The 288,358-nt window shown below is 38.5% G+C and overlaps 4 protein-coding genes across 7 annotated transcripts; 1 reads left to right on the plus strand and 3 right to left on the minus strand.

The window, feature by feature from the left end:
- Positions 1-42,909: 42,909 nt before the first annotated feature.
- Positions 42,910-122,704, minus strand: IPO11 (importin 11). Of its 2 annotated transcripts, none has more exons than XM_077171198.1 (32): positions 122,570-122,704; positions 122,020-122,087; positions 115,920-116,004; positions 115,491-115,634; positions 112,103-112,203; positions 107,267-107,339; positions 103,694-103,897; positions 101,920-102,052; positions 100,906-100,964; positions 100,063-100,111; positions 98,790-98,860; positions 97,259-97,451; positions 96,329-96,481; positions 96,022-96,065; positions 95,036-95,126; positions 93,758-93,805; positions 93,015-93,120; positions 89,045-89,171; positions 86,992-87,025; positions 86,770-86,810; positions 85,589-85,705; positions 84,016-84,129; positions 82,662-82,777; positions 80,592-80,668; positions 75,625-75,704; positions 74,960-75,040; positions 72,507-72,602; positions 70,916-71,029; positions 69,894-70,015; positions 50,668-50,763; positions 47,218-47,302; positions 42,910-43,222 (listed from the first exon to the last, which is right to left on the minus strand). In XM_077171198.1, the coding sequence occupies exons 4-32, from the start codon at positions 115,626-115,628 to the stop codon at positions 43,058-43,060; spliced, it is 2,928 nt and encodes a 975-aa protein (XP_077027313.1). In that variant the 5' UTR covers positions 115,629-115,634; positions 115,920-116,004; positions 122,020-122,087; positions 122,570-122,704; the 3' UTR covers positions 42,910-43,057. The 2 variants fall into 2 exon arrangements, with proteins under 2 accessions (XP_077027313.1, XP_077027314.1); XM_077171199.1 differs by lacking the exon at positions 122,570-122,704 and adding an exon at positions 122,367-122,504.
- Positions 50,774-66,365, minus strand: LRRC70 (leucine rich repeat containing 70). Its single transcript, XM_054652262.2, has 2 exons — positions 60,179-66,365; positions 50,774-59,678 (listed from the first exon to the last, which is right to left on the minus strand). The coding sequence occupies exon 2, from the start codon at positions 59,638-59,640 to the stop codon at positions 57,877-57,879; it is 1,764 nt and encodes a 587-aa protein (XP_054508237.2). The 5' UTR covers positions 59,641-59,678; positions 60,179-66,365; the 3' UTR covers positions 50,774-57,876.
- An 898-nt stretch (positions 122,705-123,602) lies between the features above and the next one.
- DIMT1 (DIM1 rRNA methyltransferase and ribosome maturation factor) lies at positions 123,603-130,731 on the plus strand. The gene is made up of 12 exons (XM_054652018.2): positions 123,603-123,795; positions 123,941-124,014; positions 124,362-124,448; positions 124,813-124,874; positions 124,986-125,079; positions 125,181-125,230; positions 126,029-126,152; positions 126,269-126,361; positions 127,065-127,129; positions 127,379-127,442; positions 127,926-128,032; positions 128,764-130,731. Exons 1-12 carry the CDS (start codon positions 123,741-123,743, stop codon positions 128,804-128,806), a joined length of 918 nt encoding a protein of 305 aa, XP_054507993.1. The 5' UTR covers positions 123,603-123,740; the 3' UTR covers positions 128,807-130,731.
- Positions 130,688-188,795, minus strand: KIF2A (kinesin family member 2A). 3 transcript variants are annotated; one of them, XM_054652015.2, is made up of 21 exons: positions 188,499-188,795; positions 164,892-164,986; positions 163,520-163,639; positions 163,034-163,088; positions 160,883-161,005; positions 160,230-160,330; positions 157,755-157,850; positions 156,961-157,015; positions 153,830-153,992; positions 150,411-150,501; positions 150,203-150,266; positions 149,680-149,771; positions 149,296-149,438; positions 148,375-148,579; positions 145,306-145,416; positions 141,035-141,102; positions 139,224-139,337; positions 137,946-138,096; positions 136,323-136,424; positions 134,191-134,326; positions 130,688-132,410 (listed from the first exon to the last, which is right to left on the minus strand). In XM_054652015.2, exons 1-21 carry the CDS (start codon positions 188,560-188,562, stop codon positions 132,325-132,327), a joined length of 2,235 nt encoding a protein of 744 aa, XP_054507990.1. In that variant the 5' UTR covers positions 188,563-188,795; the 3' UTR covers positions 130,688-132,324. The 3 variants fall into 3 exon arrangements, with proteins under 3 accessions (XP_054507990.1, XP_077028339.1, XP_054507992.1); XM_077172224.1 differs by lacking the exon at positions 188,499-188,795 and adding an exon at positions 187,997-188,016; XM_054652017.2 differs by lacking the exon at positions 139,224-139,337.
- Positions 188,796-288,358: the final 99,563 nt, after the last annotated feature.

Below are 288,358 nucleotides of genomic sequence, written 5' to 3' on the forward strand. Positions count from 1 at the left end.
TGAATTCTATCAAATTATTATTTTACCTTTATAAAACACATTTTTTCTTTCTCTTTTGAGTGAGGTGTATTCCACTCATCTGCAAAACCAGGAAATATGATGTGCTCTGCTTTGAACAAATTGTAGTTGAGGCAAAAAATCAGTAATGATTTAAATGTTTGCCCAGATGAAGTAATTCTGAATTTCACTCCATTTTTCACATTACTGAAAATTTTAGTGGCTGCATTAGTTTTGGAACTCAGCAAATTGCAGAATTAGTCACAAATTTTTTTTCTCCAGAGACATGTACCTGCACTGTCTTCAACTGTGCTGCTCCTCAGACTCAAGCTAATATGCAGATTTCCTTCCATTGGCTACATTTTTATGACATGCATCCTTCAGCATCACACATACCAAGTGCAACCAATGTATCTGACAAACGTGCAATCATTTCACAGAATCATACATTTAGCTGAAGGCAGGTACTTCCCAAGCTGCTTTTGAAGACAGAGGCCTTAAGGCCTTATCTCCTTTTTTTGGAAATGCATGAAAGATGGAAATAGTTATCAGCAAACTTATATTTTTTCAAATAATAAAATATTCTTATATCATAGGATCATGATTATATCATGTGATCTATATATTCTACCAATACCATATGATATTAAGGTCATGGGACAATTACTTCATAATTTAAATTGGCTGATTGTGCATGCTTAAAATAATTTCCACTGTCTGCAGTAAAATCTATTCTGATCTTTTCTATCTATAAATATTCTTGGTACACAAAAAAGCTCAAAAATACTACAAGGACTACAAGGACAGTGAAAAATTCTAGAATTATTTATGCAAATATGAAAAAAATCATAATTCTAGCTACAATTCTACTCAGTGTGCATTTCTAAAACCCTAAAACCTCAAGATATCATATTAAGTACAAAAAGAGAGTTGTGATTCCGTTTGAACTCCACCTTTCCCATTATAGTGTTGATATTTCTGGTTTGAAATTTCAAATCTAATTTTCAGAAATGCTGTTCCCAAGTACTAATGACATATTTCACCTGAGTAGTGAACTGCAAAATCCTTCCAAACACACACATAAATAAAACAAAACTACAATGAAATCCCAGAAGAGAGGATTTAACTCTTTTTCTAAATCATTAACTAAATTTTGATAGCTATCATGTTTTCTTGTGTTCTGTTCATTTTAAGATCCAGGTTTTTTTAACACATTACTTCATGTGCATTACCATGTACGTGTCGTACAACTAAACTGCCATGGAAAGATGCCATCTTATAAATTTTCTCAGGTTTTAGAAGCCTTACTTAAGGTACTTACAAAAAGAGTACAAGACAATATTAATTGCATTGTCACACCACTGTAACCCCTAGTCTGAGATTCAGCTACTCTGACCACTATGGCACAGCTGTTCATCCTTGGCTTAGTTTTATCTAAAAAACAATTATTGCGCTGTGACAGAATGCAATAAAACTAATGCCAGGCAATATATGAAACATTAAAAAAACAAAAAAGATAGAATGTAAGGCAGTCTTTCATGGACTAAATAGCAAAATGCAACATAAATGGTATAAAAAAATAATATGAAAGAAAAAACAAAGCTAATGTGGCAATTAGGCACGGCTGAGGATCACCGTGTTTCAGGGTCAATGAAGACTGGCACATCCTCACCTGACTGACAATTGTCTAAAACAGCAAAGACCCTCTAGCTGACTGTGGGTAGAAGCATTTGCTGTCTTGGATCCCAGCTGGAACCAGTGCGATCCACTTATTATTTTAAATACTGGCATAAGGTCTCTGGCAGCAATGCTGGTTGTGGTTGGTTTTTCTTCCCAGATGATGATTCTCATATCCTTTTCTTTAGTTCAGCTATAACTATAATGCCCTGGGAAAGATGAGGCTTGGTGAGCAGCTGCTGAAGCTGCTGGTTGTGGAAGACCTGGTCAATGTATTGTCCCTTCATTTGCTGATGGCAGGTACCCTACACATCAGCATTGTGCAAAACCCTGAAAACTGCTGGATTTCCCCAAACATTGGGAGCAGTAGTATTAGTGTCCAAATATTTGGGGCTTACTTTGTTTTCACAATTTCTGTGGTTTTGTCCTCTCCCTTTTAGATGGAGTCTGTGCATTTCCATCTCCACCAGGGGGTGCTTTGACCCTCCACACACCTGAGGCTGAACATAAGGATCGTGAAGTTGTAACATCTGGAACTGAGCGCAGCTGCCTGACTTCCCCATGTTCAAACCTCCTGCAGGTCCAGCATGCTTGAGGTCTTGTTGCTCCCCAGGGACATTCTGATGACATTACAAGCTTTTAACCCTCATTTCCACTGATACTAATTGATTAAATCCAAGCACATCAAAAAGTCATTTTTACTCTGTGAAACACTACGGCATCTGCACTCTGACAGGACAAAAATGATAAAGCCATGCATAAATGTCATTACATTTGAAATAAGCAAAAATACCTTCATTTTAGCTGATGGATATTACAAAGAACCTACCAAAGGTTGCAGTGAAATCTGTCAACAACAAAATCTTTCATTACCAGTTTTCTGAATATATCATTCCAGATTAAATAGGAACTTTTCCAAATATCTATATACTGTCAATATGGGAAATCAAACCACACACACATAAGTACAATCTTTTCTAGATTTCTATTTTATGACAAATGAGCAAGAAAATATTCTCACTGAGAAGATATGGATTATCATTGAAGTTAATTTAAAACTCCATGCATCTTCAGATGATATTGCAAGGAAAGTTTTCCACCAGTCATAACATTCCAGCTCCTGTATTCACCCCTTCACTCAAATAGCATGCTAAGTTCTCCAATGCAAGGAAAAGGGCAAGTGCAATCCAAATGTATTTGAGATTTTTCACCCCTGTTAATTTTAAACAGAAGATACTCTATAGTTACCTACCTTCTGTAAGATAAAGCCCACTTTAAAATTTTTAATATGTTATGTTCCACATAACTGTGGTCTACCTAGTCCCATTTTGAGGTCAGAAGACTTGTCCATACAACCCAAATGTGCATCCATTCACCACAGAGTAGAGGATGGTCCCAGGATCCACACAACACAGACAATACATAATCCCAAAAATGCCATTTCCCAGCATTTCCCTCCTTGCTGTGCACTGCCAGACCCACTGATATGGGAGTCCTGAAGCATCATGCTGTCTCTGCAGAGGGAGACATTGGCTGCTTTGTCCACCTGTTCTGCTGCTGCTGCTGGGATGGACAGCAGTGATTCTTTCCAGAAAGACTCACATGTATACTATGATACATATATGAAAGTTGTATATTATCATGAACAACAGAAGCCGTTCGTGATTATATACAAATAAGAAGTTCAAGATATTTCAATTTTAAGGTTTCTCAACTGGGAAAAAAATATATAATGTACAGAATTTAAAGAAATTTCCAGAAGATACGACACACTGTAGCACTAGTATTCCTATAATTGTGCTAAAACATGACATGAAAGGATGAACTAGCATATCTGAGAGCTCAGCTTTTTCATCATGACCCCTTCTGAAACACTCTTGTACAACCTTTGGATGGGGATGATGAGAGCAGATTGTCTTGGCATTTGTTTCTTCTGTCTTGTTTGTGGAAAGCCAGGTCCAATCTAGTTCTCTGCTGTTGAATATGCAGAATTTCCTTTTGTCTATATTTCAGTCTTTTCTTCATTTGCTTGAACTAAAGCCTAAAATGTTAAATCAGGCAGAACTCTCACAGGTGTCAGTAGGAGCTTTGTCACTCAGTGTAAATACTTCAGCACAGACTTGAGAATTCGTTGCACACACTTTCATTAAAACGAAGTTCTAAGGACAGCTTAAGTCTTGAAAACCATCCTACTGTAATAAACAAAAGAGAGTATCCACAGTGCAGGAAAAAAAAATGTGGAGGATGGTATGGTGTTCTAAAAAACACTTCACCTAAAATTTTATTATAATATTGATGGCATTAATTTTCTCTTTTCCCTTTACCTGCATACTGATCTGGAAAATCATCACTAAATCCAGTAGTATCTACAGCAGACTGTTAAAATATTTGCATCTGAACTATGAAATTCCTACAGTGATAAACACAGCTCTATGTAGGCATTGTCACAAATGAAGAAATTCAAGAGGCAGCTTTCCATCCAGACACAACTGCATGTGCCTATGGTCTCACTTGAAAAACCTGCACATTTTATTTCCTATCTTTCCCTCCTTCATAACACCACACCATTACTACAAAATTATGTAACTATTTCATTCTGTGGTTCAACAAAGATTAAGAATAAACTTTCCATTTATTTGCATTTTTTTTTAATATACGTCACTATTTCATAGCAAGTGGTTCCCATATTATTTGAATAACATCAGTCCTGGAAAGATTGTGTGCTGCTCACATGAGGTCACTTTTAACAGTGGGTTAATCAGCTTTCAATTTGCCACATGCCACTTCTCCTCTTTTAGTTTCTGTATTTGTTTAATTGTGAAAAGTTTTATATATGTAAATATTAAAAATATATTAGTAATATTTTTCTTTGCCATTTTTCCCCCAATAAAAAGACAAATTCCAAGGCTTATAAAACAAGAACAAAAGCCCTTAGCTAAACATTTAGAAATACTTATAATATTGTAACTCAGTTCAGGAATTGTCTATAGCTATTTCTTGCTTTGGTAATCAAGGATTCTAATTACAAATTTAATATCAAAAGAGTAACTAAAAGAGAGGTTTGGGTGGTTGTGGTGCATTTTTACCATCAGGAAGGCTGTCATAGTTTTTTTGGGCTTCAGGTTTTATTAGCAAAAGAAGTCCCTAGTGCTCTGATTTCATTGATTAGTCATTTTTACAAGATAATATTTTTATTTGAAAATGATTGATCACTTCATTATCTTACTTTCACTGGTGTTTATAAATGAAACACAGAAGTTCACTTAAATTAATGACTGTTGCTTTCATTAGGACTCCTATTTCAACTCATTTCCTCACAATCAGCACAAAGCAAATACTGGCCATGTTTTGGAGTGAACAAAATTAATGAGACATTAAGATCTGATCAAGAAAGATTCCATACATACATCTCTTTTCCTAATCTGGAAAGCCAAGCATGTAAAATGTTTTCTGTTAATAGAATTGCCCCTTTCCCAGGAGATCACAGCTGCCAGCTTGGGAAGGCAAAGAGCACCAGAGTGCCCAGGGATCACAGTGAGAGAGAAACTGGATTTCAGCTGAAGGCAATGCAAAGAGGAGGAGCAGGAGGAGCCCAGGATTCCTGACCATCAGAACAGTGTCCTTCAGGCTCTCTCCATCATTTCCCATTGCTCTGGGATCTCTACTAAGAAGTAAAGACACAGCAGCAATGAGATTCAAGTGTGCCCAGAGCCTTCCCTTCACTGTGATTACATTTTCCCAGCCACCTCATTTTACCTGCTTCAGGTCTGCACAGAGGGATACAGCACAAGCATCAAAGCTTTTTTCCCAGCAGGATACTTTTCTGGCAACTGTACAAATAAGCCCAAACACTTCAAATCAATAAAAATTTTGTTATATATATACAGGAAGAGATTTGTGAAGAAAACAAGACAATATACTGAGACGTGCTCTAAGGTGGCACCATTTAAATAATCTACCGCTAACTGATTTTTTTTAAGATGTCTTATAATTTCCCCCATTAAAAGGAGAAAACACATGAAATAGTGATATTAATTCCTAGCAGCACCCTAAAGCTTGCTCTCAAATCTTTATTCTCATTTTAAAATCCTAAGTTGTTTTCTCTGGCATACATCAGCTGAGCACTAGCTGGATCAAGTCTACATATCTCAATTTTGCAGGAATTTATGTAGTAGAATAACTTACAGTATGTGATAATTAATAATAATATTCTTTTTAAATTCCACTTGGAAGACAAGGAGACCAGAATAGTGATGACCTACAGTGTTCTGATAGCTTTTACCCTTTTTCCATCTAAAAAAGAGGTAGAACAGACATCACAAGATAGTTTGACTATCAAAAAAAACCTTGAAAACCCCTGAAAAACTACCAGTCCACAACAATCCACAACTTCAGCTATCCCTTATCCCCAGCTTTTTTGCAAAAAAAACCAGGCTTTGTGATGTACCCTTAAGAGTTACTATTTTAATGCCCTGAAAATAAACGGGCCATAGGACTGGATGGTGAAGTAGAGATTGCACCTCCTTCTTCTGTGCTGTGCTGTATTTACAAATACATACCATATACTCACTGCTCATGCTGTACCAGATAAAATGAATAATGATCATGTACCAAGACAACAGTTTAGAGGACATCAGAACCTCCAGTATGACTTGTCACAAGATCAGGAGTGTTTTTTAAAGTGGATTTGTTACTATTCGCACACTGTGCCCTTTCAAGGTATTTGCCGTCATTTCAGGTGCTCTTTTTGGTTAGCCAGGACTGTTGCTGACAACTGGGAGATTTAGCATCAACTGTTTCAGGATTGTAATGCCTGAGTATGGAGGATTTAATGCAGTCTTTGCATCAATATAAGTCTGGCAACACCCACACTAATAACTAATGCTCCTAATAATTCTCCATTAGCATTTCCATGAATTTAAAGGTCAGCCGTGAGAACTTTAAGTGAAATTCAACACAAAATTTAGAAGAAACACTTTGTACAAAGTGTAACCCTGAGAAATTGATTTTACCTAATTTCAGAAGTTACAGTCTATAGGCATGTATACCTTTAGTAGGTATGGACAACTACCTGCCCCATAGGCTGTTTCTGATTGATCAGAACAGAAACCATAGTGCAAATAGAAGCATGTGAGGTGTACATGAAACATTTGCACATGCTGATGCACAGTGATTCTTAATTCTTGAAAACATAGCCAAGTTTATTACATATTTGTACTGCTGAAAACATGTGAAAAATGTTCAGCTCTCCATGAAGGTATGTGGGCTTAACTCCTAGTGTGTTAAACGCCATGCACATGTACAATGGCACATAGTCTCCAAAACAAAGTTCATAATCTGACAGTCTGGTCCATGGTGAGCTGCAATGAAGTCCTAGAGGAATGAAGAAAAGATAAAAAGTTAGAAAAATAAGAGAACAGCTAAGCACTTCTGAATAGACAGTGCAGTGTCTCTACTAAGTGATGGCGTCACTGTGAAATGTAATTTGATTGCACCCAAACAGAGATTTTGCTGTCCTTTTCCTGTACACTCACTTTTTGACCACGTTCTTTTGGGGAAAACTTGCATTCTGAGACTCTTACAGAGCTTTCTGCATATTTCTCCACCAAAGACATATTTTCTATTCCTTGAAGAATTCATTGAGTATCATGATGGTAGGAGCAAATTTATACATGAACTTTGATAATAATTTTGGAATGTAATTGCTTTTCTCCTGAAGATGTTCACTGAAAGGTACAGTAGTAATTTATTTTAAAAGCAAAAACATGAGATCCATGGAAAAGTAGAGGGTTTTTTTTTACAATTCTATGTATTTTCATCACTTAAGATATTGTAATAAGGCTCCTTAACTTCTTCAGAAAAATTAAGAAAGCCCAATTATTTTCTGTAGTGCAAATAATCTTCTGGAGTGCTGACCACTTCAGCTCTCTTCTGATCTCAGCAGCCTTTTAGCTAGCAGTGCCTGGTCTTCACCATGGAAACAACTCCCTTGTTTGCTCAGCACAATGTTCATCCCCTCTCCTTATCCAGATTTCTCAGGTATCTAAGCGCAAAATGGAGTTGAAGAAATTCTATCCCTGAAAAATAGACTCAGAAAATCTCCTTTAGAAGATAAATCCTTTTAAATGAATAATAAGGTTTTTAAAAATCCCCAAAAATCGATGACTGAGTTATGCACACCCCAAGGTAGAGGCCCAGAGGTGAACTCCACTGAGCAGCATCTCATCCTAGCACATGGCTCAGTGTCTGAGGTTTAACATTACAGACTGTGTGTGCAGCTACTGCATGAAATGAAACATGTGCCCTCTCAGTCTACCTTTCACAAAGGCTGGACAGACCAGTGACTGCACTGCTCCATCCGCTCTACAAAAGAGACATGATACTTTGGTTTGTTACCATATTCTGTTCTGCAGAAAGTATCTGATTTAGCAATCAATTTCAAATTATAATAAGTTGATTAAATCAAGTAGAAATAAAATTGCAAAACTGGAAAGAAAATTACAAAGCCATTTCTTAAAATTTTCTCTCTTCTCAGCCTGGCTGTACCTGTTGCTGGCCCAACAGTCAGGTAAGATTTAATCTTCTTTACAAGTGAGCCCTGAAGGGATACAATTACACCAAATTTGTAGTAAATTACAGAAAAGAGAGCATTAATTTAATCCTGTGTCATGGTTTTTATTCTTTAATAACTACTTTCCAGGTTAATGGTTTTACAGACCTTGGAAAGCAAAGTTGCTCTTTTAGCAACCACAAAACTAGATTTTAAAAACTTTTCTTGCAGGAAGAAAACAGGTGGGGGAAGGAAGCTTAAACCTCTTCCATCAAGCATGGCTCCATCAGAGTCCTGGCAATCCATCAATTGCACAGAACTGCTGGGCTGCAAGTGCAGCCAGAAAGCAAGAAAAGTATTAATTTACCCTAAAAGCTGATAAAAAAAGAATTATTGGCAAGTTGATGAACATGAAAAACCAGCTTTAAGAATATTTCCACTTGTAAACAGGAAATATTTCCTTTCCCCTCAAATGGAGATTTGACAAAAAGTAATTTTTCCTCTATAAATCTGGTCACATGTCACATGTCAGTCATGGTATTCAGAAATGTGGAGAACTAAACTCTGAGTCACTCTGAGCCAATACAAAGCTCTGGAAAAGTACCCAGCTAGGATGTTATTATACCAGGGTGTGGAGTTTTTTGGGTTTTTGTTTGTTTGTTTGTTTGGTGGGTTTTTTGTTTGTGTTGGATTTTGAAGGTTTTTTGATTGGGGGTTGTTGCTTGTCTGTTGGGTTTTTTTAAATGGGGATAATACTATTCCAGTAGCTGATGTCCTTTAGAAAACAGTAAACCTCTATGCTCCTGGCCCTACCAGACCACTACCAAGACAAATTAAGGTTTAGTGACATAGGCATAAATACCTCCAGGCTTCAATTTTTTTACTTTACCCAGTGCAGAGGAACTCTCTTAAGGAAAAGAGAACTGACTAAATGTTCATTAAAAAAGTGAGGTTGCAGAGGATCAGGTCTTTGAGGACTTAATCACAGATTTCCAGGATGAAGAAATACTGAAGCTTTACTCCTTTTATTTTCCTTTAGTATATTGCAGTGGTGGCAGATCACTTACCTAACAGTGCTTTTTCCACCAAGAGGCCATGTTCCAATTCAGGTTTTAAAAAGTTCTTGTTCCTTTTTCATGCCCCATTATTACACTAATCTTCTTTAATGTATTCAGCTACCATATATTTAGGACCTTCATTAAGAGTACTAGTCCATGAAGAGATTTCTATTCAGTGCATAGATCATAAGAAAATGAAACATCAGAGGTAATTTTTCAAGCAAGCCAAGGTCTTTAATAATACAGCCAAACAACGCTCTATATACACTGGAATAATCTTTTCATTATCTTTGTATGAAGGACACTGACATCTTCTCATTTTTCTCAATGACATGAATACTGACACCAAAAAATTCTGAAAACTCTCCTTCATATATTCTTGCTTTGATGAAGCATGTCCTTTGAAGTTCTGTTCTGTGAGTGCTTTTGGCTTGTTCTCAATTTGGCATAATTTAACAACATATTATATTTATTTATGTAAACAATCCCACTCAAAGTCAATGAGCCAACTGAAATGTCCTTTGCACTTGGGATCAAACCCCTGATTTGGAAGAATGGAGGTCATTTTCCCTTTCTTGAGAGGTGCATTTGTGAATGTGAAGTCAGAATCAACCCCCAAAACATTTAAAATTATTACACATCATTTTCTGAAGATTCTGTACCACAAATAATAACTGTATATTAATAAATTAATTTTTATTTTCTTGTTTTTACTTCTGGAAAGAACTTGTTATGTATCTCTTCTTTTCACAACTAAACATTTAGATGTTCAGGTGATCTGAAAGGAATTTTCCATTTGTGCCCACATCTCCTGTCTTGCACTTGCATCTGGCCCCATTGATTTCAAAAAACCTCTCTAAATATTAGAAGACTTCCCAGAATGTCATTTCCATTAGCTTTTGAGGAAGGTTTTATAAAATAATGAAATGTCTCTCTTTTTATTTTCTTTTAATTGAATCTTTCTTACATCCTGACATTTTTAGCAGGGAGAACAGAATAGTTTAATTTGGCCTTTACCCTAGAAATTGTTCAAGTTTTGTTTCATTATTGTCATAATTTCAAGCATTCCTCAAGAATGCATCTTCCAGCCAGGGAGAATATCAGCCCAAACAGGTAACAGTCCAAAAGCTGTATTTTTAAGAATATTTGTTTTTTTCTATAAAAAATTTAAAAGAAGATGAAAATTATGTCACATCAATTCTCTTTTTCCTTGTAGGTCATTTTTGAAATAAAGAAGAATAGAGCATGATTCAAGTAAAGCAAGCAAATAAATGAAACTATAAATAAATTTCACTTTATAAGTTTGTTACAATATTGTCTTTAAAAGCAGTAAGAATTCTTCTCAGGTGATCCATTTCCATACCCATCTGCTTCCTCCTAACAGCTTTTGTAGTGCAACAGTAATGAAGCAAAAACCATTGATGCTCATAGATGAATTGGATATGGAGGATTCTTTTTATGCAAAAAGGTATTCAGTAACAAAGAAATACACTCACTGTTAGACAGTTTGGAGATTTACTGCTTGTATTATCTATATTGCATGTACATGTCTATATGTATTTACTGTAATTTTCAGTCACTGCATCTTTCAGATTTATTTTTAATATGCAGTGTTGTGTACTTTTTTTGGTATAGTATTGTATATTCTGTACATTTATTTATCAGACACTCTTACTGCAAAGGCTCATCTTGATTATTTTAATTACCATAGGATCAATTTGGCAACAACGGAATTATTTGGTATTTGACCACAGGTCCCAAGGGGCACCTTAGTTCCTTAGGATCCAAACTTGCTCCCTAGCTTAGAGATGCTTAGTTTGCAAAAAGAGATACACAACATAAGTAGTCATTCCCAACTGAAAATCACTTGAGGTTTCCTAGCCTCTGGTGTACTATTACATTGCCAATTTTGAACTAACTAACCACAAAACTTGAGATTTAAGCACTGATGAGAATACTATTTAAAATATTCTCTTATAGTGTGATACACAGATGAAGAGCAGGCCATATGAAGAGGCTGTACAGAAAAAAAGAAGGAAAACATTTTTCCAGGAACATGAAAAAAGCACCAGACACAGAAGATCTATTTTTTCATAAGAGTTGTATAACAGTTCATTTCTTGTTTGTGTGATCAAAGACAGAAACCCAGAGAGACCAGTGCAGAGCTTTTACCCTCTCATGGAAACTGAAGGAACGACTCAACCATAATGCTTTCTGGGAAAGAAGCCTCTCTGGCCTCAATTTATATGGATTCTACTGGGGAGTAGATTGCATCCTTGTAGGCGTTTCTTCTGAAAATCCCTGGAGGGGGGATTAAAGTTAACCACTCTATTCTCTTTCTATAAGATAGGGTAACAAGTTTCTTGGGAACTAATATTTTAAATCTCCTATGCAAATTAAAACCAAAGTATATAATTGTATGGGTTTTAAAAAATATTGTTACTGGGCACATCTACAGAGTTGACACAACTTGGTTTCTTTAACGCCTCCATCAAAAACACTCACATGAAAGATATTTGGAATTCCATACCTGCTGTACAAAAGCAAATGTTTTAAAACAGCTTGAAGGGGATTATTTGCTGTATGTATTTTTGTCATTCTTCAAAGCATGATAGAGCCCAGAACTGTGGTCATGATACATTTAATAGAAATCTATCAATAATAAATATGGACAGATTATTGAGTTCGTCACAGTATAATTCATACTTAGCTTTTTAAACAAATCCTTCATGCAAGTTAATTATTTTTATTCCCATTAAACAATAGTGTAAAGACTTTCGTATCCCAGCATGGGGAGCATATGACCAAAAAAAAAAGTGTTCTACTGGATGCATGTTGCGTACATCAATTTAGACCAGGCACATGTTGGGGATTGTGGCAGGAATATTTCACATTTTCTTCAAAAGGAAGTCAGAGGATCATGCAACTGAAAAGCTGCTGAAGAGGAGCTATGGAGAAGAAAATTATTTCAAACTTGTGATATGTTTCTTAGTGGTATTTCTTTTTTTTTTCAGTAGCCATTTCTTATACATAAAAGAATAATCAGAAAGATATGGGCACTGCCTAGCAAAGTACATGTCATCATGGCAGCACCACTCCCTATAAAATATTTCAAAGGTTGATGTGGACCTTTGCCTGAGGACACTTTATGCACAAAATACTATATGATCTACATTGGAAGGCTTGGTGCTCAAACTAAATATTAACATTTTCTTTGTTTCCCTTCGGGATAAATAGCTTTCATCTCTTAAACACACCAACTCTTTACACAATTTACATAAATGGGAGAAGAGCAGTCTGGATTATAGCCTCTGCAGTAGTTTTGCCACCTGGCTCAGTCCCAGGCAGGCTTAGATATCACTATTCAATGTAATTATGCACTCAGATAAAGTCAAATATTTTTAGCCTGATACAAAGTCTGGCAGCAAGAAAATTGAGAGTATCATTCCGCATAACATTGCTACTAGCACATCCATTTTGCAAGACTGAAATGGAATTTAGACAACATACAGGCACTGGCTTGTTCCTCTGGACATGGGTAAATGTCTTATGGTGCTGCTGGAAGAACCTCACCACAAACAGCCTCAGTGATGTTTTCAGGGACCAAGAACTCCAGTCAGATGCTGTGGCAAGTTGCAGTGTTAAAAAGCTCTCTCACACAACTCAAGCAATGAGACAAACCCCAGTCTTTTGCTAACATTTTTTGTAAAGAACTGCCAAGGTACACAATACTTGAGAATATAGCATTACTTTGTGCTTATATTGACAGACCTACTTACTCAAAGAAGTCATCTTGCAGTGTTCCTCTGAAAGCATATATCCAGCTGATATTTGCCAAATGGTCCAGTCACAGGACAGACACCACAATAAGCTTTGTTACCCATTATCAATCACTGATTCCTTATTAAAACATGCTGTTTGGTAATTTAAGTAAGACACATTCATTGTCAGAGCACTCAGTCGCCATTATTGGAGAGCCAAATATCTCAGAAGATTTCATCATTTTCTCAATGATAATCCATTGGTTTAGCCATCCAGCTAAACATCAGCAGCCTGTTTCTACAAATGAGGTTCCTTAACTAAAATGGATATGTAAGTTTCTGAACAAAACAATATTCCCACAGACAAAAAAAAAAAAGAAAAACACTTATTTATTTTTTACCCACTTTTTTTTTCTTTAAGTAACCAATGATTTGTTAAACTTTATGTTGTCATTGTTGTTATAAAGAAATTAATTCAAAAGTGGGATAAAACAGCTATTTTAAATTACTAAAAAAGATCCTTGAAAATGGCGTGGCATTACAAACAAGTATTGTACATTTCATAATCTGATGCTGTTGAAGTGAATATGATGGCACAAATCCTTTTATTTTTTTCCAATAAAAAAGGCCAGAACAGGAATCAAAATGATGACCTGACTGACCAGAAAGAATTGGAAGAACAAGAATCAAGATGGGGCCTACTTTGGTGTGAAATTTCATTTGCTAATTTAGACCATTTACAATTTGGTATTTAAGCAATGATGAAAGCAGTTCAGCTTTGTCTGAGTACCATCACATTAGCATTAATTTACTAATCCTGAAATCTGGCATTACTTAATGTTCTTTTCTAATTTCAAGTGTTTATTTTAGTTCTTCGGGACTGTAAGATTTCTTACTTTCTCTGTTTTTTTCTTTCAATTCAAAGAGGTCAAGTATCTAGAGAAATATCTCTGTGAAAAGGCATCTCTATTTCTGGCAAAACACAAAACCAGAAGCAATAAAGCTTTTTCTTTGTTCACAATCTCAACAGCCATCAATTTCTGATTACTATTTAAACATCTCTGTAGGTCTATACTTCTTCTGAACAGCCTCTGCTGAGACCAAACTTTTAGGAGCCTTTATAAATAGTGTAGCTGTGTAATTTTATTTCATTTCCAATAAAAATCCAACCGCCTTCAGCTGTCTCCCTGGACATATGGTATAGATATCAGTTATAAAAATAATATGCCCCACTACAATGTCTGGAATGGATAGTATGATGCTGGAATGAATGGCTAAGTGGGAATAAATTATTTAGTAGCCAGTATAAAAAAATCAAATGGCTGTGATTCATTCCTGTCATGGGAATGTGAAGAATATTTTTGAACAAAGAGCTCATTGGGGCAGCAGCAAATGGAAATTACATGTCACATCTGCATGCTTCTTTCTGATGGTAGCCTTTGAGCCCAGGGACTTTGTCTTTGCATAGCATTAAAGAAAAAAATATATATTTAGCCTTAAGAATAAGCAACCGTAATCCCTCTGTATTATCCAGTGTAGTAGACTAAAGTACTACATCAAACACCCAGTTAACAGCTTATTTCCCCTATAACTTTCCAGGTTCCAACAAGATTATAAATACCTTATATATATAATCCCTTGCTTGTCTTACATAAGTTTTACATAAGGAAAATATAATGTTCTATAATACACAAGTCTTTAGGACTGAGGAAACTGGAAATAAGAAAGTAAACTTTCATAACATAGCAACCAAAATAGAATTGGAGCAAGCAGCATGTTGATCATCCAGGGTGCCAGTTATGCTAAAGCAAAGGGCAGTCAGGAAAGGACCCTTGGAAAACAATGCTCTTGTATTTAAAATTATACATATGGGATTTTTTCTAATTAAATAGCAACTTTCCCACTGAAAACACACCTCCTTTGTGCTGTTCAGTTTTTAATAGCTGCACATTTAAAATCTCCAAAGTCAAAAATATCTCTGTTTAAATTAAGAAAGTAACCCATTGGTCTAAGATGATTTATCTTAGGTCATGGCTCTACTTCTTGTTTTGCTTTTTTGTTTATTTTTTGTAGTTTTGGGGGATTTTTTTTTATTGTTGTTGTTGGTTTGGGTTGTGGTCTTTATTTTTTTTGGGGCATTGGGTTGGTTGGTTGGTTGGTTTAGCTTGGTTATGTGATGGTGATTTTTCTGGTATTAATAGAGTGGTTGTTGGATTTTTCCTTGATATGGTTTTCTTTTGTTTCGGATTTTTAAAATAATCTAACTTACTCTATGAAATTTGTAGCAATAATTTGAATAAGAATTCTCTACTTGTCAGTTTTCCCTTGAATCTTTCCCTTGTAAAACACTTCATGTAGGTATTTCAGTGAGGCAGGTCAAATTTGGGGCTCCTTCTGCTGAAAGCTGCCTTTGTTGTGCCTCAGCCAGCTACACTTTGCAGCTGTCCTTTCAGCTGCCTGCCACTCACTCATTGGGTGCTGGAATAACTAGGTGCAAAGGGAGCCCAGAGCACTCACCTCCAGAAACAACCTTCACTAGAATCTAGGAAAAATTGCAAAGCTGTTCGGTGTACAAAAAGAAAATTTGAAAATGTTTCTTGAAAGGAATGGTCAGAGGATTGCTGAAAAACCATTAGTAACTTCTGACATCTCAAATGCAAACTTTCTTACAAAAGACAGCATATTCTCAAAATACAAGCCTCTGGGGATTACTCCTGTTTATACCACTGCTGTGCAGCAACTACAGGTTGTAAGGTCTAAAACTGAATACAGTAACACATGAAGAAGAATTATTTTATGTAAATTTATTATCATAACAACTTCCAGGAAGAAAGATCTTAAACATGGAACAAAACACCAAGATGGAGGTTTCCCTACACAAATATATTTTTCAAAACTAAAAGGTGAGTTTCTCGTATATTGTAAAGAGGTCCAGCTCTTAAAAACAAATACCAAGCTGGAACAGTTTAAAATTACAAACAGCTAATCCACAAATAGCCACGCTAAAAAAGACTTGCAAACATTTGCTCTTCCTCAGGAAAGATTGAGGAATCAGTTCAGCAATACATACCTGTGCTACAAGAAAAGTTTCCATTTTAAAGATGACTTCTGATGTACTAATACCTTAAAACACCTGACTTTAAAATAGCATGGGAATCTTCAGAGAAGCTGATGTTCCCTGACGTAGTCCCCTCCTATATAAGTTTAGAAATTTCACTTTTTGAGAATTTTATAGCACCGGTAGTTTTTAATTCTTAAAGGTTAATTAGAAAATACTAGCACTTTGGTAGCATTTTCCATTCTGATTTTTAATCTTCAACTAGTGCACATAAACACTAGAAAAATACCTTTCTCCTTTGAACTGCTTTGAAGAATGTTAAGAGAAAATTCTTCACCCAGAGAGTGATTGAGCACTGGAACAGGCTCCCCAGGGCAGTGGTGACAGCACCAGCCTGGCAGAGCTCAAGGAGCATTTGGACAACACTCCTGGGCACATGGTGTGATTTTTATGGCATCCTGAGCAGATCCAGGAGCTGGACTCAATGAATCAGGTGGGTCCCTTCCAATTCAGAATATTCTGTGAAGTGATCAAGACCATCAAAGTTGCTGCTTCCTGAATTACTTGTAGCACTAATTCTTCTTCAAACTAGGTGTTGTACTTGTAATTACTACACTGAACTTTCCAGAAATGGTTCTACAACATTTTGTTGATACATTCAGTGAACTTAGGTCTGTAACTGGGATTTGCTATGTCATAAATCTACGTGTACGTCCATGCTCTTTAAAACCTACTTTTAAAAGAAAAAATTGCAATAGTTGAAAGATACACCCAAAATAAAACCAAAATGAGCTCGAGAAATCCCTTTTGTTTCTAGAAATCCCTTTTCTTTCTTTCTTTCTAGAGCTCCAGCCTTTGAGCCACTATTCAGAAGGGCCAAGTTGGCCAACAGGTAGACAAAGCAAGCACACAGCCAGTGAATGATTTCTAAGGACAGGTTAAACACCACCCCTTCTTCTCAACTAATCATTGCCTAATTGTAGGTGAACATCACCTCTATCCACAACTGACACCCTATTCAGCATCAAACAAAATTTATAGTACAAATTGGCAGAGCTGGATCGGTTCACCAAGCCTGATTTCCTGACAAGGAAAAGCATTTAGCTGAAGATAGTCACAAATAGACACACAGTCTTGCAAACTGTGCCAAGTCAATGGGTCTTACTATTAATAAATCAAGTATAGAAGTGATGAAAATTAATTTACCTACTGATAATTTTTATCTCTTTTAAAGGTGAAATCTCAGCCAGTGCTAATAAACCTACTTAAACCAGAGCTTTTGTGTTTGATGGGAGGTTCCAAAAAGTGAAGACAAGGGCTGCATTTCAAAAACTCCCTGTGTAATGAAGGCCCAGTGTAATTCAAAAGAACATCAAATTAAATACATGAAGCAGTGGCATTTTTAACCAATGTCCATATGGCATTGTTTTGAAGTGTGGTCTCTATTAGAAGAACTTGCAATGAAAATACTTGTGCAGAGTAGATGAAGAAAAATGGATGTACAAAACTCTCCAGTGTTTATCCTAAGCACAGTCACTACAAGCACAACCCCTTTGACCCCCCTAGGCAGGTTACCCATGGCAAGGACAGACTTCAGCTGCTGTGCCTCACAAAATCGGCTTTGCAGATGGCCACTCATGGCTCTGGCAGCTGCTGGACAGAGCAGAGGAAGACCTGTGCTGGCTGTATGTAGGGAGATGTCAAGCTTAGTCTTGACCAGGCCTTCTCAGCACTGCCTTTATGATCTACAATTGGCAAGGGGTCAATAACAGAGAAACATAATACGTAGGTGTTGCACAGCGAAAAGGTGTATGAGCAAGTAGGTTTACAGGAGCAACAGTAGATCTGCAGTTCCCTCAATGGCTGTAGAAGAAAACTGGAAGATGAAATCTGACAGTTTGAAAATCAGAAGACTGCCTGGCCAGATTTCCTTTGGGTACTTCAGTATTTTACCACCAGAATCCCTGTCAAATTTCCACGGCAGCATGTGATACCATGGTGATAGTATTGTTTTCACTTCTCTTTTCTGCACAAGTAATTTTGTCCTGTTCTGAATTTAATGTTTTTAAAATAAATTTTAAAGGCCAGAGAAATGGTTATGCACCATTGTATTGACTGAGGAGTTGAAAAATTTATGATCTTCCCATCTATTTTAAGTGAGATAATTTTCTGCTCTAGATGTTGAAACACCAATATTTCTAAGCACTACTTCTACATCTTAAAGTTTTAAAAGGCTATAAATAGGAAGAAAGGCTTTGATAGGTTTGGTATCAGCTAAAGAAGAAAAGATGGCTGACTTTCTTTAACAATAGTCACAGCAGATGAACAAATATTTGCAAAAGATGAAAAAATAAGGGTTTCAAAATCTAAAAAGCTAATACTATTTTCCAGTTTATATACCTCCAGAGCTTGTTCTACGTATGTCTAAAGAATGGTGTCAAAAATGGGGTTAATGTCTTGCAGCTGAATGACTCCTGGTTGTGTCATATTAGATATTTGGTTTTTTCTCTCTTCCTCCTATAAGCTTGTTCAATTCACAGACATCATAGATAGGTATTCTTTGGATAGAAAATTTCAAAGGAAGATATTTATATTTTGGTAATACCAAGGATATAAGTGTATAATTATGCTATTATTCCTTTGAGATACATTTTAGGGGAAGGTCTAAAAAGCTTACTTTCCTTGGGGGTTTTTAAAAGATGTGTAGATGTGTCACTTAAGGCACATCGTTTGGAAGGCAATATGGTGATGCTGTGTTAGTGATTGGACTTGTTGATCTCAGAAATCTTTTTCAAATTATTCCATTCTATGATTCAAGAATAGCAGGAGCCAGAGCAGAGGTAACACCATCCTCTCTGGCTACAAGCTCTCCTTCTTTCCATCTCTCCCCACCTTTGTAGTCTCGTTCTGCAGCCACGGGAGCTGACGTGTGCTGGCTATCCGCTCCCGGAGCGGCCCGAGGAGACCACGGATTGCACCACTCCCAGGTTCTTCGCAAGATCCCCGGGTAGCGGTGCCATCTGCGGCATGGGTGGCACAGCCGAGAGCGGGACTACGAAGCACTGAGGTGAAGGAAGGAGAGAGCGGAAACTCATATGGGCACCAAGGCGCTTTATTGTCCCAGGCGGGACCAGTGATGGTGCCGGAGAAGGACCGCTGGGAAGGCACTGATAAAGGGGATGGGTGTGACAGGAGGAGACACGAGGGAACCAATAAATGAAGCGCGGGGAGGAGCTTTATATACAACTGAACCAATAAGTATTGCATGGGGGAGGGAAAAGGCTCAGGAGGCAAATCATATCTTGAGTAAGGGATGACTGACATAGAAATTTCTTGAAATAAAGGGGGGGGGGGGGGGGGGTAGTTACAATGATGGACAGGGAAATTGGGCAGCACCAGGAGGGAGAATATAAACTTATAAGGACATAAGGGGAAGGACTAGGGGATGGATCACCTTAACAGACAGGTCACTGGCAGGAAAACAAGGGACAAACAAATCAGGGACAAACCATCGGGATAGAGAGACATGGGGGGAACCGAGGGTCAAACCATAATCTTAATTTATAAAAAATAACCAACTTTACAACAAAACCTGTATAAAACGCACACTGCTACACACCTTCTCTGTCAAGACAGTGGCTTAGTTCCCAATGCCACCTTTTCCCGACCAATATCTCCTCCCTTTCTTCATCCCTCTTTTTTAACAGAGCAAAGTCTATGCTGGGTCCTGCCTTAAAGGAGGAAACTAAGTGTTGGATCAATCCTTGGACAAAACTCTCCAGGTAAAACTGGATCATACTGAAGTTTCCCATAAAATCCCAGAATTAGGACAGTAATATCCAGCAACAATTTTAGTAAATGGGGAGAGAACTTTTAAACAACTTTGTCTTTACCATAGCTGAAGAACTGCTGATGGTTGTCAAGACAGATTTCCTTGTATATACAATATGGACTACCTCTCGGGTACCTTTTTTTTTCCTTATGTTAGAAGCTTTTCCCATCTGAATAAAATTGATTGTATAGTTACAAATAAAAAAAAAAATCTACAAAAAAAATGACAAACAAATCCCCAAACAGATAAACAACAGAACAAAAAAAACCCCAAACAAAAAAAATCTCTAAACTATGTTTACCTAATATTCTACCATAACATCCACTCAGCTTAATTAATTACTTTAGTTCACTTGCATCAAGTCTTATTTGTATTTGTGTTTTGCAGTGTTAAACATTCAGTTAATCCTCCTGATGCAAATGAAATTATGCCAATGAGGGTTGCCCAGTGACACATATCTCAGTATTTATGCCCACAACACACAGAAGAATGGCCTGGGAAAATGTGTTCCTTTATCATAAGGCAAGGTCCCCAGTACAGGTGCTCAGTGATGTGCAGGGTGAACTCCAAATTTAAGAACCCTATTAAAAGCATAGACTTAGAAGTCAGCCTTTTACACTTCAAGTTCATTAATGGACAGAAAGGCATCATGTCAAGGAAGTAGAGTTGTGACACTTTTATAGAGGGTAATAGGAAACAAAACCTCATCACAAACTTGTGAGCAATTCTTTCTCTCCAAACCAAGCCCAAGTCACCCCTTGAAAACCATGCAGTCATTCTCTTCAGCCATGATGAATCACAGAATCACAGAATATTTGGGGGTTGAAAAGGATCTCTGGAGATGATGTTTTCCAAATCACTACCAAGGGAGAGTCACCTACAGCAGGTGACACAGGAACATGTCCAGATGGGTTTTGAATGTCTCAAGAGAGGGAGATTCCATGACCTCCCCGGGCAGCCTGTTCCAGTGCTCTGCCACTTTCAACATAGAGATGTTCTTCCCTGTGCTGAGGTGGAACTTCTTGTGTTTTATGACCATTTCTCCTCGTCCAGTATCTGGGCACCATTGAGAAGTCTGGCACCATCCTCTTGTCACTCACCTCTGAGATATTTACATGCATTGATGAGATCCCCTCTCAGTCTTCTCTTCTCTAGACTAAACAGGCCCAGCTGTCTCAGTCTCTCCTCGTCAAGAGAGATGCTCCAGACCCCTCATCATCTTTGTGCCCCTTTGCTGGACCCTCTCCAGGAGCTCCTTGTCTCTCTGGTACTGAGGAGCCCAGAGCTGGACACAGCACTCCAGATGTGGCCTCACCAGGGCCCAGTAGAGGGGGAGGATCAGCTCCCTTGACCTGCTGGCCACGCTCTTCCCAGTGCAGCCCAGGATCCCACTGGGCCTCCTGGCCACAGGGCCACACTGCTGGCTCATTGTCACCTTGTGATCCACCAGGACTCTCAGGTCCTTCTCTGCACAGCTGCTCTTCAGTGGGGCAGCCCCAGCCTGTGCTGGTCCTTGGGGTTATTCCTCCCCAGCTGCGGGACCCTGCACTTGCCCTTGTTGAACCTCGTTAGGGTTCTCTCTGTCCAACTCTCCAGCCCACCAAGGCCCAGCCCAAAGGCAGCAGAGCCTTCAGGTGTATCAGCCATCCCCAGTTTGGATCATCAGTATGAAATCAACCTTGGCTAAAAGTGAAAATATTCAGAGAAATCTGAGAAACCTGTATGCGCATACATGGACACAAACAACATTGTAAATATATGTATCTTACCAGTAAAAAATGGTCAAGTGATAAATTGTTTCCAGTTAGCACTTGCAAGAAGTTAGATATTGATGTGATTAAATCATGTTTAACTAAGTATAAAATTCATTTAACCTAGTTCTCACAACTGAAAACTGATCATCACAAAGCAAAATGCATACTCATGGCATATCTGAAAAATGGGTATGCAAATTTAAGATCTGATGCTCATAGCTGGATAAACCAAATATTACTGCAGACATTCCTTTCAATCATACTGGTTTTTCAAGCACCGCCCAGAGTTACTACTAATGGGTAATCTAACAACAGTGCTTGTAGTTGGCAATTTAATACACACTTACTCATCCTGCTGAGACAGATGAGTGAAGAACATGTTTATGAGCAGAGAAGGCTCAAGAAATGCCAGACCTCCGAACCAAATATCTCATTAAGAGTCTGGTAGCAAAGCAAAAGTCCACAATCACAGAGATTAGAGCCATAATGCCCTATTCACTCATTCCAGCTAATTCCCCTGAAAACTCAATGTCCTTGCTAGCACTTTCCACCATTACCTCTCACTACTTTTATTGTTCAGGTTTTCTCTTCACCTTTGAGGTCAGAAGCACACTGAGGAGAAATTACTTGGAACAGTGGAAACTATTTGTACTTTATCTGTAAAAAGCTATCTGCTTTCCCTTATAATCATAATCTCAGTTTATCAGAAAAATGCTAAGGAAAGCACAGGTGATTGACTCAGAACATTTTCATTTTTTAAAATGATTACTATTGTTTACATTTTGAGCTGAACAAAAGAAAAATCAAAGTTCTTTTAAGTGAACTCAACTTGTTCCATGCTGATGCTTTCTGACCTTTAAACTAGTAATTTGAAAAAAAAAAATAAGGTGTATCTCCAGACACTCCTTTCTGTAAGTTGTTCAGATCTGTGTTTTATCTATTTAATTTTATTCTCATTTATAAATAACTTACCCTGCATATAAATGATAGGAAAAAGAAGATGGTCAGTTACATCAGACAAAATGTACCTTCAAAATTAAGGAGCCTAGCAAGCTAAAATACCTAACAAATCTGTTATTCAGACAATGTGGATACATTAAAATTATAGAAAACTAAACTGAATGTACAGGCTATTATGGCAGGTATCACAATATTAATAATTCTCTGGTGAGAAATTTCTAGCTTTGATCTGAGCCAATCCTCATAGGAACAAAATTCAATTCTCAGACAAAACAGAAGACAAAATTCTAAGCCTAATTTTGCTTTTCAAAGAGTCTTCTGTAAAGTCAACATAATTCTTGAAATGCTTTAAGAATGCAGATGCTTCACTTCTGAGAGAGAGTTAGAACTGGTACCTGGGGGTATAATGAAGAAACACCACTCCATGAGCTGAAATAGAGGCTCAATGAGCTCACAAACAGCTGAATACATGTTACTCATTGCATCTGAAACAGATTAGATTTTCACATTAACAACCACAAGTATTTGTCTCTAACAAGAGTTGCTTGTTACCTCTCTCCAAAAGCAATGATACAAAGGAATGAAAGCTGGTATTCTCTAGGGGCCTCTTTTGTGGAACAGAAGTCAAGTTTTGTTGCACCTAAATTCTTCAAGCACAACATGAATTTCAGATGTGTCAATAGTCACATGTGTGGAAGACGAACCAATCTTTGCAACAGACTACTTTTCTGACTGTATTTGGAAGAAAAAGCAGGGACAGGGAGAGCAAAAAATTATTCCTGGATATAGGAACAGAGACAATTTCAGCCTTAAAAGAATTGTCTTTTAGAAGTGAACAGGAATACTAGCTGCAAGCAGCATTTTTTTATCTCTATGTACCCAGCATAGTGGCCTCCCTGCTAACTCATGGTGATAGCAAAACTGTGCATGGTAATAGTGAGGCAGAAAAGTCCTGTTCAAGGACAAGTACTGCCTCACAGATATGGTTTCAGTGCCAGAGGAAGCCTCTGTGCTGATCCCAGCCACGCATCCGAAAGCCAAAGTTGCCCTCACTCACTTCTGAGCCAGCTGCTCTGGGAGCTCCCCCTGGCACCAAAGCCATCAGTCTTCATTGCTCCATGGACAGCAACAAGGCACCTGGGAGAAGGGAAGTCAGTCTGGGATATCAGCTATCTCAGCAGGAGCAGGAAACCCTCCACAGCTTGGGAGTGTTCCTTAAGCCATGCTAAAGGACAGAGGAAAATTTAGAAGGGATATTAAAAACACAGGGACAACAAACCCACAGATGAGTTCTGTCCTACCCCAGCCCCTCCTGCTTCCTCCCTTGTACCAGCAGCACTGTAGGAGCAAAGTCGCTTGCAAAAAAAACCCACAAACAAACAAACAAAAACAAAAAACCCCAAAAAACAAACAAACAAAACAAAAACCCAACAAACAAACCAACAAACAAACAAAAAAAACAAAAACAAAAACAAAAAAAAAACAAAAAACAAAACAAAAAAAACCAAAAAAAAACAAAAAAAAAAACAAACCAGCAAAACACAGACCAATTAAATGAGCTTTCAGCTAAACCAGGGTAGCAGTATGGAGGCTCAGTTACAGTGTGTTTCCCAGACAACTGCATTATGGCCTTCACACTTTCTACCTCCATGCACAACCCCTTCTTCAACATAAAGAAGCCAAAGTGTTTATAAGGAGGTGTACCATCTGCAGTGCTGGTTTCTGAAACGTCTACATTTAGTTTGGCAGTCTCGCACCTACCCTTTCCTTGCCAGCTGCAAACTAAGTGGATTTGACAAAATACAACTAGATCTCAGCAGCACAAATGAATGCAGCGGAAAACACAGGACTCACTACTGGATTGTACAATTCTTGTTCCTAACATTCCTCCTATATCATGTTGTGTCTTCAAATAAACTAGATAGTAGAAAAGTATTCAGCCTCTGTAGTGATTTTTTTATATACCTTTGACTCTTAGAACATTGTTTTTAAAATCAAGACAATTTGAGAGAGAGAGAGAAATGTCTATATGTTTCTCTGTGTATAACTCAACCAACTAAAATGCTTCTTGCACTGGCTCTAGGGGGCATGAAAACAATTTCTTCAACTTTAACCTTCAAGGCATTGTTTGGTATGTGAAGGCATTTTAAAAAATAAAATTTTATCCAGGCAAAAGCATTACAGAGTGAAGTAACCATGAATGAAAGTTACTCCACATCATAAGAGGCTGTGAGACTAATTTTTATTTTAGAAAAAAATGAGGAGAAACCACACTTGTGCATACTTTGTGGCTTCCTTGGAAAGTTTTGGTGCTAAATCCTGAGTCCTGCTGACCTAAACTGGTCTGTCACAGAGATAAATGGTCATGACTCAGCTTCCATATTTCAAAACAGCACAAGGTTTTACTCAGTGACTTTTAAGTAGTTTAGGAAATGAACCCGGACACAGAACAAAAAGTTTGGATGATTACTTAAAATTTGACACAATCATACTGTCTGGAAAAACAGGACCCAAATCCCAATGCAGATTGCTATAACAAAAATTCTTTTTTTCCCTGTCTTTACTCAGATGCAACTTAAGAATTTCTACTTTCTCCTATTCCACATTACCTAGACCAGTAGGATTGATATAATTTTTATCTCCATTTTAATATCCTCTTTCTCCCTTCAGAAACCCTGTCCTCCAGATAGAATACAGAACTGTATCATAACTTCTTTTACCTGTATTTATCTTTTACTGTTTTATCAGCCCAGCTCAATTTTTGCTCAATGTGAACATAAAGTTCAACAACAACAAAGAAAATTCTGGTTTCTTTGGACATTGTATTACCTTTTGAAATTTAGTGATCCCTGAAATCCTTTAGTCAAAAGGAGGCTATTTTAAAACAGCACCATCAGCAGTAACTAAATTAATCTCAGAACATGATTTAAACTGTGCAGTCATTAATGCCATTTCCTGACACTGCAGATGATGAATAGGACTTTTCTGAGGTTTGATGACCAAAATAGGACCAAGACCCAATTTATTAAGGCTCTATGCCTCCTGTTCTTACCTGCATAACATAAAAACATTCAGAACAAAGCAAAGGCATGGAAAATGGTTTAGAAACTTTCAGAACTACCTGCAGTAAATAAATGTAATACTATAAAAATAGGAGTATTCATAATAGGTAATTGAAGAACAGCTATGAACCTCCCACTCAACATATGCACAAGCAGACACTGTAATTATTATAGAAAAGCTGCAAGTGGTAAGAAGACCAAAGTGTTAACAATTTTTTTAAAGGACTGACCCTTGTGAAAAATCATCCTATGAACAGGTACTAGAGCACCACAGGAGCTGATCTTCCAAATCTCAAAAAACTGTCTTTTTAATAATTTTTTTAAGATTCATGTTAGTATACTGGTTCAAATAAATAACTGCTGGCAAATTCTACCATCTCAAGTGCAATTTTCCATTGATATCTAATTATTTTGCTTTTAAAAAGCACATTTTATTTCTGCCTTGTCTTTGTTCATAAGCATATTCAAACTCCAGCATTCCCAAAAAAACACTGCATCTTTGTATCTCCATGAATACTTTGTATTCCCCTTTACTGTCATCATTACAGTCTTCTGTAATGCTTCTATAACACTCATATTTTCACCAAAAGCCTACAAAAAAAACCTCCCAGTTACTACACGTGAAGATCAGCTTTTGTTCACTGAAGAAGATTAAAACCCCTTTTGAAACCCCTGAAACCCTTCATGCCATTAGATCTGCCATCAGCATAGAGATTACTTTTCTCATCTTTACAGTACAATGCCTTGCAAAGAAGAGCATTCAAGGCAAAAGAAAGAGAAGAGAAAAAGACAATAATGTGAAGCAGCCAAAGTATAGTAAAGTTGCACCAGAAATCTCTCTATGCTAACAGGTACCGGTGGCAGGGCCGGGGGGGGCAGGGTTTAAGCCTCATGTTTGGCTCAGTAATCAAATACATTTCATCAGTGTGAGGTGAATGCCTTAAGGTTTTCACAGGTTTCAGGGATGCTGGCCCCAGGAAATTTCAGTTTCTGCATGAAAAACCTTAGGTCAGCTCAAAACACATTTGTGCTAATGAAGAGAAACTATCACCTCTGAATCAGATTTATTTGAATTATTTCAAACTGTCCCTTTCTGGGGACCTAAAATGATCAAAATCTGATATATGCACATCTACTCTACAGGCTCACAAGGCTCACCTCACTCTTCATGCCTCTAATAAGAATTTTGTGACTTCACAGGTAATTGCATACATGAAAAGTATTCACACATTTGAAAACGCTGGCCAGGTAAACCATAGCCAAAAATCAAGTAAACTAAGACAATTCTTGTTTTAATAATGTTACACTTATGATGGAAAAAACACTATGCAAAGTAGAACTCTTTTCTGACCTGCCATGTTTTGGCACTAAAGCTGTACAAATACACACATGTAGTCCCAGGATTCTGAGTCACGAGTCTCTAAAAATGAAAGTCAACTCACTGTCCTTTGCAACAACTTTTTCTTCTCCCCAGTTGTCATGAACTCCTAACTGCATTGAGTGACAGGGGAATAAAACACCTGACATCTTGGTCAAAAGTGCTTTGCCTAATAAACACCATCTCTTTGATCTGTGACAGCTGTAGACTTAACAGGTATCCAGCCTTCATCCAGGGTTTATCAAACAATCTATTTTGTTTATCTGCACAAAATAGATTCCTCCTGGGTAGTGCAGAGACCCCTGAATTCTGTGGGATGCTACCTTCTACTTTCAGGTTATTGTTTTTAAGCACATTTTTCAAAAGCACATGCAGGTAGTAAAAAGCTTAGTTCACATTGCCTAATGTTTTCGCTGATACAAATATTTTCCCCAGAGAAACATATCTCCTACTTCCACCCAAGACAGGCCCTTATATGTACCTCAAATATATCATCAGAATTACCAGAAGCTTTGTTCTCAACATTATTGTTGAGATAACATATGAGTTATTGTCTCATTAATGCTTAGAGGACTGACATTTGCAAGCAGCCTGAGCAAAGTGCTGGAATTTTCTTTTGAAAAGCTCAGAGATGCATTCTCATTGTGTGTGGAAACATCTTCTACCAACAGAGAAAACAGCTCAGTCTCTTTAACACAGTTTTCATGGTTTGTTTTTACACACTGTGTGCAAATAAGCTGTGCAACTCAGTGAGATGAGAAATCCTTTATGACAGGAATTAAAGACTGAAAAAGATATTTGTAAATATACAAAGGATTTTAAAAGTTACTATCAAGAACAACTGTATGTTCTTTGTATATTCTGTCCAAAATTCTGGAATAAACAATGACCCTGCAGTAACTCAGACTCTGGAGGATACCTGGAGCAAGGGCAATGTTAAACTTAGAAATTTAAGTTGCATTTCATAGAATCATAGAATGTTCTGGGTTGGAAAAGGCTTTAAAGATCATCAATTTCCAACCCCCTTTCCATGGGCTGGGACATCTCCCACTAGACCAGGTTGCTCAGAGCCCCATCCAGCCTGGCCTTGAACACTGCCAGGGATGGGGCATCCACAAGTTCTCTGGGCAGCCTGTGCTAGTGCCTCACCACCCTCACAGTAAAGAATTTCTTCCTAATATCTAATATAGGCCTACCCTTTTTTAGTTGAAAACCATTGTGCCTAGACCTGTCACTGCCTGCCCATATTAAAAGCCTCTTCCCACCTTTTTTTATAGGCCACCTTAGGTACAGAAAGACTGCTAGCCGTCTCCCCAGAGCCTTTGTTTTTTTTTCTCTGATGACATGACTCATGCCTCCTCAGGTAATGCAGTGGTGTTGCAAACATATATATGCTACAGCATGTATGTATAGCTATATCTCTGCAATCCTTCTCTCATTTCTCACAGCAGATACTTGTAATGCATATAACTCCAGTCCAAGAATATATGTGGAACTCACACAGTTCAGTCTTGGAAGAGAAACAAATTTAAAATTGAGTGTTGTGCTATTTGTTAGAAATTAAAAACCCAAATTATGATACTTCATGTGAAACACAGAGCTTGCTTTTTGTCCCAAAATATCAATTCCTAAGGTCATTACATCACTACAGAAAGAAAAGGAACAACAAAAAACCCAGCTGAAACACTTGAACAGTTGAAGTTATATCAGCTAATATATGTGACCTTCTGAAAAAAACCCTAAACCAAGTAAAAATATTATGCAATATAATTTGCCTAATACTTGCCTTTTTCAGATAGTAATTCCAGAAAAAGCAGTTGTTTTGATACTTACAGAGCCAAACCGAACCCCTACCTGTGAAATCTTTATGACACAATTATTCATCATGTACTTTTCCCATATATGAAAAATTACTAATTTATGACACAAAATACTAGATAGAAGAAAGTCAGTATAGGTATCTGATATTGATGATTTTCAGGGGCAGGTGGTGTTTTTGTTTAATTAGCAGAACTTCAGGTCTGCCAACAGCTTCTATATTACTGCAGAAGCACCACAGCAGTAGTACAGTGGAACACATGATATGATGGATTAGTGATACTTGAGGTTAATGGAATTGACCATGTTCAGCTGCAGAATAGGCCTGAATAACGTTGAATAACGAGGCCTGGTAAAGCCTGCTAAGTAAGCAAATCCATAAGATTTATCCCCTTTCCTCCTTCCTGACCACTAAAGCAATAACCTCTCAGATAAAATTGTTATTTTGTATTTGGAAAGATTCCACCCAAAAAAAGAGCATTTATAAGTTACATAGACAGAAAACCATATCGTGCTCTTAGTGTGTGCATTCATCTGTTATGATAATTATATTTAATACAGGACTACACCTTCTCCTCCTGTGTACTACCATTAAAAACTAATATTATCCCATTTATACTGCTTCTTTTCTTTTCTTCTTCAGGTCCCTTAGTGGAAAGCTTTGCTCAGGTGAGCCTCTCTTGCCAAAAGAGAGGTTGTTCTCTGCTTATGCACAGTGTCACTAGGCAAACATTTGCTTTCAGGAAATTGTACAGCATCTAGATAAATCCAGGACAAATGCATTTGTCACCCTTAATTCAAAAATTCTCTCTATAATTTACAGTTTACTCCAAATTACAGCAATTCAACCAAAAGAGGAATTTGCCTTAGTACTTCTGAGTTTTTTGGTAGACATAATTAGTGCCACATCATTTAATAGCTCGAGTTAACGCACTCCAGTTCATTTTTGCTTGCCAGTTTAATGTGATAATAAGCAAATATCTGATAAGAAGCAACTGAGTAATCTTACTGGTGTTGCTTACTCTGTAGAAGAGAAGGTTCAGGAAGGACCTTATTGCCCTCTACAACTGCCTGAAAAGAGTGTGTAGCCAGGCTCTTCTCCCAGGTAACAAGAGGCAAGACAAAAGGAGATATTCTCAAGTTGTACCAGGGGAAGTTTAGATTAGATATTTGGAAAAATATCTTCACAGAAAGGGTTGTCAAGCATTGCTCAGAGAAGTGGTGGTGTCACTGTCACTGGAAGTGTTCAAAAAACATGTGGTTGTGGCACATGGGGACATGGTTTGGTGGTGACACAAAGGTGATATGGTTGGACTTGACGATCTTAGAGGCATTTTTCCAACTTTAAGGATTCTCTGATTCTATAAAAACAAGAAGCATCATCAAATAACAGTCTAATAGTTTTAGTTAGACTATTTTTCTTGACCAGTAATGACCCTTACTATGAAGTATGACAGACAGAAGAACACAGCATACTATTCCCAGGAACAGTTATGAGGGCCAAGAAAAATCTGAAGCCAAATTTAAAGATGAGGAGAGCAGCATTTCTGTCTGCTGTGCCTTAACCACCACCACAGCAAGGATGAGCCACATGGTGCATTATATCAAGGCCCTGCAGCTGCCTAGCCACAGTCAGCAGAGGCACATGCCTTTCCTGAGAGCAGCAGCAATGATTAAAATACTCAGAAAAAAAATATCTCCACACAGCACCAGAGTGAGTCAGCATGAAGCAGTGTTCTAATTCTCTGCCCTGTCCATCCAATCCATACTGCTGGTGTTTCTCTGGAAAGGGTGTCCCACCCTAGGAGCTGAGTCATGGTTGCTTTTCACAAACCTCCCACTCAGCTCAACATCTTCAAGCAGCCACAGTACAGAACTGGTCTTCTAAATTTCAGTGTGCTTTCTGGGGAAAAAAAAATAAATCCCAAAGAGAATTGGGCAGACTACAGATGAAAAGAGTGCCCTAGCCTAGGGCACAGGCAACCCTGTGCCCTACAAGTGCAGGTCAATTGTGGACAAGTTAGACCCCTCAAAGTGCTTTTAATGGGCTTTAGTTTTGTTGAGACACCACTGAGACATTCAGGCTGCAGGTTAAGAAGGCAACAAGTGTAGACACCCCTAACTGCCATGCTGTTGACTGAACTTGTCTTGACAAAGGTTTATTAGCTCAAATACAGACTAATTTGAGAATAATTTATAAATTACAGGCCAATTTAGGCAGATAAGTGTGGCTGATGCATCAGTGCTATGAGGAGCCAGAACAAAAAGCACCTGTCTCAGCCTGTGCAAGCAGATCCAAACATGGTGTTTCTGGTCACTTTTCTTCACTTGAGAACGCTGCATGCAACAGCACAAGGGCAATTGTGGCAAAGCCAGCTCTGATTCAACAAATGAGTTTTGGCTCAGCTAAAGCTAATTCTTGCAGAGCCTCTTCATATGAGCCAGGCTGTGGGAAAGCAGGAAGCAGTGGAGACTGTGTCCAACATGGACACGGAGATAGCAGAACTCCAGAAATCCAGCCCTAGAAGGACAGCACGCTAAGGAAGTTCTGCAGGAGAAAGAACAGCCAGCTTTGACTTGGAGCCTTAACACCCTGCTAAAGCTCCACTTGGTATAAACAACATCTCTGCACCATTTCTCACTGTGTTCTCTAATAGTAACATCATGCAACCAGTAAACTACAATTATTCTGCTGTATGAGGCCCCTAAACAACTCAATGGGGAAAAAACCAAATCCTCCCGTCCCTTACACAAGAACACACAGTTTTTTCTATTCCTGACCTCTGCTTTGTAGTTTCACATCATGAAAGACTGGAGAGGAATGGATGCCCTGGGTTAGATATAATTTGCCTCTAATACAGTACTTAAAAATCTCTTATAATAAGAGTGTATGTTAGCTTATCAATATCACAGCCTTTTCACTTTAAATTGTGTCTTTAGTCCCTCTGCTGAAATGTATCATATTTATGGGCACTAAAGCTTATATTAGTTACTTTATCCAAATTAACTGCAAAATGAAGTTGAGTTAGAACTTCAATTTAACCTGAAGCTGCACACAAAGTCCCTTGTACTTGCCTGAACTTAAGATTGCTTAGAATTTTATTGCTGTAAGATTTTATTGACTTTGAAGTGCAAACATAACTGTGGGCAAAGGGAAATAATATAGATTTTAATATAATTTCTACTGAAAGAAGTGTTAAAGTAATAACTCTGAGCAAATTTAGTATTTGGTAGACTGACAACTCCAGAGATAAGATTACACAAAAAAGCTCCACTCTCTGAAGGGGAGGCAAATGTACTTCTGGGGTTTGTTTGTTTGTCTTCTCTTAATCATAACATCAAAGTCATATTTTTTACTGGTGATGCCTACAGTAAGGCTTTACATCCATATTTGGGGTGTGCAAAAATGATCAGGAACAAGTGTGTTGTTGCCACTTGGTGACTTATCACTGATCTGCTTCTGTTAAGGTCCAAAGCTTCAGTCCTACACACCTTCAGTAGGAGTTCATGCTGTTTTAAGCAAATGTGTTTGTGTTTCTTACTCAAAACAGGAGGACATCTTACACCAACAGCATACCAACTCTGCCATGATTTCTATTGCTACTTTAAAATATGGCTGCAAGTAACAAATAGCTTCCTGCTCCAAAACAGGAGAAGTTCTGGTAAACTTGAATGCCCCAGGTGCAAGTTTCAAGGGCCTATTTCACCAGGCAAGCTCTGAGAAATAAAATAATCCTGGTGACAGAAACACAGGTCAGTGCATGCACACTGAATAGAATGTTATTAGCCAGAGTGTGTTACCTGTGTTTTACCTGTTTTCCATCCTTTTGTGTTTATCATTTTCATAATTTAGTATCATTCACTTCTTATGTCTGTTCCCATATCAATTCTCACCACCTTCCACTTTCCTTTTCTTTTCCACTACATTTTTTCTCCTAAACAAACTTTTTATGTCCTCTTCCTCCCTAAGGCAGTCCATTTCTCTTCAGCTCCTACTGAGGAAATCTTGTACTCACCTGTTTTCTGTAAGCAGGAAGTTACAATTGTCCTACCCCAAAGCTATGAAGAGAAATCCCGCAGCCGACAATATGAGCTGGTTGTGGTCAAACTCTGCTGAGTCACTGGCAGGAATGTGCAATTCAGACAAAATTAATCTGCATCTGTGAGGACCATGCTATCATCCCAATCTCCAGACCAGGGAGAATTAGCTTAAAAATTCAGTAAATACAAAGGTACACCTGTAGTCTTAGAACCATAAAATTATAAAATGGCTTGGGTTGGAAGGGACATCAAAAATTACTTAATTCCAACCCCCTTCCATGGACATAGACACCTTCCAATAGACCTGGTTACTCAAAGCTCCATCCAGATAGGCCTTGACCACTTACATGGATGGGGTATCCACCACTCCTCTGAGCAACCTGTTTCACCACCCTCATAGCAAAGAATTTCTTCCTAATATCTAATCTGAACCTACCCTATTTTAGTTTAAGCATATTTTCCCTTGCCCTTTGACTACATGCCCATGTCTCTCTTCATCTCTCCTACAGGCTTCCTTTAGGTACTGGAAATGTCTGGTTAGGTCATCCTGAAGACCTCTCTTTTCCTGGCTGAACAAGCCCAATCCTTTCCTCATAGGAGAGGTTCTCTATTCCTCAAATCAACTTTGTGGCCTCCTCTGGATGTGTTCCAACAGGTCCATGCGTCCTTCCTGTGCTGCTGATGCAGCCCTGCAGGTGGAGTCTCAGCAGAGCAGGGCAGAGGGGCAGAATCCCCTCCCTGGCCCTGCTGCCCACCCTGCTCTGGATGCAGCCCAGGACACGTGTGGCTCTCTGGGCTGGGAGTGCCCATGGCTGGGTCAGGTCCAGCCTCTCAGACACCAGCACCCCCAAGCCCTTCTAGGTAGGGCTGCTGGGATCTGCCCATCCCCAGCCTGGATTGATACTGGGGTTTGCCCTGACCCAGGTGCAGCACCGGCACTTGGTCTTGAGGTTCTCAAGAGCCACTTCTCCAGCTTGTTCAGGTCCCTCTGGATGACATCCTATCCTTCAGGTGTGTCAACAGCACCACTCGGCTTGGAGTCATCTGCAAATCTGCTGAGGGTGCACTTGACTCCTCTATGCCATTAAAGAAGATATTAAATAACTCGTGTCCCAGTACAAACCTCTGATGGTCGCCATTTTTCACTGATGTCCATTGGGACTGAGCAGCTGATCACGACCCACTGGATCCAACTAATTCCTTATCCACCAAACACCACTCCTATTGAATTCTTCTCTCCAGCTTAGAAGGATGTTGTGAGGGACAGTGTCAAAAGCTTTACAGAAGTCCAGATAAATTACGTCCACGGCCCTCCCCTTTTCCACTGATATGGAAAAGTCACTCCATCACAGAAGGGCATTGGGTTGGTCAGGAAGGACTTCCCCTTGGTGAAGCTAAGCTGGATATCCTGAATCACCTCTCTGTCCTCCATGTGCCTTAGCACATCTTCCAGGATAATCTGTTCCATCATCTTCCCAGGCACAGAAGTGAGGCTGACAGGTTGGCAGGTCCCAGAGTCTTCCTTTCTCCCCCTTCGTAAGATTGGTACCGTGTTTTCCTTTTTCTAGTCACCTGGGACTTCACCTGACTGCCATCACTATCTTCCTCAAGTGCCAGTTGAAGCAAACTCAGAATATTTCTGAAAGCCTGAGAAAACCTTCTGAATTTCTACCTACTGGTTCAGTCTTCCAAGATTTAGGGCTAGCAGAATTCTCTAATGCCACTGAGTTTTATTTAGTTGCAGCCCACGACTAATTTGCATGTTCTATCTGTCTGTAAAGGTAATGCAGTATATTAACAATGGCATAAGAAATACACATTGAAGATAACTCTGTTTAAGGAAAAAAAAAGCTTTTGGATCTGGTAAATAGAATAGAAAAACGCCTAACATGGTGAGCAATTAGGAGCAGCATCCCAGAATCCTTCACAATAAAAAGAGGTTAAAAATAAAGTATGGAAATAGAACAGCCTCTGATATGGTCTGCTAGGTCTAAGTGTTTTGTACTACTCTAATGTTATTTCAAAATAGTGAAGAAGTGACTCATCACACTAAAACCAATAAGATTCTAAAGCTGGTTTCTGTCATTATTTTTCTATTTACAAACTGATTTTGCATAAAGTGCAAATAAAAATAATTCCACTCATTGCCTATGGGCAATAAGACATTAAAGACTTCATTATATCTTTGGTGCTTAACTCCCACTTATATGCTCATATATTAAAACAAGAGCGTTGAATTCCAGAGATCATGTTGTCGTGAAAAACAGCCAACATTCCCATCTCAAATTAAAGTAAATATCTTCCTTGCTGTTTTACAAATGAGCCAAGCCAGCATTGCTCATGGCTGGGCATATGTGATGTCTCCAAACTAATTCAGGGTACATCTGTCCCCAGTTGTGCAAGTTCATCTTAAAAAATGGGACAAAATGATTCTGTTCTTCAGTTTTCAATCTCAGGGCAGATTTCATGAGCAAGTTCAACCTTAGACATTACAAGATTGGATCACTCCTTCCACAACTAATTTGCCAGCTGTAGGTGTCAAGACAGAAAGTCTTTTCAAATTCTGCCTTTTCCCAAATTAGTCTTACCTTGACAAGAAATCAAAATAAAACATGACCTCATCTCTCCTGAAGAGGTCCTCACCTCCCTCTTGTTTTGCTCCTGACATATCCTCATTGTGAAGGTTCAGTTATTTCTCCTTCCTCATGACAGAGTATCTGTAAGACCCTTCCAGTCTGTGGAAATTCATATCCTCTTCTTATTATGGGTCCATCCAGTCTCCAGCCCAAACACTGGCCAGTACTCTGCTCTAGACCATGTACAATCCTGTTTCTTCTCCACATCCAGTAACATTGGGATCCACAGAGTTTCACCATTTTATCTTCCTTGAGAGAATTTGTCCCTCAAACACACTCCACAGAAAGACACTGTCAAATTTTGAGGGATTTTAGCAGTATGTATAGGTACCCAACAAGGGAGATGAAGAAAAGACAGCTGAATTCCTCTGAGGCATGCTCACTGACAGCACAAGAGGCAGTGGACAAAAACTGAAACATGAAATTTTGTTTGAGCACAAGATGTGAGTGTGGTGAAAAAGGCTGCCCAGCAGGCTGTGGAGCCCTCATCTGTGGATGTACTCAAGAACCAACTGGACATGGCTCTAGGCAATCTGCTGCAGCTGATTGTCCTTAGCAGGAGGGCAAACTATGTGACCTCAAGAGAATATTCCAACCTGGACAATTCTGTGAAATTTCATTCCCAGCTGTGTGAACTTGTTCAAATGCTCTCCCTTAATAATGGGACCCTCTAGATTTCCATTTGACAAGTCCCAAGCAAAACATGACACACAAGGGCTGACTGAGTCATCTGTCACAAGGCAGATCAGCATTTTCCAGCTCTAGAGCTTCATCCATCTTTGTGTTGCTATTTGTGTGCTACTTGTGTTGTACCGGGGAGGTGGGGGGAGGGTGGTGCAGAGAGGTGGCTTCTCTGAGAAACTGCCAGAAGCTTCCACCATGTCCAGCAGAGTCAATCCCAGATGGTTCTGAGGATAGACATGCTGCTGGCCAAGGCTGGGCCAGTTAGAAACGATGGCAACACCTCTATGATAACATATTTAAGAAAACAAAACAAAAGTAGTGGTTCAGTTTTAATTCCAGTCAGAGAAGAGGAGGAGGTGAGAATATGTGATGGAAACAACTTGAAGACACCAAGGCCAGTGGAGGAGGAGGGGCAGGAGGTGCTCCAGGTGCTGGAGCCAGGATTCCCCTGCAGGCTGTGGTGAGACCATGGTGAAGCAGCTGTGGCCCTGCAGCTGATGGAGATCCATGGGAGATGCAGAGATCCACCTGCAGCCCACGGAGGAGGTGCCCACACCAGAGCAGGTGGATGCCTGGAGGAGTCTGTGGTCCAGTGGGAGACTCTATGGAGAGAGGGGGCCCTGCTCCCAGGCTGGAGCAGCCTGTCCTTGGAGGACTGCACCCTGTGGAAGAGTGACCCTTGCCACAGCAGTTTTGGGAGGACTGTCTGCCCATAGGAGGGACTCGGGTTGCAGCAGTTTTGACAGGACTGCTGCTCATGAGATTAGAAGGTGCTGCTTGTGAGGTTGGAACCACGCTGGAGAAATTCACAGAGAACTGTGTCCTGTGGGAGGGACCCCACAGTGAAGCAGGGGAAGAACTCCTCTTCCTGAGCAGCGGAAGAAAACTTCAGGTGAGGAACTGACTAAACTCTCATGCCCTGTCTCTCTGCACTGCTGGTGGGAAGGAGGGAGGGTTTGGGGGAAGAAAAAGCGTTTTTAAGCGCTTATTTTATTTCTCATTATCCTCTCATTTTGATAGTAATAAACTCACTTTGTACCTCTAACTTGAGCCTGTTTTGCCCTTGGAGTGTTTTCTCCAGTCCTTATCTCAACTCATGAAGCCTTTGTTAAATTTTCCTCTCCCTGTGTCCAGCTGTGGCAGTCTGGCCAGTGACAAACGGCAACACTACTCCACCCTGCTCAGTTACATTATTGCCATTTCTATTTCACTGGCAGTTTTTTTTATCAGTGCTCCTAAACCATCCATAAAGTTTGATAAAACTCAGTCCTGATACAGAAACTTTGTGGAATCTCTCTTCAGCCAGGCTGAAAATGGCTTGTTCACTCTCTTCATTACTGCCTGTTACTTGGATGTTAGCATTTCACGTCTGACTGCACCACCACCCAGCCTCCCCAGCAGCCTCTGTGCTGCAGCCTTCCGAAAGACCAACTCCTCTCATTCAGCCGTGTGTTTGACACTGCCGTTGCAGAATCTCAAGAAAGAGGCTGAGATAAATTTGTTGATTTCTTCACAAGTACTTCAGGAGGTGGAGGATGAAAAGGAACTTCTGTGGAGCAGAACAATTCTGCTTGCAGGGCTCTCGGATCGATTCTCAGGAGAGAGACAATAATGCATCAAAATGCTTCAACAAATGAGTACAGCTAGCAGCAAAAACCTAGATAAGGACTCTTGGGATCTAGGGCCTACCCACACATGAGGCATTACCGTATCATTAAATAAAATGATTAAATAGCTTTAAAGCCAGATAGGAGAATATGGGACTCACCACTTCCTTCAGCCACAGCTGTTGGACAAACCAATATGCATCTTTTATTCCTCACCAGAGTGCTTGATAGCCAGCATACAAGGATTTCAATTATGTATTTAAGAACTGAAAAACACAAGTGCTTGTGAAACAGCAGGCCCTTGTTGCAGATGTAGTAAACCAAAAAGTTACACCTGGGTAGTGTAAAGTGTGGAAAAATACAGGGCAGAGCATTTCAACAGCTGAATTAGGTGAAAAGCTTTTGTGCATGTAGTTTATGTCTGTAAGCTTCCTTGCATACCTGCCCAATGTTTAAAGTTGGGTTGGTGAAACATCAGGGTGAAGGTACAGTTTTTAAGTCTCTATTCCCTTGAAAGCTCAGTTAGTTAGTCAGCAGTCATTCCCACAATCCAGATGTATGAGAATTATGAGTTTTTCTCAGTATCCTATAAAAAAATCTGTAAGATATCTTTGTCATTTTAGTTTTAAAAAATCAAATTGTAACAATTAATAAATAAATTATTTGCCATTAAAATAAAGACTACTTGGTTTAAAATACTTTTGAAATTACTCATGATGTATTTTTGAAACACTGCCATGCAACAAAATAACAAGGTGTACACTTTTGCTGCTCAGAATTTACCTATCAACTTCTAAGAGGCATGTTCTAGTTACATTTATGTTTTGCTGGTGGAATTTCCTGGTTTGCAGCAAATCCTTTTAATCCTTTTCACTTCATTTTAGACCAAAACTGATTGTCCATTCTGTGTAAATTTGAAAATTAACTCCTTCATTATCAGTATTTTCAAGCATGCCATATATACCAGTTGATGCAGTAGTACACACAGCCTAACAAACAGCCCAGCCTGGCCACTATGAGCAGAGGATGTACCATTTGTAAGCATTACTTATGAATACCCAATTATATTTTTAAGGGGGTTGTCTCCACTCAATTAGATTTCATTTCCCCAAGCATCAGCAAAATATGTTATGAACAAGCTATTGAACCTTATGAAATGTTTTTACAGAAGTAGTCAAATCTGACTACCTGGTGATCAGTCAGATTGTTAATTAGTCAGATGGAAATTAGCAGTAAGATGGAAATTGTGTTAGTAATCATTTATTTTTTGAAATGGCAGCATTGAAGCAAGACAAGTAAATGAGTCTGAAGAGCCTTCAAAATGTGTATCTTAGTTATTAAGGTGCTGCTTCTGCTAAATGAAGATGTGGCACGTTCAGTGTTCTAACACTATGAGCTGCAATTTAGGAGCAATACTAGAGTTTGGAATTGAGTAAAAATTCAGGGAAGTCAAGCATACTAAACAGTATTGAGTATTAACTCCAAACTGGTATCTGTGTTAATATAATGTAAAGAAGAAATTTCATCATTGCTAAATCATCAGAGAGAAAATCATATCTGTTACAATTTGTAGCTGTGAGCTGTGATTCTGCTTAGGACTTTGGCCTTCACTCCAGATTCCTTGGTAGAACATGTCTGAACACCTGACTTTCCCTCCTGCAAATCCTCTAAGGCTTAGAATCACCAAATCATAGAATGGTTTGGGTTGGAAGGGACCTTAAAACCATCTAGATCCAATCCCTCTACCATGGGTGGACACCTTCCACCAGGGTACTCAGAGTCCATCTGAAACAATCTCAGCTATTTAGGGAAAATACACTGGAAAAAGCTGATGAGTTATTTGTATATGCAAAGATTCTGAGGAGAAAGAAGTAGACAGGAATGACCTGCTGTTCTAGGGTGACGTTATGATGCTTGTATCCCCAGTGTCCATTCTGTTTATGAGGTAGGGAGCAGAAGGAGCACAGTTTTGTTATCTGCTGCACTCTCCCCTACAGTCTGCTGGAACACAGAACTCCACTGCTGTTTTCTGAGCACGGACAAGGCAGAACACAGTGCTGCTTTTGCTTTTTAGTTAGTTAGTTTGGCTAGCTGAGGCAGTCCAAGCTTTCCCTGGACTGTTTTTCTTTCCCTTTTCTTGGAACCATTTGAACCTGCTCCAGACCGGGACCCGGGGAGCACTGAGAGCTTGCACATTGTGGCCTCCGGGGCCTACTCTGGGCAGGGGCCCTTCCCAGTGCTGGAGGGATTGATAACAGAGCGACGACCCACAGGAGAGACTTTCTGAGTTTGTCATCTCTTCAGAGCAGCAAATGAGTTTTGTCATGCGGTATTGTGCTGGGGAATGTCTTTCCTGTTAAATAAACAGATTGCAAAGACCAGCACATGAGTTATTAACACTTCAGTTATGCCAGGGGCCTAAAAATGGTCATCATTGATACAGCAAAGCTAATGTTTTGAAGATTGAAGCAGCAAAATTAGTCCTCTCATTTAACTCTTATCAGAAGCAGAAAGTTTTTCTTCACCTTAATCATTGCCTTTTCTGAAAAGTAAACTGATAGTATTTTTAAGTATTCAGTGTGCCATAGGAAAAAAAAAAACGCCCCAATTGAAATTACTTTTGTCTTGAAAATCAAAGCCTAGAATACAAGAGAATCCAAGATCCTTCCTCAGGAGAATTACAGGAACTATACTTTACTGCTTTGGCATCAGGCTAATTGCTATATTTGGTTTCCGTTCTTTCCCTAGAGACTAAAGTTAAAAATTTCACCATCAAATTGAAAAAGGGCTATAGCTTGCTGCAGTCCTAACCCATATTTTTCCAGTGAAAATTTAATCCTATGTCTAAAGGTTTAATATATAATGATCGTATGTAATAGTTTTTCTGCTGTTTCAAGCTGAAATTTCTCCACTTTGAGTACTAGATTGTTTCTGGCTGCAGATGGGGACTTGTTTGGCATTTTGCTCATTGACAATGGTTGTCATATAAACAGTTATGATAATGATGATTGTTTTCAATTATAGTCCAAGCCTCAGAGAAAAATCTTCCTAGATCACAAGCCAAACACCTAGTAACAAATTTAACTTGTTCCCTAATGCATATGAAAATGAACACATGCACTATACAAAGACATTACTCAGGAAGTTAATCACAACTTCTTGTGCTGTTATTAGCTGAAAGCATGTCCATCATCCTTGACAGGGTCTCAGCCACCATCACGCATTAACATAAACTGCAGTTATCACTCCACCACATAAGGTAATGGGGGTGGAGGTGCTCTGAGAATTGATGCAGGCAGGCCTGCCTCAGCCAGGATGACAGATCTGACTTGTGAGATGCTGCACAGGGAGCGCCATTTGGCACTGCACAAGAGATCCTGCAGAATGGTGGAAGGCCAGGACTGCTTGCTGCCAGGATGTGTTTCTGTACAGCAGAAACATGCCAGGTGGGGTCAAAGCTAGCAAAGGTGACCAGATCTGCACAGATTTTATACTGAGCTAAAAGCTTGGGGTGTCTGCAGATTAACTGTGCAACAAATCCAAACGTAGTCAAAATCTGCCAGGTTCTGGTAATTGTGGTTCACAACTGAATGGGACCATCAGCACACTGAGTCTCCTCCCTTGCAAGTACCAAATGTAACCAGATAAACCTCTTAATTATGAGATGATGGTGGATGATTGAGGAAATGACATACACATAACATACAAACAAAGAGTAGCAATTCTTCTGGTAAACCTCCCTATGCCAAGCTAAAATGCAGGAAACAACAAGCTGAGTTCTCACACAACTTCTCCTGACAGATGCTGGCAGCAGGTCGCACGGGAGGTTTTGCATTTAGAACTGTAAGAGCCCAAACAGTCTCTGATACTAATGCCAAAGGAGGAGAGAAAGATGAGCCTTCCTCTACAAACAGAGAGAAGGTTTCAAGAGAGATCACTCCAAAAAGATCAGTAAAAAAGGCTTATATTTTCAAAAGCATCTGGTAATCTACTAAGATTGTCAAAAGCTTGTAGGTGTCTTTAAACAGCTAATCTCCTCTGAAAAAAAATCTGATTTAATAGCTGAATCATCCCTTAGTGAGACAAAGTTAACTTCAACTTTAAAAGTGGAAGATCAGTACTTTAAAGGAAAAATCTGAAAATGGAAATCAGAATTTTCCTCCCACTTCCACCTGCAAGGTACAAAAGACAAAGGGACATAGAAAGGAGGAGCTTTACCCTGCAGGTAACTAATAAATAATTGAAAGTGAGCCCCTTGTTTGTAAATAGTTGTTATAACTGTGACCATTTTGGCTTAAACATTTTAGCAACAATTCTGAAGTATCCTCATGACATGTCTGATGAAAAAACAGAAAGAATTGAGATACTGTACATGGTAATCTTAAGTAGTCCAGGTATGGCCACAACTTAACTAGAATTAATTGCTCATCTACTTCTGGTGAGTTTCTTTGTGTTATGACAGCTAAAACTGAAATAGAAGGAACTCAAGAAATTAATTTCTTGGTAACAGAAAAACAGAAAACTTGGTGATAAAAATGAAAACTCACATCTTCAGACAGAAATATATACTGATTTCTCTAACAATTCAAATACAATTAAAGTGTTACAATCAAAGGGGTTTTTTTCTCTGAGACAATCAATTCAAATGGGAATTATTTTTCTCTCATGATGGAATATTTCTGTTTATAGTCTTACAGCTTTCTAAATCCTTCTGTTTGTAAGGTTGAACATAGAGTCTAAAAAGAGCAATAGAAAGGGATAAAGTTACAGATCTACAGTGTTAAAGGAAGCAGCTCCTGATACTGAATTATAGCGCTGAATTAACAGATGCTTCCCTTTAATATACATTAGTAAGTTCCTTCAGACTGCTGACTTTATGACATACCTTTGTGAACCAATAGCATGGTAAAGGGTACCAAAAAATGGTACTACCTAGGGCAGCATATACCATGTTAGGAATCATAGAAATCTTAGCTTAATGATAGAAGCCTTAATTAACCTTTAGTCATTAAAAAAAATAAATCAAAAGAGCATAGTTTAGGAGCAACAGCAGAAACTTTTTTTATTATTTTGTCTCAAGTTATTTTCACCTTTCATTAGACTCATCCATACAAGACCAAAGGCTAGAGTTCTTTCATATTTTTGAAATATAAATTTTACATAGAAAATCTTTTTTCTGCTTATTTAGAAGCCCTGTAAAAATTCTTGTAGCTGGGCAACTATTTCTGTATCCACAGTTTCCATAAGGGCGTGAAAACCTTGTTCTCCCAGTAATTCCTGCTGTGCCTTTAACTTCTCATAGATGAACTGCTGCAGTGACACAGTGTGTACTGGGTCCTTCAGTGCAAGCTGTGGAAAACATGTAAAATAAAAATATATAACAATGCAAAAAAAAAACCTATATGACTTACACATTTTGATTATAACCTCAGCTCAAGAAAGAAATCTACTTTTTTTCCCTTCATACTTACTTGAGAAACAAGAGGAAGCACTAGTGCAAAACAAAGATCAAATTAGTTATTATCAAGGCAGATATCAGTTTTAAACTATTTGGAACAGTGTGAAATCATGAGTCTTACACTTTGCTCTAAGGTTTGATGCTTTTACACGATAAAGTAATTTCAAAGCTACTTTATTACTGCTGAACGGGGTTCCTGTAACTCCTAAAAATCAGATCAGATCTTACCAAGGACTTTATAGTGATGGCATGCAATATGGTCAGTTTTATTTTATTAGTAAGAAAACAAAACACCAAAAACGTCAAACTTGTTTAGATAATATAACAAACAAAATAACCTGTCCATATGTATAAAGAATAGCCACACTTCAGTACTGATACCCGTAGACCTCAAAAATCTAGCTGGATTATACAATTTTCTTTTGGGCAGGGAAAGACAGGATATTTGTTACTATTTTCCCATATTAGCTGCCTTTTAATAGCAAAAATAGGTAAAAGAAGAAGCTACATTGACAGAGGATGTATTGCTAATTTTAGTGTCAGCAGACACATGGGCAGGCTCAGGGTGTTGACAGTTATGCCACATTTGTCCCTCAGTCCACCAGGCTGGGAAGAAGGGGATGGAAGATGGGGACACCTGGTGCTTGCTGTATCATAAAGTAGGATGTTGAAATCAGTGGCAATTAATGCAGACCTGTGATCTGTTCATCTTAGTGTCAAACCCAAACAACACTACTGTTTATGCTGGAAGGTAAACTATATAAACTATTTTGCTGTTTCAAGGTAAGACCTTTGATGTGGTGCTTTTAGTTTGGTGAAGCTCCTCCTTTATCCAAGCACATTTGTCATTATTTTTACATTAAAATTACAGGTAATTTTATTACCTGTAATTACTATAAAACTCTTTAGAAAGGGGAAGTAAGTGCAGTAACACTTTGGTACTCTGTAGGAGGATTTTTTTCAGTAAATGTAATTTGAATCTGTAGAATATAATAGACTTTTCTAACAAAATTTCTAAATCACAACTAATCTAATCAATATTTGCCAAAGTTAGCAGCATTTTTTTCCTGCCTTGCCAGGCAAAGAATCTACCAGTTTCTGAATGATTTGCATTTGTTCACCTAAAACTGTAGCTTGCTGCTACCATCTGTAAGTCAAATGCGACTTAAGAGTCTTCACACTTAATTAAGGAGTTGATACACTAACTTGTTTTCATTCAGATAGTCACATCAAAAGTATTTCAAGTAAATAAAAGAATTTCCTGCAACAAGAAGTTGATTTTCTTTTGCTCTACTTTTTTGTAACTAGTATTCAGAACTAACAAAACAAATGAAATAGTTTGATATAATGAGTTTGTCAACAATATTAGACAGACAGCTGCAGTCTTCACTGACTAAGAAAACAAAATCATAAGTTTGGAAGAACAGTAAACACACTTGGCGAAGGACTATATGCTAAGTATGTTTGCTGAGTTCCTAGGTGTGTGGCCATGTGTTTTATTGAAATGTGACTGATTCTGATAAGACAAAACAAATCTATTTTCCAGTTAAAAAAACTGCTAGTAAATTCCAACAGCTTAGTCAAAACAGCTACCGACAGGAAACAAAAATTTGGCAAGTCATTGGTTATTGTAATGTGCTTTATGATGCTAGGTGAAAACACGGATTTGACTTTTTTAATCTTGTTACTTTAAAAATTGATCTTGACACTGGCTGGACTGAAGAAACTAATCATCCACCTCACTGGCTGTAAACATGGGCTTGAAGCAGACAAACAATTCAGAGATTTTGCTGATTCCCTTTAGGTTGTTCTTGGATTTTCTTATCACATTATATATTTATTATCTCTTTTACTTTACCAGTGGTACCAGCTACTATAATTTTCTAAGTTTCATGTGAGTGTGTGCACTGGTGCTCCTACAGAGAGGAAGAAATTTCCATCACACAGAGGTAGGAATGGGCCCAGGTAATGTTTTGTTTTTAATCCAGTTTCTAAAATCAAATGCTAGCTTAGCTTTCAAAGCCATAATTAACAATTCTGATTATTATCTGACACTTCTGCTACTAGTGACCTGCCCAAAGGACCTGTACAATTTTGAAGTAAATAGCCAAGTGCTGTGTCTCAATTTCTGCACCATCTGCAATGCTATATATCACACTACTTCAGCTGGGATTCAGAATGAAATTTATAGCAAACATTCATAACAATTGCAGTTCACTTGCTTTCACAGCTGCAAGAAATTACATTAAGAAGAGTAAGAATACAGTGTATACTAAAGTTAGCTGAAAAAATGACAGTGTAGAAGGCTTAAGTCAGAAATATATCAGGAAAAATTAACTAAATATAAGAATGAGAAGACTAAAATAGGCGGCTATTCTTACAAAGAAGGCTTGAAAGGAGAAAAACAAAGAATAATGCTTAGGAATCTAGAAAACAGCAACCATGGAAATAGTTAAATTTAGACTATGAGATTCAAAACGAAAATGAAGCTTTGACATTCATGTATGATAATTTATTCTCTGTAAACTTTATAAGAAAACAAAGACTGAAAATGTGTTTAAGCTTAACCTTAAAGAGAAGACGAGGAACAAAGCTCAAGCAATTCCTTAGGGAAAAAAGGAAAGTGATATGCAAAGGAAGACATATGTAAGGAAAGATAGATGCAAGGGAAGTAAATCAAGACCTTTGATGTGGTGCTTTTAGTTTGGTGAAGCTCCTCCTTTTTCCAAGCACATTTGTCATTATTCAAATGACCATTGATGTCATATTGCATGTCACCCCAGAACAGTTCCCTCACTGTAACTGTGTACATTGGCACCATATTGTATGTTGTGTAATTTAATGATACAGCATAATTCAATGTGCCCTGATTTTCATTTTGCCTGACATATCACACTGAAGGTAGTCCATGACAAATCTAACAAGTCTAAATTCCTCAACACATATCCAAACTATTGAAGTTAACCTGCAACAGAAAACTTAAGATCTGACACAATGTTATTAAAACTTTAGCCAGACAGCAATGCAGTCTGAGTATACTCAAAATTAATGAAAATTAACTTTTGCTTTTTAAATCTGATTAACAAACAAAACATGTCTTTCTCCTCCTGGTTGATCTATAGATATATCAATCCCTATTCCTAACAATAATGATATACACATATATATCTATATTGAGAGGTTATACAAAACCACAAAGAATAAATATCACTGTGCAACAAACAGCTAGAATTTAAGCCCACAAGCAAGAAGGAAGTTTAACAGAGTCTAGAGATGCTTTTAAGAGTAACAATTATAGAACTGTGTAGTACATTTTTAAGGACCACTGAAAATTAGATTTCTGCATTTTGTTTAAATATGAAATTGCAAGACACTAGGAATTTCTCTTAAGGCACTTCTAATAGCAGAAGAATATGGAAAGGTTTACATTTTTTTTTAAAAAAACATATATTGTATTGCTTTTATATGTAAAAGAAAAGTTACACAAGTATACACTGGCTTCTTTGTAAGAGTTCTTCACACTAGAAAAAAATTCTATGCAGGCACATTAATTCTTTTAAATATGAGAAATCTGGCCTGCCATGACATTTCAATAAAGTTTAGCTCTCTTCTTTTCTCAGTAAATTCCTTCTATACTGTGTTAGTATTGTAATACCCAGATTTTGTGGACAGATTATGTTTATTTTGATAACAGTTATGAAGATGCAAAAGGCAAGCAGAAGCCTAAGTGTTGTTGTTGCAAGGTTTGGCAGTAAATTTCCTTTTTTTTGATTCAAAACATGAATTTTCCAAGAACAACAGATCAACCAAACCTAAAAAGAATTTAGTGTGACAGAAGTGAAGCACAAAATCAGGTCTATGACTGAGTAACAGATCTAAAACTTACCATTTTTTTCCTTTTGTCTTGTTCTGTGGGAGGTTCCTCATCTTCTGTAGCTTTGGGCTCTTCAAAATGAGACATTAACATGCAGCTAAAAATGGGAACAAGAACAGTTTTAACATACATTATCATTAAAAATTATTTCAAAGCACTTTTGAAAACACAGAACAGATACAGGAGTTTCCTGAAAGTCAGGCTATCTGATCACAAGTAATTTTTTCCTGAGAACAGTGAATCTCAGGAAGCCTGGAATGCATGTTGTCTGTCACCTCCACCCAGGTAACAATCTCAGTTATCCTTCATGTTTTAGTTTAAGTTGTGGGTTTAAATGCATTTGTGCACATAGAGAAAACAGACTACATGGCTTTAAAAAAATACAGAAAACCTACTGATCCTTACAAAAAATTTCCACTCCTTTTCAAGAAAATGCCATACAAGCACTCTATACAAAGTCAAAGTGGCTAAACATATACAAAGATGGCAAAGATGTCTCATGGCATTCATGTTTTTCTGAGATCTTTGTCATTATTCAAAAGGACCTGAAAACTAGCAAGGACAGTGCTATTCTACAATAAAATCTGCAAGACACTGAACAAAGATTTTAAACTGATTTTTTACGTGCCTCAACTGGCAGGTACCCATATGTAAAAATAACAGCCATATTTTAACTTTTATTTTTGAAGTATAAAATCAGAAAATATGAAAAAAATCCAGTTTAAAAATCAGAGATTTTCCTGCTTGCTGAAATTATTTGAATGGACTTAATAAAGACATTGATGAAAGCTATCCTATAGAAAACATGCTTTTCATTAACTTTACATGCTCTATGCTGAAACAATAGACAAATATTCCACCATTTTATCAAATCTTTTCCTGGAATTTCTGCCTTAAAAACCAAAAAGTATTTAAAAAACACTCAGGTGATGACAACTTGCCACCGTGTATCAGGTATGATTTAAGACACAAAGGACACATAATTCACATATTACAAAGCATCAAGACAGATGCAGATTATTGTTCATTTTCAGTCCTGCATTACTGTGCATTTTAAATTACTGCATTCCACTAGCATGTGAAATGCTCCATCAACTAAGATTAAGAACCCATTTTAATGTTATTAACATGAAAAAAGGTTGTGATTTTATGTGTTTTTATATGACTTTTTATGAAAATGTTCAGACTTGTTCTGTTTACATATTTATTTCTATTTACATGTATTTAGACCTGTATGAAACACTTGCTAAACAGCATGGCAAGCAGGGTCAAATACTAACAAAAAAGCCATTTTTAATAAAGGGATTAGTTATTTCAAAATAATACATCAAATTGCATATCTCCTCTGCTCACAAATGGCTGCTTGCATCTCAGTGTATTAAAGGAAAAGGAGACAATTTAGTCTTGTATGTTGACATTGACAGTTTTAACTTTTTCAGATCTTCATAAATTTTAGGTACCACAGAATTCCAAACACAAGGAGAGGAGAGAATAAAAGAAGATATGGTGATAAAATTAGGAAAAATCTGAGTATTGGTGAAACAAGTCTAGAGCAAGGGAATGCTCCCCATTCCAGAAAATCTGAGGTTTGTAAATTTCTCTCATAATTATCCCAACAATGTGAAATATGAACTCTAGGAAACTCAGCTAAGTGCAATCTCTTTGTATTTATAAGACAGTGTAAACATTTCCATAACCTGATTAAAATCCAATATAAATCTAAAAACTCATAATGCTTTACTGCTTCTAACTACAGCAGTCTCTTTAAAATTCCACTTTAAGTGTATTCATTTAAAGTGGTTAGGTCACTTAAGCCCTTGCCATCGTTTAACCTTTACAATCTTCCCTGTACGTGTTTACCCCATTCTTCACCCTTCAGTGGCTAAAGTTCTATAGTGTTTCAGCTTTGATCTTCCCTTGTTAAACATGCACATAATTTTACTTCCTGCAGTACAATAATTAGCCATATGATAATCAGTGGACATCACATTATCTTTTTTCTGAACCAGATTGGGCTTAAGCCATTCTTCTTTAGTCTGGAGAGCCACAACAGTGCACATGATTTCAGATGACTGTTCTCACTTTACTTCTAAATGATGTCAAAATATATTATGCAAAAGTCAAAATCTTTCAAACAGCTCTTTCAGAAACTGCCAACATAAATATGTCCTTGGTTCAGTGTGACTATATTTTATGAAGTAAAAACAATGTCAAGACTTTGGAAAAGTAGTGACAAGTTCTACAAGCCTTCAGGCTTAAAATATGAAATGAACTAGGATAAAGTTGAGAACTATTTTCAACAAGTACCAGCAAAGCAACATGTTTAGAAATAGAAGGGCTCTGAAATGTTTTCTCTAATAGTAAACAAAACACAGTGCCAGACATTGTGCATATTCCCAGACTTTCTACTTACATCTTCTTTACTAAGAGTTTGGTGGAAGTACTTTGGCAAGAAATTCCTAGGCATAGTTCAGGCTCAGTGTAAGTGTGGACTGCTCTGAACACACAGTTGTGTGCATACCATCTGTTTTAAGTGGAGAAGAACTTAATAGATTACGCTCTGGCTGTTCTGTGCCATCTAGTTTCCGTGGCAGTAAATATCCCCTTAAGCAGTAAATTAATTAGTTCACATAGAGTCTGTTCAATCACCATGTAATGGTCTGAAAGAAAATGCTTGATTCTTTGAATCAGAGCATCAGTAAATTCTGTTATTACAGAACTCTCCATTCTAAAATTAAGTAATCATTACAGAGATAAAAATGACATTATGATATCTGCCCAAAAAATATCTTACTATTCATTAGGTTGGCTTTTTTTCCCCCCAGCTTTGATGGGCTCCAACCAGTAACCAGAGAACCATCAGAAGATGAATGAGTGTGGTGCTGGGTGGCAGAACACTCTGGACACCTTCAACATCCACATTCCTGCCACAAGCAAGCTCCAACTCCTAACTCAGGAAACTTTTGAGATATATTCTGTAGCAGTCACATGTGTTACATGGAACAACTGAAGAACTCTTCTTGTGGGATATGCTTTTAAGTTCTCCAGGCTGTGAAATATTGTGCACTAGGTAAACTCACATGAGGCTCGTGTCACATTCAAATAAACTCTAAACTACCTCTAAGCAAGGGTGGTCCCTATCAATACACAAGATTGTTACATTGAAATTTTAGATCCAAAAGTCAAGTAAGCAAAAAGCAAATCTAAGCATATGAGTGTTGTAAGACATCATTTACTAGACAACTTAATGAACAATATAAAATTATACTGTCATTTTAAGACCTCTTTCCCCATTGCAAATATTTTAAGACCAAAAGCTCTGTCTTCCTAAACACTCACTCTTGAGAAAATAGATCTCTAACAAGCATGTCTTAACTGCCGACAGAATTTTCAAATGAAAATACTTCATATAAAACAATATTGCTACTGTTAAACCCTGTTTAAATTAGATTTTCCGCTTACTCTTTGTATGTTCCTGTTTCAGAATCTTCAGTCATAACATCATTCAATCCTTCCACTGAAATGTTGATGATACCACAAAATTTATCTTGGATAACACTGTAACAGAACAAAATTTATTTTGGATAACATTGGAAAAGAACAGGAAAGTGACTTAGCTAAAGGAACTGCACAGGAAATTTGCTCAATTGTAGAATACATTTACTGAGAGGTATTTTCCTTGCTTACTGCTTAGCTGAGCATGCTATCAAGCAGCTAATCCAGAATGTTTTTTTTATTACAAAAAGGCTTCAAAATATACAAGAAACATTATTTTTAAATATAACAGAACTTAGTGTGCCACTGAAAACCTAAAAGTAATTGCAAATGAACAGAATAAATTACACATTAGCAATATCCTTGACATTAGGAATCAAGAAACTGACTGGAAAGGGCATGCTCCTGCCAGCAGGGAAGAGAGTAGTGGCTTCTATTCCCAAAACATTTACAACTTTTCTAACATCACTATTCAATACATAAACCTACACAACCTCTTGAGCAATGGCTGCTTGTAAAGAAGGTACACTCCCCTACTTACCTGTATTTCTTCACCCTCCTAGGTAGCCAGCTCCCCAGGGCGGGTGGAAAAACCCTGCAACCAGTTCTGCAAGAAAGTGACTTTCCTGACTGTACAGAGAAAAGGTGACAGGATTTATCTGTTTAAACACAGACAGCTTCTGCCATTTGACAAATAAAACTATTTAAGACTAATGCAAAAGGCTGGTAGACATCACTTGGGAGTTAAAAGACACGAGTACCTTTACTCCGCATGACCTGACGGCTTGACTAAATAGGCCCACAATGCCCAAAATGACACTGAACACATTTACATTTGCCCTTGCCTTGAGAAAGAATGTGCTGGTAGGGTAAGGGTGTAGGAACATGATCTCCCCTTGATAGACGTACTAGGGGACACCAGCTCCTAGTTAATGGAGAGCAGCCAGCTGCTGCTTCTGCTTCATTTCCTGCTACTGTGGATCTAATGCCAGAGACATGCTATTGTAGAACATGGGTTCTCAGACTCCTACTCCATGAACTGCAAAAGCATGACGACAAACTGCAAGTGAAAAGATGCTCATCTCAGGAATACCTCCAGCTACATGCAGCAAAGAAAGAGAAAGGACCGAACTGGTGATCATAAACTACAACCCTTTTCCTGGGACTGCCACTGACTGATGCACCTTATCGCTCCCTGTTTGGAATTTCAGGCTTAATTCTCCCAAAAAGATGCTGCTGATGCTGCTCCCTAAGAGGCAGAAGCAGATACATTCCATTTATTTACAGGCATCGAACATGAACATATATTGTACTTTGATTGTAGTTGATCATTGTTTTAACACAGACAAATCTATTTCCTAATATTCTTTCATTTGCTTTTCTTACTTGGGGTGAAAACTGAAGACATGGATGAACTGTAGCCCCTTACACAACAGCAATTGCTTTTGAAAAATTTCTTATTGGAAACACAACAAAATTTTATACATATGACAAAGAGTTAAATAACAAGACATACCTTGGAAAAAATGCTTACCACATTAGAATATTAAGCATTGAAAGTATTTTTTTATGTTTGTTTTGATAAAACTGTAATCTTATTCATGATCCTTTCTTTCAAAGGGATTAGTTTTTGTTCCCTTTTTAAAATTCAGCTACTCTTGTATGCCAGAATCTGAAGTGTATTTTGCATCATCAGTCTTGAAACTCTTGAATTCCACAAAATGAAAACTGACATGATTTCTAATGCCTGATTGCCAGTTATGTATTTTAAAAGACATTTAGTCCTTTGGCAAAAGGCTTCCCTATCACATTCAGAACAGCAAAATGTTACATGTTTTGAGACTGAATCTCTGTTAGGTTCTGCAGACAGCAAGCAAACAACCTACTGACCTCACAGCACAGCTGAGAAAGTCAACAGTGCCTCAGTCACCTCTGCACAATGAGCCCTCTGAGACAGAGCAGGTTTCTTCACAAAGTCAAAGGTCCTGCCTAGCACACCTCCAGTAAGACTCTTTGGCCTCATCCTTGTTTTTGAAACACATCTCTAAGAAAATGCCTAAAACAGTTAATATTTTCCAACATGAGTAAGGTTAGTATTTGCCAACAAGCTGCCCTCAGATTCATGTCAATAGTAGATAAGGAGCATTCAATGGAGAAAAATGTGAACACTTTGAGCCCTGGAGAAGTAAACTCTGCCCTGTTCATATACACTATTTTATTAATAATACAGGATGCTGTCCAATATCTGTATTATTTCTTCCTTCCAAGTTGCATGAATCCCAGAATGGATTGGGTTGAAAGTGAGGTCACCTAGTTCTGACTCTGCTGCCATAGGCAGGTCACCTTCCAATGGACTAGGCTGCTCAAAGCACCATCCAACCTGGCCTTAAACACTTTCAGGGAGGGAGCATCCACAGCTTCTCTGGACAACTCAGGGCTTCATCACCCTCACAGTAAGGAATTTCTCCCTAAAATCTCATCAAAACCTACTCTCACTTTTAAGCCATTCCCCCTTGTCCTATCACTACAGTTTCTGATAAACAGTCCCTCTCTGGCTTCCCTGTAGGCCCTTTCAGAGACTGGAAGGTTGAAGTCAGGTCTCCACACAACATTCTCTTCTCCAGGCTGAACCGCCACAACTTTCTCAGCCTGTCTTCACAGGAGAAATGTTCCACTCCTCTCATCAACCTTGCAGTCCCTGGACTTGCTCCTGGAGCATCAGGTCCTTCTTACATTAAGGGCCCAGAGCAGGATGCAGCACTCCAGCTGGGTTCTCATCAGCACAGAGCAGCAAAAATATTGCTCTTGATAGTTACTACAAAAGCTCATAAAGGAATCACTAATTTCTTGGAAAGAATATTCCTATTTTATGTCATAACTGAGAAATAGTATTTCACTTTGAAGAAGTGGAAGATTCATGAGAGTGGTTTTGGGTTTTTTTAAGGAAAAAAAAGAGCATAGAGCACCTTTCAAAAAGTATTTGCTTGCAGCTTTCACTAAATATAATTCCTTTTCTTTTCTCTGCTTTTTTCTCCCCTTTAAATGGGACATACAGTTTCTTTCTACCAAAGACCCATTGAAATATTTACCAAGTATGGAGCCATTAAACACTGTGACTATTTCTAGAACACAAGACACATGCTGGTGAAAAATAAAGATATCACAGACTCATGCTTTAAAAAAAGAAACCTCCACGTTCAGTAGCAATATAAAATGCATCAGGCCTTATTTTCATAGATAAGAAAGCATGCCATGTCACTCAAAGTAATACCTTTTCAAAGATACTAAAATTAGCCTACTTATTTAAAGAAATAATTAGAAAATTCATGAGTGGATACAAAGAAGACAAATACTGCATTTAGATGAATTTTCAGAACAGAACAGTTAATATGTTTCATACTAAAATCTTAAACCTGGAGGAAGGCACCATTTAAGCAGTTCCCCCATTGAATTGCATACAATCCAGATTAGCAATGAAACAAACAAAACCATCAGGCTATAAGTGGTGTTCTATCTACCCAGTCTTCCTAAATTATTGGCACAAAAAGTGTTTTGGTATGCAGCAAAAGTAAAAGGCCCACAATTGGGACCAAAAACACTTCATAATCCAGTTTCAAAGATATAAGCACTACTTTTTTTTTATTACAGAACAGATATTTTATGCTGCCTGTTAATAAAATTCACCTTACCAACAGAAAACAAAATTTGGCATTCAGGGCAGCTTCCATAAGAATAATCTCAAAACTTCTATTTCGAAGTTTGTACAAGTTTTTAAATAAAAGAATAAAAGTTCTGCAAATAACAGAACAGACCCCATCTATTCTGAAAATAAAAAAACACAGTTTGTTTGGTTTTCTTCATTCTGTTTTAATTTCTAATGCACACAGCTCTCTATACAACTTACTATCCTGAGGTTTTATGTGAAAATTCCTAATTTTTACTTCACTTACATAGACAACTACTGGAGACAAAAGTCCATCATCATGTTAAAACATGTCCTGACATATTTTTAGTGGTGCTTAAATAAAATGGATTCCATATCTCCTTTGCATATCCCTCAGAGAATGAGAAAAAAAATCTGTATGAGAAAAAATACTTTTTCAGAGATAAAAGAAGATAGAACATTTTCTGCTTTTCTACATTCACCAGGATGATGCAAACACCAAGAAGAGTTTGATTTCATATCTCTACATATTGAGCAAGCTTAATTAATTCTTTTTTATTATCTCATTAGCCAAGGAAAGAGGTGGAGTGGGACAAGCAGAGATTACTCTGCACATACTGAAAGTGACGTAAATGATTATCACACACACACACACACACCCCCTTAGGAGCTGCACAGTTCTAGGGAGCTCCTAAAGCAGTGAAGTAGCAGCTAAGACAGTATTGCCAGGTGAGTCCTATGACTGACCATAAACCTGATCTTCATGAAGCACCACTTTGCTTCACAAGGGTAGATTTCACTAAGGCTTCTAATTATTCCCTAGTGATTTTAATTGACATATGAACCACATGTGTACATTAAAGAGTTGGCTTCCTCAAGTGAACATTTAAATACAAAAGATACTGGCTGCTAAAGAAAGGCATTTCCCTCACAACTGCATAATAAATCTCTCAGTGCCTTGTTAGTCTAATCCCTGTGTCAGCAAGCTGGTAGTTCGAGGATGTCTCCACTCCAAAGGATGGCTTTCAATGGCTCCAACTCTCTGCTGTGCAAACAGCTGCGACACCAGTTTCCTTTCATGTTCCCCCACTACAGATGGTGAGAGGCATACCTGGCAAACAACTCCCACAGCAGCTTGTCAGTGAAAAAGATGCACCTACAGAGAGAAGCTCTCATGCCTTTCTGTAAAGAGCAGCTGTGGAAATCAAATAAGAGAGCTGCTCCCTGCCAGATTTGAGAATTGAGAATTAGGTTTATTCAGTTTTTAACCTTTGTGCATTATCAAAACTCCTCTGTAAAAAAGGCATAGCAGCATTTCTAGCAAGAGAAACTTAACTAGTTTCTACTGCATTTGAAGTCCACTATTACTGAAGGTATTCACATAAAATTAAAAATTTAAAAATATAGCACATAAAATTGCAGAACCTACTATGTGCAATCGATTGTGCAGTTGTTACCAAGTGAAAACAAAATTAATATTTATCACAACGAATTCTGTAGGAGAGACAGAAGGTAACAAAAAAGAGTTGAAGAGAAAGAGACTGCAGTGGATTAGCCTCTGGAGAAAGGTGCATAAATTACAGCCCGTGTTTTCCCTTCCTAAAAGCATTTAGCCATTATATTTAACATCTGATCTTAAATTAGAAAATGATTTTAAAAAATAGTTTCTACTCAAGCAATACTAAACAGTTTAGGCTTTTGTCCAAGAAGCTGAATTGTGTGTTCCCTAGAAGTATTTGATCTATGACAAATACAGTATTATTTCATTACACTAATAACAAACAATAATGAAGTCATACTTGCACTTTCACACCCACTCAGTGCAGTCAAGATTTATATATGTCCTGGTAGCAGAAAATAGATTTTTTTTTTTCCTGCTGGAAAAGAACTGCAGATGGACAAATAGAATGAGTGGGACCTGCACAGCCCAGAGTTACACCACCAAGAAAGAGAGGAGAGAGAACAAGAATGCTGAGGGCAGCTCTGGCTCAGCTGGAGAATGCAACAGGCTCCGGGCTGGAGCCTGGAACAGCAATATGCTTCCACACAATTTAAATCAACACCATGGAGGAAAGTCTATCAAAGCATTGTTCTCCACTTTTCCTTGAGGAAAATGGTCTAGCTGTAAACTGTGTAACTTATAAATGTGGTTGAAATCTCTAGGGCACAGCCTGTACAAGAAAAACAGCATCTAGAAAAATAAGTAGATTTTACAACATTGGACTATTTGGCACATAGTTTTATGACATTTAATTCCAGAAAAAAGTTTGAATTATTGAATTAACAGAAAAACAAAAATCGCAGAAATTCAGGTTGAAAATAAAGCTACAGCATACTAGACATGCCCTGACAACAACAAAACACCAACATTTGAAATAGAAATAAAAAGTTATATGCAAACTGTAAAAGAAAATATCCCTATTTTGAAGATGAAGCTTTAACTAAGAACACATATCTTGACCTGACACCTTCAAATAAAAACCAATATGTAAATGTTTTCAGCCATTAATTTAGCATTATGTACTTACAGTGTAGTGTATTTCTTCAATTTGTACCTCTTATCTAGCTAAAAAGTCCCTAATAAATATTACTACATAGATGACATAGATGATGATCTGTTATTGACAATAATTAACCAGCTCTATTACTTTAGACATAATAAATTTGGTCATTACACTTTGGTAAATTTCAACAGCATTTTGGTTTTCTTAACTCCAATTTGGGGCATTTCATAAAACCATACAGATACACACTAATAAAAAAATCACTTAAATATTTACATTATACAGACTGAACACACAACTTTGTATATTACAATATGCTATAGGTATAAATAGAATTTGTATAGTTTGAAATTTTTCTCTTACTCAAGAATTTGAACATGCTAACTGTAAATGTGGGGGTTTTCCCCCTGTGCTTTATTTAATAGAGGAAGAGTATAAACTCTATTACAATAAACATATGAAACACTCTTTTCTGATTCCCCAAGATTTCTTGGCATCGTGATCATACTAAGAACTGATGTTTTGCTTGCTGCACAATAGCTATGGAATTTCTATAGGAACTTACATCATTAAGTACGGCAAAATAAATTAAAGTGTACTTTATACTACATGTATACTTGAGCATAGGTGAAAAATTACTACAAACAGGGACCTAGGTTAATAAACTTATCCATGTTATATTGAAATGACAAATAATGAAATAATAAATTTCAAACATTCAGTAAGCAAATGTTGATGCAGAATCCAAATTGTGCTATTTTCCACAGTTCTATTAAGCAGTTGATTTTAATTGGTAGAGGTATTTTTACAGAATCGAGTTCTTGATTTCTTGACCTTTCATATCACAGTTAACACCAAATCAAATGAGATAAATTACAATGATGAATGTTCGAACAAGATGACCTGTGCCTGACTTTCTGATACTGTTCGCTTGAGCAGCCTTATTTGGTCCAGTTCTGAATGTTCCACTGATTTCTGAGTTAGAGACTGCACTGAGTCAGCTATGTTCTATCTGCCAGGCTGATAAAAGCCATAATATTCTATACTCTTTTCCCCTGAGTTTTCCAGCACCTTTAGTTTCTGCCTAAACTGAATAATTTTACAGGTTAAGAACAGGATAACAGCACAAGCCAGAATGAAAAAGGCTAGTAAAATATCAAAAGCTTGATTCAGCTTTTCAACCTGTTGTGTACAAATCAGGGCTGTTTTTAATGATACAGGAGCAGGATCTGTTGTAAACAACCATTCTTCTTCTACATTTCCATTAGTAGGTATAATTTTTGCTGGAATTTGCGCTGGCAATGTTGATAACACTGTAGCTGCCTGTGATGGCACTTCAACAGCATGTTCCTGATAAGGCAATGGGGTAGAAGATGTAGCTGCAGTTCCCTCCCAGAAACCAACATACTTAGTTTCTGTAGTGACAAACTGCTCCAATGTGTTGTGCCTGTTCCCTTTATGCCAGGCCATCAGCAGAGTGGTAGCGCTGTGACGCACCACGACAGATCCCAGACTTGCGGCAGAGCCTGGGCTGGCAGTGGGGCCAATGCAGTTTGAAAACCAAGCCCATTTCATATAATGCAAAGGTCTACCACGCATACTCTGAGGATGCTGACAGTGGATTTTTGCAGAAACAGAAGATGATGCTAGCCAATTAAGTAAGGCAAGCATTTTGCAGCTGCAGTTCCAAGGATTAGCATGTACCTGCAGATGAGTTAAAGATACTAAGGGCTTGAGCACTTCAGCTTGTAACTCTGTGATATTATTAAATGCTAAATTGAGTACTTTAAGTGACCGCCCCATTTTTTCAAAGGTACCATTGCCAATACTACCTATTCTATTTCTGTCTAGCTGTAGATACATTAAATTGGTCAATAAAGTAAAAGTGCTGGAATTTATAGTTTCTAAATCATTATAACTTAAGATTAGCTGGCTAAGGTTGTTTAATCCAAAAAATCCATTTACAGCAACACATTTTAGCTTGACATTTTTCAAAGACAGATATTTAAGCTTATTAAGTCCCTTAAATGCAAAAGGCTGAATTGATCCAATGGGATTGTGAGACAAAGAAAGTCTTTCAAGATTTTTGAGCCTTCCAATGGCATTTGATGGTACAAGTGGTAAGTTGTTACCTTCAAGAAACAAATATGTAAGATTTTCAAGATGATGAAATGCTGCATCTGATATCCGTGAAATCTTATTATTTGCTAGGTTTAGTGTTTGGAGACTTATCATTCCCCAGAAAGTTCCACTTCCAAGGACACTGAGACGATTTCTTTGAAGTGTTAAATATCTAACAGAAAGAAGATCACTAAATAATCCTCTGGGAAGAAAAGCTATTTGATTATTCTGAAGGTATAAACAATGAAGATTGGAAAGGCCTTCAAAGATTCCTGGATCCAGGCGTTTAATATGATTGCTATTTAGATGCAAGTAGCACAGTTTGGGGAGTTCCACAAAAGCTTTTGGGTGCACATACAAAATACTGGAATTATCCATGTAGAGTGCAGCAAGCTTCAGAAAGCCTCTTAGATCATTTGGAGTGACATGTGATATATTATTCCCACTGAGGTAAACAAGAATTGTTGTTTTAGGAAGGTTCCAAGGGATGCTCGAAAGCCCTGCATTACGACAGCTAACTTGTCTCCCTGTGCAGAGCTGACAAGCAGATGGACAGCCAAAAGCCTCCTTCTGGAGCAGCAACCAAAGAAAACAATTAAATATATACAGGAATGCTCCTGGGCAGGGTGAAGAACTTTGCAGAACACACATATCCCTGTCTTTGGCCTTCTTAGTCCTCTCTGACTTCACTAGTAGAGATAAAAAGAAGTATATAAATATTATTAATTCAAATATATTTATTATATATATTAATCATTAATAATTATTTGAATCTATGTGTACAGTCTTAAAAATATTAGCATTAATCTCAAAATTGGTATTTTACATAATATTCTTTCATGCCAAAGAAGGAGTTTAGAACTCCAACTTACTAACTGGACTTCACTGCAAAAGATTTTTCAAAGTAAATGCACAATTACATAAATATACTGCTAACGTAGCCAAAAAATATTCAAATGGCTGTAGCATAAAAGTATCTAAGCTGCCAAAATAACAGCTTCTATTAATTTAAAAATACTATATATTCTCTACTTCTTATAGTTAACCATCACTAAGAAATGTTTCAAAAGCATGCAAGTAGAAATGCCAACTGTAAACAAGTTACATTTTACTGGCAGATCACTTACAATTTCAATTTTACTTTTATAAAGCTGAGTTACACTTAAAAGAAATAAAAGCATTTCCTTACCCCAAATCTGAAGTTCATTATTTCCGTTATTTTGCTGTTTGCAATCCACTAGATTATGTTATAAACTGACCAACTACACTCATTTGGGAAACCTTGGTAAAGGCAGTATTGCTGTGTACTACAGCACTGACATTTTTGCCCCAGGGTTTGCAACAGTTTGCTCAGGAAACTAAGAAAGAAGTGCCTGAAGTCAGGTTGCCATGGATACAGGAAACCCTGGGACAGGAAGCCATTTTATCTGTGCTTCAGAAGTATTGTTAGAAAGGAAATCTCAATGATTTGTTTCTAGAAAACCAAGAACTATCTTAGTCTGTAACTGCTGGGTTTGGTTGTTTGGGGATTTTTTTTTTCTTTTTCTGTTTTGCCTTTTTTTTTTAAATCCACTGACTTAACTAGGAGAGCTTAAAAGAGTATTATCCTAAATCTAACTTTCAGAATAAGGCACAACTATTTGTAACAGCACTATTGCATTACCTGTAACTCCCTTATCTTTCAGCCAGAACCTGAAAAGTTTTATTAAGTTCATAGCAACACTTACACTGTTCCCTGTCTACAGAGCCAAACTGCTGCCACATGCACACACATTCCAGTGGCCTGGACAAGAGGGAAAAGAAGCACTCTGGATGGAAGAGCCCAGTGTCTCCTGCCCTCTGACAAGGCACAATCTGCCAGCAATCCCAGAGAAACCTATGAAATCCTAGGATATGAGACTCACATGATGTGGCACTAAGCTGCTATGTACTTGTATTTCTGACCTGATCCAAGCACTTAACTGTTAAGTCTCACTTTAGGCCACCCTTTTAAAACCAAATTTATCCACAGAGGACTATGAGAGATGGTTTCCGGTTCTGAGAGCCACACCTTTCATGCACAGCTTTCATTTCCTGCAGTGTCCCCGGTGCAGAAAAAGACTACATGGGCTAAAAATATCCCTCTGCTTAAGGACCGGAGATTACACCCTCAGTTTATCCATCACAGGCAAGAAATACTTGCAAAGCTCTGTCACATCATCAAAGGGGGAAAGGGGAGATTAAGCCTACAAATAGCAACATAACTAAAACTCCATGATTTTACTGCAACGAAACCTTCTGCTCAGCAGAAGAAAGATGACAAAGCCCATCAGTAGCCACAGCCAAAAAAGAGGCACAACAGCAGGAGAATCAAGTCCCTTCAGCTACAGTGATCTCACACAGGAAGCGTGAGTTCACATAAAGGGTGAAATGTAACTCAAATGTCTTTGTCTATATAATCCAATCTGAAATGCAGGACACACATGAGAAAGGGAAGTAGAATAGACAAGGATATGCTTTTGAAGAAGCTTACTTCCAAATATATAGTCTAAAATAAGAAATAAAATAAGTAAGTAAAATTGGTCCATGGGCCATTTTAGACAAAGCCTATATCAGTTACAACCCAGAATTAGAACTGCATTTGTTTCTTTTTTTCTTAAACCAATAGATCAATCGGAAAACTAATTCTTCTTTAGATTTGAATATTTATTTTCACACTTATATTTTTTCACAGTATTTAACATAATTGTTGACATTATGAGAAAAGTAAAATAAAATGTCATGTCATTTACTTAAAGGGAAAACATCATATAGTCCACAGGAATTATGGTGAAGCATCCTGGATGTGGGGGACAGAACAGTAAGCGTAAAGGAAAAAGATTATCAGTAGAGTCAGATGAGGGGAAAATCAGAGACAGGCAAAAAATGGAAAGTGACTTCAAACAGGAAATTAAGTTCTACCTAGACTTCACTGCCTATAGTCCCTTTATATTGAAACCTATATGCGTAAAAAAACCCAGACAAAAAAAATTATTCTTCCAAGGTGTGCTATATGAAACAACACTTTATAGCTACAAAAAGTAAGTAAAATTTAAAAAAAAGTTTTTAAAGGCAAATGTTCATAGAGCTCTCTTTTTGAAAATGTCAGAAGCAACACAGTTTGAAAAACTAAAGCAATTAATGTAGCTCTATTGTATATCAGATAGCATGAAAATTTAGAGGGACCAGTAGAGCAGTGACCAGATAAAAGAAAGCTGATGACCAGTAATTAATTGGCTAAATGTCTCTGAGGTCTTGCACTGAATGTACCTTATGAATATTCACAAAATTTTTGCTTGAACCCTAGCTCCACTGTGGTTCTGACCACACTAAGGACTCTTCTGACAGTTGAATGCCATGCCCAAAACAGGGAAAAAAAAATCTTAGTCCAGGTCATGGCTCCTTCCATTCTGCACTAGGAAATCTAGAGAAGTACTGCTTTACACTTTGTTAATATTGCACCCGAAGGCCTGCAGATCTGATTGCAATGTATTTTAGAGTTATTATTTCATTAATACTACATATTGTTAAAGTATCTGAAAGCAGTATCTGTTAAGAACAAGATGCAAAATTATGTGCCACATAACTGATACCATTTTGGGGAAAACCATAAAAAAGGTAAGGTGCGATACTTATGTAACTTGGATCAGCATTAGTCAAAGAGGCTCATACTTAGAAATAAAATCCATTACTTTTTGAAAACTGTACAGAAAAACCCAGAAAACACTAACAAGCTTCGGCTGCTCACATATTTAATTCACTGCAAATTTTATTCTGCAGAGAGAGCACTACTAGGTTTGTACCTGAATACAGCTTCACATGGTAACAGAGAAAATTATTTTTGAGCCCACAAGTGAATTCCATCTTAATATACTAATATTGATGAAATTACTAATGCTATTGCCATTTTAACATTAAAATCTAGTTCAACTATGACTCCTTGTAAATACAAGCATGAAGCCTGAGTAACAGCAATTTGTCAAACTGGGCATAAAATGACAGGTAAAAGTAACTGAAAGAACATACAAGCACTTCGCCCATGTTACATTAAAGCCAATATAATGAATATTAGGTGGCACAAAGTAGTCATCCAAATCCCACCTACATACAGTAGAAAACATGCAAGAAGTTCAAAACCAGGGTCTAAAGTCAATTTTTGAGAAGGGATTTCATTCTCATAATTACTACAAAATTCTGTTAAAGCCCACAAATGAGGACAAATAATTTTAGCTCTGAAATTATTCTTTTAAGCTTATTAGAGTGAAACTATTTATTGCTGTCCCATTATGTATTTAGCAACCATCTGCTCTTGCAGGGCTTCCTTCCTTATACTTTTATTCTCCACAAGTAGGCTATTGTACAACTTTATTTTTTCAAATCCCTACTTCCTTTTGCCCACATCATCTCTAGATATGACCCCAAATCAAGGCAATTCCGAAACTAAACTACTGCTTAAGTAGCACAGACATCAACATTTAATTAACACCCAGTAGGCAGGTGAACTGTTGACACCTTATTAACTTATCAGATCCCGAAACACTTTTCTGGTTTTTTCATTATCTAGTTTACTGAAACATTTCTGATTGTTTCAAAGACTGCAGATTCCTTCTAGGATATGATGTTTATGTTTCAGTAAGAATCCTGACTTGATGCTGCATTTACCGAAAATTTCTCTCTTCCATAGCATAAAAACAACAAAATTATTTTTCCCATTGAGGATATAAAAATAAGTTTCCATTCCATAAACCTAATTTGACCTTAGACTCCAGTAAAGTAATATGACAGAAAGCTTTCATGAAACAAAAAGCTCACTTTGAGAAATTAGTTTATTCTCTGTATTCAGAAATCTAAGTCTTCTATGGAGCAACCACTAAGTTTGTGAACAAAACAGTAATATAAAAAAGGTTGGCGATGAACGTAACACACAGATGTGATATACTGATAACAACACTACAGCTTTAGCCTTTACTTTTCACTGCAATATTCAGCAATTCTGTTTGAACTATAAAAGCATGTACTCAATATGCAAAATGCAATTTAAACCAAAAGGTCCAAAGAGCTCAAATTAATTTCCCAAATTTCAACTTCTAGAAATTTAATCAAAACTAAATTCAATTCCAAAACCACACTCTGCCTGCTAGTTTAGGAGACAGGTTGGGCATACACTTGGCATTAACAACTGATAGCTCCAAATATTCAACAGAGAAAACTTCAACAGTTTCTAACAACTACTACAGAGAATACTCACACACAAAATACAAAAGCTATTTCTGAAAAACACAAGCTTTCTTTGTACTTGGGCATTTTTTTAATATCAAAACCTGATGTTTTGTTTTAAACACTCACTTTCTCATTAAATTGTTTGAATATGAAACATTATTTTTCAAGACAGTACTTATTTGCAGAAGGTCTTGTAGTGACATGGGTTGTGGTGTTTATCACTTCTGGTATCTTATCATAATAGTCTGGGACTGTTAAAGAAAGTCACTGAAAAATCTCAGCTACTCTCTGGCAGTCTCAAATTTCACAGAGTAAAGCAAAGAGATAAGCAGATATACCAAAACAGCTCAAACACACACAGGTGCAAAAACAGCTGTAAATCTATGTTTTGGGTTTGGGATTTTTTTTTTTTTACTTTTGTTACAATCTTGTGATATTTACATATTTTTAGTAATATGCTATACTTCAGTCACTACTTATTCAGTATCTAATTTGAAAACATGTAAACCATACATTGCAAAGAGTTTGAAGGAAGCTAGTTAGTCTGCTATCTTTTGTTTTTATATAATTAAAATCTTAAATTTTAGGGTAAATCATAATTAGAAAAGTTTTAGGAAAGACTTCTGAAATATTTTATATAGGCCGTAAACAAAACCAAGATATCAGCAGCAACCAAACCCTTATGACTGTAGATTATTTTTTTGCAGCAGTTTAGGTGCAATTAATGACATAATTTCTTGCTATCACTTGGTACATTTTTCCTTGAAATCAAAGCTTAAGGGTCTTAGGGGAAAAGATAATATGCTCCTGACCAGTCCATACTAGCTATCAAGTGTAGGAGAAAAATTGATGGAGACTGTTAACAACGAAAGTTTAATGAGTGCATCCTTTTGCCAATGCCATAATGTGACATGCAATTAAAGAAGTTGGCAGTGCTCTGTGTAACCTTCTGAATTATGCAGACTCTGATAGTCAGACTAAGACCAAAGCCACATTTTTCACTCTTATCATTAAAATTGCACTGTTACCTGTCAGGCTAGCTAAATAAATCCAAGGCCAAACACTGATGACAACTGCAAAATCGTATTTTAAAGAGCTCCTTTAAATGCTAATAGTCTATTAGAGGCGTGGGTGAGCATTCCTTTAACTAGAGGGATTAAAAAAATGGAGGGGAAGATAAAATAGCTTCAGAGTATCATCCCTATAAAGAAAGGAGGATGTACAAGTAATTATGTAAGAAATTCTGACTTTATAAATGAGGACATAACTATCATGAGGAGAGCATGACATTTTATTAGGCACTTTCTTGTCATTTAACTAACGTTACATATAGACAACTTTTTGAGAGAAAAATTAAAATTTCTAAGTAATTTTAACAAATGACAGAGGCAAAACTCTATAATAATCTAATGAAGATTTATAATTGCATACTGTAAGTGCTTACACTCACAAAATGCCAATTACCTAGCTGGCAGAACTCATACTGGCTGACATATCAGACTTTATACACAATGAGAAAAAGTAGACATTCATTTACAAAATGACTAGAAACCTGGGGAACCTCTTAACCCCTTCCCCACAACATATAAACATACTTAACTCAAAGGGGTAAAATGAAAACTATTCATGTACCAGAAACCAAAATGAAGAAAGATAAATTAAAATACTTCATATTTTAAGCTCAGTAAAGTCTCCTCTACTTCAGAATGGTACCACTCTACACAGGTAGTTCCAAAAAAAATGAGCCTATCCTCAAGGACCACAATTTGTGGCCTGTTTTGGAAAGCACTGAGTAAAAGTAAACATGGCAATCTCCCATTCAAGAGTGACAGACATGGAAATAACAGTCACCTGCAGAAGGGGAGTGCTTAGCCTTCAACATGGCGTCAAATGCTACCCGTGGGTACAGTTAGGCACCACCCCAAAGAAGGCTGATCATTGACACTATAATCCTCCCAAAATCTGTTTCCATTTTCTTATTAGAGAAAAAATGTTCCTATCAGTCTTTAGCATCTTTCAGTGTTGTGTTCCACTAAAATACACACAACTGTAGAAAAAAAAAAAGATAACTACTTTGCTAAACAAATCATTAAAAGCTTTCAATATCTCCAAAGAAGGACATTCCAAAACACTGTAATACTGACATTATACTGCAGTAAGCAAACGAATTATTTCCATATAGATAGATATGGGTAGGAGAAGAGGCCATAGTACTATTTTAGCCACTTTGGCATCAGTAACTACAAGGATGACAAAGGATGCTGAAGAGCTCAAAATGCAGAACCCTAGATAGTGGTGGATAGATAGCCCACACATTTCCCACAACAAATAAGAGGCAGAATGCTGCTACTGACCATATTCACTAGTCACTACTTTAGGGACTAAGGGCACATCTAACAAAACTCAACTCAGCCTTGAAGAGTACTCTTGCAGCTCTAGGTTCATGAACAAGCCATTAAGGTTGAAGACAAGCACAAATGACTGAATATAACAGTAGGAAAATCACGACATTTGTGAAATTACTCATCCAGGTTGCTGTCACACTCTAGCTTAAATACAAATTTCCTCCAAAAAACTTCAAGTCCTTGCATATTTTTCAAAAAGCCATTCCCATTTGAGCTACTGTGTGTCTATCCACACTTTTCTCATGTACTTAACATGGAGACACTCACTCCGCAAGTGCATCTTTACTGCCTGAATGTTACTGGTCCCCATTGTTATATACAGCAGTTTAAAGACAGAAGTCTTCAACCTATTTTATGAAATAGTAAGATTCTTTAATAAATTAATGAAAATGCACATGGATGGATGAGTGATAAACAGGCAGTAAGAATACAAAACACAGAAAATATTGCCAATGCACGTACCTGTCAAACATGAAAAAACATGCTAACATTAACTGGATAGCAAAAACAGACAATTATATAGCATTTAATTTGGGCAAACCCCTAAGTAATACCAGGAAATTACTGTTCCATGAAAAGGTGCTGCAACACACTAATCAGGAAAGTAGCAGTTATTGTTCTTTTTTAATGTGAATTTCTAACCACTAACACAATGTGCAGCTGTGGGAAGATAAACAGGATGCTAGATTGAAGGACATGCATACATGATGAAAACACAGCACTACTGTTGATACCAAAAGCATGCCATTACATCTATCTCTGTATGGTACTGCCTAGATGAGAAAATTAGTGTTGCTAACAATTTGTCACTTCATAATCTGCTTAGTCAAACTAGTCAGCCCAAGAGCCACTGTGAACAATGCTCTGCATTGAATCCTGTCTTATCTGCTCTAAAATCCTTCACTCATGACACTGTCAAAGGTGTTGTACTTGAAACAGAAAATTATTTGTGTCAAACTATTTTAAATTAATAATGCTAGAACCTACCTTTTACTTTCCCCTAAAATGCAGAAAGTCCAGACTTCCACATATGTATAATTATAAACCTGATCACTAACTAGAGAAACAATTAAAATCCATGCAGTAATACTACAGAGTTTACACGGAGAATAAAAATGGTCACTGTTTAAAACTTTCCCCAACATTTTATCCATAAAACAACTCTGAGGGAACAATGAGAATACATGTTATCTTTATTTTCCCCCCACTGTTATTGTCTACTACCTCCCTCTCTTCTCTAAAATAAACCAGTGCTTCAGCTATAGGCTAGAGAAAACAACTGGCAAAAGGAAAAAAATTCTCAGAAAGTGTTAGACACAGCACAGATGCCTGTTTTCCTTTCAGCAGAACCTTGAAAATCTGAGCTTGCTACCAATTGCTACCAATCCTGACCACCACAGAGCAGCAAGATGAGGGAAGAATCTCACTCTCACCTTGTCCTTCTCAAGACAGCCCATCAGCCATCCACATAAGATAGAATTCTGTTCTGCCTCAGAATTCTGTTCTGCCTCTGCAGTTGAGAAATCCTGAACTTACCTTGGATATCTGAAGTAAAATCTAGTCAGGAAACTGGCTAGTGAGGCATCCCAACAGGAAAAATTACTATAGCTTTTCTTGAAAACACATTAATCCGAACATTTTGTTTAAACACTGTATTCCATTTAATATTCCATTTAAAATGTTTTTGTTTCAACTGTGCAAACAGAGTTGTGCAAGAAGCCTGCAGATACAGGATACTGCAAGTATCTGTAGTATAATCCCTGAGATACAGCAAAACCAGAGTGACTCACATTGTTCTAGTAAAAGAAACAATCAATTGACAGAATCCATTTCCCACACTCAGTCTGAAGCTAAGTTTGGCAGTCTATCAATTGTATAATTGTGAGAGTGAAATTTTCATAGCCTTGACATAAATACGTCTACTAAAGAGAAACTTTTTATTTGAGAAGCAGCTTTCTTAAATGATATGGGTAACTGAAAAATAAAGCTGTCATTTGCAGAAGGTTTTATTAAGTTAAGGACTGCCAGAAATAATTGGCTTTTGCAGCAGGAAATCTGGGGCAGCTGAACATAGTTCAAAATAACATGGTTATCTAAAGGAATTTAATTTTTTCCTTCCTCTAACAGAAACTTCACAGGAAGACAGATGTAGTTCAGCACGTTAAATTTTAGCTAACACCTCCTTAAAAGTATTTCAAATATACTTATAAACAACATAATACTGTTACATTTACTGGGAAAAAAACCTCTCAAAGCAGCTGCTTGGTTCACCTTCAGCTAGATGGTTATCCTGACTATCCATCTGACCAAAAAAAAAGGAAAATTTCTATGCATATAAAAAGCAATGAAGCCTCTAAACTACACATAGGTGTTCCCTGATTTTTTTTTTTTTTAGACAGTGACTGCATAGACTACAGCTTTGACAGATACTACATATTCTACAGATACTAACGTAGCTTTTAGCATTTGGGAGCAACATCTAAGTTCTCAACAGACAATACAACAGACAAGAATGTTCAGGAAACCCAACAGACTAAATGTAAACTCATGCAGCCTTCTCTTCCTGAATGTCAAACAGATAAAAATAATCTGAAGATAACTATGGACTGAACTCTCACCTAAACGTGTTATACATGACTTCTAGTATTGACAACTTAGAAGTTAGTGTATTCAGCATTTTCATTTAAAACTTTCATTTTCTATGTATGTCCAGCAATGACAATGGCTACTGAAAGGATAATAGTAAAATTTCCTTGCTATAAAACCTATAGTGTTTCACAGAAACAATACAGTCTTCCATAGCAACTCTTTCTTACACTTAATGTCATAAAGGAGAAAACCAGAATCAAAGTTCAGATCACCTTTAACAGCAAAGAAAACTGAACACTGTTCCCTGGAAGGGACACCAAAATAGTAACATGTCAACTAAAGCAACTACTTAATCACAGATGAGAGAAGCAGATAGTTCGAAGTTAATATGAGAACCAACAATAAAATCTGCAGTGCTGGTTCCTCACTTTAACTAAATGACATTTCTTATGAAATGGAAGAAAGGTTACTGTAATGCTTATGGAGCCAAATAAGAAGTTTATATAATGTAGCATGGAATTTCTATCTTTGCAAAATTTCTTTTGGGGGAGAAAAGCAAGCAAATAAAACTATTTGTATTGGAATATTTAGCTGCAGAATTGTGAAATACTTTAAAAACAGTTCCAAGGGTCTTTGAAGTATTCTTATTCAATATATTGTACATTTGCTTACCTATTCAATGATGGCAGAAGAGAAAGCAATGCCAAAGCAGAAAGTTTTCTTCTTTCTGGCTGAGTGATGTTATCCATCCGATCAACCCACATTTCAATCATGTTACCAAGAATTTGGTCCAACTGCATTGGGAAACACAATGCTCTTTTTCAGTTTTAAGTAAATCAGTGTGTTTAGAAAATAACTTATTTTAATTTTTCTAGCAAATGAATCCATTGTTTAGTCTTGGAAAGACACTACATAGTTGTATACCTGACAGAAGTAACAAGCAACATGTACTTTTTAAATTTTCTATGACAATGCTTCTAGGCCCTGAACCCTACATACCATTAGCTGTAACCGAGAAGCTTGAAATGTATTTCATTTATGGAGAGAGAAATAATTCTGGACAGCAAATTATTCTGTTTTTCCCTAATGGACTCATAGAAACAAAGCACATGGACTTATTTTGTTTTATCTACACAGTGACAAGTTAAAAAAAAAGACTTGTCGCTATCTGTTTGAAAACTGTATTATACCCCCAAAAAGCAAATTTCACTGGAAGACGTAACAGAACACCTGTAGCAAAAGGCCCTCAGTAACTTCACCAGTGAAACTGAAGCACACTGAATTTGATACTCTAGAAACACAGAGGAGAATCATTAGACCATCCTCCAGGCTGCAAGATCCATCAAGATGGCAGAGGGAAAGAAATTCTCACCCTACAATTGCATGTGAATTAAGGGGGTTTACATGGCTAATTGTGGGATGCAGCAGGAAGAGAATTTAGGGACTCTATAGAAATTTTAATGCGATGTTTTAAGTAATTATGGGAACATGTAAAAGTTGTTACATGGTGTTCAGGGAAAGGAGAGAAGGAGGGAGAAGAGCCCCTTTTCAAGATTAACTGGGCAGGAACAAGCATGGATAATAGAGGGAAAAGTTTATTCAGGTCAAAAGAAGGCAAGAATACTCTATGTAATACAGCTGAAATATCAAGACACAAAAAACCCAAAAGGACAAAAAAGGACAATAAACCTTACCTCCTGACCCAATTCACATGCCATCTGGCTCAAAAGTAATGAAAAAAACCTTGCATTTTGTAGTAGAACTCTACCCATGATCCCCAGATAAGTAGACATCACCACTGGGTACCTCTGAAATAAAAATAAACCAAAAAGATGCTTAGTGTAAGTAAAAGAAAAATATTTGACATACACAGCAGCAGTACCTGGAAAATACTTGCATGCATCCTTTATGTCTTTCACTAAATTTTAAATTATAAATTGCTATTTAAGAGCCTCTAGAACAGAAGACTGAGTGAGCAATCTTTACCAGAGTTTTCAGTTCTTACAATATGAAACCTACAGTAATTTCAAAGTCTATTTCATCCAAACAGCCAAGACAACTTGCAAGGTGATTTTACTTTAAATTTTAAAACCAGTATCCTAAGGAACTAACAGTTTATTGTACTGTTGAAATATTTCTTTTGAAGTTGATGCTGGTTCCAAGTTACTGCTTACAATTTCAGTAAAATTAAGAACTTAGTATCTCTGAAGTTTTTACTTTTTTCAGATGGAAGCCATAATACATTTGCCAAAAACTAATCTGCAGGTGTCTCAAAATTAACTGGATAGAGTAATAAGTTCACTAATTTATTATCTTTGGTTATTTTAAAAGAAGCTATGGATTTTTTCATATTAAATTCAGCACATAACAATATAACTGTATTTTGTAAAATAACCTACTTGAAAAACAAAATGCCAACATTTACCTGAAAATTCTAACCCAGAGTAATACATTCTGAATAGGGTATAATCAATTTATTAGTCATAAATCAGAAGAATTTTAAAAATCCACTATCTTTGTTCTTTGGACAGCAAAAAGTACTTTGCTATATAGTATTACTTGGCTTAAATTTGGAAATCTTATTCAACTCAGAAACTGGAGCTACTTATTGATATTTGAAGGTGCTCAACTGAGAAAAAAGTAAAGATTTTGATCAAAGAAGTAAAAAAACTTGAAGAATTCCACCCACTGATTCCTGCTAGAAACTGAAAGGTTCAACACAGTTAAAGCATATTTGATTTTACTCATTTGTTGAATACAAAGAGAGAACAGGGAGAAGTTATGACATGTAAGCCAGCAAAATCTTAAAGACTATTTCACACAAATCATTCTCACACCCTTCAGCTCTTCATATTAGATATGCCAGTTAGGAAAAGAAGGTCAAGTTGATCTTCTCCTGGTTCAGTTTGTTTTTTTCTCATCCAGGTACAATTAAAAAGGAATAGTATGTGTCTTAGAAAAAAAACAACATCACCGACTAAGGGTTACACTAGGCCTAATGTTATAACTCTTAAAAATGTTAATAGTGAAGGAACAGTGGAACAGCAGAATTAAATTTGTGCTGTTTTATTAAAACAAACACTACATGACAAAACAAATGCTGGACAGGTTGTTTTTTCTTGTGCTACTGTGTTACCTTTAAAGATTTTTAAACTAGATATGAAAAATCTATCAGATGCTCTTAAAACAAGAGAAAATACAACATCACTATGAAAAAACTGGAGATAATGGAAGGTACTTTCATTTTCCAAAGGAGAAGTAGAGAGTAGGTAAAGAAACTCTTACCTCCCCTTCTATAATCCCCCTGAATACTGATGGCAGAAGAGGTTGAAACATTTGAGGACCCAACACAGGGTTGACTTTTAGGACATTTTCTACAACCTTAACAACAAAAGCAAATTAGACCATTAGCAAAGTACATTCATAAATCTTAACCAAAGCTTTAAACCCATGTGAACTGGTGTACACATATAAAGTGCTCAGAGGATGCTTACCATTAAATACCAGCAAATCCTAGATTGCTGAAACTATATTCTAGTAAAATATTCTGCAAACCTGATTTGCATAAATGCACCGGGTTAAAGCTGACAGGCCAATGAAACCCACCTAGCCAAGCACTTCACAAGCCTCCCCATGTCCCAGGCAAAGTTGATGAGGTGGTTTGGAAAAAGGGACGTTGTTACGGTTCCAGGAAAAGAAAAGGCTGAGGCGGTTGGTAGGGTGAAGCACCAGCAGTTCAGAGCGTATTTCTATAGCTGTCATGTCATTTTTTGAGAACCCGCTGATTAGGACCTACCAGCTCCTTGCAGGTGTGCTCTCAGAGGTGCTATTCTGGGCACCTTGCTCTGGTTCCCAATGTTTAAACTCTTTACCCTTTGTTTTTCAGCTCCTTTTCCCCCCATGTGCTATTCCCTAAAGTAATCTGTTTTCCTGCCTTCTTCCATTTTTCTTTTGCCCAGATGTTTGTGCTCCACCCTTGTACCAAGAGAGATGGGAAGAGGCTGCGAGAATAATGGGCTGAGGGCTCCTCACTCCTACTTCCAGGTATAGAAAGTGATGCCACATGCATGAACACACTGATGTGTTTTTAAAGCACATAAAGGTATCATAAATGTACCACACCTAAACACTTAGTCTCCATTTACTTCCACCTCAGAGGAATTTCAACAAGGATCAATTCTTCTGTGCTCTTGACCAAATTCTCCTAAATATTTTTTTCTCCATTTTGAACCTTGTTCCCAATAGCTTCATTTAATACTCTATTTTTTGCACTGAGAAAAGTGTTAAGCAGTTGACCTTTCTCAATGCCTCTCAATTTTGTAGACCTTTAATATGCAGAGGTATAAAAGAGGCTTATTATATACAGAGGTAAACATAACTTCTCCCCTACTCATCTTTCTGGGTACTGGAAGTTTTGGCCATCTCCTTTGTTCCTTGCACAGTCTTTTTAAACCTTTTATTGTCTGTGTCAAGATAATTAGAAAATCAAGTCACATCAAGTCTCAGCAATCTTGCAACAAATTGTCTTATCAGTCCAAATTAGTATTTCTCAACCTTATTAATTTAATTACTGTTCTAATGTCCATTTACAATCCACCAAAGCTGTTTGTAAGAAACTATTTCAGAGAACACCCCCGGGTGTTTCTGTTCCCAATGCTTATCTAGATTTTGGGTTTTTTTTTTTTGTTTCACAAGTCAGCACAGTGAAGCCTGACAAAACTTTTGCTTTTTCTAAAAATATTTACAAGGATGACAGCTCAGTTATCCCTCTGGAATCAAGAGGGCATTACTAGGAAAGTGTTCCAAGTATACTAGACAAATCTTGCAGCAAGGCCACACTGGGACCCAAGTGAATAAATTATTCTGTACTAGCAGTATAATTCCATTTTAGAAATCTGATTAAAAGCTGCTGCATAAAACATTTGCTCAACTACAGACTTTAAATAATATCACTGAATAGACTGAAATTGACATTTTAAGTTTCAGACGCAGAGGCCTTATGCTCTTCACAGAAGTAACTACAAACAGGGGAGACTCTGAACTTCACCAGTTGTTTTCTGTCCTGGATTCTGGAACCAGCTGTGAATCCACCAAAAGGACAGCTGGGATCGAATTTATATCCCCCATCACATTTACAATTAATTTAATTCAAGTCCAAATTTTCATAAACAACACAGAGCCCCCTGTTAGTGTAACCACTGGAAATGTTACTAGTAGTGCACTACAGCTACTAGTCAGTTAATTTGCAATGTATATTCCAACTTTATTTCCCAAAATTCTTTAAAAGACACATTCAAATTATTGTTATTAATATTTCAAAAGCTTATGAGTTCCAGAACATCATTTTAAGGCTGTGTGAAAATATAAATTTCTGGTTCTTTGAAAAACCTTTAGCAACTTTATTTAAGCAGTTACAGCCATTACAACAGCAACTTATGCCAAAGGTAAACAAAGACTCTTTGAATTCTGTGTCTGGTACAAATGGAAGTATGCTACACAAAGGAATTTCATGGAGACCATATACATACAACATTCAATAAAGATAGGAGAAGTTTGCTCTATACTCACTAGGTTTGCTCTATTCTCACTTCAAGTAAGCAGTTAAACCACCACTGATGGTTTAACTCCAATGTCAAATTCTGCTAAATACATTGGTTTCTTCTACATGTTCTAAATTCTACTTGAAAACATTACATGTACAAGATGAGCCTCTGAATATTATTTTCATTATACTCCACCTTTAAAACTTGAACTTGACCTTCAATAGTTATGTCCTTCAAAAGCTCACAAAATGACTGACATAAGTCAGCAGCATACATCTGAAATAAAATTAAAAAGAAGGTATTATGCAATGCATTTTATATATTGGTATATATTTCAAAACTCAATTCCTTAGGGGTTTACATATGCCTAAAGACCCGGTTTCTCTTCAAAGATCGTATCTGCTAAAATGTTCATCATTCTAAACTAATTAAAATCTAATCTAAGCATTTTGTTGCATTTTTAACATTGCAGGACATTGAAACAATCTCAAAGAATTTTCTAATGAAGAAGGTGTGACAACAAGGCATAATATCTTGTTCAACTTCTGCTAGCATCTATATTCATAATTTTAATCTGGTAGGATAATAACAGTAACTATTATTACCCAACATAGGACCATTCAGATATCAAACTATTAAATCAATCCACAAAGCATTAATTCTAAATAATATTATTTCTCAAATCTGAATGTCCACTGTGCACCATAAAGAGCTAACATTAAAACAGTATGATTGTTTACACATATATGAAAAAGAGTACAAATGTGTGTGTGTATGGCATTCTCCAAGATGAGAGAAAGAACAGTTTGCCAGTAAAGAACTGAGGTGGTAGTATGGATCTTTATATAATGGTAACATACCTGCAAAAATTCAGATGAAGATAAGAAAATATAAGCATTGATGATCTTAAAGCAATTTTTGAGATTTTCTGAACTCAGCTCTGGAAGAAACAGAAATCACAATTCAGAACCTGATCATCAAACTGAAGTACAACCAAGATGATTTCCTTCTAAAAGTCTTTTCCTCTTGCAGCTCGTAGAGCCAGATGCCAACAAATAGAAAAAAGATCTTAGATCCAGTGCCAATCAGGCTCTCTCTCTCTCTCTACCAAAGACAATTACAGATGTGGGATGACAGCTCTCGTGCTCAAATGGAAGCACAAGAAATCCTACAACCTCAAAAGCCAATGCCAACTAAAAATGAAAAACAAACAAACAAAAGTCAGGTTTTGGATCCAATACTGGGTTAAGAAGATATTAAACAGAATAAATGAAACATGTACTTTAGAGACTTGCAATTACAGATAAATGGTCTCTCTCACATTGAGTCAGTAAATGCTGAGCAAAAAGAATGAAATAAAGATTGCAGTTCTGCTCTTCTGACCCAGATGCCATATCAAATGGCATTGAGCTGACTCACACTGAGCTGTAGGGCATAGCTTGAGTATTTCAGTAAAGAGAGCATACCCGCCTAAGAGATAGACACACACGGAGGAAGATATACAGCAGCAGCTTGAAGAGAGAAAAAATGATATATCCTCAGGCATTACCTGTAAGACTGTCAAAGGAAAAAAATCACTCTGGAACATGTATAAGCAGAACTCACAGCAAAATGAAAAGTTTCAAAGTTTCACATGGATGTTGATAATAGTGCAGAAAGTCCACATTGTGTAAAAACAAGGCAAAAGACCAAAAAACCTCAAAGGGATAAATTTCCTTTAAAGTAGTTTGGGAGAGAAACTATTATTGGATAAAAGAGTTGGACCTCAGTTCCATCAGCTTTCAAATATCTAATAAAACCATCATGGAGAAGCAACAGGAAAATATTTTTACATGAATTTTAAATAAAATTCCTTCACCAGATGGAACAAGCATCTGGCTAAGACTTCATGTGTCCCCCATGGCTTAGATGAAAGCAGTCACATGAAAGTGTGGCTTACATCTAGCAATATTTATATATAAAAAGTTCTACCAAAAACAGTTATCACCATAACTGTGGCTGCTTTTCCATTATAACTTCTGTATAGTTCTGGGGAGGTTCAGCAGACTTTCTTTTTTACCCCACCCATTAGGTAGAATAATAATGTTCTTCCATTGGATACGGCCATAAGACAGCTTTGCATTCCTGCGTATGTTCATATGTCAGTACTCAGACAGGTCATATCTTGTAAACATTTATTATGAGTACTTTTGTCTCTTGACTTGAAAAGAGATCACTTATCAATTAAACATGCTCATCAAAAGATTCCAAGATAACTATGAGTTTAGTTTAAGTAGCATATTACTAGAGTTACACATTGAGTCCTCCTTAGAGGTCTGCATTTGTGTTTTTCTCTTTACTGGATAGAATAATATTTAAAGTTTCAGACACTGAAGCAAGTAGATAAATTCTAAATAAATGGTCATATAAACATGAATTACTACTAAGTCTTCCATAACTTCCCATTCTGTGATAACCAATAAAAGGTAATAAAATGTGTGTAGCAAAAATTGTACTTCAGGTCAAAATAAAAACAGGTAGGACAGATGCAACAGAAATGACAGAACCTCAGTTACTCAAACACAGCTCAATGTTTAGCAAAATTTTCTGGAAAGATCTCATGTTCAACTAACTACATTTAGAAGCTACTTATACATCAATTCTCTTGCCAGGATTTCCTGAATCAAATATATTGTTCTGAATTTATTAATGTGCTCCTTTAAGTTTTGTTTGGATCAGAGGAGTTAGACCCGTTTCAGTAACCTGGTTTTTGCCAGTACCTTGATAAATACAGCACATGCACATTAAACTTGGTGCTTCTTGGAATAGGTATGTCTAGATTATGACCATATTCCCAACCTGAAATTGTATCAAATTCAACTGTCATTTTAAGCAGCCTCAGTGCAGAAACACTTCCATCCTCAGACAATTAATGTATTTCTCCATTCCACAATATTCAATACATTGCAAGAGATGTATTAAACAGACTGTGCAATCCCTCTACAGGGCAATTACATTTCAACACAGTTTAAACAGTAGCACCAGTGCTGAACTAAAAACCAAGTATGACTATTATGCTGTGAATAATTATTGTACATCAGTGGCAGCACCATAATCTTTTAAGGTCAGTCACTTATGCAAGTAAAGTCAAGCCTTCATATTAAATGCAACATTCTGCTTCTGAAGGCAAATCTAATTGACTTGTATAACTCCTCTGACATCCACTTCCAACAACAGTAGTATCCTGAAATGGGTACAAAAAGATATTTTCATAACAACAATTATATCTGGAAGTGAACAACTACATATTATTTTCAGATTAGTTAAAAAAGGAAAATCAAAAACATATTTATAAATATCTTTCCCCTTCAAGTTCAAAAATCTCACATATTAATTTTTCTTCTCCTGCCCTCCACTCTTCTACTTTGTCCATGTTCACCTCTGACATATTTTCTGAATGAATTACGCGCTTATATAGAAGCGAAACACACCAGCAAAATCCTTACATTATCTGTATATTACAGTAATTCCATTCAGTAAAAATAAATTCAGAAAACAAAGATCAGGAGGTTAATATTCCTTACATTGTATTTTCAAGAACCAATTTTCTGGAGCATCTTGTTGCCAGTTCTCCACCCTATCCCACAAGACATAAGCATGGTAGTTACCTGTTCAGAACTTCCCTTCATCTCATCTGTCCTTTGATTTTTACTTTGATGACTTCAGACTGAATTGAAAACCAGACCTGGAGAGATTATCTTTTTTTTGCCTTATCTCAGACACTTAACCACACAAGACTTTGCAATTTTGACTTCTCACCTTGTTCTGACAGCTACATCACCATGCTAAGAAGGACAGAAGAGTCTGACTTAAAGTGCTGGAAGTTTCAGCTGAATGCTGCTACTGGTGTACTAGAAAAATTCTGCTACAGGTTTAAGACTGAACAGTTATTTAATTAGCTAGCACTATTGATCATCAGTGATCAGTATGTTTTCTTTTGCAAGATGCTGCACCTTAAACTGTACTGTTGCACTTGATTTAAGTGAACAATCTCTTTTTCAAGTGTCCTGAATGAAGTAGCTCCCTAATGGGTAGCAGATGGCAGTATTGTACTGGTTTTCTAACTACCATGTTTTAAAATAAGGTTAGCACTAATCCAAAATTCCAGCTCTATTTAAGCACCACAATACCATAGCTGTGTCAAGTGGAGGCTGTCTTGTCAGATTCTCTGATGTAAACAGATTTTGTAGGCAAAGAGCATATCAGAATGGTTTCCAGTGGAAACCATTGCACCTGGAAAAATGTGCATCATTCGTAGCAATCAAAATTTTTGACGAACATGACACTCAAAACCAGTTTTTCAGAAATTTGCTCAGGAAGTGAAGTAGTACAGAAGCCTATAGGGTGATTACACATCAGCTGCTGTGTTTCACTCCCAACCCTGATAAAAAAAAGTTTGACATAAGCATGTTTGAAGGCTCATCCTAAGGACACCCTACCCAGCTTACTGTACACTACTTACTCTACACCAGCATCATGCAGCTTTCAATTTTCAGAATAAATAATTTCTCTTGAGAATGTATTTTTTTTCCAAAGGAGAGCATCACTATTCTCCAGGATCCATTCATAAAACAAGAAAAACATTATAAGTGTAGAATATTCCAGAGTACCTCTTTTTTAAGAGTATGCCAGGGTTTCCATTTCTACTCATCTCTACTCTCTGAAAAGTATCACACGAGGACTAGGGGGAAAATATCAGTAGCAAACAAGTAAGCCACAAATACTGAGTACTTCTGAATTTAAGTCAAGCGGATTAGCAGTGTGACAAACCATGAAAATCACAGCCATTCATGCAGTGCAGGCTTCCTGCAGCAGACACCACCGCTGAGTGACACAGAACAAGAAGGCAGAAGGAGAGGTTGTAGTTATGGATGATCACAACAGTCATCAGGACTCAGCAGCCACTGAATTTTAGCAGTAGCTGTGGAGTACTTAACCATAAAGCCACTACTACTAAACAGAGCAGTTTTGTCATTACAGATCTCGTATACAAGGGGAAATGACAGAAGACATCATCATCATCCACCTACCTGTCATGACATAACTTTCTACTACCAGTAGAAATAGAATAAAATATTAAGTCCTGAAAACAATTATCAATTAAAAAGCTAACTTCTGTAATTCTGTGAACACATTTCTTTAAAAAAATGAACCCATTTTCTGTAGTAGTGTTGAAACCTCAAAAGCTAAAGATCTAAACAAAAAAATACTAACATAAAATTAAACCACTGAATTTTTATACTCCTTTTAATTATGAAGCAAAAGTACTTAAAATAACAGTATTTCCTAAGCATTGAATCCTATTTCTCATTACTAAGTTTATATTTTGCCAACAAAGTGCTGTTTTTCATTTGAAGTGTTTATAGACATATCTAGGTAGTTTGAAAACATCCTACATTGTTATTAACTGGATAAGGGAAAAGCTAATAACTTTACTCTGGTTGCAAGCAGAATATGCAAGTATTCCAGATAATCAATATCAATAACACTTGGCACATTTGGTGCTCAATTTCAGAAACTTCTTAAAATAACCTGAAATTATAAACTTTCTCTGAAATCTGTCTTATCTCTCACGTAGAGCAGCTCCAATTTATTTAAAAAGAAGGGTATGTAGATCATAAGTATTAAAAAATATGAGATCATAAGTCAGACAATAAAAACCTATTCCTCAATTTTTGTTACAATTCTGCAAGCTCCCTTAGTACTTGCAACCACACAAGCACTGCTCAGTGCATGAATAACAAGTAGCAGGAAAAAAACCCTGACATTTTACTAGTGAAAGACTTACCAAGAAGGGCAGACATATTCTGAAATATTCTCAGGAGTTCTGGTGTAAGACATGGACTATTCTCCAATGTCACTAACCTAAGAACATATCAAGCAAAATATTTAAGATGATGTATGAGTAACATTAAGCAATCATTTTGACAGATGTAAATATTTTAACTTTGAGTAACCATCTATGTTAACAACAATGTGTAACAATTATCCTAGAGAATACTTCAAGCAGAGCAATAGTCCTCACAACACTCATCAGTATAGGTCTTGCCAAGGTAGGAAAACGAAGAACAACATCATACTGTGTTTTTATAAAGACAACATAAGCGCTGAAATACAACAGTGAGAATGTCTAAGTAGCCAGCCAGGGAACTTGGAGAAGGTGGGTAGAGAGGGATATTTACAGTGCAAGGACAAGACATGTGTTCTAAACCTCACAGGAGAAGCTGTGACAGAGCAGCTCACACGTTTATATTTTTTTTAAGACTGAAATGAGGCATTATCTTACATTGTTTATAACAATTTAAAATTCCTGAGATTTGAAAACAGTAGTTATAAATTAGGCTTGCATTTAAAGCCCCAGCAACAAATTCCATTTTCTCCTAGATCTTAGGCATGGGATTACCACATTTAAGTAACATGTCTGGTTATGTGAAATACCTTAGTTGTTTTGAGGGCTTCTTGGTTCAAGAAGCCCTCAAAGTCCTAACTGTCTCTGCCAGCTCCCCAGATTTCTCTGATGCTCTGAGACATCTTAGAATATCATTCTTCTGCACAGACATCAGAAGAGCAACCTCAAGATCAGTATCATTAAGAAGATACAAAGTTCTGAACTGATACAGGTAAAAGGCCCCACTTCTATATTTTGAGACACTCTTGCACTTTTACTTGCTGCCACCAGCATTATAAATCTCAGTTTTGCTGTGTATATAGAACAGAGCATTTGTAGGTTAAGTATTTGTAATTTAACGCTCATTTATAATTTAGATCAAAGGAATTGCTCACAATTTCAAGACAAACCCTATATATTCCTGTTCTTCAGAATTTGGTCCCCTCTTACAGCATCAGCTGCACCAGAAACAAATAAATCAGGCTCATGGCAAACTGAGCACAGTGTCACTTCAGTCACCAGACAGTCTCAGATACAGAAAGTAACTTCTACATTTTATCCTTGTAATTATGACATCTCTTCCTGCAGCCAGCTCTGATCCACTGGCTCACTGCTCTCCTTAAGTCAAGCACACCGAATTGTTAAATTAGCACACAGTGTGAGTCTAGAGTGTGAGTGAGTCTCACACACAGTGAGTCTAGACTTTTTGTCCTGCTACAGAATGGTATCTTCAGTATCAACTGGTTGAAAATGAATAAAAGACAAAACACAACTAAAAATAGCTGAGTATATAAATTTCCTAACCGCCTCTCCTCTGAGAAAAGGTGATATCATGTAGCAAACCCCATGGAGCTCAGTAAAGCTCCATGGAGAATTGAAGAGTAGGAACTGCTGAGTCATGATGAGACAGCAAAATAAGTTCCCATCTCTCTGACCCGTGCCCCAAAGCTTATCTCTGTAACCCTATAAGCCATCTTACCTAACCCTTACTATTGGTCAAGTTTGGATCCCCCTAAACCCTATAAAAGGGCATGTTTTAGCCCATGCGACAGAAAAAGAGCTGTCGCTGGAACCTTCACGGCCTCCCCCGCAATAAACCATTGCCGTGGAACACCAAGGTGCTCCTTCTCCTCTCTCGACCATCTGCTGCATCCTCAGCCAAAGGCTACCTACCTAGCAAGCTAAGAGCTGATATCCGAAGAGAGCTAATAGCACTATAGAGCTGGCAATCACCGAGCTTGCTAAGGGGGTAGCCTGAGGCGAGGGCAACGAGCTAGCTGAGCTTTCGGGCACACTGTCTCCCTGAGGACTGGGCTCCTGGCCCATCTTGCACTGCTCGACAATAAGGCCAGAATAGATGCTTTATTAATGTCCAGGTAAGGTAACAAAAACATATCAAATTTAATATTCAACACTTTTTACAACCTTTTTTTTCTTCTGGGAATACAAAAATAAAGAAAAGATTCTTACCACAGCTCTAAACCATCTTCCAGAAGATAGACATGTGGAGGCTGAGAAACATCTGTACTTAGTTGGATAACTGGAAGTAGAAAAGGGTAGAGATTTTTGCTGTCTGCTCCCAGTCCCTAAAAAAATAAGTAAGAAATGTAAAATATGTCAAAAGCCTTAAATCAAGCATTTCAAAAATAGCATGGAAAAGATCTACACTGCTGTTACATCCACATGTAAACATGCATTCAAGAAATCAAAGGTTGAACTTGCTTCCATTTCATATAACAATAAAATACCCCAATATTCCTAAGCTTTTTCTCAACATGTCTTGAGAACTTTTTTTTTTAAACAATCCATTTACCAATAGCCTGCAAGAAGAAAATATAAAGAACATACATTCCTTAAAACATTCACTGGTCATTCTATTTCTTGGAGAGGTCACAAGTTTAACAAATACCAGATGACTAAAAGCTGAACGTTTTATAGGTCAAGAAAAAAACTTTGGTTCTTATAATTTACAAAATCATGTGACATATTCTAATATTCAGGAGAAGGGTTTATTTTTATAGCTACCCAAAGATTCACAGGCCGATGACAGTGATTCAGTTTTTAAATGATCCATGAGACTTTTGAACAATAAAGAGTAAACTGGGAACAGCTGCCAATTACTGAACAGCGTTACAGTGTACTGTGATATTACTAATCAAGAGAGCTGCGGCTAGTGGAATGCTGAGCTTACATAATTCCTGTATTTTGATATTGGGAAGTTCAAAATATTTGGTACTTTTAAGTTGCAGCTTCTTTGTGTATTTATCTACTTACTTAAACAAACATGGCTTAAAATAACAAGATTTTTCTATAAATCTGTCTCATCTTTTTGTGACTACCTATACCAAGAGATACACCTTTTGTAAAAAAACCCTCATATTTTAGTCTCCACAGGGGACTAAAGAAGTATTTCCACAGTTTGTTTATGGTAAAAATCTATTTCCTCTTCCTTTAAAGTTACACCACTTTGGAAAGAACCTTTATTTCTCCTTTCATAATATTTGTTATTTCCCTTTCACTTTCTCTCCACTGTTAACCTCTGCAATACCATCCTTTGAAGTCATGCATTTCCACAAGTTCAAGACTGCATATTAAGTCTGTTCCTTTACAGACACTGCCATAGGAGCACTTCTCTTGGTCTCTGCTAGTCCTACTACATTTTCTTTGAGACACAGCAGGGGTTGGAGAAGGTAGTGTGGCATATAGTCTGTATTAAAGAAGTAGCCAATAGCACATATTCTGCAGGCAATATAACCATGTGCTGTTTTATCATCAAAAACCTGTAGGAAGTACTGACAATGTTTATGTGACTCAGATTCCTTACCTGGACGAGATGGATTAGGGTGGTTAGAATGGCACATCGTAGCATATTGTGCTCCTCACTCTGCTTCCATAGCAGTGGTAAATACTGAACCAAACATCCCACATATGGTCGTATCTGAAGTTCAGAACACAAATTGGTTTCTTAATATGTGAAGCCAGACTAATAACTTATCCCAAACATAGCTTCTGAAAAATATAGGAGCTGATTTTGTCTCAGAAAAAAACACAGAGTTTGCTTAAATCTTTTTATAACAGTGTATTCTTTACTCTGTGGCTAAATTAACTTCTGACTGCAGAGTAGTTTCAAACAAACATATTACATATGGTGATATTTGTGCACAGCAAGCAAGCTTATGTAGTAAATAGGACATAAAAAGTACATAAAGCCTGATACACAGAGGTATTTTCATATTAGTATAATGTTAACTTAGACAGGATTCCTAAATAGCATTCTTTAAAACCAGTAACAGTCCCAGTAAAAAAAAAAAACCAAAAAAAACCAAACAAAAAAAACCAAACCAAACCAAAACAAAACAAAACAAAAAAAAAAAAAAAACACAACAAAAAACAAAAACCACAAACAAACAACTGAATAACCTCTGGAGTCACTGAGCAGAAGTTTAACTGTGTAACTTTGAGACATTTGTCCTAGCTTGTATTATTTTGTATTATGGTCTTCAATACTAAAAAGGTTAATCTATTTGTCTTTTAAAGTATTTAATTAGGAATTAACCTAAACATATTCAAGGGGTTCTTTCTCAACTTGTTTTTTATGCTGATTCTCAAAACTGCAGGGAAATCTGCTGTCATGGTGACTTTTTCTTCAAGGGACAATTATGAAAGCTTCATCCAGCTCCCAGACAGGATTACTTATAGAAAGACAAGATAAACTCAAAGACATGCATTATCTCTGTTCTTAATACAGTAACACTGAAAAAAAAAAAAATCCCAAACCAAACCCACCACAACAAAACCTGAGACAAAAGGAGCCAACTATTCACTGCTTAATTCTGCAAAACCATCTTCTAATTCTTCATGTAAAAGCTGAAGCACATAATTTAACACTAAAGTACTGAGAATTCATAATGTGAATTTGAAACCTGCTATGCAGTTAAGGAGATTGCTTAGAGAAAACACTGACCCATATCAGTATCAACAGATCAATAAGAAATTAAAAATTTAACTGCACACTCCCTACGAGTGCAAAGCATTTTTCCCCAAAAATGCCTTTTTAAATATGTAAGCTAGTTTAAAATATTTGCTTAGATATGAGACAATTAGAATAAATCACAAATAAAAGAATAAAATTGCAAGAAATGCCACAAGACTTCAAACTCCTTCAGTACTCTTAAAGCTGATTCAACACAAAAAATACATTACTTGCATAACTTGGGGAAATTAACATTTTACACAAAAGATAAATGAGAATTGAGAAGAGCACCAAGTAATGCCAACAGTGCAGGCATCTCTGACAACAACAACCAGTCTATTAATTGATGACATTTTCCTTCACAACAAGTCCTCCTCCATATTCTTAGGACAAAGCTAAAACTGAAACATATATTAAAAAATACCTGCATATTGACTCTTTCAATCACACAGGACAGAACATGAAGAACATGCATTTTGGTGTCACATTGTGTTACTTCCTGAAGTAGCTGAAAGAGCAGTGTAAACATGGACTCCAGGTACTAAAAGAAAAATAAAGAAAAATAAAGAACCACCAATAAAGAAAGATTAGACCATTAAAAATATAACTGGTCACATGAACTGGTAATTTTCTCATATGCTTAAAACTCTAAGACGTAAACTTTGAAAACACTTACAAAGTGTGCAAAATATTACTCTTTCACTTTCAAAAAACCACACTACCCAATCCCTGACTAAGCAAGGTAAAAAAATTCAGATCTACCCCTACATACCAGTTCAAACATGAACAGTTTGAACGTATACCATTTTCACATTTTGATAAGTGTAAATGTGATTTCACGGGTAAAACAGGCTGTCTCTCTAGAAGGAGCATGTTATTAGAGTCAAACCAAAAGTAGTCTTCCAGCCTTTGGGCCAGTAAATAAAAGTTAAATATTGAACCAAAAAAGACATCTTAGAAAATTCCAGTGTTTACAGTCTAGAGGCACTCTGCATTTTGGTTTTGTTCTCAAGAGAGTTGAGATTAACATGGAAGTCAAAATAAAATGAGAAAACATATCTGCTAAATTTGAGTGACCAAAATAAAACTTTGGCATACTTCTCTCTTTCCACTTTTTACTAACTGAGAACAGTAATGACTATGGTAAAGAACACAAACACAGGAGAACTAGAAAGTGGTGCCTTTTAAAGGCACACTGTAACCACACACTTGTATTTAATATTTTTAAGAAGCAGCAGGTTGGAAAGTACTGTGTGAAACAAGCATGTAGAAGAGCCACAGAGTTGTGCAGATGTATTTCTTAGATACAATTTTAATATATTCTTATCATAAAGAAACTTACTATCTGGCAACACTTGGTATATAAAGCACTAAACTTACTGCTATAAAGTTGTAATAGCATAATACTAAAATGTATCTACACATTAGCAATTTTAACAGCAACAGTATGAGTATATATTTGGGTCTGTGAAGACTGAACATACAATACAAACATGCACACACATCAATTATTAAACAACACTGTTCAAAATGAAATTGGAAAATATATTTTCCTGCTTTTCTCTATGCATTTATCTACTCTTCAGAATATGTAAATGCTCTTACCGGTAAGAACTGGTCAGTTCTGAACTCAAAGTCATCTACAGGTAAACAAACATTAAGGAAAAATAATACAGACTGAAGACAGATACCAAGACTCAAATGAGCAAATATTTCATGGATACTCAAAAAATATAATGTGAAGAATTTGGTAGTAAGTTTAAAATTGATTGTTTTCCAGTAATTCAGAATTAAGAACTAATCAAACAGCTTTGCAGATAAGGATATTTAACTTCAGCGTCGTAGCTGTCTCAATACGGACCTGAAAGACAAAAGTCAAGAAGCATCATGCATACGTCCATTAAACATTTTGATTATCCAGAGTACCTGAGTACTCTGGATACAGAGTACATCTTGATTAAAACAGAGTACCTGACAATATCAAATCACTTTATGTTTTGGAAATTGAATCACTCTCTGTGTTCTATCATCCTCTAAGAAATGTAGTCAGTTCATTTTCATTCACTTTCATTTGAGTATCCTTTACATTTTATTTATCATAGCTCAAGTGGTAGAAATTGAAAAAACTACTCAGGCAAAACCTTCAAGGACAAGAAGTAATTAAACAAGAAGATATCTACTTAGACTGTGATAAAAATTCTTGCAATAGAGGAGATATTTTACTTGGAATTATCTCTGAAGCTTCCTGGCTTCACCAAGAAGCACAGAATCTAATAAACTAAAGTTAGACTGTTCTTCCTGTAGATGCTTAGAAATGCCTTAGAAAGCATTAAATAAAAACAGCTGACACAAACACACTTTGCTCTGCTAAAGCTGTCTTTAGGAATCACAGAAATTATTATTATGACTGGCAATTGCTACTTTATATGTATTTACCAAACTAGCAAAGTTTATTTATTGGTTGTTGGGTTTTTTTGTGGGCTGGTAGCCCAGTTTGTTTAAAAACAAAAACAAAATAAACGGTAGCAAAACCAGCATCTCAACTTCATCTCACCTGCTGGTAAACCAAAGTTGTAGCTTAAAACTACAGATTTGTACTTAACAGTTTAGCAACCAATGCCATTTATCATATCCTATTAGCAGGTATCTTTAAAGCCTAAATAACCATAGAATCACAGAATCATTATGGATGTAAGAAACCTTTAAGATCATCTAGACCAACCACCAAACCAGCATCACCATCACTAAACCATGTCCCCAGCTACCATATCCACACATTGTTGAGCATTTCCATTTCCACTGACTCCACCTGTTCCAATGCTTGACAACTCTTTCAGTGAAGAAATTTTTCCTTATGTCCAACCTGAACCTCACTTGGTACAGCTCAAGGCAAACTCTTCTTGCCCTGTCACCAGTTGCCAGGGAGAAGAGACCGACACACCTGGCCACAAGCTCCTTCTCAGGGAGTGATAAGGTCATCCCTGAGCCTCCTTGTCTCCAGGATAAACACCCCTAGCTCTCTCAAGCACTCTTTACAGCACTTGTGCTCCAAACCCTGCCCCAGCTCCATTGCCCTTCTCTGGACTCTCTCCAGCCCCTCAGTGCCTTTCCTGCAGTGAGGGCCCAGAGCTGGACCCAGCACTGGAGGTGAGGCCTCAGCAGTGCCCAGCACAGGGGGACAATCCCTGCCCTGGCCCTGCTGGCCACAGCATTGCTGATCCAGGCCAGGATGCCATTGGCCTTCTTGGCCACCTGGGCACAGCCTGCCTCATGTTCAGCTGCTTTCACCAGCACCCCCAGGTCCTTTCCAGCCACTCTGCCCCAGCCTGTGGAGCTGCATGGTGTTGTTGTGACCCAACGGCAGAACCCAGCACTGGGCCTTGTTGAACCTCACATCATTGGCCTCAGCCATGATCCAGCCTGCCCAGAGGGCTCTGCAGAGCCTTTGTGGCCTCCAGCAGATCAGCACTCCCACCCAGCTTGGTGTGATCTGCAAACTCACTTCATCAATGCTGTATACTAAAGAGACTAGTCAAAGAATAACTCAGTTCTACCTACATTAGTTTATAAATCACTGTAAGACATTTCATAATTTTATTCCTATAAAACCAGATTGTTGCTCTTGGAATTCATTTTCCCACCAAAGTCATCACTTATTGAACATTCAGGCCTCATTTAATGTATTTGACATTACTGTTCAGTATCTCCACAATGAAACATCACCACATCTTCCCAATGGTTTACCTCTTGAAAGACACAACAGACTTTAAAGGCATGACATCATGAAATTCTCTATCAAGTGTACACAAAGTGAGATATTTCTGTTTCATCTGTGATTACAACAAATGTGTAGTCCAAAAGATTAGCTATTTATGCTTACCACTAAGTCACGGTCTTGAAGCAAGTTACGAATTGCTTCATATAAAACAGGTCTCAAGTCTGATTTGAATTTTACAGAAATCCACTGTCCAATCAGCCATATTACTCGTCGGCGTATTGGTTTATACCTTTAAAAGTAGGAGGAAAAAATTGCACTTGTTAACTCATTGCACTAGTTGTTATAGAGTACTTTGATGAAAAAGAAATCCAAGAATCATGATGAAAATGTTATTGTCCAAAACAATTAAAAGACTTAGTTGTTCAATATCAACTTCAGTGCAAAAACTGAACTTTCCGTTAAAATTCTTCACAAAAAGGCTCAGGAAAAACCAGCTTACTCTGAAAAAGATATTTTTCATCCTAAATGACTGAATCTTGAATGTCTCCCTAGGGATGCAGTTCATTCTACATGCAGCACAACAATTAATAAAAATAAATGTTACATTTATTACTGCAGTCATGTTATCTACTGCTTTCACTATAGTTCCCAGCAATTCCCTTGATATTCTGTTTATGCTCAAAAATTTTAAGTCAGATACAATTTAAAAATGCAAACTTAAGGACTGCACTACAGCAACTGTCAGAGCAGTTCACTGCATCAGTCTAAAACTATTCTAAGAACAGACATTACCTAATCTTGCACTAGTGCCACAACAAGGGCACAAATCAAACAGCTTTAGAGTTGATGGGAAGAACAGACCAGAACAATGATTGAGAAAAGCATTTCACAGAGCTAATATTTTTCTCCACTGATCAAATAACTTATAATTATATGTTTAACTTACATATAGATGTATAAAGTTAAGAAAGACGAACCATATTTAGAGAATTTTCAATAATATATGGTTATCATAAATGTGTTTTTCACTTGAAGAATTACTCTCTTGTAAGCCATCAAGAAGACATTTAAACTGAAGTTATTGAGGTTTCTCTACCTTTAGTGTGTTTCATTAAACATTCCCATAACTATAAGACTATAAACAAAAAACATCTTCAGAGAACATGAAAGTTGTGGAAATGGCATATATAAAGTAATTCATTAGATTGGAACACATATCTAATGTGGAATAACGGTCCAGTGTTGCTTTTTGTTTACTGAGTGGCAGTGAAGCAAAAATAACACCTACTGAAGCATGACTTACACAAAACATTGCCTTATTAATGCACCCTTCGTTTTGTTCAAGAAGCTATGATGATAGAACTTTTTTTACTCTTAGAAGGCCCATATCTGACACAATCTTGTAAACATCAGAGTATTTAAAAAACTAAGTGATTTTATTGAGATTTTTATATATATCTATTTTTTTATATATAGACCACTATCACATAAAGAAAAGTTTTAAATTACATGATCAAGTACATAACAGTGTGCTGACAGCAAAGATTTTCAGGTCTGGTCATATGTACTATATGTTCAATACATATATCCTACCTCTGCATCTCTATATTATTTCTCTCTCTCTACATGGTAGACAAAATACAGCATGTTTTTGAGATTTCTTTGGGTTAGGTGCGTGTTTGGGTTTTGTCTGGGTTGAGTTTTGTTTGGGTTTTTTTGGAGGTTTTTTGTGGGTTTGTTTTTTAATACTGAAGTTTCTCATAGGTGCTCATTTTTTCTACATTCACTATTTCTGGGAAAAGCTTAGCTTTTTTTTTTAGCTTTTTTTCAGAAGATTAGCTTTTACAAAAAGAGCACACAGTGACTGAGTATAGGTCCACCACTAAGCCTGGTGGACCTAAAGCTCACATAGGAAAACTGATCATATTCCAAAATAAGGCCATCTCTCCTGCATTAGTCATAGGACAGTACCTTTAAGCAGTCTGGACTGCATCAGGTTGTCCAAGTCAAAAGTACTTTACTTTCTCTCTCAGGAGGAAATGTTGCTTTACAAGTGAGTAATTGCAACAAAAAAAATGTATTCAGTAACATACTTTCATGTTATGGAAAAGTTTCTCATTAATCAGAACAAAGAACTGCAAGTGCTAAGTCTGGCAGTGCACTATTTCTAAAAATCTTTTAGAACTTTTAATTCCATATTTCTTCTATTACTGTGGTCATGGTTGATGGGCTTACTATCAAGAGGTAATGAAACATTCAGAGAAAACAAAACATTGCAAACTCCACGCTCACTGACACATAGGTTTATGTTTCCAAACATCAACCAGTTCTGAACAAGCACACAAGTAACCATGGAGCATTCTGTGGGACAGCAGAGGATGCCTTCAAACCCACTCTATCTGAACTGCATATGTATTCCCCAAGCTGCTGTTGAAGCAGTACTCCATTGAAACCACAAATATTGCCTTCCCTTATTGCCATGGTGGTCTCCTATGATGAAGGCAGTAAAAGCAGTTAAAGTAAACAGGGTTTCAAAATTCCAGACAACTTCTACTGCAAGCTTTTGTCCCTACAGGAACTTACTTCATCCTGGGATATCACCAATGCCAACCAAATTGTTAAATCAGGTGTCTTCCTGACTGTAATACAATTGCATCAACAACACAAAACTTGTCAGTTTTACTTATGCTAAATGGGTGAATAGCATAAAAATGCCATAGCCAGCACGGGCTTCTAAGATCATGGCAGCCTTATTTGGGGACTGCTGCTGGAGGAGAACAACAGCAAATGAACAATCTTACACAAGATCTCCCATTTTTTCCTGCTCTTCTGACATTTAGCCTAATAATTACAGTACTTGGCAACTTGAAAATAGTAAGTAAATCTTAGTAAAAAAAAACCAGTCTAATGAGAAGAAGAATAAAAGCATTAGGAGACAGCAAGTAAACAACTGTGGCAATCATTCTTTGACACTAACATAAATTTATACGTCCAAAAATAAGTAATTAATTTTTTCAAAGTTTACTGTAGCAGAAAAAAGCAGTTTAAGTTCCACTCCATAGGAAACTGAACTCTCTTTGTAAATAGAGCGTCTAGAAACAAAAGAGCTGACTAGCAACCCATTATGGAAAATCATTTACAATTTATAGCAGCTCCTAAGGGTATAAGGAAACAAATTAGTTTATGTTTCACTTAAAAATTGCCACTGGTCAGATGATTTGCAAATGTAGAAGAAAAACATAGTAACAGTCTTCAAAGGACATTCGGGTCACTGCTGATGACTGTGTTGAGAAAAATAGGACATATTTATTTAGAGTCAACGGCTGATTTGAACTTGTCTGATAAGGATTAGCACGCACAATAGCGGTCACTGTCCTTCCCCTGGGGAGTGAGCTTCAGGGGAAGGGAGGAACAGTGTCTTCCAGATAGTTACAAAGAGCGACAGCTCAGTCTGTACTGAGATGCCAAAAACAATCTTTCAAAATACCCCATGATATCCACTGAACAATAGGAGGTACTCCTGTGAAGGCCATTTAAGTGAGGGTGACCTTGGTGAGAAGGAAACACCACATGGATTGTATAAAACTCTTCATGCAGGAGAAGGTGCAATCATCCACACTTTACAACACAACCCAAACCATTATTTCCCCTCTTTATTGCAGCAAAATTAACTGATCAGAATTACAGAGGGCTTGTATTTAAACTTAAAGAGAAGAACAAATCACTATCTTGGCTAAACTACCATGTTACAGGGAAGATTTCCACAGACTTCAGTTGAATTCTGCTGCCTAGAGGTCTCCGGAGGCCTAAATATCATTTTTTAAACAAGCAAAGGTGGTTATCCTGAGAAGGTTTAGTCAACTCTAATGTATGCAAGAAGACAGACAATGAACTTCTACAGAACCCTGAAATATTCACCACACAGTAATTTGAATAAGAACTGTCAAGAACACTGTCACTTCTGTGACTGCTATCAGTTATCTGTAAGCATTTCATACCTCTCCTCATCTAGTGGAGAGTATTTCAAGTTGAGTATTTTGCAGCTTGGCAATTTTTAGGCATTATATCTTATCAGACTTGTATCAATCATTTATATTTAAATGATGAAGGCATAACAAATCAAAGTGTTTACCTGTCATGAGAAACCTGTAGTTCTGCTAATAGTTGATTTTTAAACCATTGATCAAAATCCACACTATCAAATAGTTCATAAGCAGCCAGTCCAACAGCATTATACACTGGGGAAAAACGATAGTTATGCTTATTGTTTACTTCAATGTTAACTTTTTAATATTGAATAATCAGATTAATAGTCAAACCACATTTTCATAACCTGAACATAATAAAGAAAACAAAACTAAAGCATATTTTTCCAAAGAAAGTTTTATCAGATCATAATGAAAGGAAATCTGGTGCAAATTATTAGTAAAAGAAAAACACTACAGAAGAAAGGTTAGATTCTCAAAAAAAAAAAAAAAAAGTCAAAAGAACAATAAGGATCTTATTCTATCATCCAGGACAATTCCATAAGAAACAATTATTTTCATTTGCCATAAAATGTCCTCACTTGTAAAATGGACAGAGTATCTCTATTTTCTTCAGAAAGTATTGAAGGTCATTTACTGGGCACAGCAGAAAGAACAGGACAGTAAAGGAGATTGCTTGTTTCAGAAAAAAGCCAAAAAGCAGTGTATTTTACATAAACATTTTCAAAAGTGAAGACCAACATCAATGAAAGGAGAGTTAGGATTTAGGTCCCACTTTCCAAATGATTTTAAAAAAAATCTTGCAAATTCTTCATGCAATTTTTAAGAAGAAAAACACATACACAAAACTGGCTCTGTTACTTCAAAGATAAAGTAAAACTTAATTTACCAGCATCTTTAATCAGTATAGCATTGGTATTTTCCACGTTGGTAGATCCTACAAGCCAAAGTTAAAATAAATAAAAAAGTGTCACTAAAACAAGGAAAGTAAGCAACTTTGCACTTAAATGATTTAAGAAAGGAAGACATGCATTAGAACTGCTTTTGCTGCTTTTATTCAAATTACACGTTCAGTCATTTCAGTTTTGGTACTTTGTTTAGTGACTATATCAAAATCAAATTTCTGCTTTCACACCCTATTTTTGACTTACTTCTTTGGAGACAAACATTTTTAATAACAACATACACATAAGTCAGAAGCAAGTATTTTAAATTAAAAGACTCAAAACCTGCAAATTGCAGACAACTGTCAACCACATAGTACTACATCCAAAAGGGTCTTACACCTGATTTTTTATATATGTGGGCCTAAAAATAAATATTTTCTGAAGCCATGCCAAAACCTACACACAAAGTACTTTATGAACAGATTTTGTGAAGTCAGAAACCACTCTCAGAAAATGATTATTTATTTTATTTTAACAAAATGTAATGATCCTTTCTGATAAGCTCAAATACAAAATACTGTAACTCAACTAAGACAGCTGGGGCAAACAAACTGAGCTGAACTGACAGGGGAAAAAAAAGCCATTCCCACTTATTATCTTTCCAGGTCATTTTAAAACTTTGTTTGGGGGCAAAGAATCATAAGGTAAAACAAAGAAAATATTAATCACTCCTCAACCTATGAATAACTCAGTCTTCATACAAAAAAATCCCTAAATTTTTAAAGCAGATTCCTCAGATTTGGAAAGTTATCTAGACTCTACAAAATGACAGCATAACTTAAACTTTTTCTTTTAAAATTTTTTCTCCCTCCAAGATTTTGGCAGAGACACAGCATGAACTGCCTTGCAATATTTGAATGGGAAGTTCCCAACTATAAACAACCCAAAGAATTCATTAAGGTTGTGAGTAGATCACTCCTAAGAAAGCCTGAAACCTCATAAAATTAGAAATGCCACAACATTTGTCAAATATCTAGAATAGTTACAATTAAAACCAAAGTCCCTTTAGGACTTCCTCCTCCTAGATACACAATGCATTTTGTTATGGTAGGTTTAGAAATAACTTTGGAATATTAACATGTACTTTCAAAAATACAGAGAGAATGCACTATATAAAATTAGATGTTACAAGGTAAAATTGTTTAATAGTTGACAAGAGTATGTTATGAATGTAAACAATTCTACATTTTATACTTCCCTTATTTTTTTCAATAACTTACCTTGTAGACTGTGAACCATTTCCAAAAGAACTGGAGTAAGAGTCTGATTATATTCATGAAAAATATCAATAAAAAGGACTTCCATGCATGGCTGAAAAATTAAAAGATCTGGTTAGAATCTATTAAAATAAAGGCAAGTAAAATACATTTTATGCTAAAATTTTAAGTGCTGAATACCTCGCACTGAAAGTCACAATTTAGAATACAACAGCAGCAAAATTAATATTGTAAGAAATATCACTTTCTTTCTCCTATACTTTGTGCTTAACTCCAGCAAGAGTTTGATGGCTGTATCTGTATCAACCAGCTCTGTGGGAGAAGAACAGTCAATCTGTGGAGTGAAACAGCTGGTGCTGTGCCGCCAGTGACCATACTGCAGGTATGTCAACGGTTGTTGGTGTATTGGCTTAGTGGCTCTAGGCCAGGGACTTGGTCTGAACACCATTTTACAACCAGAACATACTATGTGCACCACGCTAGGCTTTTTAGTTTTAAAATAAAAGTAATCTGGCAAATAAGTTTTGAGATCTCTCTACAAAGCAAACCACAGCAGTTACAATTGGGAGACACACTACGACAGCATATTTCTGATTGGAACACAAAATTAACTAATAATTAATTAATGAATATAATTAGCTAATAAAGATGCACCTGGAACTTCCTTCACTCATCATGTCTACTAACAAAGTCATAAGTGATTACATTAATTATCAGTTTAAAAAAGAGACAACTTCTGCTGGCTTTAACCAGATGCTACATAATTCAAATGGTGAAGCAAACTCCTTTTCCCTCCCTCCTAAAATATGAAGTGCATAGATTCCCATGTATTTCATCAAGTTTGAATACTGAAAAAAGAACAAAGTTAAATTTTACTAAATCTGAAGAAGCAAAAGGATTTTTTCCAAATATTATCTGTCTTGGTTACAAAACTATCGAGAATTGCATTCAGGAATGTTTAATGGGTTTCTTTCAAACTGAACACTTACTCTGAGACTGTACTTCCAAGAATCTCCTCCAGTCTCTTCTACAGCTATTATTCCACAAAGACAAGAAAAAATGCATTATTTCAACTATGGTTCAAATAAAGTCTAGTGTTAAGTTAAGAGGGTATCATAGACTATCAAGAAATCTTTTATTACAAAAAGAATTTCTAGAAAGAATATTTGTCCAAGAAAACTGCAGGAAATAAAATGGCCAATATTGCAGTAGGCAATTTGTAGAGACAATGTGGATATGAAGCACTTAGGCAAATATCTAATTACACTACTACCAACTATACAGCATGTTTCTTACTGAAGCTTTCTGGATCCTCTTCCCACATAGTCAATTCTTCCTTTGTCAGCAGGAAATAGTGAGTGACTAATCTCCTACATATTTCCATTAGCGTTGGGTATGTGAAAAAAGCAGTCTTTATCTTATGTGCTTCAAGAGTTTCAGGGCTGCTGTCTGAAATAAAACATGAAGATTTCAGATTACAATTAAGTGGCTTAATGATAAAAGACTAGTCTAGTAAAATTAGAAAAATCAATCAAAAAATTCTTGTCCTCTGAGAAAAACAGAAAAACTGAAAAACCTTACTTTCATGGCAGACTTTAACTAACTTTCAGCTGGTAAGAGAAGTTTTTAAGCAAGTAATTGATTCCGACATATACCAGTATGTATATACAAACTTTTCTCAAATTCATAGAGAATGCTAATTGTTATCTAGTCACTTCCACTAATGTGAAAGTTGAGGTATTTTTTTTTTAATTCACACATACAGCAATGTATGAAGTTTCAAAATGAAACAGTCCTACAAAGCAAAACATATGAATTCCTTTATATACAATTGCATCTCCAATCCACTGTATTTCATTGTACTGGTATTAGTTAGTTACAGAAAATACACCATTTTATCAAACATATCTCATGGGAAAGACGCAACAAACAAGATGATGATAATAAACCAAACTCTATACCTCCGCCCTTTTTAAAATTTGTTCAATGGAAACTAGAACAATCAAAAAAGAAAAGATATTTGTGCTCCTTCTGCATTTAAAATTCCTTTGGAATGTCATTATCTAAGTACACTAATACTTTAAAAGTTAAAGTAACAATTCTCAATATAGAGGTAGAACCATATATATTTAAATAATTATTAAAACATTAATAAAGAAGTAACTGTTGAGAATAGCTAGCAAAATAATTCTCAAGACATAAAAAATTATTTCAGTAGTGAAGTACCTTCAATATTTTTGGATGGTTTGTATGCATAATTTTTTACGATCATCTTAATGAGATTCATGCATTGCACAATAAACTGCTCAAATACAACTCCTTCACCAGCTTCTGTGAAAACGTAGCTTACAGAGAACTCCAGTGATCTCTGAATCAAAGCAGTGAATGAGCAAGGATGTTGATCCAGGAAGTCCAAAAGCTTAAAAAAAGGAATTAGAAACAGAAAAATCAAACCACTTTTAGTTAAGTCTTATTAAATGCTTTAGTAACCTAGTTATCAAAAACAGGTGCCAATTTATATAAAACTATAGAAAACTGAACATGGACAGGATTTTAGGAAGAGATCAGTATCAACTGTTAATGAAGCATTATTTAATGGCAAAATTCTTGATTTTGGTTTGAAATGACTTTTAAGTATGAGGAAGAATAACAATTTTCAAATGGACCAGCTTACTAGTAGTAAATAAAATGTATCAGCCATACTTAAAACAGTGAGTATTTCAGCAGATAATTCATCCCTATTGGAATCAGTGTAAGCAAAAGCAGTATGAGGGCTATATAGCTCCTCCCCTAACATAACCAATGCAGTACAAGCACTTGCTTCCTCAACTTAGCTTTTCCAGTTAGTGATCTAAAATACACTGGTGGATTCCTTTAGTCTCCTTTAGTACTGCAAAAATGCCTAAACCTATATTCTTGCATGTGAATTTCCATAGGTGGTAGATTAATCAAATTTACTTTCTTTTCAGGTCTGTGAAAAAAGATTCCCATTTGCTATCTAAGTACCATGACAAGGACCAAAAATAATGAGTCAGAGCATTTTCAGCTCAATTTTGGTGAAGTTGATAGGTGCTTTTTACTTCTGATAACTAGGCTGAATATTTAAAATACACCCATGGCCTCCAGATAGAATCTGAAAACAATGGGAACTCTGTAGGTTTTGTAACTTTAAAAAAATAACAAAACCAAAAAAAAAAGGACCAAGTGTCTATGTTAACATTACCTTCAATACAATATGCATTTAACACTTGCACAGAATCAGCTGACAAGTCCAAGTGTATTAGCCAATACAAGCCTCAGAGGGCAAGAGTATGTTGGTCATTTTCTTTTGATTAGTATGGCCAGTAATTCCACAGAAATAACAAAGCCATAGAAACAGTGATCTAACTACCTATAAAAGGCATGATGAAAAGCCTATCTCTTCTTTATTCCTTAATACCAGTACCATTGTTTAACCAATGCTTCCCAAACTCTTCCTTAAACAAATCCTAGCTAAATAATTTATTTATGAAATGCACTTAATTTTGTTTGAGCTAAGAAAATGTACTCTTCACTGCTGCAGCTTACAAGAGCATGAGTAAATAGACACCCCTTTCTTCAAAAATACATCTCCTAACAAAGAAGTCTCAAGTTACAGTACCTTCCACTTCTTTGAATGGTCTGAAACAGACTCACTTTAAGGCATCTAAGTGTCTGGATGGGGACTGTTCCTCCAGAAATATAAGTGATACAATAACTGAAAGGAGATTTTACTTACCACTTTAGTGAACAGAATTATGGTCTTTTCTAGACGATCTCTGCATATGCTTTCTGCTCTTACACTTCTACCTGGTAAATCAGACATTTGACCACTATCATTTTTTAGACTTTCATTTTCATTCTGGATAGCTAGGTTTCAAATAATTAACACTGGAGAAGAACTTATTTTTACTGTAGTTAAGACATTAAGTTAAGCCTGAAAAAAGTTCTAGGGCAAAATAAATTCCAAATCAAATTCAAGGTAATGACTGGGAATAGAAAATATTAAACTGTTTCTCTCAACTGTACTGAAATTCACTGCAGTTGATCAGGCTATAAAAATTGTGACATCATTACAGAAAATTCAATTATAAAAGGCAGTTAAAATAATGCAAGCAAATGCTAGTACAGACAAAAAATAATTATGCATTGAAAATATAAAAATGTCCTTTTAATAAAACCGCATACTGTTGTGCTTTTCTAGAAACTCCACCTTGAAGAATAATTTATTATGGGCATTAGAAAACATTCTGAGTTCGGAAAAAAAACCAGACAACTTTTATTAAAAGAAAGAAAAACCAGAAAGGGTCATATTGAAAGCATACAGGCAGAAACACAATATAACAAAAGCAAACACTAATCCTATAAGGTAGTTGTACCTGCTTTTGCAAAACAATCTACTGATTAGAAATGTAGAAATGGGAAGGTTCAGCTCAGTTTTTGTCTTAGGACACAGAAACCCTTAAGTCTTCATATTCTAGGGGACTACAATAAACACCAAACCTCAGTATGGGATGGCCTTCAATCCCTTCTATTCAAACTCTGCACCTCTTCAAAAATGAAATAAGAGCCAGAAGGAGCCTGACTGTAGTATAGCCAAAGTGACAATTGGAGGCAGTTTCCATCTCTTCTAAAAATGAGGCTCAAAGCCCCAGTCAGACCTCTTACTGAAGTACAGGCTCCTGAAACCAGGAACTTCACCAAAATATCAAAATTACATATAACTTACTTCAAAAAAAATTTCCTCTTCAGTTTAGACATCTATTCTTGTAAAAAGTGTTGTTGAAATATTACACCAAATAGAATTTTGATGCGATTTTAGCCCACTGATACAAAAAGACACTTTTACTGAATTCTTCCTTAATAGTTTCAGCAGCATTTAAAAAAATAGTGTCAACTTCTACAAAAATACCTTGCACCTAAATGATTATTGATGATGAACTAGCCTGTATATTTTCATTCAGCTTCTAACATTTAACAATGAACACAAAGAAAAATGGTCAGATACTTACTACACTCCAGAAACTGCTTCAACCGTTCAAATACGGCATGTAGAAAACCCTGAAAAACAAACGTGTCTTTAAAGGTGAAGCTTATTCTGCACCATATTATGAGAACAAAATTATGTCAGACTAAAGTTAGTTCATTTGTGTTACCAGCTCAGACATGACCACATAACTTTGAACTGAACTCTTTTATTACTTTAAACAATTTCTTCAAGAAATTAACAATTAGCTAGCAATCAGACTGCACAGATGATCCAAACTGACCTTATCAGTACCACTTAAAGGCATTGCACATCTAGTAGAAGGAAGGATAGGTAACTAGAGACATGTCTTTAAAATATGCTTATCAAGTTGTACCCTGTTCTCAACTTCCTAGTGTAGGCCGTAGGTTGTAGGTACTCAACACCTCCACAGGCAGCACTGGAGGTTAAGGAAGGTGCTTGGGTCTCTTTATCTCACCCTACCCTCTCCATTGTCTGCAGACTACAGGCTTTTATCTCTCTCAAATGTGAAAGGACAAGCATGGCATCAAAGTCATCACTTAACGAAATGGTTTTAACTGGGGGGAGGAAAGCACATGTAAGACATCTTTCAGTAAGCAACAGGTGTGACCACCATGTGGTGTGTAACTTGGAAAGGATGTCTTTTCTTTTTTTAAACATGATGCCATTAGAATCCATCTAGGATTTGAGAGCCCTTGGCTGATGGGAGGACAACTTTGAGAGAATGTTGCTTGATCTTCCTTTGCATAATACAAATGCGTGCCTTTCAATGATTTCCAGACATAGCTCCAATAACACCTGAAATCATCACGAAAGTTTTCTAATCTAGAACTAGAAACACACTTACCATCACCTCTGCATTCCAATGAGGTTCTACAAAGCCATGGACTGTTAGTTTCCGAAGCACTAGGAAAAAAAATTACTTGTGTAGCTATTTATTAGCTCTTGCTTCAACAGATTTCAGAACACAATAAAAATTCCACTTGCTGTGCCTTTCTTTCAACTCAATGCTTTAAAAAATACACATAATTTTTGGTTGTGGATGCCTCACCCATATCTAACATTCACCTTGTTGAAATTACTTTAAAATATACCTTGTGTGAAATAAGGAAGAGAACTTTTAACAATTACTCCATCAGGAAGAATTGTGCCAAAACACTTAAGTATTAAACTCCTGAAAGATCTGCAGTAGTAGGAAAAGGACCAAGTGCAGTCAGGTAGGGCACATAAGCCACTGGTAAATTCTCTCAGGTTTATCGCTGCCTGTAACCCAGCAAAAGCTGCACGCTGCATCTTCGGAAACAATTCAGGACATGTATTATTTACATTGCAAGAATTGCATAGAATAAAATCCCAATTGTTAAAAGCAGCAAAGTAGTCAGGATATGCATTTATTCCACTCATAAGCCCTTGAGCACCAACCTAAGACAAACTAACTGCTAAGGCTAGCTTTTTAGTGGACACAGGGTGAACTTAATGGAATGAAACTTGTAGCTCAGCTTCCTCAATTAAGTGCTAAAGACATGCAAGCCTAAATTACAATACACGTAAGAAAACATCCTGTTATGCCACCCACCTTCCAACCTCCTAGACATTGACTTCTTAAAACATGCACAGTGGAGTGCACAGTTTCTCACATACTGAGAAACAAAACCACTCTCTCTCCCCCTTCTGCATGAGCAGTAGTCCTTCTGCCTTGTTAACAGTACAGGTAAAACAAACCAAAAATACAGTTATTCCTAATGGGAATGGCTTTGTTAGAGAATGGGAACTATTTACCAAAGAACTTCTATACATTCCCTGTGAAGAAAGTTATTTGATTCCTTACACTTAATGACTTAACATCATTCTATATTATTACCTTTCAATGACAACAAGGTCCTTTCTAGGGAATTTGCAGCTGCAGCTTCATCCCCTGTACAAATCTGTTGTAGGAATGTATCTGTATGGTGATTCCACAAGGAACACGCAAAGCTATAAATACTTGATGTAAGCTGCAAAAGGAATATGAAGAATGTATTTTGTTTCCTGAATTTTGCTATGCCATAATAAATCCCCAAATTTTAAAGGCTGGTTTAGACTATTAAAATATTTAATCCAGCTTCTTGTATGTATCGTGGACCACAATGTTTAATTTGCTTCTTTGTAATGAGTCATACTAACCTTAAGACATTTTCCAGAAAAATACCTTGTCTTGATTTAAAGATATTAAGATAGACTCATTGGCGTCCCTGACTACTTGGGTCTATGACTCTCACCTTAAAGAAAGCTATTTAGGGCTCTTTTCTTACCTGATTTTCAGTAAATACAGCTGCTGGTGCATAATATGGTATGACGCTTCAAAAAATTATCAGCTTTCCTCGTCACCTCTTCTCCCACAAAGACAAGGACAAGCTGTCCATCTTACAGTTAAATGAATGTCTGATCATCTTACTCTGGGACACACTTAGCAGTTACAGGTGCAATATAGTATTGAACAATGCCTACTCCAAAACTAAATTTACTTTGTCGATAGCTGCAAATACTCGTTTTTTTTAAAACACAGAATGACAATTAGATTCTAATCAGGTAGAACTGAACAAATCTCTAACTTAATTCAAATTACAGTTCACACACAGTGCTTAACTGATAAAGACTTCTGAATTACAAACAGAAGATGAAGATTTTTTCACTCAGTTATGGTAGCAATGGATGGCTTCATAATTACATAAACCTGCATTTAGTCTGTTACACCTTATATCGATGGAGTCAAATGCACATGACCTGTTTATTTAGTTGCTTTGAATGAGTAAAGGTTAGTAAAGGTCCTATTTACAAGTCAGTCTTGAATGCCTCAGACTTCTGATGTTTAAAATTTCATCTTATTGATGACATAGACAGAAATTTCTACATAGATAAGTAGGTAAACCTCCATAAACAGTCTTCATTTTCAGTACTCACTTTTTCATTTAAAATGAAGGAATAAATTAAAATTTCAAAAATTCCAGAGTAACATGTTTGGAAAAAATGTTTAAGCCACTAAATTCAGTTAGCTGGTACTACACTGTTGTCCAACTCCAAATGGGTTTGGAGATGCATGGCCTACAGCCAAAATTACATCTGTGTTCTAATCAGTGCATTTTTACAGTGGAGAATGTAAGCTGAATGACTCGATATTTGGCATTTGCATTCACATCTTGCCTTTTAATTAACCTGAAGAGATGGCCTGGAAAAATCTCAAACACATTCCTGCTGGTAGTAAAAACTAATATATGGTAGTATAGAAGTCTAAATCCCGGTATTTTTTAAAGAGTATACTGACTTAAAAATTCAGAACACACTTCCAAAAAATCTCAATAAATTCCTAGAAAAGGTCTATCAATGTTCTATAGATGAAGCTCAGCATCTTTACATAAATTAAGATAATGCTCAAGCTGTATGCAAAATTAATAAAGATCCCAAATATCTCACCCAGAAAATGACCTCCAGTTATTCCACAGTACACAGATACCCACAACGTAAGAGCACTTCTGTTCCAAGGACAGATATTTAAGTCCACAGACATGCCATTAATGCCCTACCAGCTAAACTCAGGAAGAAGCAAGCATGTACAATACACAGTTTCATGCTGTACAGTACTGCATCACATTACTTACATCATAGAAAAGCTTCCTATCTGCAGCAAGCCGTTTGGATGCCAGGGTCTTTGTAACATGGTAAAACGTAAGTAGTGCCCTGTGTTGCTGAAGATCATCCTGCACCTTCACAGATTCTACAAGAGTGGGTATAAGTTCTGGCCATTGTCTTGGGCAGTCCACTCTGGCAACTTTAGCAATCAGTACAGAGATCTGAGTTGCTATCTGCAAAAAATACCACAGACACCACTAAGTCAAAGGGCATTTAGGAAATGAATAATGACAAGATCCACAGTAAAATAAAACCTGAACAAAAAAAACCCTAGAATGATACATTTTTGTGCTTTTTCTCAAGATGTTTTCAAGTTTGCTGAATGCAAATAAATGTGGGAAAAAAGTTTATGTTTGTAGCAAGCATTACATAAAATACTAAACTTAATACGTTGCTTAAATTTTACATGAAGACCAGTAACTGTATTTATTCTAGAAATCACATAAAGAACCAAATATCTGGGAACCACTTCTTACTTAGCGATCTTTTCTCTAATTTTCTATGAACATACACTGCTGAGTACGTATTACCCACAGTTCGGCTCTACCCGACTTTTAGATAGAGCCATTCCTAGCCCCAGGAACACAGATGTGTAAGCCTAAGCCCCATCCCAGTAACTGGAACTGAGACTCTCTCTTGCTCCAGATCTTCAGAACCTCAGGCCAGGAGCACCTGCACTACTCATACCATCTGACTTTGGTTGCTAGGCCCAAGTTCCACTGGCATCAGTCTTGCCAGCAGCTGGAACCTAGTCCTTGGAGCACACATGCATGATGAACAGAGTGAGATTACACAGTAAGACCGGTAAGTGATGCAATCAGAACACAGGACAGGCAGTGATCATCAGGCACAGGGTTTGTTCAGACACAGGTACAGACCACCCACGTTTACACATGACTGGCCCTTTCTAAGCTCTCTTTCTGTCTATTCTACACTTGGCTGCTGTACAACTCCCTTCCCCTAAACATTCCTTAGCATATTTTGCATGGTCACCCAAAACCCTACCTCAAATATCCAAAAATTTCACATTCTTGTTTTTCCTGTTCTTCCCATTCTAATTGAAAAGGTCCTTGACTGGATTAGTGAAGTAGACACTCTCTCCTCTCAGCACACTAGAAAACCACACTTCCAGCCTGGGGAAGAAGTCACCTTCTTAGGCTACCAGAAGGGATCCAAATCCAAGGAATTACAGGCCTAAGAAGGATAGAGCAATGCCCTTCTTTACTGGTGCCTGAGCTGTTTCATCTGGAGTCTGACAACCCCACCAAGCTTTCCACCACATTTATTCCTACCATGCTACTTAGTGAGAAGAATTGCTTCAGGAAAATGATGTCAATGTTCACAATGAAGAGCTGGGAGTCCTACTTATTACTATATCAAATTATGTCAATTGACATAACAGGAGGAGCAAATAAATTCTTCTCCCTATGTGACACAAGAAGCAACCTCCCAGGAAAACCAAAAGTACTTTTAACTTGAGCACTGGCTTTTTAAATGGGGAGAAAGAAGAAAAAGAACTTGCTGAATTACATTTGAAGAAGCTCTCTGTTCCACTGTTCCCTCCATATGCTAAATATCTTCAGAGGGCATGGCAATTATGCTTTCACCAGATGCTATGTTCTCTTTTTCTCCTACACCTCCCCTGGAAGTCAAGTTGTATCATCACATCTCCATACTATGCCTGCTTCTCACTTTTTTGTGTTGTTTTTCTTTCTATACAAGAGTCAATTTCTTCTGCTTTCAGTGATGCAAAAAGCATAGGCAGATAGCAACTGTGTTATGAACTGTCTGTGACTGGAAAAGTGCAGTTATCAGGAACACAGGATATCAAAACTCAGACATATCAAGCAGGCTGGGAACTAAACTAAAGATTCCTTGGAAAGGACACCTCAGGATACCTACAAGAGAGATTGGGGAACAAAGGGAAAGAAAGGGATATGGATATGGACTCTGTAAACATATTTCCATATCACACGTAATTGTTTGGGCAATTATTTAGATTGCTGTGATAAAAACAAATAAAAATCTCCACATCTTAAAAAATGACATCCCAAAAATGTCATAAGATGTACAAACCAAAACATGAAGCCACTACTCTTTAAAATGTCAGTTAAAAACGTTCCAATCTCAAATGGAACTACAGTTGGAGAACTCCAGAACTGTTAATCGCATTTTAGTGAATTTAAAACAGCAGTGGCATTCTTAACTAAGAAAAATGCTATGCTACCATCTTAGCAGGCAAACAGATGAAATACTAATGAATGTATGAATGTAGGAAAAAAAAATTGATAAAAAGTTTTGGTTTGCAAAAAATATACTTAATATTAGAGTTTCATAGTTAATTTACCTAATAATATATGCAAAAAACCATACAAACTTCAAAATTAAATATTTGATAAATTATATTCCACCTAGTAGAAGCATAAATGACACACACTATGGTTCAGCTTGACATACTTCATAGTTGTTTTTAGTTAACATACAGAAACAAGTAATATTTGTCATATTGTTTACATTGAAACAGTATCTGCAGAACAAATTTTAAAACACTTTATATGCTTTTTTAAAAATTGCATTTGCAATGAAAATTCTTAGCTCTAGTCAAAACTGTCATTTCACAATGGGCTTCTACAAAGACTAAATTACCCTAATTTTGATAAAATGCTCTAAATCCTAGAAATTACATTATCCTGTCAAGAAATTCCAAGAAGTTAAAATTGAACTGTCTGCAGAACAGAAGTTTATTCCCAATGCCTTTTCTTTTCAATCTTAACCTTAAGCCTATCATTTCTATATTTCCTTGACAACGTTTTTTAAGATCCAGCTCAAAATATTAGCAAATACTTCCTTGCAGAATCTTATACCTACATGATGAAGAAGTTATCAAAAGTAAGATTGATTCATCTAGTATGGGCATATTCTGTGCCCCTAACATTAGTTCTGGACTCAATATAATAATAAATTCTTATTCTAATCAAAATCATGGCTTACAATTAGTCACTTTATGTAAGAAAAGACACTATCATACTGAAGCTTTATTAAGCTTATTTAAATTCACTAAAATGCTGTAACTAGACATGTGACAGCAATACTGCTCAGGTGGATTTATACAGCAGCAACCTCAACAGCTCACTCCTGCTCTGCCTCTGCCACATTTCCTTGCATGTCCACACTGGGAGTCAGGTAAGAGAACAGACACAGATGAAAAAAACAAAAAACACTCAGGGAATGGTTATTTTTCAGCTACATCCATTCCCTGAACCATTTCACCAAATGGTTGCACAAACAGCAAGGGACAACAAACTGCCACTGCAACACCAAAAGAAACAAACCACAGAGACAAAACGTTGTTTCCAGCCAAAGTGGTTCTATAATTCAATGAGTTATGACCTATGGTAAAAGATCTCACTTCAAGGTCTGTCTGCAAAGCACTATGTAAACTGCAACTTCATTATTATAATAAAATACTTTGTAAAGAAAGAAAACAAGATATCTATCAATACAAGCATTTCTTGGAAGAGTAATAAACAATCACCACTAACCTGATTCACTGGCTCATTAAAGTTGGTGATAAGTCCAGCACGCAATGTAGATTTTTCTTCTTCAGAAAGAGCACTGCCAGGATATATTTATTAAAATATTATTTATTTTCAATTAAAAAATTACTATCAATTAATTTGTAACTATCAAAAAAACTATCAAAACTAACAAAAGAACATCCTTTGTTCTTCCACTATCTCAAATATCCTTAGAAAGAGAGGGAACCGTGAAAAAAATACTTTTAAGGCATTTTAGTCTCACATTCTGAGATTTGATGTGACCTTTTCCAAGATAAATGGCAAAAGAGTTGACAGAGTGAAATACACAGATATACAATGAAAAAACACAAAACTTTACAAAATACAAATTGATTGCTCATAGATAGCTGTCATATAGTTATTACTGACAGAATAGAGGATTTGAACATGAATTTGCCCATGTATACTAATGGACAGTGGCCAAAAATATCCAGAAAAAGGCAATCACCATATCAGATGACAGCTTTTTTGGAAAAGCAGTTAAGTCTTTTCTATTATAAGTCCTTTTCTATAAGAAAGCAATATATTTACACTTAAAAGTAAAGATCCATTGAAAATTATAGCTTTGTGTGAAAAGTACATTGATATATTCTCCATAAAGTGCAGGGGAAAATAGTGAGCAGGGAAAAAATTCTAAGCCATAAAGGTTAATTTTCATTCAAGTGCAGCATTGCGGTATCTTAACACCTAATTTTAAGTGACCTTTATCAGTTTAAGACTACAAGTTACAGTATGATATCACTCCTGTATTACTTCAGATTTTATATCATTCATGCAATTTTCTTATAATTTCCAGGCAAGAAACACAACACACTGCTCCAAAAAAGGTTTTGTTGGTATTTATAGATTACACTACTGGGGAAAAAGAAAACCCAAACCAAACTAAAAAAACTCCAACAAATTTTCATCTACTGATAGCACCTGGAAAGCTGTTTCTCCTTCATAAAAAGCCTGGAAGTTATCACGCAAGGTTGTTCAGATTAAAGTTTCACTTAACATTGCAATGACTTAGAAGCATGCAAACATCACATCTCAGTGAAGGCTAGAGGCTGGAAATTAAGAAGATTAAACACACCAACACAACCACTTCCTCTTGTCTGACCTCAGGCACAGATATTAACTGACTAGTTTTATATACTGAGGTTTAAAATTATATCTAAAGCTCCCTAAAGCATAGGTTTTACTCTAATCTAGACAAATACTAAATATTAATCTCAAAATAATAAGAAAATAGAGGCAGGAATTGCCATAAGAACAAACATTTACAAAAATATTTTAGTTTTCACTTTGTCTTCACCTCTGCAAAAACACAAGTACTCACTATTTCCTAGATCAAAGACTTATCATTTGAAGTATAGTACAAAAGGGGGGCACTTCATCGTTTCACTGGTGACTCAGAACTGTACACTAAGTTTTATTTTCCAAGGTAATTCTAGCATTCAGGAGCCACAACTTTATTTTTTATATTTTAAATCAAGACATAGGCTTTAAGATTTTTTCCGCAAAAAATTAAATTATCCCTAAAAATATTTTGGTTAAAATTTACAGAGATTTCTGCAACAGTAAAAGCTTTTCTGCATGTAACTATTTTACTTATTAATCTAGAGCCATGAGAAGATGTTCCATGACAATAATTTTCTGAGGGTTTTTCTTTTATAATATGAAAATGCAGTGTGTAATTTCCTCACATGCAGGCATCCTCTAAGTGGTTTCTAAAACTTAAAAGCTCTTATTAATAATATTTAAAAATCTATAATCAATTAAATATAGATTGTATAATAACTCACTTTCAGAGACAATAGAAAGCATGTAAAACCTGGTTTTTAAAGAAAAAAATAGCCCATTTTACTATATTACTGAATTTATTTTGTTTCTGGGCTCACAAGACCCCTGGCTTTAAACTCTTTTTCATAATTATATTAAACTTATCATATGCACAGTCTAAGAGCAGCAAGAATTCAGTTCATTACTTACTGTAAATAAAAACGCTGTAATTAAGCTTTTGCCATTGCAGACAAAACAAAGGAAAGAAAAGAAACAGATTCATGAGGACCAGCGCTTTAAAGACACCAGCTTGTGACAAGCAAAACTGGACAACAGTAATGAAAAAAATCTAAGAAATCAATGTCGATGCAAGTGTCACCCAGCAGCACTGTGTGACAGAGTTCCTGAGGGTCTGCCAGACCGTGGGAGGAGGAACTCAGCGTTCACACAACACGAGAGTGACATCTGCCGGAGAAGAGGGACACCCTCAGCCCCTCAAGGAGACACAGACCCGCACCACTGCCCTCAGCCTCCCTTAATGCCTTGCAAGAAAGCCAATTCCACAATTCCGCCTGTAAAAGTTACAGGCAGGCGAGAAGTCAGGAAGAACGTGCCTCCTTCAGCCAGTTATTTCCCTTCAGCATTGAATTATATGTGCCCAAAAATTAAAACAACTTCATCTACACATGAACTTCTAAGTACTATCTACTATGCTGTAGTCTTTCACAATTTGCAAATTCAACATTACTTTGAACTTTTTCTGTGTCTGTGGTATGGAGAAATATACATCCAAATACTTTAAAAATTATTTTGGCGCTTTTTTTAAAAAAGACTGATATTTCACATTTGGATTTATGGCTTATGAGAGGTCATCACACAACTGAAAACATATATTTGAAAAGTATTGTTAAAGTATTGTACTGTGTTGCTAACACAGTACTCAAATAAGAGAACAAAGTCCACAAGAGACAGGATACAATTGTCTGTAAAATCAAAAACACGTTCAACTCTTGAAATCAAGACAAACCATTTCTGAGGAAAATAAAAACACATACAAAATCATCCTGTGAGACCGGCTTTTGAGGAGGCTGACAACAAATTTCAAAAGAAGAAGCCAAATTGGGCCTGAAAAGAGGCTATGACAATTCTAGGCACTTCGCCATAGCTGTATGAAAAGCTACCTGAAAAAGGAGGAGGGAAGAAGTTCACAGGCTCATCTTCTAAATCACTCTCACTGGAAAATGCAATTCTAAGCCTGATCTATACGTCAAAACATGCTTTGATGTACTACTATGGATGGAGAGCAGACAGCTGCTGAAGTGAGATGCAAGGCAAAAGGCAAGAATTTTGCAAAGACAACAAAAATGCAGCATCTACAATGAAGTCTTCAAAAAAATCATGGTATTCAAAGTATGATTGGTTCACAAAATTATCAACTGAAAATTTAGTTTAAATCAGGATTTTTCAAAATTACCTCAACTTATTCTAGGAGAAATGTGATCAGGTTGAGTGCTGACAAAATGTCACATCTAACATATTTAGAAAGAAAAACAGTTGGACACAGAAGAAAAATTTACTATGCATTACCCCATTGAATCCTTAACAGCAGCCAACAAATTTTAAAATTTATTTTATCATTTAATTGCACTAAATTAGTGGCAGAAAAGTTAGAAATGGGGAAAAATAGGGTTGCATGGGAAATTTAATATAGATTTAACTCATGGAATCTTTAACAGCCAAGAAAAATTTATTTTTTAAATTGCATTTAATTTAAAACTACAGGGAAACTAACTACATTAAAATATTTCTATTTAATTTTTACCTCAAACAGTAAAATTCCACTTTTTAGTTCTGCAAGAAATAAACTACACTTTTTTACCAGATATACTACTAGTGGCTAAAAATACTAACAAATTGAAACAACATTTAACTTCTTCCAACAGTTCCAGCGAAGTACCAGTGTTGTAAGCAGAATCCTGTTAACCAGAAATGTCAAAGATATATGCCATCTTTCATGAAAAAGATGCTATTTTCCTTTTACATAGAAAAGAATCCAATTGCTTGCAGATGTTTTGCAATTATATACTAATTCACACATACAAATACTCTAGTGCTCTATGCCATAATGAAGGAGTACTACACCACTTAAAATGTGCTGTGGATACGGAATTTTATAATTTTTCTTTACTTTGGTAGATCTTTGGAAAGGCTTACAATGCAAGGCAAAATACATTGAACTATCTCAAACAATGAACAATGAAAATCATATTTTGCATCATAACACGAACTTAGATTTGTGATCCAGAAAAACTGTACCTAGAATTCCACCTAATACCCTACATCTGACAGTGACAGTCCCACCTATTACAAGCATTTGAGACTGAACACTTGCAAGCCTTTGAGTTCTGGAATTGAAGCTCTTTGTGAAATCACACCTGTTTTTAAAGGAAAGATAAGCACTTCACACAAAAGACTGGGAAGTATATAATTCTACAGGTTACATATTAAAATGGCACTTTTTGTAAATTTTAAATAAATTACATGGTGCTCATGAAAAGTGCCTATATTTCTCATCTTCTTTGGAGAACTCTTTGTCATGCCTTATAGAACAATGAAAAAAGAAGACCAGAACTTTTTAGTATGGTAACTGCTGCCTCCTTCCTGTGTACACATTCAATACATATCAGCTTGAACAAAATTAAATGTCCTTCTCACTGTCCAAGAGATTACCTTTCACTTCTGTCACTCTCAGTAAACCCAGATGTTAACGTTGCAACACATACTGCATCACTTCAAAACCTATTACCTATGAAACAGCCTTCTAAGTCAGCTCTCAAAAGTAAATCAAGAACAGTCATAAGAAGCAATATAAAGACAAAATGTTTTATCAGCAAGTCCTGAAGTTTGAAGCATGCTGTCAGTTCCACCACAAATTCTATAGTAAATTGTACCAACTAAAGATCTCCTGTTTTTCCAGCCTGGCAATCATAACAAAGCCAACTTTAGGATGGTTAAGTGGAAGATCTCAAAACTTACTGTGGTGCGACCCGTCTCCAGTAGCGATCAATTCCATTTTTAAAGTACAGCACAGCTAACCATCTTACATTCACATCCAGGCTATGATTTGTAAAGATATTCTGTTAAAAAAAAAGAAAAAGTTAAAAATTTCTCAAGATACCACAAGAAAGACAGAAATTGTATCAATGCATGTCCTGGTATATGTAGAAATACACACACCACAGTGATATGGGTGTACATAAACAAAAAGCCTTAATCATCATTTGACAGGGAAGTGAAAACACTGGTCTAAGCATAAATTTTTAGAGATTAAAAAAATGTTTATCACTAGCCCAAATTTTGACTTATTTAAAAAAACAATATATAAGGCAAACGTATTACTAATCTTGTCTGGCAGAGAAGGAAATATAAGGGTATATAAATCAGACAATTTTTACAATCTTTAATGACATAGCTCTCAGAAGTTTGTGCCACTGCAGAACACAGGCTAATTCCTTATTCTAGTCAGAATCCAGTCTTCAGATTATTTATTCATTATGTTATTTATTCATTATGTTACTTATTCATATGGCAAGAACCATCCTATCTAGCAATACTGTTTTAAAATAGTGACCTGGTAGGTCTGCAATTCTCAAATTTGACTATGCTTAGGAAATCAAGAAATTAGTTTCTACCAATAAAAAGCTATGTGTCTGTAGATACATACATATATATACACGCTTTTATATATCTGTATGTACATACAGACAAACAGAGGAGTTATTTTGTATGGTAATGGTGTAAAATTAATCAACCAAGAGAAACTAAAATAAAGGTAGGCTATTGAATCTCAACACAGGTACTACTCTGAACAGCAGCTCTCCTCCTGTTTTCTACTGCATCAGATGGATCCTTCTCAAGGGGTGAGACATCATTACTCCCACCTTTAGAGAGCAAGCATGCGTGAAGCATGTTCTTACTATACAGTACACTGCAGAAAGAGTGCACCACTTGTATTCCTTGCTTTTAGAAGTCCAGTAAGAAGGGACCTGAAAAATGCAGGGATTCTGGTCAAAAGTATCTGCTACTTTTGGGCACCATGCCTGCAAACACAGGCATAAACAAACCTTTCAAATAACTCAGCACAGCAGAAACCTGGGACCTCATTTTCACTATGAATTGAAAACATAATTTTCTCTCAAAATCTACTTTTATTAATAGTAACATCTATCTAGAGGTAATGGCCAACCCAAAAAAACCCAACACACTCCAATCACTAGAAATTAAACAGATTTACATGCCAACAATGACATAAACTTCAAAACTAGCAATTGTAGAAAAATATCAGAAAGGTGGTAACCCACCAAAAATAGCACACAACACAAAAATGATCTCTATGTAATATGTTCTCCTTCCCCAAAGCTCATTTAGGAAGACAGACTGAATCTCTAAAAGACTTGACCTTTCCCAAATGCAATTTAAGCATATTAAAATACTAACAGCTAACTTCAAACACCATTTCCATATTACAAAAATAACATTTCAAAATAAATGAAACATGGAAAACCCAAAATACTCATACTGAATATTCCTCTCCTTGCTAAAATATTTAGCAAAAGCAAAGCTTCCACAGATAAACACTCTGAAACTAGACCAGACCTAGATAAAAAAAGACCAAAGAATCTACACAAAAACAAGTAGAACTTCTCATAACACTCTTTATCTTCATATGAACTTCCTAAAACATGAAGTACTTAATATAACACAGTAAAGCTGTCACAGACAGAACAGGAATGAAGCCAATATACAAACTGATATAACTTGCACAGAGGTTCTTTTCAAAACCATCCAATTCTGAATCAAAAGAGAAACACAGAAAGTAATGATAGCAACTCCACTAGGTACTAAAAATGGTAGGATCAAGGATGCATGTCTCATGATCTTCTTTATGATTTTCTCTACTCTGTCCCAGAAGCAAGTGTATCTCACAGTAAGTAATTATATTACTTGCCACAACCCACAGATATCAGCTGTCTTACCCTCTCTCGATTTACATTAACTTGTTTCCCTGAATCCTTTTCTGCTCCACCAAGAAGATGTCAACTATTTTCTCTCCCAGACAGCACACCTGTCATGATCAAGTTAAAGAAGCAGACTCCTCACTTGTTTAGTTTGGAGGACTATATCGATATTTCACTCTTAAAGAAAGGCTGATGTGGCCCCAACAAATCCACCTAACCACATAAAAAGAAATTATCAGCATTTGAATATTATGTACCAGCATATGCATCTTTAATAAGCATCTAAACATCTGAATTTTTAGTCCTTATATTTAAAATTAACTCATATCTGTTCCAGTTACCTGTGAGTAGTCAATTTGTTTACACCCCAAGGTGTAAGATCTCAAAGCAAACATCACTAAAGGAAAAAAACATCACTAGTGGCAATTTCTGCTGGTTTCTATCAAGATCATTTACCACCGCAGCTACACTATTGCAAACCCAGTACATAAAAGGAAATTTGACAGCTCAAAGTATCTTCTTCTACTCCTTTCTCTAAATCCTCAGGCTCACCTTCAACCTTCCAAACAAATTAGAGGGTTTATAGAGACCAGAACACATCACCCAACAAATCTGAGGCATTCGATCTATGCACTGAGGACAGATGTTTGTAGAAAAAACATTTTACCTCTGTTTTTAAGACTATTATAAACATATGCAGAGATATTGGAGAATAACAACAGTGTTAACTTTCACGTATCTTTGCTGAAACAGCTTCATTTCCTTTTTGACTGTGTTGTCATCATTTTGACCATATTAATGCATCCATTTCACTAATGGTCATAGTACTTCTAGAAGTATTCATCTTCCCCATTCCAGACCTTACTACCATAGCCAGGTCAGTTAATCTCCCTGGGAGTTTCCCTCCACTAACAAAAAGGAAAGTAATCCCAGAGAGGTATCACACAATTCAATGGAAAGCATGAGGGAACTTCTATGAAAATGCTCATAAAGCATCATCTTCCCAGAAAAGGAAAGGTCCTTATTGCCTTGATATATAAAAGGTCCCCTGCCTCTTGAGGCAGTAAAGGCAATTCCTTTGAGTAGGGCCCTCTTGGCCTTTTACCATCCACAATTCACAACAGGCAAGTAAAAGATTTAGCACTACTGCCCACTCATACTGCTAGAGACTGGATTTCCACCTTCTGAATACCTGGGAAAAGAGCTTACTTTGAGATACAGTGATGACAATGCCTAGCACTGTTGTATCCTACTTACCACATCCTTCAGCATAAGGATTCTACTGCCTGGACCATGACAACTCAGGGCTTCCCCTCAGCCAGAGGTTATGGCTCAACCGTGTTCTAGAGACCAGTACTCAAAATTATTAAGAGTTTACTTAGTAGCACTTTTTCACTGTATCTTACCAACAAGACTGAATAAAAACCTGGCTGTGTCTCCCATTGCTTCAGTTGCTCCTCAGCTGGCTTCAACACTGCAGTATCTTGGCTAGTAGCTTGCGTCAAGACTTGCAAAACAACAGTGCTAGCACTGTTGAGATCCATGAAAATCTGAAAACATTTAAAAAGGAGAAAAAACACCTAATGAGAAAAAGATAGCAAATATAGACGGGTATTTTCCATTCTTATTATCCAAACACCCCACGCTTATTTTTCATTAGACTACACAGTGTAAAGATAGCACGACACCCACTCACAGGCAGTTGAGGTACAGGGATAGAACTATTTGCTTTCAGAAATCTCTCAGCAGAAGGAGCAGGCATTAAATCAATCATTACATGCACATTTGCTAGATCAGAGGAACTGCAGGAAATATTTTGATTGTAAAACAGTTACCTCTCTTGTGAAGCACAGCAGCTAAGAGCAAAACTGCAACTAGAGATAATTACTCAGCTGTAAGCAGAGCAAACCATGGGGTTGTCTGAAAGAGGCAAAAATGCAGATAATTAACATTTTTGCATTTTACTTTTTCTTCAAGACAGAAAAAGGCACATTCATATAGTCACATTCTATAACTCAAATTCATCCAAACGATTCATATTAATTAAAAAAGAAAGCATTAAGTCTCACAATTAGTCTTACATGATACAGAATTTCCTCAATGTATTTGGTTTCCTTCTTATTTAGCATACAAATGCTAACCAGCTAAACTATAAATGCATATTGCCAAATTTCCAGTTTATATACGTGGTTTGCACTCTTGTACTCTATGAAGGCAAAACAAAACCCTGCTCTCCAGATGATAGAAATTACACTTATAATGACCACAGAAACAATGTTACAAGAAGAAAAAGACACATATATGAAAGAAACTATGAAGTCTGTTTTCTGCTTAAAAAAAATACAGTTTAAAGCCTAATTAACTTTTAATAACAGATACACAGTTGAATATTCATATACTTAGGTTTTCTAAATGATCAACAAAGAACAGTTTCTCTTCAAAGAAGAGAGAGAAGGAGGTTGAAGTGGGGCATCAGGAGGAATTTCCTCATGGAAAGGATTAATAAGCATCAGAATGGGCTGCCCAGAGAAGCTGTGGAGTTGTCATCCCTGGAGGTGGTCAGGAAAAGACTGGATGTGGCACTTAGTGCAGTGGTGTAGCTGACAAAGTAGTGATCCGTCAAAGGCTGGACTCAGTCTTGGAGGTCTTTTGTAATATCTTGATTGGAAATCACTTCTGTGATTTGCTTTTGTTTAATGGGAAAAAAAGGTTTATTTTTCCACCTTCAGGAAAAAGATCAAGATTAAAATTGTTACAGTAATAGTAACGAAGTGGAAGACATGAAATTTATTCTGACACAGGTTTAAAAATTTTAATTTTTTTTTTAGAAAAATCACCTTAACAACAAAACTAGCCACAATACTGGAGAGCTTTTATACCAGTAATAGCATTGCACAATTGAAAAAAAAAGTTCTTCATCTCCAAATCTCCAACCATCCTCTAAAAAAACTGACTAAAATTTGAAGGTCCTAAGGTTAAAAAAAGTCTACATTTAAACCCATGAAACACAAAATCACATCTCTCCTCACAGCAATAATTAAATTGTTGACTCCATCTCTGCTTTATACTTTCCATGTGAAGAACCTTCCAATCTTTCTGCTTTAACCAGTTGTGCACAAGGTAGCAGAAGGGGGGTTGCTACAGGGGTGTCTTCTGTGACCAGCTGCAAGAGGCTTCCCACACGTCTGACAGAAGCAGTGCCAGATGGCCCCAAGACACACCTGCCACTGGCCACAGCTGAACCCACCAGCAACAGCAGTAGCACCTCTAGAAAAACATGTCTAAGAAGAGGGAGGAAAAACCTGAAGGCTTTGGCTTCCACTGGAAATTTATATACTCCACTAGAACACTTCTCATTAGAAGACATACTTGAGTTAATAAAATGCAAGCACAAAAAACAAGTGACTTTTTTCCAGTTTCTTATTTCAAAACAATTAGCTGGCAGTTCTAAAGATAACAACAAAGGACAACAACAAAAATCAAAGAGAAATATTTGCTTCTTTTTTAATAATGTTTCTCATTCCTGAAAAGGTTTGTACTTCCATGTAAAAACTATGGAGCAGCTATGGTTTGAGCTACTGCTCAAAAAAAAAAAACCTCAAGAAAAATCAAACAGCTTAGTGGGTTAGAACAAAAACTTATTTAATCCAATGCTCTTGCTCTGTCAAAACCACAGCAGATACTCAGGTCAGAACATTTTACATAATGCTGGCTTGCCATCCAGAAAACTCTGGTTCAAGGATTTTCTATTTAACAGCCCTCAAGATTTAGTCTCCAATGAATTTGCACAGTTGCTTTTTGATCCCATATAAAGATCATTAGATGAGGCCATCACAAGCCAAATAGCAAAACTGAATTAGAAAATAATCTCCCCAGAGATAGGTCAACTACAAATAATGTTTATAAATACTGTAAAATATTTAGTGAAGTGGTATAATCTGTATGATTTGGATAGCAAAAAATTAACTGGAAAAACATCTAATAAACGTGTAGCAAATACAAATGGCAGACATGCAAAAAAGCTGTCTATTGCCACTGCTTTTTAAAAATTCCTCTGAACAGTTTCTGTTTTCTTCTAGTAAGTCACTATTTTACTTGTATTAATTTCTAATTTAAAAAAAAACAGAAAGAAAATAAAGAGAAATTTAAAAATTTCAACAAAATATTTTGAATCAATCCTTACTGTACAAAACTTGAATTTGCAGTTTAAGCTAGCTACAAATTAGTTAACCTAAAACAAAGAGCTACGGTGACCAAAATAAATAGTATAACCCTCTGCTTCTCCCTGAACCCCTTAAATACCCAAAGAGGGAAGGAGCAGGAAAAACGCAGGTTTTCCTTTGGATCATGTTTTCCAATAATTTTCACACCACATTGTTGACAGGTAAATGTGCTAGGCATAAAAAAGCAGACAGAGCAGCAAGCAGCTTTTATTTCACACTCTTGACAAAATGTGATGTAAACTTAGAACAAGCTTACAAACTGTGACTGAGCCATAACTGCCCAGCAAAAGACAGCGGTGGGATCCTGGGGGCACACACAATAAAAAAAAACCAAACAAGCCAAAAAGTCAAGCCATCTAAGCACACTGTTCCACAAACACTAGAGGACATTACAGGAGCAAGGAGGACTACATGACTTCAAACAATGCCTTCAGGTTCAAGTCCTAGCATGTAATTTCAACTCTGACGAAGTTGTTACCTTCCCTTCTCACTGACAGGATTTCTACAGGGAGCTTATTCTCTGCATGCTCCATGTAAAGACAATCTACTCAGGGAGGGCACCAGCTCCTATCTTAGTGGGATCTGCTCAAAATGCAGTTTTAATTACTGCCATGTAGAGATGCACTTGTGAAAGTTATTCCTGTAGACAGATACAGCTGCACCTTGGGAGTTTAAACCCAGATCTCTCCAATCTTAGATTGTTGTGATACTCTCATACTGCCCTCTTTTCTTTTCTTTTTTAATTGATGAGATAGAGACAATCCTCACTATTTAAATATCTGACTTCAGCTGTTGCATGGGAAAGGCAAAAGGGACACAGGTTACTCCAGAGACTGGTTAAATCACAGGGACAAGGACTTTCTCCATAGTTCATGGGACTTCTACAGCTTTACTCAGTACTGAACTATATCTACAAGACTGTCCTAGAGATGCAATTAAGAAGGTGAGTATTAAATAGCTATTGTCTTTTGGGTACTTTCAGAAACATGAGGCACCTATAGAAATTTTGGCAGTCTGTCAACCTTATAAGCAACACATTTTTAGAAGGAATGGTCTAAAGGTCTGCATCTGTGTCACAACAGCCAGAATTTCCAGGTTTGATTACTGAGTAAGGGTGTCATTTCCTTTTTTTGTTTACTAACATCAGTCTGTGTCTTCACAATAAACACTGAGCAGTATCAGGAATGTTCACTGCCTTTTCTGTGGTCCACACCTATTGCTATAACAACCAAATTGCACACAAACATATTTGAGGAAGGAAAAGAAATCCCTTTCACTAGAAAGTATTCAATGTCTTAAATGTTCTAGTTTTATACTAGAACATGTCAGTTTAATGTTTTTCCTTAACAGTCAATGTTTCTGATACTAACAAATAAGTATCTAGGGTATCTAGGTACTTTTCCCTTCACACTAAAAAGCATCCTAATTTTAAAATCACATGAGCTATGAAAAGAAATTGGCAACTACTAAACATCTGAAGGGGTACAAAACAAAGGATTTCATCACTAAACACCTCCCTACTTCACTTTTTCTGAGAGAATGCAGTGTAACAACTCACTCATATCCAGATAATTAATTCTGTGTATTTTTGTTCTCTTTTGTTAAGGATTCAATTAATTCTTTCCAGCTGTAAGAAGGTGCAAGAATAAATTAAGATTTTATGAAATCAGCAGAAGACAAAGTCATAAACACATTACACAAAATACAGTGTGCTCTCTCTGATCATAATGCAAATACATTCTGGGCTACTTCAAAAGCACCAGTGGCTCTGAGGATATGGTGATCCTGCTTTACCCAGTGTCTGAGATGGTTCGTAGGACTCCATTTCCAGCTTGATTCTCACAGTTCTCCCTCTCTTCAGTTCAAGAAGGAGCAAACTGGAGAGAGGTCAGAGCTACTAGGATAGTCTGTGGTCTAAAGCAAATTATCTGTGAGGAGGTAAGGTTTAATGTTGTTTAAGACAGTGGAACCTAAGGAAGACTTTGCAGACACCTAAAACTAATTCCCCGAAGAGTGCTTACAAAGAGGACTTGCTGCTTCCTACCAACAGATTATACAACTAACAAACAACTTTAAAGCTACACCCTGCAGCTCAGAAGTAGAAAATTGGGACTGTCATTTACAGCAAGGAAAGGAAAAAAAAAAGTTTCAAGGAAAACAGGAAAAAAAAAGTTTCCATGCTGAAAAGCCACAAGAACTCCTGAAACAAGTAACACAAACACTGGCATTCAGTCATAGAGATAAGATACATTACCAAGGATACTCTCACCTTCAGGAAAAGTTGTTAGTTACACTGATTTTTCTCCGGCCTTCCACAAACTCCTCCACAAATCTCTTTTCTAGCATTGCAGTTATCTGCATCAATCATGCCACATGCTCATAGTCCTACTGAGGAATGCACCCAAAAGAACTAAAACTATCCTGGTTATTGAAGGTACTACTTAAACTCACTAATAACTACAGCAATCACCAAAACCAACACAATGACTAATATTAAGCATTACTAAAATTTTTCAGAACCTACATATTAATTTTTCTTTATGTAATTGAACCAAGCTATCTAAAGTTTGCCCAATTTTTAAGCCACAGTAAAGAAGACAAAATGTCTGAGCAGCGAAGAGTTAGAGGTGTTTTTTTCCCATACTGGTAGTGACAGAAACACAGAAGTAGAATTTCCAAAATTTCATTTTTAGAAAAATTTAACATTGAAACTAAAACTTAGGTCTGAAAAAAGCATGCAGAAGACATGAATGATACAAGAACTAAGAACAGCGAGGACCACAGTAACAAAGGACAGCAACAAGCAAGGCTGACAACAATGTTAAGGAAAGTCAATCAGATTATATTAAAAACTCTGAGAAGAAGAATGAACTTTGATTTAAATAGTAGCCACCAAAGTGACCAAAAATTCCCAACAGAAAGACCAGGGAGCAAAAAAATGAGTGAGACAATTCCAAGGATTAACTCAAAAATTACTGTGTCATAGTGTTCAGGACTGATGACACAGGAAAAGACAAATGGATACAAAGACGATGTAAGAATATTTTTAACATTTAATAGTAACTTTCTAGGATGACCAATACTACAAGGTCAATCTCATTCCTTTAATTTCTTCCTAATTTATCTAATTTAATGGATTTTTAAAAAGACCTGACAGACCACTTAAACTAGTGCCACACAGCTGAGATGGAAACGCATGTTTCATTCAGTCCTCATGCTCTGAAACAGGTTTAAACCCTTTCATTTTAACTACAGTTAACTCCCACTTTTGATGATACAGTTCCAAAATGTTATATGTAAAGCATGGGTGACAAACACCTTTATCATTTATACACATGATAATAAGTGTCCCTGATGAGAACAGTACAGTGAAAGAATGAGAGAAGAAAAACAAGAGAGCAGTAACAAATTTGGTGTTGCCATGAAGTTTGAAGAAACCAAACTCCATAAGGGACATGCTTTTTGCAAAAACTCGGATATATCCTACATACATATAAATTTGAATTCAGCAGCATTTTGCTGATGTGCTGTGTGAGCTGATTTAAAAGCCAGACCAAATATGTTGCAGATATGACTTCACGTATGAGACATGGGAAACAAGGCACATGGAAGTGTAAGTGGGAAGCTGCAACACCATTGCATTTAGGGCCTTGTCCTTATATTTTACACATAGTTCTGTCTTCCACGGTAACAAATTGGAGAAATAACTCACCACTGCTGCACTGAGCCTGCCTCTGTTTAAGGGAAGACTGCTCGGCAGAAAAATTGCTGTTCTTCAGCCTGCAGGAAGAAAACAACCACCTGGAATAAAGGCAAGTACGCGCCCCTTCCCGCACAAAACAAGTTCTCTCGGGTTAGCGCCTCATCTTCCTCCCAAGCCTTCCATTAATTCCAGCCTAACTAAAAACTGTTTCAAGGAGAAAGCGGGAAACTGTTCCCTGGAATTAGGTAACAGTTATTTACTTCCTGCTCCGAGCAGGCCCTTTGCCGCGGCCACCAGTAATAGGTACGGGAGGCCTGGCTGCCCTAACCCCGGGGGCGGTGCCCCGGAGCCGGTACCGTGGCGGGCACTCCACGCCGAAGCCGCGCCGGCTCGGGCAGCGCGAACGGGGGCACAGCCGGCAGAGCAGCAGCCGAAGCGAGTACGAAGGAGCAGCGCCGCCGGGAGCGGCGCAGCCCCGGGCTCCGTGCCCCGAGCGCTGCCCCGCTGGCAGCCGCCGGCGCCGTTCCCCCCGTCCCGTCCCGTCCCCTCCCGGCCTCACTCGAATCGGGACCAGCGAGCGCCGCTCCGGCACCACCGCCTCCCCGGCGCGCGACCCTGACGTCACGTCCCCGCGACGCCAGAGCGCTCCCGCGCTGCTCCGCCGGCAAAAGAGGGGCGGGGGAGGGGCCTGGAGCGTCGGGGGCGGGGCCGGGAGTCGGGGGCGGGGCTCCCGGAGCGCGCTGCCCGCTGACGTCAGGCGGCGGCTACACGCGCGCAGGGCGGTTTGGCGCGCGCGGCATCCGACGGCGCTTCCCTGAAACGTTCCCGAGGGGAGGGGGGGACATCAGGGGTGCGTGGTGTTCATGTCAGAACATAACGCTAAAAATGTATGTATGAGAAAGTAAAGCAAAAAATACAGAAAGGATTAAAAAAACGAGTGTACTTTATTGGCGTGGCAGCGGCTGGGAATGACTGCACCGGCACTGTGACTCCGGGCCACGAGCGGCCGGGCGCTTTGTGCGGAGTCTGGGCGTTAACGCGCCGCATTATCTTATCGGCAGAAATTGATGAGGGTCGCCCTGCAAATCCATCCAGCCTTCCTTCCTTTCCTTCCTTTCCTTCCTTTCCTTCCTTCCTTTCCTGCCTTCTTCCCCTCTTTCCTCTTTTCCATTTTTTTCTTCCTCTTTTTTCCTCCTTCTCCCCCTCTTTCATTCATCTCGCCTTTTCTCTTTTTCTTTCCGCCCTGCCCCTTTATCCAAAACCCACTGCCGTCTGCTTACGGACTAGGTAGGGCTACTAAACACACACATTTTTAGGCCGTGTGTTATTTACTAATAAACCTTGGAAAGCTTCTGTGGACCCGCTGACATCCGTCGCCCCTGTAGCCCACGGTCACTTAGGCCTCACGGCTGCTCCCATCGCCCGAAGGGTGGGACGGATCCGCCGTTCCCAGGAGGATCGAGCGCGCGCGCGGTCCGCCATCCCGCCAGGGGGCGCTGCTCTGCCCGCCGGCCGCACGTGGGGCCGCTCGCCAGCTGCGGTGCCGCGCGGCACGTGGGGCGCGGGGCCGGAGCGAGCCGAGCGGGGCCGGAGCGAGCCGAGCGGGGCCGGAGCGAGCCGAGCGGGGCCGGAGCGAGCCGAGCGGGGCCGGAGCGAGCCGGGCGGGGCCGAGGTGAGACGAGCCGGACCGGACCGAGCGGGTCTGAAGGGAGCCGAGCGGAGCTGCCGCCATGCCCAAGGCGAAGGCCGGGAAGCGGCCGGAGCGCCGGGAGGGCCGCGCCGGCGGTGAGTGTGGAGCGTAGCGGAGCGGGCGGGCGGCCGGGCAGGATCCCGGGAGCCGAGGCCGGGCCGGCCCTGGCACCCGAGGCGGCGCTGGCGGGGTGCCGGCGGATCGCGGCTGCCCACGGTAACACAGCAGTCTCTTCCCCAGGCATCCTGTTCAACACCGGGGCCGGGCAGCACATCCTGAAGAACCCGCTCGTGGTGAACAGCATCATCGACAAGGTGGGGGCGGCGGCGGGCCCGGGAGCCGGGGCTGGCGGGACGGGCCGGGACAGCGCGCCGAGCCGGGTGCCGCCCGTCGGAGTGCGTGGTGGCCTTGGCCTTCGTCTGTCTCTTAACGTGGGTGCCCGCTGGTTACTCACGCGTGGCCAGCAATGCGGCATGAACCAGCGCCAGGACATTCCTGCTCTCCCCGTTTCCCACTCCTTCCTTTCTAAACGACTCTCGCGCTCCCTTGAATACCCAGTTCCAACTTTTTACTGTGTCAAAAGCGCTTACTTTCATTCTAAAGTCAAATGATTGCACGAGATTGGTGCTGTGGAAGCACTCAAAATGCCGTTTGTCCATAGGCTGCCCTGCGCCGCACAGATGTCATTCTGGAAGTGGGCCCAGGAACTGGAAACCTGACAGTAAAGATGCTGGAGAAAGTCAAAAAAGTAAGTGCAAATTCTCTCACTTCCCAAGCTCTGACTGTGCCGGGGCTTAGACTACAACAAACAGAAGAGTCTTCAGAGGTGTGATGAACATAAGTAGAATTACTCCATTGATATTTTTCTTAACGTATGAATAACCCCAGTGGGTTTTTAGCTGATCACATAAATTTTGTGTGGTTTTATCCATTGCTGTTATCCATTTATATGGTAAAGCTTGCTTGTATTTGGAGAGGGTAGAAGGTGCATAGCCTAATAGGGACTTTGAAAGGATTCTTTCAACCCACAGCAACAGATACAGGGTTGGGGTTTTATGATTAAATTCCAGTTAGGAGATGCATGGAGTTGCAAATATATACTTTTTTTTCAGGTTATTGCATGTGAAATTGACCCTAGACTTGTTGGTGAGCTTCAGAAGAGAGTCCAGGGCACGTGAGTATCAATTATGGAAACAGGGAGCACGTAAAGCAGCAGAGCTACTTTGGTACAAATTTTGGCAACAGTGCTTTTCTGAGGATAACCACAAGGTATCTTTTTCCCCAGGTGTCTAGCAAACAAACTTGAAATCAAGGTTGGAGATGTCTTGAAAACAGATTTACCATTCTTTGATGCATGTGTGGCTAACTTGCCTTACCAGGTATGGGACGAACAACATAGCATACAACAACATTAAAAAATTATTTTTAAATGCTGATTTCCCAGGAATTATACTAACATTATTAATTCTTTTTTTCTCAGATTTCTTCACCTTTTGTTTTCAAGTTATTGCTTCATAGACCTTTTTTCAGGTATGTGGAAGAATAGAGCTCTGTATTACTTGGGAGGAAGAAAAATAGTTTAAAAAATGTTTTAAAATCCATTATTTTTTTAGTTCCTAAGATACAAGTTTGATGGACCAGAGCTGCACTAAAGATTTTCTGTAATACATAGTCTGACAGTGCCTGGAAATTAAGTTAATGTTGATGTATTGAGCATGAGGAGAAAATTTAAACTTGGCAACAGTGCGTGCCCAGCAGATAAAAACAGGAGTTACATCTCCTTAGTATTATAACTATTCCAGGGATAAGCAGGGCATCATAGCATTTCAAATACCTTCCTATCTAAGTTAGGCTGGAAAGGGTAGAATCAATGCCAAGTCACTTTCTTGTTGTCTGATCTAAAAATGTAACTGCTCTGTGTGTCAGACATCAGTATGTCAGCAGCTTTTGATTTCTCTCAAAGGAACATTGGTAACATTATCGGTCAATTTTGGAAAGCTTGGATTTGAAGGACTCAGCAGAGAGTTACTCTAAATGATTTATTACAGTCAGGCAACTCTAACACTAGACTGTCTCTTTGATTCTGATTCATTTAGCAGTATAAATAATCAAATTATGTAATAGATTTAAGGAGACTTGGATGGCTTCACCAAGTTCTGTGATGGGTTTTGGGTTTTTTTAACACACAAATCAAGGCAGAGTTGTTTATTATGAACGTTTACTCTTCTAAGTGCTGAGGCAAACTGTGTGTTTTCCAAGTGTGTTAGTTGGCTTCTGACATAAAAATTGAATACATAGAATTGATTTTTTCATTTCTGTTATTCTCAGGTGTGCAATCCTTATGTTTCAAAGGGAGTTTGCACTTCGTTTGGTTGCCAAACCAGGAAGCAAATTGTACTGCAGACTCTCTATTAACACTCAGCTATTGGCTCGAGTGGACCATCTGATGAAGGTATGTCACTCTGCCTTTAGGTAACTCAGCTATCAAACACAAAAGAAGAGTGTTGCAAGGGATGTGAGGAGTTTGTTGCTTATTCACACAGCTGCTTGACTGCTCTTATCTAACAGGTTGGAAAGAACAACTTCAAGCCTCCTCCCAAAGTCGAATCCAGCGTTGTCAGAATAGAGCCGAAGAACCCACCACCACCTATCAACTTCCAGGTGAGCAATGTATATTCAGCATAACATGTTAGAGATAATTTCATACTTCTTCCCACTTACTACTCAATTCCATGTGCTGATTCTAGTACAAACTACCAGCTATTCATTGGAGTTTCCAAAATGCTTATTTCTCTGTTGATCAGGCTTGTGTTACAACATTAACAGAACATGCCACCATCATGGGGGCAGCTTTGTGTACAGTATCTCTCATAAGACCAAGGTCAGTTGGAGAACTGTTGGTAATAATGTCCCTTTCATCATGGTTTCCGTCTCCCAGAGATGTTTCTGGCTGATAAATTTGCAGGTTTTGATCAAAGGAATATATGAGATTTATCTTCAGACAAGTGTGTGTAATCTCAGAAGACAAATGTTACAGAAGAGTATTCTTAATTTATAAAACATTTCAAGACCATTTCAGCCTTGCCCAAGGTTAGCCAGATTTTCTTCAAGTATCTGCCTTCTCTGCTCGTAATAGCACCTAAGCATGAAAAAGTACAATTCAAAGGGTTTTGGGGGTGAAGTATTTTCTCCTCCATTTGTGTTGCTTTGTCCAAGATACAGCTGGTTTTCTGTTGTTTAGAAGGACATTTCCATGAAGGATATTCCTTTGTGTTCAGTATTGTTCTCAAATTGTCAGTAGTAACTGTTCTTGTTTGTAGTAGCTGTATGTTACTTTCTAAAATTCTGAAATTTTCAATTTCAGGAGTGGGATGGTCTGGTAAGGATAGCCTTTGTTAGGAAAAACAAGACACTCTCTGCAGCATTTAAGTAAGTAACTTCTCTCTGTTAACCATTTCTTTTGTGCAAATGCATAGCAGTCTTACATAGTCAGTGATAAACCATGGTGGATGAGTTATACTGATGTCACAAGCTTTTTCTTTTAGAGGAAAACGAGGCAGCTTTTTATGAAGAACATTTCTGCGTAATCATTACAGTTTTTTATAGTAGATATTAACAACTGATTGAGTGAACAAGAGTCACAGTTCAGTTTTCATGCTAAACATTTATTTCTTTCAGATCAAGTGCTGTAGAGCAGTTGCTGGATCATAATTACCGAGTTCATTGTTCCTTACATAATACAGTAAGTTCCTTCCTAATCTCTTCTACTTCTGTGTTCTGTGGCCTACATACTGACTTTTATAAGAGTAAAAAATTAACATTGAAAAGCTTAATGTATCAAAGTTTTTCCAAAAGAGTTTGAAGGTTGGAGGAACTTGCCTCTTTTCGTAGAAAAAAATCTAAAAGGGTAATTAAATCATAGTAAAAAAGCTTAAAATTAACTATATTGTCCATATCTGTATGTCTCAAGGTCTTTTACTAATTTAATAAAACATTTCTTGTCTGCTTTTCAATACTGTTGTGATTCATATATAATGAATGAACTGAGATACAGAAATTCAGATTCAACAGAATAATACAATAATCCATAATAGAAAAAGTATAACTTACATTTTTTCATTTGAAACAAGAACTGTTCTAAGAACAGGAAATAATTAATTATTTAAATGAACCTTTTCCTGTGTTTTGAGTAGAAAATCATTTCTATCCCATTTTTCATTGACAGGAAATTCCTGAAAATTTCAAAATTGCAGAGAAAATACAGACAGTCCTAAAAGATACAGGTTACTCTGAAAAACGAGCCCGTTCAATGGATATAGACGATTTCATTCGGTATTCTTTTTTTTTTCTCTTTATGCCTTCCTTTTAAGCTTCTTGAAATTCTACCTGCATCTGTAGCTGCATAGCACAGATTAGTATTGGGTTGCACAGGAATACTAGGGTTTCCCTCTTAGTACCTGACACTCCTTGCTTCCAGTCCTGAACATGAGCAAACACTTAAGGCCTACTTATATATTTCAAATGCTGTTTATAATATTGAGAGCAACTAGGTAAGGATTCCTGTTTCAGGTGTTTCTGTACTAGACCCTTCCGTGTCTCCTTTAAAAATGGCCATAGTGTAAACTGGTTATTAAAATTTTTCTAGAGCTTTACATGGCTTTTCTCTGCCTTGAGGATTAGGCCGTAGTCTATAGCATAATTTTAAATATGAATGATTAACTGCTATATTCCACTCTTACCTCGGGTGGCATCATGAATCCTGTTGTAATTCAAGACAAAAGTTCCTAGCTGTTTCTCATTTGGAGAGCTAAGACAGGTAATGCTCTCCGAAAAAACATAGTGAACCTGGTAGGATCCAACATAAGTAACTTCCTGGAGAATAAACCTGCATCTCTAAAATGGCAAATTTGCTAATAACTTCTAGTTTGAGATTTGTTAAAATTCTTTTTTTGCAGTTGATCATTGATGGTTGCTTTCATGCTATTTTCTGTGCACATCTTAAAAATGCCTCAAGCTGAAGTTTAAATTGCTAGAATTGTCATACACGTATTTCAATCTTTCAGATTGCTGCATGGCTTCAATTCAGAAGGCATCCATTTTTCATAGATACTGCTAGAAGAATGAAAGATGCTGTATTTTTTCACCAAAGTTTTACCCAAGCCAGAGTGAGTGCAATGGGACAAGCTCTTCGTAAAAGCAATGAACAGAATACAGTGGGTATGCTTGGACTCAAAATGTTAGATGTGATTTTATCGCAGACAGTAGGCAAGGAGCTGCTGCCCAGTCTTTTAAAAGCAGCAAATTCTTCCAGAGCTGAAGCGAGGTGCTGGACTGCCTCATGACTGTGTTTTCCAATATATATCCAAAACATGGATTGATGATAATTGAAATCTGTGTTCTCCAGTGATGGACTTTACCTCAGTATATTCATGTACAATACTCAACAGTACAACCCATAATGGGTCTAGACAACAAAAAAAAAGTTGTAGCAATTCCTTTTTTGGTATCAATCATTTGTGTGTTTGTTTTAAAGTGTATTGAAACACTTCCTTTTGATTTGAGATGCCTGTCTTTCTCATCCTTCTGGTAACTGCCAAGCCTGTTAAAAATCTGCTTCTCTTAGAGAACCCCAGTGAGTGTTTCTCAGAAAAGAAAAGAATTTACCTTGTGGGCTTGATATCATTTACATTATTGCCTTTACCCTCTCCTCCACTGTAGGACCTGGAAAAAAAACTACCAGTGGGCCAGGGCTTATAAATACAGACAGCAGGGTGAGTGTTTTGTTAACTAAATTCAAGTATCTATTTTTTAAGGTAACTCCTTCACTGTTAATGCAGGAAAAAATTCTAGCACAGATCATAACTTTCAGTGAGATTTAGAGCAATGCATGCAAATTAGCAAAACCTCCTCTAAGAAAAGCTTTTATTTATACACATCATTAAGGTTGGAAACGATGTCCTGAGTCCAGCTAGCAGCCCCATTAACATCCTAATGGTTTTTAAAAGTAATCAATTCAGAAGCATGTATAGAAACAGGCATCCTGAAGCATTGAGTTAAAAAACTGAATTGCACATTTATTTCACTATTTAATTATTCAGTAATTCTAGTGCTGCTTCACTTCATGCAGTGAAGTGAATCAAATGATGAGTTAGTTAGATAGCCACAAAGAATATGGTTGGACTGATACAGAAGGAACAAGTGCAGAAGATATGTGCACTTGTTGTGTGCACTTCCTTAGTGCTTTTGTTTTACTGCAGAGGAATAGAATATAAGCTTGTTTGAATCCTGTTCAAGTAATTTCAGTCTGCTATGGCAATGTGCTGCAGAAATTCAAGTACCACAACCAGCCCTATTAATTCTTCTTTATTCTAATTGCTTCAGTATCAGGTGTAGATCTGACTTATAGCAGGCTGTGGCACAAAGACTGGCAGTAGACAGTTGCAGCTAGCATGTGCTACTTGACAGGACACTTGTAATTTACAGGGCTTTGTAAAAAGGTGCTGAAAGCTGACTGTCCTTTCTGTCCTTGTGGGACCCACAGTAAGCCATAGCCTGGCTGCGGTTCTAGGCTTGCATGAACAGATATATGGAAGCTACTGTTACTCCTGTGGGATGCCTCAGTCTTCAGAAGTTTCTTAGAAAGTAAAAATTGTCTAGAGCAGCTTGAGAGAAGACCTCTGATACTGTATGATAGCCTGTACTATCACCTGCTAACAGAACCTATTGCCTTCTATTCCATTGGCATTTTTTCTTATAGCTGTGATGGGTGATGATCTTAAAAAAATGTTCAGAAAGAGGTGTGATGTTTTTTTAAGATCTGCTGCAAAATTAAAGTCAGGAGAATGGTCTGGGGAACTTCCTTCCATATAACAAACTTGTATAGAAGAGTTGGCTTTATTTTGAAATCAGAGGCCTTTTCAGAAATGTAACCGATCTACTTACAAATTGAAACCCTTCCCAAAGCATAACAGAAATTCTCAGATGTAATTCATTTAATAGCTTAATTTATTAAACACATTATGTAAAATCTACATTGTTTCAGTTTTCATGTTTACACACAAGAGGATTTTTTATTTTTAACCATGATGCGACAAGAGCTTCCCATAGCCTACCTTTCTATGGGAGATACAAACATTAAACACTACAAGAAGTTCTGGCTCATTTAACTCTCTTTTCATTGCCTTCCCTTTATTCCCCCCCTCCAGGCCTGGCACAAACAAACAGGCTTGTATTCCAAAAGTAGTTTTTAAACATCCCCAAGGGAAAGTCTGCTGATACAAACTCCTGGAAAGAGGGAGAACTCCTAGAGAGATCTACAGTTCTTACATGAAAGGTCAATCTTTTTTGCATACTGACTTGCAAAAATAACTTGAGTGCCACCACCTAAAAAGTGCTGATACACATGGCGCCATTTGTGAGAATTCAGGTATTTGTGGGATTTCTATTAGCGCTAGGTAGAGGTATTGTGCAAAATCGTCAAATGATGCAATTTCACCCCACTTTTCAGCTGCTGGCACTGTACAAAGGGAAAAATAGGTATTAGCTACTTCTTAAAGCAACAGAACTACTCAAGCTACCTGCAAACTACGGTTAATGTACATGTAACTTTGTCATGCATCAAAATCCAAGTTTTTAAAACAGTATGTGAAAGGCCAGTATGGACGTATTTATCCCCAAAGTTTGATAGTTAACTTATCCATACATAGCATTATCACACCATACCACATATCATATTATCTGCATTATCCTAAGATACAACTCTCCTCAGTACTTAAAACATTACCCTTTAATATACATCAACTAATTTATATTTTTGTGGGTTTTTGTTGATTTGTTCATTTTTTTGGTTTTTTTTTAATTGTTACAGATAAATTGTTGAAATTATATAACCATTCTTAATGGTATTCAAAGAAAACAAGATTCCAGATTTTCACACTAAAAATGGAATGTCCAGCTGTTTGTCTACTCTTAACAGCCTGCAGTTCCTCTTAAAATGATATGGCACATCCTGTGAAATGAAACTATCCACCAAAAAATAAGTCTTCTTGAAACACACACACTAAAGTAATTTGTATTGACAAATAAGGAATGTATTTTTTAAGGCTGTGCTTCAGAAAGAGGATATTTAGGGTTAAGTAGCCTTCATCAAGGCACAGAATGGGAAGAGTTAAGCACAGCTGTTTGTGGAAGAGAAGTTACGTTAAACCACTAGTGAGGTGTGCATGCACGCCACAATTTTAAACTGCACAGCTGGTCTTTGTCATAAAACTGAACATGGTCAGAAGGAAGTGCTGTGACTTTTTAATGGCCACAGTTTTACTTTATTAAAAATATGGCAAGTATTTCCAAACATTTCACTATTTGAATAAATGAAATATCTAAACAAAGTGCTTCACAGATCTGGACCCTGCAGGTTGTGCTGTCTGGTCTAGAAGCATTTTGTAGACATCAGGAGCATTTCACATAAAACTGAAAATGTCATTCAGGTGAATAAGAAACAGGAGATTTCCACAAACATTGCTAACATTTTTACGCTTTCAAGTAGTTGAGTTCTCTCGGTCACTAGGTTTTGTAACAAATGTGTGCTACAGCAGTACAGGTTCCTTTAGCAGCAGAGGCCCTTTTCAAAGGGCACGTGGTCTTTTCGGGTTGATCTGTTTACTGGCCTGTTCCTCCTCTTGTAGAGCTGCCCGGAAAGATTTCACTTTGTCTTTAAGGAAAAAAACAGAAGGATGAGAACTGATGTGCCTGTGCTCAACAGATCGTGAAACTAAGCCCTGATCCTCCACATCCCAGCTCTAACAAACAACAAAGAACATTCCTCCACGAAAATAGCTGACACTACAAACTACTAAGGGATTGAGCTAAGCTTGCATTCAAAACCATGCAAACAAGTGTCTTCTTGGATACTACCCCTGTCTCTAGGCAGGATAGGTTTGTAAATGGCAGGACTGTATTCCCAGCATGTGAACTGTTCATACTTCCATTCTCCTTCTATCTTAGAGAGTCTAGGGAGATATATACTACCTCTATCCTATTCTTTCCCAACACCTTCCAAACCCCTTTTAGGGACATACAAAATCATATTTAGAGTACAGTCTGCTATTTCTAGTACATTCCAAAACCCAGAACAGTAAATTCTAGTCCCCTCTGTTTTCTTATGAATGTGAAAAACATTTGTGAATAAGTTTTGGAACTTACTCACTGTAAATAGTTAAATGCACTGTTCGCTAGTTTCATTGTAATTCAGTAAAAGTGGGAGAAACTTAAGGAAGGAAGTGTAGCATCCTTGTTTTTCTATTCCTATCCCTTCTATTCCCCAGTAATATGCCCAAGAATGGAAAGAAGGAAACCAAAATGATGGCAGTAATATGTCATCATATTGCACAGTGACAGAAGTAAAGGCTGAACAATTGCAGAGTGACCATTACATGCCATGAGCACAACATAGATGATACCAAGACAGCATATAAATGTTTTCTCTTGTAAAACTACCGTTATATTAAGCTGGTTGTAAAGATGCAAGATCTCTTAGCATTTTACCTCCAGTAGGCTTTTCAAAAACATTGTCTGCTAAGTTTTTGAAGAACAGGTAGCCATCTAAACTGTATTTTTTTTACTGCTGGTGTCTCAAAAGCCATCATCCATAAAAAAACAAAAGGAAACTCTTAACTCCTAGCAAAAGTGTAACTAGCATTGTCAGGAGGCAAGCAGGCCGCATCTGATCTGCTTGTATTCCAAGCAGATACTCAGACTGAGTAAAAAGTGAGATTTTAACTTACAGTTTTTTAACATAGATCAAGAAAACTGTTCCATCAGCCCCCCAACCCACCCTTGAGCTTTTGCCAGTAGAGCAGTATGTCTCCTGGAGTCCAAACAGTTAACAAAAAATGAAAAGGAAAATTAATCTCCAGGATATAACCAACTGACAAGCTCATTTTAGAAGACAAGTGGAAGAGTTAATTTTGGGCACTAAGAATTAGATGCTGTTTGTTTTTCAACAAACACAGGCTGACAAAATTCAAACAAAGGCTGTTAAAAAAAACGAAACTAACAACTAAAATACTCAGAGCTTGACAGCACTGTTAAGCAGTTTTAAAAATGACAGCAGGCTCCCTGCTACACTACACAACATGGACGGGACAGTTCCTACTGCTTTTTCCTCATTGCATGGCCTTCTATTCTTTTTCATACAGTTGGTTTGGATTTTCTTACCTTCCTTTAGTGTTTTTGAAAAAAAGAAAAGTTGCAAGACTGAGTTGTACTTCCTGGAGGTAAAGCATAGACTCCTTCTTTACATTAGGATGAACTGGTCTTAGATGTGAACTTTTTCTTAGACTGCAGAATAAATGCTCCTTCCATTGAAGGCAGCATAAGCAGGGAAAAAAGACCCTAGAATATAACCACTTTTTATTTCCTCCTTGTTTTTACTGCCAAGTCTCCATGGCATATGCTAATAATGTACAGAGAAATGATTAAAAGCAACTTACCTCTAAGTTCAGTCAGAATATCAATTTTTTGCTCTAGAATTGCTTCAAGTTGGGTAGCGTAAGAATCCACATCATAGTCTACTTCTTCTGTCATCTCAAGAAGTAGTTTTTCAACTTCCAACCATCTAATGGATTCCTAGATAAAAGTTAAAAAATACAACAAAATACATCAGCAACATGTCAAGACAAAGAGCTGATTAAGACTTTTTCACACAATTAGCAGACACTGTACAGCCTAGTCACCTCAATAAACCAGATTTCAATCCAAAAAGGAACCCTTATTCCTAATGCAACAAAACTGCATTTTTTCTACGTTATTTTTTAATTTCAGTGTCACATCATCACAGGCAAACCCCAGCTACCCAGTTCTCTTCAAATTCAGAACATTAGATGGTTGTAAAGATGAGAAATTTAGGGAACCGAACTTTGTCATGTTTGTCTCCCCTTAGACAAGAGTCAAACTTTGAAGTCAGGCTCTAAGTTTGGGCTGCTTACCACTATATAGTCACAGAGTCATTATTGCATTCAAGGAGCCAAGATAATTCTGGCCTGTTTTGAGAGAAGCTGTATAAAAAGGATAACTATTTTAAACTCACTATTATATGATCTAAATCCACATGCAGGAATACAATAAAGGTTGGTTAAAGAAGGTTATCTTTGCACTCTGAGCATTACAAAATATAAGAGGGGGAAAAAAAAGCTTGCAGCAAAGAAGAGTGCAGCCAGGAGTTTAAATGTTACAGAACCATGCAAAATTGTGATCAGAAGAACTGAGCCCATTGGAAATGCTTTGGGGTTTAAAAAAAAAAGAAAGCAGCTGACAGTTCTAGGCATACTAGAAAGCTTGGTTTGACATATTAAGATGAAGTCCTTCCCTCTGTGCTCCATAGCCCAAGCAAAACTGAAAATGTAGTCCAAAACCCTTGTTTGTTTTTTGGCTTTCAGAAGAGATGGAGCTTACACCAGGGTAAGATTCATCTCACCTAACATAACCTTGTACATTGAAGAAAAAGACTCCTGAACACATAGAGCACTCTGAGTTGCATTGGTCTATTTTAGCCATTTTTGTTAGGAAAGGATGTAGTGTATCAGGAGAACATTGACAGAAGATGCCTAGTACAGCTGTGGATTTTGTATCAGCGCAGTCCAACTATACACACAGCATAAACAAGCCATGCTGTGAACGAAGGGACCTTAGGCTTGGACACGTTTCCTCCCAGAGACTGCCAGAAGGAGCAATAATCTCCAGCAGAAGGCCAGATGGACACACAGAGGCAATTACATCTTAAACTAATTCATCTTGTCCCTCCAGAAGCCGCATTAGGACATAGGCTCAGCATATGGCACATGACTTTCACACTTCCATATGTTTTACTTCAGGGCTAATGTTCCATAGTAACTAGACCTCTACATACGCTGTAAGATGTTTTATTTAGCATCTTGCTTTATTGTGAATGTTCCACTAAGCTAGATACCTAGGCTGAGGAGATAATTTGTATTCCCTACAGGTTTGATGGTCTGCTGTTCTCTAGGAACAGACGTGCCAAACAGCTTGCCTAAAGGCTTTAAGGTTATGAACAGAAGCAATCCACATTTCCTTCTGAAAACAAGTAACTTATTGCCATGATTTTTTGAGTGTAAAAGGTTCTATGGCACTGACCAGTACTACATGGGAAGTATTGCTTCCAAAGGCTCTGACTAACAGCGAGTGAAATCTTTATGTACCTGTAACATGGAATCAAATAGGCAGTTTGAAATACATGACTCTCTTCTGGATCTCAGAGGGAGATGTTACAAAAGAATACTCAGATTCAGACACAATACTTGGAGGGAGACAACCAAACAGAAATGGCACCAACAGAGACATAACTATTAATTACCAGTCCAGCAAAGGAAAATTTTACTAAATTTCTGGAATGACACAGAAATCATAGGGACAAAGACTGGGTGTTATGGAATCTGTTCCTGTTTGTTTGATACAATCAGCTTAACATAATAAATCAGTTTAGGAATCTTTGACAGACAGAATGACTACGGATCAGATGCTCCTCCATCTTCAAGAGTATGCACTTTCATTGGGAAAACCTGGATTCCTGAATTACGTTAAAACAAAGTGGAGGTCCATCTTTTACCTGGAACACAGTCCTGTGGTCTTCTACTACTTGCTCTTCCATTTCTACCATTTGTGACACAGCTTCATGGAAACTAAACAACTGTGGAGAAACTTCTTCTTCCTAAAAACAGCAGTTAACCTTGTTAGCCTGGAAAGAACTGTGACTACAGAAAAATGTTAAATGTGACCCATTTAATCACAGAACATGCTAAAAATATGCAGAAGGCAAAACCTTTCACACAGAGAATTTACTAGAATAGAATACTCCTAAGAAGTATTAAGAAAACCTCCAGGAATGAACAGAAGGGGCAATAAATTCAAAATATTTACAGAGTTAAATTTAATTAATATTCACCAAAAATTTCCAGTCACTAGTACTAACAAATACCAGTAATCAGAATATTCCACATAAAAATAACAAGTTAAATTAATGGGAATAGGAAGTCTCAAGGGAAGAATTATAATTTCTAACAGATTTTAATGCCCACAGAAAACTTTGGGTTTCTGTCAGGGCTTTTTGTTGTGCATGCTGCAACAGACAGGAAAAAACTTTCAAAAAAAAGAGAACAGCAATTACATTCAACACATTCCAGGAAATCAAAATTAAATTAAACCTTTGGGAAAAAAAGTTAAATAAATGTGAAGGAAGAAATCTAAATTGCACCTAGTGACTGCTAAATTAGAAGAAGGAACACATAGATTTACAAACTGAAGCCTTCTAAAGAAGGCTTCTTTAGAAATGAATAGCCAGCAATACAAAAGTACTGTAGGCTGTAATTAATGTTTATCAAGACAGTGTAGTTCCTTACACAATGCCTTTGAAATAGTTTTTAAAACATTAAGTAAGGCTTAAATTCATTCAACATGAGCTATGAACTAAGTTATATGATAGGATACATCCAATAGGAACCTCTAAGAATCACTACTATGTTCTTATGAAACAGAGTCCTGGAAAAAAAGTAATTTACTAAAGTGAGATATACCACAGATATCACAAAGAGATGACTGACAAAACTGAGAGTCTTGTGAGAAATGTTAGGATTGTAAGGATTTTTCCTATTTTTCATGGGCATTTTCACAAATAGAGTTTTAATTCCTTTTGAAATTTAAGGACCAGGACTAAAGCTGATAATCAGCAATGAGGGAGAATGTCCTTCAGAAGACATCTCTCAGCTCCCTACTCTTCCAGCCCAGGGAGACATACTGGGAACATCATGTGGCTGTCATCCCAGTTTACTGGGGTTTCACCCTAGGAAAACCAGGATGGGTAGCCGGATTTCCACATGCAGGGAAAGGCAAACTCAATTGAAATGAGGTTTGCATGCAGGGAAAATAATGCTCAAAACCAGAAAGGGTTAAATAAAACAGATGAGTTTTAGGATACTTTCAACTGCCTAAAAAATGTGATGCTATCGTGGAAAAAATACATGACAGACATTAAAAGCCCTAGGCAGCATGGATGATAAAGAAACCATTCAAGAAACATTTTCTTTTGTAAGGAAATGAGTGTAATACCATAAACAGAAAAGGTGAAGAGGTATGCTGTATGTATTTAAGATCTTACTAACAGGCTATTGATCTGGACTTGTTCTGCCCACTGTATGTCATCATCTCTTTCCATATAATTCTGTAAACCACTCACATTTTGTTCACAAAGCAGTTTGAGATCATCTCTCTGAGGAGAGCTTCCCACACCCCACTGTGTCTCCAAGTCATCCATCTGACTGGGAGTATGGTGTATAATGGAACGGATATCTCCTGCAGCACTAGGATCAACTGTCAGCTCCTTCACCCTATGGGCAGAAAAATGTTTCATTTGAAAATTAGTCACCTCCTGTGCGAAAGAGTCACAACCAAAAATAAAGCTCTAAAGGTTTATGCACAATCAATTCATTTAATAAGGAAGATGGTGATATCAGCTTCACAAATTTAATGTACTTTCAGTGACAAAAAGATGTTAGTCCAGTTCCTAAAAGGCATGGACCCTTGCATTTTTACTACTTGCATGTGGATTAAAGTAAATCTAGCAAGAAGTATTTTCTGATTGAAATCTTACTACTTGTTAACAGTTAGGAGGGCAAAAATTTCAAACTCCTCAACATTAACTCAGTGGGTGATATTTCAAAGAGAAGGACATTCAGCACCCTAGACCTGACAATATTTCTTTTTCTGCATATACAGCTGCACTTTAAAAAAGTTAGTCAATTAGCTCTGCACTAGCTGTTATAAGCAAATGAACCAAGAAATTCTGAAGAAAATAATAACTTGCAACCAAACATTTCAGAGAATAAATAGATCCTTTCACTAATTTCAAAGGTGAAAATATTTTAATAAAATGGTAGGCTCTCACAGCATGTAAGTAGTTTAAAGACTGACCATGATTCTGTCAAAAAAAAAGCCTATTTAAAAGCAAATTTATAAAAGATGCATGAAAGTCTGAGAGCAAGTTTTAGAACATATTCTCAATTTCTTTTACGGGAAAAATGTTCTTTCAACTACCATTTATTTACTACAATAGAAAATATTTTTCATTTATCTTCAGAGTGCTGAAAAGCTTTAATAACAGAAGTATATATATATTTAAGAGAATTTTCCCTTTCAGAGATATTCAAATTACCCTAAACACAGAATTGTTAGATTTGGTCCATTAAATGTACAAAGGTGACATCACCATTTCTATTTTTTTTAAATGTATGAAGGGAACTAGCAAGCCTGGATACAGAATGTGGATGTTTAAGGAGGGTAAACAAAATACTGGGAAGATGATTGCATATCATGCAGAACCATCACCTGCCAAACCAAAATTAAAACAAAGTATGTGTGACTCAAGGCAAGGGGACTAATGAAAGGTTGGTCTGTAAAATTACATAGCCAAAAAGAAAACTTAAAAATAAAGTTCCATGTATAGAATGAAGTCGACCTGGTGTTTGAAGGAGAAAAGTCGTCATACTCATAGGAAGGAGAGAGATCAGAGCGACTGCCACTACCCTGTGAGAAGGGAATGTCCGAAGGACTAATTCCAAATTCCTTTACTCTGCAGCAGCAAAATACAGTGGCAAATTAAAAGAAAATGTTCTCATAAACACAGTTAAAATGACAACTCTTTGTTTAGCATACTCCTTTAATTGTTTAACTACAAAATCATATTTATAACACAAGTGTTACAACATCTTTAAACTCTCTGCAAACAGTTCAGACCACTAGCAAAACTGAACCAGCAAAACCAGTGCTGTTAATTTGCAGGAGACTATAACAGCAGTGTTTTGAGAAGAGTAATTCCAGATTTCATTTTGTATGGTTAATATGATTTGGTCTACATTCAATATTCCACTAAATTACTCCTTTTAAAATATCAAGATACAAAAGCATAAATTCTATTTCACCTCCTGTTGTCACTGTCCACACACTAGTGTCCAGCACCTAAAACTAACTACAATGAAAATTATGTATTTTTAGAAAAAAAATAAAAATCTATACAAAACACATAAAGCGACATTACAGTTACAGCATAACAACATACAATTTTAACACTTAGAGGAGGAAACAGTTTCAGTACAACTATTTGGTACACTAGAAAGAGGTGCTTATTTTGTTTTGTAGTGACTTTTTACAGAGTCACTTCAGTAACGTAAGTTGTATAAGGGATTATAAGGGATAAAAGTTCCAACAAGTCTTGAATGTGCAAGGTCCTGCATCATGTTACTGTAAGCAGAGTAGATGCCTCATTCTCTTCAGGGAGGAAATGAGACAGACTGGTCCAAGCCAGGCAGGTTTACTACCAGCTCCATTAACCCAGACACAAGGACATTTGGAGACTGAGGGAAGCAGGCAGTAAGCCTCCCTAGCATGCCTTTGTGCCTTGACAAGCAGAAGCAGTTGTGGTTCTGCCTGACCTCACACTGGGCAAAACAGGCCCCCAGATGGGGGTGGCCACCTCTTCTGGCAAAGCCAGGGCTTCTGATGGCCCAGAGGCTGTCTGCCACCTTTGTCCTTTGCAGCAAAGCGTGGGGCATCTCTGAGTCACAGGTCTGGCTGCAGGGACACACAGGACCTGACTGCCCCATCTCCACAGACTTTAAACACAGAAGAACTGCAGCAGGTGAGGGCTCCTTTCAAACACTCACTGGAGAGAGTTGAACACTTTCTTACAGCAGTACAGGTCTCCAGTGATGCATCTGCCTCTGGAGACACTAATTTCTCTACAGCAATCATAAAGCCTGTTGGATTTTCCACCTTTTTAAGCCTTCACTTAGTGTTCTCAGATATTTGCTTGAATTTGGGAAGCATGAAATTTTATATGTGTATATAATACAGACTGGCAACTGCACACAATTCCAGAAAAGGGGTGGGGGAAAAAAATCACATCACAGAATGGTATTTAGCTAACACTCCAGGGAATCTTCATGAACACCAACTATCCCTAATGCAAAAGATGGTCCTTTCAAAGGGCAAAACTAATAGTAGTATGTCCTACATACCTTGCAATCCACATTATCCATCTCTGGCTAATGGCACAGATGCAGTTTTAGTCGATTCTTTTGTAATGGTTGTACAAAGTGACAATTTAAATTGAATATGAGCCTGGATCAGTAATTTGGTTTTAATTTTAGTAAGAAACACAACTACCACTGAATTATTCAAGTAGCTAAAATAATCATACATCATGGAACAACACTATTCCAAATTTCAGTCATCAGCAGCCAGTACAGCTTTAAGAAATGTTTTTCATACCTATTTGCGTATCTCAATGTATTTAGAGTGTTTTCACATGATGCCATTCCTGGAGAAATCGTAGCAATCTGGAGAAAACAAGCCACACATTAGTAAATCACTTTATACAGATGAAAGGGTAGATAAATTTAAATGTATATATTTTTTAATCTCCAGTTTCATTTCTGATCTTCTACAAAAAATGTCTGCTATGTACAGCTGTCCTTATATGACGACATCTCAGGGACACACTAGATGTCTAGTCAAAGCTTCAATTTAATTTTTTTAACCCTACAAGGAACATCAAGAATTCATAGAAATTCAATTTCCCCAACCATCTTGGTAACATACTCTGCAAATGTGAAATTGTAACTTAAAATATACACTCCTCAAAAAAGGAAATATGCAACTGGGTCTAAATATAGCCTACAAACAATTACCACATTATTTTTTTATGTATTCTTTGAGCCTCTCCTCTGTTCAAGGAGATTCTATGCTGATTTTGGCCACATCAGAAAATGAACTTGATAGTAGTAAAGATAAGCTTAACTATTTTCCTAAGTAGAGATATATTTTTTCTCAATTAGAAACAATCTGTAAACAGTACTTGAAGGTAAATCTTTAATGAGACCTATCTGGAATCTAAAGGTCTTTTTTTTTCCAGTTAAATTAACTACTCTGAAGATAGCACCATCTTTCCTGAAATCAGCAAAAATTAAAACTGTGATTAGGAAAAGTGGGATCATTATTTCTCCTAGTTTCTCTCAGTAGTCCAATTTTTCCACCCGTTCTCTTCCCTAAGCAGTCATAAAGGCTCTACCCAGAACAAACACCTCTATGATCCTACACACTAACATTTTTGTGCCATCATAGACTCAGGAGACTGAAACTGATGGTGATTAAATAATCCCCGCCTTCTCTTTCATTCTGCTGCTGACATTCCTGTATAAAAGCAGAGGTAGTCATCCCAAGAGGAATTTCTCCTTCTAGGGAGAAAGGAAAACCATGTGGTGGAAGTGATCATACAGATCTAAGTGTAAACCTCTAATACTGGTATACATCAATTATGAAGGAAAACAACAAGCTTATATTTGAGATCACACAACTGCACGTCTCTTGTTCTGTGTACTAATTAACAAAAATCTAAAATTTCCTAAAACCCTTCCAAACTCATATAATGTGAAAAATGCATACATCTCTTCCACCAGTTTAATGTTCAGAGCATGCACAGACAGTGATGTTTAGAGATTGATGCTATTTGGCTTCCCAAGTCATCGTTACATGTGATACAGCCTAGGGACAGCTGAACTATCCTGACAATTGGAAGTGCTGAATGAATTCCATGTTTTCCTTCACTTTGTCTTTGTGGCTTTGGCTTTACCTATTTACTACCACTGCTGTAACACTAGGAGACTACTCCAACACTTTAAACAGCATAAGGTATAGCTGCTCTAGGGAAGTGCCATTGTAGATGCCTTGGTCTGTGTGAATACCCTGTTCAGGACACATGAACTTGCGCACAAGTCTTGTGTATGACCTCTCCTCAGGCTCCAACAAAACCCAGTCCAGGCAGGACAGGAGGACTCAGACCTCTCTGTTGCTCACTTTCTTGTTCCTAATTTCAAATGAGGATGGAAGAAGCTACACTACTTATGGACAGGAGCATCTTTCAGATCTGCAATAATCATTCTTCCTATTTTGAACCAATAGCCTCACACTGCTTGTAAGCCATCACAATGCGATCAATGGCCCTGCTGGGACATGGAAGTCTGCAGATTCCTACTCCCACGCTGGAGGGCTGAGGGGTCTGACCACTTCAGCTGTGACTGCAGCACACGAAGGATGCAATATGCCCAGGAGCAGCAGTGGTTAAAAAATGAGACTATTTTATGTAGTCACACGGCAGCTTTCAAATGACACTCCATTATCCTACAATGCAACTCTTCAAAAACTTTAAATGGTTTCTCAAACCATTTCGACAAGAACAGTAAAACTGCAATGACTGAAAAAACGAAAAAAAAATACTTATGCTGATTGTAAGTCTCTGGATTTCTTCTGAAGGAAGCAAATCCTAGTTGTAACAGTCCACACTATGAAGTTTCAAGATTTTATGAGCTTTCAAAATATTTTTCTGACCAAATTTGAAAAAACATAGAGTTTCCAAACCACAGTTTAATATTATATACAGAGAGAATACTCCATCCCTAAAGATGTAACTTTTACAACTGCAACATATCCATTAATAATAAAAGGAAAAATCACATAAAAATGAAGTGTAGAAACTAGCCAATGAGTTTTACTCATATATCCTCCTTACAGATTCATATATCAGAAAGCAAAATGGAAAACATACAGCGGATATTTTATTATTTCAGGGATCCTTTAGTAAGTTAAAAATCACAAGATTTTACTCCATCATTTTATATATATATGCTTTCCATATTGAAAAGCACCACATAGTTTTATGTGGTGAAAAGCACCACAACATCTTATTCAAACAGCACATTTGAACAGTGCACAAAATCTCTCTTGTTGAGAAAGTCCTTAGTAATAACCCCCATTGCTGGCTGGGGTTAAACCATGACAGTATCTTAAGATGAAATTCTGCTGATTACATTCTTAATTAAAAAAATCATGTAGACAAACACTAAGACCAGTATGTCACAAGGGGTCCTACTGTTAAGAAAAATAGCAGAAGAATGAATTTGAAGGCAGCACCTTATCCTCAAAGAGGTTTTTTAAGCTTAAATGTGAAATGTAGTTATGTGAATGAGAAAATAAAAAAAAATAGTTCAAGCATATTTCCACTTTCAGAGGGGACTATTTTTATTATTTAAGAACCTCCATGAAATATTTACAAAGGTTAATTATTTGATGTGCAGAGAGTAACTTCCAACAGGCTAATTCTTCAAACCTCCTTCAGCAGTGTGGATACACCTGCTAGAATTGCACCATCTAGCTATCTAATCCTGCATGAATGGGATTCATGAAGTTACAGAGTCATACAATGATTTGAGCTGGAAGAGACCTCTAAAGGTCATATAGTTCAACCCCTATGTAGTGAGCAGGGACATCTTCAGCTTGGTCAGGTATGTCTCAGTGGGAAAGCAAACTATCCTGTTGTTTCATTAGAGAACTGAAGGAAAAAAGGTTAATAAAAAAGTTATTTTACCACTGTTTTTGTATTTGAACCATACCTAACAGCTAAAGGGAAGACTAAGCTGTCCTAAGACCATGGTTTACACATTGTGGCCTGCAGACTTCTCTGGCCTCTAGACTAATTAATTCAAAGGAGCCTGTGAAAAGTAACCAACACAAATAAGCCTGTAATCAGTATGTACTGCAGAGAATTCACATTCTCATAAAGAGAAATGTTACAGACACACAAATAAAACAACTGGGCATCAGGACTTTTATCTGTCCTTTCACTCATCTGTCAGAAGAATTCTGTTTTTCAGACTGGCACAAATGCACATTTACAGCTATTCAACAATTATTTACATAAGTATATATACTTTCATATTTATAGTAGTTAATAATTTATAATATTTACAATAATTTTTATTAATGTTCTATTTTACATATTTATATATAACAGCTATTCATCCCATCTATCCCAACAACTTCCCTTTCAACAGCATGAAGCATATTCTGATGAGCTTGATACCAACTTTTAGTTTAATCTTTGTTGCTTAAAAACTAAAACTCATCACTATTTCCCGTCTACACCCTCTTTTCCAGAATTCTGCAAAAAAAACAAGACTCTTTTATAATTAAGACACTGCTAAAACAAACAAACTTCTCAAGGGAAAACTGTTTCTAGCTGCCAGCCTAGCTAGAAAACTAGAACCAGCAGTAAGAAAGGTCAATGAAAAAGTGAGAAGGGAACAAGTTATCTAAAATCACAGAATCATAGAATCATATGGCCTGGAAAAGACTTCTAAAATAATTTAGTCCCACCATTAACCCAATGAAGCCTATGAGCATGTCCCTAACTACCACATCTATGCACCTTTTAAAGATCTCTGAGGATTGAGACTAGACCACTTTCCCTAAGCAGCTGGTTCCAATGCTTGACAGCTCCTTCAGTGAAGAAATTTCTCGTAATATTCAATTTAAACCATTGAGAAATGTCTCTTTTGAAACCTCCCTTCACATATAATGTCAGTTAGCAAATAAATGTAAGTCCAACACACTACCAGTAGCATGCAACCAATTTTAAACATAAAAGCCTAAATTCGCAGTGTCTTTTCTCTTTGTAATTGTTAGAACAGTTAACCAAATCAACTTACCATACAGGTACGTGAGTTTTCTCCAATGAATGAATCTCTTAGCACCTGAGTAAGTTTACTTGCTCTGAAGGGTGTATGAGGTTTATTTCGGCCTAAGGCTCTAATGCACTCCTGAAAGAACAAAGAGATTCTTTATCATGGGTTAAATAAAGGTAATAAAAATGCAATTCAGAATCAGAAAATACATGCCTTGTATCTGATGCACTGCCCCCAAAAAAACATTAAAATGTACTGCTAAAAGCTTGAATTCAATAAGCATTAGAGTTCCACTTGTGATTAAGCTCAGTCCAGAGGAAAGAATTTTTAAAGGATTAGAAGCCTAAAAACTGTCTCAATGTCATCCAAATTGTTTACACCTATTGTATCCAACAACAAAACTAAACAGGGTTGATGTGAAATGTTGAGGCTAACAATTATTCCTGATTTTCAGCTACAAAAGCCTGAATGAACTACAACCTCTGCCAGCAGCAGCAGTGTGGGCAGGGATATGGGTTAACTGCATCAGTTAAAAGCAGTGGCCTTAACTCTGATTTTACCACTGTCTTTCTTTCCAGCTTAGAAGAAAACAAACTTTCTGAAAGTTCCACAGGTCACAAACCAAGTAGGCATAGGTCTCTACTGGAAGCAAGCTCTCTACTTAGCATTGGAAGAAACCTGGAAACATTAGGTCACTCCCTGTTTTAAAACAGTCTTTATGTGAAGAAACAGGGATAAGATCTTCTCTTCCATGCCCAGAGGCAAGGGGCTACACTAATATTTGCAACTGATTGGGTCAGCAATACTGCATAGATGTAAATATTACGGAATTACTACAGAGGATACAGCAGCAACTAAGTACAACAGTGACACCAAGATACCATTACTCTAACCATCACTTCTGTCCACTCAGCACTCTAATACTGTCTAATAAGTTATTCCTATGCAAAGAACTTTTAATTTTAAATTTTTGTATTGTCGCAATCATAATATTTTGACTGTTAATTCCAGACTCTGCATTTTCCTTAAGAGACATCTCTTCAGATGCAAGGCTTCCTTGGTGCACTTTTAAAGTATCTACACACAGAACTTCTACAGCCAACCAAACTTGAAATGTATTTCAAATCAGCTGTTTTGCTTTTAGCTGCACTAATAGATGGAATAAACCTTTGTGTTACATGAATAATTCTACAGAAGTTCAACTAATCCTCCAGCTGCAGATATATCCTATATTGAATTACTGATATGGCAATCACCAAGTTTTGAATTTTCATTTACTGTAATGATTTCTAGTTTCCTTTCTCCTGAAAAATTAGAAGTGGATTATCTCCTAACTAGTAACAGATTGTAGAAGAACACCACCAGTGTCTAAATTTGTAACAGAGTTTTAAGATAGATTTAGTTTTCATTACATCTCTGAAAACCAGGTAACAAAATGACAACATTACTCCCATGTAGAGACATTACAGAAATAAATTCCGGCGCCAAAATCCTGAACAGGTTAAGACAGGACTGATATCCAGATGGAAAGAGCAAATCTTGGATTATCAACAAGGACCACTTTGTCAGAAAGTATTAGTTTAACTGGAACGTGAAAATAACTTCATGGCTTCTAAACACAAATGTTAAAGGTTGTGTAATGTTTTTGGGATAGATGAAAAATGGCAAAAATGTAATTGAGAAATGTTTACGGTTTTGTATCACCTTTTAGACTCCAGCAAGATATACATTCATTTTTATTTCCCCCTTCCCCAAATAATTTTGATGAAAATCACTAGTACAGCAGCAGCAGAACTTTTTGCTATAATTAAAAAGACAAGTCATATAAAAATTAACCAAATATGTTGTATGAGCACTATCCAGTACAAAATAAATAAACTGGGAAAAAAAAACCTCAAACCAAACCCCCCAAACAAAATAGCTTTATTCAGTTGCATTTGGAAATGAGTAGTAGCATCAACCCAGTGGTGCCAGCAATGCTTACTTTGACATTAAAGCAGAATAGGCCGTTAAAAGCAAAAGTTTTGGAACTGCTGCTTCCAGTTTTTCAACATGCCATAGAATTTTGTAATGATACATTATACATCACAATTTTATGGTGTGTTGTGAGATCTATTTAGTCAGATACCAGTCTCCTTCCAAGTTTGTACTGGGAATAAAAAGGTAACCACACAGATCTTGGGGTTCAAATTTTTTATATAAAACCAGTGTTGGTGTTGAGAGTAGTAAACCTAAGCAAAACTAACCAAAACCAGAGACAAATTCTAAGGCATTCAAAAGCTACCATTTCTCCAGTTTGAAATAAAAAAAATACTTCCCCTATTTGGACTGAGCCTCTTTTAATCACTATAAAACATCAAAAAAAGGCAGATGAATATTTAAGTAATATTTCTTTATATTCAGTATTTCTTCTGTTTATATGTATTGGATGTATGAAAACATGCAAAGTGACTGTATCAGACAATTTGCTATGAAGAAGGGTTGGCAAAAATGGATTTCACCTTTCAAGGTTTATTTTAATTATTTGCTACATGCTGCTGTTGTTTTGCTTTAGTCAATATATTAATAGCAGCAAATATGTTGTCAGTGTAGTATTATTTTTTATTTTAAAAAAGAAATAGTGAGATCAGTAAGAGTACTTCCTGTTAGTATTTCATATTCTGAGTACCAAAGTAAATCATTTGCCTTCCCATTTTAGGTATGTATCAGAAATGTCTACAAATTCAACCACTGGGGACTTTTAGTGAACTTGGTTTTTTGGGGTGTTTTCTTTGTTTAGGGGTTTGGTTTTGTTTTTCAGTTGGTTGCTTGGCTGGTTTTGCTGGGGTGTTTTGATTTTATTTTACAAAAACTACATTTAAGTTGATAGCACCATGTTTCTGCATTGTTTCTACTTGGGACTTAGTAAGTGTTTCCTCATGCATGTAGAGGAAAAATTAATAAATTGGCTTATACCTGTCATATCAATAGACTATGTAGACAAGCAAAGCCTGCTTGTCTAATTTTACTAAATTTACTTTACTAATTTTACTTGTCAGAGCTATTATATGTAGGCTTCCACCTACTCCAAGGCAATAGAAACATATCAGTTACCTTGAGTGCTAAAAGGCTCTTGTTAATTTCTGCACCTTCCAGTCGCGTCTGCCTATCTGCACTCGAAGTATCTGCTCCTCTTTCATTGCCAGCCAAATCAATCAGAGAAAATTTACCATGCAATTTCCCTTTCCTTCTGAGAATAATCTGAAACACTGCGTGGCTTCGAGATGAGTGTGCATTTGCAGATGTCTGGCCAGATGTCCTTTAAACAAGAGACAAGCACAGAAAGACGTTAACCAGTAAAGGATCATACATGTTAAACACTAACTTCACAATGATAGGTTTTCAGTGCACATTCCTTTATTTTCTTACAGGCTGACAGAATGTCTAGCACTCTTGTGGACACTAGACATAGAACACTAATATTTGGATAGACATAATACAATTATGCCTCTTCTTCCATCTCTTTGAATGGAAATGGAAGATTAGTAACATTTTGCCTCCCTTTTAAAATCAGATCTTCACATATTTCAGATTATCAGAGCTTACATAAAAAATGTTGATGGCATTTTCATCTGATCATGCAGCAGTCCATGCTCAAGGCTAATTTTAAAAACAATGAAGCTGAAGTCTTAAAAAAAAAAAAATTGTGCTTAACCTCTGCCAGTATGCATCAAGGCCTTTTACAGATGAAGAACCTGGCAGCATTCCAGTTTTTAAATTATGTGAATTTAAGTCAGTAAGCTGCTTACATAATGCATGCAATTCACATCCTCTTGAACAATCAGTTATTTCTCTCTAGGAGACAAAGAAACTCTAAACGTCTCTATTTAAAGCATAGGTAGATTCTTTACTTGCAGACAACATCATCAAAAAATCACTTGAATATGGAAAGGCATCACTAGAAATACACCCCAAAAAATCTTGTTCTGATTTTTTAATGTACTATGAAAAACTGGTGCAAGCTATAGAAGATACCTGCAGCTGTTGCCTACTTCAATAAGCTTAAGAACATCTTCAACACATTTGACTTCCCGCTCCTGTAATCCCACCACCTGGACTTGCTGTTTACCATCTTCTAACACTCTTAATTTTGTCTTCCTGTTCAACAAGTCAAAAACCTTAGGAAAGGAGGAAAACAGAACAGTTAAAAGAGGAGCTTTGAAAAAAATCCTGTTTCAAATTCCATTTCAGATAATGCAAAACATTCCATGGAAATACATGATTGGAAGAGAAATGTAAAAATCCCTTGAAATACAGCTTTTAATACAAAGAGGGGAAAATTCTTTTATGTGACAAGCTCAAAATTTTGTCAGAAGTTTGAGAAACTCCTTCTTTCTCAGAAAAAGATCAGGTAATTACCTTACCACTGTAGATCTCAAAAAACGTTGCATACACTTGAAGTTCTAACTTCTTATAGTTTGGCTTCTTTAGCATTAAAAAGACATCTCGAGCTGTGAATACATTTCCAGAATAAAAAGAAATCTCATCATGTGTTTTCATTTAGTGAAGATTCATTTATGTGTAACAGTCTATTTTACAGCACCTCATATTTTGCACAAATGACAAATAAGAGTCAGTCAACCAAGCCTAAAACAACACAATCTAAACTGCCACATTACACTGGAAGATGCAGAAGACCCCAAAATGATAAACTGAAATAATCTGTTAGTGCATCTTTGTTAAGTAGTCTATATTTACATTTGTGTAAAGAAATGTTTCTTTACATTGTGTAAAGAAAACTCATCTAGGGACAACTTTTGCTACCAAAGTTCCACTGCAATGCAAAGAAAGTAAACTGTTATATTTATTTGTATGACAAAGAGTAGAAAATTTATTGATCTCAACTGGTCTGCCCAAAGCCAACTGATCAATGAAGTCTCACCTGCTAGTGCATATATGCCTTTAGAACAATCTTGGTTCTTTCCTGAAAAGTCGCCACCCATAGTCTAAATTTAAAAAAAAAAAGCAAGGAAAAAAAAAACACCATAAAAGTCACATAATTGTAGTTTACATATTTCTTATTTATTAGAACTCATCTAAGTGTGTAATGTTAGAAAAGAGTATTGCTGATTTGTAGAAGAACTACTTACATGGGTTTTCCCACTGCCTGTTTGTCCATAGGCGAAACAAGTGGCCATTCCCCTTTCAAATATGGTCTCCACTAATGGTCGAGCTGTAAACCTTAAATGCAAAAAAAACCTGTACTTAAAAAACTGGAGTACTTTAAGATGCCACTACCCCAAGGAAAATTAAAATGCTAAGGCCAGTAGTGACAAAATTGATCCTATACTTCAACAGGTCAAAGGACATTTATACATTAATTTCTGAAGTAATACTAGCTCTAAAGTATTCAATTTTTCCAAACCATCACATGCTACAAGGTCTCTCTCATTTGAGGTCTCTCTCATTTGTTTCACAACAATATTATCCTTCTTTAAACCCTGAAACAATGTCCTTGTTTTAATGATCCAATTCCCCACAGTTTACTAAACAGTCTGGAGCTCCCTCAACATGACAGAATATGAAGATATTGAAGTGAAACAGTGTAGCAGATAAAGAGTTTTGTCAAACGTAAATGTCTGCTGTCGTTTTTTTTCCTCCTCAAATCAACTTCCAACATTAAATTTGGAAGAGAAGAGGCCAAAACATGACTGCACATCTCAATTTTTGAGAACATGCATACATTAAGAAAGAGGTAAAGCTAATGGACACTCAAGCTCTTAAGAATGAAAAAATCTACTTATCTGTGAGGTACTATTTGCTGTATCAAAAGTATTATCTGAAGTATCATATTTTTTTTAGATAATTAATTTTATTTTAAGAAACACAGAGCTATTGTTCCTACTTCAGCTGCTTATCATTATTTCATTGTAAACTCCAAAAGCAAAGGGTAAACTAATGGAGAGTTACATATGGAGATGATTCTCTCTGCAAAACTCTTTCTAAACTTTTTCCAGTTTAGAATAAGTTGTTTTCCAGTTGTTTACACATAAATAACCTGATAGTGACCAATAAAGGAAAAAAATTAATTACAGAAACACTGAGATGCTACAACCTTCCTTCATTCTGCTTTCAAACACAAGATCACTTACAAAAACAATATGGGCAAGACTGAGGCATTCAGCAGCAGCCCAGGACTATATAAAGAATCTACATCTAGCTGAATATGAATTTTCATCAAGAATACACCAAAGATTCCTGAACAGCCTTAGCCTTTCTTTCTTTGCTTTTTCTAAGTATATATCTTCTGTCTTCTCAAGAGGATATTCCCGTACTTTGATGTTTGTTCTTTCTATATATAAAAATTGAAAAATTCACAAAGTCTAGCCACCTTAGAAGCACACTCCATTACTTCTGTTTGATTGAATTTGAAACTCTTTATTTTGCTGATTTATTAAAAAGGGACTTAAATGTATCTATTTTAAAGTAAGAAAAAATAGAAATATATCTTAAAATGTTTTCATAAAGGATTACACAACTCCAAATGAGACTATGTTAAAAGAGTCCAAATTTACTTTTACTAGAACTTTTATTTGCAACCTTAGTCTTTCAGAAACCTGAACTGGTTCTCCTTTAAAACTCACATGGCATATCCATTCCAACTAGTGAGTGTTTTTTAATATTAACAAAGATTTGCAACTCTGTGTTGTGGTTCATGGATTAAAAATACTTAAAATACAGGTTAAGCAAAATAATAACAGTAGTAATAATGGTAATAATAATGGTAGTAATAGTAATAATAATAGAGTGTGTACTTTTCTACCTTGGACTGAACATTTTTTCAGCATAGATATACCATAAATTTAGCATATTGGAGAAAAATGGAGCATCTTGACACAATATTTTTTTCTCAGTATGACCCTGAGGCTCTGATGAGAGCACATGATGACACCTATCCCATTCTTATTTCTGTTATTATGGAAGACCTTAAAACAGATTGCCCTTCAAATAATGATCATTATTGTGCCATATGAGGGAGATGGAAAAAGACTAGAGATCTACTGTTTCAGTTTGAATACAATAATCTTAAAATATATTCCTATATTGCCATTAATGTATTAAATAACTAATAAAAACTCTGAAAAAACTCAGTACAAAATACAACAACATTGTATACCAAAATATACCACCCCTCACACTAAACACCATGTTCACACAGATAAATAAAGGAAAGAGGGAGATTAGAAGAATGGATTGTCAAGCAAGATAATTACTTCATGCATCATCAACCAGCTGGCTCTCCCACAGCTCTTCAGCGTCAAGGAAAGATGCTTCCAGCAGACAACCAGCAAAGACAGAAATCTCCAAGGATACAGCTTTGCTGTTTACAACTCTTTTGTTAGTATTAGTTTCATAAGATTTTCCTTTTGCCCCCTTCTCTAATTATAACAAGCATAAGACAGAAGTTTTTATTTTCACAACCTTTTAAGAATTCTTTTGCTATCCACTATCAATCTGGGCATGATCCTAACTTTGACTTCCTAGCTGTGGATTAAAAACAAGTAAGATATTTCTCTGTCAATACTTTTTAAGACTATGGGAAGCATTTCCCAAACATAAGAAAAATTATATCTTCACCAAATTCCTTTTTAATATCAACATTTCCTGCAAAAAGTTTCAAAGTTATTTAGATGTGTACTAAGATTCTGACCAATATTATGTCAGTATCTAACCTTGCCCACTACTGTATGTGCTTCATTTAGTGACTTGTTCAAGGGAAATAGCTACTTCTAAACATGCTTTTAAAAGTGCTGTGTGAATTATTCCATACCAACAGTGGAACTGAAACAGAAGAGCAAAGAACAAAATGGAGATCCAAATATCTTTGGCCTATAGAGAGGATATGTGTCTTTGCTGCTGTTTGTTTTTAAATTAGAAGGATTTGGCATTTACAGCATGATAACTTAGCTCTATGCATTTCCACATTACATCAGCCAGATTGCTTCCAGAAGATATGTTAGCTCAGGCATCTTGGCAATACTGCAATATACACTCTCTCACTTTATTTGTACTCTTTTCTCACCCTCTACTGATTTGTTTCCATCTCTTAATTATCCTATATTCAGACTGCAAGCTCTTTGGTGCTAGGGCTCTCCTTTTCTTCCAGGTTCCCTGATGACCAAAAGCCATGACTCAGGTTTCTCAGGTGCTGCACACACACTAATAATAAGACTGGAAGCAAATGGAGAACTGATTACGTGGCTCAAGTAATCAGCAGCTGAGGAGGCAGGCAATACTTGCTAGAGCCTGGAATGCAGCAGGGCTTGGAGGAGGACTGGGAATAGGACTGAGGTCAACAGAGGTGGAAATGACATTGCAGGTGAAAAATTAGGGATAAAGAGTTAAAACAAAAGTAAACAGGTAAAAGAATGGAGGTAGCAATATACCAACTGGTAACACAGAGAATAGAGAATAGGAATAAAGTCTAAGACCAATGTAAGTGTAACAGTTATTAGTATGGAAAAAACATGAGAAAAAAGATTCACCAAAAAAAAGCATATACACATACCTGTAAACCATTTCATTAGGAGCCGTGTCATCAAAGGCATAATCAAAACGAAAAGTTTGGTTTTCTAGGTACCTTGTTAAATCCACCTTTTGTTTTGGTTCATGTACCATCACAACATCTTTACTAGGAATTGTTATTACATCAAGGTCTTTCATTAAAGTTTCTATAAAATAAGTGAAATATAAATTTAACTAACAACACATCATTATTTTTTACATTTTCTCATTGTTTACACTCTCATAACATCTCAGATAACACAGCTCCTCCAAGTAACAACACTGCAATGGATTTGGGCTTCTGATGCCTAGATAGTAATCTGCTAAGCAAGAGATTTCATTTTGGAAGTCTAATCATCCTATCCTACCAATTGCTAGAAATTAAGAGAGGTACAAAGCTGTTTAGACTAAAGACTATGATCATTAATTATGGCACTATCATTGTAACTTATTATGCCTTCTATAATACCTTTCTTGGACTTGAGGTCTTATTCCTCAGTGATTATATAGTCTTCTACATCTTACTACCATATCCTTCAAGTTTTTATAAATATCTTCTCTAGTGAAGAAATTAGATGGTAGTACTATACTGCTTCAAACTTTAAAACACAAAGAAATTAACCTCCTTATGATAAATACATTTTATTTTAAAATTTTATCTTGGTATTTTCTTTAAATTTTGCTTTCATTCCTCAGAGACATTTTCATTTGTGCATTCCTCCTGGAACCCATATTACATTTCTTTAAAATATAATTCTTCTAAAGTAAAATCCTTTCAAAATATTATCTTGTAAACAGAATAAGCTGAAAATTATAATGATTCTTCCTATCACTGTGACTTCAACAGTGAGATCCTAGATTATAATTACTATACAGCACTGCAATTTACTGCTAATTGTTGTATGGTATATGAGTCAGCAAAACAGAGAACCCAGTGATCCACAGTATGCACAAAAATAAAGACCCTTTGTGTATACAGTCAGGATTCACTAATGTGTCCTACTTGCATTTCTTTGTAAAATTTCTTAAGGCATGCAGTTCAAGAATTTGACACGACTTTATACAACCAGATAGAAACCTTTTCATGAATTAACATCCTGATCAAACAGTACGATGGTTACCATTGCATTACATTACACACCAATGGAAATGCACATTCCAGTCAATGTATAATGAATTTTTCAACTGCACTGCAATAAAATGAAATGCAATTATTCTGCAGCAATCACAGATAATAAGTAAGGAACAGTGACAAAAAGAAATGTATGATGGACAATTCTTTGCAGTAAAAACCTTTTAGTTTAACTAGTCAGAAGAGGATTTTTCTTAAAAAATTGTTTGGAGTAAGACATATACTTCTTCCCATCTATTTGGTATGAGAAGCTGCATTCTCTGCTGATGAAAATTAAGAATAATGTCTCTGTAACCCATCATACATGTCACAACTATAAATACATGTCACTGAACTAAAATCTCAAAGTGTCACTCTGAACACCTACTTCCTGTGAAGTCAATCCAGACAACAATTGATGCTGAGAATACCTAATGGTTTTGGTGATAATTCTGCATTTTTGAGATGACAAAACAAATTAATTTTAGTTTTTCCAATCATAGGATTACAGGCTAGCATCTTTCATTCTTTTATGCTTTCCTATGATTTTATGAGAAATACTGTTTCTTGTGAACTGAGTGTTTTCAGGAGATTGTATCATGTGGGTACTAGATTATCATCCCCTTCAGAGATTATTTATCACAACTTTTTTACTACTGTTTATTCTTAAAAATGCATAACAGCTGTAAGCATCAATCTCATTTTTACTTAGACATTCATATTTCTACAAACACCTCTGATCTACTTTTTTAATAGCTCCCAACCACTAATATCACAAAATCAAATCCTACTTCTGAATCCCAACTCATGTCCCTTAAAACCTGTTTTCATTTACTGTGATTTCACTTTGTTCACCTCCACCACAGGTAGAAAGTCACATTTTTCCCAACAGTAAAATTAAAAATTAAAAGAAAAAATAGAAGCAGCAATGTGAAAGGGAAAAATAAGTCAAAACCGAACTATATACTGGTATCAACATATGTATGGGAAAGGGAACACCTTTCTCCCATTTTCCTCTGGGAATGCTTCAGATAATCCTAAATGTGTACTTCTGACAGTACAAAAACAATAAACAGCATCCCATGTTGCATCAGCATCAGAGTGGTGCTCGTTTTGAGTCCTTCATCTGAACAGAAGAGAAAGAGAAGGAAAAAAACATCTTGCACCACTGGATTCAGACAGGCTACAATCCAGTAGGCATTTGTGTTCTAAATTCCCACTGAAAGTAAAAAAGCTCCCTAGGAAGTCAAAATTTCAATTAAACTAGAATTGAAAGCTGAACAGTTTTTTGTTGTTTGGTTCTGGTTTTTTGTTTGTTTTTTTTTAATACAGACTCTAGTCTGATGAGCAGGCAGTAAGAAAAGTAGCTTAAACACTCATCATATAAAATAAAAAGTCATTAAGGAGTTCTTTTAGTACCTAACCATTTTTTTAGTGGCATTTGATGTGCTCTAGAGTAACTCTGCCAGCCCTGAGCAACAACTCCAGGGGAAACAAGTCTTCTGTTTGCCTGCAGTCCACTAGCCTTGTGAGGATGTCTTGGACAAGTTCAGACACCAACCATGTCATAAGATACCTCCTTGATGTCTGATTCAAGATCACTTGGAAGTACAAAAATATATATACAAAAACATGTATGAAAGTTTTCACTGTGTAACTCTCTGCTCAGGAGGTCACTTGAAGGATACTTCAAAAAAACAATGATCCTAATACAACGTAAGAATAGTGAAGAGATTACAGCAGAAATAATTTCCAGATCAACTAAATACATGCTAGATGATCTTGGGAAAAAATCACACTCTTCCTGTGCCTCACCTCCTACTACATGAAACTGTGGAAGGTAAACTTCTTATCTCCCCAGGTTATGACAAATCTATGAATTTTCTAGGTTTATCACACATATTGTCTAATATAAGAGCTTCATCTCTTCACCTAGTATTTCTAGAGTTGTTTAACACAAATAATGTTACTATCAGAAGCAGCTTTTCAGATAAACAAATGAACAAAATCTTCAACAATCATACCTTTCTTATTGAGTGGTCGTTTTCGTACACAAACACAAATCCTGTGCTCATCAATCTGCAAAGGGAAGTCTTTCAGTGAACTATTTCTCAATTCCAGTTACAAAATATTTAACTTTATTTGACTTAAACAAAGTGAAATTTCCAAGACAGTGAGTCATCTGAACATGTAAAAACCCCTTGTGCCTGCACAGTAGCCAAGAACCCAAAAGGAGAACCATATGTTAACAAAACTCCCCACAGACAGTGATCTAATCCAATAGGTACTATTGGACTAGGCAAGCAAGTCTAGCTTTAACAGGGTAAATATGCTATTGACAGAAATTATCACATTCTCTGATTTCCACAGAATTTGAGTTTTGATCATTTAAGGATTCCACTCCTCTGACTTGGCTGCAAACCAAAATCACATCACCTTCAAAGATCAAATAATAATCATTATGTTGAAGACAGCTCTTCAAATAAGTTTCATGGCTTTGTGTGCACATCCCTTAGCATCCCAGGAAAATTTACCATACAAAGGCCGAGTGACTACTTAGTACATATTGGCATTATTTAATAGTAAAAATATATTTAAATAATTTAATAACAGTTTAGTAAAGTACAACTTCCAAAACCTATTCATTTCAGTATCAAAAAATTACTAGAAAAATAAACCCATGTTATATTAAATACTAATATATATTAAAATACCTATTTTTTGCATTAACAGACAGAAATATGCATGAGAAAAAAAAAGAAAACACACAGCAAAAACAGAGAAGAGTAACACACTTCCATGCTGCTGGCATACTTACAGGATCTGCAGTTGTCAGTGGTCTATAATCCAAACTTCCCCTGAAATCTCTTATCATGCACATAATTTCATAGTTTGGGTTTGTAGCATCAACATCCTAGGAAAAAGTAAGCAACAGAATTCCTTCTATAATTTTTCTTTCCAGAAAAGGCATTAATTGATTAACTATGATCTTTTTTTTTCCTGCAAAACACCAGAAATGTCTCTTGCAAGTTTAATACAAGTTTAATGCCTTTTTCCACTCTGATGTAGCTAATTTACTGACCATAAAGGAAACAATTATATGCTTCCCATGTCATTTTGGTTGCCATATAATAGAAAATACTTATTAATTGAGGAATCATTAATAGTCTACTCAAGAAAGAGAAATTACTCCTGCCTTTGCTAGCACCTTCACACTGAAGAAACATATAGTCCACACTTCCTTATCTCAGGTATGGCACTCTGACAAATGCACAGATATTCCACTATACAGGAACAATACACACACCACAGAGGACAGTGCAGGAACCCCAGTTGCTCTAAACACAACCCTGCGGGATACAAGCCAGTTAAAGCAGCTTGGTCCTAACTATTGGTCCTGTGTTAATTACACACATATTTGGATGCATTACAAATTATTCCCACACCCCCAGCAAAGCAGAAGCAATCCCAAGGATACTCAATAGGCTACATCCAGGCTGTGATGGGTTTGGCTGAGATAATTTTCTCCATAGAAGAATGTGATATGCAGCTCTGTTTTGGATTTGTGCAGGAAACAAGGTTGATAATACATGGATGTTTTAGCTACTCCTGAGCAGCACTTACACAGCAAAGTCACTTTTTGGTCCTCACCCAACCCCGCAAGCAAGGCAGTCAACACAGCCAGGACAGCTGACCCCATGACACAGGAACAGAAGATAACCCATCCTTAAACTTGGAGCAATCAATACCAGAGTGAATGGACATGTCAGACGCCATGCATGGAGCACCAATACGCTGAGCCTGAGCCTACCCTGTTTTCCGCAGAATTGATGAAACAACTTCCCGTCACTTCTCCCTGCAAATACCTGTTTTACAACACTTCAGGACATGTTGCTGATGCCAAATATAGCCAGTTCTGGTGCTCAGACCCTTCTAAGTTTTGCATGGCTACCCCCACATGATATAAAATTTCTGAATCACAGCTGGCTGTGGACACAGTGTAGGCACTCTCAGAAAGCACCAGATTTAGGTTACTAAACTGAAAGGGAGCTGGCTCATTCTTTGCACTTGTGACACAGCCAATCCTCAACTCAGAAAAAACTGTGTCCTGGTGATCAGAAGTTTATTGTACCTTGATGCCATTCACTCTCACTACACTGAACTAAAAACTGCTGACAGTAAGTCTTCACAAAATGCTTCTTTATAACATTCAGAAAAGAGTATTGTTTATCATGGAGAAAGGATTTGCCTAATATTCTTCAAGCCCTGTTTAAATGTCTTACACACTAGCACTGCTTGGTGAATTATTGCTGTGTTTCACAACAACCTACTCAAACAAAAGTTTAAGACTCAGATGCAAGAGGAGTGTTCACAGAAGCAATAAAAAGAAAATTTTACAAGTAACACCACTTCAAACTATTTTGATATATAAAGCCAGAAATGGTAATTCCTCACACATAAGGACATTTTAATGTTTTGTGTAAATGGATGTAAATTATAAAACACAAATTTAACATAGGTGATTTTAGGTCAACTTTAGGAAGCATTAAACCATGAGAAGTAAATTGTGTGAATGATTTACTTGATGGTGATAATTCTCATGTCAGCAGCAGACTAGTACTATCTCTTTAGAGACTAACACATACACACACTTCTGCCAACAAGATTACACTCCTAGCTTTGCTAAAGCTTTTACACTATTGTGACAGAAAATCATTTAATATTAAGAGATTTTTCTCAAAGGATTAGCAGCTTCATTCATTTCACACAAGTTTTTAACAACTGGCTACCAAGCTGCTAGCATGATGAAATTACAAATGTATAGACTAGTTTAAAGAAAGAAACATTAGAAGTCACTGTTAAAACATGAGGCTCAAATAGACTTATAAAGCATCAAAGATTATAATGAACAATTTATCAAAATGTTGTATTACCTCCTGTAGAATAACAGACCTCTCTAAAAGTCAAAAGGTTGGTTATTGTCAAAAATACATTTTCCCTAAAAAATAGCTAAGATCAGTAGTTGTACTCTAAAGAACATGCAGCAAGACAGCAATTGAAAGCAATGATTTCTATAGGAAAAAAAAAAGAGGGGGAAAACCATCTAAAGTAGTAGTAGCAGATTATGAGAACAATCATATGAAACAACAAAATATTTGTCAAATCTTGACAAATTTGACACTTACTTTCAAGATTATCACAGTTCATAAAAATTATTAAAGACAGAAAAAAGCATAATTTTGCAGATTTCTCTTGCAGACGTATGATTTTCAGTTGAGCTAAAAATACTAACCTGAGCTCTCTTTTCTCTAAGTTCCTGCTGCTGTAACCTTCTTTTTTCACGCTTCTCTTGCAATTTTTCAACCTCTTTTACACAGTTAGATTTTCTACGTGCTTAAAGAAAAAGATGCAATTTAAAAATACTTTCCATATTTACACTGTAAACTTTAATTAAATTAATGTATCAATAATTAGAATGCATCAAATATTTACTATATTTTCAAGCAAATCTGTTTAGTGAAGAATCATTACGGCATTTAAATTTCTAAAATGCATGAAATTTATTAGAAAAATGCCATAGGAATGGGACAATAATCACACAAACAAAAATATATGACCTTGAAAAAATACTTGGACAGATACATGTGATCTCTTGGTTTGAATTAAAAGTAAGCCCAGACAAATTAAAAAAAAAATTGGAAAAAAAGAGCACTAAAAATACCACCATGGTTAAAAGAAAACAAAGGAAAAGCAAATTCTAAATACTAGTACAATTATGATGAAAATGAACATCTGTTTAGCCACAGCTTTCTGAGAAGCTCCTCAAGGAAGCTCACAGACAACTGAACATGTAGACCATTTGTCATTTATGCATAACAACATAATCCAAGAGAATGTACATGTAATGCCCAGAATGAACGAGTCCTTGATACACGGTTTACATACAAGGGGGTCCAAATTCCTTTTTTGCAGCTTGAACTGGAGATATATCTGAAACACTACCATTCTGTTGAGAGGAGGAAGACTGCTCGGGAAGCTGAGTAGGTCGTGCACGTGCAGAACCAACCACTGCAAAGGAAAGGCAAAAAGCTCATCTGGACATGGAGGAGTAACCTTTCTACCCATTTCTGAAATACTTTGTTAAGATGAGATAAAATGAGGCCCCTTTCTAAACACAACAATTTACTGTGGATGAGGAGGAGCCATAATCATGGGAAGTCTATTAATAAAAACATCTGGTATGCAGACTTTTTTACCCTAGTGCTGTACAACATGATTATTAAGTACCAATGCTGCATGTGCATATTTTTAAATCCTGCAGAATTAGTACAACTTACTATACACACAGAATGAATCATTTACTTGGAGATATGCAGTCCTGAAGCATAAAGTGCTTCAATTTTATTAATATTGTAATTATACCCAAAAAACTAGTAAGAAAAGAAGCCCTGGTGTTTCACATTCTCTAGATTGCACAAAATGCCCCAACCCCATTAAGCCTATGATCATTGGAGGAGCAAAGCAAAAGAAATTAAGGCCAATGAAGTGCAGCACAATCCCTAAGTGGAAGAAACAAGCCTTTTTGCCTCTATACCAGAAGGGATACAAATACAATCAATATGTCTAAACTTATGCATTGATTCTATATGTGCTAAGAATGCCAGCTTCTGAAAATGCTGTGATGTCTTTTTCCAGTGAATGCAGTGGGAGTGGTGAGCATGTAAGCATGTGTGATAGAGCTGAATAGTTTAAATTGTATTTCGAATAGTTGCTTCGACCAGCTCTGCTTCAGCTGGCACATTTCCTGCACACACTTAAAACAGAGTGTGTCAGAAGAGTACTGAAGTGAAGGTATCAGCTTTGATCAGTAGCCAGAGATGAGACTCCAAGCAAAGGCCAGCACACTGTACAACACGGAAACAACTACAGAAACAAGTTTTGAACAGGACAGACAAGATGAATGCCATCATTCCACATATCATAGGAGATCTAGCTTATAGTATAAATTGACTAGATAAAATAAGACAGTGTGCTGAGAAAAGGTAAATTATATGGCCAAAAAGAAAAATATTTAGGCCAACAGTGAATGGTAAGAGGCAGGGTACACATTAAAATACAAGTTACAGGGTTATTTCATACTAAACAGATAATTTACTACAAATGAAAAAATGTATGGATGTGAGGATACTCCATCAGTGAGACATCTCATATTTAAACCAGACTATATAGGAAAAAAGCCCCAAAATACTCTTGTATTTTCAATCTGCTTAATACCCCAGAGCCAAATGGCAGAAGGGCAAAAGTGGTCCATATCAGAAGAATCTGATTACTTGTAAGCCTACTTGTTTTCCAAGTTTAAACAGATGGACTGGAATCTAGTCTGAAGAAATGCTAGTAGATTATTGTTTGGAAGAAGAATCATCATCATCATCACCATCATCAGTACAAGTCAGTTAAGTTCAATGTAGGGGAGAAAATGAAAACAATAAGCAGTCACTATTCTTCCACAATTATAGATGCATTTTATCTGTATTCATCCAATACATTCTTTTCACCTATTCTCTTGTGGCAGTTCAGCAATTTTTTTCACCTTTTTTCACTATACTGTAGAGTGATAAAAAAATCTATAGGACTTAAGTATTCTTATATTCTTATGACTGTTCACACACAGACCATTACAAAACAACAGGCTGTTAAGAAAAATAGTTTAAAATTTGAACATTTTAAAAATTCAAAGCACGCTACTTAGTGTATACTGAAACATTCAAATAAGCGGAGGACACCTATATATAAAAAGTCCAGGCATGATTTACCATTGCATAATTAATTATCTTCAAATTTCTGCACCATCAGTTAATTCAGCTTAACTTTTATAATTATATATTGCTTAAACTTGCATATAAATATTATTTGTATAGGGTGAATTCCTAAGTATACACAGGAATAATTTTAGGAATTATATACTGTATCTTTTACATGTCAGAGGCCTACATACCAAATAAGAAATGCAAAACTATTAAGGAATACAAGATAAACAGGAGGTTAAAATGTTACCATATTTTTAACTTCATTGAAATGGAAAGAGATAACTTTTACCTCTATTATCTCTGGCAGGAGGGTCATTCTTATTAGGTAACACAGTTCGTCGACTCTATAAAGAAAGAAGTCTCTCTTATTTGATCACCATATTATTGAAAGCATAAACTGCAGCCCCACTTCTGCTTCTTTCCAGTGAATTAAAATAACACAGCACCAACAAAAGAGATTTGATTGCAAATCCCAGCAGGAAAAGTGAAGGGATGAAGGTTGATTGAACTGTCTGTAATGTTTCAGAAAACTCCAAAACCTTTTCTTTATCCCTCATTAAGACATTTAGTTATACAAATATTAGTTCCCAACTCCCTCTTCCTCAAACCTATTCTTAAAAAAATTTAGAAATCCCTATTCAACACAGGAAAAAGAAAAGAACACTGTTATGAAATAGCACCACAGACACAAAAATTAAGTTAAAAATTCTAGCATAACATCATGTATAGAGCTACTGTAAAGTTACCAAGAACATATTGCATAGATATTACCAACCTTCACAATTTTGTTTACTTTGGCTGATGAAGCAGGTGGTGGTAGTGTCTCTGGGCTAGGCTCAATATCATCATCAGGTGCAAGATCTGGGTTAAGTGAAAATATGCTCTCTAAATCAATCTGTGAAAAAGAGCATAAAACACATTAATGACACTTGACATAAATCCTCTCTTTATCTCCTGTTATGTTTGACAGTAAACAGTAATTATATTAAGTGGTTTTACTCCACAATTTGTTCATGCTAAGATCTGAATTATTTTCTGTTCACTAAAAATAGATGAATCTTTGGTCTTTGTATTATTTGAAAACACTTCATTCAGTAAAGGGATGAATTAAAATGACCAATAGATAGCATAATTTTGTAAGGTGATCAAACTTAAAAAAAAGAGAAATAGCTAGTATTACTATGGTAATTTGACAATTACTGCAAAATATGTAAGACATTCTGTAACATAAAAAGAAGGAGATCTCAGTTATCTTAAATTTCCCAGACAGTGCACAAGAAATAAATTGCAAAGGCCCCCAAAAAATCAAACCATAGCTGAAATCATATTAAATTTATCATGGGTTTGGTTTTTTTTTAAAGTATTACTGACTGTCATTCAAACTGCTGTAAAATGTAAGGGAAGAGGGGCAGGATCATAAAAATATGATTTTGTAAAAATGTTGATGGAGCTTTGGTCTCTATAGACTTCTATTTTTCTTTGCTGAAGCTTTCAAAGACTTCAGTGCTGTATAGATTCTGTGTGTCTTCAGCTGATGAAATCTCCAGGACTTTCTCATGGCTTTTTTTTTCCCCTGTGTTTTCACAAAACCAGTGAAGTGTAAAGTACAATTATTTCTGATATGCTTCTCCAAACTTAAACTGGCTAACATGGTCCAAAATTTAAAGGAAGATGCGGTTGGAAAGTGTTACACAAAAAGACATAGTTTCATAAAAAGGCAAGGCTGGAAAATTGCTGCCAAGAATAAGTGAATAAGCAAACAAACTGGCAGTTAAATTCCTCAAGAATATAAAGACAAGAAAATTTCTAGTTTAGCTCTCCTACTAGTTTCCTGTCTGAATTGTGTGTCATTCTCACTCTTAAAAAATTTATTTTTCTACTTGTAAAAACTGGATAACAAAGTCAGCCTTTGAACTCTCAAAATCAATAGATGACAACATCTGTCTAAAAGCTATGACACAGAGCTCAGGAATTCAAATTTACAGCAGAAAACAATGTGCTCAACACTTTCTGCACAAAACAGTCTGTAAGCAAAGAATCATGAAGTAAATTAAGATTTATGTCTCATTTTTGTTTCCAGCACAAATTCCAAGTAATATTCATATAGATTACACATTTGTTTTAAAGTTCTAAAAAAATGAGCTTACCTCTTTCCCTTTAGTATCCCCATTTTCAATCCATTCAACAGTTACACTTTCATTATCTTCATTTAGAGATGTTACCATAGCTTGGTGAATTCGGCCTAGAAAGCAAACACAAAGTGATCATTTATTGATGGAAATGATCTGGTGGAAAAAATTTCCAGAATATATTTTCATTCCTGCACTTAGTCATATAGAGAGAGGTAGGAAGAAGATGATTGAAAAAAACAAGGTGATAAATAGAAGGTGGTTGTAGGCCACACAGTGTGAAGTGGCTCAGACCTGATCCACTAGTAGAGGCTGTAATGGGACAGTCAACATCCAAGTGAAAAGCACAATCAACAGAAAATCCAGTGGTAAGTGAACAGAACCTCTCAGGAAAGCCACACCACTTAGACTCTCTGTCCTCAAGAACAGAAAACTCCAATACCAGAAGATTCCGACAGGTGCTAAAGGTCCCTTAGGTGCGCTTCACAAAGGCTCATTTGTCCCCCCTTCTAGACTGATACAACATCAGACATCTCAGCACTGAAATTAATCCCCTCGAAATTGTGCTCTGATTCTCATTTTTTATAGGCAACAATTAGGTGGTAGTCCAACTAAAATTAAACTGCCTGGAACAACATAAACCATTATTTTATAAAGAGCTACTTACACAGATTGCTAAGCTCAAGATGTGCAAGATCTAAAGGAACCAAGTCCCCACAAAGTAAGACAAAACCAGTAAACCTTCAGTAGGAATAAGGACTTTTCTTCTAAAATATATAGTACACTGCAATTTTTTCATGGCCTCTTTCCTATGCACAGTACAGTACAGCAACTGGAAGAGCAGGACAGTCATGCACAGACACAAAAGGATCAAGACCCAAGTGTCACATTGATTTCACATCCATGCTTTGCCCTCAAGTACCAAGAACTGAGGTTTCTAAAGAACACGAATCCAAAGCAACTGCTCCTCGCACACCCTCCTGTAATGATGTCCATACTATACAGAAGTAATCCTTTGCTCCACCTGCCATGAGCCACCCCCTAGGACTCTGTGCAGCTCCCAAAGCATGAGTGATCGTCCTGGAGCAGTTGTGCATATGCTGCTGCTGCTGCTGCTGCTAGGCACCTGCTCAGGGTAAAACGCAGTACAATCAGCACAGACGCTTCAGTCTGGGACTTCTCTGCCTTGCACTTTTTCTTCTTTTCTAAAGCTATTCGCCCCACAAACCCCCTTTAGTTTTCTGCTCCATTGATTGTTTCAGCTTTTTGTTTTAGACACTTCAGTCACAATTTGACAGTTTTCCAAAACAAAAAAATAAAGGGTTTTTACAGTCTTAAGCCTTCTAGGGCCTGCAGAGGGACAGAATGAAAGAAAAACCTTGAATGATATCCCAAATTATCTCAGCCAACAGTGAAAGTAACAAATGTATACCTTTAATACTTCTTCTATTACAAAGGCTGCCTAAATATTCACATCTAGTTAAGATTTAGTAAGAAGGGAGAAGTCAGGCAAGTATCACAGAAGGTAACAGCAAATCCCTGTACTGTCTCACAGTGTGTGGAGGAAGAGACTAATTGCAGCTCAGGTGAGGTGTAGCGCTCAGGAACTTGCAGAGCAATCAGCAGCCCTGGGCAGCATCACCTTCACCTCTGCAACACTCGCCTCACTGGCAGCACAGATTACACATGCATTTACAGCCTCCACTCTTCTCTTGGCCCAAAGCACAACAATCGCTCCCACACTAAAGCACGTTAAGTAGATTTTTTACATTCTAAATAAACGTCCCCCCCCCTTTTTGCTTCACTTAGTTTCTGTCCTCTGGCATTCTCTTGTTTTTATTTCCCTGACCCATGCTTTTTCTGAACAAACCCTTCCATTTGGGCTTCCTGAGCACCATTCTCACCATCCTGAATACACCTCTCCATTAATATTTCAGCATTTAATAACCATTTAATAAGGGAATAAATTTTGTGCAAAACCACTGTTGTAGAACTGTTTCAATGAGCTGTCTGGTCCTTCAGTAAAGTAGCAACAGAAGCTGCTATCTTCCTGTACTAATGCGACTCCAGCCTCTTCTGCAAAGAGTGTGCTGAGACCAGGCTGCAAGGACACAAAAACTCTGGGAAGTGGGAATTAAAGCTTACGTTGGTTTAATCTTCTGCTGCTTTTTTAAGGCCTGGCCCAGCTGTCAATTCAGAATCAAGAGAAAAACTGTTGTAATAAGTCAGCCGAGACTCCATTTTCTTCATGCAGGAAAAGCCCCATCTTTATTGTATAAGTCATATTTCAAAGGATTATCAGAAAACACTGTGTTAGCTCTTATAGGCTGACAATAAACTCACACTTAGTTCATTGGTCAGTACATGGCATTTTAAATATCTATCAATCTTCTGTATTTGTAATTAGTTTACATACTTTTTCTACTGATTCTCATGAGACAGATCCCTCATTATTACAGGTGCCCTTGTTTTTCACCAACAAATGGTTTGTGGTGTTAATGAACTCTCATTCCCAAGATTGCTTTGCCTGGGAACTTGCAAGCTATTGTTAGCTGAAGCAGCAGGGCCTAATCCATATTTTAAAAGACCTTTCTTTTATAACATCATTTACCTGTCTGCAACAAAATACAATGTATGAAAAATACCTTAGTAGAACATATTTGATACAATATTCCAATAATACTTAGTACATTACCAGATTTTTAAAATTTTGAAGAAAACCACTATTCACAGCTGAAACCTGTGACACTGTCACCAACTTTTCAGCCTGCAAATAATCACAGAGCCACCAAGTAAGTCCTACTATGTGTTTCTGTGTTCTGTTACTTTTGACAGAGAGCAAGTAATATTTTAAAAAGGTTTCATGTTTGCCATAACAAGTGAGAAGAGATCAAAGCAGGCTGATGAATGAACAGAAAATACCCCACACTCTAACAAACACAGTAAGCCAGCATGCCATAACAAAAGAATCACAATAAATCTTCCATCTCTGTGCCAGATTTCATCCCTTCTCTGGCCAAAAAAAGTCAGGGCTGAAAAATACCCATAAAAACCCACATATTAACAAAAATAAAAGTTATGTTCATCTTCCAAATATTCTGAGCTTAAACAGATAATGTTCACTACAGTGAACATTAAACTGGCAATGTACTCATACAATTTGTTCCTAAAAATTCTTTGTGTTACTAAAAGTTTACATGTTATTGAAGTGCCAGATAAAGCATTTACATTTTTACAATTGCCTCTTGCTCTCTGGAAACAGTATTCCATTATATTTTTCTAGTACACAGCTGAATACAGCAGCTGGGAAATTCAGGAATGCCAGCAACCAATTAGGCTGGCATAAACCTCGTCTAGCATATAAAGCAAGACCAAGCTACAAATGCTAAAATGTAGGAGCCAACTGGCAGAGTGTTTCAATGCAACAACCCTAATTTCTGGTGCACTTTTAAGAGCTGGTATCAAAATCTGACATATAAGCATGTCCATGTAAACATGAACCAGCATTATAAGCTGAAGAAGTAACAAGTAGTTCAAGAAGATGCACCTTAAAACCAAGAGAAGTAGAGCTGATACAACAACTCTTCACTAGGCATTTCCTTAATTTCTAGTGCCTCTCCTCACATGATTAGAATTCAGACCACAAGCAACTTTCTTTTTCTGAGAAGTTGTTCCATTTCTGTAGGGCTCCCTGTCACAGTAACAAGCCTGTCAGAGTTTGTGTTTGGACAATATTCTCAGGCACACGCTATGACTCTTGTTGTATGTCCCCTGTCAGGGCCAGGAGTTGGGACTAGATAATCCTGACAGGTCCCTTATAACTCAGCATATGCTATGATTCTATGAGTCTCAAAACTAATGGAGAAGTTATTTGAAAAAACAATTATTTGGGTAAGTATGTTCTGTCATACAGCATGTGACATCTGGCTAATCTCTAGCGACCAGAAAATACTGCTGCCAGTACAGCAGTAGAACAGAAAAACGTGTGATGCCAACACTTTACAATTACCTTAAATACACAGACATTACAATATTCTCACTCCAATCAAGTGAAAAACATCAATTCCCCATTCCCTTTCTTCCTAGCCATCTGATAAACATTTGACAAACAGAAGGAAGCAAGCATACTGATCTGATCTGCAGACTTACAATATAAATCTTCTCTATTGGGAAAGTTCTTATGGCAGTTAATGGTGAACAAGAAGGTTCATGAAGAGCAGTGAAAGCAAATAACCAGAGCTAAATCAAAGATTTTAATTAACCCTTAGCCTAGGTAGCAGTGCCAACTCACTGCAAATACTAAGTGCACTTAAGATTCTTACCTCTAAGGAAAGAAAACATTTTCTACCTACCAAGCTTCTCCAAACCACCACAATTTTGAAGCAGAGATCAATCAGAGTAATAAACCCATGGCCCTTTCATCTTCCTACTATTTTTCAGAGACATAAGTTATCAGTCTGAAATATCAGTTGCTGCCTAAATTACAGTTTGGACTACAGCAGTGGCTGACATGTGACAAACTCCTCTGTATTTTCCCAAGAAATAGAGCTGGACTACAGCTCTATTTCCCCACCCGCCCACATAACTGAAGTGTCTGCCCCGAAAAATGCTGTACTCACACATCTCATGCACAAGCTTTATGAAATCTTAGAAACAGCTTTGAGCTGCAATAATTAAAAATTACAGGCTCTGTATTGAGCTACAGAGAAGAGAGGTTCATTATTTCAACTATGATCCTCTCATTCCACCCCAAAAAACAGTAGAAGGACCGTGCCCTGCAGTGTTATGACCATCATATAGTTTAAGTCTTGGCAGCCCAAACACAGGAAACTATTTTTAGCAGGACCCAGCTGTAGCAATGTTAACAGACCCCATCTTGACTCGGGGCTTGCTCACCTTACATCGCTTGTACTTGCCACATCTTCAGAAGCACTAATGTGTTATATTAGCTCTGGCAGTGGGCTATCACCCAAACATGTAGCTTTTTTAAGGGCATCAACAGATTAGGTCAATGCAAAAATATACTACAATTTCACGCCTACTACAGTCTTCCTGAGGATGACCACTGCAACAGAAGCTACTCATGCCTTAAAAGATTATGATACACATTTGTGAAATTACTGTGATTTTCCTATTCATGTTCCTGAGTGACTAATGGGAATGTTACCTCATCTAGAGACACCTGGACATGACTGACCTTCACCCTCTGTCAACTGATAATCAAAAATTAAAATTGTAAAAAGCAAAATTTTCTTTATTTTCTTTTAAGTAATATAAACTCCAAGTTAAATATATATTTAAAAAAAAAAGTTTCAGAGAAGCATGAGGCTACAAATACAAAAGCAGCACATATCAGACAGAATTACTGTAGTCCAGAAAACTATCTTCTGTGCTACAAGTTCCAGTTCCTGGCAACGCTGGTGGAAGAGCTTTCCTGCTCTCACAGAACTCAAGGAGGAAAAAAAACCTCACCAAATAATGCCTGTAGCAAACTTTAAGGAAAGAATCCCAAGGAAAAAGAGAACTCCTGGCTTGGTGTCTCCATCAGTGTCAACTATGGGGACGTCCTTATTCACCCAAATCATTGTTTGTCATAGCCCTCCCTGCACTACACAGACAATCCTGCTGCTCATCCTCAAGGAAAAACCAGTACTTACTGCTGACTGATGCTACTTGTTCCACAGCACCAAATGTATTTGATTTTATTTTGTTTCAAAGTTTCATTTATCCACATATCAGTGGATATCGTATTTTATTTTCATTATATCTACTACTTTTACACCACTTTTGTTTTCTTAAATCATACAAATTTATTTCAGCTCTGCTGGCCTTCCCTATTGTCTTGTCTGTTACCTTAGTCACAGTGTTATCACAGCATTGAATGGACATTAAACATGCACAGCCCCTACAATATTTCTAAAGTTTTAGAGATATATATATATATGTATATATATATATAATTTTAGTATTTAAGAACTTAAATACTAAAATTAAGATATAATTTCATTAAATACATATATTAATATTTATTTTTGTGAATCATCCCTAGCTGCTACCAACTCATTTTGTTGTATTATCTAAATTATCACAGCAATACTCAAGTTCTTCATACATATGTTACAACCACACCTTATCATCTCTGTAAACATCTACAATGTAAGAGACAGGGATTTTGAGAACAGAAAGTTGTATTACCCAAACCAAGTTTCCCACTTCTGCCTATATGGTTCCAGCTTTGAATTAAAATCTAACTTAATCTTTGTCCCTACATAAAAACCTACCAAACTCAGAAATATCCCAAGCTAGGCATGTAGGCAATTTCTGTGCAAGTACCAATCAAACATAGTGCTTTACAAAAACAGAGTTCACAGATATTACTGCCAGTCCACAAAGAAATGAGGAGGGGAGAAATAAACAACACACAGACATGTGACTGAGCTGTGTATAACATTTAGCTTCAAAATACAAATAGCATATTTAATGTTCCTCATACAGCAAACAGGACATAAGTCACTTTTTGGTTTTCCATCCATCCAACACTAACAAGCCACTCCACTCCGAACCACTAAATCACAACTGAGTGTGTTCAGCCTAGCAAAGCTTGTTAGCTATCCATACTGAAGCACCTCCTCTAAAAAAGTTACCAAGAGCTGCATCCCCACATTGCTGTTATGGTTTTTGCTTCTCTAATAATTTTTTACCTCCAGTCTTGTCATGTTGTGATTTGGTGGGTCTTTCTGCTGACATTTCATTTTGCAGGCTGATCTCTAAGTTTCCCTTTACGTTGAAAACAAGTTTTCTGTGGTTTCTCCAGTTACAGGAACACTTTGTTTTTTATTTCCCTTCAAGGCAGGTCCAGTTTCTTTTGGGGGTAGGGTGTTAATATCCTTTTAAGCAGATTTCAAAGGGCATTATTTTACATTAAAAATCTCTGCTTAAAACATCTTGTCTTTATTTGCTTTAGAAGCTTTAACTGCCAGTGAAATCCATGGCAGTGAAATCATTGGCTTCACAACAGGTTTTCAATAGTATCTGACCATGGTAGCACTGGGAAGTTTATACTACATACTGCCTCTGGAGGTGCTAGTCAGAGAGAAACATGTTAATAAACAAGATACATGTTACTAAGGCAGCTGAATTCATAACAAAGTGTCCCATTATAATGCCAACAGATGCACTGATACCTTGATACTTACCATCAAGGTATCTCAGCTGTATCATGCCAGTAATCCTACCATTTTTAAGAGTAGGTGAGCTATCAGCTTACTAACTTACCCACCGAAAAAATTATTTGGAAGGAAATGCCTTCAAGTCATATCTAATACATGGTGTTATAAGTCCCACAGAAAATTTTCAATAAACTGAAAAAATTTCAATTTGAAATGTTTGAAAACTAGCACTTTGATGTCAATATATACAAACTTTTTTAAAGATTTCATGTGTTCACAGTCATTTAGTACTTTATGCTCTCTTTTATGGCTTATACAAACACACTTGTACAAGCGTTATCTCTACCTCTTTCTGACTTTTAAGAGTATCTGCTTTTCCAACACCATCAACCAAGAAATGAAATACTCCTGACGCTCCAGATCACTTTCTACAGGAACACTCATCCCCAAATAAGGGTAATTCTGAAAGGGCACTTACTTTTCCTCTTGGCACTTCACCCTGCCCACACTTTGTGATTAGTGAGAATATGAAGGTTTTGCACCTATCATTTACATTTTATGGTCTTTCAATCTGTAGCAATAGGATGTTCGGTTTGTGCCACTTTCACCCCAGTTGTTTTGCTCTACACCTCTGTCATAGATGAGTAATGCAATGGCTGACTCTCACAGTTAAAGGGCAAATATTAAGTATATGTTAAGAGAAGTTTTGTAGATGCACAGTTATGTCTCCCCCCCTTTCATTGTTATCACAGGATGGCCTGGGTAGTCGGGGCATTTGGGAGGGTTCGCTTGTTACTATGGCAAAACCTGGCCTCAAGATGTAAGAAAGTGATCTCCATCACTGGAAGTGAAGAAGGAGTCAACTGACAAGACTTTGGGAGGGGCTAAAGGGCAGAACATCCATTGTGCGGATGAGCACATGGTGATAGAATCCTACAATGCTCCCTGCACTGTATTATCTTCTCTATTCACTCATCTGTTGTATTTTTGATAAGGTCAAACACCTCTTTATGTTCTGAAACAACATACATCTCCAGATACACGATAATCACACTCTAGTGAAGTAATGAAGCTTCCCAAAAGCAGTGTTACTTTCTGTGTTATGACCAGGAATTAATAACTTTAATGTATGGGAAAAACTAGCCATCCAGTCCCAAAACTGATCCCAGGAGTTATGTTGTTAGTTAAAAATTACTAAGTAAACTATCATCACCTGTCTTAAGCACCTTACCTTTCTTGCGTTAAACTTCATCTGAATAATTTTTCATAGTCTACTAAACAGTTTATTAAATTCAGAGAAACTTATGGCTTACCTTCACAAAATGGTCAATACTGGCAGTGCTGCATAAAGCCTCTCCTATCCTGAAGCTCTGGCAGGGACAAACTCAGGTCACCACACACTCAGCTCCAGGATTCAACATCAAGCTAACCCGCTTCACCTCTATCACACTAGTTTGGGACACAGAGACTAGAAGCACTTCAGAATCTGTCCTCCACTGTTTGCTACTAATTTTAGTCAAGGTACTGTACATTCCTGTATGAATGATTCTATTTGATTTGTAATTTTTCCATTTACTTTAGTGCAAGATCAAGCAGAATGAGCTGTAATCTCCTCTGAAATTAATAGTAATGCAATCACCAGTTGCTCCATGGTCTAAAATCTTTTTATTCAGTTATGCTGGTTTTGTTGTTGGGCTACCACAACAGTCTTTCTCTTTGTGGAGAGGGGAATGAACTCAGACAAGCATCTAGCATTTCCTGTCAAGGTAGATTGTGTCATGGTCTTACTGAAGCATGGCATAACCCCTGACCAACATCTTCATACTCAAGCATCAGACAGAACTAGGATGTAAGAGAAAATGTCCTGAAAATCACTTCTGTGCCTTTCTTTCAGACCACACTGTGGAGAGAAAACCTAAGACAACTGGTATGGTGTTGGTTCATGTTCACAGCTGCCTGAACCAGTATCTTACATGGCATATTGCTTGGATATACAGCACTTCAGTGCTCAGCTCAGGTCCCTCAGCTGTGCCTGTAGCACACTAATGCACCAGGCACAGAGAGGTCTGCAGAGCAAAGCTGGTGGTGCTTGGGATCAGCCGTTCAAACTGTGTGTTTTGCACAGGACTGGTCTAGCACCCACAGTCTGAATACCCTTTGCCAGCGTGCATCACGCACTTCTCTTGCACATACCCTCCAGCTACATTTCATCCAAAAGGAATTTTGTGTCAACTAAAGCACAGCAAAAGGAAGTAAATAGATCAAAGATATGTGTCCAAAGCCCATTTACTATATGAACTGAATCCTTGTTACAGATGCACCTGCAGTCCCAAATGGTATCTATATGGATACACACAGAGTATCAAGACCTCATAATTTACCTTGACTTAAATAAAAATAAGAAAACTGCATTGCAACCTCTAACAATGATGCCTTCAAGAGCATGGCTAGGTGCATGTGCTGCATGTCCACGCACATGCACAACAATATGAAAGCATGATGCTTACTAAAATAAAAGACTGCCCAAGCAGTGACAGACAAAATGATGCAATTCAGGCCTCTCCTCAAGAATCAGACACAGGAGTTCCAGTTTTCTCTAGGAGACATGTCATTAGGTTCATTCCAGATGGGAGGCTGGAAGTGAACTAGTACATGTGCATTGAGAATTATCATGGTACCAGGACACTAGACTAAAATGAGGTGCAAGATAAACTCATAGCCAGAACAGTGCAAATTGTGAAATATTTTAATCCTCTGTACAAGGAGATTGCATGTAAACAAGGAATGAAGTAGGGCATCCCGAAAGAAAAGCATGTTTTCTTTTATTATATAGGCCTTTCACAACACTAGTTACAAACTTACAGAACATCTTGAGCTTGGTGTTTAGTAACACTACATTATACTGAATTTGCCATCTTATCCTTTGACAAGACAACTTTTTGTTAGATGGCTCTAAAAGAGTCACCCGAAATATACGAGAGTACAGAAAAAAGTGGCAGATGAGCTTCAACACTGTTGGGGTTTAGGGTTTCTTCCTTTTGTATTCTTTCTCTAAAGGAATTTTCTCTCATTTTTGTTGCTAACAATAATGATCAGTATTTAAGAGAGACAAAAGAAGTAACTACTTTCTCTCCGAGGAGCAGAGGTACAGCGAGAATTGCACTGCGGGAAAAGGGACTAGGCACAGGTCCTAGGTAGGTGCCTTGCTCTCTTGGCCTCAGAAGGGGACGGTCAAGCTGCTGCTTGGCACAGGAACTCGCTGCTGCTGCCGGAGCCTAGCCCTGCCCTGCTTCTTGTGCTGTGGGTGAGCCTTTGCACATGAGAGCAGCCACTGAACTGGGACATTATTGGCACCCTGCCTCACTGGAAAAAAAGGATCCTTCACCATCTGCTGGGGTGCTTCAGGGGAAATCCCAGGATCTCCAAGCCCCTCTCCCTGTCCTGTTCCAGAGTCAGGCTGCCTCTATCCAGTTCTCCTGCCACTGCTCCCAGTTTTTCACTACACTGTAGCCACACACCCCTTGCCTGCTGGGATGCCCTGTAGTTCCAGCTGCAACTGCAGAGTTTCTGCTGGGTGAGCCCAGGGTGAGCCCGCCCTGCGTTCCAGTCACCACTCCAAGGTTCCTGCTGCAGCTCCTTTCACTATCGGGATGGGCACTGGGATAGGCTGCCCCTGAGGGTTTGTAAAGGAAGCCCCTTCCCACCCCTTCCACCACCTGTGTCCACCATTACGGCGAGAAGGAGCCAGCTGGCGCTGCAGCACAGCGCCCCCTGCAGTCACGGGGGAGTCATCACACACCCAGCCCTGCCGGGAGCCAGCAGCACCCCTGCCGGCTGGGATCGGAACTGCACCAAAGGGGAAGTGCTTAAAAGGCGCAGACACTTTGTTGGGTTTCCTGTTCTTGTTCGTTGTTGCTGTTGTTGTTTCTTTGCCTTGTTATACATACAAACACTAGTAAAGAACTGTTATTCCTTTTCTCATCTCTTTGCCTGAAAGCTCCTTCCTTTCAAAGTTATAATAATTTGGAGGGAAGGGAGTCATATTTTCCATTCCAAGGGAGGCTCCTGCTTTCCTTAGCAGACACTTGTCTTTCAATCAAAGACAAATGTTAAAGGAAAGATAACACATCCAGAGAAATCTTAATTACAGCTTTATAATGCTGAATCTGGAACAAGAAGTTATAGCTCTAGAGTTCCTTTAGTTGACACAGCTCTCTCAAAACATCATTGCCTAAACATGCACCTGCAATGACAAAAAAAAGCTGTTGAAACTTAAAAGCAAGTATCCTTTTCAAAATATAAATAAGACTTTGGTATACCCACATCTCAAGTACAACGGCACACCACAAAAATATTGTGGAATTAGAGGAGGTTAAGGGAAGGACAACTAAGAAAACAAAGAGAAAGAGGATATTAAGCAGGTAAAGACTGCTCACTTCTAAGGAGAACACGGAGGGTGGACTTGGTTGCGCTTTACAATCATAAAGGACAAAATGCATGAAAAGTATTATCGACCAAATGCTTCAACACTAAAGCTGGGAGTGGTCTCTTAAGGCACAGGTTACAGACAGATGAAAGTGGTAGTGTATTTCTGTATGCAGAAAACAGGGAACTTCTTGATCTTGTGTCTGCAAGAGTCAGGCAGTAAAAGTCTGGTCAAAAGGTATTCAATAAATCCACAGACAACTGGTCTATAAATTGCTAGAACTAGGGAAAGTTGTACTTCTAACATCCTAGATAGAATTCTGCATAGTAGGGGAAGACAAAGACTTTGGAAAGAGACAAAGCTGATATGCTTCCCTAAATAGCCCCTGGTTGCTGGGCTAGATAAACCATCCATCTGATTCACTAGTGTACTTCATATAAAAGTGCTGAGCTCACTGCAAGTACCATAAGTAGTAAGGAGACTGAAGAACTTCCCCAAAAAGCAAAAATACTTCAGAAGAGTTAAAAAAAACCAGCTTTCTCCAATTTCAGTAAGTCTTATAAGAAGAAAAGGGAAAAGTTTTCATTCACCGTTCATAAAGAAAAATTTGGTTACATATTCACACAGCAATATCCCTTTTAAAGTGTAAAATATTCCCAAAATGAAACAATTATAATTACCAATTTCCAAAACTCCTGCAAAGTTTTCCAGCACCTTCTACTCCCTCCCTTGGCCCATACCAACCCCTTCCAGTTCTCATATTTAAGAAAGATTAAACAGCAATGCAAACTTTATTCAAATGAGAACAAGACATCAATGTATAACAGGACTATATTTGCTGTCCTCTAGGAAATTTTTCTTTTACTGATGCTGTGTAAGTGAAAGTTTCCATTCAATTCCTGATAACAACATTTCTACCTGTCCATAACAAGTTCATAACTTATAAACACTTTGCAGGTATAGTTCAGTATCTTATATGCTTGTGGGTTTTTTAATAGTTTTGTAAAACTGAATATCGTTTGACATATTTTTGTGCATTTAGTCTTCTTTGGAGACCACTGAACAATTTTGCAGGCAGCTTCTATAAACTTCTAAAACTACTTCTCAAAGTTACTCTCAGAATACTTCTTCATAAATTTCTGCAGATCCCGACCCTCTGTGTTCCATATCAATTTCCTTACATTTCTGACGTGTAAGCAAACTTAGATTCAGTTCGGGTACGTCCTGGTATGGCACTGACTCGGACAGTTACCTTTCTTCCTAGCAGCCAGTATACTGCTGTGTTTTTGACATAGTAAGAGAATAATGTTGATAACGCACTCGTGCTTTCGTTGTTACTCGTTAGCGCTTATCCCAAATGGAGGACATATTAGTGTCCCATGCCAGTGAGTAGGTGACAAGAGCTGGGGGGGAAGCATAACCAGGAATGTTAACCTCAACTAGCTAAAGGCATACTCTTTATTTATACAATAGCATGTAGGGATAGGACTAGGGTAATAGTCTTTCACTCATAGGGAGTAGGTTTAGACTGGATATTCAAAAAAATTCTTTGTTGTGAGGGTGGTGAGGCACTGGAAATGGTTGTTGAGAGAAGCTGTGAATGCCCCATCCCTGGAAGCTTTCAAGGCCAGACTGGACAGGGCTCTGAGCAACCAGGTCTAGTGAAAGACCCATGGCAGGAGTAATGAGATGGTGGTAGTGGATAATTTTTTGGGTCCTTTTCAACCCCCGTCATTCTATGATCCTGTCACTCCATACCTAGACCAGTATATAAACCGGTGTGAGCTGGCTGGGAGGGTCCAATTCACTGCAAAGGGACAGGCTGCATACTGGTCGGCAGGTGGTGAGACCTTGTTCTGTGCATCACTTGTCTTTTTTGGCATTTTGTTTCTCTCTCCTATTCTTCTCCCTTTTCATTACAATTATCTTACTAATTTTACCACTACTACCATTATTATTATTATTATTATTATTATTCAATCATTAAACTACTCTTTTTTCAACCTACAGGTTTTAATTTTTTTTTTTTTGTTCTCTAATTCTCCTCCCTATCCCACCAGGGGTAGAGGTGTGTGGACTGGGCAAACAGCTCAGTCAAACAGTGGTACTTAATTGCTGGTGGTATTAAAACCTAGACAGTCTTTCAAATGGCATTTGGGTTTAGTGGTTGTTGAAATTTGTTTAGTAACAGGATTTAAGATTGTGGTGGATTAAAATAGTTTGGTGAATATCATCTGCAAAAGATTCACATGACTTGGCAAGTCTTCTCCCTCTCTTTCCTCCTTTTTCATTTTATTTATTGTTTGAATAAATGGCCAAGACCTCCTTTTGAAGGTTTTCTCTACTTTCTCTAAAGCTAACCATACCTGCCTAAAAGCAACAGCTTCCTGCATCATACAGAAAATTTTTAACAGCATCTTCTACAGATATTTTCAAAATGGTACCCTTTGCTTTTCATGACCCATTCTGAAGGGGGATACCGTATGGGTAAATGAAGGTGGTATAGAATGTAATCTTATCCCCTAAAGAGTTCAGCTGAACCAATGACTAAAGATTAGGAGCAGGCCTGATGTTAACAGGCCACACCTGTAGCCAATAAGAAGAGTGTTATAAAAGAGTGGATTTGTGAGCGCTGTAATCAGTTGGCTACTGCGAGGATAAGGAAGAGTCAGTGCTTAGAGGTGTTGCCTACAAAAAACATCAAGGGGGTATGAAACTCTAGCAATATGGAACCTTTGCAGTGTAATGATAATAGAACTCTTGCACTATAATGACAACACCATCCCATCGCAATCTCTTGTTTGTTGGAGTTTTTTTTTCCTTTACTTCACAAAATTATATTTAGTAAGAATATATACTGTTACTTAATTCATTACAGAGCTGCCAACTGTTGCTCCAGTTCAAAAGTGAGAAGAGTTCATTCTCATGCAAGTTTAAAACTTGTATTTTAGCTTTACAAGGTTCTAAAAGTTCAAACCAACAAGAAAACATTAAGAAGTATTTTAATTCTTCTGTGTTTGATGAAAGCTTATCATAACTTACAAATCCTCAGGTCATTATTATAAAAAAAAAATAGGTCATTATAAAATATTGACATTATTCATCACCACCTGAATTCCTATTGTACTAAAATGCCAAAATTTACATAAAAGTTCAAATAATAAAAATACGGAAGTACAAGAAAACATAATCCAAAGTGGAATTAGAAATTTTGAGTATTCAAAAACCTAGGTGTTTATGTGCTTTTCAAGCTGAATTTATTTCCACTGCCCTCTTCCTACAGCCAGAGATCCTCATTAGCACATCACTGTGCATTCCTGCATCTCTATAAATGAAACACTTCTACAGGACAGTTGTGCAAACACTTCTACAGATCAGCTGGAAATACTCCACAAACTCCATATGTAGTTTAGCCACAGAATAGAAGTAACACATTTTAGTGACTGCAAAATGTGCAGCCCTGTGAACAAGTATGCGCCACACCACGCTTCTAAAGAGAAAAGTTTTAGACAAAGCACTGTGCATCTCCCTCCACCCACACATCCAGTGTGCTCGTCCACTGAAGGCAATTCCTAAATACACAATTCTATAATTAAAAGACAAAAATTACACTTCTGATACCTGGGACTACACAAATCTAGAAGTGCTTAATGAGAGCCAAGAGAACATCAAACTTAAAAAACTTGGCACAGCTTTAATGAGATTTCTGATAACTTGAAGTAAATAACATTCCACTAGGTGAACAGAATTACCACATACTCCTAAAAATGAAAACAAATAAAAGACTTTTTGTTATCTACAAGTCACTTTGTTACTGATTGGGATTGTCCAATTAGTTTTATCTGGTGCTGGCGTTACATCAGTAGCAGAAAATGCAGCAGACTGTCCCCTTTAGAGAAGCCTGGGAAACATAAAAGCAGCTTATGCCTGATGGAACAAGAACTGCCACTAAATAAAAACTAAGCTACTCTGAAGGAATGTTTATTTGAATAAAATAAAAAAATCTACTATCACATTCAAGTCTTAAAAGCAACAAAATCCCTCATCCATCTTCCAAGAGTCAAAATATAGTATCAGATACAGTGTTGCTAAACAAGATCCAATTAAAAAAAGGCAAAAGGAAAAAACTGATGAAGCTAAGCTTACTTAAATTTAATTGATAACTCCCATTTTTGAAAACCATCATTAAAAGTTTTGGTTAGACACAGTTTTACAGAGTTGTCTTTAAGAGCCATTACCCACTCCTTTTAAGCAATTCTAAAATTGAGTTCCTAGCAACAAGAAACAACTGAATTTAGACAGTAATAGTACAGCTATCAGAAGTGTTCTAAGCATGTGGTGTTCATGTGAATGGTTCAGTGCACTACACACATTAAAAAAAGCACAGAAGCATAGTCTGATAAATTCATACTCTTATCAAGGAAAGGTAAATCTAGTGCATTTTCACACACAGCATTATTGCCTTTTGTCTAACAAATGCAGACCCTAGTTTTATATATTTAGCAATGATCAAATTCAAATGCAGCAAAATTAGCTTTGCCCAACACTTTTTTAATGCGGAAATGGTAATGCCATCTTTGTAACACCCTCCTGAGAACTACTACCCGTGGCATGGAGAAGGGTGGCACAAGAGACCAACATCAAGCCCCCTGTTCTACCTCCACGTCAGGAAAGCACTTAACAATGGTAGATGAATTCACTGACTTCCAGCAAACCAATGGTATGTGAATGTTCTAAGGTCAAAATTGACCTTATCATTATTCCTTTTGGGGATATGAACAAAGCATGTTTCCAGGTTATCAGACACAGGCAACACTGTCTCATGGCTAAACACTTAATACAGAATTCAAAGGATCTGTTTACATAAGTCAAAGGTGTAGGAAAATCATGACAATCACTCATCTATACATGTATTTGGAACACAACAGAAAATACAAACTGTTTCATTCTTTAAATGAAAATTTTGAAATATTTTACCCACAAGCAATATAAACACTATAAACGTTTTTAGGAAAGGAACTCCAGCAGGAAAAGAAAACAGCACATGTGTCCATACATACACAGTATGAATGGGTTTGAGGATATAGCAGTATTAGACAACCTCTATCTAAATGACATATCTAAATCACAGTTTTAGTTCTCTGCCCTCCCATCTTCATTTCCCTACAAGACATCCAACTAAAAACTAACCCCAGCACAGCAGGCAGCGAAAAGCAGTCTCAGGTTAAACATCCTAGCAATCAAAACTAACTGCAGCCAACTTAATTATGAAAAAATGTCTAACAGTCTTACATAAGTAGGGAAACATCTGCCCAAACACAAGAAAAATTACTCCAAACACTATAGCTAGGAATATCTGGTTTTATTTCTATATTCAGTCCATTACAGAAAGAAATTTAAATAAAACCCCAAATACCAAGTCACAGTAAAACCTAAAGGTTTGGAATGTACAACTACAAGCAAATGTTTTAAAAGGTTGTTAGAAGGATCTTCAGAAACATAAAAAAACTTCTGAAAAGACATGAGTTATAAATCTGGAAAACACAAACAAGATTTCAAGAATGAAAAAGAACTGTTCATATATCTGAAAGCTTTTGTGTGTTTTTGAAATAGATGAAGAGCTATAACAGAGAATGTATTGCAGCTACACAAAAATCTTCTATCCTACATCTGGGAATACACACTGAAAGCATATACACCTTTAAACAGTTTTATCTATGCTACAGACACATAATGAGAAATTGACTATTAAAATCCATTATCTTCTTAAAAACTTCTCAATTTTAAATCACAAACACCACCATGCCTGACCATGTATTATATTTTGTATATATTCTCGCTACTGGACAAGGTAAAGACTGCTTAGTATTTCTTACTATGAACTTCTACATCTTACTTCCTGTATCACATTAGAAATTTAACTTAATTCTAACATAAACCTTAAAGCTAACATAAACCTTTAATGCATCAAAAGTAACTGAATTCTTTTCCTCTATGGAATACACACACAGTGAATAATTATAGGGAACACACTTTAGTGGTCACCATGGGTTGACCACTGCATTCTCCTCCTGATCCCAAATCCTGTCATACAGTATGGTGAGGAAGACAAGATAACCCAACTAAATATAAGACAGGAAGAAAAGCTGGGAAAAAAACCCCCACTTTATGATATAAGCAGTAAATGTTTATAAACAAAGAACCTAAATAGTAACAGAGCAATGAAGTTAATTTACTCCATTCTGTTACCTGTTCCTCAAACACCAAAAAAAAAAAAACAAAAAAAAAACAAAAAAAAAAAAAAAACCAACAGAAGCACACTTCACAGGTCAACACAATAAATATGCTACAGATTTTGTCTCCAAGAAAAAAACTCACCTGGTAAATACTTCACTCTTTTCTCTACCTTGTTCCACAGTAAGTGGATGTATGAAAAAAAACTCAAAAGGCTAGTTTGTTTCCTAGAGTAAACAGAAAGAGATACTTTTGCATGACTTCTTCCCCATGACTTATTGTCTTGTCCCACCTTAACAAGAGGAAAAGTGATACTTGGTGCCATGGCAGCACAGAGAAGTCTTCCACCCATAAAGCCGTAAGAAGGAAAGGTGAGCAACACTAGGCTCAGGCAACAGGCCAACAGTGAGCATGGGAGCTCAGAACAATAACTTTACCTATTAAATTAAGAACAGATTCCCCCATAACATGATTACTGGGGGAAAAATATGCAATACAAGCTGTGTGATCCTAGCTCCCACATACAGCTCTAAAGACATTAGTGCCAGAAGAAATGCTATATTAAACACACTTACAGAACAAAGATGAGAAGTTTCTCTGAAGACTAGGACTCAGCTCTTGTTATTCATCTTGCAAAAAAGCTATTTCCACAAAATACAGAAGGCCTACATAAATACCTGAGAATCTGTGAGTTACAATAAAAATTCATGGCTTAATGAAAGCTGAAGACATAAAAAGTTACTCCAAAAAGGAGACAGAAAATTTAACATATCCTCCTGGTCAATTTTTCTGAGGGAAAAATCTCAAGAAACTTTGGATCTAACAATGAGAACCTACACCAGATTAGCCTAAATGTTGGACCCAATAGCTAGACCAGCAACAGCAGACTTGCAACCATGGGTGTATTCCGGCTATTATGGAACTACAAAGACACATTGTATCTGTACAATTACATAGGGATTAGGTAATTCAGTCAAATGATTTAAATGTGGTAACAAATACCTTAATCATAGGGAACAAATAGATGTATGTCACCAAAGGAAAGAGTAAAAACACATTACCATTTAAATCTATCCTCAAGAGCTTGTAAAATAGGGTGACTACCCAAACCTGAACAGAAATTTTATAGCATCATTAAACCTTCTCTCCTGCTATAAAATCATTCTTGCTGCTGGGAGTTGTACACGAAGATACAAGATTACCCAGAGGATGCTACCGAACTCCCAACTCTGAGAAACAAGAATTTCGCAGAAGCTGTGTTTTAAAGAAACAAAGCATAGCCCCAACTGTTGCTAAAATGTAGCTCCATTTGTGTCTGAAGGTGAAAACAGTTACCAAGATGTTTTAGAAGACTAAGCAGCGAGAAGCTCCCAGTAGGTTTTTAGACTGAATGGACCATCCTTTACCATGACCATTCCAGCTGTTCCAGACACAAATGAAGAAAATTCTTAAGTAGGCAATTAAAAACATCATAGCCATGGGCAAGATTTCTTCCTACCTCACATCAGTAAGAGGTTATTTAAACTACAAACTCAGGAAAAAGAAAAATTATTTACAGTTCCTGGTGTAGTTTAGTTTTTATTATAAACTAGATATTCCTACCATCCTTCTTAAAATTCTGCTATGCTTCTAGATTCAATCTCCTCTGGTAACAATCTTCATGTCATAACTGTACCTAGTCCTTTCCTCTTTCAACAATTTCAAGTTTTCCTCTTCAAACACTGACAGCTTTCCTATTCTTGTATTGTGAAAAACATGGGCATAAATTCATGATCTTTCTTTTTTACACCATTTGATGGTTAATCCTTAAAAAGTCAGCATTTTTGTTTTCCTGAAAGTTCAGTCAAATCTTAAGTCAGTCTCCTAATTACAACAGTGTCCCTTCTCTTCATGCCTGTATGTTATTTCTGACAGTGAAGTCAGAATTGCATTTGACTCTCCCTCTCTCCCATCCCACTTTCAAAATGAGCAAATATATAATTAATTTCTCTGCCTTTCTACATAGTATTTCAGATACGCAAAGACAAAACAGGAACAGTCTGAGGAGGAAATGGTCAGAAAAAGAAAAAAATTAATCAACCTACTGAAGGGATGCAGAGCAGAAGTGATTTACCTTGTTTCAGCAAAAGACTGCATTTATGAAGAAAAAAATGTGAAAGACTATTTCTACAAATACTTATACAGGTCTCTCTGTCACCATTAATGGCATAATGCACAGGAAGTGTAGATACAGGTGTAAGTTTACACATAAAGCAGCAAGCTATTATTATTTGTGTAAAGGGAATTCATCAACAGAAAAATGCCTATCTTTAGACCTCAACAAGGTACATCTTCTGGACAGGATCAATACCGTGAGTCTGGCAGGTACCTTCTGGTTTCCTACTAACTGCCCTAAGTTTCCATGTCAAAAGGCACATCTTTCAAATGTGGAAATACAGTCCATTCTTAGCAATTTGCAAACTACTAACACAAAGTAGTTCCTTCCCATTTCCAAGACAGACTAGTCATATTTCAAGCAATGTGCATGAATTAAACCAAGCAGTAAATTTCAGTATCAGAAGTTATTATAAAAACCTAAACTAGGTGACCACTTAGTACCTCTTTATGATACATGAACATAACTAGTTATTCCATGTAACTTTATGATACATGAACATAACTAGTTATTCCACTGGAACAACGAGTATTTACTAGATAGTAACTGGAAATACTATCTACAGCTGTAGGTAACAGTTATAAGGATGTTTACCCACTGAGAAAAAAACAGCAAGCAGCTCTGCAACATCAGCTCTTGAAAATGCAGGGGTTTATCCAAACTGCTTTGCACGTGCTTTTGGCCATGACTTCTAACAATGCCCTTCTTTTGTACAACATTCATTTTCTATTCAGTTCTACAATAAATCTCTCACTTCAGGCTAATTAGAACTTGTCAAAATGACAGAATATGTGACTTATTTTTTCCAGAATGTTCTGGTCTCACTTGTAACAAGCACGTTTCACCAAAAAAAATGCATTTCTTTTAGCTTTCCTTCTTACTTAAAGAAAAATAGTCCTCTGGAATCAATAAAACTCTGTATTCAGCAAAGAATGTTTAAGATTACTGGCAGATAGATGAAAAAACCCACACACTTTTTCACTGACGCCATTAACTAAGTAAAACTATTCTTCTCTGGATTCAGTAAAAAAAAGAGGTAAGAAAAACTTAAAGAATTACTATCTCTACCTCTCAAAACAATTTTTAGTTTTAAGAACAGACTCACTACAGACAAGAAAATATGTAAAAAGAAAAGCCCATATGAACACATTCCTCTCTCCAAAAGTTTCCTAAATAGTTTTAATGGTTTTCAGCCAACAGCAGCTGATATGACAAACAGCCCTGATCCTTCCTAGAATACAGCTCTGGGGAGAGCAGATCCAGAAGATCACATGCAAAGACTTCATGTCATCTTGACTATGACTATGTATATTTGCTACATACTGATAGTGCTGGGGTCACAGATCCCTCCATAAGCTATTGGAACACACTAATTGTGCAGAAAAGTAGCACATCCAAAAGTTTTCTACTGGGTTCAGTTAATCTAATCATCAATTAGCGTATTAAATAATCAGAAGAAAAAATCAATAGACACACTGGAGGGGAGAGAGTCTGTAGGAACAATTCAGCTGACAGAGGGACAAGCAGCAAGACCCTCACCTTGTCATCAGCAACAAGACTGATTTCCACTGCTGTGGAGCCGCAGCTGAGGTTATAAACTGCCTTCTATGGGGCAACGCAATCTAGTGCTGGCTGTCCTTCCATATATTCCTCAAAATGCTCTCTCTTTTCCACATACCTAGGACAGTTTCTCCTACATTTTAATGGGAAGAGAATGACACTTAGCTGCAGCAGCCTGAGTCAGAACAGGACATCTCTTCCAGTCCCAAAGAAAAAAAAAGGACATATCACAATAACTAGGACCTGCCACTAATTATGACACTGCAGTCTTGCTCACACATGGACCAATTTAACACGAATTCTCAAAATCCTACAGTTTGAGCAACGGCTGTGAAGACATCCCCCTAGTGCATATTACTGATGAGTAATATACTTAATGTGCTGCATCACCTTTTTCAGTGATACAGCAAAATACATAAACCATTAATAGTAATGAAAATAAGTATTATTTTATTTGAGAGTTACCAAAATCACTTCTGATATTAAAAGCATGTACAACCCTACAGACCAGAAAACAAGAGCAGCAAAGCATTTTCATGCCTAATTTCCAAAGGCATAATTTCCAAAACCAAATGGTAATGTTTCTTAGGAGTTCACAAAGACATCAGGAAAAGTTTTACAAGATGCTACTGTGAGGCTTTCTGAAATTCCAGACAGAGATGCACAGGAGTTACAAAAATAATTGCCAGACTGATCAGATTCATCACGTGGCAAACAGGGCATTTGGCAAAAATTGAGGGGCTGGGTGTAATCCAGTGTCCAGCCAACACCAACCATTATTTTATTGTAGGGCTGAATTGCAGCATGGAACACAAGAAAGACAAGCTGCATAAGGCTTGTTGGCTGATTTTTTTCCTGCCTCATGACAGAACCATGCTAGCTTCAGAGCCTTGGATTTCCACATCTCTTTTCCCTTAGAAACATCTGCTTACTCTTTAGCAAGCTTCTAGATCCCAGAGGAAAAAAAAAACCAAATCAAAAATCAAAAACACACAGCAACAACAGCAACAACAAAAGCTTTCCAGAAAATCCCAGCAGAACCCCACCCCAGTTTAGCAGGTTTCACAGATCTCAGAGAGGCTGCAAACAGATTACAAATTCCCAACTCAAATCCAAGAGCTGAAGTCATGAGTGACCTGCCATTGATTCAGTCAATTTCCCATGTCAGTTGTCTCCTAACGGACAGAACCACAGAATTGTTGATATTGGAAGGGACTTCTGCAGATCATCTAATTGAACGCTTCTGCCAAAGCAGGGTCACCTAGAGCAGGTTACACAAGAACACGTCCTGGTGGGCTTTGAATATCTCCCGAGACAAATTTGAAGAGTTAGCACCCCAAACCTGTCACACACGCCTTCTTGATTCACATGTATTTTCAGATAGCATCACACATCCTCCCACCAGGAGAAGCTGGGCAAGACGAGAAACACTGGATCCCCAACGGAGAAATTACAACTCACGGGCATAAATAGCAAGTACTTTTCCTACATTTTAATCACAAAGAGCATCTGAAATAATAACATCATGCTTTCTGCCAAGTGATGGAAATGTCCAAAGGCATTCCTATCAGGGCATTACCGTTGTGTCATTTTTCAGAGCACTGGAGCAGACAAGAAGTTACCTCTTCCAAACGAAAGGCCGGCCGGCCGGCCGGCCTGCCTGCCTGCCTGCCTTCCCTCCCTCCCTGTCTCCATCACCTCATCCCCTCCCCGAAGGCCCTCCTTCCTCCCTGCCAGAAGCTCCTCGGCTCCCCTCCCACCGACCCACGTCCGAAACCCCACCCCGCCCCCCCACCCCAGGCCACCCCGCTCGGCTCGGTGCCCGCCCCACCCGCGGGTCCCCCCCGGCTCCCCGCCGGGCCCCCCGGCCCCGCCCGTGCTCTCCTGACAACCGCAGCGCGCGCCGGGCGTGGCCCCGCCCCGGCCCCGCGCACACAATGGGCCCCGGCGCGCGCGGCCCCGCCCGCCCCCCGCGCCCCGCGCGCGCGGCACCGCCCGGCCGAGATGCGGGGAACGAGAGGGGGTGGGGGGGGGAGAGGGGGGAGGGTGTCCGCGGCCGCCGCCCCCCGCGGCCCGCTCACCATCGCTGCGCTTGATCTCCACGTAGATCCCTATCTGGATCTTGCCGAAGTTGGCCGCTGCCATCGCTTCATGGGGCGCACAGGGGAGATCGGAGGCGTCGCCGGCCGGCCACACCGCGGAGAGGGAGGGGAGGCCGTGCACGGCAGAGGCAGCGGCGGCTCTGGGCGGGGGCGACGGGCGGCCGGGAAGGAGGAGGCGGGGAGCGGAGAAAAGGCGCCGGCCGGATACAACAGGCGCTGCGGGCGCTGCTGCGCCTGCGCGGCCTCCGCGGCGTCACGGTGGCACCGGCTCGCGGGAGGGGGCGGGGGCGCCGCGCGGCCGCAGCCCGCGCGCCCCGCCCCCTGGCCCCGCCCTCGCCGCGGGCGCGCGCATGGGGCGCGGGCTCCCCGCGAGGCGCCGGGCGGGGCCGGGCCCGCAATGCCGGTTGCGCCTTGAGGCGCTGCGCTGGCCTGCCTCACACAGCGCACACACAGACAGCACACAGCACACAAACAGACACCACACACACACCACACACACACTCCCCTGCAGCACCAGATGGTGGCCGAGCTGCTCTGGAGCCTTAATGTAATAGCTTTATCTACCTGCTCCATGCTCATGCAGCTCCCATGTGCACAGCAGAGCAGCTTAGGAGCAGTCGTCCTGCTCCACAGCCTGCCAGCGGCTCTTGTGTCCCAGGAAGGCACATGGTGTGGTTCCTGGGGATGTGCAGAGCTAACAGTTGGATTAGATAATCCTTGTGGATCCCTTCCAACTCGGAATATTTCATTAATCTATGAAGGTCACAGCGTCAACTGCATCCATCCATCTTGGGAGCCTACAAAGAAGCCGGAGAGGGGCTCTTTGTCATGAACTGTAGTAATAGGACAAGCAATAATGGGTACAAACTTAAAGAGGGGAAATTTAGGTTAGATGTTAGACAGAAATTCTGTGAGTGGTGAGACACTGCTATGGTTACCCAGGGAGGCTGTAGGTGATGCCTCCACCCTTGCAGTGATCAAGGCCACATTGACTAAGGCCTTGAGCAGCCTGGTATTGTGAGATGTGTCTCTGACCCTTACAAGAGGGTTTGGAACCAGATGTTCTTTAAGGTCCATTCCAACCCTTTAACATTCTATGATTCTATGACCTTTACTTCATGTTCTGTGTCTTTATACTGCTTAAATAAAAATAAAACACAATTCATGTTCCACATTTCCCTGTTGTGACTTCATCCCAGGCAGGCCACTGTGTTACACATTGCCCTCGGGTTTCTCCTCCAAGGGCGGTTCCTGACGTGATGAATCCGCCACTGGTTTAAAATCATCCTTCCTGCACAGCTTCTGGTGACCTTGAGCAGCATCACAATAAACTCCCTAATTACTTGCCAAGCAAAAGCTAGTCTAGTAAAAATAATCCCCCAATCCACACATCAGCTGGTTATATGGAATGACAGCTCACACCCTGCCACACCACTGAGGGCTGTGCCCTCCCAGCCAGCCTGTCACTCTTGCCTCACCTCCCTGCCTTCACTGTCAGTTTTGTACTGAAATCAGTGTGATACCTGGAAAGTCAGAGTCAAGGAAGCGCGGCTCCCAATTCCTACAACCTTTGTACATGTAGAGTAGCAGCTGGGGTGGTACAGCTTTCCCCCACCACGCTACAGTCTCAGAAATACTCATTAGGCCTTGATCACCTGAGCTAAGCTGCTCTTGAGCTTATCAGAAACACTGTCTGCTCTCAGGAACTTACCTTGTCTAATGAGCTCCTATGTTTCAATCAATAAGCTTGGAAACTCATTTTTATTGCCTGAAAAACAACCCAAGTCAAACATTTTTGTCATTGAGCCTTCAAGGAAAGTTACAGGCCTGAATTTTGGCCAGGATGGAGAATTGCTATCTCTAAAGTCCATTCTCCTGTGACCCAGTTCACAGCGGTTGTGAGACCCTTGTTGCTCACCTGCAAGACTTTATTTATGATTTGCTTGTTTTAACCCTACCTGATGTTTTTATATAATGTGAAAATAAAAACATTCAGGTTCTCAGGTCAGATGCAGAGTAATGTAAAAGTGACTCATTTGAAATAGTTAAATAAGAAACAAGATATTATTTTTCACATTGTGTGCTCTGTGTATTCCATAAATGTTAGCATATGAGCAGTAAACTATATATGCTTTTCTGGAAAGTTATTTGACTCCTGTTGTGGCAGAAAGAGATGACTACTTTTACAAACAAATCATGCCATTGAGAAAACAAAAGTGTATCCTAGAAAAATATAAACAAGCTTAAGTGTTTACAAAATCAGCTTTTACTCTATATTAAAATAGGTCTTTTTTGTTTTAGTCATGAAATACACATAGGAGCATTCGTAGAGCAAGTCAGCAAAGCCCAGAAAACTTCTTGTTTATACCTGGAAAATGAACAGTGCTAATAGTAAATAAATTCAAGATAATTAAAATATATGACCAAGCATGATAAGTTTTCTTAAGAAATTAAAGATTTCTAACTTTTTGTAAGAATGTATTCTTTTCATTTTTTTAGAGAAAAGCTTGCAAAACTTACTCTTGAATACTGGGTCATACCGAGTATTCTAAATATATATCTCTTCAAAATTTTCATTAATATATATTCAATGCAATTTTAAAGAGAAAAATAAAGTTTTGAGTTCCAAAATCTAGTCACGCATTTTTAATTGAGGTACAGGAAAATTTTATTATATAGAATATAGCATTTTATTGGCTCTCAACATAAAGTTACTCAGATCATTTTTTAGAAAGCATATTCATGGCTTCTAAAGTAATGTTTACAGAATTCGAGGAGCTATATGTGTCTACTTTTTATGCATTAAGAGCATCAGGACATATTCCTCTTGCCAATACAGAAAAATAATACAATTACTGAAGCTTTGGCACTCAGTTCAAAACTTTGACTGCTGTTGGATTAGACATCCAAAATACTGGAAAATGGTCACGCACCAGTTATGTTTCAATGGTTAGCAAGAATTCTTCAGTCTTTAACAAACACTAAATCTGCTTGCATTTCATACAGACACAATCATATCAATTAAAAATTTCAGTTTATTGTATTTCAACATAAAACTTGAGTTATTGATATGAGTCTACATGCTTCATAACTTAGAAGTAATTTATTATCAAATATTTTAACTATTTCACAGCATTAGTGAAAAAATAGGATTAATCACCATACACATTTATAATCATACTGATATGAAATTACTTATTTTTAAAGTTCAAATCTGAAAATACATTTCTGTTTCCATTAATGCATCTGGTATCAAATGTGTAAACAGGGCAGTTTAAACAGTCAGGTTTAAGTAACATGTGGACACTTGCAAGATTAAAAAAGTAAGCCAGCATATCTATTATAAAGAAACAAATTTTTAAAGGAGACATTATACAACTATATCTTCTCAGGTCATCATGAGAACCTATTACCAAAAAAAGAAAATGCAAATTTAATAATAGTAGATGATTTTTTTTCACTTAAGGGTAAGAAAATATGCTAGAAGAGTCTGAACTAGTTTGACATCCCCATTTCCCGCTGAGACTGATAGACTCGTCTTGTCCACTTCAGTACCTTGGTGAAAACAGTTCAGCTGAGCTGTCTCTCAGATCCCTCCCTGTTCTTTTTTTCTTTCAAGCATCTCTTCATCTGTATTTTATCACTGTTTAAAGCTACCCCCTGATGGACACAGCACTTCCTGAGTAATTGCACTATATAAGAGCGTCAATAATAAAAAGAGAACTGCCTTACTTGAAGATAAAATACTAGAATGCATTTCCAACTGCATTACTCTATATAAAAATCTGATTTTGATGTAACTACCTCTGAATAATGAGCTATTGTAACATTAATAATTTTTCATAGCTGCCTTATCTGAGAGTCAAAATGTTTTCAACTGGACACTCAAAGTTTAATAACTAACCTTTTATCTTCCAGACATGCATTGTAGATTCCATTGATTCAAATGTCTACAAATCTGCTTGTAATCAACAAGTTAGCAGACAACTCATTTGAATAGCAATTCTTTGGGGATTACAATTAACTACTTGTCTATTAGAAACAACATGGATGATTAGATTTTCAGATTTAAACAAATATGTCTAAGCATAAGAGCATTCTTGCTCTGTATAGGGAATGTAGGTGCTGAAACCCTTGCTGTGAAGCTCAAACATGCTTGTCATGTGTCTAATTTAATAGAGCTGTCAGTGAGCTACCCAGGATCACTGATCTCTGCTCTTGCAGGCACCACACTCCACATGTGTAAAGGCCAACACTCTTTAAGTTTTAATACATTCATCTGGTTTCAATGGTCAGTCAAAAGTGTGGAGAAAAGTAATAACTGAGCAAAGCTGTCCCCAAACCAAATGCAATTATAGAAATAAAACTGTTATTTCTCTTACTGCATTATTATTCCAGATTGAGCTGCACTCTACAGAGCTTCTGCATGCATAAAATCATAGCATTGCTGGGTAGATAAAGGAGTCAAGAAGTGAAAAGAGTGTGAATGTATTTCAATCCTTTCAAACCAGGAGACATGAGAGAAGCAAAGTGCTTTTGAGAAAAGAACTCCTCCCTCTCTCACCATGCCCTTCACTCCAACTCTGCATTTGTAGTAATGGTGGCAACATCTTTTGCTCTTCCCTGTATTTATAGCTACTTCTGCACTTGGTGGGTTTAGTTATAATATGTCCTTAAGGTGAAAATGGCAGTCCAAGAAAAACTACACTAGTTCAAAAGTCTCAGAATAACAGGGGAAGCACTGAAGAATAAGAAAGCTGTGTGTGCCTATTGCAGTAGACAATAATGAGGTCATTATAGCTCTGGCATATACATTACTTATTTTCTTACTCATTCCATATGCTGCTGCTGAGTGTCTGACCCAGGGCAGCTATCTATTTGGGGTCATGTTTCATTATGCTTCCCTATTGATTGTACTAAAGACAGGCAGTATTCCTAATAAATAGCAAACTGCTTTGGAGGAAAACTGAGGAGAAGATGAATCTCTGTCCAAGCTTCTTGCTGCCTACAGGTTAGCCCACAACTGTGGTTATTTATATTTAACCTTCATTCTCCTCTTCTTCCATTTCTCTCTTTGCACGTCTCTCAAAGTCTTCATGGAAAATTTCGGAGGGATTATGGTAAAATGGTGTTCCAGTCAGGCAATTTGACTGAGTGATAAACACACATTTCTTACACCCTTCTACTACCCAGTTTCACTTTTCTGTGAGAAGGAAATATCCAGTGACATATTACCTGTGAAAATAACTTTAGCACATATGCATCTATTTTAGACCTTAATCTAATATTTTCACCCCATCTTTGCACCATCACCAGTAAGGTTTCTGCAACAAATCATGTAGAACTATTAGACCTTGTGTAAACTGGGGGGTTTCTTTACTTGTCCTTAAAGGTTATTTGGTAGCTGCCCGTAGGTTTCTGCACTAGTAGAACACAGTGTTAGTAAAACCAGGTATTCATACATAAGGTATTTTTGTCTTAATACACAGCTCTTTAGCACATTGTTATGTTGAAATTTGAATTAATGTAGATTGTCAATGTGCTTGTTTTGTGGTTTCACCCCTTTTTGATGTCCTTTCATATGTCCAGTGTAACATTTGTGCAACTAGCTAGAACTGCATGGCATCATACTGTGTCAACATCCAAACAGACACTAGGCTTGGTAATATGCCCGGAGGACACAGAGCTCTCTCCTGAAAATGCCTGTTCCTTAACCTACAAGTGAAAAAAATGCAAAAAGAGCTATTTATAGTTCCTCAATCATACAGTAGCCAGGGCCTAAATTCAAACTAAAAGGATATTTATTCTAATGGAAGAAAGGCGATGGATTTGGTTACACAAGTCCTGGAAGACAGAAACATTGAAATGAGTATGATGGCACAGCAATCCCAAGGTTTTTTCCAAGCACTAGCATAGACCTCTGATAGTAGAAGTCCTTCTACTAGTACCTGGATTGTGCTACTGGAGCCCACTTATAATGACGAAAAATCTTATGAAGTAAAAATCATGAGAAAACTTTTTTAAAAATCAAAGTAATTAAAACAGCGCTTTTCATCCATACCCTCCTACAAAACAATCAGGTGCATTTTTGTTCCCTGTGTTTTTTCAAAAAACAAACTTTCATCAAGTCTTCTAAAAAAGAAAAAATAATAGAAATTGTTTTATAAAAAAACACTATATAAAATTATTTTCTTAAAATGTATTTTTGTCTAATAATTTCCAGATTCATTGGAAAATTTTATAAATTTGCTTGCAAATTGATTCATACATGTTTTTGTCTTCATTAATGTCAGAGAAAAAATAAATTTGAAAATATTTATCAACTTCTTTACCATTGCAAATCTCACTGCATTTCCTATTTATTCATCTTGGAAATTAGAGAGAATTGATACATGCAGACTATTCTGATCAATTGTGCATTAGAAAAATTATGTCTGTATCAAAATGAAGAATTTTAGGAGTATTGTAACAAATGTTTTTTGTTTTTAGGGTAATGTTATAATTTATAAGCACAGCTAGCAGAATGTTTTTGTCTTTAAAGTTAAAAAATAATCTTAGACATTGTTACTACTTACTGTAAAACCCACAATATCTGAAAGCTATTAATACCCTACCTTTTATTGTAAAATAACCCATATGTTATTTTTCTATATTAAAGGATTATGGTCAAATTGTGTTCCTTTTTCCTGGTTTTCAGAAATGGTGAAACTTTTAAAATTTAAAAGCCCTACTGTCTTCGAGTCCCAAAGCAAATGTCTTACCACTTCTTACTTTCCCAAAGCAATGAGAATGAAATGTTATTAATTGAAGGATGCATTGCAGTAACTTCCCAGTCAAAGCAGATGTTTACCTCGGTACAGTTGCAGCTGACCTGCTACTTTGAGATCATTTGAAATCAAGGATTCCTTTAGATTCATTGTGCAGGAGGGCAACTCACAGGCGTTTCATGGCAGTGAAATCCTACCAATTTTTAAGAAATAAACTGTACCAGAATGGATTCTGTGGCACAGACATCTCTCAGGATCAAAATATAAATGGGGAAAAGCTACACTTTTGTGTGGAAGGACTCCAGCAGGCATCAATGTTTGGGCAAGTCTTTTCTTCTGGAGGAGGTGGCGGGAGGTCTCCATATCTTTAAAGCTGGAGGCATAAAATCTGTCATATTGACAGAGGCACCTTTGAAGAAGATCCAGTGGCTAGCTGAAAGGCCTGGCATGGCTACAGTCACAGAGAGCTGCAGGTGGCACAGGAGAGCAGTTATTTGAAAATATCAGCATGCCTCAATACACTATGAATATAGTGTAAAGTTTTTCACCTGAATATTCATAATTGAGTTCCAAAGTTTCCAAGCTCACTACATAAAATGCATGAAGGAGGAAACACTTAAAATATTTTTGGGTCCACCCAGTTAAATATATTTAAATATATTTAAGCTTTTTATGTCAGTACTAAGTAGTACACAAACAGTGAAAATATACTGGGGAGATAACTGCTTTTTATCTTTAGCTCTGAAGGTGGGTAGGAAATATTTTGAAGTTGTGCTCTTCTGTCAGGTTAAAGAAATATATTTGTATTAGGTTCTGGTTACTAAACTTCTGAGACATACTTGTAAGTGGTATAAAGTACCAGCTGAGTCTCAGAGCTTACCCTAAGATCCTTTCTTATTTTTCTTATTTCCTCTGGCAAAGGTATATGTGATTTTCTCCTTTTTAGTGCAACATTGTCATCCAGGCAAACGGCAGAAAAGCTTCTGAAAGATAAGCAAGTTTCATTTTATTTCCTTTAGACTTTCTAAGAATGAGATGCCCTCAAAAGCTCATAGACAGGACTTTTTTTTTTTTGAAGTTTCATTTTAAAAGAGACTTTTTTTCCTTCTTCTTAACGTGCTTTTAAAAAGATATACTGGGCATATAGAAGAAAGTTACAATTCCCAAAAATGTATATATCATCAAGATTAAATGTCATAATTGAAATATTAAAATACAAATGACAAGTAAAATATTGAAATGTGTAGTAGTAGTAGTGTCTTGAAAATTACCATATTATATACAATGATGACACTTAATACAACCTGGTGTCAAGCTGCTCTTGCAGAAACAGAGGTCAGTTCAGGCTGTATGTATTCTTGAAGAGTAGCATGGGGTATGTTGTAGATAAAAAAATCCTTTCTGTTAAGTGTAGTTAAACCCTGGATCAGATTATATGAAGTGTTTGTCATAATTCTCCAGTGAAGGTGATTCAAGAAGAGATTAAGTATCTCTTAGAGATGGTATATACCTCTGAGCAGGAGGATGGGCTAGATGACCTCTTTCAGATCCTTGCAACCTTACATTTCTGTTGTAATTGTGACAAATCCTTTTTCTCCTACTTAAACCTTCTCCCCCACCTGGATTAACAGATTTCATGTGAACTTCACAGCTGTTATAATTTTAGCAACAAGTTTAATGCTGTGTGTTCAACCACCGCCAAAATTATTTACCTGGTGGCCTGAGCATGCAGCTAAAGAATTTGAAGAAAGAATCCCTGCCTTTCAATATGCTGACAGAAGAGGTGGAGGAGGGTTTTTTCTATATAATTATATACAAAACCATCTAAGTGCCCTTCAGTGGCAGTAAAATGAACCTACTTAGTAATTACTGAGGTTGTTTGAGTTACTAGCATTTTTCATTTCTAATTCTGAGGTTATAACCTCCTCTAAGGAAATCAGAAACAGACAAAACCAGGCTAACCCAGACAATTTCAGGATATGCAATACATGTACACCTCTGTCAGAAACTTCCCAGACAAGTTGTTTTTTGTTGCTCAGATGTCAACAGCCATCAATACAAAGCAAATAGAAAAATAACAAGACCTAGTTATGATGAGAATAAAATCCCTGTCCTGTAACTTTCCCGTCTTCATAATTTACAAATTTTTGTATTAATCTCCTTCTGAAACAAAAAGAAGTTTAGATAAACAAGTGGTTTTTACACAAATTGTTCATCCTTGGAGTAAAATATATTAGTAAAATATCCCAACATATTGAGAAACACTGAAATGGGGGACGTATGGGTTTTTTATTCTACGGGTTATAATCTACTCACAAAGTTGCCACAGATTTTAGAGAATGGTGTTTAATTCATGGTGGCTAATTTATAGAAAGTGTAACTTTTCCCCCTCAGCTCTGATTTCTTATTTTAATTAAAAATCCTTGAAGAATTTGATTTTATTTGTCTTATGGAGACAAGTGTGGGTACTAAACACTTTACAAATTATGTATTGTAGTTAGAGGCTCAATTTATGTGCCCCAGAGATAAAAGATCATCTCATAACTTCATTCTGTGACTATCTTATAGATTGTTATATATTTATTAAACCAGATTTCCATGATTTTCCAGTGTTCACCAAAAAAGAGGCAAATAGAATGACTCTGGGTAATGATGGTGCTTGACAGACTCATGGTGAACAATATAACGATTTTCTTGCATGAAGTTTTACTGTGTTCACAGAAATCTCTTTAATTTGTCATAATCCTTAGCAGTGACCTGTCATTACACACACAAGTCTAAAGTATTCATATCAGAATAATTGGTAAAGAAAACTTGCATCACTGCAAAACACCTGCTACTCTGGAAGACTGATAATAATTGTGTAAGACTTGGGAAACGCTTGCTTTGAATAAGCAACAAAATGGCATATTGAAAGAAGTCATGTCAAGAGGATCGCTCAGTAATACCTTATCCAGGCAGCTGCCAGGTAGATAAGTCTAAATATTCTTGCTGTGTAGAAAAAGAGTTCACCCTAGGCCTGGCAAAATTATGTTAGTAATATATTATTGGGATTAAGACATCCTCTATACATTAATTTTTACTTCGACTAATGGCATTTAGACACCCTAGCTGGTGTTAGAATGTGCAATGTGCAGAGCTATGCCCCCCTAAACCATCAATATTCAAAGGCCATCAATATTTAGGAAACCTCCATGAAGGCAAACACAAAACCACTAACCCTACTGTCATCTCTGCTGTCCTCTTTCTGCTACAAAAGCTTGTCTTTCCAACCTAAACTTGTATGTAGGAAAGCAAAGCTAACTATTGAATTTTTTTCTGTGGTCCATATTTGATTCTTAGTACCCTAGGAAACTGGAGGCATGAGGAGTCCTCCAATCCAAATACACTGAGTAAGAAAAATTTACAAGGACATGCAGAAGGCCAGCAGCATTTCCCATATTCCCAATTCTATGAGTGTTTCCATGAGGGTTTGTTCTGAGGGCTGAACAACCGCAGCAATTAATCTAACAGTTGATATGTCTTTTGGTGTGAAATTGGTGCTACATATAAAGCTGTTTGTTAAAGACCAGCCAGCCTAGTGACAAAATAACCTACTATTGCTGGACAATCAATAATAAATATGGTACAGTGCAGTATTGTTTGCTGAGATAAATATTTACAGATCATAGTCTAATGCTTTACTAAGTAATCTCACTAGTCCAAGTGGACAAATATAGTACCTGTACTGGCTCAAGGATGTGGGCTATTACCTGAGAGCTTTTCCACATTTTTATCTCTTCTTTTGCCAATTACAAAGTTCAGCAGTTTGCATTGAGTACTACTATATCACTTAGGTAAGATAAGATTCTTCCTTTTATTGAAAGTCTGTGAACATTTCAAGGATTTCTCTGGAAAATAATTTTGTGTCAGATTGTAATTTCTGCCATTCTTTCTTAACCCTTTTGTGGATATAAATCTTCAGTTTGATTTTCATCTGAGCTTTTACTTTGTGGCTTTCATTTTTCTCTCTGCTTCTAGAGTATGTCAACAGGAATGCATTTCCAAATGATAGCACTTTTCTGCAGAACACAGAACATTTTAACCAGATAGAAAAATTATGTGATTTCTCCCTTGTAAGAAACTCTCTGGTCTTGCCCAAGATATATATGATTCTATGACATGTTGCTCCCCAGCTTTTAGATCTGTACTTAGTATTTTTATGAGATTGTATCTATCTAAAGTGCAAACATTTATCAACCCTTACAAAGCCATTGGTATTGGACAGGAGAATAAATGTTCTATGGAATACCAATAATAAAGTTATTATTAAAGATTATTGACATGCTTCTAACGGATAAAAACATATGATCAGAAATTCAGCACATGTGAATACTCGTATGTACTTATTATTTCACCTTACAAGGCCCTTGCGGAGTGAAGGGCAGCAGGCTCACACCCTCATCCTGAAGTGTTCTGAGGTGCCCTGTCCAGAAGTCAACCCAATCCTTTTCTGTGATGCCCACCAGGAGCAGCTCTGCATATTTATTGTACACTCCTTTTAGTCTGTAATTCTTCCATGTGCATTTAGAGCCTTCTCTCTCCCTGAAAATCCGTAACTGAGATGTGGCAACCTGTTCTTGTAATAACTATATAACCTTATCACCTCTCCAGGCCATTTTGCCTTAAATAACGAAATACAGCCACTTACCAAACATGCCTTGTCGAGGAACCCCATGGGGTGACTAGTGTGCATAGTGGGCATGCTGTTGTGGGCCAGCTCAGAGTTTTCCACCTCAGCCACACAGCTCCCATTTCCAGCACTTAATGGGTGCTTTGAATCCCTCTTTGCACAATGGGCCTCTGCAAAGTGAAGCTTGGTTTGGGAAAGCTGCAGCACAGTGTATCTCCTCTCTTTGTAGAATCATACAATATTTGAGTTGTGAGGGATCTTTAAAGGTCAGCTAGTCCCTTCAATGAGCAGGGAGATCTTCAATTAGATCAGGTTGCTCAGAGCCTGGTCCAGTCTGAATAAGCCCCAAGGATGGGGTATCTTCCACCTGTCTGAGAAACAGTGTTTCACAACACTCATGGTAAAAAATTCTTTCCTTATGTCTAGTGTAAGACTGTCTCTCGGACAGGCTGTTTGGGTCCAATCTAGCTAGCTATGGACCTTAGCCCACATGATCTTACACAGATGAAAGCAAAAGATCGGAAGCGCTTTTCTCCATGTGGGGACGAATATCCTCTGTTTATTGACTTGTGAGGAGACACCTCAGACTCTGGTGACTCCCCAGGTGAGAAAGAGGGCATTGCATGATGGCGGGAGACTTTTATACCTGGGGGAATGGGGGGCAGAGTAGGAGGACCACAGCCCATGGGATACAAGTAGGGAGGGGCAGGGGGAAGGACTGACCAGGGAGGACACCATCAGGGATAACACTTGGCAGGGGAAAAAGGGGGAGACCATGAGGTCGTAAGATACTAATCATGCAAACAGTGCAAATTACCAAAACACCCAGTGTAAACAACTAAATAACTATTTAGTGCAATACAACAATCTGGTCTCAATCTGCCTGTTTTAAGTACTAGGACAGGAAAGTCTCCCCAGAACCTTCTGTTCTCTAGGCTGAACAGCCCCAGGTCTCTCAGCTTTTCTTCACAGGAGATGTGCCTCATCCTTCTTGTCATCCTCATAGCCCTCCTCTGTAACTACTGCAACAGGTCCATATCCTTCCTGTGCTGGGAGCCCAGGGCTGGATGCAGTGTTCCAGGTGGGGTCTCAGCAGAGCAGAGGAGCAGAATCCCCTCCCTCCCCTGCTGCCCACACTGCTCTGGATGCAGCCCAGGACACGTTTGGCTCCCTGGGCTGGAAGTGCCCATGGCCGGGTCATGTCCAGCCTCTCAGCCACGAGCACCCCCAAGTCCTCCTGGGCAGAGCTGTTCTTGATCTCCAGTCTGCGTTGATAAAGGGGCTTTCCCCAATCCAGATGCAGCACTTTGTGCTTGGTCTGACTGGGTCTCATGATCCAGTTCACATGGCTCTACTTCTCAAGCTCTTCCAGGTCACTCTGAACGGCATCCCATTGCATTTTCTGTGATGCAGCTCCAGCTATTGCCCAGACAAGCTCCTTTGAAAATCCTGGTGGTAGTGCTTGTCAAAATGTTGAAGTAAATGTAATAAATACTTTCCGTAAACTCCAATGTCGTAATGTTCTTCAGTAATTTCATTTTTAAGCCAGAGCAATGATTTATATTTCCTGTTATTTCAGAATCTTTCCATCTAAAACCTAGCTACTCAAAGTGAAAATTGTTTTTACTAGCTGCAGCTAGGCCACCATCAAAGATGTTTTTTTGAAATGGGAGTCTTCCTGGTTAATCACTAACATAATGATGAAAGTGATACATCAGCCATGTATCACATTCAGAATGGAGATGTCGAGTGTCCAGAATCAATACAAATTTTAAAGTCTGATTTCCTGTATGACTTCATGTTTCTGAAATACCCTAAACTGGTCCCTAAAAGATGCATGTGAAGAAACATATTTCTAGTATTTCTCATAGATTCTCTTGAATTAGATTGGAAATTGCTCATGGTATAAGTAACCATGCATAGAAAACAATGCCAGGTTTGCAGCTGTATGTGGAATTTTCCTGATAATATTTCTGAAACTGGGTCACTTTTATGCAAAGTGCTAAATATTTAAATTCAAACTTAATCCTTGAAGTGTGCTTATTCTGTCTTTTTAAGAATTTGACAGCATTTGCAAGGCAAACTCTAAGGACTAGTAAAACTAAAAGAACACCAGAATTAAGGGAAAAAAAAGAAGATAGATCCCTAATATAAAAATAAATGAAATTATACCAAACTGAATAGCATATTTTTTACTCCAGTATAGAGTTATATCCAGTGCATACCAATAGTTTCGTATTTGAAATCAACAGTGAATTCCATGCAATAGAAGAGATGAAGGATGAACTGTTGCTGTTCTTCATTTGCCCAGGTTAAAATACTAACATATTCATAAATAAGCATTCCTTAAGCATCATATTTTTTACACTGGAAGGAATTGTTTAGATTAGTTAGATTAGATTTGACTTCAGAATACTATAAAATCTGAAGTCGTAGTAATTGAGGACAATTTATCTCTTATTTCACATACCATTTTTCTGTCACTAAAAGGCAAGTATCATGAAAGGAAGGTAACAGGAGCTGGAAGAGGAAGAAAAATAATTTTTTTAAAGAGGGAGTACAGCAGAATTGGGGTCCTTGTTCATAAAATCTATTATAGTAATTTTGTTTAGAAGAGAGGTGATAGAGTGGTGACTTTACTATTAAAGGCATAAATAGATGAAAGATGTAGAAGAGTTTACAGAATGTATTTCTACACAATTTAAGAAATAAATAAAAATTCCGCTTCTTCAATATATCTATATATCTTTAATATTTTAAATTGCAGTTTACTGGATTGACCAAAGTGATAACATTTACTGTGGCAATGATAAATTTTGACTAAATGCCACTCCTGACTGTGAATGCCAGTTCTTCTTTCACTCGGCAAAAATATTTGGCAGCAGTGTAACTTAGGAAGACATGGCATCTCCCAAGAGATGACTCACAGAACCTTAAGACAATCCACTTACTAGTTAATATTTTAGAAAAGGATTTGAGGGGTTTATTCTTTTTATAAGAAAAAGCTGTTGAATTTTAAAGCTGAAAAGTAGGGTATGATCTTGGATACATGAAAAGAAATCCTCTTTTATAGATGGAGAAGAAACTGTCATTGCCTTGTAGCTTAAAGTTATTCTGAACATTCTTGTGCCCTAGATTTTTCCTCAACACTCAGTATATATTTTGAGATTAAAGTTGTTCTTTCTGATAATCAGAAATAATGAATATATCTGCAGTAACTTCATACAATGCAATTCTGTGAGTTCCAAAAATAGTTTGGCACTCTAAACCCTATTAAAAGACATAGGAAAAAATACCATGAAAGCTACAGGCAATAATTTCTCTCTTCCCTTTGCATTTTGCCTGATATCTGGCTACATAGGCTTAGTTTTGTTTACTTCCCTACAGGAATGGTATGTGAATACAAAGCATAATTATTGGAAATTACTCATTGCTACAAGAGTCTCCATGGGACTTGTTCCAGCAGTGACACCTAGAATCCTGTGCTATTTCATCAATTTTATGAAATTGTCATAAGGTTTTCAGCTCAGAGTGCCATGGTGGGTGGGGAGCTTTCTGCGCTGGGTGGTTTTGCAGCAGTGTTTCCAGCAGGCACACTGAAGAGCATCCTGGTGAGCACCTGGGAGAGCAAACCCTGGCCCCTCAGGGCTTAGCAGTGAACCTGGCTCACAGATATCCTCTCTGAGACAGAGGGACTGTGTTTAGACATCTCCCTCACTGCAGGGCAAGACTGGCCTCAAGGCAAGTGGTTTCATGAAGACACTTACTCAGAGAGTCCCTCAGGACATCCACATTTTTGTGATGCTACGGGGATCATGTTATGTAAAATGATCACTGTACCAGAAAAGGTGTACTGACTTTTAATCCATGCAAACCAGCACTAACTAGCTACTTCATGTATAAATGCTGTCTATTTTACAGGTATTTATGCTCATTAGTACCTAAAATCTATAACTTTTATTTATGGATCTTATTTTTTAAATGTTTTTAAAAACACAAACAAGCTTGGCCAATGCATTATACATGTAAAATGAAGTCTTATTTGTATACTGCTGTCACAACTCACCAGATACAAGCCAAATCCCAGTCACTACTTTTTCAACAAATTTGCATAAAAATATAATATATTAAGCAAGTGTTTCATTTGTTTAACACAGGTAGTGATTCTTTAAGCAAGTGACAATTATATCACAATAATAAATGGATTACACAGAATTGTTCATTAAAAGAAAAAGTTAACCTCTTCCTAAATTCCTTTTTTCCTGACCTTTGACAGATTTGGAGCAAGTCTTTGGAGTACATATACCGTTAACATTTTAGGGAAGCTTTTGATGCCCTGTAATGCTGAGAGCTTTCTTATTGTTTTGGGAACAGCCTAATGATACTAAGATATGTGGTGTTCTAACAGCCCTGTACATAGGTCATGGGGTCTTTGTGTCTTGATAACTGCAGAGAGGGCATGTCACATCCTTGACAATTTTTGTTGCAGATACACTTTTCAACAGAGATACACTTCTACTGTGGCTAAAGTGGATTTCTGATTGTCTTCTCTGAGGAATGAATTGATGTCAACAGTGGGGACTGTCAATATTGCCTAAATCAAGCACAGCATTAAGATTATTCTTTGCTAAAGAGACATTCAAGGAAGCTGTGATGCTTTCAGAAATTCTAAGAATGCAGTTTTGTGTTCAGTTCTCATCAGTACAAATCCCACTCTGTTGTGCTGGTAGGTTAACACTACCATTACCCATGTAAGCAGGTACAGAATCTGACACAAAATCCATAGAACCATTGTATTGTTACGGTCTGTTGAAGGTCTGGTCTACAGTATGTGAAAGGAGAGTTGGACAGATGCTTATGTGTGTAATATTAAGTGTTTCAAGTTTGGCACTCAAGCCACTATACAGGTTTTGAGATAAATTGGTCTGTGTAAAAGATTAAATGGTGCAACTTTGGTATGAGAAACAAGAGGATTAAAAAAGGCTGTTGGAACAGGGAAGCAGAAGCTGCAGAAATGGTTTGGATTTCTTCTAGCACTTCAGCAGACAGGATTTCTGCAGTTTGTTGTCTCCAGAAAACTACAATCCAAAAGAGCCCTTGTTGAAGTCTGACACTTTTTTTATGGTAAACCACAAAAAGCATCTTTGATGTTTACAGTGGGAATCAAGATCAGAGTTGATCACACAGCTGCTGACAAGTTCTCCTGAAAACACAGCACAAAGAGGTTGCTATAGTCAAGAGGGTATTTTTGCTTCTGTTAGAATGAACTGATTTTGTTTTGCACAAATAAGGGGAAAAATCTATAAAGTGGAGCCTGGAAAGTTCCATTTCCTGTTTTCTGGCCTTGTTTAGATATCCCGTAATAATAAATGACAATATTTGTGAATAAATAACCATCTCCCCAGTATACCATTAATGTACTTTTCATGAATTATGTCTTGTTGAAGTCTAATAAAGAATTTTCTGAGAAGCTTGCTTCTATCACATTCTTTGATTAGAGTAAATGAGGAAAATTAAACAAGGTACCTATAAAAGCAGTGGGAGAACACTTTGAAAGTTTCCTCATCTCTTAATTTCTAAAGCTCTGTAGATAATTGTTCAGTGGACATGACAATTTCACAGCAAATGAACAAAATACCCAAAACTAGTGTAATAAAACCATCACTGTGACTGACTTGGATTTTCCTGTGTTACAATAGGACTAACATTCATCAAAACCCAATCTTTTTGTAAGATATGAAGAAAAAACCTAACATTTACCCTTGTCAGAGCTAATCAGGAGTTACACCATGACAGTCCATAGATTTTGAAATATCCAAGGATAAATGGACTTGCTGCAAAATTCTGGAGCCTTTTAGGGCAAGAGTGCTCTCTTTAGACCATGGCAGGAACCCATGCAGTAAATGGTAGAGGCCACTGAGTTATTCCAATGCCAATTCCTTGTTTTTATACAAGGAACAGTTTAGTGAAAGAAATTACAGTGACAGATTAATGTCAGGAATGTATCACTTCTGATAATGCATTCATTTTTTGAAAAATGCTACTTTATCTCTTTCAGCTTTGGAAAACATCATTTGTTAGTCACAAATACCAGTTATTAAACCTTCAAATGTTATGCACAAAAGAATTAGGACCACACTGTAGCTGCTGGAATGCTATTGGGGAAGGAAGGAAGGTGATTTAACTTTTGGGTGCATGAAGTATACAATGGTCATAGTTATGCAGATGGATTTTTGCAATGACTTTTCTGTTTTGTGTGGACTCAGTTAGAATACTTAAACCTGACAGACATTTTTTAGGCCAAGAATAACAAAAATATGCCTGTGTGCTCATATCTCAGAGGATCTTTGTTGACTAAGAATCTTTTAATTAAAAGGTCTTTTTGCTGTGATTGTGACTTTTTTTAGGTGTTCCACTTCTTTCACTCAGAAGTCTGTAGTATTCTTGAAGCTTTGTTGGAATGAAGCTTGACAGTGTCTGTTTAAATATAGCCATATAAACACGTAAGTCAGCCTGTTGAAATTATGCTATTTCTTTCAAATTCTTGATAAAAACATTGTCACAGAATAGAGCTATAGAAAGTGTTTTGGCAGCTGCAGCAGTAACATTTGAAGCATCTTCATAATTAGTGTTATATACAGCTTATTTACTATTTAGATGCACTGGAATTTGCTGCCAAATTAACAGCTTTTGCTCTCTTGGGACTTTTAAAATAACATGGTCCAGCATACAATTTTATTTCCAGCTTGCCTCAATTCTCTTTTTATTTTTGTATGTATTTATTGAAGCTGATTATTTGCTTATGTCTTTCAGGCTTTTTTTCCTGATATTCTTTTTTTTTTTTTTTTTAATGAGAAATGTGGACAGATTTAGGATTAAATGGAATGTAATGGAAATGTAATGGAAAGTAGAATGGAATGGAATGGAATGGAATGGAATGGAATGGAATGGAATGGAATGGAAAAAATCCCCAGTCATGAATAAGTATAAGGGAATGAAGAAGAAATCTACAATGCTTAATCTATATGAGTACTATGTTACTGTTGCCTCTCTTGCTCTCTTGGACTGAGCTTTTACCTAGAGCTGAGGCAATATGCTAGAAGGAGACATTAATGATGCAGGAAACATAATTTATTACCACAGGCACAGAAATAATATTTTTCTGGAAATGAGGATTTAATTTTTGAAGAAGGGGTGGAGCATAGCAATACCTTTTTGGTAAATGCCAAGAAATACAACTGCTGTTTCATAACAAAAGTAAAAGGACTCCAAAACTGACAGACTGGATTTACAGTAGAGAGACGCTTAAGCTATGAATTTACCAACTTACTTTTTAGTCCTATGTGGTTAAAAATATTAAAGTTGTTCTTTCCCAATTCATTGCTGCATTTTCCCTCTGTCAGCAGTAACAGTGTGTGCTGCATGGTTCTGTCTGTACTTTGGTTGGGAGAGAAGAAGTTATTAGAAAGGTTGGTGTTCAGCTTCCCTTTCCCAGTTTCAGCCCTAGCCAGAAGAGGTGCAGTCCTAGTGCCTGAGAACAGAGTGCCTGTCTGTGATTCAGCACTCACTGTCATTAGCAGAAGTGTTCTCCCTTAACTGAAGTTGGACCTTTGGGTTGGGGTGTCCGGGGAGGAAGGCTTGACCAGCTGGATTATGCCTCCCTGTGGGGGTCTAAACCAGCCACAGGAAATGGCAGGACAGCACTGTCTATTAGTGTACCTCTCTTCCTCCTAATGAAGAGAGATTTGAGAGCAGGGCCATACCTTGATTCTGGCTGGTCAGCACTGGAGTTTGGCAGCTGTAGGATGGATCACATCCATCTTCATTGAACTGCCATGAGGAGTTGAGTGAGAAGGATGTTCCCCTACATTACACTGCACAGAGCTGATTCCATGTGAGAAGCCATAGTGAGATCTGCTGATGTTTTGCAAATTGCAAAATGTCACACTACAAAATATAACTCTTGTGGAGCCAGTGACTGGAATCAGTCTCTTTTTAATCCTTTGTACTGATGTCAAACATTGGCTTCACTGGTGTGTTGTGGAATACCACTTCAGAGGTAGTCCATAAAAATAAAATGTGCATTGCAGGCCCTGGTAGGTTTTCAGATTTTTTAGTGCACTAAGTGGAACATTTTTAAAGTTTTCTGACATTTTCTCATGGAGGTTTCTCATGGATGTTTACTTCTGTCTGAGCTTTGATAATGTAAGTCTGTGGAGTGCTTTTCTTCTTGCAATTTGATAGATTTTTTTTTTTTTTTGGTAGAAACAAAGGAATGCTAAATATCTTCCCCCCTGAATAACAAATCCATTTTTTATGGCATTCACAAATTGCCATGTCAGAGTGCTAGAGCCATTTAAAACAAGGTTAAAAACCTGTGAATCTGTGAAGGTTCTTCTGTGAATCCTCTTCTGTGAAAATTCTTCTGTGAATCCTCTTCTTTCAGTGTGCTGTGCTTGATGTCACCAAGCTGCACATGGGTCTTGGCACACCTCAGCTGATAGAAAGCTGGTGTGGAGATGCTGGACACAGACCAATGACGGACAGCTGCATTTCAGAAGGGTTTTGTTTCTTGTGCCCTACAGGGCACAGTAGGGGTTAGCAGCTTCCCAGGGCCAGGACCATGGGAATTTCCCAGGGCAGCAAGACAGGACTTCACAGCCAGGGTTCTCTCACTGCTATTGCATTAAGGGTACAGGAATTCAGCAGAAAATAAACCTCCTTATGTTCCAGCTGGTCTACAGGTACCGGAAGAGCTGGGTGTGGCTGGGCTAAATTTCTCATTATAGCCAGTTTAGCACTCTAAGTCTGGTTGAGCTCAAAAGAAAAAATTGCATAAGCACAAATGCAGAAATAATCCAATTTACCAATTTAGTACTACAGGTGTGATCACATTCAATATGGATTTGCACATCCAGATTGACAAACAATGCAGTTTACTGAAGCAACAGGAAACCAAGTTCAGGACTGCAGGTGATACATGGTGATACACTAATTAGAGAGTGTTAACAAGTGGCACAGATGTAACAGAAAGTATAGCGAGGGAGATTTGTTGACACTGTATACGTATGCACAAATGGACCTACAGGAACACAGTTAGAGGCAAAAAGCTCACCTAAAAGAGCCTCTTCAGGAGTGGAGGAGAGACACAGCCCACTGACGGACCCAAGCAGGCAGAGATGTTTTCCTCCTCCAGATGTGTTTTCTCCCTCCAACACATTCTGCTCTCTCCTTTTACACCACAGATTCTGGCCTGTCCCACAGGAATGGAACAACCACATGTTATAGGTGGGATTTGGAGACCCATGATGTGCTTGCTTTACATGGCCCATGTTCTCCCTCACTTGCATCCTGAGGGGTATTTAAATTAAAATCTAAATGGGAATTAATGAGCATCTCAGTTACTTCCAGAAAGGATTTACAGTTGACAAAAAAAGTAGAACAAACATTTTGATCCTATTCCACATACTGAAGTGGCAATAAAAGGTTTCTCATCAGAGGGTCATTGCACCTATCATTTTCTTATTAATGAACTAGATTTCAAATAAGGCTTGTTTTTCATGGTGAGGGGAGTGTGGCCATTGACTGGTACAGAGGGGCAGGTGAAACAACCTTGGGCTGTGAGACCTCATCTGCAGTCCAGACATCATTCAGCTGATAGTCCTTGCTCAGGCCAGGTGAAAGATCAACAAGGCATCCAGCTCATGTTTTCTCAATCAGTCTCATAAATTCTTCTCTGTCTTAGAGCGACACCATACAATTCTGACCCTTTCCTACAATTTCACAGCCAAAGAGCTAGGCAGGATGAGGGGACAGCAAGGCATCCCTCTCCCTGGGCCTTAGGCATATTCCTGGGGATGGGTTGGTATTCACAGAGGGTTGCTGTGGCTTTATGCATAGAAAGCACATGCTTCACATGCCTTATTTGAAAGTAAAATGATGCAGTTGAATTTTAGGTGTGCTATTTGCCCACTTTTGCTGGACATTACCACTGCTGTCACAGGGAGAGAGGGCCCTGCTCCCAGGCTGGAGCAGCCTGTCCTTGGAGGACTGCACCCTGTGGAAGAGTGACCCTTGCCACAGCAGTTTTGGGAGGACTGTCTGCCCATAGGAGGGACTTGGGTTGCAGCAGTTTTGACAGGACTGCTGCTCATGAGATTAGAAGATGCTGCTTGTGAGGTTGGAACCACGCTGGAGAAATTCACAGAGAACTGTGTCCTGTGGGAGGGACCCACGGTGCAGCAGGGGAAGAACTCCTCTTCCAGAGCAAGAAGAAAAGGAAGAAAACTTCAGGTGAGGAACTGACTAAACTCTCATGCCCTGTCTCTCTGGTGGCTGGAAGGAGGGAGGGTTTGGGGGAAGAAAAGGTGTTTTTAAAGGCTTATTTTACCTCTCATTATCCTCCTCTCATTTTGTTAGTAATAAATTCACTTTGCACAACTAAGGTGAGCCTGTTTTGCCCTTGGAGTGTTTTCTCCTGGTCCTTATCTCAACTCATGAAGCCCTCATTAAATTTTCCTCTCCTCTGCCCAGCTGTGGCAGGGAAGGGTAAGTGAGCAACTTTTGTGGGTGCCTGGTATTTGGCCAGTATCAAACCATGACAAGCAGCAATGGCCTGATAGGGAACAAGCATCCAGGAGTGCACATATACCTGAACCTATTGGAATCAGTGACAAAACCTCACTCACTGGCTTGTAGCAAACTGAGGTTTTAGTACCCATATTTAGCAATTCAGCTGCAGAGTTAGTGGCAGAAAACAAGGTATTTGTATGCAACGCTGACTACCCAAGAGATGGGACAACAGCCCCGCAGTGAGCAGGGAACAAAGGAGCGTTGAACTGGATCCACAGGCGCTGCACAATACACTGGCTGCGTTTGTACAATTAGCCCATCTGACGTGAGTCACGGCTTATAAAGGGCTGTCTGTAATCCCCCGAAGCAGCAGCAGCAAGGCATAGGAGGAGCTGGGGCTCTGCAGGCAGGATTCCTTAAAGAAGAATAATCCGGTCACTTGACATGTGTTTGGTATCTGTATGGCCAAGAAAAACTCAGCCAAACACCTGGACACATCATGGGATTGGTAAAAACAGATGTGTGACTAACAGGAAAATCCTGCAAGCCTAGTTTCCTTTTCATTGCTTTTAAAAGTGCCCATCATTTTCCCTGGTACACTCACTGGTGCAGATAGACCCATATAAACTATTTTTTTTTAAATTAAACTAATTTTTTAAAAATAAATTAAATGTTTTGCTACTCTGACTGAAGGCCAGATGTGTCTGGATTAGCGTGAGCAAGAAGTTTGTCAGAAAATATTATCTCAGCTTATCAGGGCTTCAGTCTCTGCCAGCATATATTATCCTTTCATGCATCTATGAGAATGCTTTTTTGTTTTGCTGCATGCTTTGTTCTTTTGTGAATCCGTACAGAGACAGATGTCATTTTGGCTAGCTTGAGAGAAAACCAACAGTTCCCTCCTCTCTACCGCTCCTATGACAGCTCAGTGGGTTGCTGCAGGGTGACAGAGAGGAGGCCATTGAAAACAGAACAACAGAATTTCAGTTTCAAGTCCAGGAGACCGCTGTCAATATCTTGAAGCTCCCTGAAAGGTCTTGAAACTACTATTGGTAGTTTTCCATAACTTGAAAGAGATTGGGAATCACTGATCTGAAAGATTTAAATCCAGCAAAATCTAGAACCTAAGACTTTGTTCTCTTTCTAGGTCCATATAGAGGTAGCCGGGTTTGTTTAAGCTCATATTCCCTTCTGTAAAGCTACCTTGTGAAGGAGACCATCATTCCTTCAGCACACTGTGTTTTCAGTGACAGCTGAAATATTTCAGGCTAATGTTTTTTGAACAATCCTACTTCCAGGAAAGAACTGATACATGGCTAGGTTTGTACTAATTCTCACAAGGAAACAATAATTTCACTGAACTGTTAATTCAGCCGTCATCCCTGTTGTCATTTGCCATTGTTTTTTAAGTTGTTTTTATCGGTAGTGGTGACTGCTGATATCTAAAAATCCTGCTGATATCTACACCTGTAATGGTGACTGCTGATATCTAAAAATCCTGAATTCACTTGTCTTTTGGTTCATGCAAAGAAAATGAACAAGGAAAGATCTTTCCATCAGAAAAGCATGAGCCAAAAAGACCCCACATTGAAGTGTATTAGGCTTATCACTCACTTTGCACTTGTCAGCTATACTGGTTTTATAGGAATTTTCTTAAATAAAGGACACATGAGGAAGTTAATTCCTCAAAATGCCCTGTGCTCAGCATCAAGAAAATATCTGTAAGTCTGGACAGGTTAAGCTAGAATTTTTACTGCTCTGTCTTATCAGACAGGGATTAGAAAAGGATTTGGAAAGAAACATTGTTTACATTTAAGCAGATAGTACATAAGCTTCCCAGATTGTTGCTGTGCTAGGCACACTCTACTCCCATCTCATGGTGAGCAGAGACCATAGCAGCCCTGAGACAAAACACCCTGACCCTGGGATGTTAGCATTTTGTTGGAACCGCAGACGTTTCCAAAATATGTGCATTCTGTACGAGACAAAAAACAAATTGCCCTCTATAATAAGATTTCTTCAAGTAATTCACTTCAAAATAAAATGTACTATTCTGTTTTGATTTAAACTTTTTAATAATATGTATCACATCCTTCAAATTTATTCTTTTGCTTTGAAGAGAAGCATTGGTGCTTTAAATCTTAATGCTGCTGGGGAAAAATCATTTGTGAATTAGAGTGAAAAATACAATTACGTGAGAAAGGAGGTAGGTCACTAATGGATACTTAAAAGCAACTCCACCATTTATAAATTGCCTCTGCTAAGAGAATGCATCATGTGACATGCCTCTTCTCACTATGACAAAAAATCACTCCTTTCTTTTCCTGCACATCTATGGTTTATGAGTAAAATGGCAATACCCCATTTGTGGACCCACTGTTGTGTCTTCCAGCCTTACCCATTCTGTAATTCTATGATTTACCATAGTAGATCTCTTCAAAAGAAATAAATTAATTCTTTTCCTTCTGAACAAGAAAATAAAAGCTGTATCCTTTTCTATCCATGAGTCAGGGGTCCATGGCTGGGCACTCAGAGCCCATGACAAGATTCCTTCAATGCTCAACTGTGTAACCACCCTTTTGGTTCTGGGAGATGCTCTTGGTGCTGTATCTGGCATGCAGAGCTACTTTTAGAGGTGGTTACAGTTTTAGTCAGATTCTTCAATTCCTATATCTTTACTTGCATCAAACTCCAGCTTTAAGCCACTATAACGGATTTTTTTACATGTCTGCAATTTTAGTTCATCCAGTGTGAGCCAGCTGACTCCCTCACTGTAGAAACTTGGCTTTTTCGACTTTTTCCCTTTGCCAAATGCCCCGATACTGACCATGCTTTAGGGCTCAAAACCTTATTGTTATACAGAACAGTGTTTTCATAAGAGGGAAATTCTGGCATCCTTCGTGGTGGAGGGGGGGTTCCTTCAGCCGTGTCTGTTTAGCTCTTGAAGGGTCAGCTGCCTGGCTGGCCAGGACACTGGGAAAGCATGATGGTATACACTGTGAGATAAAAAGTTGAATCATCACTCCCTGTCTACAGGCCTTTTTCTGATGTGTTATGGACATCTCTGACATCCAGGGCAGAGGGAACTGGCTGATGGAACACCACCAAGGAAAATGGGACTTGCCCTACATCACACACTGTGCCTTGCTCCAAAATCTGAAAAGTGAAATTTTGTGCCAGATGCAGCTATTGTCATTTCAAGGAGAATCCTGGACTCCTCTATTTGATTTTTCTGGACTTGAACAAGAGAAGAGAAATATCAAGAGGAAGGTCTCAGGGTAATTTTTGTATGTCTTTGGCAGGTAAGTGCTATTACCAGATATCTTACGTTGGCATACTGAACTATGAGAAACTTGCAAACTGCAAGGGAGGAATCAACAAACTGCAAAAGGCTGGAAACCTGTCCTGATTAAGTCCTTTGGGTTTAAACAAAGGACAAGAGCCCTCTATTTGATTTTGTTTGATTTTGGGTAAAATTAAGAGCCTCTATTGGATCTTACCTGACCTATTAAAGGCAAGTTCACACTATTCATGTAAGTTCATGTTAACTGACTTTTTCTGCTGTAGTAGATAATATGTGGCCTCTCCAATCCTGAAAACATACCATCTGTAGTTTGGGCTCCTCATGGAAAGCTTATTGACCTAGAAAATATTTGTTTCCTAGCTTCCTAAGGGGATGTCATTGTCATCTTCTGGCCTTATCTTGTTGCTAATACTTTGCCATGATGACTTTTAATGTGCATGTTACCTCAAATTTCTTTATTATTTGTCTCTTGGTGTAGACCAAAAATGGTCAGTTCTGTAATGTTCTTGAAGGAATGAATAAATTTGTGACCTCTTGGCCCTTTTGGCCTTAAGACATTACTGGGACCTTTTCCCCCCGCTGTCAGTCTTTTCTCCTGAAGGACTCCAGAGACAGGACATACAGTAGGAAAGCACACAGGTAACATGAATTATAGGAAAGAAGAGAAACTGCTGGTAGATTTGTGAAAATGTACTTTTGAAGACAGTCTGTTGCAGGAGGTGTCATGCACTTCACTTGTAAGAAAAAGTTATCAAATGTTTTGTTGATGTAACAAATTTCAGCCATAGATGTGACTGTGTTTTAAGAAGATTCAATGGCAAGGTACACTCAACTATTTACAGCAGAGAGGGCAGAGTCAGACAAAGCTGTCAGGGAGGCCCATTCATTCAGCCATGAGTTCCTGACAGGGCCCCCTTGCTTTCTAAACTTCTCAGAGAGGAGTTTAGGTGGGGCTGGATCCAATCCTAGCAGCACAGACTTGTTTTATGGACAGTGGTTTATGTTAGGAGGGTTATATGTACACAATCAGTCCTTTGTGTCACTCAGCTAAGATGTCCAAGTTTAACATGCAGTTAAATATAAAAGCCATATCATATTAATCATCATATTAATCTCTTACTGAGAATGTGCTGCTGCAAGGAATCACTCACCCCTGAGGTGTAACCTGGACAGACATTCCTGTGCAGGAGGTGATCCTGGTGCAGCCCAGCTCCCTGCAGGACAGCCCCAGAACTCTGGGCTGCTCACTGTTCATGGCTTACAGTCACAGTAGCTCAGCAGCAAGGTGTGTGGATCACTGCTCCAAACAGCCCTTGGCTGCCAGGTTTAATCCATGCCCCAGGGTCCAGAGTAAGCTGGGTGCAGCCATCACAGCCCCCACTGGTGATTATGGCTTCAGCTGGGGCTGCTGCTGGGGGGAGCACACCATCCCATAGGCCAGGGAAAAGGATGGATTTTGGAAAAAGATGCACATGGGGGCTTGAGCAGACCCATTCAGAGGAACAATGTTAATGCCATGTAGGCTCAGAAATCATGCACTGTGCTGCTGTGCACTGGAAATACAACTAGCTCCAGGCATGGTCTTCCCTGATCCTCCTAGAAGCTCTGATGTCTGTAGTGATTGTTTCAAGCTGGATTCATGAGATCCTGAGTATTCTGTCCTGGTGACAATGTTTCTCACCAGCATCAGATAAATCATGCAGCATGTGACAGGCTGTGCTGATGCACACAGTGCTTGGGGGATGCTGACAGCAGGCAGACCACCCCTGGCTGTGGTGCATGCTTGGAGACATGCTCCATACCCACCCCACAGTGGCTGGGTGGGTTCTGGATCTGAGGGCTGGTGGCAGGTGGGCAGGAGCATGAGGAAGGACTGGCACTGGGCTTATAGTGTCACCCACCATCTAGACTCCTCTTTGTGAGGAGGAAGCCATCTGGCCGAGGCTAAAGGTAAACACACCATGTCAGAATTCACCTGTGTGTCTTGTTTTTAACCTTGTGGGTGCATTTTTTTCTGGAATTTTAGTCTTTATTAGTGTAATTACTATTTGTTCTTACAAGGAAAATATACTCAGATAAACCTTTTTAATTTCTATAATCCCATATTACTTGCCAATTCAACTTCAAGCTTGACAAATTAAGTATTTTTGTGTTTTTTTAAAATAAATTCTGCAGGAACTAGTTGCATAAACCATTGGTCATTTTCCCCCTCAGTGAGTATATTCTAAGCCAAAGAATTATAGGGCAAAAGTGCCGTTGAATGATACCAATGAAACTGTAGACGTGACAACTTTTTCAAAAGTAGAGTAAAAGGTTCAAAGGTTTGAAGGTTGAACCTTTTGAACTTTTCAAAAGTAGAGTAAAAGGTTCAAAGGTTCTCCAAGTTGTTTCCTCTTACAGGCAGGTACTTGCAATCAAAACTGAATTTAGGGGATAAGATCTATTTTTGGTTATGTTGGTGCACAGCCATGGCAAAACAGTGAAAACTGTGAATGGAAATGGGTGTGTTTCAGATTGCTTTGTAGGGATCTCATGTCAAAGCAGATGTCAGACCTCTTTTGCTTTAGCTTTATATTTGGAAAGAGGTGGCTGTTTTTAAGCATGTGCTTGCTTGTGATATTCTACACTGAGGCTGAGAGAACATGGATTTCAGCTCTCAAAAACTCTTCCATATTTCATTTAGGATGAGCCATTTTTCACAGCTGAATTCAACATTTGTAAGGATAGATTTATAGACAGTTCAAAGCAAGATTTATAGACAGTTCAAAGCATTTCTTTATTTATATCTCAAAAAAATATTACAGTGGGAGTTTAAATCTTTCTGGATCATACAATTTGCTGAGTATTAGAGCCCAGTTAAGTAATTCGGGTTTCTTTTCTTGATATATGACATAATCATAAATGTCCTTATTAAACTAAATTTGTTGAAGCCAGAAAAATTATTTATTTGAATATATTTATGCAAAATTAATCTCATCTTCAGAGGTTCATTTCCCAAATTTAGTAATTTTTCCTAAAATAAATTAAAAATATATTTTAAATGTTACTAATCTAAATACTCATGAGCAGTACTATAATAAATCAACCCTCTAACAGATGCTTACTTTAGTGAAGGAATAGATTTAAACTTTGATTCTCCAACTGACCATGTGGAAAAAAAAAAATCAATGCTGATTTGGGTTTGTTTTCATGGCATTTGCAGTATCTAAGCACTGCTTTATACCACATGAAACTTCACAAGATATCTTTTTTCTGCACCAACCAAAGCTTTACCACCAACCTTAGGCAGAACCTAATATCATAGGAAGGCTGTGGTACTCCATGGGGAGCAAGACAGTACAGGAAAGCTGTTGCATGCACATAAAGGGAAATACTGACTGAAAAAGAGACAGACAAGCGATACTGCCTGTGTGCGGTGCTCGGCTGCTCAGCAGTGACTGTGTACTGTGCCCACGTAAATCTGTGCCTGGAAGTGCACAGTGCAGACAGTTCAAATCAAAGGACTCTGAGCAATGATTAAACAAAGGTGGAACTCTAACTGTGTGGGTGTCTGGTTGTGTGGTGACTCAGAGCAGCTGGAAGCAGCCAAGGGCAGGGAGAGTGTGTGGAGGTCTGGGCACACGGAACAACCTGTGAGGGTGGAGAGGGGTCCAGCCAGGCTGGGGTGGCTTCCTCTGCACAGGGGACACTGAATGTCTTGTCCATGCTCAGCAATAAGCCAAGGCAGATGGCTGGGGTTGTAAAAGCAGCATGGCAGACATTGATGTGATGGGAAATGAAACATCTTTACAAAACAGTTAGAATAGGAATCCAGGGGAAAAAATGCTGAAAAAGTAAAATGTTATTTTGTATGATATAAATGTATGAACTTCTTTGAGGTAAAAGTCTTTGCTTCCCTCTATCCAGCTTAAAAGATCCAGTTTAAAACAGACATTCACTGCACTGATAAGAATAATATGATAGTTAAGAAATATCCTATGTTTCCTGAGATGGGAACTTCTGTTGCTACATTAGAGAGATCTCAGATCTGGATGAGATATAAATACTCATTCTCCAAGCCACACATCAGCTGCAGAGTGCCAAAGTGATGAAGAAGATTCTATAAAAAGTGACTCCATAACTGGCCAGTACAGATTTTGCAGTAATCCAGATCCCCTCTTTGGAAATGGGTGAGATTATGTGCATCCTATCGTTCTTCTTTCTGAGCTGCAAGAGCACTGCCATCACCAGCCTGCTACCCAGCAGGGCTAATTACAGCTGGCTCTGCAAATCAGCCATTGAATAACCTCAGGAGATTGAAATCTAAGAAATTAATAATAGCAATAAGACAGAAAAAATACCCTAAACCAAACCAAAAGTCAACAGATGCAAGCTAAGCATCTTTTAAAATATTAAAATTAATTTTGCGTAAGGCTGGATAGGCTTTTACTTCATTCTAGAGGAAATATGTATCAGTACTCCTAATAAAAATATTCATACTTCTTTTTCTTTTCCCTCAAATTAAGACTAGTTCTTTCTCTGTGTCCTTTCTGAGGAACATTATCATATCATACTTGACAAGAATTCAATAACTAAAAGTATATTGGTCACAGCACCTTCAACAATTTTTACCCACAACATTTTTTCATTAGAACTCCTTTTATTTCTAGATTATTCTTCATTCTATATTGTAAATTCAGAGATTTTGAATATGTATCAGTAGTAGTTCCAAGAACATCCAAGTGTACTTTATGTAGTAAGAACATTAGAACTCCTTTTATTTCTAGATTATTCTTCATTCTATATTGTAAATTCAGAGGTTTTGAATATGTATCAGTAGTAGTTCCAAGAACATCCAAGTGCACTCCATTTATTAAAACAATGAGAGTTTATTTTGGTATATTGTCTCTCTCTAGACCTTTTGGTGTTAAATTTAGCAAATTGAGCCATTTTCTTTCATACTGTGAGCCTGTAAATGTGACACTGAGAAGTCTAACAGCTTATGTACTGTCCTGTTAAAAAAAGCTAGATACTTCACCAGAGACTGAATATGAAATAAATTCACATAAGTACAGTAGGTGCATTTAAAATGACCAGGCTTCCTCTGCTGCAGAATGTGGTGTAACTATTGCAGGTGATTGATGTACCATTTGTACCCACTGGGAAAGACCATTTTCCATCATCACCATTTTCCATCATTCAGTGACACCACATTCAGTTGAAACACCACATTCAGTGACCTCCTTATGAATTTGGACAATAGTGATATCATTACTTTGGGCTTTTCTATATTTAAGATTTCTTTTATATACAGGAGGACAGGGTGTTTTCAGCCTTACAGATTAATGTTCCTGTCAAGTATTGCTAAATTGCTGAAATATGAAAGGAGGAAAATATTCCACTTCATAGCTAGTTCCCTACCCAAGAGTTCAGATCCATCATTTCCATATCATACTGTGCTGGTTTTGTCTGTGCTGGAGTTATTTTTCTTTACAATGGGTAGTATATGGCTATGTTTTGGAATTGTTCTTGTGGTGGTTTGACCCTGGCTGTAAGCCAGGTGTCCACCAAAGCCACTCTATCACTTCCTTCCTCAAGTGGACAGAGTAGAAAAACTATAATGAAAGTCTCATGAGTGGAGAAAAGGACAGGGAGAGGTTACTCACTGCTCACTCTCATGTGGAAAACAGACCTAGCTTGATTAATTTAATTGAATTTATTACCAATTAAATCAGAGTAGGATAATGTGAAGAGAAATGAATCTTAAAAATACCTTCCCCCATGCTGCAGACAGGTAGAGATATTACAAAAATAAGGTCTTATAAAATAAGGCCCTGCTACTTAAGCTCAGCTAGCATTAGCTTGTAAGTTCCCATAAGGCAGAATCAGAGGAATGAAAAGTCCATAAACACAGCAACCTATTCTTGGAGAGAAAAATAAGTTTGCATCTGCATAATCAATCTGTCCCATGAGAATCAGTAAAGAAAATATGTAAACAATCCAAAAATACAGAGATCTGGTGGAAAGGTAAAATGCCCATTACTAACCAATTAATTGAATGGCAAGAAAACTACTAGCCAATTGGAATTCAACACGAAGTCTGTGAAAAATGTGTAACAAAGACTTATGTGAATAATGAAGGGGCTTTCCTGCATGAAGAAACTGAGTCCCATCTGCCTATTATTGCAACAGCCCCATCCTTTCCTGGGAGTGCATGGGAAGCTGGGAGGTGACACAGCAGGGACAGCTGAACACAAGGAGATCCCATACCGTATGGTATCATTCTCAGCATATAGAGCTGCGGGAGGAAGAAGGAAGAAGCAGACATTCAGAGGGATGCTGTTGGTCTTCCCTAGTCTTCCATACATGTGATGGGGCCCTGCCTTCCCAGGGAAGGCTGGACACCTGACTGCCCAAGCAAAATGCTGAATTAATTCCCTGTTTTATTTTACTTGTGTGCATGGCTTTTGCTTTACCTAAAGAGCCTTTATCCCAATACACAAGTTTTCTAGCTTCTACTCTTGTGATTCTTTTCCCCTTCCCACCGGGAGAATGTAGTGTTTAGTTGCTGGCTGGGGTTAAATCACAACACATCCCTTAACAAATATGCACTATTTTATCAACTTTGCTCTCCACATGAGCTGTACAAGTAGGACAGACATACTGTAATCCTCATTCTACAGGTAAATAAAATGCCAGCAAATAAATAAACTACCCCTCCAATGAAGCTGAGGAGTGAAAAAAAGTCACAATTAAGAGCCTGTTCTCAGTGGCCTACCCACTTTGGGCTGTTGTCTTGTGAGAGAGAGCCGGAAGGCAGGCTGAAGGCAGGCTGGCTTGCCTGGTTCAGGGCCATGCCAGCCAAGACACTTCTTACACTCTGGGTTGGAAGAGATGTGGGACATCCATGCCCAGACCAGGTGCAGATGGGAAGGACCAATTGAGATACTCAGGAGGGTGGCAGTAGGGATGGCTGAACCTGCTCCAGGAGCCCTTTAGAGGGTCTAGGCTGGCCCATGACAGAAGCACTGCAGGAGCTCTTTTAGCAGCCAATAACTGCTGTGAGGAACATGTTTTGTGGTACTTCTGAATCCAGAACCATACCATGTAACTCATCCTTCAGAATCATCCCATACACAGGCATTTGGACACCATAATGGTACGTGACTGACACTCAAGATTATTTAAAAAACTAAAACCATAGAGGTTTATTTTGTTTATAAAGGGTTAAAAAAACCCACCAAACTGATCCTTGACAATTTGGCTTATCAGAAGACAGAAAGCTCATACATTTTGGTGGAACAATCTCCCAAAGGCATCCTTGGCATGAGTGGGTGGCTGCATTGCTATTAGTCTGCCTGGGCAGGGGTAACTGCTGGGTGCTGTGGGGTTTAGACTCGATAGATTATGGATATATACAAAATAAGAGCATGTAGATTTAAGGAGCTTAAAACTGTGTTAGCAGGTTAAAGATTGTGCATATTTCATACAATAGACCAATAAATGAAAGACATTTGTTGTGGTTTTCCATTACATACAAAAGCAATAGGCTTCCTTTAGTAGATTAGTAAGAGCAACTAACCTTGCATGGCATCGATGTGCTAGGGTGGAAATGTTTGCAAACTATGAAATGGGACTGTTTAAACATCAAGTGTACTTACAAGATACTAATGAAGTTGTGTTATGCGTTAAACTAATCAGTGTTGTCAGACAGTCATCCCCCCGTCTGGTGATCTTATAATAGGAGCATTGCGAGCAAAGTGATAAACAGGAGGATTAGCTGCAGGAAGTGCAGAGTAGTTATGACTAATACATGTGCATGTAAATCCCACCACTGGGAATAAAGGCAACATCTATGCACACTTGGTTAGAGAACTGTTTTGCTCCCAAGATGTACCTAAAAGCTCCCATTCACTTAATTTCTGTTGTACAACATAGAGAAATTGCTTCTGCTAGGCTCATATGATCCTTTTATGTTGTTAGAAGCAGGATGAGGTACAACCACCAGGCATTTGGCCATCTGCAAGCTGGGTTACCTACTGTGTGAAGGCTGTGTCTAGGGTCGGTGAGGACAGATGGGCTTTTCCAGAAGGTCATTTGCTGCATGAGGGTTAGGAAATTGTTGCAGGGGAAAGCATTCCAGCAGTGTCTCTCTGTCCCCAGTGATTAGGGAGGATCTTTCCCGATGAGCTTAGACTAGATGCATACTTCCCAGTGGCCTAGGTTAGATAGAACAATATTTAGCTTTGATCTTGTGTTGCTTATTGCACATGCACTGTTTCCTATAATAACTTCAATGGCTTATATATGACAGCTTAGGAGGAGGAAGCTAATGATAAACAGATATTTGACTGTTCTATCTTTATCTCTAGCTCAGTTTAGACAAAGTTAATGATCAACAGATATTTAACTGTCTTATCTTTAGCTAAACTGTACTGTACTTTATATCCAAATTGAACAAGAAGAGCAATTATAAATAATAATAACATGCTGAACAGATGCAAGTCTTTCATACATAATGTGAGCTCTAGCTGAAATTTATTCAGTTCCCTAAATGCCTACTTCTAGCTGGGTTTTCTTTCACATTTACAAAAGCAAGTAAAAGAATCTCAAATACATTCTATAAAATCTGGTCAATGGTACGAAGTAATACGGCTGTGGACATACATTCTACGTGGTACTTTTGGATTTCAGAATACATAATTATTGTCATGTGGCCCAGAGCTGAAGGTTGTAGGAGAAGGACAGTCCTTATCATTTTAAATAGATTTTTGCCAAGACTCATATGTAAATTTGTGGATTTGGTCCCAGCAACTGTCAGAAACTTGAGCTACAGACAAAATTGTTGCAGCTCTCCAGGTGGTGGCACCACAACCCTGCTTTTCTCTAAGGCAAAATAGTGCTCTGAGAGAGCTAGGGAAAGCAAACATTTTGTTTCATAATATTTGTTCTGTATTTAAATAAACAGTTAAACTTAATTTGAAGAGTCACACTTAAATCACTAGTAAAACACAAAAAAAAACCCCTTCTAATAATTGTTAACTATGGTGCTTCATTTCTTTTCTTCAAGCTTTTTAAAATATTCTGTCATTCTGTGCATAAAGACTGTTTAATATTTCATGCACTATTTGCTCATGTTAAAAAATGAAGTGACAAAGAATAGAGGCAAAGGTCTCCTACTTGCAAGCAACAGTGGATAAATATATTTGTTTGTAGTATGGGACTGCTGTTCCACTAGAAGGAACACTTGACATTTTGATGAGTGTCTCCAGGGAAAATAGGTACTAACTTCAGAACATAATTTTAATCATACTAAGGAGATTAAATTATTCAAAAGAATCCCACTGGTAAGGGGCAGCATTTCCTGAAACAGTTTAGTGGAAAATGCCATATTAATCAGTTCAGTATTTCACACAATAATGACTTAATAATGGGAAGAAATCCAAATCACTACAGCATGGCAAAAAAAAAAAAAAAGAGAAGAGGCAGAATGTTCACATAAAGGGAGTAGGATTGTGTTTCAACTTCCTCTTATAAAATTTTCACAGAGGGGAATAACAGTGGGAAGAAGGCTGTACTGATTTTATTCTTGTTGGTGTGCTTCTACCCACAGTGGCTCTGGTACTGTGCTCAGTTGGGCAAAACCAAGGTGTACCTGAGAGGCTCAGAACGCCACAAGCTGTGCCCATGGCTTTGACTGACTAGAAGCAGCATAAATAGAGTCCACTGTTCACATGTTGGCATTTATGCCGGTGGGATTAGAGCTCTGTTTAATGGAGAAGACAGATCCACTTCCAAGCATCTCCAGACCCACTTTGGTTTGTCTGCCCTTACTGTTAAGACCACATGGATTCAGCTGGAGTACTTTTCCTCTCTTCAGAAAGATAAAAGCCAGACATTTGGGTACAACACTTTTAAAATTAACAAAGAAATGAACATAAATATGAGTTATGGCTGTGTTCACTGCACTTCTGCAATTCTGATCTGGCCATTTTTTTCTTCTATCTGCCCTCCATAGGCATTTTTGATATCTCTGTTAATGACACATATTACCCATGTGTTTTCCACACATTCCTGTGCCTTAACATTTTATTATCTTGTCCTTTTTCCTCAAGCTCCTTTTTTTCCCATCTTTCTCCCCAGACCACCAGAAAAGAGTTTGCACAGCTGGTTCAATGCCACCAACATGAAATGAAATAAAGTTGTCAGTCAAGCTGTTAACCTTATAAAATATCAGAGTGTAGCTGAAGTTTTTCTGAAGCAGCAGCACACAAAGGTCTCTCCACACAGAATGTCCTTAGTAGCAATGTCCTTACTGGTACAAGTGACCCATGTGTGGGTGAGAATAATCAGCTAAGAGAGGTGAGGAGTCACACTAAAACTTTTGGCCACATCGCTTTGTCTGCTCTTCTTCAAAGAGAGGGGAGGGAGTGCAGTCATGGGGTTTTTTGAGTGATGATATTGATAGAGATGACAAATACAGAAAAAAAGAAGGGCACTGGAGGTCCTCTCTTGACTTACTGCCACTGAGATACAACCAAATTGTGCTATCAGCAGTTTGCTAATGTACACATTCTGGGACAATGCCAAGAAGTTCATAAAGTGGTAAGTAACTGGCAACATGGATTTGCCAAGAATAGATCATGGCAGACCAGTCTAAGTTCCTTCAATGACAGTGTAAACAGCTTTGTGGCAAAGGGATAAAGTAGAGATGTAATATCTCTGCTTTAGCATGCTTATTTGCACTGTCCCTGCGGCATGCTCATAGGCAGACTAGTTCAGTGCTGTGCAAGGGAAACTACCAAAACTCGTGACACACAGAGAAAACCAACCACAGCAATCACTGATTCACCTCCAGCTTGGTCACACATATTGAGGGGCATTAGTGTATATATTCAGTGTTGTGTTGCCTACCATTGAATGAAGACTTGGTTGAAAAATGAGAGAGGATGGCTGATATATTTTCATATAAGTCTAAGCTGGGAATGATTGAAAATATTTTAGATAACAGGGGTGGCATTCAAAAGGATCTCAATGAAAATGAGATCTAGATAAGTTTAAATGGACTGAAGTAAATAGGCTGTGATTCAATGAGGATAAATGAAAATCTCCACACATTGACTGAAAAAATGATCTGCAGTGTTGTGAGGGGGTGGGGGAATGAAACAGGCAGCAGTAGCCCAGACAAGAATCATCAGCTTTTAACAGGCCAAAAAACAAATGCAGATTAAGCATGTCAGGATGCTGTAGAGCACTTAAAACAATCCTTCATTTCTGCCAAAGCCTCAGTTGGACTTCCACTTCTGCATGATTCATATAAAGATATAGATTGAGAGAAGTATTTCTCAGTCTGCAAAACCAAATGCAGAAGCAGAACAGAGATTTTACATTACTAGGACTTCTACAGTCAGAAATGTGTTGTAGAATATTACTGCATGCTCTCAAATATTTGAAATCATTAAGGCTGACTTGAGAAGAAATGGAGGCAAATGTGTTGGAGATTTTCAGGCAAGAATAGTGGAGGTAAATGTGTATGGATTGTTTAGGTAATGATAACAAACAAAAACCCATGAAAAATATGATCTTTGGGGAATGTTACACAAATGCAAATAGAGGAGTGGTGGTGACAATCAGAACTGGAAGCTGAACTAATAGAGACCCTTGCACTTATGAACATGCAGTATTATTCAGCAGTGTCCAGGAGGATGTACTAGAAGCCCAGTGTACACAAGTCTGTTATTGCCACCCTTCAGTGTCTCAGTAGGGAACAATCCATTTTCATGGTTAGTGAGAAAGATAATACTCATATTCAACTTTCTCTAGCTTTTAAGATGCTATGAAAAAAAAACCAAACAAAAAACCCCCCAAAGAAACAAAAAACCCCAACCAACCAAAAACCAGGCCCAACCCAAACCTGTTTGTTTCTTTTGTAATCCTATAATTTACAAATTCTGTAATACCCAGTAAGTTTTTCACTTGTTAGTCTGAATTGATGCATGCATCTTTAAATAGATATAAACAACCTAATTTCTCTGGTTTAGTCCCCCCTCCTTTCTCATAATTTCTGGCATTTCTAGTTCATTGTTGAAAAAGTGTAGGGCTCCTTTTTGAAGGGAGGAGACCATGCACACAACCACAAACAAACACCACCAGTCAGAAGGCAAACTGTGCCATAGGATGTAGAAGTTGATGAGACATGTTACTGCTATCAGACAATTGCTCTCATTCCAGAGTTAGTGCTGTGGTTGCTGAGTCACCAGCGTGTCATCCAAAACATGATTCCAGATGCCTCTTTGGAGGTGAAGACGTGGTCACTTCTATCAAAAGCAGAATAGCCTTGGTGTCTCTGAACCCTGGTAGGGATCGAGTCAAACAACTGAGGTGGGCCAGGATGGTCTTGCACTGCATGCTCAGAGGTACACAGCCACTGATACCTTTCCATCTGTTTTCTTCCTGTTTCTTCCTAATTTTGCTCTTGATTCTGCGGCTGGGAGTGTTGGAAGATTTTCATTCCTTTGCCACTTGCTAGCACCCAGGGCACACAACATACTTGGTTGTGATTTGCTGTTGAGATTTAGCCCTTTTATACATGTAGGGTATCTTATTTTCTAGAGTTTAATTTGTGAGGATAATACCTAGTTTGGTCTGGTTTCTGCTCTCTTTATAACTTCAATTACTGTTGGCTTTAGTGCTGTAGCTACTTCTTCAGTGGTGGAGAAATATAAGAAAGATCTTGTGAAAGGACATTCCAGAATTGGAGAAGTCAGCGTTTTGCCTTTTTTTTCTTTTTCTCTTCCTTAATACTGCCCTTCAAACCATTTCTTCAAACATTCTCTCAGTGTCTAGAAAAGAAGCCCTCACTTTTATCCTTAAAAAATTATAAAAAGAACAAAAATCAATTTCCTGCCAGTTGTGAGCTGTTGCAGATTTCTCTGGCATTGAGTGTTGCCTGAGTTGAGCAGTGCTGGCACTGGGTGTCCCCTGGGTGGTTCCTTTGTGAAACTATGGCTCCAACCACAACCAGAGCTGCTACTTCTTTGTGCAGCTTTACAGCCTGGAGACTCAGTGTACCTCAAGGATTATATATCTTATCCTTCAGCTTATTTTCTGGGCACTTGGAAACACAAGATTTCATTTCTTTTGTATTTCAGCCACTTCTAATGTGTTCAAATGTGCATTGAGATTATGAACCCTTCAGAGCACTAAAAATCTATTTCATGGTAACAGAATTTTTTCTTAAGCTTTTCAACTAAAACTCTGTACATGTCTCCCTAGTCTTGACATTTAGCATTCCAGTTTACTCTAATTATTCCTATGAGACCCAATAGGCAGCTACACAGTTGCCACCAATGGTGCTTGGCTGCCACTGATTTTTCCTGGTTATAAAATTCAAAAATTCACATGAGGAAAAGTAGTCAATCTTTCTTTTGAAAGTGTTGACAGTCAGAGGTTTAGCCACTGCAGCTACTTTGGAATGATATGTCTACCTCCTGTCACTTCAAATAATGACCTAAACTCTCCTGTCAGTTTTCTTTGGAAAACTCCCCAGATTTTTCCAAGCTGACATCTCCTTAGGAGAGAGCAGGCTTTCCTCTGCATTCTTTTTCATGAATCCCAGCTGAATAAAATCTATGAGGGTACTGAAGACAGAATATTGACAGAACTGATGGGAAATGAAAGCAAAATAAGATCTGAGAGAGGATGTTTTACACAACTCAGTCTCTCACTTTGGTATAATCTTGTAACACAGCACTTGGTGTAAAACTGCTACAGGATCACACCATGAAACCTGAGGATTTCACCTGGCCTCTGCAGGCAGACATCACTAGAACAAGAGATAAATGTGAAGGTATTTTTTTTAATGCTGGATCTGATTTATAATTATAGCTTTTGTGGATTCAGCTGCCATTAAGGATTGCAGGGAAGACAGCAAACAAGATGAAGTGGGAGGGGAGAAAGAAAGAGTGACAGAGAAAGATAGGAAGTAGAAAAAATATCATGACTCTGTAGATTCCAACAATATCCTGTTGGTCTTTTTCCAGTCTTCTCAGCGGTTGCTGTCTGGTTGAGATGGTGGTAGTAGACAGTATCTATCAAGTGGTGAGGGAAGAAGTCTTCAAAACACCATGTCCATGGGATTGAGTATGACCCCTGTACGTCCCCTGAATGAGGTAACGCTAGATCACTGGACACTTCCCGCATCTTTTATATCTTCCTTTAATATCTTCCCTTTTATGTCTTCCTAGATGGTGCTGCTGTCTCTGAAGTTAGTGTAGTTGAATCAAACATGGCACATCGGCCAAGGCGAATCCTTCATCCTAGCAGTGAATGTCCCAGTACCTGGAAGGGGGGTTTTCACAGCTGTGTCATCACGTGAGAGAGGATATTAGCATGATAGGAAGGATTTATTTCACCTGGAAGGATCTGCCTCTTATCAGCCTTTTCCCTTATCTGGAAACCTAGTTGGTAGCCTCAAGCCCTTCTGCACCTAGGAAACCCTTAGCTCCAACAATCCTGTCTCTCACAACACCAGGGTGGTTACTGCGAGTGATTGAATGTTTGAGTCATTGATCACCAGCAGTCCAGTCTCTCACAGTATCTGAGGTCTCTCCCAGGCTATCCAACACTGGGCAAACAGTATATCCAGTCTCTCTGGACATGGGATTTCAGATCACCTAGCCTGAGCTTGCCAGTGAACTGGATAAAATGCAAAACCACACAAACTCCCATGACTGAGCAAACCCAACACTCTCACCTGCCAGTAATGTGCCTTTTCTGCGGTGCTACAGGACAGAATATACTGTCTTCAGGTCAGAAACTTGCCCATGGTTTGTTCATTGTGCAGTTACTCAGGTCAGGAGGTGACATTGGAAGGCAAGTAGTAATAAAAATCTCTCTCATGTCAAACAGAAAACCTTCAAGGACAAGGGCCTCTGCCAGGTGGTGCCACGGAAGAGAACACTGAAGTTCATAAGCAGTTATTGCAGAGAAGTTTTTATTTTAAAAGAGAATCGAGAGAAACAGCACAAGAAAGCTAATCCAGGCAGAGCAGCCTGTGTGATTTTTTTTCTTTTTTAATACTCCATTTTAATGTTTATGAAGTTAAGGCTTAAACAAGCACTACTGGTGTTGTCAGTAATACTGTAACATTTGCTTTAAATTCCTTTGTTGCTCAGGGAACATGTCAGATTTTCAGTACATTTAGCCTCACCATTTCCTTTGCAAATCAATGCTGCAGAATGGTGCAACCACACCAATTTTACTAGGAATGAAATGCTGAGAAAATTAAATTCCTCCAGTGCTGTTTCCAGGTATTCTGCAGTGCAATATTTTCATTAATTTTGTTCAGCAAAAATCCAAGCTATAAAAACATGGTATTCCTGTAGGATTAAATAACAAATATCAGTAGTGAGATTATAAAATACAGTATTTGTACTTTTGTGGATTCTAGTGCAACTATTCTGTTGTGTCAACAGAATATTTTTCAGGCTATAACAATTATCAAGAATATCAGAATATAACAATATTATCAGGGAGGATACCAGGAGATGAATGTAAGAGACAAAAAAACCACTTCAGCCTTCAGTAACTTCACAAGCTGGTGTTTGAATTAAAATTAAATGCCCTGTGCTATATGAAATGCCTTTGGTTAAGGTATTTCTTGTTATAAATATTTTATGTTGGATAGTTATGACCAGCTTTATTTTTAAGGCATCTTCAGTGACCTCTGAGGCAGGCAGTGGAAGGAAGCTGATTGCACTGATTGAAATGCTGTTGCTGAATTCCAGATGAAGGACACAGACAAATCATGCAGCTGTCTCTGGCTAATCCAGCAACTAGAAATAATGCTATGTGAATGTACCATATTTTACCCAATGAGAATTTAATTCCATATGTTTATTTTTCAAATGTTAAAGAGCTCAAGGGAGAAGAAAATGAGAGAGGAAGCTTATTTTCTTCCTCATGGGTGAGAACTGGAAGTCATTCTAATGAACTTTACCAGGGGCCTCACAGCAGAGTAATAGTTATGGACAAAAGTATTCCTAAGTCACAGTGGTTCTGCAATGAGACTGAGTCATTTGGAGACAGACACTTGACTTTCTTCTTGTCTTATTGAAACAGAGGTTCCTTTAGGTATTGCACTGCTGTTCAAAATTTGATTTGGAAGGCACTTGGAAGCAAAGGTGGTGAGTGACAATGTAAATCCTTCAGGTAGCTAAATGTGTGTAGCGAAAGAAATAGCAGAGCTAAGCTACAGTGGTTTGCAAATCCATTTGAATTTTTCCAATGTTGTCTATGGAATAAGAATTTTGCCCTTCCACACAGCATGATTAAGCATCTTGGTAGTATGTGCTTATTTGTGAGTATGATTTTGTGTGATTTTGATGCTGCATAAAAGCTTGCACAATGTTAGGCTTATTTTAAAATGCTCATGTTTTGAAATGAAGTGTAAGTTACTGTATGAGAGAATCACTGTAATAACTTGCCATAGTCTCTACTCTGTAAAACTCAAAGCTTGAATTCAGATAAATATACACAATGAAATCTGGCCAGCATGCAACTAATTAAGCCAATTAGATACTGTCTCCCTGATCATTATTCTGTTAATAATGACACTATAATGACTATAGTAATGACTTTTATGTAACAGAGGAGCAATTTTGAAGTAATAAATTTGTTATAAGTCAGCTGAATGCTCAGGTGTAGGCTCAATCCATATAGGTCCTTTCAATGCTGTGGATTGTGAGTTTCCATAGAAACTCTATAAACATTCAAGAATTAAATTTGGAAAATTATGTTAGTAAATTACTTTCTTGCTTTACAAAATGTTTGTTATAATATTTGTTATTATAAAGAACAATAATGTCTGTTGGCAAAGTATAGGTTATAAATATTTGTATTTTCTGACTTTTTTCCTGTTTTTCCAATCTTATTCCACTATGACGCACTTTCTACTACCCTGTAATTCTTCTTCAGCTGAATTTTTATCTGAAGTACATTATTATCATTTTGCAATTTCTTTGTTGACTGAACAGAAGGAGAAAATACAGGAAAGTAGTAATTAAGAGTAAACCAAACTCTGCTATGTCCTACTTTTTTTTCTGCCAAATTCCTTCTAGGTCACCACCTCTTTTCATAAAACAACAGACAAATGCTCCTGTCCATAGAACAGAAGATTAGTGGAAAACAATTTCTAAGACATATATTTTCTCCCTTTTGCCGCTGACGATGTCAGCAATAAATTTGCCTGGAAATGCAGCTTCTTTTCTCTGTAAATGAACAGGTGTTTTGATTTGAATTCAGCAAGATCCATTGCCTAGCTCTGCTTTTTCCATGTCTCTGATTCCAAATTATTACTCTGAGCAATGGACTACTAAGAAAGCAGAACCATGTGTTCCACATCACTGGGGAACCTCCTGCTTTAATAAGGCTCTTTCTGGAATGTCAAAGATCAAGCCTCCCAGTGTCTGAGCATTTCAGAAACACCTCTTGGTCTGAAATTTGTCTTAGTCCCTTTCATGGCAAGGCTGGATCTCTTCATCATCAGCTTTAACTCTTCAGACACTGATTCTGTGACCACATAAACATATCATCTTGCATATTAGGCGTTCTTTGCATCAGTGATCTCTTCACAAGTTGTTGAATAACAAGTGACACATCTGACTCACTTGACAGTTCCTTTTACAGCTGTGCAAATTTTGGAGAGTGTAAGGAGGAGCACTAGCTGATGACAAAGGAGTAAGGAGGAAGAGGGCACTGTAAGGCAACAGAAAATTCTTAAGCAAATGAACCATTAATTTATAACTCAGCAGCTCAGTAGAAGACCTTCCAAATGGTCAATGTGTTGACATCTTCAGGTTGAATATCCATAAAAACACTCTTTAATATATAAATATGGTATTCAAAATTGTTGAATATCCATCCAAAAATTTTGACTATCCACGATGGTGAAAATATATTACAGAAGCTGAAAGAATGAGGACACTTTCTGCCAAAGAGTGAATTCAAATTATGTAGACCACAATATTCCTTATTGAAGTTGTCAAATTATGTACAGTTAATTAAATTATGCCAATGAGTGAGGGTCACAGAAAGTTTCAAAATATGACTGGTGAAACACATCAGTCTTCAAATGACTCAAACAGAAAGCAGTGGCAAAAATGGTAGACACTGCCACATGGCCATGTTCGACCATGGAGGATCCCTCAGGACATGAGGGCTCTGGCCCTGGCAGATCCAGTCTACAATTCCTCCAGCAGAAGCAAGAACATGAAGAGTGCAGGCAGTGGTACAACAAATGCATTTATAAAGGCCTTTTGAAAGTATGAGTGCAGCACCTGCATGCAGCACTATGTGCTTAAAAATGGACAAGCATGAAGCGTACAATGTCAGCAGAAAGCAGCTTGTTCAGTGTTTCACAGTCTCCCTGCCACTTGCTGACACCTTTCTGAAAGAGTGCACCCTGCCTAGCATTGTGAAGATTCCAGCCTTATATTCAGCTCTAGCCCTCATTCTGTCCTTCCTGTCTCTAAGATCTGTATTAACCACCTCATAGAGAAACATGTCATCCCCTGCCTTTATCTCTCTACTCTTTCTGATGTTGCTGAGTACGCTCCACACCTGAAGCTCTTGCTGACCTTCCTTGCTGTGCTGCTGTCTTTCCTTGGGTCTATTCATCCTCCCTAAAACCAGTTCAAAGTTTCTTTTAGGCAATTCCCCCCTTTTCTCCTTTGAACAACAGTTCTTGGTCCGTCTACTTTCCTTTGGTGATATCCTCTGCCTAATATGCTTGAACTACTACATTTACCCTTCAAAAACAAAGCAACTATTTTAAACTACTCTGTCAACCATAAGTAAACTCCTTTGATCAAGTAAAATATTTCTCCCATAAGTAAACTCCTTTGATCAAATAAAATATTTCTCTCTTTTCTTCAGATCTCTGATGATTAGCTTGAAATTAACTTGGTCAAAACTGAGTTCCTTTCAATCCTTTGCCAACATCCATGCTTTTCTTAAGCACCAGTCACACCAGTATTACTGTTTTCTGTTATGGTTCATAGCTGAGCTACAATTTTAACACTTCTTTATCACTTTCTTTGCATACCTACCTTCAGCTATGTTTATCCTCCCAGCATTTTCTAGACTGTAGTTCTACCTATCTGCTCTTCTTATTCAACAGTTTCAGTCAGATCATTACCTGCATGGATCTTGGATATATTACTCTTCTTCTGGCCTTTCCCAAACTTGTGGCATAATACTTCAGCACTCAAAGAACAGATGAACTAATTTCTCTCAGCTGCAGTGAATCTTTTTGTTATCCACCATCATATGAAAGTTCTTTTTTAGAGCTCCTTCTTTTACATCTGCCTTATATTCATCGTCTTAGTGATGATGTCTCTGAAAATCCAGTTTCCAAATAATACACAAATACTGTTACTTTCTTGTCCCCTACTGCTCCTTGCACTCAAACTGGTGCCATAAATTAAAGAGGAAAGCATAGCAGATACATGGATTAAGATCTAGTTCAGTCAAATAAAACCCAGAAAAAGGAACAAAATAACAAAGCCACCTGCAATGGCTGCATGGGTTTATAAGGTATATTTATTTTATTTACCTAGGAATATAAGGTTTATTTATTTTAGAGATTTCAAATTATTCAGAGTGATGAATTTGCAGCCTAGGTTTTATCACTTCCTTTTAAAGGTTGTGTATTCTACTACTCTCTGATGTGCCCTCACATGTTTAACTTGCAAACATTTCACAACACACCCAACTGTGAGACCATCTATTGATAAAGTTAATTTTATTGAAAGTGGGTTTTGTGTTAAAACAGGGTGACACAATTTGTGTCTGACTGTTAAAACTGTGATAATAATAAAGTGATAGGGGCTGAGGATAAAATGCTGCTGCTTTAGTTAGGTTTTGGGTTGTATCCCTTCTGTTCCTGTACAGTTAAAAGTATGTCAAGAATATTTAGGAGTGTTTTCTGAATAAACACATTCACATAAATAAGGATTCTCATTGTCAGGAATACAGTCTCTTCTAGTTTCTAATAGGCTGAAGCAACAAGCATAAAAAAAAGGGAAAGAGAACACCTTCTTTGAAGGGCTTATACCCCTAAGGTAAGAAAAGATACGGCAGTTCAAAAAACAAAAAGAGGCTCAGGAGATACAGGATAGCCAGAGCTCTTCAGTAGTCACACAGCCAGTTTTTGAAAAGGCTGATGATTATACCAAATAAAGGCCTTTTATTGTGCTGTTAGCAGAAAAAGAAAGGAACATGCTAAACATAGCTATTTTAGTTTATCACATACACTTATCAGAATAAGGAAGCTGTGTTTAAAGGTCATCATGCTATGTGAATCATCGGGGAAGATTTGAAGGAATATCACTATGGATTTGGGTCAAACTGCTCTTTGAAATGTTATCTCAGACCCTTTCTCCTCACATGCTTTTTATCACACTCACATATCCTCCTTCCTCTGAGATTGTCATATTTACCAATTTCTCACAAGCAGAGGCTGTATCCCTCTTCATGTCTGCACAGCCCTTAATACAAAAGAGGCCTAAGTAAGGTGCGTGGTTACTAGGAAAACTATCATCACACTTGTTCTGCATTTCTGTGCCCTTTCCTTTGCTTGCAAAGTTTAAGAAGAAATAAAACCACCAAAAGTCAGAGCACTGAGATCTTTAAACCCCTGGCTATATATCACTCATGCATGATTAATGGGGCAGAAGCTGACAGAAAGGTTGTGTCTGGATATATACGATGAACAGGACCAAGGTTCTTTAGTAACTCAAACATGTTTAACACTTGTATCTTGACCATGCATCTACACCTTCATATTGGCACCATTGCACCCTGATGTGTTTTAGGAATGGTGCTACCCAGTTTAGTGCTCCCACTGAGATTCTCCAAATTATGTGCCATTTACTTGCCCTCTTCTCCTCTGCCTCTCTCTCTGTGGAGAGCTGGAGATGAGAATTGGAGGCACAAAAAAGCAAAGATCATGGGTTGGGATAAAATCAGTTGAGTGGAAAGGGCATTGGACAGTGTACACCACACACCGTGAACCAGACAGTGCACACCTGTACTGCACACACCATGTGCTGTTCCCAGCACACCTGTGCCATGCTCTGACTGCTTGCCCTCCCTGCAGCACCTGTCTCAAAGGATAACACTGCATGACTACCTTCAATCAGGCATTTCACGATGTTAAACCTCTTGACTTCACCAATCTAAATCATATTCCCTTTGTCTATGATTTCCTTTTTATCTAAGAGGCTGGTAACAAATTCTGTGAAGTACACCAGGGCCATTGATACCTTCACTGTGTCTTGGACCGTAAGCTTTCAGCAGAGAGCTCCTGGCACTCTACAGACCAAACAGATTTTGTTTCGAGCTGATGACTGCTACCTTAAGGGGATGACTGGCTGAAGGGAACTTGTGCTTGGTCCATGAGCTGATCCATGGTAGCCCAGTCTCATTTCCTTCTATTTTACTGTGCTTTTTTTTTCTGCTTCCATTTCATCTCAGAAGGCTGTCAAGGTTTTCCTGAGCCAAATGAGCCAGAAGAGGAAAATTGTGACTTCTCACAGTATGTAAACAGATTATCTGGGGTGAAGTAGATAGTCTTTGTAACCTAGGGTTTTCTCCCCAATCAATAATATGATGCTTGTAATGGTGTAAGTGGCTCAGAAACAGAAAATTATTTAAGTTAATGAATAAATGAATTTAATTATACAGTCAGGGAGCCAGAACATAAGAGTTAATCTAGATAATCACAGTAGATACACAGTAGATCAAACAACTCATGGTTTGGCATCAATTAACATCATTCCAGTCAAGAATGCAAGAACCCTGGGACATCGGACAGTCAGCTCTGTTCCTCCATCAGTTCCTAGATGGTGCGCTGGCACTATATTGAGGATAAAAATCTGAACAGAACAGGATCCTTCACTACATATTTGGAAGTAATTTAGGAGGAAGCAACTAGTATATCTTTCCCAATATGAAACGTACGCTACTTCATCAAGTCAACATATGGCAGGGGAGTATGGCTACATACCTCAACAAACAATTATTTAATACAGAAAATGTGAAAATATTTTAAAGAGTAAGAAAATGATAATGTGGTTGGGTGCTACTAGTGAACAACTATTACATCACTATGAGAGTATATATTGTTTTCTTTTACATTACAACTGTGGAGGAAAGAACATGTGGAGCGGTGGCCGGATAAGAAAGGTGCCCAGGCTAGAGAAGCAAGAGTCCAGCCAGCCTCCAGCCAACCGAGCACTGCCCAGGCGTGAAGCCCAGACCCTGTGCTCAAGCGATGGTAGGCTTCAGGGCAGATGGCCGCGGGTAGTGACTCCAAAGCCGCAGGATGCAGAAGAAAGGGCGACTCAGATATCCGTGGGGTAGGAGGTTTTATTGGAAAGGGCGTCGGTGGGTCGAGGAGCTGGAGTCTGAGCCCTGAGGCAAAGAAAAGCCTCAGGTTTTATAGAGGATAGGCGTGGTTGGGAACAACAAATCGGGAGTGGGGTACAAAAGATACATGGAAGATTGATAACAGCAAACAACCAACAGGGAACAGTTGCGGGTGGGGCCCTGGCCCCTGAACCAATCACCCAACACCCCAGCCAGAAGCTTCTGGAAGAAGAGGCAGGGGTGCTGGATGACTGGCAGGCAGCCAGGGGAGGGGAACAGACGAGATACATTGGGGTAACCAGGACAACGTGGGAGGGGTATAGGGATTGACACTTACTGGGAACGAGGGGTACAGGGACTGACACTTTCTGGAAACTTCGGGCAGAACCATTACAATAACGGGGGGAGAACTGAACAAACATAGAACAAACCACAACAAACATGTAGTCTGTAGAGAGAAAAGGAGAAACTGTATTTCAAAGGGTAAGAGATTCTAAATGTTTGAAGGGAGTAATCCCATTACAGACCTGTATTCTGTAGGTGAGTGCTACTATTAAGTAAAGGGGGAAAACAAAGAGCCCGCTCTACTCACAAAGAAGTTATGCAGCAAAGGCTGGGATGAAGATAAATCAGATGGGCTTATGAGATGGACTGAGTGGCTTACTGAAAGGGTCACTCTTCTCCTTCAACTGCCTCACTGTGAATTTTCTTTTTATGTATTTTGCTGCTTTTGTACTTACAGAAATGCACTCTTTGTTGTAGCTTGCCCTTATCAAATGTGCTTGTTTTGTGGAAGTCTCTTTAATGGAGGACAGACACAGTTTCAATCCTCTAAGGTCATGCTGCTCTTCTCAAAGGCTATTGACATATGCTCAAGTTAGGTCAGTTTTTTTTCCACCTAGTTACATTATTGCCTTTCAAGAAAGACTTGTAATGGGCAACATGCTCCTACAGAATTGATATATATTATTAAAAAATAATAGTCTGCAGGAAATTTAGTTTTTTAGATAATTGATGAAGTATAATCTATGTCTGCTTAGAGATAAGTTGGTCTTTCTCATATTATAACAAGTGGCCTGTAGTAAACACATTAATACTAATGAGTCACCAATTAGCAGCTTCACAGAATATACCTGGCTTTTCTGGAAGGTACAAAAACAGAGACTGGTGGGCAAACTGAGATTAGAGCCCTCAGCAAGAACAAAAACAAGTCTACTGCTGTCTAAAGCAAAATTTGAGTGTCTGGAGCCACTCAATACTGCTGGCTCCTGAGTACTGCTCAGGAGCAGTGGTACCAGCACGGGTCACGTTATTGGGGAAGTGGCCTCCTAAGTCATGGCCTTTGCCAAGAATATGAAGGATTAGGAGCATTTCCTGTTTGTTGTAGTTTTGTTGGTCTGTTTGAAGGATTAGGAGCATTTCCTGTTTGTTTAGTTTTGTTGGTTTGTTTGATTTTACTTTACTTTGGTTGGCTAGTTTTTTGGTTTTTGGTTTGTTATTCTAATTATATCTTTCTTCCATTTCCCTATTCATTTCCATATGTCCTTATGCCCTCCCCCAAGTGCTCAAGTGGGAAATAGAAATTCCAGGTGCAATATTAAGTAACATAAGTAATCTAATAACAAAGATACAAGTAATTGCTAGAATTTAATAATGATTTATGAAGGCTTTTATATCTCACACTTAAGAAAGTCCTAATGAATTCATATCTAGAATCTCTAATAATGTGTCACAATCTGCTGTGATAGGATGTGGTTAGGGAAGTGGTCTTTCAGGATTTCAGATTTTAATTGATCTGCAAGGCTAGATATAACTCCTCTTAGCAATTCCAGTAAATATGTAAACTAAAATATATAGATAGAGAAGATTTCTCTGGATTTAGACTCTAGATCACACCAAAGGGAATTTCTTCATTTTGTCCTAGTTTATATTTCTAAGCAATATTCTCCTGAGGCCCAAAAATGAGTACACTGAATCTATCCAGAGTGGTGGTCAAAAATACAGATGATTTCTAAGTTCTTTATCGCTATAGATATAGATATAGATAGATATAGATAAATAAAATAACATAGTATATACATATACTAGTTTAACACCAGCTTTGAAAAACAATTTTCATAAGGACATGGGTATTTCAGAAACAAGCAGGTTTTTACAAGTCTCTGGATTTTCACATCATGGAATTTTCTGGGGTAATTATGCAGGAATCAGGATTATGCCTGATTTATTGAATGTTTTTCTTGGTCAGCTGTAGATAAGTCTAGCATTACAACTATCTAAAATCTGTGGAAGGCAAAATAAGAAGTCATTAGACTGTGTCCAGGACAGACACAAAAAGACATCTCTCACCCTGAGCTGTCTATGCAAGCATAGAAGTATCAGAAAGGAGCAAGAGGATTAACCAAACTGGCAGTGTGGCATTGCTGGGGCTGGTTGTATTCCTCTGAGAAGAGCATCAGCCATCTGGATACTTCTGTATCCTATCCATGTCCAGCAAATGCACAGAAGAAATGCTGTAAAGAAAAAACTTCAGGAGATTGAGGTATTTACCTTACTAAAATCAATAATGAAAATCATTTGGTATATAAGTTCCTACAGGGGAGAAAATAAAAAACATTATAGGTTTCTTATGTTTTCCAGTTAAAAGATACAGTTACCTTGAAACCAACTGAATTCAAATTACTTTCAGATTTTAATAGTTAACAACAGAGTGGGATGGCTGCAAATTTTTGCTTCTCTACATTTTATAGCATCACAGAATATTCTGGGTTGGAAGAGACCTGTGAGGATCACCAAAGTTCAGCCGCTGACCCTGCAAAGGACAGCCCCATAAATCACACCATTTGACTGAGAGTGTTGTCTGGATGCTTCTTGAACCGTGCCGTGCTTGGTGCTGTGACCACCTCACTGGGGATCCTGTTCCAGCCTTCCCAGGCACCCTCTGGGTGAAAGACCTTTCCCTGATATCCAACCTAAACCTCCCCTGGCACAGCTTGAGGCCATTCCCTCAGTCCTGTCACTGCTTGCCAGAGACAAGAGATCAGTGCCTGCCCCTCCTCTTCTCCTCACAAGGAAGCTGTAACAGCAATGGGGTCTCCTCTTCTCCAGGCTGAACAAACCAAGAGGTTCAGAGGAGGGATTTGACCAAGTGTTGCCCACATACCTCTGAAGTTTGGGGAAAGGTGATCCAGAGGCCTTGGGAAGGGTGAATGGACCAGACCTAGGTGCTGAGGAGAGAGCCAAGAGCCCTCTGAATCTGAGTCCCTCCAGCCCTGAAAAAGGTCCATCCATCACTAGACTATGATCTGAAATTTGAAAGCTGCACAAGGTATAGAAAAGTTTCTTATTTGAACAACTCTGTATGAAGATGTTTTCTATTCAGCAAAATAATTCAATATTCTGAGAGGAATTTTCTCAAACTGGGCTCATTTTGCTGCATAGTGGGTCACAAATCTTACTCCAATAAAAATTGGTATGTGTTTTTACTCAAATTGATACCTTGAGAAGGCTGACCTGGAACGGATGCTGGACAGAATTAAAGAATAAAGCAGGTATTTATTAAAAGGCCTCAATGGATCCACCTTGGGCAGTACAAGAGCCCAGCCAGGGCTACACCCAAGACGAACCCAGAATGGTCACAAAAGGCAGGACCAGTCACAAAGTCACTCACTTTTATAAGTTCTGGTCTATTTGCATATTGGACTTAATTTTCCAATTATACCTCTAGATATGAAGTCCCATCCTTCTTGTTTTTCTCTCTTCAGCCCACTGCTGTTTATGCTCTTGGGCCTGTAACTTGTATTTATTGTCTTTGGTCCCAAGCTGGAAAAGGAATTGTTAGCTACTAGCTACTTCACTAGCTACTCTGTGAAGAGAGCTTACCAACACTTAATATGAAGCTCAGAACTACACTACACTACACTAAAGCAGTGCTGCTACTACACTAAAGCAGCACAGAATCTGAAAAATACAAAAGCTAAAACTTAAGGCATCAAAGGAAAATTGAAGCTGAATATTGTAAACAGTGTTATCTATTATTTTTTATCATAATTACTATTGGTATTGTTATAGTTGTTATTCTAGGATTTTTTTTTATCCTTTGTTAAATGCTCACATGTTCTACACTGTAGAAGATGCAGTAGTCAACACCTGCCCCTGTGTGCATATAATTTCAGCTTCTGATCTGGCAATTTAAAATGCATGGCTGGAATCCACATTAAAGTTAATAGTGCTCCACTTGAACACAGTAGTCTGCCTGAGCATTATAAACTGCAGGGCTGGGGCTGTGAGGATTTTCATGTGGATATAAGATTCCCCTTAGTCTCTTAATCAAAGCTTATGGCTGATACAGACAGTGGTTTTCATACCTTGGAAGAATACTAGAGCTGTCCGGAAACCAGGTGTGCAGCTTTATGGATTCGTACTTGTTTTATGTATTTTGAAAGGAAATCTTTCTCTGACCCAAATTTCATGTGAAGCAGAGGGTCCTTCAACCCAGCAGCCAGCTATTGGAATGACTGTCACTGTCAGCTTTGCCATGTACAGGGACTCTGGAAATCACCTGTGGCTCTGGGACAAAGCTTTAGTTGCTGCCGGGAGGGCCTGGACACATCCAGCAGCCATCGGTGGGGATGGGCAGGCCAGCAACACCTGCTGCAGGGCTGGAGCCTGGCTCCTCTGTGGGGACACCTACACTGCTCCAGGTTTCCTCACAGGAGCTGTTAGGGACTCCAAATCTGTTTCTGGGGCCAGCAGAAGGATCAAGATGGGATGTTTTGAGGGAAGCTATCTGGGTCAGTTAAGCATTTTTGGTGGAAATTGTGTTCATCAGTACACATCTGATTCATCCTTGGATTTTCAGTCATTTTAATTACAAGTCTGTCTGAGTTTGAATTTACTTGTGTGCTTAAAATTGAAAAATACTTGAATGAAAAAGAAGAATTTAGCCAGTGGAAATTGATTTCCTGTTTCAATTTTATTTCACTATTAAAGAAGAAGCTGATGCAGCTGACCATGAGGAAGACTGCGGGAGTGATTTGCACACAAGGCATTTAGGAAGGTCACTCTTCCCACACAGCAACGTGAATCTAAACTGTGTGCAGCATGTACCTCCAAACAAGTACTGCCATATTTAGAGGAGTCTAGAAAATACTATTGAGTATAGGATGTTGAACAGAAACAGTAATTTTCATCAGTGTATTATCTGCCCCCTCTTTACACTGATTCTTCAGGAGAAAACAGGCAGCTAAACTCTAGCTGAGATTAATAAAAATAGCAGCAACCCAACTGGAAGTAACTTGCCATTCCCATGTATACAACAGATTTCATTCCAGATTCAGAAAAGAGCAATAGTATCATGGCTATGCTGTCTTTGACGTCTGCCAGCTGCAGCTAGTCAGCATAATACAGAAATAATTTTTTTTCCTCTCTGAAATAGTGAGTGGCTATTTTAACTTTCAGATTACATATGAATTTTCAGAAACTTAGTGGAGCTGAGATAATTAATAGAGTAATCTTACCTCCAATGCCTCCCTTCTCTTTCCTTCAATTTCCATCTTGGACCAGAAAATATCCTTCAAAGTTGTTGTGCTATTTCAGTTAGACTTAGAGATCATGAAAGTTACAGCTGGAGAAGAGTACGCTGACCTCTTAAATGTCAGGTTAGTACAGCACAGCGTCAGGTGCTGCCCTCAATTACACCAGTACAGGACTGGAGAAATTTTGTTTTCTTCAATGACATTAATTCTGTTAACTGAAAGTCAAGAATACCACCTTCCCATTTCCATTTGTACTACTTGCTCAACTCCAGTTCAGAAATTATTTCTATCAAAAAGGATTTGGGGATATTCTGTATAGCAGAAGGTTTATGAATGTCAGTGGTATAATTGCCTGCATGATGTGAGATGCTTGTCAGGTAGCCTGTTTAGAAAGAGCTTGTTTATCCACTGTGGGCACCACAAGCATGATCAATCTGAGACACCTTGAATTTATGGGGTGTAGAGATTTCAGGGAAACAGAGCACCAGGTATTAATTTTTTCCTGAAAATCTCAACTGTCCTGATTCAACATAGTTCTTGATGTCCCATGCTAAGCTCATGCTCTGTTCAAGGAAATATTTTCATCAGAATTTTGATGAAGAATATGCTTTAGCTCTTGCTTATCTTCACCTCGTCCCTCTTGATGTCCTCCCTGTTCTGTGTTTTTCCCTTTTGGTCTCAGCCCTTCTCCCTGTATCATTCTTCTCCCTGTTCTCCTAATTTACTCAGACCCTTTCTTCATTTCATTCTCTCTCATTTCTCTGGACACAAAAGAAAACACATCTTATACATGTTTTCAGGTTTTGGAGAGGAGAAATTTACTTTAGATTATTGTGTAATTACTTCACCTCTTCTGAAATAATAGCTTGAAAAAATTACTTTAATTTGTGTAATTATTTTCTGGACTCATGCTAGCACAAAATTTGAGTAATTGGATTATGCTTGTCAACCAAAAAGCTATAACACTGGATGTTTCTTTAATTGTTTCTGTTTATATTTGGATAATTACCATTATCTTCACACTTACTTCTGCTGTAGAGTGTTTTTTGAGTAAAATTTCTGTGGAAACTTTGTTTGAGTGTGCAGAGCTGCAGGACTCTGTCTGAATGCTTGATACCTGTGCAAGACCACTAGTGGTATTCCTCATGGCAGCTGCCTCCCTTGCAGTCACAACCTGTAATAAAAATTCAGCTGTGTGTCAGTGCCATAAAAAACAATGAAGGTACAGCTAGAATTAATGTCTGTAGTCTTCAGCAGAGCTGGTCCTCAATGAGAAGAGTAGTTAGTTATCTCCATCCCTAATAAACCAGCATTAAACACAAAGTTGCTGGAGTATCACTCTGTGGTTTTGGTGATAGTTTGTGACCCACAAAAATAATGATATGTGTTTCTGAGACTTTTCTTTTTCTCAAAAGAAAAGCTCTACCCTCAATCTATGAATACTTTTGTCCATATATTGTCTTTCCTCATGTTATATTTTATGCATTTGCAATTTCTCCTTGGGGAAATAACAAAAATCTGTTCATTTGAGCAGGAGACAAGAGTCAATATTTCTTAGAGGTGCAAAGTCTATGCTTTTCTAGCTCAAAACAAGTCACCTCAGACAAAGCACTAAAATATCCAGATAAAGCCCAGAACTTCTTGGTCTCTATATTTTATGCTGGTTCAGCTATGTTTTTCCTAAAGTTAACACTGATATGTTTTAATACCCCAATTTACCTCCAGTTTTACTAATCTAAACCAGGGACATTCAGTTTTATGTCAAAAACTCTCCTGAAGCCTGGTCCATGGCAAGCTGAACATGAGCCAGCAGTGCCCTGGCAGCCAGGAGGGCCACCCGTGTCCTGTGGGGCATCAGGGACAGCATCACCAGCCAGGCAAGGGAGGGGATTGTCCTGCTCTGCTCTGCACTGGGGCAGCCTCACCTCCAGTGCTGGGGACACTTTTGGTCACAGCCATGTAAGAAAGACAAAAATCTGTTAAAAAAATGTCTGAAGGAGTTCATGAGGATGGTGAAGGGCCTTGAGGTGAAGCCTTACAAGGAACCTCCAGCCTGTTCAACCAGGGGAAGAGGAGATTGAGGGGAGACCTCTTTGCAGTGGACATCTTCCCTGTGAGTGAAAGAGAAGGGGCTCTCTCCTCTGCAACGACCAGCGACAAAACCCAGGGAAACAGCATGAAGCTGTGTCAGGGAAGGTGTGTGATGGCTGTTAGGAAAATGTTTTTCTCCCAGAGGATGGCTGGGCACTGGAACAGGCTCCCCAGGGAAGTGGTCACAGCACCAGCCATACAGAGTTCAAGGAATGTTTGAGCAATGTTCTTAGGAAAATGGTGTGATTTCTGGGATGATGCTGTGTAGTGCCAGGAGCTGGACCTAATGATGCTTGTGTATCTTTTCAATTCGGGATATTCTATAAAGCTCCCTTTCAGTTTCTGACTTTTTGCTCAGTGATGGAGATACTGAAGTGGGGGTGCCTGTGCAGGAGAGCCTCACTGGAGGAATAGCTGGACATTATTTGGTTCCTCTGACCTTTTTGAAATGGCTGAAAACAACTCACACAAGGAGCAACAGTTATCACAGTATAAAAACTGTAGAATAACAGTCAGAAAAAGGACCCACCCTAAAATTTAAGGAGCACAGTAGTGTGTTTTTCTCCAAATAAATAGATTTGTATTCTGGCAAGGAGTTTGCCTAAATGAATACAACTGACAGTTGGTTAGTATTTTCCTTCTGCATCAGGATTCCAGGCACATCCGTGAGAGTGACAGGGCTTTTCACAGTGTCTGGGTGGTAGACACAGCTGAAATCTGCATAACACGTCAGGACAAACAACAAATTTGGTTTAAAGATCATGTTGTTTTTTAAAAACAAAGATATCCTAGAAGTATTTTAAGACTAGTGCTTCCATTAGCATTCCCAGTTAATTCAGTAAGACAATCCTAAAAATTATGGACACTAATTAGGTTTGTACAGTATTTTATTAATTAAAGGGAATATCTCTATCCACTTGAAAAGTACTCTGAACCTACTGAGAAATTTAGTACCTCAGAACAACAGTCCTCTAGGAACTTCTCTCATGTCTCTTGCATAAAAGGCAACTGTTTTGTTGACTCTGTACATATTTATGTATAGTGTGTTGCATTTTAAATATGAAACAGTGTGATAGGGCTTTTTTTTTTTAGTTCTTGTTTGCTTTGAGCTAACTGAACACACACTAGCTTGCTATTAAAAATCAGATGTTCATTTAGAGAAAGTAGTCCTTTACGTAAGAAAAAGACTTTAAAATAAGTGAGGAACAATGTCTTCTACAGCTTTGGTCTCATCCACTATTTGGTTTAAGTGTTCAATAATTCTGTGAAGCCATTTGTGCACCAGCTTATTTTTCAGTTTATATGCCTGAAAGATATGATCTGATTTACCAATAGATGCCTTTTTGTTTTTCTTCCCTGTAAATTAAGGAGCCCTTGAGTGTCATTCCTGGACACACACACAAAAAAAAAACAAACCCAAAACAACCACACCCCCAAACAAACAAAAACAAACAAACAAAAACCCCAAAACCAAAACAAAACAAATTGTCTTCATGCTCAGGCAATTACCACCACTATGCTATGAAACAACTCAGGTAGAATATTTTAGACTAATCAGCCTTGGGAGAAATATTAAGATAACACTGTTTTACATAAGAGAACAAATTGTTTTAAAATAAACATTGTGATATCTCCACTGATCTGCTTCTGCTTAGAAGACAGTCAAAATCCAACAAAACACCAGAATAAAACCATTGCAATACAGTGGCATGGTATGCCTCCAGAAGATGGTGGTCTGGACAATGCAAGGTAAAAGGATTAACAAAGTGGATGCTTATTGAATACTCTGCTGTCTGGAGTTTTATCAGATGAGTTCTGCCTTAATATTTCTCAAAGGTTTTTTCATCTCTTGTCAGCTACTTTTCACTCCCATCTCTGAAATCAATACCAGTGCTCCTGATTCCTCTACCAATCACCCCAGGGCCCTGAAATCTCTTCTGATTGCCCTCAAACTTCTCTTTGTTATTTTGTTGCTGCCAGTTTAAACAACCAGTAAGAGGTAGTAATCAGAAGGTCTTCCTAGACTGGAAGGGTTTTCAGTAATGTCCCTTACCCCAGCTTGGGGGGGGGGACGACAGTAAACTTTCTTGTGAGTTGAGTCTGGCCTCCATTCCCCTTATAAGAGAAATTCTTATTACAACTACCCTTCTTTTCTCTTTGACAAAGGGGCCTTGATGCAGGGTACAGGTAGTGTTGTTTCTTGGTGTGCAGGGTACAGCTGGTGCTGCTTTGGGACACCTCAGGGCTGTCTCAGGGCTGCAGCAGAATTCTCTGTAGATGCAGGGAGGGAAGTGAGACTGGGTGCTGCTCACATGGGTAATTTGGAGTAAGGGGAGCTCCTGTATTTCTTATGCTTCTTCCTACTTTTTAGAAGGACCTTGCTTTAGCAAATGGAGTTACCACAACCTTAACTCCTTCTGTTCCTGCATAGCAGGAGGCCAGCAGGAGTAATGATGGTGGGATGATGCAGTGACACCTGTGGGAGCATTCAGAGGAGACACAGCCTGAACCACAGGGTAGAGCCCTCCCAAAAGTAATGGGCTGTCACAGCACTGAATTGCCTTTAACCTGCATCTGCTTCTCAAAACAACAACTATGGACTTATTCCTAGGGTATATAAATATGGAGTAACTCCATGCCTCTCAGTGGAGTTATTTCTCACTCACACTTCTTCCATAAAACAAGTTTGACTTAGATTAATGGGTGCAAAAGCCACAAGATTGTCAATAGATTGTCAAACTCCATCATTCCATACGGGAAGTGACCTTCTTCTTAACTATGAAATGCTATGGATGATTAGCTCTAATTTGATTCAATTCTTAAGTCTCTTCTGTGAGAAAAAGAATTTGGGTGGGAAAAAGTGAGAGTGAAGGAGATTTTGTTCTGTGTGGAAGTTCTGTCTGTCATGGATTCTGTGCTTTATTTTTAATTTCATGAGAACAAGCTCACCTGGGAAGTGACATTTGTAGAGTTAGCCCACCCCACGACATTAAATTTTTTAAAATGCAGAATAAAAGCTATAAAACATTGAGAAGGAAGATATAATGGACCCCAAAGAGGTTTTCTCATTTAATTTATGTGAAATAGTTCATCTTCTCCCTAGGCAATCTACATTTTCCATTGTTTTCAAACAAGCAGGAAATCATGTCTCTAGTTTTGCTGTATTATTATCATAATCAGGCTGAAACAATCTTCACAATCCTCTATATGCCAGTGAAAAATATATTATTCTCACTTGCATCACACTGTTTTTATGGCAGATGACTGATGTCAGAATTGAGACACATTGCTTTTTGAGTGATATAATTCAGATTTTGTGTATTTCTTACAAAGGGTTTAATAAGCCCCATACAGTGTAGGGTGTGGGAGTACAGTGACCTTTTCAGGAGACTATGAAAAACACATCTGAGAACTGGTTCACAGCTAGGAATTGAGTACTCAGGAAATGTTGAAACAGCCAGCCTGCTGCTGGATGTGAAGGTACCCAGTCATGAGCAAGGCCCTTCCTATTCCTTGAAGCCTTGATTTCCCTTCCCTGGATATCATCAGAATCACCCAAACCCTTCAAGATGAGGGAGAGCATCCCAAGCTGTTTGAATTACGGAAAATTCCTGTTGAATTTGCTTGTGCACTCTCTCATGCAGCCACAGATCATTTTCTCACTATCTACCATTCCAGCCCATGAGTAGGAGGAGCTGTAAACCAGACCAAGCCTGCTTGCTTGGGTTAACAATTGCAGAGATTCTTACACAAATGCCCTTTCATTCCTAGGCACGTGGGCAGCCTCAATGGCATAAATGGAATGAAGCACATAATGTCTGGGAGTCCTATGTGTGTAAAGGACAGCAGCAAGAGAGAGAGAGGAATTTTTTTCCACCAATAATGTTCCAAATTTTAAAAATATCCAAAATACAACTTAGCTTATCTCAGTCCGTTGGGATTTGTTGTGCAAATATATTTGCACAGAGCTCATAAAATTACAGTAAAATTTGGAGCCAATTAATTGCTGACTTCCTAACAGGCATTTATTTTCTTTCCATGAAAATTTTGAACTTCAGATCTACATTGCCCACTAAGACAAAGTACATTGGAAAATTAATGAAAAGCTCACAGACACATTGTTAACTTGGCAGCATTATCTCTTCTGGATAAAAGCCAGTAAAGCATAACTCTATGTCTCAGTTTAGAAACACAAGCACAAGCTACAAAGACTGGCTTTTTATGGATAAAAACTTTCTACAATGATGGCACATAGACTTGTAAATATGGGAAGCTATTTGGGCCTAAGATGTGGGACTGTAATTATACTTAGTGATTCTTCCCAGGAGAAGGAAGGAGAAGGTCTGACACAATTTTGAATTTTATTTTAGTATGAAGCTTTCCTAGGGTTTTCCTAACATCTTCGAGGACAGTATAGCCCTTTCCAGCAAAAAAATTTGCATTTTTTGTATTTGTTGCACTCTGTATAAAAATATGTTTATAATAAGGGCCAAATTCTGTTTTTGTGCAGCAATGTCAACCCAGAATAACCCAGCAGAGAGATGTAATTTAACATAGAAAGCTGGCTCAATTGGACTTGCTGCAGACGTGCTAAATGGTAACAGTGTAAAGAATTTGGCCTGCAAGATATGTGTTATGCAAGTGCCTCTGCATGTCTTTGTCTTGTTTCTGGGAGGGAGAGATGCCTGGGATAACCTAACTGGACTGATTTATCCCCGTGGCCTTCCCTCAGTGTGACAGGGCTCTGAATAAGGCCCTGGAAGCGTCGCTGTTCTGCATCCCTACCCACCACCATAAGCATCAGGAGACTCCCTTCAGTAGCTGCAGGAGGAGTAGTAAGCATGAAAAGGATGGGTGGCAGAAGACACTTTGGATGGATCCCTTTGGACAAGAGAACATATAAGTGCTTCTGCAAATGTGATCTCAGATGTATTCTGCAAAACGTCTCCTCTTCCCAAGAAACCAAAAAAAGAAAAATTGCTAGTGAGCCTGTTGAAGGCCGTTTTGTTTGTTAAGAAAAATTTGCTGCTTTATCTATATTATGTTATTCTTAGAAGAGGTAGGTCACTGTTATATGAATTGTTTAGTAAAAACTTTTAGTCAAATGTGCTTGATCTGGGGTCAGAGTAACTGTTTGCATATGAAAGTACTGAAGTGACAATGAAATCTGTGTTAGAGGTGAAAACATCAGCCCATTCCAGGACAGGAAAGGTTTGCACTGCTAAATGCACTTAGAGAATGTAGGTGAAAGCATGTCAAAGGAAGCACTGCCTTTTTTCCTTTGTTGTGAGGAGGTAACAAGTGTAAGGAACCACCTGCACATTTGCTTTCTGGTTTTGAGTCCTCCAGGGACAGCCTCCTTATCATACAGCCTGGACAGAACCACAAGAGCTGCTCAGCTGCATGAGCCCCTGCATGTAAGGAAAAACCATTTCATGGTTTCCCCTCTGGCCTCCAATGTTTCTCCAGTGTTTCTTAGCCAAGGGTAACCTTCCCAGCCAGGTCATCCTTATGGGAGGAGAGGGGTCCTGACTGAGAGGCGCTGTGCTCCGCTGCAGCACACTGCACACACTCCTGCACTGTCTGCAGGGATGGCAGCTCTCTGCTAATTAGGAACTGTGCCAATTAGCTGCATCTGGTCTCTGAGTCAGAGCACATTATAGACTGTGTTTCAGAGCCTAGTTCCCAGTGTGCATCATTTGCTGTAGAAGTGGCTTTCTGTTTGATCCCTTCTGTTTCACCTCGACCGGCCTCAGATGCACAAGTGGACAGAGGAACAAGCAATGAAGCAGCTTCTTTCTCCATTGCTACTGATTTATACCTGGCTTCTTTGAGACCTTTGTGCTTCCACCTCCCTCACATAGGCTCTGGCCTGTCCCAGGCACACAGTGTCATTGGAAGGCTGACTACATTTGTTTTTATCACTACCACAACCAAGGCAAACAACGTGCTTCTTATTTAAAATGTGTAGAAGACTGATCTCTAGGCTGCATGAGTGGCAGAGGACCTTGTCACTCTGCATCTGCAAAATAAATTGGATTAAATTTATTTTATTTCCTGCAGGTGTTCAGCAGTATTTTTGCCAAGCAGTAGCTCAGTGGTAAAGAAATACCTTCTGGGGAGTGGAATAATGAAATAACATTGTTGCTAGTGTTATCTCATCAGGCTAAGTCGTTCTAGTGATGATGCTAGATAATACTCTGTGATGAAATGATGCTAATGATATTGAGACTTCCTGCAATTGAGACTTCCTTTCCTTCTCAGATCTTGGCCTCGGTGGAGGGAAAGAATAGATTTAGGAAGTAAATACAGTATTGTTAAAAGTATGTAAATGTAAATGTACATACAGTAGGTACAGTTCACATATCATTGTGAACTGATACGTTACCCATTTCTAAATGTTTTATACAAGGAAAACTCATGCTGAAATTCCTGGCATGTGATATGGTTTAGACAAATCCTTAGGCATTCAGGCTTTTAAAGTCCATATGGAACTGATGTGAGCACTGGGATTCACAAAGATCTTTTTACAGTAAGGATGTATCAGAGAAACAATGTTTGTTCCTAGAAAACCTATCAGATCTCCTTATGTTCAAGCCAATGTGGAAGTCTTGTCATTCAGAGCTCAGAAACACATTTAGAGGTTACAGCTGATACCTTGATTGAGTTCTTGATCCACCATCATAAATATAGGCTTCCCTCTCATAAAACTTGATACCTTCTTGATTGTGTTTTCTGTCTAGGGTGAGACCAAGCAGCTGAGACCACAGCTGAGACCACAGCTGCCTTTTTCACTGTTCCCATCCAGCCAATTTGCACTGAGTCTGTCTCTCACAAGGGGATTTATTCCCAGTCAGACTGCAGAAGGCTTCCAGTGACAAAATCTCTTCAGGCAGGCTGACAACTCGGTGGCTGAAGGCCTGCTAAGTGCTGTGGTGGCTAAACCACAGAGATGGTGTCCAGGCACCAACTTTTCAGCAGTGCCCTGGGAATGGGAGCAGCTGGTGAGAGGCAGGTGGCTTAGGATCAGAGTTGGAAGGATGCATGCTGCCAGGGCGGGTCTAAGGTTAGAGGAGGAAACCGTTTGGGAAACTGTCAGGATCCCAACTTTAGCCTGAGTGAAAAGCAGCAGGCTGCCAGTTGGGAGGATCAGTGATCTTCCTCGGGCTCAGCTATTCAGGAATATAAAATTTTCTCTTAACTGCAGCAAATTCCTTCCTCTGGTGCCATAAGGGAGTGAATGTGACATTTCCCCCAAGTAAGGACCTGTGATCCTCCAAAGATAATTTCAGTTCACTGCAGGCATTTATTTTAACCACTATAGAGGAAGGGCATGAGGCTCACACTGGTCTGTCTCTGAAGAGGGAGGATCTTACATAGTCTATTATGGACTTTAGGATTATTTAGAGATGTGAATAGTTACACAGATTTCATTTACACTGATAAATCATGCATCCAGTACTTATCTGACAGACCAGCAGTGCATGGACTGCATCAGAGAATCTCTTTCTAGACCTGGGATGATTTTGTCAAGTTATAGGTGAGGCAGTGTGGCAAAGTTATTGCAGCTATGACTGTCACTGCTTTGCTCTAGGACTGGAGAGTCCCACCTCCAGTGCTGTCAGTCAGGAGCCTTTAAATATACAAAGTGGTCTTAGAAAAAGGACTTAAAAATATAATTCTACCCAAAATCAATTTCCCTGCTGTGAATTGAATAATGCTTTTTTAATATACTAAGCCATTAAAAAATTAAGCTTCTTTCTTTATCATCAAAGTAAAGCAACTGCACTTTATCTGGAGAATGTGAATGCCTAAAGCTGCAGTTTCTTTTTCACCAACTCTCAGTAAGTGGCCATTTAGTCTTAATTGCTATTCACAGTGTAGTCCAATTAAGAATGGTATTAGCAGGTCATGAACTATTTGTAAATCAGTAAAAGGTATGACAGTTTTTGTTTTGCCTGAGGTTTTGATTCACATCTTTGTGTGAAAATCTAACCAGCTGGAACACTATCCAAGCAATACAAGAGTAATATCAAGTTATCAGTTATAAACAAAATAAATGTACTTATGTAATTGAGAAGTGCAAAACTTTATAAAACACATATTTATATTTGGAAAGGGACACGTTGCTGCACTGACAGAGCCAAGTGACAGTATTGACATTTGACTTGAGAAATGCTGCCAAGGTTCCTTGAACTGGAGGTAACTTGTAGGAAGACATGTTATGGTCTGGCACTTCAGGTTGCTTGTCCAGACAAAACATCTACTCCTTTTCTGCTGGAAGAATATTTTTTTCCAAGACAGGAAAATTAGATGAATTGTGTAATTCCAATGGCAAGTTTCTCCTATACTTGAAGGGAGCAGTTCAGAATTCACTCTTATCAATCCAGCTATTTCCTATCATTACTAACACTTGCAGTGGCAGCTTCAGTAAAGTACATTCATGTAGTATTTTTTTCTCAGAAAAACACTTCACTCTATCTAGTATATGGTAGAGATAATTCATGCTATTAATGTATAAAATATTGTAAAATCCAAGCTATGTCTTTTGACCACCCCAGCCGGGAGCAGAGTCTTATGTTTATTCAATTAGTTTCCAGAGACGTTAGGATAATATCGAGTCTGTTAACGTATGAATGGAACCTTCCTGGGCGATGCTCACTGACTTCCCTGGGATGCAAGAGTGATCTCCGCCTCCTCGAAGATTGCATCTAGTACAGTGATCCCCCCAGCGCCGCCCTGTTACACGTGAATGCCGGCTTCTCCCGAGTGTTCTGGCAACATCTACACACCTGGAACTGGGCTTTTGTCTAACCCTGCACATGTATGGCCCCAGTTCTGCAGGTGAAGGGACACAGGAACATTCGGTCATCTCTGCCTCAGGCGGAATAAACTGTATAAGAGCTCGCTGCGCGAAGCAGCCGGTGTGAACAGGGGAGATTCTGACACTCGGGTGTCAGACCCAGACCCGTGTGTTCACCCAGCGCCAATCCCGGGGTCAGCACTGCCCTTGGCTGTAGTGTTTTTTTTTCCCATCGAAATTCTGTGTCACTGACAATTTAATAAATTATTGCTAAAGTTCTTATAAATTTGGCTCTCAATTTGATGATTTATAACACTCTACATGGCTGTTTTGTGGTTATAGTTTAAAATCAATACATGCTTTAGTTGTGCCTCTTTACATGAATGGAATACTTGCTGCTGTTTTTCAGTCTGACATTAAGGTCTTATATGCCATTGAAGTCACCATATTTGTAATACCAGAAAAGGGAGATAACAAAGTGGGCATGTAGAAAAGGGCACAGACCTGAATGCAGTTTATTTCAGGATGTGGAGGAATGTGTATGTGACATAGAAGCCTGCAGTGGGATCACTTTTGTGGGCCTGCACAAGTGTTAACCATGCCCTTTTCCACAATAAACTCAATCCACTCTCCCTTGATGGGAGGTGGCAGAGCTAAGCAAGAAGAGGTTCTGCCTAAAAGACAGAAATCTTTGAACAGGGACTCAACTTAGGAAAATCAGCTTGGACAAAAATAATGCAGAAATGTCTCTCATAATAGGGTTGAAATGCAGCCTTACCCACTGAATTTTATGAAATTTGACCAATTTCAGTAATTCTGAGTCTCAGGCAAAACTCATGTTTTCTTGATACATTGCTAATGAAGACAGACTCTTTATTCCTACGAGGAAAGTGTTTAATTTCATCCACTCTCTATCCTTAAGAGAGAACAAGATGGTGTGGGTTTTTTTTATCATGAGAATATACTCTCTCAACCAAGAGTTTTGCAGTTTCATATGTGTGCCCTTGTTATTTCACCTGATTGCTTTCTCTCTGGGAGCTTCACTTGTGAGAGGGTGTGTGGAGATCCAGAGGGCAGGCTCCAGGTGCTTGTGAGGCAAGCTGATCTGATGGATGGACTTGTCCCCTTCACTGAGTGATGCATTCAGCTTATTTTCCAAAGGATTTTTATAATCTGTCTAACAGATAGATCTGAAATTCAGTGTTACAAAAGAAAATACACTGTGTTCTTGTTATGAAGTACATATGTCACTAGCGGACCTGTAATTTAATGGCTTTGTGCAGGTCATTGTTTTTGTCATTAAATGACAAATCATTTTCAATCAGGCTCTCAGTAGAGAACTTGACTCTTGTCAATCTAAGGTGAACCCATTGGTGCTTCCTAAATCTGAAGTTAAATTTATTACATTTCAGCTCTCTTTGGTGCAAGAATTCTTTGCACTGATGCCCTGGCCCTGGCTGTTACAATAAGAATCCCCACACAATGCGTGCTGCAGTTCCATCAAGCAGCCTCACTTTGTAAACTGCTTTGTGAGATTAATAAACATATCAATCCAGAATCCAGTTCAGGAGTGCTGTAAATCACTGGAAGCACCAGGTGAAATTGTGCCACAAGTGCAGTTAAAAGAGGCTTTGTTATCAACTTCACCATGGTCAGGACTTCCTGCCTGGTCTCAGGTGGAACTTTTTACTGATTTACCTCAAGTGAGAAACTGGTGCTGAGCAGAGCCAGGACGTCCCGAGTGCCTGGTTTGCCTGCAGGTTTCCTCATCTTTCCTAGGGAAAACTGCTGTGCTTCTGCTCATTTCCAAACCCAAGCGACAGTCTGTTGCCACATCCATTTGTCTATCTGTGGGCCCTTTTCTGCTTAGTTGATGATACTGAAAATGTCATAAAATGTGGGCATGGGATTACCTGCTCAGAACAGAGTGACTGGATGGTTGTGAAGGATAAGCATAACTTTTATGCTTCATATAATTGAAAAGTTTATTGTACAGGTTATAAAAATTAATGTCTAATGATTTTCAAGTGGAACATTTATCAATTAAAATGTTTACAATATGACAGGATTTATTTTTCCTTGGGTTATGATCGCACTGTTCCTGCCTAAGTAAGGATTTGCCATGTCTGGAGGCATTTCCATCCAGAGTTTTTATTTTGTGCACTTTTTATTTGAAAGCCCATTCACCTTTCATGGCAAAGGATCCAAAAGAATATGGCATTCACCCTTGACTTCTAAGGACAACACATGAATTAAACAGTTGTAGGGTTACCACACAGAAAACTGGATTTCTCTTACTATGCTATCATCTCTCCTGATCCAGTGGAAAACACAGTTGTGGTTTTTCCCTTAATATTATTCCTTTGCATCTGAGCTTCTGGACACCCAGAAATGTGCCTCTAATGAGCCACAGGTATGCAGTAGCACTGACGTAAAAACCACTGGGCTTGTTCTATAAACCTGATTACAATATTTGTGTGTCCCTCTCTGATTCTGTCACATTTACTATCTAATTTCCTTCCCCACTGTAGCATATATCAGCAGCATACTCAGGGGGTCCAGAACCAACAAACATTTCTAGAAACTCTTCACAATATGAGTGTGTGTTTTAGGCATACAGCGTGGGAAAGGCTAATGGATTTAAACACTTATGAAGAGAAATCCAAAATAGTTGCACACCTGGTTAACAGAATCTTCTTCCCAGAATGTGCATATTGTTTCAATCAGAAATAATACATTGAAATCCCAGGCCTTTGCCACTAGGTGGTACACACATTATGTTTCTCAGTTGTATATGCTCTTGTTTGCAGATAAGGTTTGCTCTGAATGCACTCATGACAACTGACGTAAATGCTGAAGTCTCCAGGTTCTCCCTGGTAAAGAATTTTGATATGCTTGTTAAACCTCTGACGTAATTGTTCGATACTTAGTTATCAGATAATCACTCCAGTGGTTTAACAAGCAGTTTTTTCCTTGATTTGGTGGTGCTGTGGTTATATGTCAAACTAGGACATACTGGTTCTGCTGCCAGAGGAGGTGGTACCACCTACCACCTCTATCACCACCCTCAGCACCCTGTTCCTGCCTGCTGCCTGCCTAGCCATGTGCATGGAACAGGTCCCAACTGGCACACTGCACAACCATATGGTTGCAGGTCCCAAACAGGGATGTGGTGAAGACCATCCTCTAGGAAAGAGGGAGGTGACATTCCTTCTGGTGACAACGATTTCTGCTGAATTCAAGTGACTTGGCAGTGTGAACTGAGATTATAGATGGTCTAAGTCTCAGAGAATCCCACCTTCATTAACTATATTCATTAAGGCCTCAATTCAACAAAATTCTTAATAACATAACTCATTTTAAGTATCTGAACTGTACCATCAACTTCATTCAAGCTGCTTATTGCTTAAAATGAGGTGAGTGCTAAAGCAATTGAGGGATGAAACCATACAACCTATCGCAGCTACCCCAGAAATCAACGGCAAAATGTTCATTGATTGGTTAAACCAGGCAGAGCTGTGCTGCCAGTTTGCACTGGAATCACAGCATCCTAGAGGGGCTCTCTGGCCATGGCCCCCTGGATAAAATGGAGAGCACATGTTCATCTCCCTCTGCTGTTACCTTCTCATCCTGGCACCTGCAGTGGTGCTGCATGGGTGTCTGGGGGGCTTATCCCAGCCACTTCACTGACTCAGGAGCTGAGATGAAGCATACTGGCCCAGAACTTAAGATTTAGTTTCTGTATCTGGTCCCAAATCCTTCATGCCATCAAGACTTCTCTAAAATCATCATGAGTTTTCAGCTGTGAAAACATTTAGGGATGAGCCCAGAGCAGTGCTTAGAGTTTAGAGGCTTTCATTCCCCTGCTGTAATTTTAGCAGAGATTGATTATTTAATCTATTTTCAAAGTAAGTGTGAAATCTTGTAAGTAACATGTCAGAAATAATTATTAAAACAAAACTTATTTGTATCCCTGCAGAATACACAGAGCTATTGAACACTGTAACAGTCCTGAATTTCTAGCAGGAGGGCTGTGTGTTTCAGGAGAAGGTGTACTGTGAGATCAAATCACTCACCCGCACTCACAGTTGGTGTGTGGAACGATCTTTGCAAGCATCAGCAATGACAGCTGCTCCTCAAGTGGGAAGAGTTGCTGAAACACATATTTAATGCTATTGTGTGATAGGATTTAGGTTTTGATTATAAGCCTGACTTTGACTTCAGTTGATTTGATATAAAGCCAAACTCAGGTAATGGCTGAGGAATCTTTAGCCCAATATTCAATATTAGATATTATCATATTCAGATATATTTTCAAGGGAGAAAAATAATTGTGTCCTGTAATACAGAAGTTAGGCAGACAGTTCTCCTGTCTGGCCTTCTACCTGGTATGTACAAACCTCCTTTCTCCATGGACTTCTCTGAGTAGATGGAAGAGGACTTGAAGGCAACCAAGATCTTCCCTCCTTGGGAAAATTTTGACTAAAAATGAATGAGGCAGAGATTCAACATTGCTATTCTTATACTTCAAGTTTGGGTCAATATTTTTTCACCTGATGGCCAAATATAACTGGTACTTTGTATTTTTGGAAGTCTTTTGTTAATATTATATTCCTGCAGAAATTCATTTCCCTCTCATCCCCAGGGACCCCATCTCTATCTCCAGCTTTTCCTTCTGTCTGCCTGCAGTGGGGTTTGGCCTACAAGAATTGGTAATCCTTATTCTGAAGTGGGAAGCTGTGTACCCTATCTGGGTTTTATGAACACTGCAAAGCAAAAGGGCACCCAAGAGGGCAAAGAATGTAGATGCTGGTCCACACGTACCTAGCTGTGAGCTGCCATGTGTGTTCAGGGAAATCTATCACAGAGCTGAACTTGGGCTTTAAATCTCTTTAGATAACATGCTAACCTCTTCTGTAGCTGCAGTGAAGGTGCTGACAGCAAGACTCCATTCTTACCTCTCACTCATGCAAGTTTGTTACTACCTGTTCTGTGCAAATAAAATGAATTAGGAAACAATGCTGTTATAAACCTTCCATCTCTGTTGATGTAAAATGAGATGCTAATGGAATACACAAGTGTGTGAGAACTGTACAAATACATATACAGATATAAATGTCTTGTATAGTTCTGCAAAAATTCATAGATGTTATAGAATGCGTGAAGATTAAAGATTTGCGTGATCTGCTCCATTGCTGATAGTTCCTTAAGTATTATAGTTAAAAGTTGTCAGATGCGTTCAAGAATATAATTTATATATAGAAATACAGTATGATGATGCTTAATTCAGTGTTATTCAACAATATATTTCATGCCAAAGCTTTACTATATATTAAGCCAAAGACATTTACTGAGAATTTACTTCAATCCTAGGGAGGTTGAATGTAGCTTTGAATGTAGATGAGATAAATGGTTTAAAGTTAATTGTTTTTGCTAATGTTTTATTTGAAATGTCCTGCTCAGCAAAGGTAATGTGACATTTTGCTCACTAGGGATGTTGAGCCAAATTCACTGCTGACATAAGCAGGTGTAACCTCATTGACTTAATTGGAAGCTGCACCTACTTACGTCAGTGAATTTGGTATCTTGCCCTCCTGCAGAGGAGGTGAAAATGTAAAGGTTGGTGCTTAGAAACCTGCAGGCAGAGCACAGAGGACAAAAGAAAGAGGAAATACCAGTGTGTGAAATGAGTTGGTTGGTTACTTTAGGAAAGTAACTAGTAAAAGCAGCCAAAGCTGACTTTGCCCTCTCTAGGAAGAACTGTGTGTTAAATCTTGTTGAGTAAATGGTGAGAAAATAATCTGAGGTTTTAATAACCACTTGAAAGAAACAAACATATAATTGTTTCTAGAGCAAAGAATAACCATTGCCCTTTTGTGAGGAAGAAACTTGCTCATTAGAAAGAAAATAGAGACAGTGAAAAAATGCTGATGACCTGGAGAAGGAAGGACTGGTTCACATCTGTAAGTGTATATTAGCCCTGAAAGGCTGTAAGAGATAATGGGGAAGTGGAAGACAATGAAGGAGGTGCCTGGCCACTTGTCTCTACAAGGCAAAGACAGTGTCCCCATGAAGTGCCAGGTGGTCTCTTCTCAGCCACTGCAGTAGGAGCTCCCTTGTGCAGAACAGAGCTACAGGCCTGATTGCTTCCAGTGGAAAATTTGCTATTACATGTGTAGGACTCAAGACTCTTGAGGACAGACTTGATTTGTATTTTTCATGCCACATTTTATTTCCTTTAGGGGACTTTGAGGACTCCCATTACAACATCATAACTTAATTCAGGAAAGGAAATCTGAAGGGTGGATCCACAGTTGCTCTAGGTCCTCATTATAAGCACAGTGAGGGAAAGAGAGAGATAATCCTTTGAACAGAAACAGATTGATCATATAAAGTTCATTTGATGATGGAGACCATACCTTCCCATGCAAAATCTACAGATCTTACCAAAGCTGTGGATGTGGTCAGATTGTAGCTGGTACACCTCACCTCAAGTCTTGTGTGGGGTTTTGGGCACCTCAATGTAAAAAGGACATACAACTATTAATGAGTGTCCAAAGAAGAGCCAAAAAAATGGTGAAAAGGTGAAGCTGTATGGGGAGTGGCTGAGGTCACTTCAGCCTGGAGAAGGGGAGACATCATCGCAGTTGACAACTTCCTCATGAGAGGAAGAGGAGGGACAGGCGCTGATCACTCTGGACCCCAAAGAAATGGCATGACACTGAGTCAGGGGAGGTTCAGGCTGGATATCAGAAAAAGGTTCTTCACCCAGAGGGTAATTGGGCACTGGAACATGCTCCCCAGGGAAGTGGTCACAGCACAGTGATCCTCTAGCCTTGGTTTTCCTGAGCCAGTTTATTTTAGACATCATGGAGAGCATCAGCAAACCCCATGGGGCTCCAGCAAGAAGATAAGAATTGTCCTGCAAGAACTAAAACACTGTGCTGCCTGCAGTCTGTGGCTATGTTGTTTCTTGATCCTGACCCCACTCCCAGCCCAACTACAGGCTGGCAAGCTGGTCTTGGAAATAGTGCTGTTGGAAGCATTGATGTCAACTGGTCTGAAGTTCATATCTTGCCACAGGATGTCTGAAATGTTTCCTAAAGTTTTGATGACTCACAGCAGGTGAAAAGCTCAGGTAGAAAAGGTGTAAAACCTGTTGAGAATGCAGAAACTGAAATAAATCCCACAGAGTCTATTAAAAAAAAAAAAGTTGTGGGCATTTGGGAGAGATTAATCAAAGAATTATTGTACTTACCCTTGATCTTTAAAAGGACATTCAAAATGTTTAAAAAAATGTGTATTCTCATCCTCAGCCCACCACCTCCCCCTTCCCCATGATCTGTGGGAAGAAAATGAAAGGATGGAGAGTTACCATGCAATGGAGGTGAGGCTCGCCCTGCCATGTGCAGAGCATCCTCCTGGGGAAGGTAATACTCCAAGCTTTTTAACCCATGTCTGAATTCCTGATACATGGGGCGCTGCACAAAATTCAGGAACTAGATATTGACTTCAGTCCAGGAATGCTATTGCCAGTGCAATTGGCTCTGAATCTAATTTCAAAGCTTGCTAACTGGCTTTGTTTTCAGTCCACAAGCAATCCTGCTGATAATTAAGGGACTGTGCTCAAAAGTTATATATAAAAATATATTTTCTTGAAAAGATTAGACAATTTATTTAGCTGAAATCCATGTAAGCCAAGAATCCTCTTCCAGTAGTTTATAAAGCTAGGAAGAAAAGAGGAAGTGTCAGATTATATGAAAATAATTAGATTTTGAAGCATTTTCTGAATGGGAAGTAATTTTTTTATGCAAAAAGAAACAGCCTAATGCAATGTCTTGCCCTTTAGCCTTGGTCATGCTGACATTCATATGCAATCATTGTAACCCTTTCAAATTATAATGCACAGATGATTTTATTGGGTGATTCCTCTGCTTACATTTTCAAAATCCTCTGAGCTTTTCTCCAACACAAATGCCTTTCCATAAAATAGGCAACAAGATAAGATGATCTGATGTAGTTTTCTCCAGTCAGAAATACCAATTCCTGGTTTATAAAACATAGATATTTTATAGGTTGTTAAGGTATTGAAAATTTTATGAACAGAGGAAATCTGCAAATGAATTATTCTTCTGAACAGGAACAATCAAATTTAGGAGTTAGATGCCTAGTAATGTACTCAATACAGAGTAACCTCTATTTGAGCATGAAAACAGCAAGATACTTGAACTAAATAATAATGTTTTACCATTGTATTTGGATTTTAGTAATCTGCATGAAGAGGATGAAGGTGAAGTAGTGAATATTTTTTACACTTATTTGTAATATGTATCAATGCATTATATTATGATTATTATGTTAATATTCCAGTAAGACATAACAGAAATTACCAGAATAGAAGGACAGACTGTTACAGCCATGTAACCTGATAATTGTATAAAGCTGTGCAAAGAACTGAGTGATTTTCTCCTAAGAGCTCAATCGAAAGGTTTTGTTATTTGCTCAAGAAGTAGAGGTTTTCCTTTACTTGCAATTTACCTGAGTTTTGTCAATGTTTTCAGATGTATTTTGGTGAAAGTCAAGGTAAGTTCAGATGTCAAAAAAACTGTTTACAAACTAAGCCTAGAAATGTGAATGACTGAAGAAGAGATGTATAGCAGTGAAGTTCAGAGATGCAGAAGTTGGCAAGAGAGAAAAAGAGTATTTTTGCACAGTAAAAAATGACTGTTAGTTATCTTACAGCTACACCACATTTTTTTAGAAACTCACTTTATGATTTTAGAACCAGATTTAAATATCTTACTCATCAAGGAAGCTTCTAAAATAGGTTTTAGCATCTCCTGGACCACCTCTCACCACTGTAAGTCTTGGCAAGGGAGACAGAAAAGAGATGAAAAGTGAAGGACTGTTTATCATCCCAGACTAGTAATTTATGTAGCAAGTTCTTCCAATCCCTTTTAGCCACAAATATCCCCCCATTGAATACAGCCAACACCATTTTTGATTTTCCAAGACCGCTGACATCCCACGAGGCCAGCTCTGCATCTCCCCTCCTCCTCGCTGGCAGGTGCTGGGTCAGGCAGATGTTCTCTGCCAGCTGCTGCCAGGGCTCAGAGCCTGGGCAGCCTCCCCTCATTGGCACAGCACTGCAAATGGCAGGGGGCTTCTATCTGAATATGGACTAAAAGTTTGTAACATCTGTACTTTCTAAAAGGTTCCTTTGGGCTGGCAAAATAATTGGGCGTGCTGGCAAAATAATTGGGCATGACCTTAATAACCACATGCATTGTGGTGTGAGAGAGACTGTCAGAGTGATATTTATCTGTGAGCTGTCATTTCAGAAGGTAGAAGTGCTATCTTGCAAGATAGGCATTGCAACAGTGCATTATTTATTAACTAATTAGAGGTATGTTATTTATTAGAATTTGGTTCTGTCATCCTTTGTTCACAGTCTTTAACTTAGACTGTGGATTTTGGTTTAGTAATTTCACAGCATCAATAAAATTCTGAGTTTTTGAATTTTGGAAATTACTGTGTTAGAAATTGTGTCTTCTGTGCAGAGAGAAATTTGGGGTGCACAATCACATTGTATTGAGGCCTGAAACTGGAATATGCAGCCACACTAACTCCCAAAATAGAGAATAAAAACCCATAATATCCCATACTGAATTACAGAGCACAGGACCATGGTCAGTGAAAACAATAGAGCAGATCCTAGAAGCAATAGTAAGAGGCATCCATACTCTGATTTACTTATTAGCTCTGCCCTGCCATGTTGATGGTTTTATGTTTCTTTTGCAGGCAGCTCAGATGTTGCTGGCTTAAGGTTTTCTCCTACACTCCTTATATTGGCCCGGTGACACAATACAGCATGGCCTGAGGGCCTGGAGTGACTGTGAAAATGTTCTTTATACAATAACCAGACATAACAAATCACTGTACACAACATGTGTGCTCATGTGTGCACTGTTGCCAAAAAGATTTTTACTTTTTATACAATTTTCATATATTCGTAGCTCTGTAAACAACTATTATATTACTATATATAGTTACATATCTCCTTAATTAACTCTGGTATGTTTCCTATCCTTTCTCTTAGATTTTAGAACAGTAGGCTGACCTTCTAAACACATTCCTCAAATATTGTATAGTCTTATTGCTAGGAAGAGGACCTACAAGAAGAACATTTTTTTCCCAACCAGTCTGAGAAGTCATAACAGAAAGTGAGGCAAAGAAGCCCTTGGACCAACTCCTAGAGTTTGACCCATGGCTGGGTTACTGCAGCAACTGAATCTCCTATTGGATGTACCTGTTAGACATCCTAATTAACCAACCCTATAAAATTGTCAAAATCAGGTGCTGGGTATGCCCCATCACCACCAGAACACCTGGAAGCTTCCAAAAAAAGATCTGCTTTTTGCTTTACTCTTTTAACACTATTGCAAGGTTTGTTTGGTTTTTTTTTCTCTTTTGATTATACACAACAGCACAACAGAGCAAACATTCTTCTAGATCACCAGCACTTTGTCCTCTCAGCCCCAAAGGTACATTTAAAGCCAACTTCGGAATGTTTTGCTAAGAGTAACCTCAAGTTCTGCTTTCTAGGATCCAAGAGCTGCCTCTGCTCACCAGGGTTTGCTCTGCAAATCTCCAGTGAAAAGTCTCTGTGGCTGTTAGCATAGCTGCAATCCCAGCTTTAGGCCAGCCTGTGAAGTCACAACCACAGCCCACATTCACAGTCCACATCCAAATCCCCGTTTAGGGGATTACGTTCAAGGCCATAACAGGACAGGGAATAAGGAAGGGTGGAAAATTGGATTGGAATTGACCCAAATGGTTTTTTCTGGTGTTCCAGAGACATTTTAATCACTATTTTGCAGTCAAATCCCTTTGCTTCAGTAATCCCATTTTTGGTAGTCCTTTGGCATTCCTATTCTCTTAAAGATATGGGATTCCAAAAAAAAGACAAATGTCTGCTTCACTCTTACTAACAAGCTACCAGCCATCTGTTGGAGTGATTAACTTCTGGAGTGCCATAATTTGCATGCATTTTTAATTGTTTTGAGGCTTGGATGTAATTTGTTTCCAGACTTTTTTTTTTTACTATTCACTTCCCAAGCAGTGAACAACAGTGGTGGTGGTGATGTATTGGGAATATCAATACAGTAAATACTGTTTATCAATTTATAAAAGCAATAAAATACTTAAAGTTATATCTGCTTCAACCCTCAACATTTAAGTGGTGTTAGGGTGGCCATCTGTGTCCTGGGGTACATCAGGCACAGCATCACCAGCCAGAAAAGGGAGGGGATTGTCCTGCACTGGGGCAGCTTCAGCACTGTGCTTTTACTGGGTTCCGGGAGCAGTTTTGGGTGCCACAGTATAAAAAGGACATAAAGCTATCAGAAAGTGTCCAAAGGAGTACATGAGGATGGTGAAGGGCCTTGGCACAAGGCTGTATGAGAAGTGTCTGAGGTCACTTGGTGTGTTCAGCCTGGAGGAGACTGTGGGGAGACCTCAGTGGGGAGCTCTTCGACATCCTCCCGAGAGGAAGCAGAGGGGCAGGTACCAATTTCTTTACTCTCATGAACAGCGGCAGGACTTGAAGAAATGGCCTGAATGACCAGCAGAGGTTTAGGCTGGATATCAAGAAAAAAGCTTTTTGCCCAGAGGGTGTCTGGATACTGGTGCAGGCTGCCCGGGGAAGTGGTCACAGCACCAAGCCTGACAGAGTTCAAGACGCACATGGACAGTGTTTCCAGGCATAGGTGTGACTCCTGGGGTGTCCTGCACAGGGACAGGAGTTGGATTTTTTTGATCCTTGTGAATCCCTTCCAACTCAGCATATTCTGTCATTCTATGGTTCTATGATTCGATGCATTGCTGTTCTCTGGTGCTTAATATCTATTTTTGTGCAAAGAATTAATTTAGAATGTCTGACTAGATTATTTAACTTAATATTCATTACAAATAATTTGTTTTTCAAAGCTTTACTAGTATATCATATGTTTAAAAGAATATTTCAGAACATAATCAGAAAAAAGAAAACATATGGTTTAAAAAAATAAACCAGCCTAATCTCAGTCGGATGCTGCTATTCATAAAGTTCTAACAGTGTTCATGGGAGTAGTAATAAATCAGAATGGAAACTGTTTGCTGGATTTGTATCCTGAGATTCATCACGTAAAAGCACACACTTCTGCGCTGCATGAGAGAAAATAGCAGGTACAGAAAGATGTAGAAAGTCATAAAAACCACTTAGATGGAAACTCTACATGAGCTTTTTGTATTGACACAAAGCCTTTGGGTCAAAAAGGGCCAGGGTAATTAAGATTTTAATTTTTATCCCAGTCATTTGGATTCTTACTTAATAATGTAGGTTGCAGTTTGCAGTTTAGCTGTGCTGCTGGAATTTTAGAATCATTGGGCAGAAGATCTCAGGTTTTCTTCTCATTCATGAATGGGGAGAATCAGGTTACAAGAAGCTCACTCAGTTTGATTTAGATTATGCAGACTAAAGAACAGAAAATTGATCTAATTTTGTACATACCAGGCTTGGCAGGAACTGTGTATCACTTTATTATATTGGCTCATCTCTAACTGTGGAGAGCTGATTCTTATTTAGAGTAGACAGCTTTTCAGGTTTTTTTTCCCTCTTTGTTTCTTGATGATTATTAGAGCCTTAAATGGGTGCTCCATGCATTTTCAAAATTACATCTCTTCAGTGCTTCTCTAGTATACAGTAGAACAGACTATTTCAATCAGAGTTGACATTAAATATTCATCCAGTCCAACTGTCCAACTACTTCAGGGCTAACCAAAAGCTACAGCATGTTATTAATGGCATTATTCAAATGCCTCTTAAACACTGACAAGCTGGGAGCATCAACCTCTCCAGGAAACTGTTGCAGTGTTTGACCACTCTCTTGAAATACTTCTTAAACCTTCCACTTCTCATGGCACAGCTCTGAACCATTCCTATGTGTCACATCACTGGAAAGAGAGGAGATCAATGTCTCCCTCTTTATCTCTCCTCCCCAAGAAACTGCAGAGAGCAATGAGGTCACTCTTCACTCTTCTTCTCTCCAAATTAGACAAAACCAATGTCCTCAGACACTTCCCATAGAACATTCCTTCCAGCCTTCTCACCAGTTTTGGTCCTCTCCTCTGGATCTTTTCATCTCACTACAGTCCTCGAACTTCAGGTGAACACAGGACTATACACTGGAGTGGCATCAATTTAGTGCAAAGGGAGGCTGGAGGGGGAACACGCCTTGCAAGGCTTGGTCCCTCATTTTAGGGGATGCAGAAAAAGAGTGAGAAATACTCATCCCCATCCTCATATCATGATAAAGGCTGAAAGTTAAATTCTGACAGCAGCTGCCAATGGCTGTGGGTTTTACTCTTTTCTCTTCCTCTTCTGACTTTTACTGGGTGCGGAAACAGCAGCTGTCAGCGCAGGCACCAAATGTCTCTGGGCATCGTCACATGTACAAGAAATGCTGTACAGGTGATTTCTGACTCCAGTAGATGCTGATGAACGGAAGACTTGGTGACTCATGCCAAATGCAAGGGCCAGCAGCCATTGCAGGCTGGAACAAGCCGGAGTGCTGTGTTGGTAAGGGTAAGATGTGCAGCCCTTGGCTGGAGAGAGGGCCTGCATGAACTTAATTCTATTGTACTTCTGAGGAAAGTAATTTCTGTGCCTCCAGTGTATTACCTCTTCAGAGAGCCCTTTGGAGGTGACTCACTCCTGCCTTTGCATCAGAGGTTATTGTTTGAAGTAATGGCATATCTGTATAAAGGAAAGCAAAGATATGGCCAAGGTCACTCTATCCCAACCTACTTAATAAGAATCTAATTGAGACTGAGCACTTTCTATAGCATCAATTTGCCCAGCCTTTTATCCAAGGACAGTATTGGGTACTTTTAGTTCTTCCTGCATTTACAAGGTCTGTGATCTGCCATTGTGGCTGTGAGAAAATACTTGAACAGGAAAGAACATGAGTTCATAGAGTCATTGATACATCCAGACATGGAAGGGACCCACAAGTATTATTGATGTTCAACACCTGGCCCTGCACAGGACAGCCCTGAAAATGATAGCACGTGCCTCAAAGCATTGTCCAAAACCTTGAACTCTGGCAGACTTGGTGCTGTTACCACCCCACTCCCTGGGGAGCCTGTTCCAGTGCTCAACCATTCTCTAGGTGAAAAACCTTGTCCTGATGTTCAACCTAAACTTCCCCTGACACAACTTGAGGCCATTCCCTCAGTCCTGTCACTGCTCACCACACAGCAGATTATCAGTGCCTGCCCCTCCGCTTCCCCTCAGCAGGAAGTTGTGACTGCAATGGTGTCTCTCCTCAGTCTCCTCCAGGCTGAACAGACCAAGTGACCTCAGCCACTCCTCATCCTGCTTCCCCTCAGTGCCCTTCACCCCTCCATGCCCTCTCTGGACACCCTCCAGTACTGTCCTTCTTACACTGGAGCACCCAGAGCTGCCCCCAGCACTGGAGGTGAGGCTGCCCCAGTGCAGAGCACAGCAGGACAATCCCCTCCCTTGCCTGGCTGGTGATGCTGTCCCTGATGCCCCACAGGACACGGGTGGCCCTCCTGGCTGCCAGGGCACTGCTGGCTCATGTTCAGCTTGCCATCAGCTTGCCCAGGGCTCCTTTCCATGGCACTGCTCTCCAGCCTCTCATTCCCAGTCTGTCTGTACATTCAGTGTTGCCCTACATCCCATGCATAACGTGGCACCTTCCCCTTACTCTTGAACTTCATGTGGCTGGTGATTGCCCAGCCCTCTCTGCAGGGCCTCCCAGCCAGAGCCAACAGCTCCTCCCAGTTTTGTATTATCTGTGAACTTCATATCCCTCCCAGTCCAGCACCCAATCATTTCTGAAGATGTTGAAGAGCACAGATCCTAAGGTGGAGCCCCATGGAACCCCCACCTAGTGACGAGGCACCACTCTGATGTCACCCATTCACTGCAACCCCTTGAGCCTGACCCATGAACCAGCTGCTCTCCCAGCACATGATGTGCTTGCTTATCCAGCTGTGTGCTGGACATCTTGTCCAGCAGGACACTGTGAGAGACAGCACTGAAAGTTTTACTGAAATCCAGAAGGATTACATAACTACCTTCTCTCAATCAGCTAGGTGGATTATTTTGTCATAACAGGAAATTAGGTTTGGCAAGGAGGACTTCCTCTCATGAAGCTCTGCTGGCTGTGACCAACAACTTTGTTGCTCTTCAGGTGTTTTTTCAACAGCTCCCAGCTGAAAATTTTGCCAGTCACTGAAGTGAGGCTGACAGGCCTGTATTTTCCAAGGAACGCACTTAGAAAAGGCAGTGAGATACTTGAGTATCAAACTCTTGTTTTCAGTCACTGCATGGAGCATGTGCAGTCTGTCCAGAAGACTGTCAATGCAACTTCAGGAAACTGATTACTGTCCGTGCACATCTAGTGCCATAGGCCTGAAGACATAGGGGATAACCATATGGAATGAACACAGCAGGACAAAGTGATCCATGGCCCAGGGTCTAGAACAGAGGGCAGTGATTTTCTGGGGCAGCCCAGCAAATCCCAAGCCAAAAGACTGATCTTATGTAATAGAAGAATGCTCCTGTACCAGTGTGTCCTGAATTGTGTTCCTGCATCCATCTCTCTAGGGGTATGACAGAAAGATACTTTTGTATGTGTCCCAGGCAGACAAAGAGACACAGAAGACCCTACCTGTGCACACCAATCTCACCACTGGGAAGACATCTATGTGTCATATCCCAGAGACTCCTGTCTTCCCAGATCTGCTTGTGACCAATCAATGCTAACAGGTTTTGTCCATCCATCCAAGCCCTGGTCTGTCACAGCCCATCCCAGATTGTATCCCAGCTCTCAGCAGCTCTAGATGGATGCTGATGTCAGATACTGGAGATGTTGCATGGTCAAGCTAGAAATGGTATTTGGCAGGAAACTGCACTTAGGAACAACTGAGTGGCTGGGAAAAAAAGACAAGTTCTGGCACTAAGTTTCAAGCCTGAGCAATGATTGCAAGATCAGGCTATCAACAGGCAAAGTGAGGCCTTGAGGAGACTGGAAAAACCAGGTGTATAATTATTGTAGTTAATAATCAAACTTAGTTGCACAGGAACTGCAAGCATTAATTCCTTTTGTTTTAGAGGCTGTGTTTCTTCACTGCTCTGACCCTTCGGTTCAGCCAGAGAGACTTTGAGACCCACATCTTCCCAGATGCCCCCTGGGAGATATTATTCTGCAGGGATCAGCAGGGGAGGCCATTTCTCACAGCCCCTTGCCCGATTCCACGTCCATTAAGCTTCTTCAGTTCATTTTGTAAGACCTGCTGACATCACATTTTATCTCCTGTCAGCCTATAGTGAGGTTGTGACTGTGAACTTGTTCAGCAAGGTCAGGAACCCAGTGCCCTTCCTCCCTACTTTGCACATGCTATGTGAAACAACTCCTCTAATTCCTGTTCTTGCACTGAGATGGGTCCCATATTTATATAATTTCCCTCCAGAATAATCTGCTTGTTCTGCCTGTTCCGCTGAGCAAAGATTTGTGCATGCAGGAGGGAAGGGCTGGAGCTCTGTTTCATGTGACTTCCATGGAGGTTGTCCTAATGACAGCTCCTCAGCTGTGCAAGAGTAAGGAAGAGACAACTTGTAAGAAAAATCCCTCTTTAAAGATGCCAAATCTCTGAAGAAATCTCTGAAATTCTTTAAATGTTTAATTTTAATATCTGCATTTACCGAATCTTGGTTTCAGTTAGGGAATGCACGAATATTTTCTAATGACTTCCCTAGCTTTAAAAAGAAAAGTTCAGGGATAGCCATGCAATTAACTGTGACTTAGATGTGTTTGTATAGCAACAAAAACCTGCTAGGGAAAAAAGTTAAATTTCTACCTGAAGGAGAGTGTTTGTATAGATGGCTTATTCAAATGTGCACATAAATTGTTTTGACACGTTTTGCAGGAAGAAATAGAGGTACATCACTATTGAAATAGCTCTGTGTACCACAAATCTATTCACATGTAATTGGATTGCCTCACATGTCTCAGACAAAAAAAAAAAAAAGCTGACAAAAACAAGCCTTAAGTGATGGAACAGATTTACACTGAATTTGATCTCTCCACATTCAGTAGTGCTGAATTCACCATGCTGCACAAAAGAAACTCACAGCTATTACAGGAAGGGGAGCAAGAGCAATGTGTATTAAAAGGAATTGCTTTTCCAGCAATGCCCTGCTTTCCTCTGTCCAGGCCGTTCCACAGTGCAGGAGCAAGGGGGACTGTTCCCATTTAGGCCAAACAAAGTGTAAATCTCCTAAAAACTGCTCTGCTTTGCACTAAAATGGTTTCAGAGTCCAAGTTTTGTGTAGCTAGCATCTCCCATCCACCACCCTGACAGCTGTGGGGACCTTCAGTGTGTTGCAGGGGTTATCCCCTGTGGTTCAGAGGAGCACCCAATGGATGCCTGGAGGCTAAAAACCCTCAGCTCATGACTATGAATTCTCACTGTGGTCAAGTGCACTTCTGGCTACTGTTTTAATTACCAGCGCCTATCCCTACCTTGCTACCTAAAGGTTATTCTGATATTTTAATCTACTTGTTTGTATTTCATTTAGTCTGCCTCCATAGACCTGGATCTGGCAGAACTGAAGGAGGAGCTGCCTTGAGACTCAAGGTTCATCTCATTTTGGACTCCATCTTTAATTATGGTTGATAATAGGTTTTCAAGAGAGGCAATAGGAACCTTTTAGAGAGGCAATAGGAACCTTTTACCTATGGGATCTGTATTTGAGACAGGAGAGCCTGCTCACTGGCAGTCAGGCAGAAGGCATGGTTTAAAAACATATTTGTCAGCACTAGCTGCAGCCACTCTGGGTAGTCTAATGTCCATATGCTGCCAAATCTCACTTTGAACTGTATTTCTTGATGCTACATTTTCTCTCTGTCACTGACACAGGAGTCTGAAAACATTGGCCTTACTGTTTTCTCCATTTCTCCATTCCTGCATTTACCAGGACTGGTAGGAGATGAAAATATACTGGGTTTTTCAGAACAGATCAAAGCCAGCAAGTGCCTGTGTGTGTCTGTGTAAGAAATTCAGCTCCAGTTAAAATAAAGAGCAAATGCCATGCACATCACTGTGGACTGTCAATGACTCACCACACTGCTCAGAGCAAAAGAAATGCAGGAACAGTCCTTGTTTCCTTCTGCTGCCAAGTCTGTACCTTTGCCCATGGGGAGAAGCCTAGTTAACTGCTGACACCAACTCTTAGTTGAGGCAAACCACTGTGAGCCCTTTGCTAGGCAAATGGAAAAACCCATCCAGATACCTGCTTGTCTGTATTTGCAGGAGCAGGAGGAAGGCTTGTACTCCTTGCCTTCCCAGCCTTGCTTCCAAGCACGGAGGAGAGGGAAAAGGAAGGCAGAGGGAGCATAGGAAGCAATTACATGTGTCCAGCTGAAGCATATAATTTACTCATCTTCCGATTCCATGCTACAGGCCTGTTGTGCAGTTTCCTCCCCCTTTCCATTAATTGAGGGCTAAAACCAGATCTGTTTCAATGGGCAAACCACTGACTTGCTCACATGTGACAAGTGCCTGCCTTTCCCTGCTTTCATTTTTCCCTGGAGGAGCTCCTGCTGCAGCACACACCCTTGGGACATCTTGTTGGAGCTGCACCTGCTCAGGTGCCTGAGGACCATGCTGCACCTATTATTATTTCATAACTTGCAGTGAAAGTTGTGAAATATCCCTCTGGAAGTTCATGCATGGCATGCCACATAGAAAATCAAATTGCTGAAAGAGTGCCTGCTGTGAGTGGCACAGTGAGCCTGGGTATTCCCACCCAAGCAGAAGGAAAGGTACCATCCTTTGTAGCCACAGCTTGGGACAAGGCCAGACATTTTGGCTTGATCTGTGTGTCTCAAAGCACACTAAGCATCAGGTCCTGCCGGAAAAGTTAATTAATTTGGGCTTTGACTGACCTACTTGCCTCAACAGTGCCATCAGTTGTGGTTAAGGTCTCCCATAGTGAGATCCTTCCCGCTTCTGATCCTTCTCTCTTGTACAAAGCCAAAACAGTTGCACCTTTTTGCATCACAGCCAAGAAAAATAACAACAAACCTGGTGTAGTTCAGAGCTCAAAGTGACTGTTGTGTAAGATTTCCCATGGCTGCACCTTCATCCTCACTGGGCTGTTCTCAGCTGCCCCATAGCTCCTTCCAAAAAGCAGGATGAGCACACAGAGAAAATATTGTCATCACTTTCATCATAGGGGGCATTTAGACAGCATGGTAAATGTTTTAAGACTGGAAAAATGGAACATTTCAGTATAGAGAGAGTGAGTGTGAGAAATGCTTTCATGGGCTGCCAAGTGCTGAATCACAGCTGTGGATGTACCTCCTAGAAGCTGCTGGAGATGTCCTGTGAGCAGCCTGTGAGCACCCAATGCATGTGCACAAACACACGTGCACATGCAGACCTCTCACATGCACACAGCCCCTCCACATCTGCTTGATGTGCCTTTCAGAGCTGGCAGCATGGGAAGAGAGAAGGGATAGCTGTGCTTTATAGCAAAGTCCAGAGAACAGGGTTTCCCTGTAGGAGCACCAGAGAACATAATCTCCCAAAGAAAGTAAGCTCCTCATTGCACAATGTGAAAAGGAATTTGGAAAAAGACAGTGGTGCAATCTTCTCAGGGCACTTACCAGGTGTTTTCATTGGGGGAACTGCTCCCTGTGTGTTTGTCCAAATGTCATTTCTCCCTCAGTCACGTAGTGTGCAGTGGAACACCAGCCACTCTTCAAGCCCCAAAAAGTCTCATTTCAGTGCTTATTCACTGTCTTGCTTTGTTTTGACAGGTGCCATGGAAAGGTAAGCTGCTATAGTAATGCTAAGGAAAGTAGATATTAACTTTGCATTCCTTTGGAGGAATTTTAGTTAGCCACAATCTGAGGCAGTTAGCAATTGACTGTTAGAAGTGAAGTCACAAGAGGACATTAGGCTGAGAAAAGGCTAGAAATGGCTTAGCAAAGTCACAGAGACACCTCTCCCCCAAGTACAATGGAAAAAACAAACAGGGTCACAATGCTGGTCACATTGCCTGATGTGTGACCAAGAGATAGATGCTCAGTGACTTTGCTGATGTCTGAAGCAGAGGAGGCTATGCAGACCAAGATCCTGCTTGGTATAGTCACAGGACTGGATTAAATGTCTTTATTTTTTTTATTTTTTATTTTTTTTTTAGTTAGGGACTTTACTGTATTTAAAACAATTATCACAGATAAGTGAAAAGCTGATAAGTGAACTCAGGCTGCACTTTGCTTTGCAATAACTGAGCTGTGGATAATTACAAGATTACCCTGGGGGGGCAGCTCCTTTACTCAGATGGATTTGAAAGCCAAAGCTTTGTGACATGGTGTGATGACTTTTTTAGGGACACAGTCAACCCTGTCTTTCTATCATCTGTAGTTTGGTCATATGGGGTTGTTAACTGGAAGAAGGGAGCACAGCAAGAACACTGTCAAGTGTTACTTGCAGCTAAGTTTCTGCTAGATCAGATTTTTGAGGTATCTCTTATAAAGATGGCTATAAATAAAACAACAATTTATTCATACTGAAAGAACACACGGGAAGATAATTAAAATCTCCAGAGAGAGAGCCTGAGATTATGATAAAAGGGAATAAAGATCCGGAAATATCCAACAATGATGTCTCAAACATCTCAGTCAAAAACATTAGATGAAAGAGAATTTCACCAGTTTCATCAGTCACCATCAGCAATAAAACACCTCCCTCCTCTTCTGTCCTATGGAAAAGTTCAATCCATTCTTCTCTCAGACGCCTTCTGCTGAGATCGATGGCGTGCCTGGAATCCTGAGTTTCCAGCGGTTTCCTGCCCGACGGTTTTGAGCTGAGCCGCGCACTGGGGCCGGAGCAGCAGCAGCAGCAGCAGCTGTCCGGCAGCACGGCAGGCTCCGAGCCCGGGGCATCTCCTCAGCTCCCGGCGCGGCTGGAGCCCCGCTGACCGCCCGCTGACCGCCCGCTGACCGCCCGCTCCCAGCCCCGCTCCCAGCCCCGCTCCCAGCCCCGCTCCCAGCCCCGCTCCCATCCCCGCTCCCAGCCCCGCTCCCAGCCCCGCTCCCATCCCCGTTCCCATCCCCGCTCCCAGCCCCGCTCCCATCCCCGCTCCCAGTCTCGCTCCCAGCCCCGTTCCCATCCCCGCTCCCATCCCCGCTCCCAGCCCCGCTCCCAGCCCCGCTCCCAGCCCCGCTCCTATCCCCGTTCCCAGCCCCGCTCCCAGCCCCGTTCCCATCCCCGTTCCCATCCCCGCTCCCAGCCCCGCTCCCAGCCCCGCTCCTATCCCCGTTCCCAGCCCCGCTCCCAGCCCCGTTCCCATCCCCGCTCCCAGCCCCGCTCCCAGCCCCGTTCCCAGCCCCGCTCCCATCCCCGCTCCCAGCCCCGCTCCCAGCCCCGTTCCCATCCCCGCTCCCAGCCCCGCTCCCAATCCCCGTTCCCAGCCCCGTTCCCAGCCCCGCTCCCATCCCCGCTCCCAATCCCCGTTCCCAGCCCCGTTCCCAGCCCCGCTCCCATCCCCGCTCCCAGCCCCGCTCCCAGCCCCGTTCCCATCCCCGCTCCCAGCCCCGTTCCCATCCCCGTTCCCAGTCCCGCTCCCGTCCCGCGGTGGCCGCGCCGGCGGGACCGTGCGCCCCGTGGGTCCCCAGCAGCAGCGCGGCTCCACGGGAGGGCACTCTGGTACCACGCAAACCGAGCCGCGCAAGCATTTGTCTTTCTTTTAAAAAGGCAGTTTAGCGCTGACAGGTAATTTGGCACATTTCTCGCTGAGATGAGCCAAATGATTTGGCAGATATTTCACATACGTCTGAAAATAGGAGCACCTGCTGTCCTACGGGGAGGCTGGGGATGAGGGGGATTTCATTATTTGTTAATTACAAGCCCTGTAACAAAACTCTCACATTGGGTGCGCCAGCCAGGCCCTGCAAAGAGAGACCCATCTGCCTAAAGATGTACAGAGGCACTTACTTAAAAAAAACTTTCCTTCCATGTGCCAGCATCTTTTCAGCCGTCTTGGACAATTCCATCACCTTTTAATGATGAGGAGTGTGATTGATCTGGTTTGTCAGTCACACCGCATGACTGCATTTGCATGACTGGCAGATAAAGGTAGATCTGATGTTCTGGGGGTAGAGAAACTTGTGAAAACTCCACATCCTGCTCCAGGAACATAATTTTCCTTTTTATGGTCTCCAAAAGGGTCTGCTGAAGTTTAAGCTGGCAACAGAGAAGAATCACCAACAAAAACTTTATTAGAATACATGCAATATAAAGGAACTTATGACAGACCATAATTGTGAGTATACCAGAGAGTATACAAAGGAATTTATGACAGAACATAATTGTGAATACAAAGGAATTTATGACAGAACATAATTGTGAGTATACCAGACTTCTGAAACCAATTGATTGCCCAGAATTCATCTCAGGCAAAATTTTCAGACTAGGAAAAGAATTAAAGAGCTTTCAGAGATTGAAATAGGTAACAATAATGCGAAACATATGTAAAATACTAATGAAAATTATGCATTGAAATGTCTTTTTACATGCCCCCTTTCCTGATGAAGTAATTTTTGGTTTCAAATACTAATTAAAAATAGGACTGAATGCAGACAAGTCGGGTCTATGTGTGAATAAGCATTTTGGCAACTGTAATCACATAAATTGGCAGAAAACTGTACTGATGTCAGTCCAGACACAGTGCAGAATATGAATGCAATTGCAGTTGACAAAGTTAGGCAGGTTTTTCTCCTTTCTTCCTGTCTCCAAATCTACAGGGCAGACAGATGGCCAAAGCTGGATTATGTTTTTAACTATCTGAACTTCAGCACTTCCCGCTTTGAGTCACAGTTTTGGTCCTGTATTAGGATCCCATTAACTTCACAAACAGTTTGGAGGAGCATTTGATTTTCTCATAATTGCTATCAGCTCCACCTCCAGTAAAGTCTAATGTCTTTATTTAATTATAAATATTTATTAAAAAGCAAACCAAAGCTAAGAATCAGCTGTACAGAACACCAGGGAAAAGAAGAGCAGAAAAACAAGACCTGTGCTCATGTATGATGTTACAGGATGGAGAGGGTCCCTGGGTGCAGCAGTCCCTGCAGGGTCCAGACCCTGCAGGACCAAGCTGGGTGTCATTTATGCTCATAGTTCAAACATGATCACTTCCAGTAGAATTCCTCATATTTTCATGCCACATCTGTTCTTTATAAATTGCATGTTGACCCAGAATGTCTCCTGAGAATATCTACAGAAGAAAATTTTTAAAATGAAGATTTTCATCAAAGCAAGCAAGCATGCAAGATCAAATGAAGCATCTTTGCTCATTTCAAACATTTTCCTGCCCACTGGCAATGATGAAGTCTTGTTCCAGCAAAGATTCAGGCTCATATTTGCACCTCGGCCCAGCACAGTGAACACCTTGAATGCTGGTGATGGGCTACAGAAGTGCTACAATGGACATCTCTGTCTGCTCTGAGTGTCTCTTGGGCTGCCAGAGCTAACCCCAGGAGTGCCCTGACAGTCCTGGGCACTGGGCATCTTTTGGGGATTGGCAGGATGAGGAATGGGATGGGCAGGCACAGGAGGATTGGCAGTGCACTGCTGGCCCTGACAGTGCCTGTTGATTTTTCTTGGGTGGTTCCCCCTCTCTGTTCTCCTTTTAATGCAGGAAGCACTGAAAATCTGGGCCTATAAATCTTTCAAAACATATAGTGGCAAGCCAGATGCAATTTCAGGCTGTAACAATTTTAAATAGTAAATATTACTAATTAGAAACACTGTAGTTATGTTCAATCATTTAAAAAATTAAAAATAAGGGATTAGATGCTGTCTATGTGGAAAAACACATTTATTTCATTAATTTTACAAGATTTAGAGTTTATGTAGTCTCAGACCAAGCAAATGCCTTGAGCCAGCCACTGAAGAGATTAAGAGCAGCCCTGGGCACAAGAGTTAGATCCCCAGTCTGTCCAGACAAACTCTTGGTACAAAAGGGATTCTTGGAGGAGTACATCAAATGAAGTTCACTTTTAGTTCAATAATAGGCTTCTAAGAAGATGCCAACTAGGTATATCCATCATTCTTGGGTTCACTAGCTTATTTAACATTACAGATTAAAAAAAGTAGTCTGCAGGCAAAAAAAAATTCCTCTTGCTCTTGTTTATTCATATCACAGTTGAGGTTTTGAGGAGACAGAACTTACTTCCAAAGGCCAGAGCAACAAAACTTGAATTTCTTGTCCAGTTTTGTCTTGGATGCAACGTGGCAATTACTCTTCATGCTCTGCTTCTTCTGTAGGTTAGGTAGGTAAGGCAAGGTAGGTATCCAGTACTTGTAGTAGACAGCATATGGCAAAAAACCACAGAAGTGTAACTTCCTAGTAGTTTGTGATGAGTATATCTACATCAGTTACTGATACATTTGATTGCTCTTTGAATATAGTCTGTATATTTTGTTTATTTTTTATTTCAGGTTTTTATGATGAGCAAAAATTGATACATTTGTGAGGAATCTGACTGGCAGAGCTTTAAATTTTTTCAAATATTAATTTTAAATAATTGTTTTTGCTCCACTTTGGAAACAGTGAATAAACGAAAATCAGATCTTTTTAATTATAGCATCTGAACAGGACTTGAGATTTTTACCTTGAGACAGTCACAAGGACTGGGTCACCTGCACCATTTTACTCATTCCCTTTGCATTCTCTCTCAAGCAGGATTGTCCATTTTCTTACTATTTTTCTTCTTGATAAAATCTCTAGACTGATACCAAAATAGCTAGAGAATACTGCCTGCTGAAGTTGCATAACTATTCGAATTTCTTTTTTCTCAGGATAAATTGTGAAAAGTGACATTGAATTAATCCATTATTGAGAACATCATTAAACTATAATGAGGACAAAGTGGTACAAAATACATTCATTCTCACGAATTCTTCATGATTGTAATCAGAATAGCTAATGGCAAAACATGTTACTTTTTACAATAAAAATGTAATAATGGCAGAAAACATTGTAACTTGAATTGATTGTTGCACCAAACTTATAAATCAAAAGGCTTTATTTGAATAACAGACTTGTTTTTGTAGAAAACAAGTATGATACGAAAACTACTGCAGAGGTACCAGAAAGATACTGATCTGGTCATGTTGCTGTAGTAGAGTAGTTCCCTTTTTAGAGACAGGGTGAATTAACAGTTGTTGAAGAAATACGAATCTGGTCCAATGTTTAGTAATTTGAACACTTTAAAATCTTGTTCAGTCTGAAACAATAGTAAGTCTGAAGGGGAAAGAAAATCTGTAATGATGGATGCTAACAAATAAAACACCCAGCCAGTGGAATTCGTCCAGGGAAATGCTCAGTTTATCCATCCCTTCAGGAACTGTTTTCCTAGCTCTCCCACGGAAGAAATGGTTGTGATCACAAACACCCTCCTTCCACTCTTGTGGCATCCCAATCAGAGCAGCTCCTGGCAGCACCCACCAAGCTGTTTCACCCCTGCTTTAGCACAGCTCCAGGCACACTCTGCCTGATGGTGCAGCACCATGTCAGACAGCTCTGCTCATCCCTGTGTGCCCTGGAGCACCTGAGCAGGGACTAAAGCATCACAGAAGGACACTGCTGGGAGCTGCCTGGCTTCCTCATGGACAGCCACTAAGGACACCTCTCTGTGATGAGGAAGGGGCCACATGGATACAGAAGCAACTGATACTTTCCTGTTGGTATTGGGAGAGAGGTCCTAGAATCATAATGAATATAGGGAAAAATCCCCAGATGATCTACTTCCATGACAATTTATTATCCACCACAGTCTTAAACCCACCCACTGGGGCACAAGGGGGTTCAACAGCAATTAGTCCATGAAGAGAAAAGGACTTAAAATTGTTGTTGGTGTCTCATTCTAAGAGTTTGGAAAATAAGAAGCACTTTTCACCCCAAACCATACAAGTGGAATTCATATACGTGTGCATGTATATATGTGGTTTATAACTAAAACTGGAAGGTGATAACCACTTTATGGCAAAGGTAATAATTCTCTTATCTTTGCTAAGTGGAAAGACAATCTGCCTGATGGTAAAAACCAAGTTATTACTGCTTTTAATGCTGTTGTGAGTAAAATCCTTTATGTTCAGCCTTTTAAAATGAAGCAGGAAGCTCAGCTGGTAAAGATGGCTTAATGATAAAAGAGAGTTGCAAACTGGCTTATAGTTACCCTTGCAGAGCTCCCATAGTGCCATTCTGGTAATGATAATTTTTTAGAGAGCTGGCCACCTCTAGCATTTGGCTGAGCTGCAGGAATGCCAGTTGTAATTAAACAAGTTAAAAATACTTTTTCACAGCTTATTCAGGGTGACAAATACTTCCTGTTTTGCAAATACGTGAAAACTAAAGCAGCTCTTCTCCCTGAAACATTGTTCCAAAATACTGGTTTCATTTTAATGAATAGGAAGAATTTTGCAGAAATTTCTTCAAATATTTTCCATGCATTTCCACCAAAAAGGCTGCCCTTGTTGTCCAAGTCGTGCAGCAGGGACTCACTCTACTGAGTCACTGCAGCCTGCTGACAGAACCTGCTCCTGCCCTCAACTTAGCCAGTGTGAGCCAGTTGGTCCACAAAAACAAGTTTTCCTAATTAGCCATCTCTACTGACAAGTAGAGGTCAGTTCTGTGGTGAAAATGGTGCTAGACTAGGAAGACCTAAATAATAGGACTAAACCAGTAAGTAATGGTCAAAGAGAGGAAATTCACAGGCCAGGCTGTGAGTAAAGCCTGATTTCCCCAGTGTGCTTTCTGTCAGAGGAAGTACAAGCAGCCTCACCAGGCCTGCTCAGCAGCAGGGTGGGCACATGTGCAGTGAAGGAACCCTCACTCTGCCTTCAGTCACAAGTAAGAAGTACACGTGGGTCCTATGAAAATGGGACTTGCAATGGGCTGCATCAGACTGCTGGCAAGGTACCCCCAAGACATTTACCTGATCTGCTCTTCCAAGATGACCAAGCAGAGAAAATCAGATTTGACTGATCATGCAACCCTAACCTTGCTGCTTCATGTGAAAATTGATTTCATGGCTCTCAACACAGCTTTCTCAGTACAGTGTTTATTGTGTACCTCTTAAGTGTACACTTCTATGGCACTGAAGTGTAAATGGCCAAGAGACAGGCATAACATTCCTGACAGACCTGTTGAATTCATGCATTGTATGACAATATCATGACCATAAAGGCTGCTCTTTTTCTGTTCCACTACACATATTTGAATTGTTATTTTGTCCTTATTCTCTCTTCATTCTCCACCCTGCAGTAAATTTTCTCTGTCAATGAAGTTCTTGTGTGTTGTGGTGCATGTTTTTGATCGTAATTTGGTCCTAGTAGTCAGTTTTATAACCCCCTCCTATTTTGCATTGTTGTAACATATTTTATTACCCATGGGTTGTTCCTTTCCCCCCTTTTGTTGGTTTTGCCCTAGTTATCCATCTCCCCAAAGACCTGCCCTTTTGTTCTGGTTCCTCCTCCCATTGAATGTAAATCCCTCCCCAAGCCTGCCCCTTTCTCTAGAAACTTCCCTATCAATTTTGTATCCTTTGAAACCCCATTGGTTTGTTTAAGTTGTTCTCCTCCCCTGTACTCCCCTGTTGGTTTAGACATTGTATTCCCTGCTTTGTGTTCCACCCCCAGTTTCTCCCAACTGGTTCAAGACTGTATCCTCCTCTGGGACCGCCCCCATTTATAAGTTGATGAGTACTTTTGATTCAATGTCTTCCTGTCCCTGACTGTCAGGGGAGTAAACACCTTTGGAAAACATGTTTTCAGAAGACCTCTCCCTGTTCCTTGTCCCTACCCTTGGCACAGTCCTGTCCCCAGTGCAGCCTACCCATGCTGTAGAGCAGCTGTGCCCTGCAGCCTCACCCTGGATTCGATGGCTACCTGGGGGTGGCCCACTCTTGTTGACGGTGTCGGGAGCTGGTGAGGCTGAAGAAATCCAGCACTGCAGCACTTGCCCCATGAAAAAGCCTGTTGGGTTGGTTAACCCAGGCAGCTCACAATGTGCTGCTGTCAAGGTCCCATAGCTCTTGTGGCGAAAAGCTGGCAGGACATGCCAGCATGACAGTGCAATGACAACCCCTGTCCTGGATCACTGAAAGCTGCTGGCTTCCATCACATGGAGAATCATCCTGACCCCACTCTTATATTGTTGAGATGAAGCAGAAACCCTACCCTAAGAGACTCTAGTCCTTGAAGACATCCCCTTAGATAAATGCCTTGTACCTAAGCAGTTAATTAATTTTAGAGTGATCTGTTAAAGAGTATATAATATTTTCACATTACAGCTAAATATCATCTCCTGTAAAAACAAAGGTATTTAAACAAATAAAAACCTTGCAAAAATAGCACTTGAAAAGTATATTTTTTTAACTTCCAATTATAATTATTTTTGAAGCCCTGAAAAGTAGTTCATGTGTTGTATAAATACCCATCAAATATCATAGTTATTGCTTGCATCACAAAGGGTAGTATGTTCTCTTCTGTTCTTTAGCAACATCAAAATAGCAAAGTCCATCCCTTCAGATGCTGATGGCAGTGTGTCACCCTGCAGGACAATGGGAGTTGAAAAGAGAAGCGGAGAAATACTGTCACATCAGGGTTCTCTGAACCCCTTATGTCATGCTGCCTGTTTCAGTGTTGCAACACACTGAGTTCAAAACAAAATGGTTTCATAACAAAGGGACATTATGATGAATTGTTGCCATAATGTGTTACCATAAGGTTTTCCAGGACCAGTGTGCTGTCAGTGGCAGTCATCCTACAAAGTACATCCCAATTCTAGTGCATATAAGAATGGTCTGTGAGTGGTTAAATGGTGGCTATATGAATACATAAAAATGCTGTTGCTGATGTAGAGAATTTGGGTAGCAGTAAATAAAGCAATCCCTTTAATCCTCTTACTTCCTAAGTAAATAGTATGAAAACCCATATGCATAAACAACATTAAATATGTCTGTATGAAGAAATACAGCTTGACCACAGGGAAGTTTGCAAGAAATGATGAAAAAGGAGCTGTGAAACAGGGGGCAGCAGGAAGGAGCTGTGTTAGACCAGTTATCCAACTCTCCAATGAGTTCAGTGAGGTCAGTGACTGCTGTTCATGACTCCCACAGCCCAAGCTGCTGTCTCTTAGCCACCTCTCTGGAACATCAAATAAAAGCTGAGTTGCCTTGTGAGGATGCCACATCCTTGCTCCAGAGGTGCAGGAGGCACGTCTACCCTGTGTAGCCATGGAGCTTCCAGCTGGCTTTGCAGAAGGCACCACTGGTGATGCAGCTGTGGCAGTGAAGGAGTTCATGTGTTCTTGTGAAATCCATGCAGGAGATGAGGGAATATCCATGGGACTAATTTGTGTCAGGTGGCATCCACACAACTGCAATGTTTGCAATAGCCAAGTTGGCTATTCTAAAGCCAGTTCAGGCCTGTCCATAGAAATATAAGAACAAAACTAGCCTGCAGGTAGTTCTACTTTAAGGTATTTCAATGTCAGTGTTTTCCAGCTCATAACCATATAGCAGAGTCAATAGGAGGGTTGCTGGCTTGGCTGAAAGGTCCTCCATGTCACTCTCTCCCATTTTAATTATGTGCATTACAACTCAGCACTGTTTCATGTTGTAAACTGAAAGGACCAACTTGAACATGAAGACCAAATAGAGGTACAAGCTAATAGTAGTTATATATAAAAGAGGTAATTTCTGTCCTCTGAATGAACCTGGAGAACAGCTCTGTGCCCCTGCTGTCTAAGGGCAAATGGTGTCAGTCTTCTTTTTGAGGCATTAGTCCTTTTCACAGAAGACCACCCTAACTACCACACTGCACCCTCTCATGGCACTCTCAGCAGAAAATTCAGTACAGGGATGCAGAAGCCAGCTCTGACTTATAGAGAAAAAGACTGTGCAGAGGTAAGGGCTGAATCCCCCTAAGGGATAGGAGGGAACAGAAAATAGAGAGTTGTGTTTGGTAAAGCTGGGCACTGTCCTGGTGAGGATGGTAAGGTTGAGTTACCATTCTTCAATCTCCAATGTGGGTAACAGATTGAAATGTGGCCTCTTGAAGCCCTGCCATGAGTCTAGTTTCTGTGATACTGAAACTATGGAGTATGTTAATCAGTGGCCTGCATTGCAACAGAGACACCCCCTCCCTCAGCAAATCTGCAGGTGACACTAAATGAGGAAGATTAGCCTAGGCACAGAAGACAGCACTTCAGTCTATAATCACCTTAAAGGTAAGATATCTGAGGGTGTCAATCCAGACACCAGAGGTTCAAGCCACCAGTAGCCCCATGAAGCTTAGCCATGAGAAGCAGAAGGTTTGTCCACTGGGCAGGACAGTCAGAAGCACAGCACAGCTGGGGAGTGCCTGGCAATGTCACCACCCTGCTGAAGTGGACCAAAGGACTTGGACTGGACTGCAGGTAGAGGCACTTGCCAGGCCAGAGCAAGGCCAGATGCCCACTGAGGTGCATCAGATGGAGTAAGGCTTTTAGTCAAGGGATGCTTTCATTTCCCTCTATTCAGTGATTCTCCTCTCCCAGGATAGAGCCCAGATTTGGAAATGGGATCTAGGAGAAGACTACTGGGATAGATATGACTGCCAAGGAGAAGCTTGAGGAGCTGATGTTCAATCACAAGAGAGTGGGGCAAAGGAGTGACCACCTACAACAACTCAAAGGGAATGTAAAAACATGAGAGAGCCAAACTCCTCCTGAAAGATGACACAGAAAACAACAATGGCTGCAAGCTGTGCCTTGAGAAGATCAGAGTAGACATCACGAAGATTCCTTTGCTAGGTGTGGAATTCAGCACAGAAGCAGGCTATTTAGGGAGGCTGGAAATCCTCCCTGAAGGTTTTCAGGACTGGAAGGAGTTAGAGATAATGGGTGGGTAAAATGCTACATTAAAGCAGCTCTACTGATAGAAAAAGAGGTGAGTGTTACTTCTTAGTATTCAGCATGGAAAACAGCTGTACTCAACATGACTGCACAGCTCCGTGATTTCACAGGGTTGCTGTACTCTGAAAGAAGCATGTGCATGTTCAGGCCACATTCAGCAAGGTGGGGATATGTCACAGGTCCTTCCACTGTGCAGAGGTGAACTGCCCAGTTTCCTGAGTAATTCTTTTCCTCCTGCTCATGGGGAAGGGTAAAAAGGTACCTGAGGCAAGAACGAAAGGGATTTTAATGAGATTAGGGCTTGACTCTGCTGTAAGCCATTTAATGAGGCACTGAGCATATGGTTCCCTCCTTCCATTGAAAAACAAGAGAGGCTTGTTGATCATTCAGCAGTGCTCCGCATTTCTGCCACTGTGCTGCAGCCTGGGCAAAGGTTTGATCACTGTGGGGCACAAGGTGGAGCAAACAAACCTTTGGCTGCTCCTCCTTGTGCCCTGCAGTGATCAAACCTCTTCCAAGGATGCAGCAAAAAGCTGGGCCTGCTGGGACCCACACAAGACCCACAGCACATCATGTCCCAGGTGTGTTTCCATCTCTGCCAAGGACCATCTCCCAAGCTCTGAGAAAAACCACTGAGAGGTGTCCCAGCAACCAGGGGAGGGCAGTGCCTATGCCTCATTCCTGAAACCTCTTCATGTATCCCACTGCAGAGTTTAAGGTGTAAAGAGTAAGCCTGGAGCACCAGCTTGTGTTGTTTTGGTGTTTTGGCTGGGCAGATACATCATCCTCCTGAAGCAACCAAAGTACCCTACCTGGGCCATGAACAAGGAGCTCAGTTTCCAAGTTTCCATTTGGAAAATACATCCATTCACTGAGGTTTTTTTATGTTTCTAACTGGGGGAGAAAATCACCCATTACAGTGTATTCTCTGTGTCTCCAAGCTCACATATAATTTCCAGTAGTTCTCCTCAGCATTCCACATTATAAAATCAATCTCTATTTAAGTAACACAGGGCTATTTATTTCTTAATTTTTAATAATGTATTTTGTGATTTGTTACAGTTCTCCGTGTTGTATTATTTATTTATTGTGCCTATATGGTGCCCTGCTACATGGTAATAGAGGAGCTACAGAAATTAGAGACCTAAGTTCAATAATTTTGCTACATCTAGGACTACATCCAAAATTAACAAAAGAGCAAAACTGCAATGCAAGAGCAATACCATAATATTTTGTTCCCAAGTTTTAACTGACCCAGTGGAAGCAAGCTACAATACTCAGAAAGATCAATCATCACTGCAATAAAAATTAGAACTGGATCTTAACATATATCCCAAGGTGTTTCAGAAATAAGTAATATGCTGAGGAGTTCTTAAAAGTTAATAATAAATTTGCGCACAGGCTCAAATGAAACAAATATAAAGCCTTTCTTTTCATCCCTTTCTTACATTCTCCCTGCAAAGGTGGTTCCCTTTCAAAATACACTCAAAAGTCTTCAGCTCAGGGAAAAAAAAAATTTACCTCAAAAATGCCTGCATTCCCTAGGTGAAATCTCAGCACCATTCATTTGGTAGCATGAACTTCAGTAGGCTACAGTTTATCTTAAGGAGCTGAATTAATTTATCACTGAAACCTGAAAGCATGAAAAACAGGGGTTCTGGGCCTTGCCTGCAATTTGTGCTAACTCCTAGGGAAGTCGTGGTTCTACCTGCTCAGGCACAACAGCTACAGCGTGCCTGCTTCTCCAGAGTTTAGCTGCAAGGAGCCCAGGAGCCCCTCGGGCAGCCCAGGTCCACAGGCCCTGCTTTCCATGGGAACAGTGCAGTGATCACACTCTTGAGTGGCAGGGAGTGGAAGAAAGCCAGATGTAGGGTGTATTTACTCACAATCACCAAATGAATACCCATCCTTCATGGTGCATGGGATCTGGTACAGAGAGGAGCTGGAGCTGCCAGGAATCAGTAGTGTAATGACTTCCCTTCAGGAAATCTTTACTGAACAAAACAGAACTGGTTCTGGTAGACCTGGTTCAAATTTCTCATGCTTTGATCACTCCATTTACAAACTTCAATACTTCTCAAATCTTTCTGCAAAATCTCCATGTCTCTTTCACTTCCCTCAAGATTGCATTGAAGAAATTCTTGGCTGATGGGTTTTCTTTCCATGTTGCTTCTTCCCCAGCTCCACAAGCACTCCTGTTCTGCAGAAGTAAACCTTTTTTCAAGGCTATTTTCTTGTTGGTCTGATGCCTATCACTGCCTCTGAGTAGTGTCCCAGATACCAGGCCAGTCTTTGATGAGTGTCATACTATGGCACTGTGCCTTTCACCCCACTGCCAGGTGCCTGCCTGCTGGACTGCTCAAAGTCTCCACAGATGACAGAGAGGCAATTTAGATCCTCACTATCAGGATATCTGGAGTGTTGGCTGAGCCAGCAGCAGAGGTGATCATGTTAAGCCTTCTCCTGCTTTCAACAGCCTTTTGAGATGTTCTGCTTCCTCAGATGCTAGAATGAGAGTAGGACAAATAACTTGGTGTAATTTCTGCTTTCTGTAGCTGATGAAATGGTAAGGGTCTAGGCAGAAATTACAAATCCAGCCATGAGAGACCCAGCAATTTCAAAGCCTACTTGAAACAGTTCCAGAGGGGAAAATGCCATTTTGTTGCCCCCAGGACAGGCTGTCTGAATCATACCCTAAGAGGAAATTCTAAGAAAGCAATCTTCAGATCATGGGTTTCTGTGGATGGTACCTCCTTCACGCACTATGCAATTGTCACTGGCCTTGGTATCAGGATCTGGTTTTGTCTCACACAGAATAAAACCTCTCTAGTTTTAATTGAGAATGGCATACGGACAAAGCAAAGCAACCTGAGTGACCTTCCTAATTCGGCAACTCACTGACTGACCTCAGACAGCCAAGGCCGGTTAGAACCAGCCACAGCTGGCTCCAAAAGCTTTTTGGCTCATCAGTGTTGTATCTGAGTCTTTTGTGGGGAGAACCTGAGCCTGGCTCTCTTCAGAGGCACCTCTGACTGTGTCCAGACTAGCCCAGCTCCATGTGAGCAAGGTGAAATGAATCTCCTGCTGAGGCAGAGCGGCACTGCCATTTACACTCTGACACATGAGAGCCTGTTTTGTGGTGAGAGCTTGGCAGCAGACCCAGAGGGTCGTGAGTGCTCCAGCACTGATGAGCAGAGCTCATGCTGCCTCCCCAGACAGTGTGGCTTACCTTCTGGCACTGTAGTCCTCTCATCAGATTCTGCCATTGAATGAGGGGCTGTAGCACACGTCACCAGACACTGCTGCTTCCTTCTTGCAGGGGGGTGTGCCAGTGCCTCCTCTGCAGACCTGCCTTGCACCGTGACACAGGGCCATAAGAAGTGTCCTGCTGGATACAAGAGACAATTGTGTCTTTGTGAGGGTTTTTGAGCCTGGCCATGACCTGCCTGGCCAACCCCTGTCCCTGTGTGCACATTTCCACAGATTTCCCCAGAAGAAAGAGCTGTGGTGGAAGGGACTCCAGAGGGTACCTCCATGTGGAGCTCTTCTAGCAGCACTTTTAGAATCTTCTACCCTCTAACTTGCCCAACCCCACATGGGGCCCACCAGCACTGTCCACTTCTGCCATCTCTTGTAGCAACAAATTCCTATACCCACCTTGTAGATAAATGTTTTCCTTCATCTGCTTTAAACTGATCTCAGTCTAGTGCTCCCTGTTTCTGGCTTTATGGGATTTGAGATTCAGCGAATCACAATATTGAAGTCACCTTATTGTCGCCTACATGATTTTGTAAAGGACATTGCTTCTTTCTATGGCTGCAAAGTAAACACCCTGAATCAATATTGGAGATTTCCATTCCCTTTGCTGCTTAGTAGAGCTTGGAAGTCACAGAATTCATTGCTCATTTAAGAGAGCAGCACATGTTTTAGACCTGGATTTTTGGTAGCAAGTGATGTTTTCTGATGGTTAGTTTGTGTGTTTCTCACAGGCCCTTTCCACAATTAACAGCTCTGCCTGAAGGAAAGAAATTAGCCCTGTCTTACGTGTTTGCAAAAATACTGCCAGGTACACTAATGCAATTTTAGCTCAAATGCCTTTGAAAAATCATAGGTCAATTTTGAAAACTGCCCATGATTAAACTATATAAATAATTTTCTTCTAGGGATGTCTTGCTGTGGTTTTGAATTAATCATTCAGACACTCTTCTCACCAGTGAGCACTGAAAACTGTGTGGCACACTTGCTGAAGAGTACAAAACATTTTGATCACAGTCTTCAGAAAGTCTGGCCAGAGATACAATGGCTTCGCTAACTATTCCATACTAACACACTCTGAAGAAGAGTGGGAATCTTTACCCATCTGCCCCAGAAATCTACATATCAGTTTCTTCCTCTGGAAACCAGACCAAATTAAACAGGCTGACCCCAAAGGGACTGCCTGCATGTTAATTGGCCCAAATTTGTACAGTGTCTTGAGATAAAAGGTGTTATGAGGACTCCGGGAATGGAGCCAAAACATATCTCCCTGATGTAGCCCTGAATAATTCTGTGCAGGTCTATCACAGGAATGTTCCTTCTATTCTCCTAAATCTGCTGGCTGAATGTGTTGCCCTATTTCATCTTAGTTGTTAGAAAACA

This window comes from Agelaius phoeniceus, chromosome Z (genome assembly GCF_051311805.1).
Source record: "Agelaius phoeniceus isolate bAgePho1 chromosome Z, bAgePho1.hap1, whole genome shotgun sequence".
NCBI lineage: Eukaryota > Metazoa > Chordata > Aves > Passeriformes > Icteridae > Agelaius > Agelaius phoeniceus.

Coding starts and splice junctions, on each gene's coding strand:
- IPO11 (XM_077171198.1), bottom strand. CDS start 115,628: ATGGATCTCAACAGTGCTAGCACTGTTGTTTTGCAAGTCTTGACGCAA. Junction 98,861..100,062: donor GAAGCAGTTTCTGGAGTGTA/GTAAGTATCTGA, acceptor CTGATTTACCAG/GTAGAAGTGTAAGAGCAGAA. Junction 71,030..72,506: donor GGGGGATTATAGAAGGGGAG/GTAAGAGTTTCT, acceptor TTTTTATTTCAG/AGGTACCCAGTGGTGATGTC.
- DIMT1 (XM_054652018.2), top strand. CDS start 123,741: ATGCCCAAGGCGAAGGCCGGGAAGCGGCCGGAGCGCCGGGAGGGCCGC. Junction 124,015..124,361: donor TGAACAGCATCATCGACAAG/GTGGGGGCGGCG, acceptor GTTTGTCCATAG/GCTGCCCTGCGCCGCACAGA. Junction 128,033..128,763: donor GATATAGACGATTTCATTCG/GTATTCTTTTTT, acceptor TCAATCTTTCAG/ATTGCTGCATGGCTTCAATT.
- KIF2A (XM_054652015.2), bottom strand. CDS start 188,562: ATGGCAGCGGCCAACTTCGGCAAGATCCAGATAGGGATCTACGTGGAG. Junction 160,331..160,882: donor AAAGGAATTTGGACCCCCTT/GTATGTAAACCG, acceptor TTTTTCTTTAAG/CACGTAGAAAATCTAACTGT. Junction 136,425..137,945: donor AACTGCTTTGTGAACAAAAT/GTGAGTGGTTTA, acceptor TGCTGTTTTTAG/GAAGAAGAAGTTTCTCCACA.
- LRRC70 (XM_054652262.2), bottom strand. CDS start 59,640: ATGTGTGTTCTGCAAAGTTCTTCACCCTGCCCAGGAGCATTCCTGTAT.